We start from the raw sequence: 288,358 nt of genomic DNA on the forward strand, positions 1-288,358 counted from the left end.
ACAACATCCGCCTTGCTTTACAAACCCCGTGATTAGCCCTCAAGCTCTGTGATTGGATATTGGAGTGGCAGTGCGACAAGGTTACGCTGTCAAACAGCTCTTTGAAATGGAATGGAACCACGCCAGACTATCCAAAACTGGACTTGGACGGGTCCAGCCCGGCCCTCCCCCCCAGAATTACACTTGCTGGCTATTGTGTGTTTCGTAAACATGTTCTATGTCACGTCTCTACTGGGAAATGTAGTTTTAAAAGACGTTTTAGTATTTCCCACAATTAGAAGTTGCCAGTATTAAACTGTATACATCCCTGGAGGTTTAGGGGATACGAAACACATTGGTGTTATCAAATTTAAAACATATAATTAATACATGGGTGAAAATTGCTTGTGTCCATAATGGGCAGCATTAATACCACATGACAGCTGGTCTTATGTCTGTGACCCCTCCTGTTGTTAATTGATAAGCCTGAAACATGCACTTGTCAAGGTTCAGATGCACATTTAGCAAATATGGCAGTAGCCATCGATCATCTTAAGATAAGATACTTTATTGATCCTAAGTTGGGAAATGTTTTTGTTACAGCAGCATGTACTACTTTGTTCTACTCCACTACAATTCAGAGGTTAACCTGGTATTTTTACTCTACTACATTTATTTTTGTTACTTTGCAGATTCTGATTAATGATGTGAAATATAAACAACCCTTAAATCAGACTTTAGTTACACCTGAGTAAAATTCAGCCTTATCAGTTTGTCTGTTTTGCACATCCTCCTGTTAATATCTTTGGACGTCCTGCACTAAACTGTTTTATTGTAGAGATCACTACAGTATCTTCTAGATATTTTCCATTCTATATTTCTATCATTGACCCCTATTTTGTATGTAGGCTACTCTTAATATTTAAATGTTTTCATCAAATATAACTTATTCTACAACTAAATTCAATAACGTGCTTTAACCACTAGGAGGTGCGGTTTAGACCAGTGGTCTAGTTAATAAAACATAATAATATCGCACATAATATGACTATTCACTTTATTGTGAGTTTAAAACAGAACGGTAAAGGAAAATACAGTTTCAGTCTCTCGATGTGAAGCTTATGCATTGTACCATGAACCTGTATAGACCTGTAACAGTCAACTGCATGAGGAGTTGGAAAGGTAGTTCAGAAAATCAGTAATATCTTTAAAAACTACAAAAAAGTCCCTTTCTATCAGCTGTGCACCGTTATGGTGTAAATACAGACTATCTACTAATTGGATCAAATATAAAAGTCAGCCGAATTAGTGTTGATACTGCAAGGAGACGTATTGTGTGAAAAGAAATGGAAGATGTTGTTTAATTGTTGATATATTGATGGTCCACGTCACGTATTCAGTTTTGGCGGCATCTCTTCCAGTTTGTCAAAAGGTCTTCTGATCAGGGCTCTATAAATACATATCTAGGGCAGATATGTAATATTTAATGCAGCCGAACCGTGTATTACAATGCCGTTATGTGATGACTTTCAAAGAGAAAAGCAAGAACACTCGGAATAAAGTATTATTATTTTTTTTTTTTAATGTTTTCCGATTTCATATCACATAAACACCATATCCCGACGTGCATTGCGGCGTGATTTTAGCCTATCAAAACCTCTGAAAAAAGAAATGTGTCTCTCAGAATCGAAAGAGAAAAACCTATGGGACAAACACAAAAGCATTGTACACAATTTAAACCAATTAATGTCGTATAATTAACTAGGATAAACTGATGTTTTTTTAGTGGATGAGTAGTGCAGATATCACAGTTAAATCATTTGATCATTGGTTTTATTATGAAAACGGCGAGACCGGAAATACTGTTTTCAACCCGTAACTTTACATGGAAGCTTGCCGCATATACACGTTCTCCTGACGAAATCTCAAATCATCTTCGTAATATCTATCAAACTATAGATCCTACATATTGACTGGAGGTGGATTCTAAAAGTACAATATATACTTCTCGCTAGAAATCTAATCATAAAGCGTTTTAATGGCCAAACTATCCTACAATTTAAGATTTTACAGAGAGGGTTATTTGTGAATAAACAACCCTCTGTAACGTTTGCATTCAACGGGAGCAATCGAGGCCGACAATTTTCAAACGTAATTATAGGTCGTATTAAGCGCTTGAACAAACAACATATTTGGTCGTAATAAGGGCTTAAACAATCGACCCATTTGGTCGTATGAGTTGGAGGACTTGTTGAGACATTCACAACTGTGTCTCTCCTTGGTGTGTGTAGTCACCTAAAAGAACACATTTTTATTTCACTGCAATTATAATTATTTGTGGTATTATATTGTGTTGCATTCTTTTTAATCTAGTTGAACTAAGTGCACACTTGCCTGTTGGCAGTGTATGCTAATACCACAGCTGGATTCAAATCATAACACTTAAAAAGACACCATCCTTTTTACAATTTATGAGAAAAATGGGCAGCAACTTGCCGTTAGGTGTTGAATTATCAAGCATTAAAATCAACATTTATTGGGAGCTTGTTTTGAGCTCCTCCTAGAAGACAGCAAGCTGTATCCTCCCCAATTGTTGAATGATATACGTTTACAACACTGAGAGGTAGCCATGTGAATGTGTTGAACAAATAAACCAAAAAAACCATATGTGTCAACATGCGTGGGCTAATGTTACTGATAATGGCACACCAGGGAATAAGACAGCTTGTTGTTTAGCATCTCCCACTCTCAGCTGCCACTCAAGTGATGTCCACACCGAGGCTTAGAAACTGTCTCCTAAATATTTCCAAGGATTCAAGAATCGTATTTATTCTGCAACACAAAGACACAAAGCGAAGCAGTTGTAGTCTTTTTATGCTCCACAAAGAAAGAAAACACAACAATTTTCCTGCATTGCATGCTTTTTGAATTTCCAACAGCGAATAAATGGTAAATTCTCTAGGCTGAGGATATGGCCAACATCTTGACATTTAAAAACCAACATCATGGAAACATTGTCTATCAAGTTTGACGTTTGAACCAAACATCAATTATGTAAATCCAGAGTCCGCCTCCTCTCGTCCCAGCGGAGTCCTGCGCTCTGTTCTGATCAGCTCATTTTCAGACAGGTTTTTATAGAAATGGATCAGGACAAAAAGAGAGAGAACCTTTGTTCCTGAAACTTTCACAATCTCTTTACACAGAGGGGACACATGTTGATGTAGAATAGACATGAAGAAGAGGCGACACATGTTGATGTAGAATAGACATGAAGAAGAGGGGACACATGTTGATGTAGAATAGACATGAAGAAGTGGGTTTTGCATAATAGGTGACCTTTAAAGTGTGTTCCTGTTGCACTCTACTTTTGTGTTATTTTTAAAGCACTTTGAATTGCCTCGTGTTGAAAGATGCTATTTAGAAAAGATTGCCTTGCTTTGCCTTGTGATAGACCGTGCAAGTATTTAAAGGCAAAAGTACAAGAAATTAAAACAAAATTAAGCAGAGCAGCTGAATCTGCATGGGCAAATGTCACTTTTCAGCATGACCTCCAAATAAAGAACATTTTGAGCAATGGAAACATTTGCATAATAGCAATATATATTCTTACACAAAAAAAAAGAATTCCATTCTGTTTTGAAATATTGTATTCATCATGTGAGTGAAGGTGTTGTGTACAGAAGGTATTTTTGCACCTGTGTCGATGACGTGAAAACCAGACAACAAACAACAATTTATGAAAATGTAAAGTGCAGATCTAAAAATAGCGAGGGCTGCATGTAAGACTGCCAGCTCATGTGTTGGTGTGCATCACCCACAGTGGAATCTCATCAAAGCGAATATATTGTCCTGCCTGGAATTATTACAAATAGACATGCAACATATTAATCGCTTAGCCGTTGTTCGTGTAGCTCACATGCATTTCCAAACATTTGTACTACCTATGTTGCAAATGTATTATCTTTTCAATTTACACACGGCATCTATTGCACGTCTGTCCGTCCTGGGAGAGGGATCCCTCCTCTGTTGCTCTCCCTGATGTTTCTCCCATGTTCCCTTTAAACTGTTGGTTTTCTCTGGAAGTGTTTCCTTGTACGATGTGAGGGTCTAAGGACAGAGGGTCTAAGGACAGAGGGTCTAAGGACAGAGGGTGTCGTATTGTCATACTGATATTCTGTACAAACTGTGAAGACCACTGAGACAAATTTAACATTTGTGATATTGGGCTATATAAATAAACATTGATTGATTTGTTGTATGCAGTTTTAGTGGCTTGATTCATTTGGAGACTTGTTGCTATTACAAAGGGTATACTAGTAATGCATAATATAACAACAAGGGTCATACCAGTGAGTTCGTACTGTGAGGCGAGGAGAAGATGAGTTGAGATCTCTGCATGAGGAATTTTTTATTTCTACCCTTACCAGGACTCTAAAATAAACATTCAAAAACATCCAACACAAAACAGGCAAAGTTTAATGAGTGCCACAAAGTTGTCTGAGGCTAAAATGCTGCGGGAAGACAATCACGTACATTAATGTGCTTAACTAAAGCACATTATTCAACGTTTTGGTACTTTGCTAAAAAAGTTATTATCATGCAGCGAGGAAAACTGAGCTGCAGTGAACGTGATTCACAAAGTGTGAATGATTCTTAAGGTGCAACGAAATCAAACATCGTGAGCGCTATATAGTCAGTAAAGGTCAAGTTAATGATTATCTTGTGAAAGGCACAATCATCACTGCAACATTTCGCTACAGTTGAATTGTTTATCAAAAAAAAAACACAGAGCTATAACCCCCCCCTTATTTTTCATTTACATTGTAGTTTCACTCCACTGCTCAGCATTTTACGACTGCCATAAATGGATTGTTTGGCCCCGGCATCAAATCAATCTGCCATTCTCACTGACACACGGCATTTGTTTTGTGCTTGAGGTGTTTGAAAAAAGACTGCTGTGAAGACTTCGGGAATCCACTCATTCAGTCACTTGCATCTCGCTGCTTCTCATACGCCCATATCAAATGAAGCAGTGCAGTATTATACAGTAGCACTGTGTTGGATGGCTGCCATCACAAAAGCAGTGAAATTAATATATTCCAGGCGCTTTCGGAGGATGGAAATGTAATCAATTGGAAACAGGTCGAGGGTATATTATTGAATGCTTGCCACTGCTGCCCCATTAATAATGCCCTGATACAAAATGCAGACCCGGTGTGATTTTTTAGATACAAACTATAAAACAATGTCTCACAAATAAGATGCTGTGTATTCATAGACAGACATAATTTAATTTAGCTGTGCTGGGTGACTCTCGACATGCAAAGAACCTGCACTTAATGCAGTGACGGATGTAATTATCTAAGATCAAAATGTTAATCTACTGTTACATCTGCGTTTCATCATTATTGTCAAATAGGCATTGAGGTTAACCTGTGTAATTGAGATTTCTTATTCTTTATTCATAACCACATGCACTTCTGCACATGCACTGTAATGCTCCTGTTTTCATTTCTTATGATTTTATCGAGGCCCTGGTATGCTTTTGGGGATTTTACCTTGTATGTGTTACTGTATAGATTTGTGTGCATGTAAATGGTCTGTAAAGGCTAACATCCCAAAGTTTACTCTCGAGGGAGTTTCTCTCACACCCACTTGTCCCCTGCCTGAAACCACTTGATTGTAATCCTTTGTTTACTTCTGTAACATACTGATATATGTAAACCTCACGCTTCTATTGGCAACATACTATATGACAGTAAAACAATGTTGTTATTAATTAACAAGAATACAGTTTAAAAGGGGAGTGATTTGTAAAATATCCATAAAGAAAAAGAAAATCTGTTTACAGTTCTGTTTCATATGGATGTTGAGAGATGTATCCATAGATCTCTTCATGTTTCTCTCAAAGTGCACCAGAAAATCTTCCCGGGGAGCATGCCCCCCGGACCCCCCTAGAGGACGTTACCACTTAAATCATGTCCACATGGATAGGAAACTAAATATATTTGCACACATCTTGTGTCCATATCTTTCTGTTTTGGTGGTCATGCCACAACCGTGCACGTGAATGCATACGCGAGTGAAGATATCTGGATTAAAAGGTTGCTTTTTCTTTGCACAGCATGAAAGAAAGGCCAAATGAATGGGCTGTGATTTTAGTATTTTTAAGCAGAGGTCAATCATTTGTACGGCCCTCGGAGGATGTTGAACAAATTGAAATGGCCCTTGAGAGGAAAAAGGTTCCCCACCCCTGTAGTAGAAGCACAACATACTAATATGAACCTGAAAATGAAGTGTGTGTGTGTGTGTGTGTGTGTGTGTGTGTGTGTGTGTGTGTGTGTGTGTGTGTGTGTGTGTGTGTGTGGGTGTGGGTGTGGGTGTGGGTGCATGCGTGCGTGCGTGCGTGCCCTAACCCTAACCCTTACATTTGAATTTGAGGCGTGTAAAATTAAATGACATGTAATTCCCTTATTTTCATCTTCCTGCTCCAAATCTATCAAGGTGGGTTTAAGACATCCAACAACAGATATTGTTAATTTTGCTGTTGTTTATACAGCACATCTAGCTTTAGGCTGTGGCGCATTGAGCAAAGAGCTGATTCCACTTATTGGATACACAAGAACAACAAACCTATTAAAGATTGCCGTATGAAAAAGAGTATTACAGGCCCAGAGGAGACAATTTCATTAATATTATGACACATTTGGAAGACAACCAATGAGACAGCAAAAATGTCCCTTTGTTTCTTTAGTGCGAGGGACTGATCATTACGCTACTGTTTGGTTGGTAAACTGAACTTGGAAGTGCACATTGCAGGTAATATCTTGTGTTCTCACATAATTGTGATTTACTCACAGGGGAGGAGAGAGGCTATAAAATCCAACAGCCTGCAGCTGAAGCTTAAAAGACAAATATGAGTTCTCTCTATTTAAAACAAATGGTTCCTGGGCTAACAAAATGAACATTTCTAAAACAAATTATACTACTTCTTTAAGGATGGCGGGGGATGGAACCGCACTGTTTAGTGCCTTGGTGACAAAAATAAACAACTTCTTAACTGGATATTTTCCTAGCGTGATCACTGTTTACTAGTGGTGCACGATAATTATCGGGCCGATAATTATCGGTCCGATATTAGGAATTATGACGTCATCCCGATAAACCCGATAAAAGTATTAAAGGTGGGGTAGGTACGTTTTTCGAGATTGCTAGAATTTGAAAATACATAACCGGAGAAAATCTGCCACTTCCTTATAGAGCCCCTCCTCCAACACACACTAACGCGCACATGACCAATGAGGGCACGAGATAAGTTTGTGCCCCGATGGAAGGCTGACAGGCAGGTCGGCCATCCAATCTTGGTTGTACTTTTTACAGTATTACGGCTTCTACAGATGACATTTTTTATGGATTTTTTGTCAAAGCACTTAAGATATTCATTGCTATCGGGATGTTAAGAGCATTCCATGGAATATAACAAAAAGTGTATCTCGAGCCGGTTTCTGAAACTTACCTACCCCACCTTTAATAGCCCCGATTATACAATACAATATATTTTTTGGGTAAAAAAAAAGAAAAATATCCTGCGGTGTGGGTGGATTGGGATGAGGGGCGCTTGTTTTTCCCTCGGCTCCTCCCGTTTTGCCAGTACTGTGGTATTGTGGTTTAGGAAGAGGGGAGTTTTTCACCAATCCAGCGCTCCCTAACTCATGCCTGGCTGTGACGTGAATGGTGAGCGGCCGTGAAGCCAGGACAGTAAACAAACATGTCGTCGGTAGTATGGGACTATTTCAAAGTTTCAGAGTTAGATAGTTCGCTTGCTATTTGTATTAACACATGCAATGCAGAAGTTCCACGAGGAGGGAAAAAGGCAACGAGCTATAATACTTCCAACCTGATCAGTCACCTGAAACATCGCCATCGCTACGATGGTGTGTTAAAAGTGTACGAAGACGCCTGCGCTGCTAAACTAGCGGAGAATCCAAAGCCAGCTGCAAAGGCAAGAAGTTTTCCAGAGACGACCCCAGGGCTAAAACCATCTCTAACTTCATCATAGAAATTATGGCGCTAATAATTATATTATTATCGGTATCGGTCTTGAGAAGCAGGAAGTTATCGTTATCGGTTTCAAAAAACCAATATCGTGCATCCCTACTGTTTACAGTTCTTTGAAGCATGCCAAAAGATATTCATGATTCCAGATGTATCCCTTTTTAATATTTGGTTTATATGTAGGAGTTTTAAACGTTCAGGCTTTGGTTTGGTTTCTCAGAGTGAATTTGGTAGCAGAGGTGTTACGTTTTTCAGACTGAGTAAAGAGCCAATATAGGTTTCCTTTTTTCCATCCAACAGCAAAAGTGAACTGCAGTGAAGCCGCGTTCAAAATGAATACATTTGCACCTCCACACTTTTTGGTGTTGTCCAAAGATACAACTATTTTGGGGTGATATTTGGAGAAACATGCAGCATATTCTAGAGTTACAGATCCCTTTCTCTTTTGTAGTTCTCTACTTGGGTGGCCTTCCAGAAGAAATGACGGGGAGTAAATATGTACTGTAAAAAGCTATTACTCGTAAGTGGTTACAGGCCGAATCTCCTTCAATAGATCATTGGATTGAGATCATTAAAGACTTTCATGGCATGGAGAGATTGACACTTTTGTTAAGACTTAGATATGACCTGTACACAGTTTGATGGTCTAAATGGTTGAAATATATCTCGAAATAAGTGTGATTGTAGATATTCCTTGTTCACCTACTGTTGGAAATGCTGAATGTCCGAACCTTGTTTAATTGTAAACAATATTACACCATGCATTGATAAACCAATGTCCATGTCCATCATACAGAAATGTACTTCCTCCAAACTGTAGAATACTCGTTGTCTGGCAACTATCTGTTATAATGTGCTGTGCTTGTTTGTGTTGTCTGATATAAATAAAATCTAAGTGAGAAAAAATAAATGAATACATTTGTTCTAATTCCTCAACATTTGCAAATTCTTGGGTCTTTAGCAATACACCCATCAAGTGTGAAGTAGATCGTATCAAGGTTTCTCGATTATATGAAAAGGACATTCATAAAAGCACACCGACAGAGAACCCTTGCTTTATAGAACGATTAAAGTAAGATCCACTGAAGATGTGACATGCACAGGAAACATTGATCTGTCTTTTTGAATGCTTCATAACCCAGTATTCAAGAAGCAGGCTCAAGTGTTTCTCTTTTGTTGAGCTTCCCCTGAATACTGACGGTACTCCATGTCTTTGTAGCCAACAAAAGTTATATCACTACTTCAAAAACAAGTTTAATACGCATTATTCTTAGGTCAAGAGATTTGACTCAGCTTTCTTTGAAGACGCATTTCCTTTCGAGCATATTCTTAGAGTTTGATTTTCATCACACTAACTTCAACTTTAATGCATGACCACTCGAGTTGTGACACTCTGAGGAATGGCTTTTTCAAATAAGCAATTGAGGCTAGACAAAAAAAGTGCCTTTACCCTCATATTTGTCTCAAATTAAGTATCAGAAATATGTTGACATATAGCAACAATACAAATAACTGGAAGGTGGGGTTTTGAGTGGGATCTGAACATTTCAAAAAAGTGTGCGCAAAGTGAATAGTGTCACAGGTAAAACTTAAATTACGCAGAGGTGAATTAAAATAGTTTTTCTGAATCGTTTGCCACAGGCAGGCCATGCACGATACATCATTTGAATATACTATAAACTAAAGCCTCGGAGATAAGAAAATAATTCGATTTTTTATGAATAGTATGTATTGCTCACATTGTGTTGCCCTAATTTTGCTGTGTTGTTTCCTATGTTCAGTGTTCCCTCTTGGATTTCAGACAAACGCAGTGTTGATTCTCTCCATGAATATCGAATGCAGATGAATATTAATCAGTTCCCCTGGCAAGCCTCAGCCAGCGTGAGAAATGAATCAAACTGCAAGATGTCACAGTGAAGAGCACAAATCCCACTGCTCCTCCATCTAACATGCCCTTCCACATCTTAAAGAAAAGGCAACGTAAGGCCACACAAAGGGGATACTTACCTTTCACCTGAAGACAAAGCAAATCTTACATAACACGGACCTTCAATTCGCAATAAAGTTATTTCAAAAGTTATTAGAGCCTTATTTCCCACATTCGTTGGTTTGTTGAATATGCTGATGCAATCTTCTGCCAGAAATGTCAGATAGCACCAGGGAGCCGACCGGCAGGGGAAAATCTATTCAAACTCCCATCAAACTGCAGACGCAGAAAGTGGATTCGAACAGATCTTTTGCGGTGCTAAATTGTATTCATTACTGTAAACAACAGAACTCCTGTTAACATGCTGTTGATTTTGTTGCCAGATAATGCTAAAACCATAGTGGGAGAACTATAAAGCCTCACATTTGTTTTCCATAAGAGGTGATTTAGTATGCTGGATTTAATACATGAGTTCTTAGGGGAGTTTGCGCGGTGTGTGGAGAGGTGCTTAGTTGGGGGAGTGGAGGCTGAGACGTGTGGCTGCTTGGGAGACCATGCGTGCTGCTGCACTCTGTGGGAAGCTAATGACCAACGCACACTAGCTATGCAACGAGGATCACCAGCACAGCTCTCCATCTCTCTCTGGCAGAGGGGATTTTCTCCAGTAATTGGACCTCAGAGTGGAACTGAAAATCCCATTTTGGGGGGAAAATGGCAGCTGGAGATGCCCGAGTTGATGCACAAATACATACATTTCTAGCTGTAGCTTATCAGTCATGATTTTTCAAACACTGATATTTCACAAATAGTGAACAAAGTTTTGTGAAGCCGCCATTTTATTATCCTCGCATTAGCATTATTAGCATTCTTTCACACACAGTGACGTCACGAGCTACCCACAATGCAACACGCGCCATATATATATATATAAATACGTCATTTTCCTGGAGGTGCAAATATCCTGGAAGTGCAAATATAAACAGCTAGCTAACGTAGCCAGGCAGCAGAGGTTGCGTTAACCGAATTGTTTCCGTCAATGACGGATTTTTTCTAACAACGACGGAAAAATCTGAAAGCTGTCCGTCATTTTGACAGATTAGAACACAACTCGGAACAGCGCCAAAATGTCCACCAGCGGCCCACATTATATTACATCCTTAGTGGCCAGGTCGACTGAGGGCGATCTACTGTACTCTACTGTAGTCTGTAACTATTATTTAGTCATTCACACCTCTGTCCAGTTGGTGGCAAGTGTGTGCATATTAAGTAGCTATTGTCTAGTCTTGTTTTTGACCTCGTTGATTACCTCGTTGTTTAACCGGCTTTAGCAATCGCAAAATGTCACGGAAGCTGATCGTCCGAAGCTTTTTTAATAAGTCCAGTAATTGTGATGGTGTGGATAAACGAGGTGAAAATAGCTGTCAGTGCAGGACAAATAAATCATTCATGTTCGTGTTGACATGAAAAGTGACCACACGGTCGGTGTCTCTGTCCATCTTTCTTTTTCTCCATGCCCTTAAAGGTTCTGTATGAATCATTAAAACATGAATGAATGAACATTTGCTGCTCATACCCAAACATAAATATTAAATATGTCTCATCTCATCATTAAAACATGAAAAATGAAATTACGGATAATAATGGATTATGACGGAAATGTTACGATCCTGTACGTCAAAATGACGGACAGCGAAAAAGTCTAACGCAACCACTGCCAGGCAGAGCGCACTAGTTTTTTTTTCTGAATTAACGACAAAAGAAATCGCTGCATGTCTTCGGATTACATCTCTGGACTTGAGGGGTGTGCTTTAGGTCGTTACCAGCGTAAACTAGAGCTGTGTGGGTTGTCGGATTGCCCTTACAGACTGCCTGCAGATGTATGGAAAAACGAAAGGGGCCTTCGTTGATTTTGGCAGCATCTACGTCTAATTTCTGGAAACACCAGGTGAATACCCCACTTGTCACAATAATATTATCATGCCATTGCATATATGTGGTATTTTAGAGTTGACTAGATATTGATTAAGGCAATAGACTATGATATTCAGTACAGGAAACTTAGCAACACCTAGACGGTGTACGGCTGCTTGCACCTCGCGTAAAACGGCGGATACCGGAAGTACGGTGTCGCGCTCGGCCCAATACCCGTATGTGTGTGTGAAAGAATTAGCATTAGCCCAGCGCAGAAACGCAGAGAGACTAACTTATGGCAACACAAAAGAAAACATGGGAGCGGTGGAGATGAGGAGGTGTCGGCGTTCTGGCGATTTACTCGGAAGGCTTCAGTAGAAGCCAGTCCCCAACTCCGGGGACTTCCGGCCGGGGACTTCCGGCCGGGGACTTTGGGCGGCAGTATACGCCGTGAAGTGGTTTGCGGCCTGCCAGTAAACCCAAAGCAGAAGAAGTGACGTCAGCGGCTTCATTTGCCTAATCCTCCCCAGGGACTTTTTCCGGTGTGAACGCGATCTGTACTTAGTTCATGAGAACTAAAGAGTTCTCATGAACTAAGTTCTCATGAACCTTTGTGGGAAAAGTACTGCGGTGTGAATGCGCCTATTGACAATCTTTCAGTTTGTGTGTACAGACAGAGAGACATCAAAATAACGTATACAAGAAATACAAATATATATAAATATGTATAAAGATATGTATATACCTATATATATATATATATATATAACAATCAACAGACACATGTATGCATATGCACACATTAAGACCTAAATTAAAGCACAACAATCAATACATACAAAATAACAGTCACTTCAATATCTTTGGGAAATGTTCCCATTTGTTGTTGTGAGACATGTTTTCATGTGAATAGCCCTGGAAGATTTATGTCTCACCACTGTTGCATGAAAACAGAATTTAATAACTTTGGGGTTGTGAATTAATGGTTTAATTTGCTTTAGGCATAGTTCACTGCTCTATTGTTAGCTGTCCCAAGAGACATATGGCCCACATGTGTTATGTGTAGAGCCTGGTGCAAAAATAAGTTTGTGTGTATTACAATGCAGATACGATTGCAATATGAGAGTGAATGCACACTCAGTTGCCCAGCACAGTCACACACTGGAGAAATGCTCCCAACGTGTGCTTGATTTAAAAATAAAATGAAAAGATAAAGGTTGTAGAAGGTTGTTTGCAGGCATAATTAAAACCCACTCAGGCACTATCTCACATGAGGATTTCAATGATGTGGGGTGGAAGGCAGTATTGGGAAAGATTCACATGTTCAAATTAGGGCTGCAACAAACGACTAATTTGATAATCGATTAATCTATCGATTAATGAAACGACTAATCGATTATTCGGATCGTTAAGGTTTTAACTGTACTACTACTTATATCGATACTGCTTATCGATCCGGTCCTTTTAACAATAGTATTAATGGTTCTTTTGACAAGAAATAAGGTAAACTAACTAAACAAATTGTGAACAAAACTTACATTGCTTTTTATTTTTAATTAAATGCATAATATTTCACATCAAAAGAAACAACAATGTTTTAACAAAATCGTATTAAATAATCTGAAGACAGAACTGTAAACAGAATAGCAGAAACTTTAACAAAATAAATAACTCAGTTTCCTCTAATAATTATCCCATGCTTGTATCATAGAGTTAACTCCGTGTGTTGCTGCTAGCATACAGAACACCTGACGTGGAAACGTTACTCGTGGACGGGGCTACAGAGCTGCTAGAGCAGGGGTGGGGAACCTTTTTCCTCTCAAGGGCCATTTCAATGTTTACAATATCCTCAGAGGGCCGTACAAGTTATTGACCTCTGCTTAAAAAACTAAAATCACAGCCCATTCATTTCATTCTGTGCAAAGAAAAAGCAACCTCTTAATCCAGATATCTCACCATGACTCGCGTATGCATGCACGTGCACGGTGTGGCGTGACCACCAAAACAGAAAGATATGGACACAAGATGTGTGCAAATGTATTTAGTTTCCTATCCATGTGAACATGGTTTAAGTGGGGGGGACCTAACCTCCTCTAGGGGGGTCCGGGGGGCATGCTCCCCTGGGAAGATTTTGTTTTTAAATGTTGAAGTTAAAAGCATCAATCTGGTGCACTTTGAGAGCAACATCAGGAGATCTATGGACACATCTCTCAACACCCAAACACAACTGTAAGCAGATTTTCTTTTAATTTATGGATATTTGACAAATCACTCCCCTTTGAAACTGTATTCTTCTTTATTAATAACTGTCATATAGTATTTTATACCTGTTTACTTTATTCTCTTGTTTTTTTATAACTATAATGATCATATAAAGATGTGCCTTTACCTCACTGGTTGTAGAAAAAGCTTCTTATATTCGTTAGCATAGCTAGCTAACCAGATGCTAATGATAACAATGTAGCGCCAGGAAAAGGGAGTCGGAGGCGGTGTATTCAGAACGGAGTTCCACTCTTTATTATCCATTAAATATAGAGAGGTCAACACATCGTCTGCTCTGCTTAATGAGCTAGCAGGAATGGAGGCTAACTCTCCAGGTGTTCCCACTAAAGGGTCCGTGTGGCAACACAATAAGAGAGGTGAATTATGTCCCATAACGTGTCACCACACAAGCCCCCCCAGAATTCACGTGCAAACAAAATCCGTATGGCGGGGAGGAACAATCCGCCTGCCCCCACGAGACCTGCGCACCGGAGTCGGTACAGCGACCTCCGCCCGTGCGGCCCCTGACAGAGGAGGGACCGGAACAACAGGTCCACACTCCCTGACAGGAATCAAAGCCGGGGGTCGGCCCCGTCTCGGCGGCCGAGCCAGCACCACCGGCCGGTCCACGTCCAAGTGAGCAGCCTTCACCCGGTCAACCGAGACGTGCTCAGCCTTACCGCCCATGTCGAGCACCAGGTGTTTTTCACCGTGTTCCAAAACCCGGAAAGGTCCGTCGTAAGGTGGCTGCAGGGGGCCTCTGTGTGCGTCGTGACGGATGAAGACGTGCCCAGCTGAGCGTAGCTCCGCGGGAACTTGAGACCCTGGCGCACCGTGCTGAGTAGTCGGGACTGGAGCGAAAGCCTCCGCCGCGTCACGCAGAAAAACTCGCTGGGCCGTGGCAGACCAGGGAGCTGAAGCATTTGGGAGGAAATCCCCCGGAACTCTCAGCGGCTGACCGTAGACCATCTCCGCTGTAGAACACTGCAGATCTTCCTTAGGTGCGGTCCTCAGGCCCAGCATCACCCAGGGCAGCTTGTCGACCCAGTTACCGTCCGTAAGGCCGGCCTTGAGGGACGCCTTCATGGAGCGATAAAAGCGCTCGCAGAGGCCGTTAGCCTGAGGGTGGTAAGCGGTAGTCCTGTGCAGCTTGACCCCCAAACCGCTTGCCACAGCGTTCCAGAGCTCGGACGTGAACTGAGAGCCCCTGTCTGAGGAAATGTCTGACGGGGTGCCAAAACGACAAACCCACGTTGCAATGAAGGCCCGGGCAACGTCTGCGGCTGATGTCGAAACGAGCGGAACTGCCTCCGGCCAACGGGTCGTTCTGTCCACCATGGTGAGGAGGTAGGAAAACCCCTGAGAGGAAGGCAACGGACCAACCAGGTCAATGTTGACGTGATCAAACCTCCTCTCAGGCACCAGGAAACGCTCCAACGGGGCCTTCGTGTGGCGGTGCACCTTAGCGCGTTGACAAGCCACGCACTCCCTGGCCCAAGTCCTCACATCCTTTTTCAGCCCATGCCAGACGAACTTCGCGACCACCAAGCAGCGAAGGTTTAACGCCGGGGTGTGATAGGCCGTGCACCGCTTCGAACACAGAGCGCCTCCAGCTGGCAGGGACGACAGGCCGCGCCAGGCCCGTGGAAACGTCACACAGGAGGGTAATGCCCGCGTCGCCGAACACTACGTCACTACGTCCTCCAAGCGCAGCCCCGCGCCCTCCACCTTCAGAGCCTGGACGCCGGGATCTGTGACCTGGTCCGCCGCCATGCGAGTATGGCCCAACTGGACGGCACCGATGACGACTCTGGAGAGGCAATCAGCAACCAGGTTCGACTTGCCAGCCACGTGCTTAATGTCCGTAGTGAACTCTGATATGTAGGAAAGCTGCCGCTGCTGACGTGCCGACCAAGGCTCCGCCACTTTTGACATGGCGAAGGTGAGCGGCTTGTGGTCGACAAACGCCGTAAATTCACGGCCTTCCAGCATGAAACGGAAGTGCCGCACGGCCAAATAAAGTCCAAGGAGCTCTCGGTCAAAGGCGCTGTACCTGCGTTCTCTGGGCGTCAGCTGGCGGCTGAAAAAGGCGAGCGGCTGCCAAGCGCCCTCCACCCACTGCTCGTGCACTGCGCCGACCGCGTAGTCCGACGCGTCCGTGGTGATGGAAATGGGAGCCGTAGATGATGGGTGTGCCAGCAAAGCCGCCTGAGCCAACGCGGTCTTGACCTCAGCAAAAGCGACGTCCGCCTCTGCTGTCCAGTCGATCGCCTGGACGGGGGTCTTGCCTTTCAACGCTTCATACAGCGGCCGCATGATGTGTGCGGCCCGGGCGATGAAACGGTGGTAGAAGGTCACCATCCCCAGAAACTCACGGAGCGACCGGGCTGTGAGCGGGCGAGGAAAAGCCGCAACAGCCTCCACCTTCGCTGGCAGAGGTGTCGCACCGCCCTTGTTGACGCGGTGCCCCAGGAAATCAATGTCAGACACTCCGAACTGGCACTTTGCCGGATTGATGATTAATCCGTGTTCGTTGAGCCGTGTGAAAAGGGCTCGGAGGTGGGACAGGTGCTCCTGCACTGAAGCGCTGGCGACGAGTATGTCGTCGAGGTAGACAAACACAAACGGCAGGTCCCGCAGTACTGAATCCATCAGGCGCTGGAACGTCTGAGCGGCATTCTTGAGTCCAAAAGGCATCCGCAGGAACTCAAAAAGTCCAAAAGGCGTTATCACTGCCGTCTTGGGAATGTCCAGGGGGTGCATGGGCACCTGGTGGTATCCACGCACCAGGTCCACCTTGGAAAACACCCCCGTACCGGCCAGATGCGCCGAAAAGTCCTGAATGTGCGGCACTGGATAGCGGTCAGGCGTAGTGGCGTCGTTGAGTCGGCGGTAATCCCCGCACGGGCGGAACCCGCCGTTCGGTTTGGGGACGACGTGCAGGGGGGAAGCCCAAGGACTGTCAGAGCGGCGGACAATGCCCAGGCGCTCCATGGTTGCAAACTCCGCCCTCGCCACAGCCAGCTTAGAAGGGTTCAACCGCCGGGCCCTGGCGTAGACAGGAGGCCCCTCGGTAGTGACATGGTGCTCCACGCCATGCTTAGTGGTAAGAGCAGAGAAGGTGGGCAGCGACAGGTCTGGAAACTCGGCCAACAGTCTGAGAAACGTGTCTGCCCCTGACAGCGAGCCCGACAGCTCGCTGTGCTGCCAAGTGTGCACACGAGGGAAGAAAACGTCAAGGCATCAATCAAACGCCTATTCTTAACGTCCACTAAGAGTCCATGAGCACACAAAAAATCCGCTCCGAGGAGGGGAAAAGAAATGTCCGCTGTCACGAAATCCCAGCTGAAACGCTGTCCTCCGATGCACAAACACATAGGCCTCACGCCGTACGTGCGAATGGGACCGCCGTTAGCCGTCGTCAATCGCGGTCCGTGCTCTCCCCGGGTGACGTCTTCACTCGACGCGGGAACTACGCTCCGTTGAGCGCCCGTGTCACACAGAAACAGGCTCCCCGAAACGCTGTCGCTGACGAAGAGGAGCCTGCACGTGCCGCCGACGCTCAGGGCCACTACCGAGCGCCGCCCCCTCCGTTTCCCGGGGGTTTGTAGCTGCACGGAGCAATGCACTTCTTCGCCATTGTCCCGAAACGTGCGTGGTAAGAGCACTCTCCGGTGTCTCCACGCCGGCTTGCCACAGCCGTGTCCGGCCCCTGCCATGCTGTCTTGACTGCAGATGGGCTGCTGCGCGGCTAACGTCTCTGCACCGGGCTGTTGTGTAGCCAGGAAAAAACGATCCGCTTCCTCCGCCAAGGCGTGACAGGCGTGTTGGCCAGCGCCGTCTGGACCCGGGGAGGCAAGTGACGCAGGAAAATCTCCGTGAATAAAATCTCCGTGAATAAAATCCGGGGATCTTCCCCCCCTAGCAGATTTAGCATTTTCTCCATTAGCTGAGATGGCTTGCTGTCTCCCAGGCTTTGAATGTCAAGTAACTGGCGGGCCCTCTCCTTAGCAGATAAGCTAAATGTCTTAAGGAGAAGGGCCTTAATCGCCTCATATTTGCCATGATGTGGGGGGGCTGCGATGAATCCCACCAACCTGGACGACGTAGAGCAGCCCAGCACTGCTACCACATGGTAGTATTTCAGGTCCCCGTCACGGACCTGTCGGCAGGCGAAGTGCGCCTCCACATGTGCGAACCATGCCTCCGCGGCGTGCTCCCAGAATTCCGGCAGCTTTACGAACACATCGCGTTCAGCCATGCTCGTTAATTTTCCGGAAACTTTCTCGGAAACGTCAGGGTCACCAGTGTAGCGCCAGGAAAAGGGAGTCGGAGGCGGTGTATTCAGAACGGAGTTCCACTCTTTATTATCCATTAAATATAGAGAGGTCAACACATCGTCTGCTCTGCTTAATGAGCTAGCAGGAATGGAGGCTAACTCTCCAGGTGTTCCCACTAAAGGGTCCGTGTGGCAACACAATAAGAGAGGTGAATTATGTCCCATAACGTGTCACCACAACAACACAGTTATTGACTGTATGACAGATGAGCAGATCGCCACTGGGCTTTCAGCTGAAGACACAGACACGCAGAAACTGCGGCATGTGTATGGACTTATCGGTACTGCAATTTCTGAAGTGCTGGAGTGGCGTTCTGGTGCTCTCCGTCAGAACTGCACCCCTGTCAGTCGAGACATAATACCACGTGATGACACGTTAGGCTCGTGTTGTGTTCAAGGACCCTGACCTTGGCCAGGAAAAACAGGCACTCGCTTGTTTAATTTTTTTGCGGTCTAGATTTCTTTAATTTTTTAATTTTTTGCGTGTGTTTATAAATTACCTCGAGGGCCGTAGCAAATTGTCTCGCGGGCCGTATACGGCCCGGAGGCCGGAGGTTCCCCACCCCTGTGCTAGAGAGACAGTGGAACCCGGTGCATTCCTCCGTCTGGATCTGGAGCACTTTTGCTAAATGTTTAGACAAATTGCTCGTGTTGCCGCCCTCACATGCTGAACTCTTATTGCACTTTTGGTAACGAGTATTGTCCACATCGAGACGGCTATAGTTTAACCACACCACGGAGCGCGTTCTCTCCGCCATCTCCTCCGTGTGTGTGTGTTGCTGCATGTAGCAGCTGCGTGTGTGTGTGTAAACTGCCCCGCCCCTCGCAAGCAGGCGGGGGAGAGATCTCTCGTCTGAATTGGGAAGATCGAAAATACATTATAGACGCATTTTGTAGTCATATTGCATATTAGAAACGGAGTTGGCGACGCTAAGACTGTGATATAATGTTTATGTAGCAAGAATACATATGACATATGTTTTAAATGTCTCCTGTACGCTGTACCGATAAAAAAAGAGCGATAACGTTGGAGCTTAACGGGGTGTAGAACACATGTGATGACGTCACCAACGAATCGACGACTGAATTAGTTGCCAACTAATTTGGTCATCGATTTTAATCGATTAAGTCGATTAGTTGTTGCACCCCTAGTTCAAATAGCTGGAGATGGTCGCCAGTGTTTTTGTGCCTCTGTTTTACTCATTATCAGGAATTCCAGCTCTTTGACACCCTTACTGCCTTCTGTTCAGCGAGTTGTGTTGTTTTGCACCCGATATAGACCCATAATGGCACAAGCAAAATAAAGCAAAACATACACATTACAGTAGCTCCAATTCTTGGAAGTAGACCAAAAGGGATAACCTTCTTGGCTAATGATAACAAATGTGATTTGCATGTATGTGCATAGACATATTATAACTGTTAAATTAGCCTTGAATTGCCTGAATGAATAAATTGGCCATCCATGTTTGGTTTCTTTTTCAGGCCCTTCCATATTCAGTCTGAAGTCTGATGCATTGGAAGTTATTCAAATGATCAAATGATGATGTCACTGGTATCCTAAAGGTACAACGGGTAATAACAATGTTGGAAAGGGTTAGCTTTTTTCATGTTGACTCGCGCATCCAAGAAAAGCACAGGTGTCACCAATAACATTAACGCTGATTTTATTTTCTGTTAAATGTATAGGTCTGCCAGTAATCCATGCAGGGAGTCAGCTCACACAAGAGCTCTGGCACTGAAACACCCAAATGGAATATAGCTATATAATTAATATGATTAGTAACACCTGTGTTTGACGAGTCAAAATGTCCACTGTGAGAAAGGTCTGCTTCAAGCTCTTTTTAATTACCCAAATCTGCAGTGAAGGGGGCAGCTGATGAGTGATTAAACACAGGTGTGGTACCCATAGTATGGCATTTGACTGTCTGTGGTGCTGAACCACATATCTGAATATACAGCACTGCACCAATACGCTCCTCGGGTATAGAGGAAGTACAGGCTGCATTTTCTCCAACAATATCAAAGAAGCTTCGCAATTCATCAAAAGAAAATTCATAATAAATACTTTGTATGGGAAATTTAATCATGTCCAGATAATGCAGTGCAAACATGAAATGTGTTTACAATATGTATCTGTTTTCTTGAACTCTCCAGCTCCTGAATCTTTTCAAATTATGCACATAAATCAGTGGTGGCCACAGATCTTTAAGTGCCCTGAGCAGCAACTCAATGAATATGAACTTCACATACCTATAAGTGAATCAAGTTGATGCATGTAGGATTCAGTCAAATTACAGGATTCATTTACAACAATAAGCAGATCACAGTTAAGATGTGGATTCTTCACAAAAGCTTCATATTCCTGGACATAGATGTAGATGATTTTCTTAGTAAACTATTAATACAAGACAATATCTAGCCTTTATTAGGATGTACAATTTATTAATATATAAATGTGTGAACACAAGTTGTCATCTGATGGTTATATTCCGTGTTATTTAAATACCCTTTGTATAAAACCTCTCTGTTTATAACAAATATGGCTACATTTTACAGACTTTTCTGCATCAGGATTTCCTCAAAATACATAATCAGTAAAGCAGCGGTACCCAAGCTGTGGGCGGCGGCCCCCCAGTGGGTCGTGAACGCATTGCAAGTGGGCCGCCAAATAATTTGCAAAACATTATGATTTGTTTGGAAACATTTCATTATTAAAGGTGGGGTAGGTAATTCACTTCAGAAACGCTTGTTGTTATATTACATGGAATGCTCTTAACATCCCGATAGCAATGAATATATTAAATGCTTTGACAATAAATACATAAATATATTTCATCTGTGGAAGCCGTGGCGCTGTAAAAAGCACGACCAATCATCAGAGCCGGCCCGGCTAAAGTAACTGGATGGCCTACCTGTCTGTCAGCCTTCCATCTGTGCACAAACTTATCTCGTGCCCTCATTGGTCATGTGCGCGTTCGTGTGTGTTGGAGGAGGGGCTCTGTGAGGAAGTCTGAAGGAAGAGGCAGATTTTTTTCGGCTGCGTACTTTCAAATTCTAGCGCACTCGAGCTGGTTTCTCCATTCTTACCTACCCTACCTTTTAAGATTCTTTTTTACTTGAACCTCTTTTCCTTTCTCTTTCTTGATCCTCCTTAGCAACGGTCATGTCAGTCATTGATAGCGGTCTGTTCAACTGGATTAACAATGTGTCACATGTTCTGAATTGACCAATCAGAACTTTATTTAGCCTCCGTATTGTTTATGGTTGAATGTGTGCCGCGAATATTTTTTACATTCTTAAAGGTGGGGTAGGTAAGTTTCAGAAACCGGCTCGAGATACACTTTTTGTTATATTCTATGGAATGCTCTTAACATCCCTATAGCAATGAATATCTGAAGTGCTTTGACAACAAATCCATAAAAAAATGTCATCTGTGGAAGCCGTAGTACTGTAAAAAGCACGATTGGATTGCCGCCCTGTCTGTCAGCCTTCCATCTCGTGCACGCACAAATATATCTCGTGCCCTCATTGGGCGTGCATTGCAGCAGTACTTCAATGACTCGCCAGCAACAGGCGGCCACTTTCACCAGTCTGCTGACGTCATGTGCGTTCATGTGTGTTGGAGGAGGGGCTCTGTAAGGAAGTCTGAAGGAAGGGGCGGATTCTTTTCGGCTGTGTACTTTCAAATTTTAGTGCAGTCGCGCCGGTTTCTGAAACTTACCTACCCCACCTTTAAGTGGGCCCTGAGTTGAAAAAGGTTGGGAACCACTGCAGTAAAGAGAACCACATGCTACAAGCAATTGTTTTGCTAACTTGTTTCACTGGTTTACCATGCTCATGTTTAGTCTGAAGCATTCTTTTAATACATTTACATCATTGTGGCCTGAGGGATTTCACAAAATGTAGTTTGTTCACCAATAATGGAATATGTATCTGTCCTTTCATCTTCTGGAGAAGTGGAGAGTGGGTGGCTGCAGCAAGGAATATTTTTTGAGCAACAGCACCTATTGGCATATTAAACATTATGTGCTGCATACTGCGGGGTGCTTTGAGTAAAAAGCAAAGGTAACAGAATGTAGAGCCCTCTTTTCTGCAAAACATAAAGCCTGCAGAATTAAACCCATTGTGTGTGTGTGTGTGTGTGTGTGTGTGTGTGTGTGTGTGTGTGTGTGTGTGTGTGTGTGTGTGTGTGTGTGTGTGTGTGTGTGTGTGTGTGTGTGTGGTCTAGCATTTCTATACTTGTGGGGATCTACATCTGTTTACATAGTCACGTGTGGGGACTGGACCCTGGGACAAATTGGAGGTCCCCATGAGGGGAATCATTAATTTTAGGGTGAAGACTTGGTTAGGGTTAGGGTTAGGTTAAGGTTTAGGGTAAGGGTTAGGGTTAGGCATGTGTTGGTTATGGTTAAGGTTAGGATAAGTCTCCAGGAAATGCATGTAAGTCAATGTAATGTCCCCTGAAGTGATGTATACATGGTATGTGTGTGTGTGTGTGTGTGTGTGTGTGTGTGTGTGTGTGTGTGTGTATGTGTGTGTGTGTGTGTGTGTGTGTGTGTGTGTGTGTGTGTGTGTGTGTGTGTGTGTGTGTGTGTGTGTGTGTGTGTGTGTGTGTGTGTGTGTGTGTGTGTTGTGCCACGGTGGATGGAGCTGCAATGATGATTAATACAAGCATCGCACTTGAATTATTTTAAGCTAAATTATGCAGTCTAGAAAATAGGAGAATGGACAAATAAATTGGTGTAACTGCGTAATTGACAGTCTACCTGTGCTTGTGACAGAGATATATCAATATTCATTTCCATGCCCCTGCATCTAGCTGCTGGCAGCGCCGTGCTTAGAGCTCATTTGTGACTCTGAGGAGTAATGACACACAAGCTGCTGAGATACTGAGCAAATGCCTGCTGGCCACAAACAAAAAAGAGTGATAGCTGCAACCAAAGAAGCGTGCTTTTCCACATTTTTGTTCACATTATTTATTGCAAATGTTCCTTGCATGTTTTCTTCTTTTTCCATCTGACATGTTTCTTGGCTGGCTAGCTAAATATGTTGCCATATGAAATGCATTAAGGAGGAACTTTTCTCTTTGTTCCCCTCCTGCAGCTGAGTTCAAAGCACCTTCTGGGAATGAGGCACATACTGTTATCCACTCTTTCAAAATAACACCATGGAACGGCAGGAATGATGATGATGATGATGATGCAGGGTGAAGGTTATCATCTGTTATAGAGAAGCGCGTTAAATACATTGAAGTCTAAAGGGTTGCTTTTGTTAAGAATGTCTCAGAAAAGAAAAAGAAAGCAATCAAATAAATGAAAGGATATTCATTTTTACCAAACAGACTGCACCTTATTTCTGCTTGACTTCAGTGCCGTTCAGTGAAGAATTCAATGTTCTGATTATTTTGCGGGCTTTGCATGCCCTCCTCTTTACTTAACTTTCTGAACTTTGTATTAAATGTGTGCTTGCATAAAGGTAAGCACACAAAAGTCATGACTAGTTTTTGTCGGTTAACAAGAAGGTAATATCCTGATATTTTGAGATGTCCCGCCTTTAGCCCAACTCCTACAATACACATTATATTAGGAGTCCAATCGATGCTTTTCAGGGAGGGAGGGGAACCATTTATGTTTTCTATAGAAGTACCTGCCTATGGTTTTCACATTATATTTAATCAGAGTAGCTTTTGAACTGATTCAGACCCAAATATGTTGAGAACTGTCAAAAATAAATAAATAACTATTTCTTTACATTGTAGAGATTTAGCATTTTTTAAGACCAATCACATATTTATATGGGCTGTCAAACGATTAACATTTTTAATCAGATTAATCACAGCTTAAAAATGCATTAATCACGATTAATCACCATTCCAACTATGTCCAACATATGCCATTTCAATAGTTATTGTTGTGGGAATGGAAAGATAAATGAAAGAAGGCGGATATATCCATTTAACATACAGTATGTTTATTGTAACATTGTTCTGAGTGTCAACATGAAAGACAGCCCACACACCTATTAATCATCAAACCGTGGGGTCTTATTTCATTACGCGTTGATTATAGAACACACCTATAGGCTAATGTTGTATCGGTGTATAGGAGATGTACTACAGCAAAAGTATTCTCCGTCGGGACTTCCTGCAACAACACCACGCCGTTATCTTGATTCTGATTGGCCAGAAGACATTATCAAATATGTTCTATTGAGAAGACGATCACTACGTGACAAAAGTTTTCAAAACCGTTTCTAGTCTTCGGTATTTCCAGACAAGTAGCTACTGAAATCAATCTTACTAATTGCTGTCTGTGCAATATACTCCGCGAGTTGGCGGACTTTATTTTGTTTACTTTAACATCATTTTTCATGGTGGGGCTAAGGTGGGGCTAAGCCATTTCTTGGTATGGCTGTAGCCTACCCCAGCGCTGCCACTGGTGGGATGTATGGGGCAGGGCCATTCTGCACATGCGTTAAATGCGTTAAATATTTTAACGCAATTAATTAAAAAAAGTAATTACCGCCGTTAACGCGATAATTTTGACAGCATTAATATTTATATAAACACTCTTTTCAGAACTATGTTCTATGCCCCGACTGAAGTGAATACATTGGGTTGTTTTTCGGCAAAAGGCCCATGGACACATCCAAGTCAGACCCCGTGTGTCCTGACCTTGAAAGGGACATGTTAGGTGAGCTCTTGGAAATAGCTTTTGGAGAGTGACATTAAACTCACCTCCCTCTGCGCCCTGGAAGCGGTGGTCTGATCCCCTCTTGTTATCAAGCGGAAGGCAGATAGTGACTCCCTGACAACATTGGGACTCAATTGCCTCTGCTTATTATCCTGTGGCATAGAAACATCTCACGTCCTGCTTGCTGCTCAGGCTGACCTCTATTCCATCACTTAACCGCTGATGATAAGATGGGGGAGACTCGAGCTGACTTATTCATGTTGAGCCAACCGACGGTGAATACACAGCATGTCAGGGTTCCCAGGTCCATCATGTTGACACGTGTCAGTTGTTCAATGAATCCAAACAGTTATGGTAAAGGTTGGTTTTACATATTGAAATGACTTGATCTTTCTCTGTGATGTTTTGATAGAAAGATTGCATTTTCTCAGAAAAAACGTTTTGCAGGTTTTGTTTGGCTGACAAATGCGGCTTTCACACCAGCGCTTTTCAGTTTCTAGCTCCGAGCGGGAGCTTTTCTGGTTCAGCTCCAGTTTCCCTTTTCAGCTCCCGCTCTGTGCACACCGCCCACTGGCGCCCCAGAGCTGCCCTTGCTGCGTCATGACGTCACCGTTTACATCGCTGATTTGCCCCCCAACGGCAGCTCACAACAACAACAACTGCGTCGGGTCGATGATCGTGTTGCTTTTAATCACACGAAGCCAGAATAAATTGAATAACGACTTCTCCAACCTTATACTTTTCTCCAGAGTGCCGTGGTTCATTGTTTATTAATGTGTTTCTGCAGCATTTACCGACCGCTGCAGTGCTGCTCTTCCACGGAGTGTATTCTCCCGTTAGCTCCCGGTTAGCTCACACTGCAGCGGCCGCTCTAAAGTATTCACTGTCCGACTCACACAAGCAGCTGATGCATATCCCCAGTTCCCCTTAGCCTAAGTGAATGTGTGTCAGTCTGAATTGACACTGTTTGGTATCACAACGCTTTATGAAAGTTTCTCTGGTATACAACGGGTGATGTTGGCATAGCAACCGAAGCTAAACTGACTCCTTGCATCCGATAGCTGCAATAATACAAAACAACACGTCTGCCTCTCTCCACAATGATCGATAACAGCGAACGGATGGTCAAAGTAAGGCACAAATAAACAGAATCACAAGAAGCCTGGTTAGTGTTGCCTGACTTTATAAAGTGTGTTTATAGGCACTACTGCTTGTAGGCAGGCATAACAGTCGACCCATGTTCAGGGGAGGTGGGTTTAGTTTCCTGCACGCCTCGACGTAAGAGAGACGTAAGCGACGTCACCTCTTAGCTCCAAAGCTCTTGCCTCTGGACCGACAATTTTTGGGAGCTGGAAATGAAGCGGATTCCGGAGCTAAGAGCCGGCGCAGCTCCGGTGTGAACTGGAAAACCCAGCCCTTTTCAGGCTCTAGCTCCGAGCCGGAGCTGAAAAGGCGCTGGTGTGAAAGGGGCAAAAGACCAACCTGCATGGAGTAATGTGTGATATCTCTGCATAACCCTTTGAATAATTACTTCATGTATTACACATTCAATATCACTTTCTATAGAAGCTGAAGGTTCATTCTGGACTAAAGGTCAACAGTGTATAGGGTTTGGTGAGGGTATATGGGCATGGCTTAACCAATCAATGCTCAACATTACGAAAGAGGCTCCAATCTCACATGGAAGGACCATGGCAAATACAGTTTATAATGCATTACATGATGCTTGACATATAAGACTGGCAGTAGGTATCAACACTATTTCCGAGCAATCCTTACATACCTCATTTATTGCAGTCTCTTTGTCTTGACAACAATTATTTAGCCAGTGAAAGATTGTGGCACTAAGTTGGTCAGCCTTACAAGATTATCTATTGGCGATGTTAACCTTTTGTTTGTTGGTCTAACGGAAAGAGTGAGTAGTGCTAATCTACTGTTTACCTATATGTAATTTGGGACTTAACAGAATCTTTACAAGGGTCTAAAATAAAGCCACTGGATTCGTAAGCTGTTTCTCCCATCATTTGTTCAGTTCATTTATTTAGAGTTTAAGTCGCCTCCTCATCAAAAATGTATTCTGTTATCTTTTTAAGTTACCATTTAGTTCATTAGAAGCACATTTAAACAGTTGTGCCTTGTATTAAATGAAATAAACGACAAACAATCTATCTTTATTTACATTAGAAGTTGCATTAATCATGCTTTGGCATAATATGGCGTGTTAAAGGGACTTCAACGCTAACATACAAATCACTGAGTGTAAGATTGGTCTTTAAATATAATCAGTGCAATTAAATAGATGTAATACATTTGAACTTCTTCATCTATTAAGGTTAAGATTAATATTTAATAAACACTCTACTTGTATCGTTTCGGTGTTCTAGAAAAAAATGGCTTGTCAAGATGGACATTTTATATTCCAGCGTGCTTTTGGACACTTTCAATCTGTGATGTGCTAACGGCGAGCTTGTCAAAACATCTTCACATGCCATCTGACCACATTTTCAAAGGTGCAATGAAAGGGATGCTGTAAAGCCTCTAACAGAACTCCACTGCCAGGCTTTTCACTGGGCTTTGTAGATGAATAACCTATAACATTCACATGCACATAATTAAGTCCAGCTAAACCGTTGATGAGAGGACGAAACGCATTCAATTACGGTCAGTGACCTGCAATGTTATAATGCATGCATTGCATATACGAAAGGTCTACATGGGTGAACTGTCTGGTTTGATGAGACAGAGACAGATGCTTGTTGCTAACCAAAGTAGTTGCCATGTAATGAATTACTGTCAAGATTGCATGATTTAAAATTAATTTGTATACAGTGAGCTGCAATAGTACATTCAACAAGTTGTATTTTATGCACGGAAAATGTATCTTTTTTTTTGTACACTCAGAGTTGTGCTATCATTCCCATTAGTTGTGATAAGTTCACAAGATCAGAATATACACAGTCTAAAAAGGGTATGTTCAAATTCAAGATTCAAGTTAACAATTACCCGACTTCTTTTTTTTAGCCTCAATTGATTAGTTTCAGAACATGGGTTACTAACTATACTATAGATGCAATATACTGTATGTTTTAGGAGTTTAAAGAGGACATCATTTACTCCTTTACAGGTTCATATTTGCATTTTGAGTCTCTACTGTGACATGTTTCCGTGCTTTAATGTTCAAACAGTGCTTTATCTTTCTCATACTGCCTGTGCTGCAGCGCCTCTTTCTGATTTGTCAACACCTTAGAGATGTCCCGTCACCTAGCCTAGCATGCACAAGGTGTTGGAGTGCTAGCCAATATGAATACGAGTGTTACACAGTCATTATGTAACCCAAGTAAACAAAGAAGTCCAATTAAGGCATTTCAGGCAGGTGTATATTTGGATGCTGTGTAGACCATTACATGCACACAAACCTAAATAACACACTACAGGAAAGGGAAGACCCCAACAAGCATAATAAGGCCCCTTTTAAGAAGAAAGAAGAAACATGTTTACGACAGAAAACTAATCAGACCTGTGTAGTAACCTACAGTGTAAGCCACATACACTTTTAGTTAGTTATTAATGATTCAGAATACAAATAGTTGTGACACACATACAGCAGTTGTGTTTTAAACCTATACTTCTAACTGTGTGCTCAGTCTATAAATGCTTCACCTTGAGTAAAGAACTCACAGCTATCTAGAGTTTTATGACTCTACTTCTCTGATGTAAAAGAGTGAAACGGAGATGGCAAACACCACTCTCACACTGGATGTGTTATTACATCAAACGTCTGTGCTGCCAGCGAACACGGCTATTGGCTATTTGTGTCCAAAAGATGGGCTGCAAAAACAGTCCAGCTGTCAAAGATGGCCAAATAAAACGAGACAAGTTGCATCTGTGCACAGCTTGCTTGTGGGATGTGGCAGTCTCTTTGAGTGAGGAGGAACACTTTTAAAACAACTGCTCTGCACTCCAGGCATAATCTCGCTCCTCCATTCCCACATCGCACTGCAGCTGCATGAGACAGAAGCAGCTATGTTCCTCTAGAGCAGGGGTGTCAAACTCAAGGCCCGGGGGCCAAATTCGGCCCGCGACTTCACTTTATGCGGCCCCACAAGAGCTGGCAAAGAATATAATAATATAATAATAATATATTGTTTATTATACGGTTACATGGCGATTTACAGAAGCAGGTTGCCCATAAACTACATGTCCCACAATGCATCGTAGTTAATTATGAAGTTATTACCCTATCCGATAATAATCCAATGCAGAGGCAATAATGTAAAATAATACATTATTTTAAATATTTATATATGTATATTTATATAGTCTTAAAGTTACAACCGGCGCTTTGAGTGCACCCATAATGCTCATGTGGCCCGCGATGAAATTGAGTTTGACCCCCCTGCTCTAGAGGAACCTTTTGAAAGTACAATGAGAGGAAACCAATCTACTGGTTGTGAGTCTGATTCAGTAATCCTTTGTTATAATAAACACTTACTGTACCCCGAGAGGCTGGAGCTCACAGTTCCATCCAGGAGCACCTTAATCTCATTCCCCGAGTTTGTTATCCAGTTTCTTTGTTTTAGAGATTTTCGTTACTCCTAAACTTACATTAGGTTTAAAACTCAGATATTGCATCCAAATGCACCCGTCTAAAAACACTGTGCACGTACAAAATGAAAAAAATAAATAATTCACATATTGCCTCAAACTTTTTTTGTTGCACTTTTATTGTCATTACACAGTACAGGAACTACGTAACCAAATGGTTTCTCTGCATTTGACCCATCCTAGTGTTAGGAGCAGTGGGCTGCCAGTATGAACGGCGCCCGGGGAGCAGTGTAGGGAACGGTGCCTTGCTCAGGGACACCTCGGTAGCACTTGGTCTTGCCGGGACTTGAACTGGTGACCTTCCAGTTGCCAAGCTAAGTCCCTATGGACTTAACTTATTCCCAATGATATGTTTTGAATCAGTCGTCTCATTGTTTGATATTGTATGCACTGATAAAAAGGTGCACGACTGGGGTTATGATTTTAAAGGGTTAAAAAGCTATTTTTTATTTCATCTATATTCAGGTTTGTTTGCTTTTCAGAGTGTAGTCAAATGTATTAAACACACATTTTTTAGATAATTGCTTCGGTGAGCTAATTTCTTGAGTTTATTTTTAGCTAAAACAGATTAGGACATTTATAAGCAATGGATGGACTTATATAATGAGCAGAAATTACAGCAGCTGAATGTAAATGCATACTGTATCATTATTTAACCCAGAACTCTCACTATCCAGGGCGTGCAATGATTTTGCCTCCTTTTTCACTGACAAAATTCAGAAAATCAGACAAGCAGTCAGTGCCTCTGCATCAGCTACAGCAAATGTGTTGTCTCTGTGTCCACTTAACATCAAGTCAAACACCATGACACAATTCCATCAGATTAATGATAAAAACCTGGAGGACATTATACAACTTCTGAAGTCCTCCTCCTGCTGCCTTGATATTATTCCAACAGGATTTTTCAAAGATGTTTTGCCTTGCATGGCCTCAGATCTGCTTCATATAGTAAACAAATCTCTTCACTCAGGTATTTTTCCACAGGCCCTGAAAACTGCAGTCATTAAACCGCTCTTAAAAAAGAATAATCTAGATGCTTCAATAATGAACAATTACAGGCCCATATCAAACCTGCCATTTCTAGGTAAAATCATTGAAAAAGTTGTTTTTAATTTAATTTCTTCATTTAAATGACTGTTTTGATGTGTTCCAGTCAGGCTTTCGTCCAAACCACAGCACTGAGACTGCTCTTGAAAAAGTCTTTAATGACATCCACTTAAACACAGACAGTGGCAGAACTTCAGTGTTAGTATTATTAGATCTCAGTGCTGCGTTTGACACTGTTGACCACAACATATTACTAGACCGACTGGAAAACTGGGTGGGACTTTCGGAAACAGCTCTAAATTGGTTGAATCCTACTTAAAGGATAGAAACAAATTTGTTTCTATAGGTAAATACACATCTGAGTTGACAAATATGACATGTGGGGTACCTCAAGGCTCCATCTTGGGGCCTCTTCTCTTTAACGTCTACATGCTACCACTGGCTCAGATAATGAAAAACAACAAAATAAGTTACCATAGCTATGCGGATGACACACAAATGTACGTAACAATTTCACCAGGAGACTATGCTCCAATTCAAACATTGAGTAAGTGCATTGAACAAATCAATGACTGGATGTGTCAGAACTTTCTCCAATTAAACAAAGATAAAACTGAGGTAATGGTTTTTGGAGCCAAGGCAGAACATATAAAAGTTAGCGCTGAGCTTCAGCCTGCAATGTTCAAAACAACAGATAAAGCCAGAAATCTAGGTGTAGTCATGGACTCTGACCTGAGTTTCAACAGTCACATTAAAACAGTTACTAAATCAGCCTGCTATCACCTAAAGAACATATCTAGGATTAAAAGACTAATGTCACAGCAGGATTTGGAAAAACTTGTCCATGCTTTTATCTTCAGTAGACTGGACTACTGCAATGGTGTCTTCACAGGTCTCACTAAAAAATCTATTAGAAAGCTGCAGCTGATTCAGAACGCCGCTGCTCGAGTCCTCACTAACACTAAGAAAGTGGATCACATCACTCCTGTTCTGAAGTCTGTACACTGGCTTCCTGTGTGTCAAAGAATAGATTTCAAAATACTGCTGCTGATTTATAAAGCACTGAATGGTTTAGGCCCAAATTACATTTCTGACCTCCTGCTAAATTATGAACCATCCAGATCTCTCAGGTCTTCAGGGACTGGTCAGCTTTCTGTCCCCAGAGTCAGAACTAAACATGGAGAAGCAGCGTTCAGTTATTATGCTCCAAATATCTGGAACAAACTCCCAGAAACCTGCAGGTCCGCTGCAACTCTGACTACTTTTAAATCCAGGCTGAAGACTTTTCTTTTTGTCGCTGCTTTTAATTGAACTATTCATATCTTAGACTGCACTGTAACTTTTATCCATGTATTTTTTCTTTTTATGTTTATTTTATTAGCTTTTATTTTTAATGACTGATTTTAAATGCCATTTTCTTAATGTCTTTCGTTTTTTGTAAAGCACTTTGAATTGCCTTGTGTTAAAAAGTGCTATATAAATAAACTTGCCTTGTCTTGCCTATCAGGTGGGTAAAATAAGAGCCAACATGCACCTTACTGTGAATGCAAGTCTTTCTTCATGGTTTCTGTGATGTGACGGTACGATGCATGAATCCCTACTGTAGCTTCTTGATGATGAAACTACTTTTGTTCCTTTTTTATAAAACCACTTGAAATGTATGCGTACTGTAGCACTCAATATAAAAAAAAGCACAAGACTGTCCTCGAGCATTTTATGTTTCCAGAACTAACAGAAACACCGGGGAGATGACACGACAGCACCTGGCATCACATCACATTACATTAGACTCTAATTATGCATAATATGGATGATTAATACTAATTAAGTGTTCCTTTTACAATATTACAATTCAAATGGCTCACTATCATAGCCTCAAATTACACAAGTGTGATTGGTGTGTGTGTGGATTATTCTAGCAAAAATAATCCATGTCCCAGATGGTGAAATGTGTCACCCTCCATAATGTCACAGTCATGAAATAATAATTATAAGCAGTGCTACTTAAGCCTCTGAAATGTGGCTGCTTTGCTGCAATAAACTTGTAACCTGCTTCTGCTTATTGCCGACTAACTACCCTGCAAACAGAGAAACGCTTCAAGGCATTATATTACCAGCTTTACAGTGTAACCACACTTGCTAGGGCTTTGTTCTCAGTCTTCAGCAGAAAGTTGAACATTTGCACCACAAAGCTGTGTTCACAGAGCGAGCCAACACAGATTTCAGTTCAGTCTAAATCCTGGGGGGAGATCCAATGGCTGAGCTCAAAATCCAATCAGACGAGGACAAAACAAAGAGGATGGATCGCACTCTACCTGTTCATTTCATGTAAAGTATTGACAGTGCATTACACTGCAGGGTAATCCAGTAAAGGAGAAAGGAAAATGTAATTTTGGTCCACCGAGTCTCGGTAAACAGTACAACAGTCCTAGCGAAATAATCCATTTCCCAGATGGTGAAATGGAACTGATATGATCACTTGTTTGTCTGCCCTTTCGCTGACTTTAAAAGTTGCACATTTAATATCATGCTGTTGTTTCTTTGTTTGGATACGTTCACCTGGATTCACTAACTCAATATCGCTGACTGTAATGCTTTTTCCTGGGTACAAGTTTCCTCTAGACGCAATACTTCAAAGCTTGGCTAAAATAACATTTTGATAGCCTGTATTTAATCTGTATTCAAGCAATTGTTATATATGTAGTTATTTTTCTTTTTCTTTGTAATACCATATGCAACACTTTGATGCAACTGATACTATTTATATATGTAAAGTGGAGAGTACACAACCAAGGATTAAAGCGAGAGATAATCTCATCTAATGACACTCATTCCAGGGAAACTATACCGATAATCCTCGACTCCAGAGTCCTATTTAGGTCCTTTGCTGCAGTCTCTGTGGGTCTGCACATGTGCATGAGGCCAAAACAAGATACTTATCAGGCTACACAAATGCATGAGATTTATTCCAGCACCCCAGCAACAACATTTTCCTGTAAATGTCTGTCGGCTCCGCTATCTGGTTACGCTTCACAAGATCCTAATGTTGACAAATGCCGCTGTCTTGTCAAGGTGGTTTATTTATGGTCGGAGTACAGCACCTATTGTGGGCACAGCTCAGTGACTTGACGGTCCGACCCTCCTCCTCCATCTCTGCTCTCCTCCTCATTCTGACACTATCTGCCAGAGGCAACTCCGCCTTTGTTCAATAACATACCAATAACCTGTCTGGACCTTTGCTGAACTTGTCAGTAAAATAATAATGGACTTTAAGTTACTGCAAGTCCTTCTCCTGACAATAAAAGCCTCTCCTCCTATTGACATTTGCTCTGTCAGAGGAATCAGAGGTATTTATTTATTCATTCCAGGGGAAATCAGGGTTTGTGACAGTTGCGCCTGTTTGGAATAAAATGCAAAAATATTTATACAAACATGAGCTGAAGTAAAACTATTCAATGCAAGTCCTAGTAGCCAATGGGACACGACATCTAAGGCCCAGCAACGAGGCAGGACCCTCTGAATAATTGGCTCGTGTTGAAGACATGGTGAAACTCTTGATGGTGCAATCCCTGTCAGCCTGATCAGTCAGGAAGCTATCATTGAGTGTGTTGTTGTCTAAGTAAATGCTGGTGTAGCCATGTTTGCGTTAACTACATTAGACTACACTCCAGATATTCCACGTGACTCATGGCTAACAGAATTGCCGAATCCATGGAGTTGCCGCACCAACAGAAGCTTAGATGCATAACAGCAGAATCTTAACGGTGAAATAACAAATTAAATGTCTCTATAAAAGCTTGTTCAGAGAGGGATAGATAGATGGAATTGGGAGGGATGAAACCCGGTCACACATGCAGAGCACACAGCACACACAGTAACATTTGGACTCTGCTTTTAACCCATCCTAGTACCAGGAGTCTAGTACTAGGAGCAGTGGGCAGCTAGTGGGCAGCTAGTGTACAGCGCCCGGAGAGCAATGGGAGTGAGGGGGGAAGGGGGGTGTCCGGTGCCTTGCTCAAGGGCACCACAGCAGGGCAGGAGGTGACCTGGGACCTCTCCAAGTAGCAGTCCACACTCCATATTGTAGGTCTGGTCGGGGACTTGAACCGGCGACCCTACAGCTCCCAGTCCAAGCCCCTTCTGACTGAGCCACTGCCGCGGGAGTAGCTCCTGTCGTGTTCATTTATTACCCCTTACTTTGGGGTTCCTGTTCAAATCTGATCTGCCTTTTTTAACTTGCTCTTACATTAACACAACATACATTAATCATCACCACATTTTATTGTACGCCCTTTTAAGCTAAAGTTCAAAATAGTAAAAATATAGCTGGAGCAACTGCAACAGGTAGCTTGGAGAAATATAGTGGTGTTTTGGTATTCAAATAATGTACTAATTTTAGCATAAGTCAAGAGCAGGCGCCGTGAATCCAAAGATTGAATATTCCCTGCTTTACAAAAGTGTCAGGAAGGACGACTCACCCCTCTCCCTACCTTGAGCCCCCCCCCCCCCCCCCCCCGCGCTGTGCATTGTTTATTAAATCACAGAGCCCATGAACGCTTTATGAAATGAGGAAACATATTGAAAGTCAGACATTCCTCTCCAGTTGAGTTTGTTCTCACACTCCTCTGCTCTAAAATTGATTTCACGCTCTGTGGCTATCTGCATGGGAAATAATGTGCAGCATTATTAACCGGGAGAAGGGGAGGAGAAAATCACCGGGGAGGACCGGGGGCTCAGAGTCACCAGATAAACACTGCCAGTCTGCCAGCTCACGACACAGCCAAACATACAGTGGGTATTGAATCCAAATTAGCATTGTTCTGTTGATGCCGTGTTCCTCCTAAGGACCAGGCCATTTGAGATGTAAGACTGTGTTGATGAGCGTCTCGTCTTTCTTTAGTCTGCCGGGTTAAAGATGCCAACCTCTCCTGCCCTCATCAGCGAGAATTGATTTTGAGCATCTCTCTCAAGACTTCTTTACAGGGTAAAGTCACTATAATGATGGCAAAACTTAACTTTAGAGTGAAGTATAAACAAATTATTTACGTCTGTTTTTTTATAACGTTTCCGTTAAATTAAACCCTTTTTTGTCGCAAGGCACATCACTTAAAGAACACATGGAATACAAGAGCAGTGAAAACAGGCCACTTAATAACATTTCATCAGGGGAGATCAGTTGTCTTTTGTTGATTGGATGTGGGTGTATGCTGGTGTGATTGTGTGTGTGTGTGTGTGTGTGTGTGTGTGTGTGTGTGTGTGTGTGTGTGTGTGTGTGTGTGTGTGTGTGTGTGTGTGTGTGTGTGTGTGTGTTTAAACAGTCAGGGAAAAGTCTATAGAGTAAATAAAGTAAAGTGGAGACAAACTAAAAGAAAGCTCAGAAAATTAAATAGAAAAAAACAAATCAAGTAATAAAATAATGTATCTTTCGAAAAGTGTCAAGTCAAATATTCAAACCAAAGAGCAGATAGTTACATTATGTACCTTCCACAATTAAATCCTGTTATCATTTTAATCAATTAATTCTGCAGTTATCTCTTGGTATCTGCTACCTATTTAAAAACAGGAAAAAAGGTAAAAAGAAAGAAGATTGATCCCAATATCAAAATAGTTGTTCCACATTGTGCTGTAAAACGCAAACACAAATAAATCTTCCCTTAGATCAAAACATTTAGGTGACATAGGTTTGCGTGGAAGCAAACTGTTCTCAGTGTGTATAGTTAATATCCCAGTGTGTTTCTGATGGCAGAAGTACTGTACTTTTCGGACTATAACGCGCACCTGCATATAAGACGCAGCAGCTAAATTGTCCGTCTGTCTTGCTCTCGTTCTGTCTCTCGGTTCCACTTTTACTTTGGCGCGCTACCTGTCTCACTCTTTTCCGGCCTCCAGCTTTTCCTGCTGGAGCCCGCCGCTTAAAGGTGGCGGGCGCGGACCGGTCATAGAGCCCATAGCGTTAAAGGTGGTTAATGTTACCTGTAAAATCCATAGGTTTAGGAGGTTCCCTAGTGGCCGTTAGCTGTACACAAAAAATGGGGGAAAAAGTCGCGGCTTATAGTCCGAAAAGTACGGTACACAGAAAACAATACAACACTGACATACCCTGCACCCGGCCATCAATAGTGCTGCCAATTCAGATCCATTTTACAGCTTCCATAACTGTTGTTGATGTTAGCATCAGAAGTAAAGTAGATCATGGTGTGGTCGTTGTGCTCCGTTTACCCTGAAGGTCCATGTTTTGGTAAATCATGCACCATTTTGAGATTCAAAATCAAACCCACAATAGCAGCTTTAATCTCAGTTAAACCCCACCACATGTTCCATTTCAGATATTTGCAACACAATGATGGCTCAAAACATTTTCTACAGAAATCCAAGTTTGTCCGGCACCTTTTCATATAAAGTCAGTCAAACTAAATTGGTAGACTAATTGAAAATAATCAATTATATTATAGATTTTAAATGCTGCATGTGACGGGGTTCTATGTGTCCGTTTGAAAACATAGGCTTAGTCGGATGATTTAAACTCCAAAACTTTATTTATAACAGCAACAAAAGAATATATACTGTTTGATAAAAGTGAAACAGTAGGCTATAACTTAAATAAACAAAATCAAAGTTACCAAATTTGGTTGTCTATTACTCATGGAGTAAAACACATTCTAGCTGTTGCCTTCACTGCAACAATCTCCCGAATGATTCTTCCAGGGCCAACACCGTCCCTTGTGTACCCATAGCCCCTCCCCACAGGCTTACCGTCAACCGGTTACACAATTATCTCCAAACCACATTGTCAACATAAATGTAATTTCCTCAAACATGAGGAAACTATCTGCACCAAACATACACAGGTTAACTACCTCGTAACAGTCATTCCCCATAATTAATAAACACAAAATAAATAATAAATTGCATCCTATTTAAATCACGGAAGTGATGCGCCTCCGTCTTTTCCACCTTCCCTTTGCTGGGGAGACGGCGGTGAAACTCTGCCCGCCGCTCCCCACGTAAGTATGGTGTAATATAGTTACTGTACATGTATGTTGAAATAATTGTAGACTCACAAGCGTGCACTTGTGGTCGCGCTACAGAAAGGAAGGGGAAAAGGTGGACGTTTTAGTGATGATCTAACCTTATTTATTGACGAACGGAAGAGAGCAGGAAATGTTTGGTGTGTGTGTGTGTGTGTGTGTGTGTGTGTGTGTGTGTGTGTGTGTGTGTGTGTGTGTGTGTGTGTGTCGCCGCTACGGCTGTCAGTGGCGGAGTCAGTCACTCTGTGATCCACTCCGCCACACTGCTTGACTGAGGGAGACGCAGTGGTGGGAATTCTCTCGTGGAAGTAAAGCTGTACACTGGATGTATCATAATTGATGTCTATACTGAACATTTGTTAATGATGGTGCACTCAGGGATGCAGGGTTTCAACAACAACATTAGAACAAAGGAAACATCAAGTCACCGTTGTGTGTCTGGCCTGGTGCGTCCTACATCAGGGAAAACAATACAATTAAAAGGTCCCAAAAAATGACAGCTTGAAAACCCATCAGAGTTGGCAGCAACGTCTCTGGGAGATAAATCCAGACTCATCATCAGCCGCCCCGTATCACAAGAGGAATCCCTTGATGATGGCAAGAAAGCAAATCACACAGTTTGAGTTTGACTTCAACGGGTTAAGAGTTAAAATCATGACGAAGAACAAACTGTGTCGATCAACCAGTTTGAGCATTTGCTGCCGTGCTGTTTCATAACCCACTAACAGATTGGATCGGCAAACAAACATCGGTGTCAATATCAACAACAAGGTGATTAGCGCCTCAAATTGTGTTTCACTTGCATAATAACTTGCTGTTAAGAGTTTATCTCCCAGGGTTCATTTAATCCAACTGCAATAATGTTGTTTACAGATGTGATGACAATCTAAAAGGCACGCTTTCTATTTGATTTGAAGCTAAACAGGTTAAAAAAGATTGTCCTATTATGAATGTAAGTTCGGTGTATTGTTTCTGAGGAACGCCTGATAACACGGGTACATTTTAACCGCATTCTAGTGTCTTCCAACCAGATAAAGAGGACATTATGCCCCGACATCCTAATGGCGAACACTGAGCTGAAGCTACTTTGGATCTTTTGTGAAATGTGATTAACATACATACAGATTTAGAACATGTGCCATGTGGGAGACAAACCGTGTCTTAACACATATAAGTGTTTTGGGGGATATGATATGAGCTGCCTCTGCGTCGGGAATTAAAAATAATTCGTGTGTGACTGAATGTGTGAATAGCGGTTACATTTTGTATGTAGACTTATACATATATCCATGGTGCAATATGGGCTATGTGATGTTTTCCAACTTTCTAGGAACATTTTAACAAATGAATATTTGTCATTGTTCCTTTTGTGTACTGAGCTAGGTTCAGGATGTGGTTATACTGGAGACAGGGAAACAGCTAACCTGGGTGTGTCCAAAGTTCAAAGATGCCTATGTATCCGTCTAATGAGCACAATGAATCTGCTTGTTTACACCCGTGTGAACAGACTTAGGAAATAGAGAACTTTTAGAGAATAGTTATTCAGCTATTTGCTAGAAACAGCAGTTTATTCACCCACCCAACACTTTCTTTGCCGTTCCTTTGGCTTGTTTCAACACATACATTTGTCATGAAAAGACAGCTTTAGAGTTGATGTTTCAGATAAAGCCCAGACTACCTGTTTTCCCTGCTCAACGCTAAGCGTGGCTAAACATGTCCAGACTCCAGCTCTGTATATCTTTCATAGACGATGAGTCCCATATTTTAATTTCATTTCCAGAATGAAAATAAACAAGTTCACAAACAACTAAATCCTTTAACACACAACATTGAAATCAGCATATAATCCTCATATCACATTTCCAAAATCCTGGATCAGGAACAGCAACAACTCTTCTGAAGACACACAATCAATCTGTCTGTGTTTACCTGTTTTTGATTCTGTTCACACGTCTTGGACCCTGCTGTCTCTCTTTGATGCACTGTTGGTTCAGAATCATTTCTCAAAAACACTGAACAGAACCAAACAGCAAAGCAGGGACAGCATGAGCCATAACATCGTATCTGAAGAGGATCGGCAGAAAGAAAAAAAAAAGAACACACGACAAACCTTGCAATCTGGCTCACGATGACACAGAAATTGCTTTTTAATCTAATAGAGCGCTCCTCCACTGTGAATTACTGTGTATGGAGTGGAGGTAGTAATCCTCTGCCTGGCATGAGCTGGTAGTCCTCCTACGCCTCTACAGGGTAACACACACACACACACACACACACACACACACACACACACACACACACACACACACACACACACACACACACACACACACACACACACACACACACACACACACACACACACACACACACACACACCCCTCTGTTAATTCTCTTTCAGTCTCTGGCTTGTTAGTCATGTCTGAGGAAACTGGTAAACAGGACTTCCTGAGAGGACATTGTGTTCTGGTCAAATACTGAACAATGCTAGCTGCACTAATTATTGGCCTCACCATCTTCTGGCCGTGTGTCCTCTTCTGTCTGATGCTAACGGTGCTACATTAGACTAGAATAGTACTTCATGCTCCATTTGCGCGTAAATACACTTCGCTTAGTGCAGTGACCTTGGAAAAGCTTAACATCTGGTGCCTTGCTCAAAGGCATTTAGACAATGATGGAGAGTTTGTGTAACTGCTCCACATCGACTGGTTAGCGTCCCACTTGCATCACTACCAACACTTGTAATGAATATTTTAGCTGGCATGTTTCAGTTTACGTACTTTCCAAATTGAAGAAGTGGAGTTCCATGTATCCTTTTCTTTAATTTCCCTGAACAAGTGAGTGACTCCTCCCAGAGTGCAGGAAGAAACACACCGAAAGGCTTGGGACAGATTCCCAGAGTTTCTATCTGGGGGATTGAAGCATTTCCCCGGAGGACACTGTGTGACTCTCCAGGGCCAGCACTGCTCTGATATACACGACGAGGCATTGTTTCCCTGCTAGCCTCCTGTGTCCTACTGTCCTTTCACTTTGTCAAACTGCAGCATCCCAGGAGACTAAGGTGAACATAAAATGGAGAAACTTTACCTTTGTAGGCTGTACCTCATCATATTAAAAATAGCGCACTATTGCCTACATAGAAGGATTTGCTCTGGATTTGCAGGTGATTTCTCTTCAAAGCTTTCTTGTTTACTCTGCCAAGGAGTCTTTGTTTTTGGTTTGTTATTCGGCAGGATTACAGACAAACTACTACATACATCATCGTGAAAGGGTGTAGCAATTGTATACTATTTTGTACTCATGTAAACGACCTTGCCTTGGAGTTCTGCCATTTATTTATTTCCTGTGACTAGTCTCTTTTAATACTTCTGCTAAAAACGTATGAAAAATATATCTGATTTGAAAAGCATGTATTTTCTTGAAAGGCCGTTTTTTGTTTACTTTTTTAAAACAGATGTGACCAGATCTGTCATTGGTGTGCTTTAGCTCTAGCCTGCTTTTCCAAAAAATATTTGCTCGAGAAGAGGGCTAACTTTTGTTTGTAACTGTTCAACTCATCATTATTTGAGCTTTCTTTCTCCTGAATGTGTTCCTCTACAGTTCTTTCGGTTTTGATTTGCCACAGCAACCTGTACCATATCTGGATTCACAGTTGTATCAATTCAACAATTGCCACTCTGGTAATACAACATTGTTTTCCATCACGCTGCCATTAGCAGTACCCTACCATCCTTCCTTATAGTTTGAAGTACCAGAACTCTTGGGCCGTTTGGAGTCATGAGAAAATAACGGGATGGGTTAAAAGCAGAGGACACATTTCACTGTGTGGGCTGTGTGCTCTGCATGTGTGACCATTAAAATTGTTCCATACTCGGTTAGTAGATTGATTATGCTTACGTGACTTTTGTGAAGTGTTCAGCTAATATAATTAATGCCGATGGTCCGTTCACTTGGGGCGATTGTATCCTAAAGAAAGCTGAGCAGGATGCACAATTCAAATCTTTGGAAGAACACACTTCAAAGTCCGTCAGAGACAGCGTTACATTCTTTTTCATGGTTTTAGGAGGCTGTTAATAATTAAACATATACATTTTTCTTGGATAGCATTATATTACGGTATATATTTGTAATGTAGATATCAGGCATGTTTCTTGATTTTGTATAGTTGAGCCCAAACTAGACATTTTCTTTTAATGCAGATATATTTGAACAATATTTTTTTTTCCTTTTTTTATTAGGCAGCTGTGACTCAGGAGGTGGAGCGGTGGTCCACTAATCAGAACGTTGGCGGTTCAATCCCTGGCCCCTGCGGTCTACATGTCGGAGTGACCTTGGGAAGATACTGAACCCTAAATTGCTCCCGAGGGATGTGTGAGGGTCCTGATGAGGTGTGTGTGTCTGAGTGTGTGAAATGAAGTGCTTTAAGAGTCCTTTCAAAACTAGAAAAAGCGCATCTTAAATGCATTAACAATTCACCCAAATCCCATTCTGAAAATCAAAAATAGAACATCATTAAGGTTATTTGTCAAGTTAAGCTAATTTGTGCTGTATGTCCCGATAAATTAAATATTCCACATTCAAATTCACATCTCAACCTCCTTTTCACAGAAATATGTAACAGCTTAGGTGTCTCAGTGAGAAGGGCGAGAAATACGCACCTTTCTAATCACATTTAAATGTCTCAGTGAGAAGGGCGAGAAATACGCACCTTTCTAATCACATTTAAATTGATGCATTGCCTCAGGCAAAAACGATGAGGAAATGTCAGTGTTTTCATCAGCCTCTCTGTGAAAGGAGCAGCTACAGTGACATAAATACCTTTGGCAATTATGGCAACATATGCTAAAAAGACACATTTGAGAACGGACTACGGACAATTATTGTGTGAAAAGGTCCTTGAAATTGACTAAATTGTGGTCGGCCCTTCTTGACGTTGGCTCTTGGTTTGTTGAATAGCATTATAAAATGTGGTTTAAGCTCTTTAACTGCAGATTTCACAATTGCACAACATTTAACTTAAAAAATGACCTTTCATGGTCTTTGGGTTTCCCTTTCCTGTAGTGTGTTATATGTGTGTGCATTGTCCATGCTCTGCAAAGGTTAAACAACCTCAAATCTCACCTGAAACACTTCCATTGGACTCCTTTGTTGACTTCCGTAACATAGTGACATCACTATGAGACACTCTGGCTAGCGCTCCAACTTGATACTTGATAGTCTGAGGGGCAAGACATCTTTGAGCGGTTAACCAATCACAACAGAGCCGGCCAGCTAACCAATCAGAGCATGGGCTCTGGTTTCAGAATGCAGATGAAAAGAGGTGCTGCACAGGCAAACAAAGCATTTTTTGAATATTAAACCATTTCCGCGTCGGGCTCCTGATCAGCTTGTCGGGTGTTCTTTTACCCATAATGACCGCCTCGCTGCACATTATGCCTTACAACATGTCACAGTAGAGACACAAAATACAAATATGAACCTGAAAAGGAGCTCTTTAAGCTTTATGCCATCGTCGGACAGGTGCTGTAAGAATCTGTCACCATGCTCGATGTATTCAAATTAGAATGTTTGCTCTCTGTTGGTTAGAAAACTACTGAAGCAGCGTAGACGTTTTATGACGTCTGGTATTTGCTGTCTGAAGATGAGCCTCATAGAGGAAAACATACCAGATGTTGCAGACGGAATGAATCTTTCCACCCGAGGCTTTTTGAACAGATGAATATGTGTCAGTCGCTCTTAACAAGGCTGTTGGGCAACACTTCCAATGGAAGTGGATACAAATTGTCTTCCAAAGGAGCAGATTTACCAACCACCGGAGGGGCCCTGAGCAAGAGGCATAAGAACCGAGTTCCCCAAGGCCTTTCATTTCCCCCATTAGGTGACTTTAAGGAGGTAATCACAGCTGGCTGGGCTTGTTCCTTCCGCTATATGCTTTCTAGACATTACAATATATTTATACTCCAGCAACTCTGAATTCATCTTTAAATGCAAATTGCGGGAAGTCCAGCGGCCCTAATGTTTTTCCCCTTTTCATTCAGAGGTGTTTGCTGAACCGAGGAGACAGTCTTGTATAACTATTATAAGTAATGATTGTTTGGAGAAGTCTAAACAAGGCAACTACTTATTTGAAGAAGTTAAACTGAATGAAAGTAATGAAAAACAGTCAATCAGAGCTTCAAATAATCTGTTGAACTTTCAACAAAATCAAATATGTGATGTTGACAATTTAAATCTTACATTTAAAACAAATTGAGTCAGGGTGGTAACCTTAGCCGCTTTCACACCAAGTACTTTGCTGTACTTAGTTCCCAGCTCGGCTGCGGCCCCACGAGGACGAATTCGGTCGTTTGCGTTACTGTTTAGTGTCATATAGACCGTTCGGCCACACGAGGACGACCGAATATGGCACTAAACGACTGAGGAAACGACAACGGGTCCCAAGGTGGATAGAAATGCATACGCCACTCTCTGGGGGGTCAAACAGCTCCGTGTGTGCGCCCTATACGGACATTTTCAGATCACTGATAGTGATTGCGCAATAGCCCCGCCTCTCCCCACCTCTTCTGCTCGCCTCCGCTTACCCCGCGCCAGTGCTGAAGTGTTTCGCCACCAACAACAACAACAATGGCGGATCGCAGAGTTGCTATCGTGCTCCGGACGCTATTGACCATGCTACAGTTGTTTGTGCAACATCTACAGCAATAATGATGAGGCAATAGCCCCGCCTCTCCCCACCTCTGCTGCTCACCCCCACGTCAAAGTAAACTGCACCCTGAATTCAGATTATTTATCTTTCTCTCGCGAGTGAAGTCTAATCTGACAGGACGGAGACACGCAGCTCTGCCCACCTGCAGCTCCTCCCGCTGCAGAAAAACACACACTTCAAGTCAGATCATCACCCTTAGCTATTTTAATTACCTCTCAAACTCCCTAAACTAGTTATAAATATGTTTATTTTTTACTGTCGGCCGGGTCACTCATTACTGGATCAGCTGCTGCATGAGACAGACACTGACGCTGTCCGAAGAGAAGGAGGAAAAAGAGAGGCTCCGTGTATTTTATCATTATATTATATAGAGTCGTTATTCATTTGTTTTAAAGCTCAATAAATAACAAAGAAGACCTTTGACCGGCACTTTTATAATTTTGTCCGGAAGATTTCAACTTTAATAAACGCTGACTGGCGAAAAACTCTGCCCGGTTCCCTCGGCCCCCACCGCGGAGAATAAACAGAAGGGCAACCATGACAACCATGCTTCTTCGCTGCTTTTGTGGAGGAAGTTACAGCGCCACGTAGAGGCTCCTGCATATGTACTGCAGCTTCTCCAGCGGTTGGAGCTAAACGGAGCGGTCTCGTGTGGGCAGACACTATCCGGATAATTATTGCATGTGGACGGAAGCCGTTTGCGATTGCGTTTGCGTTAATCCTATGCGTTTAGACGTTTTCGTCCTCGTGGATTAATTCGGCCGTTTGCGTTACTGTTTAGTGTCATATAGACCGTTCGGCCACACGAGGACGACCGAATACAGCACTAAACGACTGAGGAAACGACAACGGGTCCCAAGGTGGATAGAAATGCATACGCCACTCTCTGGGGGGTCAAACAGCTCCGTGTGTGCGCCCTATACGGACATTTTCAGATCACTGATAGTGATTGCGCAATAGCCCCGCCTCTCCCCACCTCTTCTGCTCACCTCCGCTTACCCCGCGCCAGTGCTGAAGTGTTTCGCCACCAACAACAACAACAATGGCGGATCGCAGAGTTGCTATCGTGCTCCGGACGCTATTGACCATGCTACAGTTGTTTGTGCAACATCTACAGCAATAATGATGAGGCAATAGCCCCGCCTCTCCCCACCTCTGCTGCTCACCCCCGCGTCAAAGTAAACTGCACCCTGAATTCAGATTATTTATCTTTCTCTCGCGAGTGAAGTCTAATCTGACAGGACGGGGACACGCAGCTCTGCTCACCTGAAGCTCCTCCCGCTGCAGCAAAACACACACTTCAAGTCAGATCATCACCTTAGCTATTTTAATTACCTCTCAAACTCCCTAAACTAGTTATAAATATGTTTATTTTTACAGTCGGCCGGGTCACTGATTACTGGATGAGCTGCTGCATGAGACAGACACTGGCGCTGTCCGAAGAGATGGAGGAAAAAGAGAGGCTCCGTGTATTTTATCATTATATTATATAGAGTCGTTATTAATTTTTTTAAAGCTTAATAAATAACAAAGAAGACCTTTGACCGGCACTTTTATAATTTTGTCCGGAAGATTTCAACTTTAATACACGCTGACTGGTGAAAAACTCTGCGCGGTTCCCTCGGCCCCCACCGCGGAGAATAAACAGAAGGGCAACCATGACAACCATGCTTCTTCGCTGCTTTTGTGGAGGAAGTTACAGCGCCACGTAGAGGCTCCTGCATATGTACTGCAGCTTCTCCAGCGGTTGGAGCTAAACGGAGCGGTCTCGTGTGGGCAGACACTATCCGGATAATTATTGCATGTGGACGGAAGCCGTTTGCGATTGCGTTTGCGTTAATCCTATGCGTTTAGCCGTTTTCGTCCTCGTGGGGCCGCAGCCTTAGTTCCCCCATGGAACTAAAGAGCCGATAGCGTTCACACCGGAAAAAGTCCCTGGGAGAGGATTAGGCAAATGAAGCCGCTGACGTCACTTCTTCTTCTTCTGCTTTGGGTTTACTGGCAGGCCGCAAACAACTTCACGGCGTATACTGCCGCCCAAAGTCCCCGGCCGGAAGTTCCCGGAGTTATATACTGAAATAGTATATGTAAGGGAAACTTCTGCAGCAATGAAGAGTCAGGACTCAGAGAGACACGGGGAGAGTTGGAGCTTTGATGTCAAACAATGATGTTTATTACAAGTCAACGGCCGGAGAATTCATATCACAAGTCACAGCAGCAAAAGGTTCTGACTGCACGGGTGGGTTGTCATGTCAATTCTGCCCAGCCTATCTCTCGATAGACTTTTAACTAGTTTACAGAGAGTTAATGAGCATATTGGGGGAGGCGTAAACACCTGGAGACACTGAATCACTTATCTGACTCTTAGGCTCTGTGACCGAGAGTTGACCGGTCATAAAACTGGTAATGTCAACAATAGCTGAGACCTCCCATTCCTTAAGACAGATAAAAGACTTAGGGTTGGTCGTAAATGTCAACACACAGAAAAGGTTAGACTCCTATGAGTAAGACAACATTAATCCCTAACAGTATATAATAATAATAATTATAATAAATAACAACTTTATTTGCATGCTGCCTTTCATGTAAGGAAGCAGCTCAATATATATATATGTATATACAAAGATAGTTGTATCATAATACTTAGTATATAGCATACATATTCTATATTAAATAAATAAAATAAGTAGTTCTCCAATAAATACGTTGTTTAAATGGTAGCCAATAATTGTGAAATCGTTCCTGAAATCATTACAACTTATCTTCAATATAATACATGTTTTCCCATGACACTATCTGTTTTCTTTTTATCTCATAACAAGATGTCTGTGTTCAACCAACGTTTTGATCCACAACATTAAATATGTCATTAAATACCTATATTTGCGAGACTTAACATGTATTTGAAAAGGTGTTTGCTAACTAATGCTTAATGTCTTGAATAGAAAGACAGTAGACTTCCTAAAGCTAAATGATGTAGGCAGTTTATAGCCGGACATTAGCATACGGCAATTACATTTACACTTAAAAAAACACAAACAAGTGCTGAACATTAAATAAATCAAATGTCATTATAACTAATGATCCAGATCAAAAACAAGAGATTACATGGAATAAATAAGATAGAAAAAGAACAGTAGACCAAGTTGTTGTACCTCTTTGTTTGCCACTGGACACATTCTCTGCAATATTCATAATCTAAATCACATTCTAAATCTTAGTTTACTCCAAATGTTTTGTGCATATCTATTTTTTAATGGTGTGTCGCTCTGTACGTTTTATTTATTTAATTTGGTTCTTTTCAAATCCGGAGGGGATTTATGTGTGAATAATACCTCAAATAGAAATGCCTGAATGTGATGGAGGACTCTATCTCCGGCTGAAAAAGTCAATACAATTCATCCTTTTTGTCCATTTCCTATTTCCTGCACTGAGCCCACCCATTCTAGCCCCCCACCGACCCACAATACATTCAGGGAGGCTCATCTATCTCCTCTTATGTAAACAACCACCTACACACTCCCCTCTTCTTCTATATTTTCTCCTGACACACAGTCTGGAGATTTTCTTGATATGGGTGTTAAATTTGAGCCATGAGGAAATACAAATCAAACAGATGCTTTCGCCATGACAAATATGTGCAATACAGTGATGCATTGTTCTAGGACAGATCAAGGTTAGTGTTGTGTGGTCTCTCCACAGGAATTATAAATAGGTGCTGTGTGTGTGTGTGTGTGTGTGTGTGTGTGTGTGTGTGTGTGTGTGTGTGTGTGTGTGTGTGTGTGTGTGTGTGTGTGTGGTGTGTGTGTGTGTGTGTGTGTGTGTGTGTGTGTGTGTGTGTGTGTGTGTGTGTGTGTGGGTGTGGGTGGGTGTGTGTGTGTGTGGCTTCATACACAAACTGCAAGGGAAAGTATACAGACCTAATTGCCCAGCAGAGATGAGCTGCCTGTTTGTGCAATGTTTTCTTTACAAGTGGTTGGTCGTAGCAAAAACACCAGACCATGATGGATTTATTTGGATTTATCATATTTACTTTTCAGTAGTTTCATTTTCATTCCAAGTACAACTTACAAAATCTTCTTCAAGCTTAAATGTGTTTTTCTAGAATATATTCTTTATGTATGTTACAAAAATAACACAAGTTTAAATGTTGTTAACAATAGAACGGAAAAACAACTAATTAAAAACAATACAATTACTGTATTGCAATAATTCAAATGTTTTGGTAATGCATAAGTGTTGTTACCTGGAGCTTTAAAACAATTTGCTTATTTCATGCTATGCTAAGATATTTGTGTTCTCCATCTAACTTCTTTTGAAGTACATTAATAAATCTAATTGTTTTTTAATTTATATTTGTGTACAATTTAAATGAATAATGTACAGGTAATTAATTGGTCAGCTTCTGAGGTGTTTTTTTTTAAGTTTGAAAAGAGCCAGGCTTGCTGTTTCAGCTCGTTAAATAATATACACATACTAGCATGCTATCAATATTCTCATGCAACCCTCAGTGAGATAACTATACTCAAATGTAGTTCCTAAAATTGTAGAACTATTCCTTTTAATTCATACATGGAGATTCACCATTCTTTCAATAATAAAATGCTATAAATAGTATTGTGTTTCTAGCAGTTTGATGTATGTTTAGCTCATGTAATATTATGTTAAAGACCATTTATACCGATTAAATCCCAGAAATATGTTGTTTTTGGACCCGAGCTTCCCGCATCATTAGTCATTCAAACATATTTTTCCATTTACCATCTTATTGTCGGTGCCTTGCTGGTGGACAATCATAATAGATGGTGGAATGTTAAATGTTTTATGTGGCCTCAAGTTCAGAGCAAAAGCATTTACCTTGCACAGATTAGTTTCAAATTAAACTTATATAACATGGGGTCTAAGCAATCAGACCTTTCCCGGTAGCTCTCTGCGTCTCATTTCTTTGAGCAAGTTCAATCATCTTTAATGGCAAAGTCAGGCTCTGCATATCTGGCGAGAAACAAGGTCCATTCCACATACATCATTCATTATACTGTTGTGCCTGGGTAAGAGGTGGTGGTTAAGGCAAGTAAATGTCTTGTGTCATTTATGGAAATGTGGAGAATGAAGTTTGCCGTGGTATTCTGTTTTTAAATTAGACTGCAAAGAATTACCCAATGACAATGAAGAAATAACTAATTATAATCAACCATGCCCACCCTGAAGGATGCAATTTTCAGATCGGTTAAGAAAACTCTATATCTGCTAAGGTTAATTTAAAATCTTAGTTTGAGGATTAACTAAAAATATAGTTTTGATACCCTTTATTTTAATTTGTAATTATATCAATATCTCTCTTTGCACAGTTGACCAGGCCTAAAAAAACAATTACAGTAAAAAAACAAAACAATATTTGTTAACTATTACTTTTGTCACAAATATGGAAATTTCCATTTTTAGAAAATCAACAACAGGCAGGAAGGAGATATATCTTACTTTTTGTGAGATTACTGTTGCTGTCACGTTGTTATCATTGTTACTAATGACTTCTGTTGAGGCATTACCTGTTATATTTAGTTGTTTTATCAAAAATATTTGCAATCAGTGAGCTTGGATACCAGCAGTTGCCCTCTCTTGTTGACTTGTCATTGGCCTGCGATACAGGATACACGGTATGTCCTGTGTGTGCTGTGTGTGTGTGAGGTCACTTGTGGGAAAGGATGACACCGGCAAGATTAACGTATTAAATGTCATGCAGATTGAAGTTTTAAATTATGCAAACACCACTCATAGAAAGAGCTGCTCTCTAGATAGACATGATATCATTGGCTGAGTTAATCCTAAGTGGGAGGAGTCAGAAATCCACCACCAATGTTTTTTTGGGGGGAAAGTAACATTACACTGAAGCTAAGGGAAAAGTAGGAGTGAGGAAACTAATACTGTAAAACTGTCTCGCGCAACAAACTGAAGGAGTGTAATCTAGCTAATTGTTTTCTGTAATTTAGCCAGTTTACCCTTAGCAGCCAAGTTCACGACTACTTTGAGCAAATGGTATTACCATGCCGACCTGCCAAGAGCGTCAGCAGGCTAATAACTATGTCTGAAAGAAAATATTCAACAGTTAGCATTCAAGTCTGGCATTTATTTATTTAATTGTTTCAATCAAACCTCAATTACAACTATCAATCAATCTCTATATGATGAAGATGTCCTCTGTAGTCCACATTTCTGAATTTGAATCATAAAGGGTTACTTATCTGACCTGCAAAGTCTTCACTCGAGTTTTCCATCTTTAGCATTTGGCCCTTTGGCGTGAAGAATCAAAGAACCATTCTAAAAGCTTAACTCAATGATAGAGACTTATAGGGTGACCTTCTGGCTTTGGTGCTAAATCTAGATAGCAACAATGATACAGTTTAACAAACACTAAACTGCAGAGGAGAAAAAACGGTTGTGAGTGACTTTCTGAAAGCTGAACATGTAACGGACCAACGTGTGTTAGCTGGTGTTCTCACACAACTGTAGTTACAAATACAAGTTAGAGCCTTTACTTTTTTCTTATTTTAACTTCACCAATTGTGCGGTAACATGGGAATATTCATTTTCAGAACCCGAAACCAAAACAAGAATGCTTTGTTTGCTTCTAATTGATGTATTAAAACTAAAATCCACTGCTCCTCTGTCCCAAGGCGTCCCCCAGGGTTCGGTGCTTGGCCCCCTCCTCTTCATCCTCTACATGCTCCCCCTTGGCAAAATAATTTGTCGCCACAACCTTCAATTTCACTGCTAAGCCAATGACATCCAACTTTATATCTCAACAAAAACCATCACCCCCACAACACACTCCACTCTCACCAACCGTCTCTCAGAAATAAAAGCATGGATGCAAACAAACTATCTCCAACTGAACAGTGCCAAATCAGATATCATCATCATCGGCCCCCCATCCCGTATCAAAGCCATCCAGAATTTCAACTTCAACATTGACAGCCACACTCTATCTCCCCCCCTCACATCCGCAACCTCGGAGTCATCTTCGACAGTCAGCTCAAATTCAACCACCACATCAATCACATCACCAGGACCGCCTTTTTCCACCTCAAAAACATTGCCCGTCTCCGCCCATCACTCTCCTCCTCTGCTGCTGAAACCCTGATTCATGCATTCATCACTTCAGAAGATACGTTTTTCATAATAAGAATCTTGATTTCTTCTTTTCTAAGGTTACATTCTTCCTCTGCTGGCATAATACACTTGAGTACAACACATCTTATTGATATGTTTCATCTTTATTTGCAGTGCATTTGATAATGAGATTATCCAAAAGACAAGTCAGGTTAAGTTAACTTTATTTTGTGATGAGTCAGATTAGGTTGTTGATTAGATTGTTTCACATGTAACTAGTCTGAATACATGTTTAAAGTGAGCCTCCAATCCCTGTATTAAAACGTCTCTGACTACAGCAATAGGTCCTCCCTTACAGAGCTCATTAACAAAAATAACAAAAACATAAGATAAAGACCTGTCTGGATCTCTCTGGTGGAGCCTGACCATTTCTGGCAATGGCTGTGTGCAGTATCCATGGAAACAAGAAAATAACCTGGCAGGGCTGAAGAAATTCCTGGCACAAAAGAAGTGTTTTGAAGTGTAACCAAACAGTGCGGACACTTTCTACTCAAAACAGCTACGAAATATTTCATTTTAAAGGGGCCATGCCATGGCCATTTCTACTGATCATAATTCCATTGTTGAGGTCTACTAGAATAGATTTATACTGAGCAATGTTCCAAACTCACATTGGTTTCTCATACAGCATCTCTGTAAAGTATCTGTATTCACTCTCTGTCCTAAACGGCTTGTTGGAGCCCCCCCCTCCTCCCTGTTATCGGGACGGGTGAGCAGTGGTCATCAGATCAAGGGGGGTGCTGGGGAATTCCAGTTTGAAACCCGCTCCTGCCGCCACTGCGTCAGGCCGTTGTGTCCTTGGGCAAGACACTTCACCCGGATTTGCTCCTGTGGGTATTGTCCACAGTACATGACCATTGCATGTATGATCTGTATGTGTAATGTGTATTTGTAAAGCGCTTTGAGCATCTGGAAAAGCGCTATAATAAATGTAAGGAATTATAATTATTATTATTATTACTGTGAGCCCAGTGTGCTCTGATTGGTCAGGACGTTGCGAGGCTCGTTGCTGCGATCTGCTGTGAGGAGCGGACAGGCTTCCGGGTCGGCGATACAGCGAGAACAAGCTAAACTCATCCTGAGCACAAACACTCACAGCCGAAGTAAAAACAATAAGTGTGGCTTGATATTGAGTAAGAAAAAGGTTTGGAACGCTGTGAGAATGGGTCTACGGAGAGCATTTCTCCGCAATCCCAATTTAGCAGCCCGAAAAACGTTTACCCATTTAAACAGTCGTAGTAGATTCCTTGTTTGTTTTAAACATCATAAATACACAAACAACAATGAATACTTACAGGTTGTGTACCCGAATCTCCCGCTGGCCCTAACAAAGTAGGAACAGCATCGTTCTTCAGTGCCCTACGCTGTACATATCCGGCATGAATCGCTGAAAGGTTTGTGAAGCTTTGTTTCGTGAAATGCCGGCAGAGGGTGTGGCCTCTGGGTATTCACACGTCACAGTACCCAGGAAGTAAACAATGGAAAATGAGAAATCTCCAACGAGGCGTTTTGGAGCAGCATAGACTGTGTTAGAGTTTTACTCGCTACAGGGTGTACTTTGAGGGTTATTTGACTAAAAACCTTCATAACACACAAGGGGACGGGTACAAAAGGTAAACACTTTTGGAAATAAATCAAACTGCTTAAAACGGAACAAATAATGTACTTGACAGAGCTCCAATGCATTGGCACTGACACTTTAGATCAAATAAAAAAATCTTGTTTCTGTAAAACTGTCTTTTAATGACTACTAAAAGACGTAACCTTGAGAAGATCAGTTTATCAGCTTGTTAAGGATTGTTGTAATCCCTTATTTGATACAGTGAGAAGCTTAAGTGGCCACCTAGTGATAACATGAAAATTGGGGAAAGCCTTTATTTGAAATGAAGCACAACCATAGCAGTTAACTCAGCAATTGGAGGCACCGCTTTAACACTGCCCACCTGAACACATTTGTATTTCTTTTGGAAGCTTGGCTTGGATGCATGCTGCTCCAGTTTTTATTTGCTCTATTTATAATCTGGATCCTCTATTCTGCACCTGCGTTTTCTATCCCAGCATCAGTTATTTTGCATCACTTACACACAAATAAATACCATCTACTAACTGCACCAGCACTTTCAAAAAAAAAAACGATATCTCAATTTTCTACTGTTTTTAAAAGTACCAAGGCAAAGTATAAAAACACATCTGTTGTGTTCTGTACTTTCAAGAGCAGCAGGCTTTCAGTTCCTACTGCTTTCTTGGTTTCAGAGATCTTAGAGCGCTGAGTCTCTTGAGAGCCTCTGTAACGTGTCAAAGTAGTCCTCAGGTAACTTCACCCCAGGAGCACTTGGTCTTTGAGGTTGGATGTGTCACAGATTATTTCAGAACAAGAAATATGGATTTAGTGAATGCATTCCTCTTCAATGGCTTGTAGCATTGTTTCAGATTGCTGAGCCGGAGATAACCAGAAGGTTTACATTCAGATCTGTTGTCTCCAGGGCAAAACCACGAAGCGCATACTTCTAGTTAAAGCTGCTCACATCCTTAATGAGGTCAAAGGTTACATCTCTGCTGCAGAGCTCAGCATTAATAAGCTGTTTTTCCCAAACTTGTATATTCCCACACAATGGTTTGTGTCATACTTCACACACAAACACTTACTCATCAACACTTCACCACTGAGCAGATTCACACAAACAAGTGAGCCTGAAGAAGGCCCAAAGGCTTCTCAACAGCAGTTTGCATGCCTCTGTAATGTCTTTGGGAAAAACAATGAAAAGGAGGAAAACTGTATCATATTTCATGCATTTTAAAATTCCTAAATGTAATTAAAAGTGGCTTTATTATGATTTTTGGCAAACATCACAAAGTTAACGCTCGAGGGAGTTTCTCTCCCACACCCTGTCCGAAGTGTCTCAATTGGACTCCTTTGTTTATTTCCGTAACATAATGACATCACTATGTAACACTTGCACTTCTATTGGCTATCTCTCCAACACATGGTACGTGATATGCTAAGACAGGACATCTCTAAACGGTTGACCAATCACAGCAGAGCCATGCAGCCAAACACTCAGAGCAGACTGGGCTCTGGTTTAGTTTTAGAGGTTATCAGGCAATATGGGAAGAATACAGATCTTTTGAACATTCAAAATCCACATAAAAAGTTGAAAGCTAGCATTATGTGTCACGATTCTCAGGTTATGTCACGTTTGTAGTTTTGTCTGTGTTGGTGTTTTTCTTGTCTTTGGGTTTCCTGTCTTATTGTGTAAAGTGTTCACCCCCGTTTCCTGCCTGTCTGCTTTCTGTCTGTTTCCCTCCCCGATTACCCGATTGTGTTCACCTTTTGTCCTTGTGTTTCTCCTCCCCTGTCCAGCTGTGTCTTGTTATTCCACGGTCTGTGTTCCTTGTGCTGCTTTGGATATTTTGGATTCTGCCTTGTTTTTGCCACAGCTTTATTATTTAATAAAGCTCACTTTTCGCTATTCTGCATTTGAGTCCTACCTGCTTCACCCATTCGTAACAGAATGAACCGACCACATTTGGACTCAGCAGATTTGAATGTTTTGGCCCCACAGGCGGAATGTCTTGGGTATTCTCTGGAGTACATTTTTTACACCTGGAAGAACGCCTCATCTAGACGGGGTAAAGAGGCTGCTTTGAAGGAGGCACGCCGGGAGGTTGCTCGCAAGCCCTGGCTCAGGAGCTTGTTGCCTGAGTGGCTACAAACCTTTACAAGTAGCCCTGAAGAATTGTCACAAGCTTCTAACCCTTTCCTGGGATCCGACTACTGTCCTGTTGAAGGTCCACAGAGTCTCCAAAAAGCCTCTAGGAGACGCAGGGCCAGGATTCCAGCCCGTGCTCCAACAGCCATGATCCCGGCTTCAGTTCCGGTTTCCACAGCCATGGATCCATGCACCAGTACCGGCCCGCAGAGCTATGTTTCCTTGCTCGATTACCTGGCCCACACAGCCATGGTCCAGGCCTCTGTTCCGGTTCCAGCGGCTCCAGTTCCAACCTCAGACCTTTTCTCAGGAACCCGTCTGGTGTTTGGAGGTCCACGGAGCCTCCAAAAGGTCTCTGGAAGATGCAAGGCCAGGATTCCAGCCCGTACTCCAGCGGCTCCGGCTCCAGTGCCGGTCCCAGCAGCCATGGTTCCGGTCCCAGTTCTGGCCCCAGCGGCCATGGTTCCGGCCCTGGTTCCGGCCTCAGCAACCATGGTTACAGCCCCAGTTCTGGCCCCAGCAGCCATGGTTCCGGCCCCAGTCCTGGTCCCAGCTGCCATAGTCCCTCCTCAGGTCACTTTCCTAGTCCCTTCTCTAGTCCCTTCTCCAGTCCCACCTCTAGTCCCACCTCTAGTCCCATCTCTAGTCCCTACTCGAGTCCCTTCCCGAGTCCCTTCCCAAGTCCCTTCTCTAGTCCCTTCTCTAGTCCCATCTCCAGTTCCCTCTCGAGTCCCCTCTCGAGTCACCTCTCGAGTTCCATCTCTAGTCCCTACTCAAGTCCCGCCTCTAGTCAATTCCCTAGTCCCATCTCTAGTCCCTCCTCTAGTCACTTCTCGAGGTCCCTCCTCTAGTCCCTCCTTTAGTCCCTCCTCTAGTCCCCTCTCTAGTCCCTCCTCGAGTCCCCTCTCTAGTTCCCCTCTCAAGTCCCCTCTCGAGTTCCCTCCTCTAGTTCCTCCTCTAGTCCCTCCTCTTGTTCCTCCTCTAGTCTCTCCTCTAGTCCCCTCTGGAGTTCCGTCTCTAGTTCCCCTCTCGAGTCACGTCTCAAGTCCCTACCCAATGTCCTGGTCTGTTGGAGGTTCCGCTGGGGGTCCTGCCAACTCCATGTCCTGTCCCGTTGGAGGCCCCGTCGACTACTTTCCTGCCGGGGGTCCTGCCAACCCTTTGTCCCGTCCCGTTGGAGGTCCCGCCGTCTGCTCTCCTGCCGGGGGTCCTGCCAGCTCCTTGTCCCATCTCGTTGGAGGTCCCACCGACTGCTCTCCTGCCGGGGGTCCTGCCAACCCTTTGTCCTGTGCCGTTGGAGGCCCTGCCGACTGCTCCTCTGCCGGGGGTCCTGCCAGCTCCTTGTCCTGTCCCGTTGGAGGTCCCGCCGACTACTCTCCTGCCGGGGGTCCTGCCAACTACTCTTCTGCCGGGGGTCCTGCCAACCCTATGTCCTGTGCCGTTGGAGGTCCCGCCGACTGCTCTCCTGCCGGGGGTCCTGCCAATCCTATGTCCTGTTCCTCTGGGGGTCCCGCCGACAACTCTTCTGCCGGGGGTCCTGCCAACCCCTTGTCCTGTTCCGTTGGAGGCCCCACCATCACCTGTCTCACCGGGGGTCCTGCCAACTACTGGTCCTCTTCCGTGGGGGATCCTGCGAAGCCTGTCCCACTGGCTCCGGTTCCTGTTCGGCCGACACCGGGTCCTGCCCGGCCTCCGGAGCTGTCTGGTCTTCGCCCTCGAGCCCGGCCCCCTGAGAGCCCGGCCCCCTGAGAGCCGCGGTCTTCTCCCTCGAGCCCGGCCCCCTGAGTGCCGCGGTCTTCGTCCTCGGGCCCGGCCCCCTGACTCTTCCTGCCGCTGCTTTTGCCCTCATGCACGGCCCGCTGAGTTTGCCCGCTGTGGCCTTCGCCCCTTTTTGAACTTTGCCTTGCTCCCGGGCCTTCTGCCCGAGACCCATTCCTTGGTCTCTGCCTTTCCCCCGGGCCGTCCGCCCAAGACCCGTCCTCCAGACCCCCTCCACCCACCCTTTCTTGGCCCTAGTTATGTGTCCTCCCTCCGGTCCCCCTCCACCCACCCTGCTGGACCTTTTTTTGGGACGTCTGGGATCCGTCCCTTGAGGGGGGGGTTCTGTCACGATTCTCAGGTTATGTCACGTTTGTAGTTTTGTCTGTGTTGGTGTTTTTCTTGTCTTTGGGTTTCCTGTCTTATTGTGTTAAGTGTTCACCCCCGTTTCCTGCCTGTCTGCTTTCTGTCTGTTTCCCTCCCCGATTACCCGATTGTGTTCACCTTTTGTCCTTGTGTTTCTCCTCCCCTGTCCAGCTGTGTCTTGTTCTGTGATTACCCTTCTGTGTATTTAGTCTTCCCCTGTGTTCCATGTCGGTTCATTGTTTCCCCTCCATGTTATTCCACGGTCTGTGTTCCTTGTGCTGCTTTGGATATTTTGGATTCTGCCTTGTTTTTGCCACAGCTTTATTATTTAATAAAGCTCACTTTTCGCTATTCTGCATTTGAGTCCTACCTGCTTCACCCATTCGTAACAATTATGTCCTCTTATAGTTTATTACTATGGAGTTTTGATTATGAAAGCTGCCTTCTCTCATAACGGGTAGTCCACCCCAGCGCCCCAAGTAAGAGGGGGTGTTCTGTATGCCCATCAGCAGCTGTTGCCATCAAATGATTGGGCTTTTTGCTGCGAACAATCTGTAATTCTTGGTGACAACACCAGGTGGGTCCTCCAACCTCACGTCAGATTTGAAACGATGGTGCATCAGTGAACTCATCTTTGCAAAAAATGTCTTGAGTCTGTGTTTCAGATTGAGATAGAGGCCAACGACAGATGACTGGGTGTAGGCATCTCACAGATTTGAATAAAACCAAATTAGTCAAGCTGTTGTTGAATAAAAACAAAATGTGCTCAAGCAACGCCTCTCTTGACGGAGCTACACACATAATATGTCTCTTTTTTTAAGTCAAGTCTGGACAGCTGCAAATATATTCCACAAGAACATGTCACATATGCAAAGACCAACCAAAGTAACAAGCAGTTGGTGTGAATGAACAAAGAAAAGCCCAAATTGGTGTTCTTTTTTAAGATGCAAGCTCTGGAAGAAATCCATTATGTGGAATAGAAAAGGGAGCTGTTCATTCTTTGAATTGAATTGAGTGGAATTGCAGAAGTCCACACGCTGGTCAGAGGGGGTAATGTGTTTGTGCAACATGCAGAACCAACTTGCCAACGCTGCTTTTGTGTCTCCTTGGAATCCTCCGCTCAGGTTGCTCCGTCCAGAATGAAAACGTGCTTCTTAGGTACAAACGCATTTGGCTTTTGGTGGCCCGTGCACTTTTATTGTAAAGTTAAAATAACATGTTCTCTTGCTTTTTTACCTTTCAATTGTTCTTTCAATAGTCTCCGCTTGACATAGTCGAGTTTAAATTATTTGTAAATTACCTTTACATATTTGAATAGGATTTCAGTTCATACATTTTGCAAAACACCATCAAAGCACCCCATCATAGCATTTGTTTGCTTGCCAATCATCAAAAATGATTATTATGAGAGTCATGCATGTTGTCATGTTACTCCTCCTTAATTGTTTTATGTTCTTCAGGGTGTTTGATTACATTACATTACATGTCACTGTGGACAATCCCCAAAGGAGCAATTTGGGGTGAAGCGTCTTGCCCAGGGACACGACATGCTGACTGCAGTGGGGTTTGAACCTGTGACCCCTTGATCCGAACACCAATCCACTGCACCACACACCTCCATAAATGATAAACCATAAAAACAAATATATATATAAAGACTATTAGTAGTACAAGCTCTCTACTTGTATTGGTCAGGTTTTGCTAAATATGATCATGTTATGTCAATTTGCCATACATTACAAGACAATAGTTATTTGGGTTTAATGGAAAGTATTGAATACGCATTTCATGTGAACATCATGGCAATGTTGGTATGAAGGCATGTGGTTTGTTGTTGATGTTTCTAACATAGGTCAGGTTTTGTGGAAAAAATAAGTTACTTAACTTAATTTGCCCTTATTAGTCCAGCCAACCGTTCTCCTGGCTGCCATAATATTGTAGTGAATTATGTTGAATTATTTTAAAATACCCCATGTTTTCAGCAGTCATTTCTATCCATGGGTTAAATACAAATGTGTTGGCTGAATGCTGCCCATCTCATAATAATGACTACTAAGTAATTATTCTCTTTAAAGCTCACGCTGAAGCAATAACTGCAAATCATTTAATGTGCTTTGGTTCATTTGTGAAACACTAAAGCTCAGCTGGCTTTTGTGAACGTATACTCTGTGAGCGGTGGCATTGATGTGTTTTTGATACAATAACAAAGTAATTCCGCAGTCAAGCAATGATTGATAGGAAAGTAAAAGTAATTCAGAGCGCTCTGTATTATTTTATAAGACAACTGATCTCACGGGCTCTCCTCTGCGGTGTAACGTGAGAGAAACCCTCATCTTTCTCCTTGTGACTCCTTTTAAATAATTGAAAGCCGAGCAAAGCCGGGCGATTCTTTCCAACTGAATGAGAGGACGTTCTTCAGTGGGCTCCTGCAGTGAGGCTGTCCAAAGAGCCAACACAGCTTAGATGTGTAATATATCTACAGCTGGGTGGTGTCTTGTCATTGTTGTATTGTTCATCTCCAGGGTTTTGCAAAGAGAAAGTCATTGCTGGGGTATTCAACTGGTTTTTGACATTTCCCTCTAAGGGCTTTAGGTCTCGGAGAACAACTGGATTCATCACAGTCCCTCTGTCTGTCTCCATTGGAACTTCAGGATATCAATTGATCTGTTGAAGTTCCCCTGCGATGCAGTAATTACCTCTATTGGAAATTAGTAACTGCCTCTGGAAATTGCTGCATGTGATAAAGCATACTCCATATAATAATGATGGAGTTGTCAAATGTAAGGGGATTTAAGTATACGTCTGTACATTTTTAAAGAACAGCCTATAATTAACATCCGTCAACACGAGTTCTTGCACTTCTATGTGAACAATAGTTATATGGAAATCTAATATATGGAGCCCAGTTGATCATAATGATGATGATGATGATGATGATGATGATGACGATGATGATGATGATGATGATGATGATGATGATGATGATGATGATGATGATGATGATGATGATGATGATGATGATGATGATGATGATGATGATGATGATGATGAGAGCTTTTTAATGAATGTGAATATGCTCAAACATCTCCTTGATTAGGCACAGCTGTGTTTTTGGAAGTCCTTTTTTTTTCTGGAATATGAGCCCTTGGGGATTGAAGCGCTTCCATTTACTGCTCAGTTTTGATTTCTTTGCATGACAAATCTTATGTTGATAGGCAGAGAAAAAAAACGTAGAAATGCAATGTTCTTGTACAAGCCTTCCACTTTACATTTCACATAATTACATACCTTGAGTTAGAGCTCTGAGCGAGATCCCCTTCGCCTCAGGACCGATGGATCTTAAATGAGCAGTGAGCACAGACCAAGGTTCTCCAACATCACTGAGACTTGATTATTGCTTTTTCTGCCTTCTCTGGGACTCAATACACCTGGGAACGCTAGTTACTAAACATCGGTCAATAACCTCAATTCATCAATTAGCTGTTAAATAGATTAAACTATTAGCGTTGAGGCCTGGGAATTACATATCTTTGGGGGATGGCTTTAAGATAGGATGGTTAGCCAAGAAATCTACATCCAAGTACATTTTCTTCATTTAGCCCAATTTACAAATCACAGTTTGCCTCAAGGCTCTTTGCTACCCGAATACCTTCAGGTTTTGCTTCTAGAAATCCTATCTTTTGTTGTGCTTTTGTTGTAAAATATGATGAACCTTTAAAGGTCGCCTATCATGCTATTTTTAGGCAATAGCATAGGTCTCAGATATATAAAAATTAGGGCTGTCAAACGATTACAATTTTTAATCAGATTAATCACAGCTTAACAATTAATTAATCATGATTAATCACCATTCGAACTATGTCCAAAATATGCCATTTATTTATGTATATTGTTGTGGGAATGGAAAGATAAATGAAAGAAGGCGGATATATCCATTTAACATACAGTATCTTTGTTTATTATAACATTTTTTCTGCGTGTCAAAATGAAAGACAACCCACACACCTATCAATCATCAAACCGTGGGGTCTTAATTCATTACGTGTTGATTTCTATCAACGGGGGAGTACTTCAGGAAAGTCGACAGGGGGGCGGCGGCGGCGGCTAGTGGAGTACTTCGTGACCACAGAGTGTGAACATTGTGATCAGCTGTTTTAGCGCAGTTCTCCAGTGATGGGGGGAGTCTCCCTCCGCAGCCGGTTGGCGTAGTTTTGGCACAATTCCATGGACAGACCGACGTTAACAGCAGCCCTGTCTGTGCACATGGAGACCGACTCTGTCGTCCGGTGATCTAACCGCCTTCTGGAAAAGCTTCACAAGTACGTGACGTCGGTACGCAAATGCGCTTTGTGACACAAGTGACGGTACGCATTTCAGATTACGCACATAAACTGCGTACCAGTTATGTGCACCCCTGTACCAGAGCCATATTATTACTATTATATGGCTCTGCCCTGAACTACAGCAAAAGTATTCTCCGTCGGGACTTCCTGCAACAACACCACGCCGTTATCAAAGATGTTCTATTGAGAAGACGATCACTTCGTGACAAAAGTTTTCAAAACCGTGGCTACTGAAATCAATCTTACTAACTGCGTCTGTGCAATTTACTCCGCGCGAGTTGGCAGACTTTATTTTGCTAACTTTAACATCATTTTTCATGGTGGGGCTAAGCCATTTCTTGGTATGGGTGTAGCCTACCCCAGCCATACCCTGGCGCTGCCACTGTATTGGGCGGGCCATTCTGCACATGCGTTAAATGCGTTAAATATTTTAATGCAATTAATTCAAAAAATGTATTACCGCCGTTAACGCGATAATTTTGACAGCACTAATAAAAATATATCAAAAACATGTCTATGAAGTGTTTTGGTCAAAAAGCCAAACAGATCACCCATTCTAGCCATGCCTCATATCCCTCTATTTCACTTCCTGTTTCAAAAGCGCTGATTCTGGGTATAAACAGGTCTCTCTTGAGAAAGAGACCCTGTGTCTCAATGACATTTTCACCTGTATAAATAAAGGCTAAATAAACCTTAGCGGCTCATGCGGGACCTGGCAGATACTGTCTAAAATGAAACGCAAGGATTATTAGATCAAAGATTATTTCTGAAACAGTATGGAGATCAAATGCTTTCTCTCTTGCCGGTTATACCACAAGGTGAGTTCCTTTTTACTTCCTGCTTCTTCACACACATGCTCTCCAGTACAGGTTAGCTCTGAGTGTTAGCGATGCTAATGTAAACACCGACCATATTACGTCCAAAACAGTCGGGCATTGTTTCTGATTGCAACGTGCTGTGGGTCCAACGCCGATTTGACGTCATATCAGCGGAAAATCTTGATCAGCTCCGTTGTAGCGCCGTTTTTAAAGATGTGGGTACGGAGGAAAAGAGAGAGGGTTTTATTTTCTGACGCTGCGTGAGTTCCCGGACACACCGGACACACATTTAGTATAAAAGTGCATCTTGCATGATAGGTCCCCTTTAGCATCACTGATATATGATGTTAGGGCCTCTGGTAAAACTCAGACAGAAAAAACACAATAGCACAAGGCCAATGGAGAAAATAATGAAAAATGAAACCCACTCACCTACAGATATCTTGGAACAATGCTGACGAATGGGAGCAGCAGCCCGGCTGTGCCTTTTCTCATCAGATCTCCTTGTCTATCTCTTAATGGCACCTGCCTCAGCAGCACCGTCGTTTTCAGCAGCCCGCTGTCCTTGAGGCAAGTAAGCCACATTATTTGCACACTGGTTAGCCACTTCAAGGTGAATCAACAACTGAGAGCTCTCAATTACTCCACAGTGGCATATTCAGGCCTCACAGAGCTGAATTATAGGTTGGATTGGCCCCATACCTCCTCACCTATTTACCTAGATAATAATTGCCCAAATAACCTTGATAATACCTCTGCTTGCAAACAATGTGCTGTCCCCAAACGTGAGCACACATTATGGGTTCAGTATTGACATTAGCCAGCAGTGAGTGTCGTTTAGCAGACTGCCAAAAAGATGGGTTTAATGACAGACAGATTTAGTCTTTTGGCTGTCACATGTTGCGAATTGGGAACTCATGACTATTTCATGGGATTGTTAAATAAATAAGGAGGGGTAGATTGAGTTGCCTACAGAGATGTGAGCTGTGGCATATGGCCCAGGCAAAAATGGGCCTCAACAGATCGCCTTCTTGGACGCCATCGTGGGTGCTCAATAGCCACGAGCCGGCCAAGGCACTAAAACAATAGCAAAGCAGTCACATGCAAGAAGCAGAGGGGAGCCGGGCGGCTTTTTTTAGCAGCAGAGCTCGGGGAAGTGTTTATTGACTATGCGGAACTGTCTGCTGAACATCAAAGCTTCTGGTAAGTCCTCTCATGGGAACCACACCAGACATAAACCCCTGAACCAAGGATGATCAAAGTCTCAGCCATTATTCAACTTAAAGGCCATTAAATAAATATGAATATTCTGAATTTATTTCCACAAATATAAACACACTACCCACCACCGGGAAACCGTCTCTTGTGCGGAACATATTGTAATTACTCAGGATATTTTGAGAAATCTTTTGGGGTTTGACATTCTTTTTTCTACTAATTACAGTAGTGGGATATTTTTACTTTTATGTATGTGCTAGATTATTCCCACATTTTATAATTAATTACTCAAGATCAGAATCTGAATCAGAAAATGTTTTATTAATCCCAGGGGAAAACGGTTTTTGTAACCTTATAGAATGAATGAAATAAAATATTAATAACATAAGATATAATATATTAGGCCCTGAGCCTGTTTTTTGGGACGGGGGCACCGGGCTTAACAGGTTAAATAATATAAGAATGTGCAATAAAATATAAAGATACATAAACATAATAATTATAGTAAAATGTCCAATACACATGTGCGTATTTCATCAACTTGGAATTAACATATTACACTTCATTAGCTTCATGTAAACTAATTTGCTTATTTATTTGATTACTGTTATGCTAATAGCAAATGTTTCAGTAAATCCAAGGTCATTTTTTACCTAAGAATCATTGTGTAAATACTTGAAGATGTGCAGGACAAGGTCATATGGGATTTGGCTCATATAGTAGTCTCCAAACGTTATCATTCAGTCCAGTGGAAGCCGGTAACAAAAGAATCTGTCATCTCAATTTCGCCCAAAAACCATGAAGAGAGGAATTGAGTCAACAGCCTCCGGAAACAGACACATTGACGCTCACTTCAGAGCATAGGATGTTGCTGCTTTGATTTTCACTGAAACAACAGGAGACACTCCTACTTTGAATTGTGTGTCCAGTTTACTTGGAAGAGCTTCAGATTGCTCAGCCTTGGGGATTCATCAAAAGTAGGAAGTATTCAACGGGCTCTTTAATTGTTTCACTTATCACTGAGATTTTTTGGGGACGAAAGTTATACAACTCTTCTCATAGTGTGATCAATAACAGCCCATAGACGTCACTCTGAGAGCATCCAGCATTTTTAAATATGTCTTTCTAATCCTCTCCCGCTTCTTCAGTACATGTTGAAGTGGACTTTGGATGACTGAACAGCAAATGATGTAACATCAAGTAAATGGCACCTTTACAATTGTTAATACCCCTGAATATAAAGAAACTTGATATTTTTAATATGCAACAGTCCAGTGATACATACTGCACCACTTTGGAAATATATATAAAGGCCGTCCACATAACACGTTGCTGCTCTCCAGCGCATATCAGACAACAGCGTGTGTTTTAAGACAATTGTTGTTCGGTGCAATTTCATATTGTTCCTTAATAATGCATGAACATGACTATTTACGGCAGATGGAGTTTTACAACGGTAGAGTAATATACACTAAAATATCACATTGTTCTGAGTTGAGCATGACGAGATGTATCCCTCTATACTAAATTAAACCCATCCAACTTAATTCAGGTTTTTACATTAGCATAACGTGTATTTTATTTCTCAAAATAACAATATATTCATATTTCACCTGTTATAAAAGACTTGACATGTGTAGGGGTTTCAAACGGAAAGTGTCTAACAATAAATACTAGTTGTGTTTTTAAATATCAGATGTGCTGGTTACTCTTTCCAGTGGATTGCCATATTGACCATGCAAGTCCTTTTGTACATGTTAGCCCGTTAACTCCCGATTGACTGGTCTTTACATTACTGCAACTTACTTATTTCTAAGTGTATGTTCCACATCGACCCACGAATGTTAAATGACTCTCTTTTGTATGTTAGGCCTCTGATGCTTCTGTTGAGGTGCTACAGACAGCACATGTATACTTTAACTGCATCACTTATTACCCAGATGTATTCAACAACATGGTTTTGGGAAAGTGCAAGCAACACCCAGAGGTGTGTCTGTATGTCCATGCTTACTGGGAGAGTTGACTTGTCGTACTGTGTCAGAATCTATTTGCCTGTTCCTGACCTAGATATTTAAACACAGCTCTAATATCTGAGGAATGATAACAATGGATGTGACCAGTACTCTCCAGGGATCTCAAGCCTCAAGAATATTTTCTCTCCGCCTCTATTCTGCCTGTCTGTTTTCAAGTCAGAAGACACATGAGCATGCTTTGATAGAGCCTGAGGAGAAGAGATGTCAAAAGTCCCCCTGGAGCCTACCAAGGAAGCAAGGAATAATAAGGAAATGGACAAAGATCCACACATAATGCAGAAGAGAACCATATTTTATAAAACACGGCTATCCCAGTCCTATCCCTTCATTTCCGATAACCTTCAAAACTTGATTTGCTAATGTTTCACTAAGAGACACCCTAATATGAAACACTTTTGAACGTCACCAACTAATTACCTTGCCAATATACAGAAGTATATTTTTAACATGACACATTAGCAGTGCTAATGAATAATATTCCCTATACTTAATGTTTGTGATCCTTTACTAATGGTGGTTAATTAATGTTTAGAGGCCAGACAAGTAAACATGTGACAAACCAATGCCCTGTAAACAAGTAATTAGCATTGGAATACATGATGGTAAATTACCTTGCGGTCTGCATAATCATTTAATGAGGTATCCAATCAAAGAAAATAAACATTAAATTGTTTATTTGTTCACTGATAGATACAAAAAAATACAGCCAAATGTGCAGCTAGACTTCAGATTTGACATGTGTAAAAACACATTAAAGGGGTATTACACTATATTTCACTTTCATAAATCTGTATAGAGGAAAAATAAAATGTATTAGGACTCGTATGTACACAATGTAATTTATGTGACATTGGTATGAACCAATGTTATTCAACCCTACACACAGACACACACGGCTGTAGTTTTTGGCAATAAGACAGTCTTTACCAACAACACCTTTTTTAAATCAAGATAGGACCATCATGTGTTTAAAAAAGTCCATAGATTGTTTAATACAACATACCATATTCTCAACAATTCAACATCAATGAAATTTTGTTAATTAAAAAAAAAAAATCTGCATATTACCTTTATTGCACAGAACAATTTGAATGTATTTTCCATAGATTTATTTTTGTAACTTTTGTTTTTAGTAAAAAGTTGGCTTGGACAACATGTTCAACATAGTCCTGGGTCAAAAAAAATAAAATGGTCGAACAGAAACAAACAACGGATTCCCGGGATCACTCGGGACCAAAAAAAGGCTGGGTACAGTAGCCACGCTTTGAACAAAGAGAGCATTCAGCAAGAGGGAGAACGATGAGCCATATCCAGTGGTATTTTTTTTTTCTTTATGCAAAATGGATTACACCAAAGCTGCTTCAGATTGCTCCGTGGGTAAAACCATCTGTGTCACTCAAACCATCTGCATATTCTGTCCATACTTCCAGCCCATTACTTTGTCGTTGTCTGTAATGTCATCCATCATAAATAACTTAGCCTTCATCCTCACACATGTTGCAAAGCCAAGCTGTCCACAATGTGTGCTCGGAAAGGAAAAGGCTGTAACGTCAGATGTGTATATGCAGGTCCAACTGGGAGCATTATATGCACAGTTCTTTTTCCACTGACAAACATTGCACATTTCTGGGGAATAGCAAACCTTTAAATGATCCTGGAGGGTAATATGTCCATGGCTTTGATGGGGGGGGGATCATCGACATAAACAATTGATTTTGTAAAACGATCAAGAAAAAAAAGAAAACTATGAAAGAAGTATTCTACAGCTTGAAGAGCACATCTATTAAAACATGTGAGCACCAAACTTTTTCTTTCTCACAATCATGTTGAGCACAAATAAAACCATTATTAAGCGCTTACAGTATCAACGTCCTAAAATTAACTATTCAGCTTCATCTATTGTTGGTACAGAGCTCCATCATATCAGCAACATCTCACATTTCATTATGTATCCTGCTCTCCATCCATGTTTGTGCACTGTGTGCATAATAGGGGTGACTGACATTGACACTGATATCAGATACATGGCTCACAAGGCTTTACGAGAGCAATTTCCCAATGATAAAAATCCTGTTAGTCACATTAAATTGATTCTTACATACCCTTTTGTTTGATTTGTACAGTACATAACTGAGCATTGCAATTAATATTTTAAGTGGCACTATACAGTATGTACCCTTATATATCTGCATTATGTCATTTCAGAGCACTTATGTGTATCATTCTGTTTGTCAGGTCACCTAATGACCAACTGGTTTAGAGTACCCTTCATTGTTCTTTCTCAGACAATAAGTTGGCTATGAATGAGCTGCAAATAAGATGTTCTATTGTGCCTCGTTCTGTATTTCCTATCATGTCATTGTGCTATACTTTGTTATATATCTCTGCTCACTGGTGGGACATACTCTTTTGTTTTCATCAGCGATTGTGACCAACATATACATTTGATGGTTTCCAGAACAATCATCACTGTAGGAAATAAAACGGACCATATGTAGAACATAGTATAATGGTGATTCATTTAAAGTGTACGTTGTATACATGTGCTCATCAACCTATACAAATCTCATTCATAACTTGACATCCAACCTTGGAAACAAATGTAAGAAAAAAATAACATAAAATAAAAAAATACAGACACAAAACAGCGATGTTTGATCTGCCCCTCCCATACTGGCTGTTTGAAGTGTTTTCTTTTCAGATATATTGTTCCCAGTATAAATCCACAGGAATATGAACTGATATGACAAAGTTGACTTTCAGTTGATGCCTTCACAAGTCAGGAAGTGCTCTCTTCTTTAGCACTTCCATCAGAATTTACTCTATGTTCACAGACCAGGATCCACAGGTTGGTAAGGGAGGAAAGAAAATGTCTTCTTTTCCATTTGTCTTTTTTTTTGTTCAAAATGAATAAATTCCTCGTCTGGGTTATATCATTTTCATGTTAAACTTGCGAGGAGCATCCGCTGTGCTGCTGCTCATGCCAGCGTCCGATTTCCGTGGCACATACTCGATCTCGATGTTGTGCTTCGTGGCGCCTTTACCTCTACTCCATAGGAAGAGCAGCACCAGGCAAAACAAGACGACACCGAGAAAAGAGATGAAGCCCATTGTAGTGGCAATGATCAACGTCTTAATATCAAAGGGGAAAGGGGCATTGGCTCGTGTACCATTACCAGTTTCAGCGGGCTGGTTGGAGATGAAGGCTAAAGTCTTGTTGGACCTTTGTGGCCAGTCAGGCGAGTAGCTATGGATGTGAAGGTGAGCAGGGGAGCTGTCATTTCCGCCGGCGTTGCTAGCTATACACGCATATGTACCATTGTCTTGGGTCTGGGCATATCGGACCTCCAGGGTACCATCTGGCAACACGGAAAGCCTTCCAATTGTCTTGGAGGTGATGAACTTCTTCTGCGGAGAGAGCCACATTATCACTGGAGAAGGATCTCCCTCTGCTTGGCAAGCGAAATGAACAATGGCTCCCTCGTCAACATATTTCTGCTGAGCTTTGCGATCCCTAATCCTAGACTTGCGACACGTGAAGTAGTTTGGCTGCAGGACATCTGGAAAGTCTTTGAATTCTTTGCCTTGGACAAACTCAGGGGAGGCACAGGTAGGCTGCTGCCTGTTGAAGTTCAGTCTCCAGCGTCGTCGGAAAACCCATAACAGTCTGCAGTCACAGGCCAGGGGGTTATCGTACAAGGCAAGGGTTTCGAGGTTGCCGACTGAATGGAAAGCAGACTCCTCTAAAGTAGTTAGGGTGTTTCCAGAAACATTTAGGATCTTCAGGTAGTTTAGACCACGGAAAGAGTAGGGCTCAATCATTGCCAGTCTGCCTCCAACCAGGTGGAATTCCTGCAGACGCAGAAGGTCATGAAGCTTATTCCCCTCAATGGTATGGATAGGGTTATAGGAGAGATTAAGAAAGCGCAAATAGACCAAGTGCCGCAGGGCAACATAAGGAATTGTTGTCAGGTTGGCATTTGCAATGGTCAGGGAGGTGAGATTTAATCCATACAAGCAGTTTGGAGTCATCGTATCCAGATAAGGCCAATTGGCTATTTCCAACACTTTCAGCCGGTAGAGCCGTTTGAAGGAATAATCCCGTATCACATTGATATTGAGGAGACGCAGCCTGAGCGTGATCAAATTGTGAAGGTGTGTAAAAGCATCTGTTGGTACGGAGGACAGGTTGCACTTCTCAAGACTCAGATGCTCAAGGCTACTAAGCCCGTGAAAAGCTCGGTGGGAGATGAAAACAAGGTCATTATCACCCACCTCTAAGGACCGCAGGTTGTACAAATCCTGGAACATGTAGTCCAACAGGATGACAATCTTGTTCTCACTTATGTCCAGCTGTGTGAGATTGCTCAGGCCTGTGAAGACCCCGAGCTGTATCAGCTTGAGCTTGTTGCTACGCAGCCCTAATGTCCGCAGACCGTAAAGGTTATTGAATGCTCCAGGTTCAATGGTGGAGATGGTGTTTTCACTGAGCTCCAGGTTTTCGAGGTTGGGAAACATGGCAAACTCGTCTGGGTTGATGGTTCTGATGCGGTTCTTGCTCAGGTCCAGCAGTTTTGTTTCTGCAGGAATGCCCTCGGGAACTGTCATGAGCTTTTTGCGGTGGCACATCACAGAGCGCTCTTGAACATTGCACTCACAGCGGGATGGGCAGCCTGTAGTTGAGCCAGACAGCACGGCGCCAAGCATCAGTATCAGAATGGGCTGCCAGAAAGCCACCAGGTAGCTGTGCCCAGTCGCTTCCCTGGCCGCCATCTTATCGGTTACCTGGGGAGACACAAAGAAGAGGAAAACCATTTAGTTTGAAAATGAAATGTACCAGCTTTGACACCAATAATAAACTACCGAGCATTTCAGTGCAGATCTGGAACATTAAGTACATCAGCTGAAAGAGGAATATAGGAACATGTGCAATGAGATTGTATGCCATGGTTTGAGCTATAGAGTGAAATTAAAATATGCAGTATACTAAAACACTTTCCTTCGCCATTGCTTGCATTTTCCGCTGGACGGTTAGTTCAACATACAAATGCTGAAAAATGCCATTCTGGTGTGACACAGTTCCTAACAGAACAGAGAGTATGAATCCCGCTGCAATATTCATGCCACAGACTCTAGATGAATAGTGGTGGGCGGTTACGAGGAATAAGGTATGTGCTTGCATAATTGAGAGTGCTGACGGTTCTGAATTTTGCATCGTTCACTTTTCTACACAGAGCTTCAAAAGGTATTTCAAATGCAAGCAGCTGCTGTGAATGCACTGCTATTTGTGACACAGGTTGTGATATCTTAGGAAGTACTGATTCTACCAAGACATTCAAATGCCCAACACATCCTAGTAATCTACATACATCTCATCCACGCTCTAATTTTGTCTCCTGTATTCTGAACACCATTTCCAGTCCACACCGTACAGATGATCAATCAGTCAATTGCATCACCCTGACATGAAGTGAAGGGGCAGAGCTTCATGTTGAGCACATCTGTGAGCACATCTGTGGTTTGATCTGGGTCCATAACGTCTTTTTATTTTTCAATCCCCTACGCTTTTCATCCTACGTCTAGCCTGCGTTCACTGTTTGAGTTTTAAAAAGAAGCAGTAGGGGGGTGGAGCAGCAGTAACAGGAGGATGCAATCAAAGACGGATGGTGGCAAGTGTGATGTATGTGCTGTGGCTGACACTTGGCTCATGCAATCCTTTACGATAAAATATAGACCTTACACCACCAGGGAATTGGATTCAGAGAGATAAATACGGGGTTTAAGAAAAAAAAAACTAAAACATTTAACTCCAATTCTATCTTTAAGCATGCTTTCACATATTCCACTTACAACGTTATTAACAATTGATGTTATCATTTCATAATTTCCAGTTATATGTAAAAAACTAAAATGGCATCCTCAACATTAAAGGGTGAATTAATGATAGTGTCACTAATGCTATGATTGTAGACGGATGTTTTAATTAAATGTTTAACCATCAATTAAAATATGTAGTTTTTCAACATTCAAGTACATGTTATGGAACTGTAATTAACTCTCAGTGAAGTGTGAGAAAATAAACCCCCTTCATATCTAGTTCACTCTCATCAAGACATGTCTCTGGGGGACTCCTGTCTGCGTGTGAAGGCTGCTGTCACCATACAAAGACCTTCGTCAGTATTATGCAGTTTCATCTCTCTCTGTAAATTGCCACATGATCACATGGTGCGTTGTTGCTGATCCACATAAGGTTTGTGACGGATAGTGCACGTGTTTTTGCTTGAACAGATTTCAAGGACCATGTTACATTTGACGAGTATGACTGTGTAGAGCAAAGGCGGCACAAAACCTGATATTACAGTTACATTACGGTCTACAGTTAATCATGGGGTGACATGTTACTACCATTGTGATCACATAATAACTTCTTCCAACTAAACCAACATGCAACTGGACATCAGACTCATAAAAAAGGGTTTACGGGTTAGATTTATTTCACACAATTGTACTTTATTACTTCAGAGGTCAAAGTCCAGATATGAAATTTGATGAAACCATCTTTAATCTAGTGAAACCGGGAGATTTCAAAACAGGCGGAGATGATTGTTACCCTCACCAGAGCCTGCTGTGCTCCTTCCCGCCTCGAGCCATCCTGAATCATTCTTATTCCTTAACCCCCATTGATCAAGTCAGCGCTGAGTGCCGTTAGATGGAGTGGAGCGGGGCCGCGTATGGCATGCTAAGACACCTAAGAAGAAGGAGTGTCCTTATCGCAAGCTCAATTCCATCAGTCTCCCTGTATCATGTGGCTATCACATATTGAATATCAGTCGATGAGATACTATTATGTCCAACTCTATTACCACTGATACTGAAACCCAATAAAGAAAATGGTCAAATCATAATCCCGTTGGTAAAGGTCCATGACTTCAACTTGAGCAGGTTATAGACCCAGGTGAGACCTTGTAATGAGTCTTCTTAATCCTCTACAGTTTTAAATTATCCACACAATAACACGACACAAAATAACACTGAACTTGATTACTCCATTATGATCCATCGTATTATTTTCCCAAGAGCCATTAGAGAGAGATGTTGAGTTTTTACAGTCATTCCTTTTTCTTTTTTTTTTACGGCAACTTTATTGCACATGGCAAATAAGTACAGCCAGGGACACATTAGGATGAAGAATGGCATCCACCGGTACACATTTGCCGCTCTGTGTTGTTAATGATCTGGTGTTATCATTCCCTTGCAGGCAGAGAATTACATTAATTGACGTGAAGTGAGAGGGGGAGTGCTTCTCAAAGAAAAACATGTGGCCGAGTAGAAGTAAGACATCATTGATGAATAAATAAGGACCCTATGGGGCAAGACCAGTAATAACAATATCAACGAATGCCTTTATGATAGAATCCACAGGGACCCTGAAGATGTTGAATCATATCAGGAAATGAACGGTTCCCTATGTTCCTATTATAACATAGTGGCGTACGAGCAGCCATCAGTGGATCTATCATAATAATACGGACAATCTTAATACGGTGCTTAAGATATTGTTTCGTTATATACCCAAGCCACTCAAACAACAATTTTTCTAATAAAGATAACGATATTTTTCACTTTGCACCTTGTTGATTGAACAGGTTGTGTGCACCCACTTGCAGTGAGTTGTTTTAATTGTTCTAGCATTTCAAGTAGGGAGGGTATTGTTACAAGTAAAGTGTTGCTAAAAGCTTTCGTTTACCTGTCGCAGCATCACTCCTGAGCCTAGGTAAATACCTGTAAGCTTTTGATATCCTTAAGAAGATGCTGACATTATCTGTTACACATAGTGTTAAAAGCCTTTAATTCCTATTCCTCTGCAAACTGCTAAGTCAGCTGGCAGTTGTATCCTGAGAGGACGGACCAAGCTGTAGAATTGCATCTACTGTACTATTTGAATGGCTGTGATAGTAAAGCAAACCCTAACTCGAAACCACATTTACTAGATTTTAAGATGTACATACTATGTTTTTTTCATTGGATAATTAATCAGTGAAACAATTAAAAATCAGCTTATAAATGTCACTGCTACATAAAATGGTTATTGGTTCAATTATTTGCCGTAAGCAGCAGTTTAGAGTTATAACACAGAACATGTATAGTGACGGCCACTCTGCGTTAAATCCATCTTAACCAGGAGAGTGACCTTTAGCTCCCCAAGAAAGATCACTTTAACATTGCTATAAATGTCGCCTAGCTGAATTTCTCTAGAAAGGTTACCCTTGTGTCATTGAGAAGCTTAGCTGCCTGGTAGGCGTGTTGGCTGCTGCTCGGCCTGTGAAATGGCAGGGCTTAAATGTAAGTCGACGCCCGACAGATGGACAGCAAAGCCCTAATCCGGGCGAAGAAGCTGGTCGGAGCAACAAGGTGCAGAACTCTTACGGCGGCCAGCTGTTGTCCCGATGAAACTCGGCCATGAAACCTGTGGACACCTGAACCTGAAGTTCACCTCCATGTTTCTGTGCATGTGCTCTGTCTAAATCCATCACATATATGTAAAGTAACTGGGTAAGCAGCCTATTTGCAAGTGCCCATAAGTGAGAGAGTTTCTCTTTCTTGACTCAAAGGGTAGATAAACTGTTTGCGACAATTCTACTTTTCCTTATCTCAGCTGTACTACATTCTATATATATTGTTTGACTAAAGATTGGAATACATAAAGCAAATGGTGATACTACGATTACATTTTGTTAGCCTTAACACATAGCATGCCTAAAGCCATATGTGTCCCTTTGCTTAGAACGTATTGAGTGGTATGGGTGTTAGGGTAAGTGATCAACTACATGTCTTATTGTTGTGGTCACATGTTCAAATGTTTTGATGTATTTTCATAATGATTAAAGCACTGGACATACATCTTCAATTCAGTGGGATTTCCTCTCCAGAGGATATCATTACTTCCAGAGATTCAAAAAATAAAACAATTTGCTACTGATTATGGCAATAACGGGTGACAATATGTGCAGAGTTCAGTATTATTGTGGTTGTTAAAACTCAGTCATTTTCATTGCACCCAAGTTGACGCATGCTCCTTATTGGGGCTATTTTTTAGAGATGTGGTTCGGTGTTATGTGAAAGAGACCGTATGTGCTGTTATATCATGATTAAACTCATAAGCCACGCCTCCCCAGCTCAGTTCAGAGGTCCATCGTACATCTTTGGTTCTTCAGGAGATGTGTTTTCAAAGAGGAACATCCCCCAGAATGTCAGGCTTTTATAAAGTAGATGCTGACTTTTGACAAGACTCCCTAATTAGGACGCACGCACGCACGCACGCACGCACACACACACACACACACACACACACACACACACACACACACACACACACACACACACACACACACACACACACACACACACACACACACACACACACACACACACACACCACAACATCGAAGTAAACAAAAAAGGGAAAAAACCTGCCAATAGATGTTTTTGGAGGAAGAAGGGTACAATCAAAGCCACATTTGATAGACATGCAAGTTCTGAAAATTATAATGTTTGTGTTTTGACAAATAACACATTTACATATTGTATCACATTCTCACTACATGACCTTTAAAAAGAAAAGAAAACGACATCTCTGAATAAATCAAAGAGGAGAATATTGTTCACTGTTTATAGCAACAATATATATTTTTATCTTACAATTATATTGTTAAAAGAATAATGTTATGCTGTTTTACATACACCCAAACTCAGCTGTCCCTAAGAAATACTGATTCACATTTTCGGTATAACAATATTTGTATCAGCGACAAAGGGATGAAAGCATGTAAACTATATCAAAATAATAATTTATATTGATTTATCTCTTACCATTTTAAAAGTGACCCATTCATAACATTAATTTAAAGTGCCTTTCAAAGTGCAACAATATTTGATTTGATTCATATTGAGCTGAACCTTTACTGTGCATTTGAGTTTTTTTTAGCCTGTCAAGCTGCATAAACATCTAAAGTGAAGTTGGATCTTCCTCAGCCAAGAAGTATTCATCAAATACTAATGCTTTATCTGTTGAAAAATATGATAAGATAGAGCATGTTTATGGTAAACAAGTTGCTGATTCTAAAGCATTCAACATCATTTTATTTCCCTCTTCTATCACTTTCGTCCAAGTCTTGAAGTGTTTTTGATTTAAAATGAACAAGGCAGATAATATGGAAGCTAGCAGATCTGTGAGCCTCACAGCAATGATTTGAGCTAAAACATGCTATCATCAGAATGCTAACAAACAGCCATGCTAAATGGTGATGTTTAGAAGCCTACCATATTCCCGTGTTAGTTTAGCCTGCTAAAAGATGCTAATAAGCCTAGTAGGTCGTAAACCAAAGTATTAGACATTATTGATAACATAGCCTGATGATAGCGCTATATGAAACGTTAGACTCTAACGTTTCATATAGCGCTATCATCAGCCGTATCACCCGTACTCAAGTCGGTCGCGAAAAGGTCCAGCTTGACTTGGGCAATGACTCGCGCATCTGCTCCACAAGATCAATGACCGGTGTGTCTCTTTTACGCTTCAGAGTAAACAGAGGCTGGGCCACTCGGGAGTTGGTTCTGGGCCGCATATGGCCCGCGGGCCGCCATTTGAATAGGCCTGAGAGGGTGTCTACCAGAATTCAAGAACAAACTATACACGGTCATGTAACACGCTACGAATAAACACTTATGGGTACAAATCGGTTGTATTTCTTCCATGGGCTGTAGTACAATTCAGAGAGAGCTGCTGGAATGGCGGTTCCCTTTGTTCCTCAAAGGCTGAGAGAAAATGCTTTCACAGGCGGGAGGGCTGCTTCTAACACGCCTACTGCTGTGTTCGGAGCAGCTGTTGTAAAAATCTCCATTTGTCTGCGTATTGCTTTTTCCCATAATGCTTTGTCCCCTGATCTTTTTGGAGAAGGACAACTTGCTGACAGAGCCTTCAAGGCTTGAGGCGATTATGACACGGGGCACACGGTTACACACGGATTCTTCTCCAAACACCGCAGGAGATGCCAACCTGCGGTGCTCCGGTGCACCACTTGCTGCTACGCTGGCAACCATCAAAGAAAGCACCGCCGCCCGCCATGGCAATACATGAAGGAGAAAATAATAACCAGGGAAGGACACAGGGCTTTGTATTTCAGACTGTGGATCATGGATGACTGATTTACTGTGTGGGCCGAACCTGGCTTGTTCTAGTTTGTTTAGTTTGGAAGATTGAGAAGCCAGCGCTAACAAGGTCCCACGGGGACGGGGTGCTTAAAGAAAGTCTGTACAAAAAGTGTATATATTTTTTCATTCAGCAGTTCGAGTCATGTAATTTAAAAAACGTTCAGATCACACACTTTGTTTCACTGACTGCTATAACATTTTAAATGTTGGTCAAACAAACTAAGCTGTTTTTAAACCATGTTCGGTTACTTACATCAACTTTGTAGCAGATAGCTTTGTAGATGTCATCTTTAAATAATTGTTCATTGTAGTTGAGCTCTGCTTTAGATCTTCACTACACAAAATAGTCCCTAAGGCTGTAGTAAAACTTGAATGAAAATAGCCCCAAATGCTTCTCCTTGAAAGAGTGTGTACTTTGAGACAAAAAAGCTGCGACTGTTTGCACAAAGGGCCCACATAACAATTAGGATGATTGTAGTTAAGTTACAGATTTGTCTTTTGAGAAAATGTTCGTCTCTTGCAAAATGTACCAACAAGTTTTTGATTCGGAAGAAACACAGACGCCTCAATATTATTATTGTAATGAATTCTCAGGCTATTGTGCCAAAAGCAAAGGAGCTTAGGAAATACTCGTTCCCCATCGCTGCTTTGAAGAGCTGCCATGAACACGTTTACATCTGTTTTTTCCTCAGCTATATAAGATATTTCTTGTTGTTTTTTTCTCAATTTTAAACTCAACAGCAATAACAATTGAATACAACCAAATAACTTAATTTAGGAATACCAGTACTTGAAATCAAAGCAGTCATTTTTGAAAGGTGCAGATGTTAAGAAATACCTTTCTAGGCTGAGGGACATTTTGTTTACATAGGGACTCGCAAACCCATGATATGCTTATATGAAGTGAGTGGATTTGACAGCTTCCCAGAGAGTGTTTGTCTTGGGGGTTACATAAAGGAAGGGGGTTTGTATTTTGGCTTATGCAACAACCACTACATCCATACGTCTGAAGGATGTAGCTTTAATACCTGTGACTACACCGCAGGCTACACTGGTTCCTCAATGAAGGAAGTCAACATAGAAACATGCCTTAATTGTATCATGAATAATTTGAGCTATATATCTTATCAGCTGCGATAGGAACTGTGAGCGGCTTAGAGTCATATTGACTTTAATAGTGACTGGCATCTACGGGCTGCCCTCCCAATGTGGTGAAGAACATGTCCCGTCTGCTTAGCTCGCCCTGCAGCTCAAAGTGAGGGAAATGAGCTGTAATTAGTTGATAGAGAGAGGTGCAGGAAATGCCACATGAATGCACTGGGATCAGACACTGGAGGATACTGCTACTGTAGTGGGTAGGGTTCAGGCAATACACTTGCAAAGGGGAGCTCAATGCAATGCTTCTTTTATAACAAGGCACGTGGTGCTGTGGATAGAGGGTTGTTGTTGGGATCAGGGGGTCACAGGTTCAAACCCCACTGCAGTCAGCATGTTGTTGTGTCCCTGAAGACACTTCACCCCAAATTGCTCCTGTGGGGATTGCCCACAGTATTGAGTATGTATGTCGCTTTGGATAAAAGCGTCTAATAATTGACATGTAATGGAATGTATAATATTCATTATCACATTATTATTATTATCGGTTTTCTATGTAAAAATAACTAAGAAATGCTTTGGGTTTCTATTGATGGAGAAAAACAATGAAAGATCTCATAACTTGCAAAAGTGCGAAGACCTACATTTTTAACAAAGCCTTCGGTTAGAGCTCACATTTTATTCATTTGATTTTGATGGTACTTAATTTGAATAATTTGAATGTTTTTTTGTTATTTTAATTTATTTTGTATTTCTATTTGTATTACATACACTATTTTGTATTTTCATTTAGCTGTAACTCCATCATTTACAATGTTGTTATATGTTTTAATTTGTAAAGCCCACTGATAAAAACGTGTTTTGTGATATTGGGCTATAGGCTACAAATAAAGATTGATTTGATTTGATAACTCGACATAGAGTTTTAAACTAACTACTATAGAGGCCAACATAAAAATATTACCAGCAATATATATTATGCCTTTTTAAAGTCGTTGTAATGGGATTTGTCCCTTGGACAGAATACTAAACTAAAATAGTCAATGTTAGAAAAGTATTCATCTTTAATGGGATCCTAAAAATGTTTAATGCATTTCAAAGAATTAACAGCAGCTGATACAAATTGTTATCAGTCTAATAACTTTCACATATTATCTATAACAACAATCCAGTTAGTGATCTTTGTAACTCCTTTTATGATTAAGAGAGTAAATGTTCAATATCTCTTCGCACGGACGTCTGATAATGCATTGCTGAATGGCAACAGCTATTTCTTTTTGAGTATTGAGTTATTTGACATTGAACGGATAAAAGCAGCAATCTGTCCATGCGTCTCCAAAGTCCTTCCTCCCACCACTTGATGTACCATCTCACATCTCACCATTGACACGTTTGCACCACTCTCAAAAGAAAAGAAAAGTAAGCATCGAAACAACTTCTAACCTCGACCTTGTCTAATCTTTTGAATTAGAAAGTTCTTTCAAATAGTTGCTTTTGCACGACATTCCCTAAATGCATCTCATTCAGAGACACAGTCTTTCATGGATTTAAAATGGATGGCAGTGTAAACACACCTTTTAGAAATGTGAGAATGTTCAACACACACAAAAAAAATACGACAAAGCCTCCTCAAAGTTCTTGATTTATGACAAAGTACTGCGTGAACAAAGTCACCTAAGCTTTCTCATTTAAGATTGATCTCTTCTTTGGAGTTGGCTCAGACAAAAACTCTGTCTCATAAGTGCTTTATCAAAAAATCAGTTATTACAAGAAGTGCTCAAGTGCCAACCAAAGCTCTGAGTCAGATGATGTTTCTGCTCGACAACAAAACAAGTGTCTTTTTTTTCTGCTCTCTTTTGCAACGTGACAAGTCAAAAAGGTAGATTTAACCTCCCAAATAATTAGTGACAGGTCTGCAGTGTATCACGAGGGTATAATGGCTCTTGTTTTAATGTGTTGACCCAGACATCTGTTGACTTTCAACACTAAACTATAATTACAGCTGACCCAAAACAACACGGCATTTGAAATTCAAAGAGTGCTGTTCTAGCTGCCAAACAGTGACTCAGGATCCCTACTTCAAGCAAAATGAATCACCTGATTGTATATGCAAACAAAATGGCGCCTGTTGAAATGCAAAGGGTGGTAAATTAATCGTCCATATGCTGCGGTCTGCTCAGTTATTGATTAAAATGGCTTTCTGCTGATAAAATAGGCTAGATAACTGACACATACTGGCAGTGACAATAATTCACAGTATTTAAGTTATAGAGGGATTAGTTACAGACTGTAGCCAATAAATATGCTTTTGCAAAAAAGGCATGAATCAGACAAAAACAATGCTGTAAAACTGAGTCTACTATACAATCGATTGTTTCCAAAAACCTATACCACAGCTCATCAATAGGTACTCTTATTCTCAATGTAAGCATCCAATATTTATATCTTTCCATTTCTGAGTATCAATTCACTGTCGATGCTTTCTTCCCCCTCAACACTCCACAGAGAGTGGAGCAGCCCTCGCCGACCCCACCGTGGCTCCGGTGCAGAGATAGGGGAGATGTCCTCTGAGAGATTGCCCAGAAAGATGAAGCCTTAATTAGCCAGATACAACCCCACATAATGGCGCTATTGATATAGACTGGGAAACGAGGACTAAGCAGAACAAAAAAACAAAGACTACTGTATATAAGATGGCTGAGACGGGCTTTGGAGGCGGTTACAAAGTAACTGCAGTGGAAGGAGAAAAGGGGCTCTCACTCTCAACTCCAGCAAGGGGGCATTGTCTCCTCTCTCTGAGCAATCCACCTGCTCCAAATTCTCTCATAAGAAGCTTAGAGGAAAAAATGCTGACCTTCATATGATCAAAGATTATGTGGAAGAAAACAACAACAGTTTTTTGAAGTACTTAAGCAATAGCACTCCTGGGAGGTTCGAGCAATTAAAGGCAAACTGACTTGTCTAAGCTGTCCTTGTATCCTCCCGTTCCCTATCTTCGGTTCCCTCTTGTGTGAGAGGAGGTCATAAAGATAGTGAAAAGAAAAGAATCACATCTCATTAGCTCTGCTAATCCTACTCCATACTAGAGGGAGCTGAATCTCACTTTTAGAAAGACAATCTAGGTATTTCACATGCTACACAAGGATCAATGACAAGGTGACCCTGTGGAGTAATACCAGATGGCTTTGGGGTTGGCAAAGAGGCTGCAAATCCCGTGTCAACACGAGTGCACCCCTTTTTAAAGATGTGACGGAAATGTGCAGGAGAAGTTTCTTTCAGCTTTTAAAGTGATTATGCTAAAGAAGCTTTAAAATGGCACATTTAGGGAAGCTTATATAAACCATGTGTGGATTAATATCTCTTAGAAAAACCTCATTAGATTTTGAGAGCAATTCATGTCAAAGCCCATCCAGCCTCAATCTGCAGAGCTGGGAAGTGAGATCCGTCTGCCACTCATGCTCTAATTAATGATATATTTTTTTTGTCTCCTTGAAAAGAGCAGTGCCTTTGTTGAAGCGTGCTGACAGGGATATGTTATGCTCGTGGACACACACTTTTTGAATTTCATCTTTGTAGTCTTGTCATGTTAGCCTTGTTGTGATGTAACTAGTATGACATTTACAGAGGAGACAGTGCTGAAAAAGTGCTGGCTGGGCTGAACAAAACATTTTATATTTATTTATATATTGTTATATTAACATATATTTTTGATGATTGAACATATTTGTATTTATAGCATTGGCATGGAAATGAAATAACAGGAACTTCGGAACAAGCATCTTCTTACCTGAGAGCTACGTCATGAAACAATGCATTTGTGCTTCAGGGCAGACAATCGTTGCAATGCTGAACAATTCAAAGACATTTAAATGTTGCTTTTAGAACAGAAATGTAATCAAATGATAAATTATTCTTTTTATAGTTGTTTTACAATGACTCAGATAAACTTTTGATAATTGAATAATGTTTTCAGTCTTAGGCAAAACGTGGTTTGGCTGCAGCTTTTTACAATTTCAGCATTTGCTGTTTTCCTCTGTTTACTGTTTCACCCATAATTGCCAACATTGTAGCAGCAAGCACAAAAACCTGAATTATGTATATGACATTTGCATATCTAGCACAGGTTCAGCATTAGGGTATACTGTACGACAGGTTACTCCGGAAGCTTCTGTTGTGATATCAGACGCAAAGAGCTATTTACTTCTCATCATGAGCAAGATTTTAAATTCACAGTTAGTCACGCTCTCCATGAAGCATGTAAGATTACTTTTTTTTCACACCTTGAAATGACTTTTCCAACATCATAATAACTTTTGCCCTCCGTTCCACCTGTCTTGATGAATCGGTTATGAGAGGGAAGGGTTAAATTGCCGGGACCCTCCTCTGGCCCCACATCGACGCTCTGCAGACCTCCCAATTCCCACAGGTTCCCAACTACTTTGCACTTCTGTGGCACGTCACTTGCCAGCGTCCAACAAGGTCAAATGCCATTTTCATTTTCTCGCCTTTGATCGCTGCCTGGTCGTTTCATCAGTCTCGCCCTCCCACTCGCCCTGCCACCACCACCATCCCACCGCTAAACCTGCACTCACTCATCCCCCCAGATTTAGAGCATGTACAGTAGCTGATATTAGTAACTGTCTGTCAAAAGTTAAAATGTAGGTAACAAATGGAGATGTACAAAAACAAATGAATCCTGAAAATAGATGCTTTTGATCAGATGTATCGACTCGTTTCATTCAGCAGTGCGTGCAAAATCATTACGTCCGAGCTAGGATTTCCTTTTAGAGGAGATCAGATGATAATCCATGCAGACAGCAATGTGCGTTGAGGTGTGGCAAACCTGAGTCCCAAACCTTCTGGCAGTAATTCTGCTTCTCGTGTCCTTGAACAAAACTTCCTGCATTCTGTTTTCTTCCGAATGAAAGCTGAAAAACATCGACTTAATGAGATTCTCCATCTTGCCTCTCTGCTTAACCAACCCACCAACACTGTGCAGCCCAGCGTAGAGAGGAGTTATTACTGTATGCAGTCCTGCAAAGACACACTAAACGCACATTACAAATCTACAATGTTACAGTACAGTGCTATTAGTTGTAACATTAGCATTATGTCATTGCTATAGTTCTCTGCTTTGTGTAACCTTATAATCTAACAGCTCAAATTATTCTGCTTTCTAAACGGCATTTTAAAGAAATATATATTTATAATGTAAGAGCTGTGGGATTATTAATAGCAATAATCCTAACAATACATTATACAAATACATGTAACACATTGCTCATGCACCTCAGCAAATAGCTCCTTAAAATATGCTCAACCATGTTAAATAATTCAATATGTTGCGCATGTGGTTAGTTTGTAGTTGGAAATGTATTCAAGTTGTTATGAACAGTTAGTCTTTTTCAGATTCAAAATTAGTCAGGAAATGGTGTATATTTTATTAGATATTGGAAACAAATTGCATATCCAAAAATAAAACTAACCCAAGAACATAAACAGGATATGACACTCCACTATAATAATAGATAATCTAAATATTGATGGAGATGAATACACTTTCAGTGACATAGCACAAGTTCAAGTTTTGATACAAGCAAAGGGACATTTCTTCTTCATGTCCATGTGTAGGTGTGAGCAGTGGCGGCGCCATGGTATGGCTGGGGTAGGCTACAGCCATACATGTACCAATAAATGGCTTAGCCCCACCTTAGCCCCACCATGACAAAATGTTAAAATAAGCAAAATAAAGTCCGCCAACTCGCGCGGAGTAAATTGCACAGACAGCAGTTAGTAAGATTGATTTCAGCAGCCACTTGTCTGGAAATACCGAAGACTAGAAACGTTTTTGAATACTTTTGTCACGTAGTGATCGTCTTCTCAATAGAACATCTTTGATAATGTCTTCTGGCCAATCAGAATCAAGATAACGGCGTGGTGTTGTTGCAGGAAGTCCCGACGGAGAATAATTTTGCGGTAGTACATCTCTATATACATCAATACAACATTACGTGTTGATAAAAATCAACACGTAATGAAATAAGACCCCACGGTTTGATGATTGATAGGTCTTTCATTTTGACACACAGAACAATGGGGGCTATCCACAATGTAAAGTCATTCACAGCCTCTTCCCTCTTCTCTCTGTGAGGAGCAGCAGGTTCAGCTTTCAGAACAAAGTAACAAAAAACTAAAATGGCATTCATTTTTTTAAATATGTCGTGTAGTAATAGATTTATTTATTTTTCTTCTCAAGAGAGTACCAGAATGTGTATTTTATGTTAGTATTTCAAAAAATCTCCCCCAGACCCCCCTGCAGGGGTTGGGTTTTCAGCAGGTCAACTCTTTCACTTGTGCAGGATTGGCTCCAGGTCGCCCTTTTTATTTACTACAAGACAAATGTGCCTTTTTATTTCATACGGTTCAATTTGGATTGAGACAGGGAAATAATCTAAACCTCACGCGTGGCGTTTCACTGTCAAGGGGAGCGTGTATGTAATTACATTGCAAATACCGACTTGAGCCCCACCACTGCATGGGTTAGCCCGACCATAGATTACTCAACACAAACACTCTGGCGCCGCCACTGGGTGAGAGCATCGCTGCTTCTTCATGTCTGTGAGAAACTAACATCTCCTCATGCCGCTCCGGTCCGATCGATAACCTGAAATCTGACCCCTTGTTTCCTCCCTGCACCTTTGCTCTCCTCCGACGCAGTATGAGCGGTTCTTTGTTGCACTGTTGTGTCATTCCCTTCTCCCTCTCCCCCTCTCTGTTGACAGTGATATAAGGTGAGGGAGGGAGATGGACAGCTTTTAGAGAAGTTAAACAGAGAGAGCACCATGGTAGAAGAAAGTGAGCTATTAGGGAACTAAGAGCCCCTGCCATTTTATACCTCAAAGCAAGGCCTCTGTTGTCTTGCATCACATGATGAATGGGAGGCCACTGTCGACGGATAAAAAGCACCAACACTTATCTGACAGAAGGAGGGCATAAGGGGCTTGGAGTACATTACAATATGTGAATGATTTGAGTGTAGCCTGTCTATAATACTTGAACAGCGGTGGCCATGTCATTAATGAACTTGCTTTGGCCATTTTACAGTGCCATGATAAATCAACACAACAAGTTCAGAGACATGTCAGACCTAACTCAAACGTGAATGACCTCAATGGCTAGGAACAGAGAATCAGCTCAGCATTACCCAGAAAGAAAAAGGACTTCATTATTATCACACTACTTCCTCTTTTGCTTTTAAAATCAGAGGAGATCTGTAGGGGATCCGGGGCGAATTACACCTTCACTTCAACTTGAAGTAGATCCTCGGTCAGCCTACTAGACAAAGATATTGAGAGTTGAGAGTGCTATCTCACTACCTAAACACTGAACTGTGGGAACTATGCATCTCAACAGGGTATTCTAACACCGGAGAGGTGGGGCAGAAACACAGACCTTCTTCCCACTTCTGGAAAATATCATACGCTCCATTCAAGTGAGGCTGTATGAGTGGACTTTCTATTGTCCCACTATTGGGTTTCCAGTCATGAGTGAATAGCACTGTGTGAATAGATGCTTTCAGTAGAACAGATGCGACATATTGTAATTTTGCCACACAATAGCAATAATTACGTCTGCAAAACAATTTACAACAGACTCCAGTTATAAATATGTTTGTGAATATCATGCGGGACAATAATATTCAGTGCAAAGATCGGGGGAAAAAGCATTGTATAACACAATGGATATGGATTCCACATAACATCTCATTTGCATTCAGTTTCAGGGAATAAGTGAAATCAAAGAGTGCATTTTGCCATTTACTTCGGCATCTTGGAACTAACATGCTTTAGCTGTCACCTCCTATTGACAGCTGTCAATTTGAGGCCACCGACAGCCTCTAACAGTGCAATTTACAGCCCACTAGCAGCTTAACAGAGTGACACACATGCCATTCACAGTTGTCTACAAGTCTGCATGGCAACAGGGGTGCCAGCATAGTTACTGATTAGTCAATGCAATTGTTCTCTCAAGAGGGTTGCAAACACTTCTTAGGACTTGGCATCTTTTGTAGATTGTTTGGAATATTAATTGTATTGAATGTTGGCAATGTTCAAGGACTTTTAGAATAAATCAAAATGAACGCCGTACACATGGATCCGGAATATGTGTTAGCCTTGTAGAGGTAAAGTGCTCTAAGCATACTGTGTAGTCCATCTATTCCTGTCGGCGGTTGCCATTTGAAAATAAATGGTAATCCAGCTTTTCGTTGTGGACTCCTTGATTTTTCTCAAACATAAAAGGTGAATTCGCTCTCTGAAGGCACCTTTTCAGAAACTCTCTAAAGACTTTTTTTTTTTTTTTTCAACACCGTGAGGCAGATCAGAATTAGGTGCAGCGTTCTTTACATGAATCCTTGCACGCTAAATGAACCCCACAGGCATATTTGAATGCATGACATTTAGAAGCCTCCTGATAATCGTGAAGGGTAGATTGTGGATGTGTTCTATAGAAATGCATTGCATCGTGTGGCTTAGACCGTGCGTGGGAAGTTGCTATTTTTCTATTTCATTTTAAAATGTAGTTTTTTTCAGATTTGTGGCCAATGTGTGATAAAACAAGGTGTGTGCAAAGTCTGGATTAGTGCATATACTAATTATGTTAATACTTGAATCATCACAAGATTAAGGGCAATGCAATTGGACACATTTGATTCCATACATGACACTGTTAAAGCCACTATCGCTCTGAAGGTAAAATGGAGGGCAAAGCATTGGCTGCATGCCCACATGTGTTTATACACCGCAGTATTTACAGTACCAGGATACATTAATAGATATTCAACAGAACATTTAGATTTGTTGTCACCCACAGGCCTAAAAACCATTACACCACTGTGAAAAAAATACTCTACCATGGACCCTGGCACAAAGACAAATGTTGTTGGTTATTGTTCAGCATGACAGAGTACATACTGTATTTGGAGAGACATGTCCCATGATGGACTGCATTACAATAAAATAATCACGAGGTGTTTCATTAGTTGATTAAAGGTCCCCTATGATACTGTTCTTCATCAATATATTATACGTCACAGATATATACAGAACATGTCTCTGAAGTGTTTGGCTCCAAACACCAAACAGATCATTGCAGCATTACCCATAATCCCCTCTGTTTCAGCCCTGTTTCCAAAGTGCTGATTCTCTGTCTGTTACTTTAGATGACAATAAGGAGCCCCTCCCCACGCCCCTCTGAGAGACATTTGGTTATAAAGAACATCGGAGGAGATTCAGGTGATAAGGGGGGGGGGTTACCTTGGTTGCTGATTGGCTAATGGTTAAACAAGCCAACAAATCGTTATGACATCATAAAGTGGCCCAAATCTGATCAGCTCATTTTCAGACAGGTTTTTATAGAAATGGATCAGGACAAAAAGTGAGAGAATCTTTTTTCCTGAAACTTTCAGAGTCTCTTTCCACAGAGGGGACACATGTTGATGTGTAAAAGACATGAAGAAGTGGATTTTGCATAATAGGTGACCTTTAAGTGCTTGTGTCACCCTGTCTGTGAAAGTTGCATCATAGGTGACACATTTCACACTTAAAGATATCACAATGATACATATTTAAAAGATAAAACACATAATTCTGAGGACTTTGAGACAACACTGGCAGCTGCTTTTCCTGCTCACCTATAGCTCCAGCAAGGACAAGAGCGACTTGTGAACGAGAACCCCCTCCCCCCTTCAATCAAACATCTGTGATCCCACCGCAGGCGTTTTATGAACATGTGATCCAGCCCAGGGCACATTAGATGTATGAAGGCGTTGGCATCAAGTGGAATGGCAGCCAGGTCTTATTAAGACAACATAATTGCCGTGCCGCGTTAAATCTCCCAGCAACGTGTGGATTATCTAGGCATCAAGGCCTCACAACTGGGAGCTAATAAACACCTTGCCAATGCAGAAGGTGTCGGCTTTACACTCGGGGTGAGTGTCTCCAGGAGACGCGCTTACACGTCATAAGCCAGCATTAGCCCTCTCACTAACACTATTGGTCATTTAGTGCGTTGTGAGAAGGCACGTCTGTGATCAGTCATCATACACTAACATCGTGGTCCACACTGTCACCGCCCACTCCGTCTCGACTGCTCCGGTCTGCCGACAAATCTACAGTGAAGCTGATTTCATTTACAACTTATTAAAATGCGGCACACACTCTTCTTCTGGTCTTAGGTTTGCTGTTCCATCCTTTCTGCACGAGATTCAATTACAAACATGCCAAGATGTAACCTTTCTTCGTAGAAATGTAATGCTGTTATGAGGAGCATGACTTCCCTGAGACATCCGATACTCTGTGTGGAGGTTTAGCTTATTGCAAACATTGATCATTGTGTTGTAATTCAATATAGTATGTCAACAGCAGCATCGGAGAGTGAGCTGGTGGGCTCTTGGGTTAATGTCCGATAGCCTATCGCAGGGCAGAAAGGTGAATCCTATTGACATCTCTTGGCCAAGGTCAGCGGCCGCACATTTGGTTAATGAAGGCAGCCGGGGCGTGTTGATAACGCGGATCGCACACCTCAGCATCCTCTTGGCTGTTGCAAGGCAGCCATGATTGAGTCAGCAGCGTCCCGAAGCCTCGCATAGATCAAAACCCGACAGCAATACGATTTAAAGCCCGCAAGTGAAGTTGAACAAACCTAAAGGAATGCAGTGAACGGTATAAAGGATTATAGGGAAACATCTGGTGTGATAAGGCGACTCTAAAGTCAATACTGAGTGTCACAAAGGGACCCAGCAGAGGGAAAATACTAAAGTTATTTCTTATTAAGAAGAGAATGTAACCAAGGAGGGCAACAAAGCACTCATAAGAGGCTATAATGCATCTGTGAAGCCCCATGTGCCACACAGTTGCCCCTGCCTCTGTGTGATATCTCAGGGTGTATCAGATATCATTCATTTAGGATGGTGAGCGCTGATAAAGCAGGGAGAGGCTGCTCGAGCTATGGCTGTCCGCTCCCTCCGGCTATTTATAACCAATAGAGCTACAGCACTTTATGAATGTCCGCAGGCACAGCATCACACAGCTTTCTGATACTCTGCCGCAACTGTGTTGGTGTGTCATCGTAAGGAGCAGTGCTAGACAATACAGAAGGAAACATGTCAGGGGCCACTGTCATATAGTCTCTGCAAATGCTGCCTTGAATAACAAACACACACACACACACACACACACACACACACACACACACACACACACACACACACACACACACACACACACACAAGTTTCATCCCGTGTCCTGCAGTGTAAGCCCCGTATGGACCCCATTGTTGTCATATTAAAAACCCAAAAATTCCAAAGTCGTTTCTGAGGATCAATGAAATGCCCGTCTGCTGCAGAAGCCTGCTTTGCTTTAATACGCTGCCCAGTTAACAGATAGCCATCTTTGCAGATGAATGAAATGGCATATGGGGATGATCACGACTGCCTCACACTGAAATGTTATCTCAGCAATTCAATTCAATTCAAAACCTTTATTTATCCAGGTAAAGTCCCATTGAGACCAATGATCTCTTTTTCAAGGGAGACCTGCAGATCAGCAAAGTCCATAGTGGCCACACAAAGGCTAGATTAAGATAACATTTTGCAATCCCACCAAACACCCCTTTCCCCTGCACACACACACACACGCCCCATTCTCACACACTCACATTCACGGGACAATTACATTTGAATGGCTTAAACCTTCGTCATCCCAGACATGCACACATACGCAGAGAAATGGCCAGATTACACTTTCACAATGTGAAAGGATAACATCTCTAAATTAATTTACAATGTGTCAGGATTAGATGATTTTTACCTGCAGAGGACGCGCCTAAGCACACTCAAGTCCCCGTTTGCTTTTCTGTCCTGTCAACCGATGCTACCTTTATCATCGCGTACTTTCTCTGACATTTTGGAATATACCGATTTGACATCGGAATGTTATCCCAGGAGTTTTAGGACAGCCTATCGTGATAATTAACGTCACCCAAGACACACATTATAAGTCACATTTTGTGAGGGATGTTCCCTTCCAAGTAGCCCAGACCGCTGCATTCTGGATCTCCACCCCTCTTACAACCTTGGCCTGAGCTAACATTATAAACTGCATCGACATGAGAATGAACACTGTGAACAATAGTCCGCGTTAAAAGAGAACCCCATTTGTGCTTTCCTAATCGAAAACTCACCTGCTGTATCCTTCACTGCTTCCAAGCATCCTCTCGCATTTCTCCCTGACGGCAACTCCCAGTCACCAACACTCAAATTTAGACGCACTTTCTCAAGTCCATCGCCTTAAAAGAAAGCTTTAAAAAAAAATGTTGAAGAGGGGGGGTAGAAGAAAAGATAGCAGCCACCCGTTTCTTGCAGTTTTCCAACGACTTTCTCCACAACAGCAGTGCCGCGGTTATAAGATGACAGCTGTAGTTTTTTTAACCCACACACGCAGCGCGATCCTCCCTCGGTAATGGGACTCCCTGTGCGCCCGCACTCGTCCGAGGATCAACGTGGAGAATAAAGAAGGAATGCAAATGGCAGGTAGAGAGAGAACAACTCCCACGCACCGTTCCCGATGCAAGCGAACATGCAGTCCTCGCTCCTTGATGCAGTCTCTCCACAGCCTCGCGCTCACAACATGTGTGACTGTCTGTCGTCAGAGGCACAGCAATCTGCTGCTGAGGGGAGGGAGGAGATGATCGGCGGGACGCGCTCTGCCCGGTGTCCTACTCAAGTGTGTGTGTGTGTGTGTGTGTGTGTGTGTGTGTGTGTGTGTGTGGTGTGTGTGTGTGTGTGTGTGTGTGTGTGTGTGTGTGGTGTGTGTGTGTGTGTGTGTGTGTGTGTGTGTGTGTGTGTGTGTGTGTGTGTGTGTGTGTGTGTGTGTGTGTGTGTGTGTGTGTGTGTGTGTGGTAAAACCGTGTGTGTGTATGGGTGGGTGGATGTGGTTGATCGCAGCGCACATGCAGTCCGTTCATTTTCTGTATTATTTATTTAGACTGCGAGTTTTGTTAACCTGTCTTATCTGTCCAGATTTGTATGTTGCGATTCCCCCCCTTGTTAGCGCGCACCAGAACACGTTTACGCGCATGCAGACGCACGGATACATACATTTCCTAACTAAGAATGTCTTCTGACGGTGAATTGAAACAAACTAACTTATATTGCCATTGCAACATCTATATGTTTTAGTGACAAGCTGCTGGGAAATAAAGAAATACAATCAGATGTAAGTACTGACTGGAGTGGAGACATAAGGAGGGGGGGGGGTGGCTATGAGAGGAAGCAGTTCCTCTTTTGAGAGCCTGATGGCACTGTGGGCTTCAGATACTGCTGACAAACACACACACACACACACACACACACACACACACACACACACACACACACACACACACACACACACACACACACACAGTCTTTTGCAGGCCCTGCATGTATAATACATCTCTGATCCTTTGTCTATGTCCTGTGCATTTTAAGGGTGCCAGACACAATCAGAGATTGCGGCGCTTTAAAAGCAGGAGGAGTAAATATTTCACAAGGGCCATCTCTCATCTTGTCCCATCCAATGTGCTCACGGCATTGTCTTTAACGTGATGCCACCGTGAGAGATGAGCGTATTGTTGTTATTCTGTGATCGATTCACGATCTTCATTCAAAGCATTTTAATGATGAATCTATTGTAGGCTGCCCACGGTACATTGATTAGCTAAGGTTTGTGGGAAGACAACACATCTGATGGATTCCTTAACACTATCCTCCTCTCACCCACGAGAGGCCCCGGTTACACATCAGTCTGCAGCACGATTGGAGGGGTTAAGGGTTATCTCGTTAAACAACAATTCATTGATTCCTTGTAGCAATTTAAAGGGTTTGTTAGCATTTCATTCATTCCTTTTGGAATCAAGAAAAATGAATGAAACGCATCAAGTTTTCCAGTGAGAACATACAAAATAAATGTTATGATTGAAAAATGAATGACATACACATGGTATCAACACACAACCACAGCCATCTCGCCACTGTAGCTTTCGTGATGTTCTACGACTGGCAGCAAGGTCAACAGTACTTAACAAAGAGCTAATGCTGTATCAACAGCTGTTAGGAACGTTTCTCTCAATCAGTCATGCCTAGATAATAAACCCATATTTAACACGATAATGAGCGGGACATCGCCTGACCCTTACTGTTCGTCATCATCACCGTTTTCCTGTCATCACTGACGTGTCATTTTGCATTACTGTTATCCACCAACGTATCATTTAGCATTACATTATTGTGGGATTGTTGACAAAGGTAGGTGATGGTTAGGATCTTTAAAATCCATTCATATAACACTAAAATGTATTTAAGTATTGCACTCTTAAAATGCATAGTTAGTAGTGAGTGGTTTTAGATTAACGCTTTACTTAACACCGATTGGTGCTCATTATTATCCCGGCCAGACCAATAACTTTAGGCCTCATTACCACGTTTATTTAATATAATTTATTTTGCTGGTAAAACAAAACTTTACAGTAGTCCTAGGTTTTAACCAGATCAGCATTTAATAGCTGATCCGTATTATTCACATATGGTTTGAACTGCTAATTTAAAGCTGTGTTTCTTAAGTGCCATATTATTGTATTCAATTGCATTGAAATGCTATGTATGTGCGGAGGTTTCTAAATGCAACTTTTCCACTGTTGTCAATATGCGGACATTCAAGGATTGCTATATAATAATATCTACTGACAATAGAAAGGGATTTGCTTTTCATTTATTGTAATTATTGACCTCAAGGTATTGTCTACGTTGTGATATATTCATAGCTAAATGTATCATTGGTATTGGAGTTACCCTTTAAATTAAATTTCATATACAATCGCATAACATCTCACATCCACATTTAATCAGAGCTCAAATGAATGTATGCTTTTAGAAGATAAACACATTGTGTCCATCATACACACATTACATGTTGTGTGTCTTACCTTTCTTACATCATCAGCCACACGCATTGCGTGTAGTCAAATGTGTGCTCATAGCCTTCAACAGATAACACACAACTAAAGTGTCTGTTTAAAATGTGTCTGTCCTCTTGCTTCTCTGCACGGACCCTCAGAGAAACTTAAGCCACTCAGGCATCACAGCTACATGTGAATGTCATCAGCATCAGTTCACGCATGGCCAAGGCACCCATGCTATGAATACAGAGCTGTATCCCACCGCCTGGCTGTGAACCCATTCCTTAAGGGTGGGTGGGGGGGCCTCTTCTTTTCCAGATCAGTACACTAGACCTGAACAGACATAAAAGCTACTTTAGTCTTAAAGTCATTTGACATTTCATTCCCCTATGAATATGACATTGAAGATAAACCTTTAAAAGTGGATACCTTTTGATCTAAACATATGTGAGACATTCATGTGCTGGTATTACGTTCTTTAACATACGAACTAGACACTATCTGCATACTATCAGCACTGGTCCAATACCTGTAGAGTGTTGCAATATAAGTAAAACCAAGAAGAAAACATTACAAATGTGTTAAAAACAAAGATGTTCTCGCTGACTGCACTTTATGTGAAGGAGCTTATTGGTCCCTGCCCACCTCGCCTCCATGCTCTGCAAAGCGCTGCAAACAACAACAGAGGTAACAATGGATACCCAGTGACGCCACAGCTTTGAAAGCATCCCATCAATAATTCACATGTTCTGTTGTGTTCCTCAACACTGGCACGCACGCTAGTCTTTAATATGTTTGCCATAATGTGTGTGAGAGATGTCTGTCACTTTCTGTGATGAAAGAAAATGTCTCTGTGATGAGATGACACAATTGCCATTAGCTTGTTATGACATAATCACTTCCATGCTGATTTGCATACTAACCTGCAAGGCTGTCATTCTTACGATTTAACATTATCGATAAGCTGCTTTGAATTAGCATTAATCCTATTTTGAAGTTAATACACTTCACAGCAATTGTATTATAAACTGCGCTGCTGCAATGCTCCTGTAGAAGAAGACTGACATAGTTCCAAACTCAACCTGGTTCTGTGGGAGAGAAACTCCCTCCTGCATGAACTTTGCATACCATTTACATGCACTAAAACGACCCCACTGCAGGGAAGGGAGAACCCCAAAAGCACATCGGGCCCCTTTAAGCCTGGAAGGCTAAAGGTATATTTAGATTGAAGTGAGTGCAGGATTCAGCAGTCCGCTCTTATATTCTATCCATTTGGTATCCTTTATAATAAAACACAACAGCTTCCTAAATGATATCCTATTGTCTCATAATGTAACGATATGTCCATATGTGTTAAGAAACAACAGACATAGAGGAAGCAATGCTGCATTCAAAGTGCAGCAGCCACTGGCTTATGGCTGCACTGGACCAAAGTATAGCACAATGGTTTATGATGTATCTGCATCATAAAGGCTGAGAATGAAAAAGACACTGAAGGTGAGCTGAAGTATTTCAACATAAAACAAGATGTAAAATGTTGATGGAGGAGGCTTTTCTATTTAAGCATTCAAACTGCTTTTTTGTGAATAAGATACTTTCTTTATTTTTATGGAGCAGTTCATGGTTTCCTTAGGTATAGCTATCTAAAGTTAATGACTTTAGAGCAGGCCCGGACACACCAAGCTGATTCTGGCCGGCGATGGGCGTCAGGCCGCCGATGAGCGTCGACACGCCCTACTCAGATTGGTGTGTCCCGCACTGTCGTGTCTTTTCAGCCGGGCCGACACCTTTTCGGCCGAAAACCCACCGATTCCACATGTCGAATCGGTGGGCAGTCGGCCAAAGGCTGTCGGAAAAACAAATCACTCTGATTGGCTGTTCAGCTAGCGAATCAGTGCATGAGAAGCGAAACGGAAGTGAGGGACCCAAACAAATGATTAAGAAGGCAAATCTGAGATTTCATTTAACTCCAGCTCTCGACAGGTTCGGGAAAGCCCCGTGAGCTTCTCGCTGGAAATGGAACGCACACGCTATTTGTTGTTTGTTTATATCACGCAGTCTGTTCTTCTTCTCTCAGTTATCACTCAGTCTGTTTTCCGGTTGTTGCCTCTTTTGAAGGACGAATACACACTACCGCCGCCTGCTGGTAAGGAGAGTTATTGCCACTCACGCATGGGCAGTTCGTACGTGCTACTTGGCCGTCGGATGAAGTCGTGGCGGTGTGTTCCAGTACGACACATGGCCAAGACGCAGGAGACAACAGTCGGGGGTCCGTCTGTGTCAGTTCTTTGGTGTGTCCGGACCTTTAGAGCTTGAGCACATACTGTGACGGCAGCCACAATGTGCAGTATGTTATTAGAAGCACAGGACAGCTCTTATAAAGGGAGGAAGTTAGCCAAACCCCTCTTCTGAAATGTCATACAGTGCATTAGAATTTGTAATTAAGAAAACACGACCTATTTCTGATTTACATGTCGTCTCTTTAGCAGCTTGTAAACATCCCTAAGTCACATTCTCTCTTCTTTTAATTTACTGTTACATTCAAGTCAAGTCAGTTTTATTTATTTCACACATTGGCCTCAAGTGTTGTGTAATGTGAGCGTGATCAGATCATATTCCTTGCAGCAGAAGAGTGAGTGTGTGTGTGTGTGTGTGTGTGTGTGTGTGTGTGTGTGTGTGTGTGTGTGTGTGTGTGTTCTGTACAGCACCACGGACAGTACCAGACTGAGGCAGAGGTCCACAGCCGCAGAAACGTCTCGTCCGCTTTTTACAGCAGCATAGAAAACTACCTCAGATTCAAAAGTCACATTATGTGTCCTCGTCTTATTTATGTATTCCCGTTGGAGAGCCTTACTTCCTGCAGCTGGAAGTAGAAACACATCTGACGTTCTGCTCTTAGGTGTGAGTAAAATTATATATTTTGTCAGTGGAGCAAAGATTTAAAATAGGGACATATTAATTAAAATGTCAATATATTTATACAAGTTGTGATTTCACTTTGACATCATAGATTTTGAGTGTAGACTGAATGCAAACATGTTTAGTATATTTATATATATTGTGATTTCAGAGACGGAGCTTTTTTATTTGTAGCATTGTACAGTACAGTTACACTTCTTTAACTCTCCTGTTGTCTTCGGGTCAAATCTGACCGAGCTACTGCTTTCATCAATCATAACATTGAGGTAACATTCGATTGCATTAAGGCTTTATGATATCCTTCACAGTAGACATTTGAACATGTACAATAGCTGATCACCACTTTCATTGAATGTTGGATGATTTAGTCAACTTTGTAACACCCATGGTGTTCCCGCTCAAACATGACCGCCATACAGAAAAGGAAAAGGAATTAGTAACCATCCGGATCAGATAAAACACACACACACACACACACACACACACACACACACACACACACACACACACACACACACACACACACACACACACACACACACACACACACACACACACACACACACACACACACACACACACACACACAAACACACACTAGATGTGTTCCCCCCCGTATGTGCCCATCCCCCCACATGGATCACACCTGGCACACGCAATACATGTTCAGTGTCTATTCTTTGTATATTTACTGCAGTGTTTCCTGTATGCCAGTAGTCTGATATAATATGTACAGTTTGAAAGGGTGTTACATTAAATGTTGTGATGATTAATGTTTTTTGTGTTAAGGTAATAGCAGTTAAAACAGGACCGGTCAAATTTGACCAAACACCAAAGTAAGGGGGGGGGGGGGGGGGGGCGAACACAATAGGAGGGTTAATTCTTATAGCAGCGGGTCCAATAGCTGCAGTGAAGAACATTTGCTTATAAATAACCTCACATTCATATTTCTCTCTCACAAACACATATATTGAGTCCCTCATTGTCACTCACCCTCACCCTCCGAGGCACTCATTTGCCCTGACTTGTATCATTATGCTGCTGTGTGAAACGCCTGGTGAAATGAAAATGGAAAGCAGTGTATTTGGCGAGGTTAGAGGTGAAGACTACCCTCAATGGGGTTTGAATTGCCAAGATCCTGAATAAGCATTGTAATATAAGCTTGCAGGCAGAAAGCAAATGTGCTCAGCAAAGGAATTGGATTTGCATAACATACACAAACACTGGTTCAAAATCCCAAAACTCTAACATGATGTCATACTGTAAAGGGTATTATTGAAGGACTGCATGGGGTTTAGGGTTGGTCCTTTTGGATTTGTAGAATATCATCCTCAGATGAGATCATTTTTAATGACAGGCATTTCAAAGACATTACGTTGAAATGGTGTTGAACCAATGTGATGATGGCAGTCATCATGATCATAAAAATATGTGTGAAACAGTGTCTGTTCACTGGAGGACAATCTTTGTGACGATTACAGAGATGAAGAAATATGCAGAATGAGCGGCTAACTACACAGCTTCTAAGTGCCCGTAATCATGGCAAAGAAATCCTCAAGGTAGTATATATGACACAATGGTATGACTCAAGAAAAGAGAGCCTACTAGCTCAATGGTTAGAAACTATAGGTTACTTACGTAACCCCAGTCCTCAGAGTAACATGACATGAGATGTCTCACTATGGGATGCGTCTCATCGCGGAGCAAACAGAAGCATCAATCTCATTACGACAATCCTGATTGGCTGGTGATCTTGACGTCAACGTCAGGGGAAATCACCCCCCTATAAGTAGCCTGCGCCACGACGCATGCGTCATTCAAAATAAGCACCTCTTCTCGCTTCACCATAGCAAGGAGGGCCGTCTGGTGAGACATCTCACTTCATGTTACTCTGAGACTGGGGTTACGTAAGTAACCTATAGTTCTCATTCATAACACTCCGTTCGATGTCTCACTATGGGAAAATTGTAGCTCCCGTATTGTCAGACGAGCTTATCTCGAAAATCACCAAACCAACCAGAACTTAACAGGTAGAGCTCTGACTCAACCAGGTGCCCAGCACTGCTTGAGTCACACTGGGAGCAGAACGTCCAGCCTGTTAAGAGGCGGACAAAAGTGAGCGGCGAGGACCAGCTCGCCGCCGCACCAATGTCTTGGATGGGAGACATCCTGGACAGAGCCCAGGATGCAGCCAGACCCTGAGTCGAAAGAGCTCGCGGACCCGAGGGTGCCTGCGAACTCTGACTCGTATGGGCCCCAAAGCAATTGCTTCTACAAACCAGTGGGAGAGCCGTTGCTTAGTAACAGGCTTGCCCTTATAAGGGTTAGCCCAGGACACAAGGGGTTGGTCATTATGACGATGCACCCTTGATCTGTCCCTGTACGTGCGTAAAGCACGGGCTAGACACGGCAAATCCGGCCGCTGTTCCCCGGAGGAATACAGTGGAGGGGAGGATGCTTCAATGTCAAATGTGGTACCTGAACCAACCGCCTTAAAATAAAGGCAGGGTTGGGCTTCAACCACACTCTGTTTGCCCTGGGGCGAACCGAGTGCATGAAGACTGTACAGATAGTGCATGAGTGCCACTGGCTCGCTTGGCAGCTGCCAGGGTCAGCTTCATGTCACACTGTATTCAGATTGTACCACTCACGGGCCAGGCCCATAGAGCCAAGCGCTCTGAGTGTGGGTGAAAGATCGCCCCCCCCGCTTGGGACAGTATGTCCCTGCGTAGTGGGAGCTGCCATAGCTGCCCGCACAGCAGCTGATATATTTCCGCTAGCCAGTACATAGCTGGCCAGTGCGGAGCTATCAGGATAAGTGTGTGGCGTTGCTCTCTCACTCTGGCCAGAGTTGGGGTTATCAGAGCCAGGGGTGGGAATGCGTACAGAAGGCCCGGGGGCCAATCGTGCGCGAGTGCATCCACGCCCAACGGTGCGTTTAGATCGCGCATCGAAAAGAACAGCTGACACTGAGCGTTGTCTTTCGATGCGAACAGATCCACCGCGGCTCTGCCGTAACGCACCCACAGCTGGCTCACAATCCTTGGATGTAGAGTCCAGTCTGCATAAAGTGGTGTACCTCTGGACAGTAGATCTGCCCCGAGGTTCATCACTCCCGGTACGTGCGTCGCTCTCAGAGAGAGGAGACGTCTACCGCTCCATAGGATCAGTTTGCGTGCCAGCATGTGTAACTGGAGAGAACGCAAACCCCCTTGGCGGTTAATATACGATATTGTGGTCGTGTTGTCTGTCCTCACGAGGACATGGTGTCCTCTGAGGAAAGGCAGAAAGCGTCTTAGGGTGAGAAACACCGCTAAAAGCTCCAGGTAATTTATGTGCGCCCGCTGGAGGTCTCTGCTCCAGAGACCCCTCACCGGGCGACCTTCATAAATACCTCCCCAACCTGTCAGACATGCGTCCGTGGTGACCACTTTCCGTGAAAGGACAGCACCCATAGGCACACCTCGTACTAGAAAAGTCGGGTGCAGCCAGTGGCGCAGTGCCATTACGCATTTCACAGTAACCATCACTCTAGTTTTAGGGCGGCCACCCAGCGCTGAAACTCCCTCATGTGTAAGCGTCCCAGTCGTACGACCAGGATGGCTGACGCCATGAGCCCCAGCAATCGCAGGCATGATCTGAAGAGAACATGTTTGCGAGCGAGGCAAGCTCTGAAAGCTTTCACTCTTTCCGCTGACAAGCGAGCTGAAAAGGGCACCGAGTTCAGGCGTAAACCCAGGAAGAGTATATATTTGTATGTATGTATGTATTTATTATGAAACCCAGGTTGAGCAGGTGCTTTACGAGGACATTTGTCTGCGTAACAGCCTCCTGCTCCGACTGTGCGAGAAGCAGCCAGTCGTCCACAGACCCGTCAATTGTCCGCCCTTTGAGAGAGGCCGTAGCTGCTCTCAGTCCTCCTTCTTTTTCGACTCGCATCTCCTCTGCATGGAGGCAAGAGCGGAGCCGAAAATCCCCTCGGGAATGATGGGCATCTCAAGCACATCCTCCATTTCCCGGTCTGGGAGGTTGGTGAGGTTGAGCCATCTAGCTCTTTCCTGCACCACCATGATCCCCATTGTTTTGCCTGGACGGCGCAGCGTTGGACACGGAGACACGCAGCGTTGGACACGGAGACAAATGTCTGTGACCGCAGCCAACTCGTCCAGAGTGGCCGGTCCAGGATTACTCGACATATCCTCACAGAGCTCCGCTTGGTATGCGGTTAGCAGTGAGGAAGCGTTCAGAGCCCTGGCGGACAACGTTGTGGCTCTGTAGGACCGTTCAGTCATGGTCGACTGGAAACGGTCCACCTTCGCTGGCAGCGTGGGGTTCCTGCTTGGTGACGGGCCCATCCTCGGTAGGAGGTGGGCTGCCACCAGCAGTTCCATCGGCGGGATGCGGAGCAGGCCGAGCCTCTCCATACCGTCACAGTCTAGGGAGGAGGCACCCTGGATTGGGGCCTTGTTGCTAAAGGGTCGGTCCCTCCACGAGACCGACACCTCATCCAACATCTCCGGGAAGACTGGGAGGAGTTGCCTCCTTGCTTGGGGAGAATGTTTCCCCTCGTAACGGGACCTGGCGGTCTCCTTGGCCATTTCGGGCCACGGGATGTCTAGCCTGGACGCAGTGCGCTGACACGCGGCCTGCAGGTCCATGCTCAGACAGGGCGAAGCTGGTGTGCTATCGCCAGGGAGAGCAGCCATCGCTCCCGGCTTTGCCGTTTGAGCCGATGACATGAAGATATCTTCTTCTTGCTCATCCGAATCAGACAGGAGGGACTCAGAGGCATCCTCTTCGTCCTCCATGTAGTCGAATTCCAGGACATCCTCCGCGGGCGAGATCATGGTGAGGTCTCGCCGGGAGCTCCCGCCTGGTGAGGCGTGGGGCTCTGTTCCCGCGTCTCTTGCCGCCACCGGGTCCCAGCCTGATACGGCGTGGGATCCCGGTTCCGCAGCTGCCGCTGTTAGTGAGCCCCAGACCGACACAGTGAGGGGCTCAGTCTCTGCGGCGGACGGCCCCGTGTCTTGATTGCCAAACGGCGAATCAGTGGACATGAGGGAGTCCTGTTCCAACAAGCTAGCTTGGTGTGCTAGCCGTCGGTGGAGTCTCTTTCGGGTGAAACGGGCACAATGCCCGCATGAGCCGGGGTTGTCGATAGCCTCCTGGGCGTGTTCCAGCCCGAGGCAGGACGAGCAGACCTGGTGTGAGTCTGTGCCTGTTATCTTCAACCCGCAGCCGCATGACCGGGCCTCCGAGTCCCTGACTCCTCTGGTGTGAGGGGGAGAGGCGTCCATCTTGTTCGCTTCGTGGCGTGGAGAGGACCCGCTCGTAACAGGTACGTCGTTGAGAGAAAAGTGTTACCAACCCGTCCTTAATCCGGAGAAAAAGGGACGGTGTGGGTCCTTTGTTCTCAAAGAATATTGACTGGTGTGTCAATATACTTCTAATCCTTTTCTCCTCTGTGAGAGAGAAAAATAAACCGCTACCGTGGTGTCGGTAGTAAGGGGAAGATAGCTAGCAAAAGGTGCGTAGCTAGCTTGAGAAAAATCAAAACCTTACCTTACTTTCCGGGGAAAGAAACGGCGATGTCGATTTTAATACTAACTGGCGTTAGTATTACCGTCTTCTTGCGAAGCAGAAGGAGTAGCCGGCGAGCGCCCGTCGACCACAATGTTTTGGATTTGGGTTCAGTCTGTGGACCGTTAAGTTTGTCCGGCTACTGTAGAGATTTGCTCTGAAGCGAGAAGAGGTGTTTGAATGACGCATGCGTCGTGGCGCAAGCTACTTCAATCAATCAATCAATGTTTATTTATATAGCCCAATATCACAAATGTTACATTTGTCTCAGTGGTCTTCACAGTGTGTACAGAATATCAGTATGACAATACGACACCCTCTGTCCTTAGACCCTCACATCGTACAAGGAAAAACTTCCGAAGAAAACCCAGTTTAAAGGGAACATGGGAGAAACCTCAGGGAGAGCAACAGAGGAGGGATCCCTCTCCCAGGACAGACAGACGTGCAATAGATGCCGTGTGTAAATTGAAAAGATAATACATTTGCAACATCCCTCTACTTATAGGGGGTGATTCCCTGACGTTGACGTCAAGATCACCAGCCAATCAGGATTGGCGTAATGAGATTGATGCTTCTGTTTGCTCCGCGATGAGGCGCATCCCATAGTGAGACATCGAACGGAGTGTTATGAATGAGAACTAAAATGCTTGTGATGCAGGAATCCACTTGTATCAGTGTTTAGTCTACACTGCCGATATTGCATAGCAAAGGAAAACATGGGCTTCACCTTTTTATCTTAGTGACATCAACAAAAGTAATTTCAGAGGGAGACAAAGGGCTTATTTACACCAATCTGTAGCAAAATTTACCCAGCTCTGTAAGGCCACCGGTCATATGAGCCACACTTTGTCTTCGGTGGTTTAAATGTCCCACAATACAATTGGCAGGCGGCTGCTCCTCAGCCTCAGTGCTGTGCAAGACAAACGATGCTCCCATGCCACTAACACACACTGCTTTGGGCAGACTATCATTCCCATTAAACTAATAACAGTTAGCTTCTTATCTCACAATGTCTTGGCAAAGTCACTTCCACCCTTGAACAAAACACAATGTCTTTGAATGCTGGGGCTTAATCTATCACTGAGGCCCGAATGAGACTGCATAATCCTCTGCAATTTGCCTTCTTGAATTCTACAATATCACTGATTTGTACTGCCTTTTGTCGTACACGCATTCCCCTTCCGAAGGACAGTGATGTTGTCCTTCAACTTCACCAGAAGGCAGAATGTAATTGTTTATGTTCATCTTTCCACTCAACAAAAACCTAATACACGATGAGAGCATTCTTACAACAACCCTCTGTTTACATCTCACAAACACATGTATGATACTATAAGTAGAGTTAAAGGTTGTGGTAAACGTTAGAGCTAATCATTTCCTGTCCGTTTTGGATTAATCATGTTTGAGCCACTAGAGGTCAGAGGATAGTATTTCAATATCAAGGTCAGAAAGATATGAATGGGAGACCAAAGAGTGACGAGGCAGATTAAGTTCTCGACAACAAAAGGTTGTTACAGGCCATGTTTTGATCATCAACAACTTCGCGGCAGAGAATTTGGGATTGTAGGCCTTGTAGACCATTGACGTGCAAACTACATAACACACTAAAGGAAAGGGAAAACCCCCAAAACCATCAAAAGGCCCCCTTAAAAGTAGTGCATTACGTCGTCTCGTTGTGCCTCTCGGCGTATACTTTGATTTTCTGTCTCTTTGGAGAGTGCTATTACGTTGAGTATGTTGTCCCTCTTCACTAGTATCCCATGTCCCCTCTTCATAATGTCCACTCTATTCTAAGGGGAAGCATGATGGTGCCTTTTCATTTCAATTTCTGGCTTTGTGTTTCTTCACCTCTTACTCGTTTAATATTTAGGAGAGTGCATTTACGTAGTCACGTTGTGCCTTCCTTCCTCTGTTTCTGGCTGTTCTTTTCATACCCTTGTTTCTCAGAGAAGAGACAAATATCTATTCTAAAACGGAGTTGACATATGTGTCTCTTCACGTGTACACTTGAGGGGTCAGAGTTCAAATGATGAGGGATTCCATGAGCGGTATGCGCCGGCCTGTGCCGTTAACCGTGGACTTCTGGTAGACCTGCTCGGGTCTTGATAGATTGCTCGGGTCTTGATAGATTGCTCGGGTCTTGATAGATTGAGTGGGGAAGTTCATGAGAAGTTCAGAGAAGAGAAAAATATCTATTCTAAAAAGGAGTTGACATATGTGTCTCTTCACGTGTACACTTGAGGGGTCAGAGTTCAAATGATGAGGGATTCCATGAGCGGTATGCGCCGGCCTGTGCCTTTAACCGTGGACTTCTGGTAGACCTGCTCGGGTCTTGATAGATTGAGTGGGGAAGTTCATGAGACCTTTCTTCTAACTTCCCTTGCTGTAAAGTGTCTCTACTGTAGGCTAATTTTATTATATGTACAGCACTTAAATGTGCTATATAAATAAAACTTGATTTGATTTGAATGATAAAACATGCAGATTGTATTTAAAAGTCATTGCTTACAGTCAGACACATTGTTGTACTGGCGTAGTATTATACAATGATTGTTATCCTTTCCCTAAATGCAAATGCAATTGTTTTAAATCATATTTAAACATGCAAGTAACTTTCGGAATAAAATGATGTTAGCCCCAGGTTCCACGACTCATACACTTTCATTAGCATAGAGAAGATAGTCGAAAAGAATAATCCCATTTAAAATGTAAATAAAAGCATTTTGAATGATTGATCTTTCCCTGGGAAGGACCCAGACCCAATGTATACAGTAAGTCGTGGTTTTATAAGTTGACATTGGTCATATGAAGCGATGACCATACATGTACAGTTCATTAAGTGTTTGGGCATTGTTATTTTCTTTCTTTAGATATCTAGCTATTTGGGTTTCCATGTTGCCAGCAAGACAAATGTGTTTCACTATAGACAAGCTATTACGAGCAGTGCTTCGGTGTAAGAAACCCCGCAGATATTTTTCTCATGGCCTCTGAAACAATGGCCCTATTTTTATTTATTTTGTTCATCTGCAGGGCACCATCCATTGCCGGGGCTTCTCGCCTGTCAGCAGACAACGCCTGCCTGACACGAGAGCTCCCTGTAAAAGACGTTGCCATCCCTCTATCTCTGTGTAATACAGGCGCACACATAACAGTGTGAGGACAGACACACACACGGATGCATGCACGCACAAATCCGCACACACACACACATGTAATCTGACCCCGAATCAAACCCCATCCTTTAGTTTTTTAGACAGTAATGGGAAAAGGAGTGATATTTGAGGCTGTGATGGTAACATAATCCCTATTTCAGGCAGTTTTAGAGTCCCCCCCCCCCACACTCACAAACTCCTCACCATTCTGATAGGTACGGAGATTTCAATCACTTTATAGCTGCCACCGTAGCTTTAGTAAATTGTTGACAGCCAAATCCATGTCGATCTGTTGAGTGATTGCATGCTGGGAAAGGTCTAATCTCATTTTCTCTGCAGCTCCCTGTAAATGAACACACATTTAAGTTTCAGCCTTCAGTGTTTTCCCCTCTCCACACTGCACTGTTGCATCATGCAGCATTTTATACATCATTAAGGCCTCCAAAGTGTTCACAGCTTTAATGACGTAAGTATATGACGTGATTATTAAATAGACAGTTTTGACAGTTCCTTTCTTTGAACTGATGCTTTTAAGATTGGCCTTAAAATATGAACTGATTATGATTAAATCATGTTCACGAAGGCTTAACAAAGATGTAGATTGTCAGCGTTCATGGATCTCTCTGAGGTCACACTCATAAAGAGGGTCATGGAAGAGCATGTGCCTCTGGCAAATGCCTGCACACTTAATCAATCAATGTTTATTTATATAGCCCAATATCACAAATGTTACATTTGTCTCAGTGGACTTCACAGTGTGTACAGAATATCAGTATGACAATACGACACCCTCTGTCCTTAGACCCTCACATCGTACAAGGAAAAACTTCCGGAGAAAACCCACAGTTTAAAGGGAAAAATGGGAGAAAGAGGGGTAGGTAATTTTGGAGAAACCAGCTTGAGTGCGCAATCATTTGAAAATACACAGCCGGAAGAAATCTGCCACTTCCTCACAGAACCCCTCCTCCAACACACGAACGCGCACATGACCAATGAGGGCACGAGATGGAAGGCTGACAGGCAGGGAGGCCATCCAGTTACTTTAGCCGGGCCAGCTCAGATGATTGGTCGTGCTTTTTACAGTACTACGGCTTCTACAGATGACCTTTTTTTATGTATTTTTTGTCAAAGCACTTCAGATATTCATTGCTATCGGGATGTTAAGAGCATTCCATGGAATATAACAAAAAGTGTATCTCGAGCCGGTTTCTCAAACTTACCGGTAGGTAATTTATTTCAGATTTTTGTTTTGTTATATTCCATGGAATGCTCTTAACATCCCGATAGCAATAAATACATGAAATGCTTTGACAATAAATACATAAAAAAATGCATCTGTGGAAGCCGTGGCGCTGTAAAAATCATGACCAATCATTTTAGCCGGCCCGGCTAAATTAACTGGATGGCCTACCTGCCTGTCAGCCTTCCATCTCGTGCCCTCATTGGTCATGTGCGCATTCGTGTGTGTTGGAGGAGGGGCTCTGTAAGGAAGTGGCAGATTTTTTCCGGTTGTGTATTTTCAAATTCTAGCGCACTCGAGCTGGTTTCTCCAAAATTACCTACCCCACCTTTAATGCTTTTCATGCATTTATAGTCCCTAAAAGGCATGACTCATGAATGGACATTTCTGCACAATTAAAACTTAAAAAGGGCTATTTCATTCAGAAATCAAAGACTCCAAAGGAGCTTGAATAAATAGCTGTACAACATGGTTAATTAGTGACATCTGCCTCAAACTGCCTCCTGTTTGTCGTACCTGTGAATTCAATTTGAACAAATGCAACTTAAGCAAAACAAACTGGAAACATTTAAAATCTGTATCAATATTTGAACATATTTTAATAAATAATTTGCAGGAATGAATATGACTGAGATCCTTGAGTAACTGTGCCCAAATAACTGCCGAGAACAGGTTTAATACGCCTGTCACCATATTGTCCTTCATCAGACTGTTGATGTGGTTATGGTTGTGAAGACCATTTTAAAACAAGCTTGACAAAGATTTGACTGTTATTTTATCCGTTTTAAATTATCATTTGAATTCCTTGCACTGCTCGTTTCAATATAAAAAGATTAAATAAAATGTGCAAGCTCAGCCCTGTCTATATTGGATTGATTTTTTCTTTCCATAATTATAATAATGTTCAAACATTGTATTCTTCAGCCCAAATAAAAGTGACTCTGAAAACTAAGATTGAATTCAAATAACTTTAGGCAATTTACCAGCTTTCATGCAGCTCCATCTTGAGCCAAATCGGATATTGTTTTGAGAATACTCAACCCCGTAAGGTGCTGTGTTGGGTATTTCACTTTATTGGTGATTAGTGCAATATGCCCATTTAATATGGTACAATTACATTATGGTTTACCGTATTAGGATTTCATCTTCATTTTTATTTTCTGGGAGTATTTACTCTGACCTCGCTCTACCAGCTATCTGAGTTTAGCAATAACCACATGGTGTTTGGCTTATTAATCAAAACTGAATCAAATGAAAACCAAAAACCACAGTTCCGTCTTGTTTGATTTACAACAATAGCGATTCCAGCACAGGCGACCCACTGTGAGCCAAAGTCTGTCAGGAAAGCAGTCAAACAGTGCTGCATCTGTCAACATTTGCCAGACATGTGTACAACACAAACCAGTAAAATGTGCTCAACTGAGATGGAGAGTTTGTTCTTTAATCACCCTTAAAGGTTTTTGTGTTTATAAGTCTGGGTTAACAGAAGTGTCACGATTGAATACATTAAAAAAGTAATGGCTTTAAAGGAGACCTATGCAAAATCCAAGTGTTCCTGTATTTTCTACATCACCATGTGTCCCCTCTGTGGAAAGAGATTGTGAAAGTTTCAGGAACAAAGATTCTCTCTTTTTGTCCTGATCCATTTCTATAAAAACCTGTCTGAAAATGAGCTGATCAGATTTTGGCCACTTTATGATGTCATAACGATTGTTTGGCTTGTGTAGCCATTAGCCAATCAGCAACCAAGGTAACCCCCCCCCCCACCTTATCACCTGAATCTCCTCCTAGAGCACCATTGTGTTATTTGTAACCAAATGTCTCTCAGAGGGGCGTGGGGAGGGGCTCCTTATTTTCATCTAAAGTAACAGACAGAGAATCAGCACTTTGGAAACAGGGCTGAAACAGAGGGGTTTATGGGTAATGCTGCAATGATCTGTTTGGTGTTTGGAGCCAAACACTTCAGAGACGTGTTTGTATATATCTCTGACCTATAATATATTGATGAAAAACAGTATCATAGGGGAACTTTAATGTAGATTTTTCTTTAATTTTGGTGCTTTTCTGATCTCCAAATAGCTTTTATTTTCTTAATCAATTGGTCAGGATGCTAAGTCATCTCTAGGCTTGAAACGTATCTTCTTGATGAGCTGATCTATGAAATGGTGTCCAAAAACTGTTGAGAAGTACTTCATTGTATACGCCAATACATTATATGTTAAAAATCATAACAGCATGTAGAGGATAATGTTTCGCATTTTCATCCAATTGAGCTATTAGCTGTCAATGTATTTAAAGGGGCCCTATTAGGCTAAATGTCAGGTTCATGATAGCTCTCTTCACGACACAGACACAGGTCAGTTCTTTAAAACGGGCGTTTTTTTCTTGGACTTTTCATCCTGTAGCCTTCCCTCTTCCGTTACGCCGTGAGAACTACAACACCGAAATGACACGTATACATAGCCAAACATATTAGCATATTGTGCTACACGTATGAATGAAAATAAGAAAATGAAACATAAAACAAATACCTCGTTGGCCGCTTGTCGTGAAAGGAGATTAATTTAGTTCCTTTTCTGTATAACTTTGTCACAGACTTCAGCAGAGCTTCAAACAAAGACGTCAACCCACGTTGAGTTGTACAGTGTAACAGCAAAACACGCAGTACCAGCACATGAACAAACATTAGTTCCTAGGCACAAGAAACACACACGCATATCGGTTTAACATGTAAATCAAACTGTATTAAATCATGCCATATTTAACGATTATAAAATAACATGAAATAAAATATTTATCTAATTGAACTATGACATTAATTGTGTTATTACTTTTAATTAAGGCAACTTCGTTACGTGATTTACAATGATTGTATTGTGTACCTCTACTGTGACATGCTAAGCCCATATTAAATAATCGTTTGAATATATTGACACAAGCTAACACGTTGACCAACTGAGAATAGTAAAGATACTAATACAATACATTGAAAACTTGGACAAGTAATACAAACAACTTTCAGAGGAATTGTGAAAAGTTCCCTTATCAGTAAGACTCAAACATATTGACTTGCTTGCATCATAACGCTCGGTTTAAAAGGACACGGATCAAATCTGTTATCATAGGTGTCGTTTTCTTTGCCAAGCTTTTTTCAGGTTGGAGGACAGAGCAATGATACTACGGCAATTTCACAGAAGCACGGTCGGAGATAGGAGTTTCCACAGCGCAAACAGGCAATAGCAAATACAACCATTTAACCTCTTCAACCAGTCTACCCTGGAGAGGCAAATGGCAAACATGTTCACACACGGCCAGGCAAGCAACCATTGGAGAGCTTACACACAACAGAATTCTTTCACTCTGGCCACGACATTAGGTCAACTGAATCTCATTATTTTCATGCCATTTCTGAGGCAATTATTTTGTGGTGAAATGCTAGATCTCGATTGGTCGGCTCTATTTGTTCCAGGGTTATGGCCATTTCGGAATGTGTGGATCCAAGCAGCATTATGTTCCCCTTGAGGTCTGTGTTTTTTTGTTTGTGTTTGTGAGTGTTTAGAGTTTAGGGAAGGATCCTTATTAGCCGAAAAGCCAGTGCTGAAATCGCTGATGGGAGTAAAGACTTAGGGGTCAAACGTCGAAGAGGACTCTGCTTTTCTTTCAAGTGGTAATTAGAGAGAGATGATCTAAACCAGGCTGAGCAGAGCCAGAAACAATATTGGGAGCTTCACGCTGACCCCTGCCTCTTCCCCAAGCTTCTTATGTAAGCATTTATCTTCAGGGAACCAATTTCAGAAGAGGAAATGTGGCCTTGTAGTGCTGTCAAGCAGGGATGAGACACGGAAAAACAACTTCATTCTGGACTTGAAATGATGGCTGTTAAATGATGCCTATCTCTCATCACTGTAGGTCTTACTGGGATGTGGTTTCAGCTTGATCAGAATGAATAGTTGTAATGTGTTACGTCCTCATGTGCATTATCAGAGTCTCCGTCTCACACATAAAGCAACAATAATGCTCTTTTGTGTCTCTTCAAGGGTCTCTGACTGATTTAAAATATGGCTGGGACTTCAAATATAAAGAAACAGCAAGGAAAATAAATCAAGCAAAAAAAGGATATGGTGGCCACAGATTAGCAGTTATAATGTGAGGGGGTAAAAAAACAAACTATAACCAACACAGAGAGAAGAGATGAGAAAGTATTACTGTGTGCGTAATTGGGACACATATTTTATTCACAGCAGTGAAACATAACGAGAACAAGATGTCGGAATCAAAAGTAGTAATGTGAGTATGGAGTCAGAGACCAGAGGAACAGCGAGTCGTTGTAGTAGTTGTGTTCTGGGTTTTATTGATGTCAAAGTAATATTAGGTGAGTCTTTCAGCAGCAACATTACACATTCATGCATATCATTTCACTTGGATGAAAACATGGGCCATAAAAGTTTCTCAACCCCCAGAGAAACGTACTGCGAAATGCATTTGGTTTACTTTTGAGAACATGAAATACATTTTGTACATTCTGCCTGACTGTTCCGGTCCTAGTGATTACTCCTACTTTGACATGATTATTGATGCATGGCTTAGTGACTCTGACATTAAGTGCATGCATTCCCTGTGAGTATATAGGGGATACAGTGAGAGGTTCACTGCTCTGTTCTGCGAGTTCAAATATTCCAAAGTAATTGCTCAAGTAGCACATGCTGTCAACTATAAAAGCCTTTCATTGTGAGCCCGTATTAACTGTTTCCTGCCTCAGAAGAGTTATTAATAAAAAAAGCTGGTGACCTGGTTGGTACAAGGAGACCCCTGCGGTGCTTTATTTCATTTACAGTATCAGAGTTGACACTGATGAGTGGAGAAATGATTGAAGGTTAAAAGCACGAGGGGAGAAGGTTAAAAACCCTTGTCGTCCTCCTGCTCCAATAATAATCATTTTCCAATTATTTTTTACAAAACACAAAGCTGCCTCTGGATTTAAAAGAATGACTTCAAATCGATAAAGGGCATGTTTATTATAGCAGTAGCTGACACAATCAATAGGCTACCTCTTATCTAAGCAAGACCTTGTATGTACACTGAACAAAAATATAAACGCAACACTTTTGTTTTTGCTCCCATTTTTCATGAGATGAACTCAAAGATCTAAAACATTTTCACAAAATAACCATTTATCTCAAATATTGTTCACAAATCTGAAAAGATCTGTGATAGTGAGCACTTCTCCTTTGCCGAGATAATCCATCCCACCTCACAGGTGTGGCATATCAAGATGCTGATTAGACAGCATGATTATTGCACAGGTGTGCCTTAGGCTGGCCACAATAAAAGGCCACTCTGAAACGTGCAGTTTTGCTTTATTGGGTGGGGTCTGGGGGGGGTCTGGGGGGGTCCGAAAACCAGTCAGTATCTGGTGTGCGGGGTAGGATTAGGATTAGGGGTAGGGTTAGGGTTATGTTGTGAATCTAGTGGCCTGTGTTCGTCGTCCATAACATACGCCTGCCCATACCATAACCCCACCACCACCAGGGGCCACTCAATTCACAACATTACCCTAACCCTAACCATAACCCTACCCCTAACCCTAATCCTACCCCTCACACCTGATACTGACTGGTTTTCGGACCCCCCCAGACCCCCCCCATAAAGCAAAAACGGCACGTTTCAGAGTGGCCTTTATTGTGGCCAGCCTAAGGCACACCTGTGCAATAATCATGCTGTCTAATCAGCATATTGATATGCCACACCTGTGAGGTGGGATGGATTATCTCGGCAAAGGAGAAGTGCTCACTATCACAGATTTGTTCAGATTTGTGAACAATATTTGAGAGAAATGGTTATTTTGTGTATATAGAAAATGTTTTAGATCTTTGAGTTCATCTCATGAAAAATGGGAGCAAAAACAAAAGTGTTGCATTTATATTTGTGTTCAGTGTAAATACTAAAATGTGGATGTTCTGTGCAAATGTTGGTGTCATTTGAGTTACTGTAATTAAGAGAATAGTATAGCATGCTCTAGTATTGGTTTCATTGTTTGTGATATCATTGCATTGAGTTTATAAGCTGTCCAAAGTACAGAAGTCAGTTTAAAAGGATACCAACATCCATTGAGGTTTTGTTGCAATTAAAGTCTTTCCTACATTTGGCAGTTTGGACTGTTTCATTCAGCCTGGAATATGACTCCATTGCTTTAAACTCCCCTCGCAGAGCTCTGATTGGTCAGCAGGCAGTGATTTCACAGAGTTCATCTCTTATCTCTAACATAACCTTCTCCAAGGGAAAAGCGCAATAGGGCCTCTTTGAATAAAACATACCATATTCCACAAATTATAACGTTTTTGGGTGCGTCTACATTTGACCACTGCTGGAAAGTTGCAATAACATGCATTACTACCCCAAGGTTAAATAAAAGACTGATATGTGATATCCAAGATATTCTACATGGCATCAAGGAAAGCTTCATCGCTTTGAGGGACATGCTGCAATACCTCCTCCCTAACCAACACCCACGCATCTAAAAGACAGTCAATCATGTTTAGCTCTGCTATCGTTTGATTTATTTTTAAATCTTCCAAGTCCTGTACTTAGGATGTAAAACCAGGTCCTCCAACACTCAGAATACCATGATCACTTATCCTTAATGGTTTTTCTCACTTGCTTCAGACTTTCACCCGAGTCTTGTCTCAGCACTAATCTGCAGGCAACAGATTAATATCGTTCTCTCACAGTGAAGATATAAGTATTTACCATCATCCTCTAAAATGTTGGAGACATGCCATAACTCAAGCCTGATTTGGCCAATCTGGGAAATATGATTGACTAATAGGGTTAGGGCCTTTCCATTTGAGAAGTTTGGACCTTTAATTACACTGTCTCATCAGGCCAATTAGTCTAAATACCTCAACAGTGTGCCAATGTTTATCATCGTTGCAGGATCTGTCAAATAAGGCAGTTTTTTCACACCATGTATTGTTGGGAAACCTTACACATGTAACACTTCAGTTGGGTCAGTCTATATTTGAAACCCTAAAGCACAATGTGAAGCTGTATCCTCCTTTTATGTTTGTCAAAATATGACGAAACAAACGACACAAAGCAATCAATAGTCTCGACTTCTATTTCATGGGTGACAGAAATGCTGGCTCTCTGCGACAATTGTGTGGAACTGACTGTGCTCAATTTGAGACTGGACCAGAGATGATGGCTGAAGTCAGAGAGAGGCTTGACGCAGCCTTGGCAGGAATATCAAAATCAAAGGTGAGGCAGGCCACCGCAAGTACCACTGATACTGAAGCCAATACAACTCAGTGCTCGCAGCTGGAGACCAGCCAATGCCACAGGGGCCAGCAGGATTAAAAGGTCTCCTGAATGATTGAGAGGGCAAGGTGGGCTCAGCAAAGTGTGTACAATGACACCTGCTGTGTCGCCCTGTATTAACAGTGCTGTGTAATGTTTGTCAGCTCAAACCAATATTATTATAGCTGTGTCGATGCATTACTTTAACAAAATGTTAAGTCTTTTTTCATCTTTCACACCTTTCTGCATTTAATGATGATCTAAGAGATTAAGGGTATGTTTCTGCATTAAGTGAGATTAGAAAACAAGCCTTTTTCCAACTGCTTAATTAAATGACTTTACTATAATCCTTTCACTTTGTCTGAAACGAAAGCCCAGTCTGCTCCGATTGGTTAGCTGGCCGGCTCTTCTGTTATTGGTCAACCGCTCATACATGTCCCGCCCCTTATCCTATCACGTACAAAGTGTTTGGAGCACTAGCCAATAGAAGCGCAAGTGTTACATTATGATGTCGTTATGTTACAGAAGGAAACAAAGGAGTCCAATTGAGGCGTTTCAGGCAGGGGGGGGGGGGGGTGGGAGAGAAACTATGCAGACCATTTATATGTACAACAACCTAGATCACATGCTACAAGAGAATGAAAACCCAAAACGGCATACATTGCCTCTTTAACTGAATGTGAAATAGGCCTACAGTATATTTGAGTCGCAAACTGGCTTCAGACACATCCAGTTAGGGGGGCGCTCAGCCTTTCAGTCCTCCAGTGTTCAATCGTCAGTGTGCATATTCTGCAGAATTAATATAGTGTGTGAATGAAAGTCCTTCTAAAAATGGTCCAATGTTCCGAGTGTTGAATACAGCAGCCCAGTAACTGTATTTCTTTCTTTCCTGTTTCCCGTTCTGTCACCATGCTTTCTCTGTTCTCTTTTATTTTCACTAAATATGTGAAAAGGGTTTTGCATGAATTAGTTTGAAAGGTCTGCTTGACCACATTCAAAACAAGACCTTGTGTCTTTATTTGTATTAATGACTGATCCTCAATGCCGTGCTTCAGTCGTGCAATGCCTGAATGGCATTGGAACCGGGCATGTGAGGGAGAGGCAGTGCGCTTTGTAATTTGAAGTAGACTGTTGTTACAGGGTGAACATTGAACAAAGCAGGGCTGTGTCAAAGTGCGTTATTAATAGAAGAGAATGGAGGTGGAATTATTAATATGACTGAATGTTCACTCTGATCAATGGACATCCAAAACAGTTCTGCTAAACTGTCTCTTGTCACCAGCGATATTTGAGTTTGAGATTGGTGCATTTAAAAGGCACTACATTTCATTCATCCTGACACTGTATTACGCACACTGTGACTCAACGATATGCCTCTGCGGAAGCTTTTAACGTTGGTGCCAATCTTAAATGTGACCGTGTAATTATCTCCGATTCCCCGATAGAGCGAAACCTATACAATTATTGTTCCGCCTTTTGCAAACTAGCCTTTGCACTACATGAAGGTCTACATGTGACCTTACCATGGCATTTTGTACATCCTCTTGGGTCCTACTTAGCAGTGAACCTTTTAAGGCTCTTGACACAATGTTGTGGAATGAAAGGGCTTCGAGACAAACTGGCTGCATAATTAGTTTTGAGGAACACTTTTTGAAGTCTCAAGGGTTTTAATATAATTCCCATGAAAGTGCTATTATCTAACATCGCTTTCACCTTTCTTCTGTGATATGTTCAGAGGAAACAGTAATCATGGGCAAAGGAAAAGATTAGAAGCCACGCTCTGAGGCGCCTGGTCCGCCATCACCTTGATGCATCTCTTTTGCAAACGATTCATCGCCCTTCACCCTTGTTTCAACGATCCTCTTTCCGGATCATTAAAGCACCTTTGGCTTGAACTTTGGTGTGGCACACATCGTCTACAGCACCACCGCCGCCCACTGACCCGCACCTCCGGTATCGAGAAGCCATCCTTCACGTTCTGAAAAAACAACAGCGAACAAATCGCTTCTCCATAGGGAGTAAATTACTCTTTCACAATCAATGCTATTTCCCTCAGATGCGACACATTAGTTACTGCCACTTGGAACCACGGCAGGTTATTTGTCACACAGCTGGTCCGTGTACGCTTTCAGCAAGACTGTACCTCCAGATTGGATTCCCAGTCAAAAGCAAAAAAGAGACCGAATGCGCATTTAAACATTTGAAGGGGGCATGAAGAAGAAACTTACATTACATATTTAGCTAACCACTTCTTAATCTCACAGACAACAGATACATCTCCTTCATGCAGGTGCCTCAGATGTTGAAGACCTCACAAGCATCCCACCTGCAGGTGCAGACTGTGGGTCCAATGCATTCTTCCTGTGATTTGTGTCCTGGATCATCGCAAGTAAAGGCAGTGTTCTTCCCGTTCCTCCACATCAAACTCACTGAAACCAATACAGGAACACTTGGTCTCATTACACCGAGGTGCTGCTCGCTGTTACTTGCCACGCTTAGTTGCCAGCAGACAGAATAATTGGCTGTATCAATTAAGGTCTGCTTGCTGTCTCACCCTCACACTGTGGCACAGTTCAGCGCTCTCAAGGGTGAAGAGAACAAAAGATGTCCGTCCACCTGGATAAAGATACTTTAAGTTTTTTGCAAATTTTGTTTAACTATTGAAAAAAATGTATGTTGAGAAGTTTCTTTTTTTCCCCCTTTAAAAAAAAAAGCACAGTTTAGTTTTTTAATCGAAGCATTAGTTTAAGCCCCTGTCACACTGTCCCGAAATGTACACCAGATGGACACACGAATATGGAATTGTGAATTTCGCACGAAGATGGCCCCGAACCACACACGAAGGCAACATTTACATTACATTTAAGACATACAACTGCAACGAAAGTAACACAAACAATTATGTTAGTACTATGATACTGTACTGATATTTTTAGACTTTAGACTTGAGCACCTGTAAAAGCGCTCTAATAAAAAATGTAATGCATTATTATTATTATTGTTCTTTACTTTATCCGTTTTTATATGTAGAAGATATTAAGTTTTCTCCGTAATGTTGTTTCCATAGCAACAACAACTTCCTGTCAACTCGCCTTCAAAATAATATATTATATCCTTTTCAGTTTCACAGAACACTAATTGGGTTATTTACATAATATGTTTACATGATTTTGTTGTGCAATAAAACAACCCGATGGACACACGATAAAGGAAATGTTCAAATTCGGCCGTGATCGTAGCAACATCGGGACATTCGTGAGGGCATCTTAAGCCTTCGTATGACCGCCGGTGGAGTTTCTCAGGCTCCGGCAGCAACTTCGTGAGCGGTGGCAAAATCTTTGGCATGCCAAAAAATTGCCGAAGGACCTTGAGAAGGTTCATTTTTGTGTTGAATTCGTGTGTCAATGTTGCCCTTCGTAAGGCCATCGTGAGAGCATCTTGTTATCATCGGTGCCATCGGGCATTCGCCCCGATCAGAGTGAGGGCAAATGCCCGATGGCACCGATGATAACACGATTTGACAAGATGCCCTCACGAGTGCCTTACGAAGTTGCCGCTCACAAAGTTGCTGCCGGAGCCTGAGAAACTCCACCGGCGGTCATACGATGGCTTAGATGGCCCGATGTTGTTACGATCAGAGCCGGATTTGAACATTTCCTTTATCGTGTGTCCATCGGGTGTCAATTTCGGGACAGTGTGACACAGGCTTTAAAGAAAATAAAACAGGGTCGTGATAAAATATATGAGAAATAAAGACATGAACCTTTTTTTACTTTCCTTAGGAGATGTTTGCTACTGGGGATAAAAAAGCAATTGCTTTACTTTTCTCTCTTACACTTCTACTTTTGACCTTGAATAGGAATACCTTGGTGATCATCGTGTCTCTTATTCTGAACAATCTACCGTGGCCTGATACAGCTAAAAAAAATAAAGGGCCATAAGCAATTCTTGCTCGGGGAAATATTTGCTGTTATCGGTTTTCTTTCCCGTGTTAGTTAGTAAAACAGAAAGAGGGGGAAGGTTTAGTTTTCGATCAGTGCATCATTTTATCTTAAGTCATCATATTTGAAGATCAGGCAGGAAAATATGTTTTTAACCCACACAACATATGTCGTGGGACCAGCACTTCGAAAGTAGTTTCAGTGGAGGACCTTTTTGATGATATTTATTTTTTATTTTAATTTTTAAATGTATTTATAGAAGGACCATGCATACAAAAACATTAATGTCAGCAAAGAGAAGAGATGCAATATGCCAGATTATAGCTAATAGCTAATTTCCATCTGTGGTCCTCAGACAGGTTCATAACAATCAATCAGTTAAATCAGAATCAATCAATCAATCAGAACAATCAGTTCATAACAAACAATTTCGTATAGTAATTTATTAAAAAAAATCTATTTTGTTCTTTGATCATAAATTATAATTGTAAACAAGCTTTCAAAATAACACAACTGTACATTCAAATAATGGGCTCAAGAACTATGAAAATAGAAGGAATTAAAAACATGTTTTCCTTTAAACTGAGGATGGGCTGGGAAAATATGAATTCCCATGTTCCATATTTCCAACCATTTAATGCACATATTGATAATCTTAGACCTAAGTAGGTTTTAATGAATCATTCATCTTAGAGTGAACAAACAAAGGAACCAGTAAACACAAATGCCCAGCTGATTGCATTTCCTGCATCGTTTAATCACTTCAAAGCAATTATTTTCACGTTCATAGTGTCAGGGTAAGCTGGCAAATCAGTCCAATCATCACACACCGTGGTCGTGTTTGGTAAGAGATGGCGAGAAAACACTGTAAGAGGAAATGTGCGAAACAGTTGACCGTTAGCTAGATCATTTCCAGGATGTCGTCTTAATGTAAATGACCAGCTGAGTGGTGCTATTTTCAACAGTAACACGTCTTTAGTGGGTATAGTCTAGTACTGTGTCATATCCATGAAGCTGCTTCTATTGATTTAACATTATATCTGGATCTGAATCACGCACTGATTGAATAACAGACGGCTAATATTGATTTAATGATGGCTGGAACTCCAAACTCTCTATCCAATCAAAAACAAGGGAGATAAATATGTACCATAACTTACAACATTGACACATGCATGATGTAACAAACAATACTGTATACAACATGTGGTAAGGTTAACTGATATGTTTAAAGAGACCCTTTTATGGTCGTTTTCAGGTTCCTATTTGATTGATTGATCATATCTGATTGGTGAGCTGGCCGGCTCTGTTGTGGTTGGTCCACCACTTATGCTTAGGGGCGGGACATCTCTATCTCAAACAATGTGCTGGAGCGCTAGCCAATTTAAATGCAAGTATTACATAGCGATGTCATCATGTTCCAGAAGTCAATAAAGGAGTCCAATGGCGGCGTCTAAGAGATCGAGTGGGAGAGAAACTCCTTCTGGCGTTGATTTGGGATTTTAGCCTTTGCAGACCATTTACATGCACACAAACCTATATAACACACTACAGGAAAAGGGAAAACCACAGGAATCCTAATAGGTCCTCTGTAAGGGGAAGGCTATAGACGTGCTTGATGAATTTGCAACGTGGCAGTGGCTGGCAAATAATAGTTTTATAGATTTATGGACCTGGGCATTTTTATGGACCTTTGTTTTATGTGAATGGTTTTGTAGAGAGAGCTGATGATGGGCTATGGGCTATGGGTTATCTATGAGCTCAATTTCTGCAAGTTTCCCTTTTCACTTCAGGCGGTCAAAAGGGTAAAATTAGTCTCAGCATAATAAATGGGAAGGCATGGCTAAGTTACCAACCAAAGTAACTACAATGCTCAGAGTGAGGTCAGCAAGGTCTTCGAATAGCACATTTCTTACGATGGATGAAAAAGCAAATGTATGACAAATAAAGGCCACAGAGAGAATATAAAACATGATCCTAATATGTAACATGGAAGGAAATGCAGGTACAATGTAGTGAGTACATCACACCAAACAACAAAGAAATGGTTGATGAAGTCAATGGGTGTTTTTGCGATGGAGACACAAGAGACAACACACACTTTTTGAAGAATGCAGTGAGGTCATAGCAGAGACAGAAATCCTAAGAACGGCTACAGGATTGGATTTGTAGATTTGATTTGTTTTTGATCTGTATTTTTCAAAATTATGTAAATATTTTTATCTTTTTTTAGCATATTGTTTATTATATTATAACTTAGTACTTTTTTTAACGCATGTAAGATATGCAACACTAAGCTGTCTGTGGCTCTTTCCTGCTGTAACGCTGCACATGTCCCCTCCGTGGGACTAATAAAGGTATTCTGATTCTGAAATGATTGCGGTTGTGTGTGTGCAGAGGCTGGGAAATGTGGGGGTGCATAAATCAAGTTACGGAAATAGAATAGTTTGGTCCTGTGTGTAATCGGAAATCATGCAGTTAGTGGAGGCAAAGATGGGGACCGATAGAAATAAGTTTCTCCTTCCTTCTTCCTCCGCTAAAAGCAAACCGGAAAACAAATCATGAGTACATGCCGCGGCTTCCTGTGTCAATTGGGCCACATCCCTCACTGATATGAGATGTTCTCTCACGCATTACTGAGTGGAAGCACCAACAACACCAGTAGGAACAGTGTGCACTAAGTCAAGCAGAGTGTATTGTGTTGTCTTGGCTTACCTGCAAAGGTTAAGAGCCTATGGCATTTGTATGAGAGTAGTCTATTGAAACACACATAATACTATATATTATGTTTGCGGTATATCATCAAAAGGGTACAATTATGATCATGACACGCATGGTGACCTAGGCAACAATCGTAACCTCCTATAATCAAAAGATAATAACAGCCCAAAAAAAAAAGTGTCTTTGACCTTGAACAAGATACTACAATCCAACAGACTCAATTATTGTAAATCAAACCTGATAAGAACATCAGCCAAATGTCAAATGACCATAATCAAAAAACTTGGGACAGGAAGAGCTTATCAACACATCTCATTGGGAAAGAAAAGCTCTTCTGGAGCTCACTGAACTGAGCCATGAAGTGTTTGGCATCTACAACACGCTATAAGACATGCTATAAGATCAGTTTTCAAGTTGTTGCTATATGTGGGTTTCTGTATAATATTCTTGCCATTCTCTTTGTATTTTAGCTAGTAGGGTTATTCATCACTGTGCATCAGATTCTCCCCCATGACTCTCTAACTCTGCGTTTCTTAGTGAACTGGATCTACACTCACTCCATCCACCGTAAGCCATTTCTCGTCACTTACAAGCTTCAATATGTGATGCACAATCAGCTCTAAACCATTACCGGCAACCTTGAGTGAAGCTCAATATTGTAATCTTTCGATAGCGTAGTGCGCCCACATTCCTGCACTTATTCTCGCAATCATTTCAAAAAGAAGAATCTTGCAGCAAGACTAAACCTTGACAAGAGGAAGTTGCTGCACACATTTTGGAAGCAAATCTCAAAGCTGCAAACTCAGCTAAATCTAAACATTTGACATCTTTATTTTTGACCTTGTGACACAAAAACAAAAAGGCATTTCATATTGTTCATTCATTTAGAACACCATGATGTCCTACTTTGTTCAAAGGTCTTGAAGAAGTAATTAGATAGCAATATAAAAGCCATTTCATATTTAGGATTAATGACTTTTGAATGTCCATTAGGGGGACCATTACAACGATGAGCAAAGGGAGTTAATTCCCAGCAACATCTTAATATCACTTCCAGTAATCTATTTGCATTTCTCGTGCCGCTGCGTGACAATGAGTGTGCTTACATCCAACCAAATAACACTTGCAGTTATGCTTCGGTTAGTCTAAGCTATTCAAATAGACCACTATATCTATTTAAACAATGGCATCACAATCATCCCACAGCAAACATAATGTTTAAAGATGGACATCGCAGGACACTCATTCGTTTTGATCTAATTACATGTTATTCAGCTTTTTCCATAATAATATTCAGCATGACTTAATTGCTTGTTTTTATGCTAAATGTAAGCCCTAAACACTTTGACTTTCTGCGATACAATTATAACCCTTCTTTTGTCTTTTATACACAGCAAAGTGTAGATTGCTGCTTGAATCTAAGCATGATCTTCAAGTGTTATACTGCCACCACTGTGCAGCCATACGAAACACAAGTGTTTACTAGAAGTCTGTATCCTTGTTTGTGTGATATTGTTACATTTTGTGTGTGTCTGTGTGTTCAATATAGTTGTAGTGAATTATTCGAGACAATTCTAAAAATGCACTTGTTCCACAAAGCGGCACCCTGTAAATCCTTTTACATGATATAAATATGGCCCTTGCATCCTTTGGAAAGCTGACCTTGGATTCTTGTTTTGCTCTTGGCAGCAAGGATTAGAGGAAATCTTCCACAAACACACATTTAGCTCAGAGATATATGGGCCTATTTTGCCTCGGCTTTATTTAAAAAATGCAAAACGAGGCTACTTTTGAACTGCAATCGTTGGTATTGACAGTAAGGGAAAACACTGTGCAGGGGGCTGATTTGTTTCTTCTTATCAATGTATTTTCATGTTAAAAAGTAGATATAGCTGAAAGGCAAACACATTGACATTCAGTTCTGTGAGAAGAAAGACTTTCCAAAAGTCAAGAGGTGCTTTCACACCGCAGTACTTTTCCCACAAAGGTTCATGAGAACTTAGTTCACACCGGTCCCTGGGGGAGGATTAGGCAAATGAAGCCGCTGACGTCACTTCTTCTTCTGCTTTGGGTTTACTGGCAGGCCGCAAACAACTTCACGGCGAGTACAGTAGGTGGCGGTATGCACCTTAAAGTTGCAATCCGCCAAAATCCAAGGGAAGAAGAAGAAGAAGAAAGACTTCCCTCGTATTAGAGTTAGAGTTGTACTCGCTACAGGGTGTACTTTGAGGGTTTGTGACTCTGCAGACCGTTCACATGCAGAAAAACCTTCATAACACACAAGGGGACGGGTAAGAACCTTTAAGGAAATTCATCAACATCTTGTTTTTTAAAACACTATAAGTAGGGAATGATGTTTTAGTTGTATGTAAACTTTTTAAATACTGTGATCTTCATCACAGTAGAAAACACCTTGAGGTGGGATGTGAAATGGATTAATTGGAATTCAAGACACATGTTCACACCGTACTTTTACTGAAGCCCAAACAGAGCATTTCAGTAGAAGGAATATCACACTTCCTTGGTAGACCATTAGTGGACCCCATGATTAAGCTTTGGGATGTATAATAATCACTGAATCGCTCTTTACTCTGAGCATGAATATGGGAATGCTTTGATTAGCTTTTCACACATTGGTGAGCGGGTTGGACAGCATATCTTAATGTGCTAGAAGTTATCTAAATATATCTAATTGGTAAGGTGTACAGGGACACACCTGGAATGCATTGTATAGAAGTGTTGGGGACCAGCTTTCAACAGTTGGCATATTGCTGAGTTTTAACACCACTGATAAAGGTCCCACGTCATGGCCATTTCTACTGATCATATTTCCATTGTTGAGGTCTGCTAGAATAGATTTGAATTGTGCAATTTTCCAAACTCACATTGGTTTCTCAAACAGCATCTCTGTATAGTATGTGTATTTACTCTCTGTCCTAAACGGCTTGTTGGAGCTCCTGCCCCCCCCCCCCTCCCTGTGAGCCAAGTGTGCTCTGATTGGTCGGGATGTTGCGAGGCTCGCTGCTGCGAGGAGCGGACAGGTTTCCGGGTCGGCGAAACAGCGAGAACAAGCGAAACTCATCCTGAGCACACAAACACTCACAGCCGAAGTAAAAACAATAAGTGTGGCTTGATATTGAGTAATTAAAAGGTTTGTAACGCTGTGAGAATGGGTCTGCGGAGAGCATTTCTCCGCGATCCAACTCGTCTATTACCAGCGTTCAGGGAGCTCTAGTCAAGTCAATGGGACTCCCTGTTAGTTAGCCAAGGGATCCTGGTGTGTGAGGTGCTCCGCGGATTGGTCCATTTGGGCCAATCCGGTCATTTGTTGTTGATTTAGGTGTTGTCACAGAACCCAGGAAGCAAACAATGGAAAAAGAGAAATGTCCAACGAGGCGTTCTGGGGCAGCACAGACAGGTATTTTCTGTGTTAGAGTTGTACTCGCTACAGGGTGTACTTTGAGGGTTTTTGACTCTGGAGACCGTTTACATGCATAAAAACTTTCATAACACACAAGGGGACGGGTAAGAACCGGAGAAGCATGACATGGGCCCTCTAAGACCACTGATCATGTAAGTCTGTTTCCTGCTGTAACTTTCAAGATGTTACTTTACCTTCAATAATGTCAATAGCAGAAATGACAGTAACCCCTTGATAACAGACGGTATGCATCCAAGGAAATCCTGCATTGTGTTGAAGCTCCTCAGCGAGGATACTGCAGTAAATAATGGCAGTCTCGCACATGTAATGCTAAGGCGAGATCATGAATGAAAGGTTTTCATTTGTTACAGAGGTTAGAGTTGAACTTGTCTTTCCTGTGTAGAAGGGCAGACGCGGTGCCTTTGGTAACATGGTCATGTTTTGACAATCCCTTGATATAACCCCAACACTGGAGAGCAGTACTTTATTAAAATCCTCCATATGTCAAGGCAACTGAATAACCATTGGACACAGAGTGATGATGAGTGGGAGGAAAGACTGACACGTCTGAAAAGAAAATGAAACATGAGGGATGTTTTCTCTTGAAATTGATAATATATAAACAGTCAAAAACTCTGACATGTAAGCCTAACTGACATCCACTGGGAAGTGTGTACTTCAAAACGGTGACACTTACTTGCAAAACAACTAGTCTGCGAAGCTGCTTCTAGTGTGTTTCAATGGCAAAAGCCAGAACACCATAATAATGTAGTGTTAGTGAACAAAAACTACACGCTTCGTCTTAACACTCTAACAATGTACTGTATGTTAAAAATGTTACCCTTCTTATTCCTTTTAAGTGCATTGGAGACACTACATGTTCTCCCAGTATTCTGCGAGCATACAGATGCTGAATTGTGTTTGTCCTCAGTCAATTATTTTGTTGCTCTGATTCTGAGATGCCTTCAAAGAGGTCTTGACTTTCTACATCTGAAAAATAAACCATTCAAACTCCACAGGAAATAATAAGAATAATAGTCTAAAATACAACACAACCTAAAAAAAAGTACACTGGCATGCCAAGTAGATAACCCTTTAGTTCAATAGTGATGAATGCTTGGTGGTGGCATTTTCCTTTAATTTACATTTGAACTAATGTACTGTATTAGTTATCAGATCGACAGTTCTGCTTCCTCTTTATTATTCCTTCAAAGTGTGAAAAGTGTACTTTGCAAAAGGTTAGTTCTAATACAATGTGTCATAACAGCTTTGAATGTCAGTCCGGGCAGGTGGCGTGTGGCGCAGTGGGTTGTGCGTTGGTGTTCGGATCAGGTTCAAACCCCACTGCAGTCAGCATGTCGTTGTGTCCCTGAGACACTTCACCCCAAATTGCTCATGTGGGGATTGCCCACGGTATTGAGTATGGAAGTCGCTTTGGATAAAAGCGTATAACAAATAACATGTAATGTAAAAATGTAATAAATATCTTGTTAGGCATTTTGTTCTGAAAGCCCAGACGGAGCTTACATACACTCTTCGACAATACCAATGAATATTCCTGTAGCTTTATCTGATTTTAAATTGTTAGTGCGAAGATATCCTTTGGTGGAATCGGAATATAATTATCTAGAGTTTGACAATTTGTATTGAAATCGAAAGCGGTCCAACCGGAGAGAAACCTTCTCTAATTGGACAAAGAACGATGCACTGCCCTAAAGCACGAGAAACCAATTACGGTGCTGGAAATAAACAGGCGGCTTCAGTCAACCGCTCTTTGAGAAGAAATTCATGAATTCCAGATCATTCAAAAACAGTCAGGGCGTCTAACGAAGTGTACAGATGCATCGTGGTGCATTTGAACATTGACAGGACATCATGTTTGAAATGCAGCTACTGTGATGAAAACAAGAGGCTGGTGGTAACTTTACCAGCTCAGCCTGAAGATGGTGCGATACGTTCGCTTTTCTTCAATAATCTGAAACACATGTCTCGTAAAGTAAAGGGAAGTCAGCCTTAAACAGGGATACACATAACAGCATGGTGACTCACAGCCATTAACCAAATGGCTGGTGGATGTTGTGAATGGAGGTTTTACTTTACATTCCTGCCCCGTCTTGTCGACATGGACGCAGTTTCACGCTGCGGAGAGTGTTCATGATTCAAAGGTCAAGTCGTGGGGGTTTTGTATGCAAGGCTGAGTGCAAGCCATCGAACAAGAAGGTTTCTCATTAGAGCTCTCCGAGAGGTGTCTCTTCATTGTTCTTATGCAAACGAGGAATAATTTTCTGGTGCTGTATATGGCAGTTATTCTGTGAAGTAGAATATATATACACCAGCTTTAGAGATGCGTCATCCTGATGTAGACAAAGAGAGCTGATTGAGCTTCGGCTTCTTTACACTGTTATTGAATATTGTGGGATTACAACTGGTCTTTTATTGATAATTCATTAATTATATGTACAGATTAACATGAACTTGCTTGTTTGAGTGTTTCTGTGCAGAAATTAAGAGGATTACAGCAATTTGAGTGGAGAAGAGTGAGTTTCTGGTGCTCCGAGATGTTTGTAGTGATTTCACCACCAAATTGAAATTGGCCCTAATAATTCAAATCCAATTACAACTTCCAAATTATTATGGGAATTGTAGTACAGAATAGTTGTTGAGATATGCCCAGGACCTCTTACGCAGCGTCCACATGCGTTGAAGCTTGCCGGTGGGCGTGTCTGAAACTCGAACAACAACCAATCACACGAATCTCCGCTCCCCGGACACACAAGCACGCGGCTTGATTGGCTAGAGCTTGTACTGGCATATGATTTGATTGGTGGACGCTTCCGTCGAAGCTTCAAAAGTTGAACATTGCTCATCTTTTGAAGCGAGCAACATGAGCAAAGCGAGCAACGTGAGCAAAGCGAGCAACGTGAGCAAAGCGAAGCGACGGAACCACAATGCAGTGTGGGCCGTTAGCCTCAAACAGTGATAAGTGAGTGAGTTGATGAAGTGGTTTTATGTGATTATTTTCCCAAGTAATTTCATTATTTAATGGTTTGTATTGGAGGCAAGTGACATTGAACAGTTATTTCCCTTTGAGGAACGTCTAAGTCTGTTGGGGAATCATTCTTATTTCTTAGGAACTAACTGTAATAATGACAATTGGCTGAAAACAGATGAGTGAAACACAGACAGAAGGATAACAAAGGTTCTAATGTTCGGACTATTTTTACCTGGAAAAATACTGAAATGTTCCTGTTGACCGTCCATGTTAATCCTGAGGGTGCATCTTGTGTTCATCAATACACAAGATGCACCAATGAAACGCTGCTTATATAATGATGAACTGCACTTTTACAAGGTATACATAAGTCATATAATGAAAGGAAAACACAGTATATATCCCTGTTGATGTGATAAGAGAATCAACATATGCAGCTTTACCTAGAACACATTCATTCTGGCGATATCAGAACCAGGTTTGGCCAAAAAACACAACTTTTCTACCTTATTTGTAATGCAAATAATCATTGTTGTTAAAACACCTGCATAATATTTGGTTACTTAAAGTTAATCTAATTTTGACAAACACAAAACGGTCAGGAGACGTTTACTGTAAATTCACACTCAATCGTCCACAGATTGAGACACCTTATTCAAAATGCTCTATTCAGTCAGAGACATGTTAAGCATAGCCGTTTTCCCTGATGGCACCTTATGGAGGCACTGAAAATACAATAAAAAAAAGCCACTCCACCTCGCCTCGATGTCTCATACATCTTCAGTCATGCGGAAGGCCGTCCGTCAGTTTTACTGCACATCGGCTTCCTCTCAACACAGCATCGATGAGTGATGGCCCTAAGTGCAACTAGATAACTACGGCAGGGGATGATAAAAATGTGAAAACACACATCGTAGACAGGAAATTGGCCATTTTGGAGCAATTGACACAGAGGAGCTGGAGTGATGGCACTTCCTGTAATGTTCATCCCTTCAAAAGTGGAGATGTCTGGACGTCCGCTGGGAGACAGCTACAGTCCACTGGACATATTACTGCAGTACACTAACATAATAGATCTCATAAAACGTGTTTTTTAGCTTTTTCTTCTATTTTAGCTGTCATAGAGTGCAACTAAAGTCATGAAAAAAGTTCAATATCCTGTTGAAGGGATGAACATTCAACACACATGGGCGAGTCAGTGGAAACAAGTTAGGTTTGCTTAAAGGTCCCCTATCATACTGTTTTTCATCACTATATTATAGGTCTCAGATATATACAAACACGTCTCTGAAGTGTTTGCAGATCATTGCAGCATTACCCATAATCCCCTCTGTTTCAGCCCTGCTTCCAAAGTGCTGATTCTCTGTCTGTTACTTTAGATGAAAATAAGGAGCCCCTCCCCACGCCCCTCTGAGAGAGATTTGGGGGGGGGGGGGGGGTTACCTTGGTTCAGTGGTGTAGTGGAGATTTTTTTACTGGGGGGACGCTATTTTAAATTAGGTCATCCCAAACAAGTGCGCACGCGCGCAGTGCACTCACAAAACGGGCAGACAGGTCCACAGAAACTACCGGTATGCTTAGTCTTACTTTACTTACTGTACTGCAAAAAGCAGACGGCGCTGTGCTCAACACACACACAGACTCAAAACCATGGATACACTGGCACATACGTTACATAAACAATGTATAGGCCTAAATTGCATAAACTATAGTATTGCAACTAAGCAGACAGCGCTGCTTTTCTCTCTCTCTCTATCTCCACTTTCAAAATCTATTTAAAACTCATAACAAACAAACAAAATTCCCAAAGTTGTCCTGAAATTAACTTATTAAACAAACAAAACGAAAAATATATATAGCCTACTAATGCAAACATTGAATCTGGACTGGAAATTATTCTGATTAGGCCTAGCCTACATTGCAAATAAGCAGACAGCGCTGCTTTTTTCACACACACACACACACACACACACACACACACACACACACACACACACACACACACACACACACACACACACACACACACACACACACACACACACACACACACACACACACACACACACCTTGCGTTTTGAAGACTGATACATCAGATATGGATGAACAAACTTTGCAGCCCAGTGTCCCAGCTTTGCAGTCTATCCACGGGTATGCCTCTTGTTTCCTCCGCCACATCTCCTCCGTCCATACCTCTGGGAAAGGTGAGCTTGAGCTAGCCAGGGGAGCGTTGCTAGCGCAGCTAACGTGCACGTTAGCTAGCATTATCCACGTCTTTAAGCGGCTCTTCTGATGATGTACTGTAGTAGCTACTAGTAGCAGCTTCACTTGTAGCTTCGGTGCTGCTAGACTCTTTCTTCTTGTGAATTATATTCTTTTTAGAAAAGAAGTCAAGTAAAAAATGTTTAGCGTTCTTGAGGGAAAGAGCTGCCGCAAAATCGGCGGGCGGTAAGCTGGCTCGCCGCGGGGTCACGAGCCTGATGACTAATCATAATTCTTTAAGGAAATCGTTTTTATTTTTTATTATAATTACTGTGAAATGTATTATGTTTTTGTCATTATTACAACAAATACACACTTTCAACTGATAAGACTGGCAATGATTTTATATTTATTAGACTATTACAAAAAAGATCATGCTCCAAATAAGTGGGGGTACGGCGTACCCCCGCGTCCAACGCCCACTACACCACTGCCTTGGTTGCTGATTGGCTAATGGTTACACAAGACAACACATCGTTATGACATCATAAAGTGGCCAAAATCTGATCAGCTCATTTTCAGACAGGTTTTTCTTTTTATATAAATGGATCAGGACAAAAAGAGAGAAAATCTTTTTTCCTGAAACTTTCAGAGTCTCTTTCCACAGAGGGGACACATGTTGATGTAGAAGAGACATGAAGAAGAGGGGACACATGTTGATGTAGAAGAGACATGAAGAAGAGGCGACACATGTTGATGTAGAAGAGACATGAAGAAGAGGGGACACATGTTGATGTAGAAGAGACATGAAGAAGAGGGGACACATGTTGATGTAGAAGAGACATGGAGAAGAGGAGACACATGTTGATGTAGAGGAGACATGAAGAAGAGGGGACACATGTTGATGTAGAAGAGACATGAAGAAGAGGGGACACATGTTGATGTAGAAGAGACATGGAGAAGAGGAGACACATGTTGATGTAGAGGAGACATGAAGAAGAGGGGACACATGTTGATGTAGAGGAGACATGAAGAGGGGACACATGTTGATGTAGAAGAGACATGAAGAAGAGGGGACACATGTTGATGTAGAAGAGACATGAAGAAGAGGGGACACATGTTGATGTAGAGGAGACATGGAGAAGAGGGGACACATGTTGATGTAGAAGAGACATGGAGAAGAGGGGACACATGTTGATGTAGAAGAGACATGGAGAAGAGGGGACACATGTTGATGTAGAAGAGACATGGAGAAGAGGGGACACATGTTGATGTAGAAGAGACATGGAGAAGAGGGGACACATATTGATGTAGAAGAGACATGAAGAAGAGGGGACACATGTTGATGTAGAAGAGACATGGAGAAGAGGGGACACATGTTGATGTAGAAGAGACATGGAGAAGAGGGGACACATGTTGATGGAGAAGAGGGGACACATGTTTATGTAGAGGAGACATGAAGAAGAGAGGACACATGTTGATGTAGAGGAGACATGGAGAAGAGGGGACACATGTTGATGTAGAAGAGACATGGAGAAGAGCGGACACATGTTGATGTAGAAGAGACATGGAGAAGAGGGGACACATGTTGATGTAGAAGAGACATGAAGAAGAGGGGACACATGTTGATGTAGAAGAGACATGGAGAAGAGGGGACACATGTTGATGTAGAAGAGACATGGAGAAGAGGGGACACATGTTGATGGAGAAAAGGGGACACATGTTGATGGAGAAGAGGGGACACATGTTGATGGAGAAGAGGGGACACATGTTGATGTAGAAGAGACATGGAGAAGTGGATTTTGCACAATAGGTGACCTTTAAATGCGACGTGAGGTTATCAGGAGTGGTTAAATTAAAGAGGGCATATGCCTATTCTTTCAGACGGCCCGATACAACACACTACAGGGAAGGGAAAACCATTAAAAACATAAAATGGCCTCTTTGAAAATGGCCTGGTAAATGTGGCAATGAGGAAATGTAAATACCTGCTTTATAAAAAATGGATCGTTGGGACTTAGTGGTTGGTGGAATATGGAACAGACAGGCATTATGCAATATGAGATGATGCAAGTCACCAGTGATCGAGGTTATAATACCTACATCTATAAATATACTTAACCTCTGATCTTCTTCTCATCTGTTCACTTTGGATGTCACATTTGGAATTGAACTGAATGCAAATGATTGATGCTAATGGTGATAAAGCCACAGCACATCACAATCACACCAATTGAATTAAGACTTTTTATTCATCAGTGCACAGTTGTGCTCGAATGCATCATTTAGTATGTTTATCACTACCAGCTTATTCACATGGTAACATTGTATTCTCCCTTCGTCATAGCCAGCAGCCTGTACTGTACACAAGTGGGTGTGAAAATGCTTTCAGTGCTGATTAATAATTCATCTGCGAGTTGTCAGAAAGTGTTACTGGTCTAATTACAGTACCTCTGAAACCAGAGGGTTGCATTGCAGGGGATGCTCTTCTTATTGACCAGCCATGAATACAATGTTCTGCTCTTCATTAGGCAAAGCAACTTAAAAGGCAAATGGAGAAGAAGGTCAGGCACTGCAGCAATCAAAGTCAAAACAACTTAATTCATGTCTTGTTTAGCACATAATGGAATAAATCAAATTGAGCCAGGTAAATGGTGCAGTTTAAATGCAGGGGATAAATTAAAACACTCACTCAATACGAACGAGTGTGAAAAACTAGCTGACAACAGCAAATATGTCAGAGAATTTAGAGAGTCCGACTGCACTTTCACTATCCGACGTGTTTATGATGCGCCAGCGGATGTCATGAATGTGCGTCTGCTGCTGTGGGGAAACTATGGAAATCACAGTTTTCTATACAGCGGACTACAACATGGATGTTTAATAAGAACGAGGGACTGCTGTGAACTCATCTACAGACTCTGCTCCGTGCTCTGAAGCTGCTGCTTTGCTTTATGAACGTGGACAACAGAGAAACATATTCTTCATGACCAAAGTTGGAATTGAAATAAAAAAGGAAAGTGAAACTTATGCTCGTCACCCTCTCCCTCCGGTCCACATTAATACCAATGATCTCAATACGTATGATTGTATGAACTAAAGATCTTAAATCAATACAGATGTATGTATTATAAACGTTAGTCCTTAACATCTACCACTGTGTATATCACCATTCAACAAACTCCACACAGCTCAGTAAAGACTGAAATGTTGACTTTATTTGATCATTTCAGTAAAAACTAACGTTCATATTTCTCTTTTTGATTATAATACTGATGAACGTTCAAAACAAAGCACTTTGGCAACTTACCGTTTTAAAAAGCTTAATAAGCACCGTAACTTTCATGATATCATTTCTCGGTCATAATCGGTTTGTTTCCGTGAACGGCCGACTGTTGAGTGACGGCAAATGCTGCGGCTGCAAGGCATTGTGGGGCAGCATTTTCTCCTCTCCTTTCGTAAAGGGAGGTCCAGTGGTTCCTAAGCTAAAGGAGGTTATAAAGGAAGTTTGAAACCTCCTTTCCTATCATCTAGAGAATTCGAACGGCACTTGTCATGGCTGCCACTGAGGGACTTCCGGGTCATTTCACTCCGTTAGGAAGGTGCCTAAGCTAAATGGACTATTCAACTGCAGCCCCTGTGTCTCAATGAGATTTTACCTGTATAAATAAGGGCTAAAGAAAAAAAAGAAAAAAGCATTAACAACAGATTTCATTCGTTTTTCACTTAATAAAAAATAACGGCAACTAAAGCATTGTTACATATTTATGGTTATGTTTAGTTAAAGCAGTTAAATATTTTAAGGTAAGGATAATGTGTTTTGCTAATGAGTTGCTTTAAACATGACAGTGTGTACATCTATTAACATTTAAATAAAGTTGTACTTGTTCCCTGTTTGAAACTAGATGTCCCTTACCCCTAGATTCCACCGGGTCCGTCTGCGTCCGTCGACGCAACGCAAGGCGATGCAGAGGCACCGGGCAGGAAGTGGACCGGTCAGAGCATCCGGCCCATCCGCAAAATAAACTAATGTTGCAGACCCATCCTTCCGTAGTCTTTCAAGTAGGAGGAGAAATGCCAGCGTTCTCCTCCGGTTTACAGGCACTGTGTAAATTATATATATATAGAATAATTATGATGAATGCATTTTTTACCACTAAAATACGGAAACACATCTTTGATTCATGTCGTTTATAGCTGGGATATTACAATTATTATTAGCTTTGTCTGTACAACGTAGCCTGTCCAGGAAATATGCCCAAATCAACAAAAATTGCGACCCGGCAGGCACGACGCTCCGCTTTTGAAACGCGCCCGGTAGGGTATGACACCGGAGGAGGCCGGACCAAAACCGCGGCGCAGACGGACCCGGTGGAATCGAGGGGTTAACCTATCACATGCAATATGTTGGAGCGATAGCCAATAAAAGTGCATGTGTTACATATGCAGGGCGGTCCCTGGCCAACTTGAGCCCCCACGCACAGTTATATGATGAGGCCCTCTGTTTTGCGAGCGTCGACGGGAGGTGGGGGGGGGGGGGATCGGGGGCGCTAGTGGAGCCTCGCAGCGGCGAAACCGTGCCGCGCCACATTAATTGCGCCACATAAGCGCATAGGTGCGTCTCAGTGGAGGCTCCCTCCACAAGATGAGGCCCCCTCTGCAAGGTGAGGCCCCACGCAGTCTGCATGATCGGCCTGTAGGGAGGGACGGCCCTGTACATATGGGATGTCACGATGTTACAGAAGAAAATAAAGGCTTCAAATGGAGAAACGCCCCCTGGCATGAACTTTGTGATGTTAGCCTTTGCAGACCATTGACATGCACTCCAACCTATAAAAACACACTAACCACAGGCATGATGGAGACCATGTTAAACATGTACTAGCTGCAGTTTTTGAAATGCCTTAAAGAGCACCAAAAGTCATTCTACTGGCGATGCATTCTGGGAGATTCTTTGGTTGGGATGTAGTGATGTTGATACACTAATTAACTCATTTGATATGAGCAGATCAGATGTTATGACTCCCAGTGAGATGAGTAAGTGTTGTTGAGTCTCCAGTGATAAAACCCTCACACTGTTGTATGTGAGAGGGTGTCGTGTTGTTTGTATCATTCCCTCTTTTACTGTGCTCATAGTTGGATTTAAAATGTGTCACAGCCAGCAAAACCAGCTCATTTCAGTGCAGTGAAGTTAGAGACGATGTTAGAATAAAGTAAAATGCCGTGCGCTGCTTGCCGATCAGCGGGACCGTCTCATAATTCGGGTAGAGCAATAATACTCACAGGCAGTAATTGCTGTCCTGCTGATTCCAAAGAGCTGCTCACTGTGCAGATGGTGGGAGGCTGGAGGTGTGAGGTGGGCTACGTCTCCCCGTAATCCACATTCCCCCGCAGCGTTCCCCTTTCACTCGATCAGACACCTGCAAAAACCAAGCAACAGTGGAAACTTAACTCCCAAAAAATAAGATCAGATCAACAGTCAGGCACTTTCTTTGTGCGCATCGTCAAATGTATTGCCGAGTCATTTCTGAAAGTGAAACATGTGCTAAAAAGGTCTCCTATTATACTGTTTGTAATCAATATATGACAGGTCCCAGATATATTCAAACATGTCTCTGAAGTGTTTGGCTCCAAACACCAAACAGATCATTGCAGCATTACCCATAATCCCCTCTGTTTCAGCCCTGCTTCCAAAGTGCTGATTCTCTGTCTGTTACTTTAGATGAAAATAAGGAGCCCCTCCCCACACCCCTCTGAGAGACATTTGGTTACAAAGAACACACTGGTGCTCTAGGAGGAGATTCAGGTGATAAGGTGGGGGGGGGGGGTACCTTGGTTGGTGATTGGCTAATGGTCACACAAGACAACACATCGTTATGACATCACAAAGTGGCCAAAATCTATATAGACAGGTTTCTATAGAAATGGATCAGGACAAAAAGAGAGAGAATCTTTGTTCCTGAAACTTTCAGAGTCTCTTTACACAGAGGGGACACATGTTGATGTAGAAGAGACACGGAGAAGAGGGGACACATGTTGATGTAGAAGAGACATGAAGAAGAGGGGACACATGTTGATGTAGAAGAGACATGAAGAAGAGGGGACACATGTTGATGTAGAAGAGACATGAAGAAGAGGGGACACATGTTGATGTAGAAGAGACATGAAGAAGAGGGGACACATGTTGATGTAGAAGAGACATGAAGAAGAGGGGACACATGTTGATGTAGAAGAGACATGAACAACTGGATTTTAGACAATAGGTCCCCTTTAAGTTAAACTGCAGCATGTAGCGAACTCCTTGTTCAAACAACCACAATCTTATTTCCTATTCTCTATATACAGTAAATACAAATGTTTTAATAATGTATCATCAGATTGTATGTGCATTTAGTTTCTTGTATTTTTGCATTTAAAGCACATCCCTTTTGTTGGAGTAAATTGCTATTTAATTAGTTTCATTAAGTTAAAAGAAATTTAGAGGAAGACCCGTTTCAACGGTTGTTCACTGATCTCAAGAAAGCTTCTACTGAAATAACTTAAATTAACAGTTTTATTGCCTGATTTTTTGAGAAGCTTTTACTAGAGGGGACGCCCTGAACAGCCGTCCGGTCACATTGCCAAGATAATAAAGTCTGAAGATGGATGTCTCTATTAAGGTTTATTGGCCACATGATGTCCAATATTCACTTTTAATGTATTTCTGTTTTGGGCTCTTTGGTCATTAGCTGCTTAATGCTTCAATATGTCAGTCACCGGTTAGTCACTTAATGTGTCTGCTGTCTAATGTGTGGCAGAGTACAGTGGTTATAGGAGATCTATTTACTGGAAGCAAAGGCCTTCTGTGGACAAACACAATGTCAAAGAAAATCGTGAACCAGACATTAAAAAGACTGCTTAGTTAAAGGATATGCAGGGTCAAATAACACTTATCTGTTGCCTCTTCTCTACAAGCGATGACTTTCACATACATGTTATTCAGTTTGAGATATTCATTATAAGATATTTAAAGAATACCTGAATGATATTCCAGAGAGGAGGCAAATGTTGTAAAAAGTCTGGCTATCCAGTGATTTAAACTGATAACTTAAGTAATTCATGGTTTAAATCAAAATTAATGCAACACACAGCCTTCCAACTTACTGCAAGGACATTGTTATTTCAGAGAAGGAATTCACGGAAATAAACTAGGCATACTTAACAAAGTGGAGTCTGCATAAATGTACCTTAGGCTAAAATAAATAATAAAACTTTGAGCATAAAAAAACCAAACATCAGGCATTTACATTTAAAATATGGCCGACCATTTATTTATGAATATATTTACACATGCAGCAACTTCGTGTTAAAGAGAATATTTTTGAAAGGAGCACAACAGTGTGTCTGGGTTTCACATACTGGCTGCCACTAATAACCACATGCTCCATTTCCCTCTCTGCGGGGGACTTACGATTTGAAAAGCACAAAGACACCTTCGGAGGATGCAGATGCCACACTTAATTTGTTCTTTCATTCCAGAAAATAAACAACTTCATGGTGAAATTATTGATATTCACATTAACAATAATTGATTTTGTAAAACAGTATTTTACTCCAGATGCTACGAATACGCTTTGATGACAAGTTGTGTCTGCGATAATGAAAGACGCCGAATAGTAATTATGTGTCATGACTTTTACAACCACAAATATCCGTAATATCATTACACCAGCTGAGCAACATTTATCAGCAAGCGGGGTAAAAGGCTGCGACCATCAAATGGATTTTCAAACATTTGATCTTCCACATTTTGATATGTACACACAGAACTAGCTGATGCATTTAAATCAGAAGGGATGAACTTCCCTTTGATTTCCTGGCTGGGGGAAGTAAGACCTTGGATCCAAAGCAAAGTGCTGGAGCATCTGTGCCTCTGTAACTCGTCTGCACAGTATTTGGCAGTAATGGTCTGGAGACACCTTGTTCATCCTCGGCAAGATGTTCTACATCTCATCTGCCTCATTACTGGCAAAACAATTAATTTCAATTCATGGTATTTGGTTCCAGATTATTTCCAGCATCTTTTCCAGTGTGCGTGTCACGTTGCTGTGTTCGTGACATGATTTGCTTTAAAGATACAGCTGCAAATTCTGAACTAACATTGTACTTGTATACGGTACAGTTATTTTTGAGGCATGTTACACATAATTAATCTAAATAGTTATGGTGGGTACAAAATACCTTTAAAATACATTCAGTTATAGTAGTCATTAATTAAATATCCACTTACTGATACCTGTGGTGGGATTACAAAGCTTGGGAGTCTAATGTTTGTACGTAACCAATGTATTTACAGAGGACAGATTATGCTTATTCTCAGGTTCATATTTCCTGTCTCTAATGTGACATATTTCACCCTCTGTTTGACACCAGAGTCCATTCTGCTCTGATTGGTTAGCTGGCAGACTGATTGGTCCACCACTTAGAGGTGCCCCCCTTTAGCATATCACGTACAATGGGCAGACCAGTTGTATACACAATGACCTATATAACCCACTACAGTAAAGGGAAAAGCCTCAACATAATCCCTACCTGTGAACAAACTACATTGTTGGTAAGCACAGTAAATATTTCTGCAGAATTGTATTGAATCAATAGTGGCAGATAATGAATTGGCTCAAATCCTGGAGTCAAGGGAAAATCAAGTCATGTACTATCTACAGCTGATTTTTTTAACCTAGAATTATGTATTCACCCATGTTTGATTGGAAACGATGTAATCTGATGTGAGGTATTGTGCTATTCCCCCTTTGGAGCCCTCACAGCTGTATTTAAGCATTTAAGACCTTCCTTGCTGAAATAGCAGACATGTTTTGTTTCCCTTTGTTAATACATACTGTAAGGAGTTGCTTGAGGGAAACCAGGAAGTCAACTCCTTTATCAAAACTGCTGCCGGGTATTTTAAGAGTGAAGCAGAGCCTGATAAGGGAATTGTCCCATTGTTTTCTTACTTGAAAACCGTCAACTTGGGTATGCAAAAAGTATTCCTGCCACTCTGTCACATTGACGGGACCTCCGAGAATATCACTCTTACTACGCCCGCTGTGCTACCACAACCACGGCATGCAGAGTAGCAAGCGTTTCACTCTGACGTATGATATTCAAAGGCAGCAAGGACGACTAACTGACATTTTATAAAATTAAGATGAACTTTTATTAATCCCTCATGGGGAAATTATTTCTCTTATTACACCTCGGTAGCACTTGGTCTTTCGGGGACTTGAACTGGTGACCTTCCAGTTCCCAAGCCAAGTCCCTATCGACTTCGCCACCACCGCCCCATGAGTCAGAGTGGATAAGAGGTTTTAGTGAATAGCCGGAAAAAACAACTGTACAACATCAACTACTTCCTTCACAACCTTGGTAGAGTTGCAGGTAAAAGAAGAAACCTATACACACAACTGAGTACTAGGAAAAGAGGAGATTAATCATTCACAAACATCAGCACAACAATTAACACTTAAAATGGACAACAGGGAATCAAACAAAATGGAAACAAGAACTGACGACTTGGATATTTTGTGAAAATTCCACCAGTAATCATGACAGCAAAGTAATTTCAAGGGTACTGTAAGAGAATGAAATAATAAATAGCATAGATGTATGCATAAGTGAATTATGAATCTACAAGAACATTAACCTCAGGGACAAATAAATTAACACTTTCTCAGTGTCTATGTGCTCGTATGATTTTACAATCATCTCCATAAGCAGAAGTATTTGCAACTGATAGCATGGACCTTTTTCTTCCCCCCTGTGTCTGTGACAAAATTAGACTATCTCTCCTTGTGCACATGGATGACTGACTCCTTGGGGCCGGTACCATCTCTGTTGCATCCCCTCCCTCCATCCCAAGGCACAGGCAGAAACATTTCTATTTTCAACAGGATTAGCTCTCACCACAAGGCACCTGAAAAAGCATCACCCGCATGGCACATGCCCCCAGGCTCCCAGCAGTACGTATCATGGCCTCAGTGACTAACAGGGATCCCGGGGAGTTTACCTAACAGTGGCATGCACAGTAGGGAGCACACTTCCAACCTCCATGAGACATCTTTCAACCGCCCCTGTCTCAACCATTAACCACGCAGGATTTTTGAACTATTTTCCAAGCAGTAAATAAATCTGTGGCTGCAAGAGAAAAGTGCACACAGTCCCTTGGCAGTTAACAAACGCCATATGGGCGTTTGTTAACGGGCGAAGTCGATAGGGACTTGACAACTGGAAGGTCACCAGTTCAAGTCCCGGCAAGACCAAGTGCTACCGATTTGTCCCTGAGCAAGGCACCAGGGGCCGTTCAAAATGGCAGCACTAGGATGGGTCAAATGCAGAGAAACATTTTCCCCACAGGGATTAATAAAGTATATATAAATAAAAAAATAAAAATCTAAAATATTTCTCATTTACTTAAAAGTCAAAGTCAACTTTAATGTCAAGCTTACTCAGTTTATGTTTACAGACAGAGGGATCGAAATTACTGTTACGGTGTGTGCAGAAGCAGGACCCAAATGCAGATTAAAGTGTCAAAAATATCTCCTTTATTTCAAGGCTATACTAGAAACGATACGATACGATATTACTTTATTGTCAGATCAAGTCTGAAATTTGACTTACGTCACAGCAGCTCCATGTCCAACATCAACAGACAAATATGCATACACAAATACATGAAACACAAACATTTAACATAACGGCACAATCAGTGAGAGAAAAACATGCTCAAAGAGCCTTCAGCGTGCATTTGGTCTGGGATTTAGCTCTGTATTCACTGTGCGGGACTGACTGATGCACAAGGGAGTGCTTCAGTCTGACTTTATTGAAACAAAGACAGAACAGAACACTCACCGAAGACCAACACGAACCGATAAAGACAGACAGAAAAACCAGAACTTAAATACACACAAGACTAATCACACAAACAAGACACAGGTGAGGAGGGAGGAGAAAACACAGGGACACCAGGTGAACACAATCGGGTCATAAGACACACCAGGGAAACTAACGACAGGGAACCACAGACAGATCGAAAGACAAAACACAACACAGACAGATCTTGACAATTACACTTCCAGCAATCCCGAATATGAAAATACAAGTATACAAAAGGATTGGTTCAGTATCCCATTTTAATAAAAAAATGCTAGACTTATTTCAGAGCAGCAAAATAAATAAATAAACAAACAAAAAGTTGTTAAGATGACAGCTATGAGTGTGTGTCTAATTCCTATGTCATTTTACAAGAAACACATATATGTGTTGTTCATGATAGTGATAGTAATCCCTGTTCCAGTTCCTCTTATCTTCATTTGGGGATAAACTTTCTGTCAGTTTGTTTGCATTAAACACATAATCGGGCCTCTGTAATCCTCGACTAAAACTTCCTCAAACAAGGGATGAAAATCACTTTGAAAGACATTTTGTATATTTAAAAAAGTCAGCAAGTATCAGATATTACAAGCATAGATATTCTGCAGAAGGAATTCAAATGATTTACCTCCCTCACAACAATTAACAGCGTTAACAATGGCTTGGAGGTGCCTCAGAGCGAGACACTTAACCCTAACTGCACCACAGGGACTGCTCACTGACCTGGAGTATACACGGCTATTACACACTCACGCTCCAAGGCAGGAAGTGTTTTAACTGATTGAGTAGGTTGGTGTATTTTGAAAATAAAAAGTGAGTGATAAACCTTCACTAACATAATAAAAAAAAAATACAAGTGGATAATCAGCAGCTGGATGATCTGATAAACCCTGGAAGTACTATTTCATAGGTAAATAAACACATCTGGAGACATTTCACTGAATTCTTTCATACACATTTTCAGGTCTTCATTTAGTGAATAAAACATATCCCAATAACTGTATCGGTCTTTATAATCACTGTATCAATAATAACTTAAAGGTGGGGTAGGTAGGTTTGAGAAACCGGCTCGAGATACACTTTTTGTTATATTCCATGGAATGCTCTTAGCATCCTGATAGCAATGAATATCTGAAGTCTTTGACAAAAAATCCATAAAAAATGGAATCTGTGGAAGCCGTGGAAGCCGTGGCGCTGTAAAAAGCACGACCAATCATCTGAGCCGGCCCCGGCTAAAGTAACTGGATGGCCTACCTGCCTGCAGCCTTCTATCTGTGCACAAACTTATCTCGTGCCCTCATTGGTCATGTGCGCGTTCGTGTGTGTTGGAGGAGGGGCTCTGTGAGGAAGTGGCAGATTTTCTCCGGTTGTGTATTTTCTAATTCTAGCGCACTCGAGCTGGTTTTCTCCGAAATTACCTACCCCACCTTTAAGACAGGGGTGGAGTTTCCATAAATTAAAGAAAACAATACAATGAATATTATTTTAAAATTGAATTCCACTAAAAGAGATAGCCAGGCAGTCTGGCCCTTGTTTTCATTCTTCAGGGAGTTAGATGAGAAAATAAAAGCATTCTCAAATTAAATATCCCATATAACTGAAGCCAAGGGAGCTAGCTTGGCTTAGCTTAGCTTAGTATACTGGACAAAGAGTAAAACAACTAAGCTGTATCTAAAGGTAAACAATCAGCCTACCATCAATTCTAAGCTCACCAATCAATATGTGTTATCTTTGTTTTCATGCCTCGGGTATGTGAGCCATTTCCAGTCTTTATGCTATGCTAACTTCCCCTGGCTAGTGGCCGTACATCTACGTACAGATATGAGAATTGATTTTCCTCATCTTCTACAATTGTCGTTAGTTATTTGTCTGTGTGCAACAACACAGCATTTTATATAACACATGTATGGCCATAGCATGAGAGAAAATAAGAACTACAAATCAATTTAAGTCTACTATCATTTCAAAGCATATATTGCCTCTACTGTATATCTCAAATACTACACTGAACAAAAAATATAAATGCAACACTTTTGTTTTTGCTCCCATTTTTCATGAGATGAATTCACAGATCTAAAACATTTTCCATATACACAAAATAACCATTTTCTCTCAAATATTGTTCACAAATCTGAAGAAATCTGTGATAGTGAGCACTTCTCCTTTGCCGAGATAATCCATCCCACCTCACAGGTGGGGCATATCAAGATGGACAGCATGATTATTGCACAGGTGCGCCTTAGGCTGGCCACAATAAAAGGCCACTCTGAAACGTGCATTTTTTCTTTATTGGGGGGGTCTGGGGGGGTCCGAAAACCAGTCAGTATCTGGTGTGAGGGGTAGGGTGAGGGTGAGGGTTAGGGTAATGTTGTGAATCGAGTGGCCCATGGTGGTGGTGGGGTTATGGTATGGGCAGGCGTATGTTATGGACGACGAATCCAGGCCACTCGATTCACAACATTACCCTAACCCTTTTCTCATGTACTTTGGATTTTAAATTACCATCATGCTGACCTTTGAGGGTGAACAGTGTAAAACTCCTATGCATAATCCTCCACCGCTACATAGGTGTACATCAGCTGTTAAGAGGGCTTTATCGTAGATATGTGTCAGGCCACTACTTCATTTTATCCAATGCACTTTCCTATCCTCAAACAATTATTCTGCTTCTATCTCATCAGCGCTAGTTCACTTCCCAGACTTTCAGTATAAATTGTATTACTGAGTCTATTCTCCATAATTCCCCACAGGATTATAATTATTCCCATTATCTATTTAAAATCCCATTGTAGCCTTTCAAAGGTTAAAGTACAGCATATTGAAGCATATCCAGAGTTAACCTATTCCACTATAGACTTAAAAAAGCAGAACATTATTGTAAAACCATATGAATATTTTTAGATGTATTTTATGCATTTTATTTGTCGTTATCAGACAAGGGAAAGAGTAACTACGTTTACATTCTAATGGATGTGACAAATACCACAATTCTGATATATGACATACTGTATGTAGAGGTTTAAGATCCGTAATATGTATTATATGGTGCAGTTTAAAATAACTGCATTGGTTTTCAAGAGTCTATCAAAGATGACCAATGCATGATTTATTGGAGCAATTTAGTAATTTGAGCATACATTTGAAAGCAACATTTCAGCACAATTATCAAAGTAATATTCTGCATAAATGTTCTGTTATCTCGACTAAAATTTAAATGTATTTACAAAGTTGTGTTTTTCTTGTGTCCAGCTTGATTTATGATGCTCATAATAAACCATTTCTATGCAGGAGCTCTTTGTGACAACGGAGAAGATAAATAACACACAACAAGCAGTACAATGCTAATTTGATTTCCCCATGAGGGTCCATGTGCTGATGATGCAGCGTGACAGTCACCTAAACTGGCCAATCAATGAGTTACTAATCGGTACATATCACTTCCTCTCTCACAGCTCAGTGTGAACACAACTGACTAAAAATAGGTATGAACTAAAACAGTTGCAGTTGTGTCTGTAAGGGCAACAGTCTTATGGTCTGACAGGTATTAAAAACAGAGCCATTTTATTTGACTTCCCCATTTTATAACCTATCCTTCTTCCATGTATTCCCAGCCAACAACTTGAGGAGATTGGCTATGTATGTAGTGCTAGTCAAGCTCAAAAACACAATCAAAATAACCACAGTCAGCGTCCCACGAGGTGACCAAAAACCTTTTGACATGCAAAAGCAATCAAGTGCTCCCCGAGCCATTGTTTTCACGGTTCAGAAACCCCGTCCCCCGTCTCATTCCTCCGTAAGGAATCTGAATGAATTGTAATGACTTAATTTAAAAGAGAAACACAATCAAGGTAGTTAGAGGAACCTAGACAAAGTGTTGATGTCAGGGTGTAAGTCATTAGAGTAGGGGTAAGATGGCGGCGGTCACGTTATTTTCCAGCTGTAATTGGAGGGCAGCAGTTTAACTGGGGCAGATGAAAGAGTTGTCCAGGGAGCTCCGCAGGTCCACTTTAATTAACGAATAAGCAATTAATCAATTGCTAATTTGTGAGGGGCAATTAACACAAAATGCGTAAATCTGATCTTAATTGTGCTGTTGTTTGTTTTTGGGTGTGCGCTGTGCCTTTCCAGGTTTCACCCAGCAGCCACTGAAAGGTCCAGAGGTGATTAGATCCATTACCATATGTTCTGGTGATTTCAGCACACAATGAGACATTTGAGCTCTGTCATGACTCACCATTTGCACCGCTCCATGCCAATTTCGAAGTAATCCATCAAATAATTTGCTTCACACGAGCAAATTAATCTTAAATGTATAATTATAATATCGTTAATAGGCTGTGTGTCCCTGAAAATGATGCCTAAATGATTTCACAAATCATTCCGTCCAAAGGTGTTTAGAAAAAGAAAAAGCTGCAATGCAGAATCCACTGCGTCTCTCATCAAAGAACAGTTAATTGTGTTAATGTTGTCCCTTTACACATAAACAGACACACTTATGGGTCATCATATTGAATAACCCCAAGATATTGTTTTCTATATGATTTAACAGATAGAATCAAATGGGACACAACATGTCGGTGTCTCCTAACCCTCAGCAATAATGCAATAATTAAGAAAAAAACAACCCACCTTTTTAATTTAATAAGATAATGTTTTATAGTCATTTTGAAGCAGTGAAGTATATATGCAGGTTCATTTAAATTGCCAGACATAGTTTTTTATTATATGATTTCTTCGTTTTATTAAATTGAGTGAAGAATCGAGTAACCCTTGACCATGGATTTCTTTGTTCCAATGCTCACAATACAGTATCACTCAAAGTTTCCAAGGCAAAGGAAACAGCCACCTGTACCTTTTGTCTTGATACATAAATACTTGAGTGGCAAATTCGAAGATAATTTATTTGTCTAAAATGATATTGAACGTACAGTACAATGGCTGAGTATTGACTCATAACTGCAGGACCTCAGCCAGACATTTCAGTAGAGTCTGCCCTGTAAGCAGATGCAACTTATTTCCTGTTTTAATTTTCCTAATGGGTGTCTGGCTCACAATACAATTGTGAAATAGTTCTCTCGCTTACTGTAATTGCAGTCCTGGGTGGCTTATTTATGTATAAATGCAATTACAGTATGAAGAAAAGTGTATTGACAGGAACAAGCTGCTGAACTTTTTAACTTCCTAAGCATATTTCTAAGGGAATACCATTCTTAAAGTGGCCATAAAAGCACCAGCATCTCTTTGTAGGCGAATGCCCGATGGCACCGATGATAACAAGATGCCCTCACGATGGCCTTACGAAGGGCAACATTGACACACGAATTCAACACAAAAATGAACCTTCGCAAGGTCCATTCGGCTATTTGTTGGCATGCCAAAGATTTTGCCACCGCTCCCGAAGTTGCTGCCGGAGCCTGAGGAACTCCGCCAGCGGTCATACGATGGCTTAAGATGCCCTCACGAATGTCCCGATGTTGCTACGATCACAGCCGAATTTGAACATTTCCTTTATCGTGTGTCCATCGGGTTGTTTTATTGCACAACAAAATCATGTAAACATATTATGTAACCCAATTTGTGTTCTGTGAAACTAAAAAGGATATAATATATTATTTTGAAGGACAGTTGACAGGAAGTTGTTGTTGTTATGGAAACAACATTACGGAGAAAACGTAATTTTCTACATATAAAGACGGATAAAGTAAAGAACAAAGTCTGAAGATATCAGTACAGTATCATAGTACTGTAACATAATTGTTTTTGGTACTTTCGTTGCAGTTGTATGTCTTAAATGTAATGTAAATGTTGCCTTCGTGTGTGGTTCGGGGCCATCTTCGTGCGAAATTCACAATTCCATATTCGTGTGTCCATCCGGTGTCAATTTCGGGACAGTGTGACAGGGGCTTAAGGGAGTGAGCTAAGAGGAATAACCCGTTTTTGGGAACATGTTCAACCTAAACATTACTGCACATTTAAATTGCACGGTATATCTACTAATTCATGCATATCCACTGCACACTCATGCTCAGAACGGTTTGGTGACTGTCTTGAAAGAAGAACCATGTGTAGTTCATGTCGACCTGCATGAATATTAATGACGATCATTACTCATTATAATGCTGGGCCATTATAGCGAACCTACAGTAACCCCTGCTGCCCTCGAGTTGCAAAGCTGCAGGATTTGCAACCTTGGGATCAGATAAATCTCCTCATGATATTGAATGTGGACACTTTATATTATATGAAGACCAAGATACCACAGCCAAAGTAGAATAACCTGATAAAATAGAGCATACATTTACAACCTTGATCTAAAGACTGATAGGCTATATGGCAGGTATGAAATTTAGATAGCAAACACAACAGCAATGGCTATCAACAAAATCACTTCACCTTGAGCATGTGTCTTTGTAGACAAGACGTGATTCATTCCCAGCATCATAACAGCTGCTTTTATCTACATCACAAGCCCTGACTGCAGCAGAATCATATCACCGTGAAGCATGCTGTGCTGTATCTGATGGCCAGATGTTGCTGTGTTTCAGAAAACACAGAGAACCTCACCTTGAACCATCATCATCAAAAAGGTCAGGAACATACATTCTGCTTTGTGCTGACTCAGTATCACTCCATCACTAATACCAGTGGTGGCTTCTGCTGTCCTCCCTCCAGACTGCTCACCAGGCCATTATGTGGGAAGAATACCCACATCACGCTCTTCCTCTTCTGTGTAAACAATCGCTAATTATGCAGTGGCACATGTAGCCCTTAATAATGACTTCCTTGTGACACCATGTCCCAAGACACGCTTACTGTAGTATTATCTCACTGATGCTTAGGAAAGTATTGATATTACTACTGGAGCCTGATACCATATTCACCACATGGCACATAGTCAAATGTATACCCCTAAACATTTAATTCCCACATGGATCGAGGAGTGGTCCATTGAAGAGAAAGAACGGAAGAAAGAGGTGAATTCTGGAGCAGCAGATGGTCTGAAATTACTTGAGATTTTGCTGTGAAACGACTTTAAATGAGTCAAGCTCATCCCATCAGCAAATGAGACAAAGTGCAATGGAGTTTTGTTTTTTGTTAGGGTTTTTAAGGTTAATGGTGAATGTACATTTGCGATTCCGTAAGACTTCCAACTCCTCGCTGTCTGGGGCTCAGAAGTAGAAAGGGTCTGTATTTATTATGGATGTAAGATCATAAAATGCTGACACACTTTGTTGCCGTCAGCCTTTCACAGTGGTTGAAGTCTTTTCAAATTGAGACGAGTAAGGAAAACCTTATTTCGGCGGAAAAATAATGGCACTCTTCTGGGTAAATGATAAGGAATGCAATTCAGCCATGGAGTGTATAGTTGTACTTTATATCTCAAAATGCATTGCTATTGTATCTGTGCGAATAAGCAGACATTACATGATGTAGCAGATGGTCGAAAGTGATTTATAGACACTTAGTATTCCACCATTTTCCATCTTGGGGTCCAGTCCCATCCAAAGGGTCACACGATATATCTTAAAGGAATGGTATGCTCATGACACTCATTTTTTAAAAATTATCATCCGATCAAACAGACCAGTCTCTGCCAGTCTCTCTTTTTTTTTTTCCGTAATCCACATTCCCCCGCAGCGTTCCCCTTTCACTCGATCAGACACCTGCAAAAACCAAGCAACAGTGGAAACTTAACTCCCAAAAAATAAGATCAGATCAACAGTCAGGCATTTCTTTGTGCGCATCGTCAAATGTATTGCCGAGTCATTTCTGAAAGTGAAACATGTGCTAAAAAGGTCTCCTATTATACTGTTGTAATCAATATATGACAGGTCCCAGATATATTCAAACATGTCTCTGAAGTGTTTGGCTAAACACCAAACAGATCATTGCAGCATTACCCATAATCCCCTCTGTTTCAGCCCTGCTTCCAAAGTGCTGATTCTCTGTCTGTTACTTTAGATGAAAATAAGGAGCCCCTCCCCACACCCCTCTGAGAGACATTTGGTTAAAGAACACACTGGTGCTCTAGGAGGAGATTCAGGTGATAAGGTGGGGGGGGGGGTACCTTGGTTGGTGATTGGCTAATGGTCACACAAGACAACACATCGTTATGACATCACAAAGTGGCCAAAATCTATATAGACAGGTTTCTATAGAAATGGATCAGGACAAAAAGAGAGAGAATCTTTGTTCCTGAAACTTTCAGAGTCTCTTTACACAGAGGGGACACATGTTGATGTAGAAGAGACACGGAGAAGAGGGGACACATGTTGATGTAGAAGAGACATGAAGAAGAGGGGACACATGTTGATGTAGAAGAGACATGAAGAAGAGGGGACACATGTTGATGTAGAAGAGACATGAAGAAGAGGGGACACATGTTGATGTAGAAGAGACATGAAGAAGAGGGGACACATGTTGATGTAGAAGAGACATGAAGAAGAGGGGACACATGTTGATGTAGAAGAGACATGAACAACTGGATTTTAGACAATAGGTCCCCTTTAAGTTAAACTGCAGCATGTAGCGAACTCCTTGTTCAAACAACCACAATCTTATTTCCTATTCTCTATATACAGTAAATACAAATGTTTTAATAATGTATCATCAGATTGTATGTGCATTTAGTTTCTTGTATTTTTGCATTTAAAGCACATCCCTTTTGTTGGAGTAAATTGCTATTTAATTAGTTTCATTAAGTTAAAAGAAATTTAGAGGAAGACCCGTTTCAACGGTTGTTCACTGATCTCAAGAAAGCTTCTACTGAAATAACTTAAATTAACAGTTTTATTGCCTGATTTTTGAGAAGCTTTTACTAGAGGGGACGCCCTGAACAGCCGTCCGGTCACATTGCCAAGATAATAAAGTCTGAAGATGGATGTCTCTATTAAGGTTTATTGGCCACATGATGTCCAATATTCACTTTTAATGTATTTCTGTTTTGGGCTCTTTGGTCATTAGCTGCTTAATGCTTCAATATGTCAGTCACCGGTTAGTCACTTAATGTGTCTGCTGTCTAATGTGTGGCAGAGTACAGTGGTTATAGGAGATCTATTTACTGGAAGCAAAGGCCTTCTGTGGACAAACACAATGTCAAAGAAAATCGTGAACCAGACATTAAAAAGACTGCTTAGTTAAAGGATATGCAGGGTCAAATAACACTTATCTGTTGCCTCTTCTCTACAAGCGATGACTTTCACATACATGTTATTCAGTTTGAGATATTCATTATAAGATATTTAAAGAATACCTGAATGATATTCCAGAGAGGAGGCAAATGTTGTAAAAAGTCTGGCTATCCAGTGATTTAAACTGATAACTTAAGTAATTCATGGTTTAAATCAAAATTAATGCAACACACAGCCTTCCAACTTACTGCAAGGACATTGTTATTTCAGAGAAGGAATTCACGGAAATAAACTAGGCATACTTAACAAAGTGGAGTCTGCATAAATGTATAGGCTAAATAAAAAATAAAACTTTGAGCATAAAAAACCAAACATCAGGCATTTAAAATATGGCCGACCATTTATTTATGAATATATTTACACATGCAGCAACTTCGTGTTAAAGAGAATATTTTTGAAAGGAGCACAACAGTGTGTCTGGGTTTCACATACTGGCTGCCACTAATAACCACATGCTCCATTTCCCTCTCTGCGGGGGACTTACGATTTGAAAAGCACAAAGACACCTTCGGAGGATGCAGATGCCACACTTAATTTGTTCTTTCATTCCAGAAAATAAACAACTTCATGGTGAAATTATTGATATTCACATTAACAATAATTGATTTTGTAAAACAGTATTTTACTCCAGATGCTACGAATACGCTTTGATGACAAGTTGTGTCTGCGATAATGAAAGACGCCGAATAGTAATTATGTGTCATGACTTTTACAACCACAAATATCCGTAATATCATTACACCAGCTGAGCAACATTTATCAAGCAAGGGGGTAAAAGGCTGCGACCATCAAATGGATTTTCAAACATTTGATCTTCCACATTTTGATATGTACACACAGAACTAGCTGATGCATTTAAATCAGAAGGGATGAACTTCCCTTTGATTCCTGGCTGGGGGAAGTAAGACCTTGGATCCAAAGCAAAGTGCTGGAGCATCTGTGCCTCTGTAACTCGTCTGCACAGTATTTGGCAGTAATGGTCTGGAGACACCTTGTTCATCCTCGGCAAGATGTTCTACATCTCATCTGCCTCATTACTGGCAAAACAATTAATTTCAATTCATGGTATTTGGTTCCAGATTATTTCCAGCATCTTTTCCAGTGTGCGTGTCACGTTGCTGTGTTCGTGACATGATTTGCTTTAAAGATACAGCTGCAAATTCTGAACTAACATTGTACTTGTATACGGTACAGTTATTTTTGAGGCATGTTACACATAATTAATCTAAATAGTTATGGTGGGTACAAAATACCTTTAAAATACATTCAGTTATAGTAGTCATTAATTAAATATCCACTTACTGATACCTGTGGTGGGATTACAAAGCTTGGGAGTCTAATGTTTGTACGTAACCAATGTATTTACAGAGGACAGATTATGGCTTATTCTCAGGTTCATATTTCCTGTCTCTAATGTGACATATTTCACCCTCTGTTTGACACCAGAGTCCATTCTGCTCTGATTGGTTAGCTGGCAGACTGATTGGTCCACCACTTAGAGGTGCCCCCCTTTAGCATATCACGTACAATGGGCAGACCAGTTGTATACACAATGACCTATATAACCCACTACAGTAAAGGGAAAAGCCTCAACATAATCCCTACCTGTGAACAAACTACATTGTTGGTAAGCACAGTAATATTCTGCAGAATTGTATTGAATCAATAGTGGCAGATAATGAATTGGCTCAAATCCTGGAGTCAAGGGAAAATCAAGTCATGTACTATCTACAGCTGATTTTTTTACCTAGAATTATGTATTCACCCATGTTTGATTGGAAACGATGTAATCTGATGTGAGGTATTGTGCTATTCCCCCTTTGGAGCCCTCACAGCTGTATTTAAGCATTTAAGACCTTCCTTGCTGAAATAGCAGACATGTTTTGTTTCCCTTTGTTAATACATACTGTAAGGAGTTGCTTGAGGGAAACCAGGAAGTCAACTCCCTTTATCAAACTGCTGCCGGGTATTTTAAGAGTGAAGCAGAGCCTGATAAGGGAATTGTCCCATTGTTTTCTTACTTGAAAACCGTCAACTTGGGTATGCAAAAAGTATTCCTGCCACTCTGTCACATTGACGGGACCTCCGAGAATATCACTCTTACTACGCCCGCTGTGCTACCACAACCACGGCATGCAGAGTAGCAAGCGTTTCACTCTGACGTATGATATTCAAGGCAGCAAGGACGACTAACTGACATTTTATAAATTAAGATGAACTTTTATTAATCCCTCATGGGGAAATTATTTCTCTTATTACACCTCGGTAGCACTTGGTCTTCGGGGACTTGAACTGGTGACCTTCCAGTTCCCAAGCCAAGTCCCTATCGACTTCGCCACCACCGCCCCATGAGTCAGAGTGGATAAGAGGTTTTAGTGAATAGCCGGAAAAAACAACTGTACAACATCAACTACTTCCTTCACAACCTTGGTAGAGTTGCAGGTAAAAGAAGAAACCTATACACACAACTGAGTACTAGGAAAAGAGGAGATTAATCATTCACAAACATCAGCACAACAATTAACACTTAAAATGGACAACAGGGAATCAAACAAAATGGAAAACAAGAACTGACGACTTGGATATTTTGTGAAAATTCCACCAGTAATCATGACAGAAAAGTAATTTCAAGGGTACTGTAAGAGAATGAAATAATAAATAGCATAGATGTATGCATAAGTGAATTATGAATCTACAAGAACATTAACCTCAGGGACAAATAAATTAACACTTTCTCAGTGTCTATGTGCTCGTATGATTTTACAATCATCTCCATAAGCAGAAGTATTTGCAACTGATAGCATGGGACCTTTTTCTTCCCCCCTGTGTCTGTGACAAAATTAGACTATCTCTCCTTGTGCACATGGATGACTGACTCCTTGGGGCCGGTACCATCTCTGTTGCATCCCCTCCCTCCATCCCAAGGCACAGGCAGAAAACATTTCTATTTTCAACAGGATTAGCTCTCACCACAAGGCACCTGAAAAAGCATCACCCGCATGGCACATGCCCCCAGGCTCCCAGCAGTACGTATCATGGCCTCAGTGACTAACAGGGATCCCGGGGAGTTTACCTAACAGTGGCATGCACAGTAGGGAGCACACTTCCAACCTCCATGAGACATCTTTCAACCGCCCCTGTCTCAACCATTAACCACGCAGGATTTTTGAACTATTTTCCAAGCAGTAAATAAATCTGTGGCTGCAAGAGAAAAGTGCACACAGTCCCTTGGCAGTTAACAAACGCCATATGGGCGTTTGTTAACGGGCGAAGTCGATAGGGACTTGACAACTGGAAGGTCACCAGTTCAAGTCCCGGCAAGACCAAGTGCTACCGATTTGTCCCTGAGCAAGGCACCAGGCGCCGTTCAAAATGGCAGCACTAGGATGGGTCAAATGCAGAGAAACATTTTCCCCACAGGGATTAATAAAGTATATATAAATAAAAAAATAAAAATCTAAAATATTTCTCATTTACTTAAAAGTCAAAGTCAACTTAATGTCAAGCTTACTCAGTTTATGTTTACAGACAGAGGGATCGAAATTACTGTTACGGTGTGTGCAGAAGCAGGACCCAAATGCAGATTAAAGTGTCAAAAATATCTCCTTTATTTCAAGGCTATACTAGAAACGATACGATACGATATTACTTTATTGTCAGATCAAGTCTGAAATTTGACTTACGTCACAGCAGCTCCATGTCCAACATCAACAGACAAATATGCATACACAAATACATGAAACACAAACATTTAACATAACGGCACAATCAGTGAGAGAAAAACATGCTCAAAGAGCCTTCAGCGTGCATTTGGTCTGGGATTTAGCTCTGTATTCACTGTGCGGACTGACTGATGCACAAGGGAGTGCTTCAGTCTGACTTTATTGAAACAAAGACAGAACAGAACACTCACCGAAGACCAACACGAACCGATAAAGACAGACAGAAAAACCAGAACTTAAATACACACAAGACTAATCACACAAACAAGACACAGGTGAGGAGGGAGGAGAAAACACAGGGACACCAGGTGAACACAATCGGGTCATAAGACACACCAGGGAAACTAACGACAGGGAACCACAGACAGATCGAAAGACAAAACACAACACAGACAGATCTTGACAATTACACTTCCAGCAATCCCGAATATGAAAATACAAGTATACAAAAGGATTGGTTCAGTATCCCATTTTAATAAAAAAATGCTAGACTTATTTCAGAGCAGCAAAATAAATAAATAAACAAACAAAAAAGTTGTTAAGATGACAGCTATGAGTGTGTGTCTAATTCCTATGTCATTTTACAAGAAACACATATATTGTGTTGTTCATGATAGTGATAGTAATCCCTGTTCCAGTTCCTCTTATCTTCATTTGGGGATAAACTTTCTGTCAGTTTGTTTGCATTAAACACATAATCGGGCCTCTGTAATCCTCGACTAAAACTTCCTCAAACAAGGGATGAAAATCACTTTGAAAGACATTTGTATATTTAAAAAAGTCAGCAAGTATCAGATATTACAAGCATAGATATTCTGCAGAAGGAATTCAAATGATTTACCTCCCTCACAACAATTAACAGCGTTAACAATGGCTTGGAGGTGCCTCAGAGCGAGACACTTAACCCTAACTGCACCACAGGGACTGCTCACTGACCTGGAGTATACACGGCTATTACACACTCACGCTCCAAGGCAGGAAGTGTTTTAACTGATTGAGTAGGTTGGTGTATTTGAAAATAAAAAGTGAGTGATAAACCTTCACTAACATAATAAAAAAAAAATACAAGTGGATAATCAGCAGCTGGATGATCTGATAAACCCTGGAAGTACTATTTCATAGGTAAATAAACACATCTGGAGACATTTCACTGAATTCTTTCATACACATTTTCAGGTAGAAAATCTGTCTTCATTTAGTGAATAAAACATATCCCAATAACTGTATCGGTCTTTATAATCACTGTATCAATAATAACTTAAAGGTGGGGTAGGTAGGTTTGAGAAACCGGCTCGAGATACACTTTTTGTTATATTCCATGGAATGCTCTTAGCATCCTGATAGCAATGAATATCTGAAGTGCTTTGACAAAAAATCCATAAAAAATGGAATCTGTGGAAGCCGTGGAAGCCGTGGCGCTGTAAAAAGCACGACCAATCATCTGAGCCGGCCCGGCTAAAGTAACTGGATGGCCTACCTGCCTGCCAGCCTTCCATCTGTGCACAAACTTATCTCGTGCCCTCATTGGTCATGTGCGCGTTCGTGTGTGTTGGAGGAGGGGCTCTGTGAGGAAGTGGCAGATTTTCTCCGGTTGTGTATTTTCTAATTCTAGCGCACTCGAGCTGGTTTCTCCGAAATTACCTACCCCACCTTTAAGACAGGGGTGGAGTTTCCATAAATTAAAGAAAACAATACAATGAATATTATTTTAAAATTGAATTCCACTAAAAGAGATAGCCAGGCAGTCTGGCCCTTGTTTTCATTCTTTCAGGGAGTTAGATGAGAAAATAAAAGCATTCTCAAATTAAATATCCCATATAACTGAAGCCAAGGGAGCTAGCTTGGCTTAGCTTAGCTTAGTATACTGGACAAAGAGTAAAACAACTAAGCTGTATCTAAAGGTAAACAATCAGCCTACCATCAATTCTAAGCTCACCAATCAATATGTGTTATCTTTGTTTTCATGCCTCGGGTATTGTGAGCCATTTCCAGTCTTTATGCTATGCTAACTTCCCCTGGCTAGTGCCGTACATCTTACGTACAGATATGAGAATTGATTTTCCTCATCTTCTACAATTGTCGTTAGTTATTTGTCTGTGTGCAACAACACAGCATTTTATATAACACATGTATGGCCATAGCATGAGAGAAAATAAGAACTACAAATCAATTTAAGTCTACTATCATTTCAAAGCATATATTGCCTCTACTGTATATCTCAAATACTACACTGAACAAAAATATAAATGCAACACTTTTGTTTTTGCTCCCATTTTTCATGAGATGAATTCACAGATCTAAAACATTTTCCATATACACAAAATAACCATTTCTCTCAAATATTGTTCACAAATCTGAAGAAATCTGTGATAGTGAGCACTTCTCCTTTGCCGAGATAATCCATCCCACCTCACAGGTGTGGCATATCAAGATGGACAGCATGATTATTGCACAGGTGTGCCTTAGGCTGGCCACAATAAAAGGCCACTCTGAAACGTGCATTTTTTCTTTATTGGGGGGGTCTGGGGGGGTCCGAAAACCAGTCAGTATCTGGTGTGAGGGGTAGGGTGAGGGTGAGGGTTAGGGTAATGTTGTGAATCGAGTGGCCCATGGTGGTGGTGGGGTTATGGTATGGGCAGGCGTATGTTATGGACGACGAATCCAGGCCACTCGATTCACAACATTACCCTAACCCTTTTCTCATGTACTTTGGATTTTAAATTACCATCATGCTGACCTTTGAGGGTGAACAGTGTAAAACTCCTATGCATAATCCTCCACCGCTACATAGGTGTACATCAGCTGTTAAGAGGGCTTTATCGTAGATATGTGTCAGGCCACTACTTCATTTTATCCAATGCACTTTCCTATCCTCAAACAATTATTCTGCTTCTATCTCATCAGCGCTAGTTCACTTCCCAGACTTTCAGTATAAATTGTATTACTGAGTCTATTCTCCATAATTCCCCACAGGATTATAATTATTCCCATTATCTATTTAACAATCCCATTGTAGCCTTTCAAAGGTTAAAGTACAGCATATTGAAGCATATCCAGAGTTAACCTATTCCACTATAGACTTAAAAAAGCAGAACATTATTGTAAAACCATATGAATATTTTTAGATGTATTTTATGCATTTTATTTGTCGTTATCAGACAAGGGAAAGAGTAACTACGTTTACATTCTAATGGATGTGACAAATACCACAATTCTGATATATGACATACTGTATGTAGAGGTTTAAGATCCGTAATATGTATTATATGGTGCAGTTTAAAATAACTGCATTGGTTTTCAAGAGTCTATCAAAGATGACCAATGCATGATTTATTGGAGCAATTTAGTAATTTGAGCATACATTGAAAGCAACATTCAGCACAATTATCAAAGTAATATTCTGCATAAATGTTCTGTTATCTCGACTAAAATTTAAATGTATTTACAAAGTTGTGTTTTTCTTGTGTCCAGCTTGATTTATGATGCTCATAATAAACCATTTCTATGCAGGAGCTCTTTGTGACAACGGAGAAGATAAATAACACACAACAAGCAGTACAATGCTAATTTGATTTCCCCATGAGGGTCCATGTGCTGATGATGCAGCGTGACAGTCACCTAAACTGGCCAATCAATGAGTTACTAATCGGTACATATCACTTCCTCTCTCACAGCTCAGTGTGAACACAACTGACTAAAAATAGGTATGAACTAAAACAGTTGCAGTTGTGTCTGTAAGGGCAACAGTCTTATGGTCTGACAGGTATTAAAAACAGAGCCATTTTATTTGACTTCCCCATTTTATAACCTATCCTTCTTCCATGTATTCCCAGCCAACAACTTGAGGAGATTGGCTATGTATGTAGTGCTAGTCAAGCTCAAAAACACAATCAAAATAACCACAGTCAGCGTCCCACGAGGTGACCCAAAAACCTTTTGACATGCAAAAGCAATCAAGTGCTCCCCGAGCCATTGTTTTCACGGTTCAGAAACCCCGTCCCCCGTCTCATTCCTCCGTAAGGAATCTGAATGAATTGTAATGACTTAATTTAAAAGAGAAACACAATCAAGGTAGTTAGAGGAACCTAGACAAAGTGTTGATGTCAGGGTGTAAGTTCATTAGAGTAGGGGTAAGATGGCGGCGGTCACGTTATTTTCCAGCTGTAATTGGAGGGCAGCAGTTTAACTGGGGCAGATGAAAGAGTTGTCCAGGGAGCTCCGCAGGTCCACTTTAATTAACGAATAAGCAATTAATCAATTGCTAATTTGTGAGGGGCAATTAACACAAAATGCGTAAATCTGATCTTAATTGTGCTGTTGTTTGTTTTTGGGTGTGCGCTGTGCCTTTCAGGTTTCACCCAGCAGCCACTGAAAGGTCCAGAGGTGATTAGATCCATTACCATATGTTCTGGTGATTTCAGCACACAATGAGACATTTGAGCTCTGTCATGACTCACCATTTGCACCGCTCCATGCCAATTTCGAAGTAATCCATCAAATAATTTGCTTCACACGAGCAAATTAATCTTAAATGTATAATTATAATATCGTTAATAGGCTGTGTGTCCCTGAAAATGATGCCTAAATGATTTCACAAATCATTCCGTCCAAAGGTGTTTAGAAAAAGAAAAAGCTGCAATGCAGAATCCACTGCGTCTCTCATCAAAGAACAGTTAATTGTGTTAATGTTGTCCCTTTACACATAAACAGACACACTTATGGGTCATCATATTGAATAACCCCAAGATATTGTTTTCTATATGATTTAACAGATAGAATCAAATGGGACACAACATGTCGGTGTCTCCTAACCCTCAGCAATAATGCAATAATTAAGAAAAAAACAACCCACCTTTTTAATTTAATAAGATAATGTTTTATAGTCATTTTGAAGCAGTGAAGTATATATGCAGGTTCATTTAAATTGCCAGACATAGTTTTTTATTATATGATTTCTTCGTTTTATTAAATTGAGTGAAGAATCGAGTAACCCTTGACCATGGATTTCTTTGTTCCAATGCTCACAATACAGTATCACTCAAAGTTTCCAAGGCAAAGGAAACAGCCACCTGTACCTTTTGTCTTGATACATAAATACTTGAGTGGCAAATTCGAAGATAATTTATTTGTCTAAAATGATATTGAACGTACAGTACAATGGCTGAGTATTGACTCATAACTGCAGGACCTCAGCCAGACATTTCAGTAGAGTCTGCCCTGTAAGCAGATGCAACTTATTTCCTGTTTTAATTTTCCTAATGGGTGTCTGGCTCACAATACAATTGTGAAATAGTTCTCTCGCTTACTGTAATTGCAGTCCTGGGTGGCTTATTTATGTATAAATGCAATTACAGTATGAAGAAAAGTGTATTGACAGGAACAAGCTGCTGAACTTTTTAACTTCCTAAGCATATTTCTAAGGGAATACCATTCTTAAAGTGGCCATAAAAGCACCAGCATCTCTTTGTAGGCGAATGCCCGATGGTACCGATGATAACAAGATGCCCTCACGATGGCCTTACGAAGGGCAACATTGACACACGAATTCAACACAAAAATGAACCTTCGCAAGGTCCATTCGGCTATTTGTTGGCATGCCAAGATTTTGCCACCGCTCCCGAAGTTGCTGCCGGAGCCTGAGGAACTCCGCCAGCGGTCATACGATGGCTTAAGATGCCCTCACGAATGTCCCGATGTTGCTACGATCACAGCCGAATTTGAACATTTCCTTTATCGTGTGTCCATCGGGTTGTTTTATTGCACAACAAAATCATGTAAACATATTATGTAACCCAATTTGTGTTCTGTGAAACTAAAAAGGATATAATATATTATTTTGAAGGACAGTTGACAGGAAGTTGTTGTTGTTATGGAAACAACATTACGGAGAAAACGTAATTTTCTACATATAAAGACGGATAAAGTAAAGAACAAAGTCTGAAGATATCAGTACAGTATCATAGTACTGTAACATAATTGTTTTTGGTACTTTCGTTGCAGTTGTATGTCTTAAATGTAATGTAAATGTTGCCTTCGTGTGTGGTTCGGGGCCATCTTCGTGCGAAATTCACAATTCCATATTCGTGTGTCCATCCGGTGTCAATTTCGGGACAGTGTGACAGGGGCTTAAGGGAGTGAGCTAAGAGGAATAACCCGTTTTTGGGAACATGTTCAACCTAAACATTACTGCACATTTAAATTGCACGGTATATCTACTAATTCATGCATATCCACTGCACACTCATGCTCAGAACGGTTTGGTGACTGTCTTGAAAGAAGAACCATGTGTAGTTCATGTCGACCTGCATGAATATTAATGACGATCATTACTCATTATAATGCTGGGCCATTATAGCGAACCTACAGTAACCCCTGCTGCCCTCGAGTTGCAAAGCTGCAGGATTTGCAACCTTGGGATCAGATAAATCTCCTCATGATATTGAATGTGGACACTTTATATTATATGAAGACCAAGATACCACAGCCAAAGTAGAATAACCTGATAAAATAGAGCATACATTTACAACCTTGATCTAAAGACTGATAGGCTATATGGCAGGTATGAAATTTAGATAGCAAACACAACAGCAATGGCTATCAACAAAATCACTTCACCTTGAGCATGTGTCTTTGTAGACAAGACGTGATTCATTCCCAGCATCATAACAGCTGCTTTTATCTACATCACAAGCCCTGACTGCAGCAGAATCATATCACCGTGAAGCATGCTGTGCTGTATCTGATGGCCAGATGTTGCTGTGTTTCAGAAAACACAGAGAACCTCACCTTGAACCATCATCATCAAAAAGGTCAGGAACATACATTCTGCTTTGTGCTGACTCAGTATCACTCCATCACTAATACCAGTGGTGGCTTCTGCTGTCCTCCCTCCAGACTGCTCACCAGGCCATTATGTGGGAAGAATACCCACATCACGCTCTTCCTCTTCTGTGTAAACAATCGCTAATTATGCAGTGGCACATGTAGCCCTTAATAATGACTTCCTTGTGACACCATGTCCCAAGACACGCTTACTGTAGTATTATCTCACTGATGCTTAGGAAAGTATTGATATTACTACTGGAGCCTGATACCATATTCACCACATGGCACATAGTCAAATGTATACCCCTAAACATTTAATTCCCACATGGATCGAGGAGTGGTCCATTGAAGAGAAAGAACGGAAGAAAGAGGTGAATTCTGGAGCAGCAGATGGTCTGAAATTACTTGAGATTTTGCTGTGAAACGACTTTAAATGAGTCAAGCTCATCCCATCAGCATAAATGAGACAAAGTGCAATGGAGTGTTTTGTTTTTGTTAGGGTTTTTAAGGTTAATGGTGAATGTACATTTGCGATTCCGTAAGACTTCCAACTCCTCGCTGTCTGGGGCTCAGAAGTAGAAAGGGTCTGTATTTATTATGGATGTAAGATCATAAAATGCTGACACACTTTGTTGCCGTCAGCCTTTCACAGTGGTTGAAGTCTTTTCAAATTGAGACGAGTAAGGAAAACCTTATTTCGGCGGAAAAATAATGGCACTCTTCTGGGTAAATGATAAGGAATGCAATTCAGCCATGGAGTGTATAGTTGTACTTTATATCTCAAAATGCATTGCTATTGTATCTGTGCCGAATAAGCAGACATTACATGATGTAGCAGATGGTCGAAAGTGATTTATAGACACTTAGTATTCCACCATTTTCCATCTTGGGGTCCAGTCCCATCCAAAGGGTCACACGATATATCTTAAAGGAATGGTATGCTCATGACACTCATTTTTTAAAAATTATCATCCGATCAAACAGACCAGTCTCTGCCAGTCTCTCTTTTTTTTTTTTTAATCCGATGACATTATCAGTGATTTTAAACTGATTATATACCGAAATAACATCAACACTGTGGGCGCCGCCATTTCCCGGACGTGACGTAATCCATGCGTTTGGTTTTCGAAGACACGTTGATCTCCATGTTATTTACTGTAGTTTCTCTCTTCAAATATGCCTCACTGTATCGCGAAATATTGCCATAATTCGGATAGGAACAATCCACGGAATGCTCGGTTCCATCTGTTGCCAAAAGGTAAGCATAAGAAGTACATTCGGAGGCAGTGGCTAGCGAAATGTGGCCGGCCCGAACCGAGAGATTTACAGGCTCATGTATGCAGCGAACATTTCACATTTCCGGACAACTACTCTGAGAGTATGATCAAACATAACATGGGATTTAAAGAACAACCATTACTCAATGGAGATGCAGTACCATCGGTCTTTCTGGTGTCATCACCGACCAGGACACCAGTTCGGCCAGTTGAGAAATCGCCCTCTGCAAGTGTGAAGCGACGGAGGAGCAGAAGTGGTGCTCGGAGTAAGAATAAGGTATGTTATAGCGCATTTCCATTGCAGCGGCTAGTCCCGTTTTAACGTCCAGGCCAGGACAGTTTTTGGTGGCCTTTCCATATAGCGTAGTACCGGCTAGTGTGTATTTCCCCCCAGTTTTTCCGGCCCCATAAAATCGTGATTCTATGGCCAGGGACAACGAAGCTGAGTATGCTAAACTAGAGAGGGAATCGCTAGCAAGGGTGGTACTACATGCATACATATAGTATCTTATATCATCTTCCCATTATACACACATGCATTTCCAAACATTTGGACTACCTATGTTGCAAATGTATTATCTTTTCAATTTACACACGGCATCTATTGCACGTCTGTCCGTCCTGGGAGAGGGATCCCTCCTCTGTTGCTCTCCCTGAGGTTTCTCCCATGTTCCCTTTAAACTGGGGGTTTCTCTCTGGAAGTGTTTCCTTGTACGATGTGAGGGTCTACGGACAGAGGGTGTCGTATTGTCATACTGATATGTATGGCTGAATTCCCCCATCCAATCTCTTCACATTGGTCAAAACTTGTTCCTCTGCTGACGAGTCCGAACTGAAATACTCCACCATATTTCCGTGTGTTGACAAAGTGAACGCATGGATGACGTCACGACCATCACGTGACTACTGAAAATGGCAAACATGGCGGCGGCCAGACGGAATATACAGGTCTTGATAAAAAAGAGCTATAAAATCATTATTTACCGGGGAATATCGCTGATTTCTTCAGGGTATGGTTTAAACATAACATTTCACTAAATACTGAAGTTTTGATTAATTATCTAATGAGTGGACTATTCCTTTAAGAGTCTTGAGATGATTAATGGTGAAATAAAGAAGAACATAACAAGTTACTCTAAATACTCTCACTATTAATTATTGTTACTTTTACAAGCATCAGTCTGACTTTGGTAGAACTGCTTACAACTTACAGAACATAACTACTCACTACTCTAAGTTGATTTGAGTAAATCACACATAATACTCTATAGTTTAGACAATTGTAACCTATTTATACTTTAAACCAGGGGTTCCCAAACTTTTCAGCCCGGGACCCACAAAAGGGGGGGGTGCTAGTGAATTGCCAACGGGGGCCGCCTCGCTGCGGGGACATTCCACAGATGGCCAGTCCGCCCCTGAACAATGTCTATGCACACATTATTAATACTAATAATACAAATAATAATAATATTACTCATCTCCCGACCCCCACTTTGGGAACCCCTGCTTTAAACTACTGTAGTAAGATAAAGTCAAATACCTCAGTAAATGTCATGTGTCACTATTAACGATTGATGTGGAGACTATTTGCAATTGTATTTTATCTTGGTATTTTTACATTTTCCCTCAGTAACAGTACTGTTTATCTGTTTTAAAAAAAGTTTAAAGTTCAACAATATCACAGGTTGCATTAAAACATAATTTTACAATGAATAAAACATGGCCACATCTCTGAAGAGATATACACAGAGGTCTTAAGATCTGATCACTGCAGATTGCATGGGAAGCCCCCTTGAGATCCCCCCCCTCTCGATAGCCTTATCTGTGATGTGCAACTGATGAACTCCTGATGGACTCTCCTGGTTTCGCCCGTATGGATCAACTGACAGAGAGACGGGGGTCCATTTTTCTCTCTCTGGGAGATAAGCTCTGTCTGTCAGCTTGATTGACGTATCAAAGAAGGGCAGCTGCTGTCATTGTGGGGCGACGTGACTTCTAGAAAGCCTTTCTCAGCCGTTCGCCTGGACTAGTTTCTAAACAAGCCGGCCAGACAGACATGGCCTCTTTGTTTGCAGCCATAAAGAGGCATTATGATGCTGCTGGATTTCTGGTACAATAAGACCTGAGAAATGAATAGCAGACTTCAGCAAAAGCAGGAAGAAAACAGTGACGCTTGAGAATGGAAAATGGCAAATCCAGGATACAAGTCTGGAAATAATGATAGGAGACCAGGCATTCAGTGGAAAGGAATTTAAGAAAAAGACAAGAATCAAGATATTAGTTTGAATCAAAATGTCCGTTATGGTCTTTGTTTGGCCTTTTATTATAAAACCCATTTGTCTAAAAACTCATTTGTTTCATGCTCAAAAGTGGCATGGAGTGATAAGAAGCCACTGGCTGCCCAACAAGCTGAACAAATAAGTAGAATAAGACGCTCTTGAGTTATCAGTATTAATCCAAGGCATCATTTGCAAGTTCTTTTTGCAGAGGCATGTCGACTTCAAGGCTTCAGGAGTAAATAAAAGGCTGTAAATACTGACCGAGAGGCCGACTGCCACTCTGCAGTGAAGTAGAGCGAGAGACTTTCACAGTTAAGGACCAACAGCCGCTTTTTCTTTCATTTAACAGGCGGCAGTTTGCCAACACATCATTATCCTCAATTCCCCACTGCTAAAATGAGGTTTCAATTATTCAGCTAGAGACCAGTGAGGAATCATAAGACGGCCCTGTGCATTTCTCTGAGTTTCTCAATTTTTCCAACTTCTAAACTCCCGATGGATTTCCCCAAAAATGAGCGGTAGCAGTAGCAGCCACATTCTCGTCACTCGGCTGCCAAGGAGGTCTGCCTGACTTAAGTTGACAATACGGTTTTAAAACATGCCTTGCCTTCATGGTCTTTTCCTGTTTGACAATGCATACCAGTACAACAAGGACAACAAAAAGGAAAACAACCCATACATATTGCAGCCGCGGGCTCACACGGGGCTTCATACATCAAAGCCTGGTGGGAACGGGCTGCTGAGATTCACACAGGCTGTTTTGCATTCACCTCTCCGTCCTTCAAAAGCTTTACAGCTACCAGCCTGACTGAAGAAGCCACAGAAATGTAATTGGAAATTCAGACCCACACAAGGAGCTACCATTCATCAGACAGTGATAGGTACAGTAGCATTCTACCCAACCACTGATAGTCTTTCTAAAGTGGTTTGTTACAGATGAGTCTTGTGATGCAGCCCGGCAAGCAAAGCGTTTTCAGGTTTGGACAGCCATTGCTTTTATTGAACAGATGCTACTGCTAGTCTTATCTGATTAACTTGAAGGAAACACATGTCATTACCACATGTGAACACCACTTTATTATGTTTATGTCTTAAGTCAATGTGTATACATTTGATTAATTGAGGCATTACCTTTGATACATGGAAATAAAGCAATTATAAATAAGAAACAAGTAGAAGTTAGAACTGTCACTGCAGAGAAAGGATGACAGCTCTTTCTGTGTGCACATCTCTTGAGACTTAACCGTTGCCAAAAGCTATGGATGTAAGGATCTGTATTTCCCATGTTACAAAAGAACAATGGAGTGACAACCTGCCCATGTTTTCAACCTGCTTTCCTCCCAACGTAGTACACCTTTAGATAATGTATCATATATTATGCATGGTTAGAAAATTGTTGGGCCTATTTCATCCCAACCAGATATTTTGTATTTAATGTATTGTGTGCCACTTGTTGAGTTTGCCCCTCTCCTTGTCATTATCGATATTTTGCACATGGACACTGCAAATAGTAAGGCTATTTTTTGATGGGTTAATGTTGACGCTTCAATAACAGTAGAGCATATGAACTATTAATCTGGTTTGTGGAATTGTTTTGCTTTTATTTGTGCCTTTTAATGTGTTAGGCTTTGCTTATTTAAAATCACTCAAAATATTGTGTGTCACCTTCCTAACTGCATTGTTGGATCCATGTCTTATTATTAGTCTTTGAATCTTTGTTAGCTGGGGCAGCCTTTTCTTTTTTTTTCTTTTTAAATGACAATATGTTAAAAATAAACTGAAAGATCTAATCAAAAAAATCTAATTACATATGCTCTTCATGGCAATAATTGCTTGCTAAATGAAGAGCTAGGCAGTTGCTCTGAATTAAAACACTGTTACCCTTTAAAGGTTGCCTAATGATCGCGTTAATGTAATCACAATCTTTGTTCTATTTCTTGGTTGGTTTCAAGCAGTGATCAACGCTAAAGAAGCCTTTGGGCTCAGTAAATGGGAAAAGCTCTTAAAAATGGTGTGATTAATTCTGGTTATGTGTGTCTATGCCTAATTAGTTTATTTTTTAAGCAGGAAAAACACAAGTGTTTTGCTGAATCAAGTCACTTTAGCTCACCTCAAAAGATCTCAAAAAATTTTTTTTTGCCGAGACCTGAAACAGAAAGTTTTATCTGGCTTGTTTACCAGTTGGAAGCACTGACCTACATTTTCAGTCTCTCTTACTTCCTGTCTTAAAGGTGGGGTGGGTAAGTTTCAGAAACCGGCTCGAGATACACTTTTTGTTATATTCCATGGAATGCTCTTAACATCCCGATAGCAATGAATATCTAAAGTGCTTTGGACAAAAAATCCTGCCTACCTGCCTGTCAGCCTTCCATCGGGGCACAAACTTATCTCGTGCCCTCATTGGTCATGTGCGCGTTCGTGTGTGTTAGAGGAGGGGCTCTGTAAGGAAGTGGCATATTTTCTCCGGTTGTGTATTTTCAAATTCTAGCGATTTCGAGCCGGTTTCTCAAACTTACCTACCCCACCTTTAAGTCTTATTTCCTGTTTACTAATACAGCACAAGCCACCTGTGAGCCATTACCATTCAACTCCAAAGACTGACACCCTGCTGGCATGCAGAGAGCCATGATTGAGTGAAAAAGAGCAGACACTTTTTTTTCGTATTGTCAAGACAGATTTCAAGGTGTCGAAGATGTGATTGATTGTGCTCAAATCCAATCGAGTCCAATAACACACACAGCTGAGTCAAACCACCCGGATCAATACGGTTCCAAGTGACTAAGGTGGGTATGCATTTGTCTTTTCTGTGAGAGCGTTATGTAATAAATCAAGTGCAGTTGGTAATGACTTCACATGCTAACTGTCAGACAATATGATTAGCTTGAGAGTCCTGTGTATTGTTTAATATTGCCAAAGTAACTGAACATTAACAAGAGGGCAGTTTCCACATGATGTGCAACTTGCAGGACGGATGGAGAGCAGAAGCACTACAAACCTTAAAGGAATGGTCCACTCATTAGATAATTAATCAAAACTTCAGTATTTAGTGAAACGTTATGTTTAAACCATACCCTGAAGAAATCAGCGATATTCCCCGGTAAATAATGATTTTATAGCTCTTTTTTATCAAGACCTGTATATTCCGTCTGGCCGCCGCCATGTTTGCCATTTTCAGTAGTCACGTGATGGCCGTGACGTCATCCATGCGTTCACTTTGTCAACACACGGAGTATTTCAGTTCGGACTCGTCAGCAGAGGAACAAGTTTTAACCAATGTGAAGAGATTGGATGGGGGAATTCAGCCATACATATCAGTATGACAATACGACACCCTCTGTCCTTAGTCCCTCACATCGTACAAGGAAAAACTTCCGAAGAAAACCCACAGTTTAAAGGGAACATGGGAGAAACCTCAGGGAGAGCAACAGAGGAGGGATCCCTCTCCCAGGACGGACAGACGTGCAATAGATGCCGTGTGTAAATTGAAAAGATAATACATTTGCAACATAGGTTGTCCAAATGTTTGGAAATGCATGTGTGTATAATGGGAAGATGATATAAGATACTATATGTATGCATGTAGTACCACCCTTGCTAGCGATTCCCTCTCTAGTTTAGCATACTCAGCTTCGTTGTCCCTGGCCATAGAATCACGATTTTATGGGGCCGGAAAAAACTGGGGGGAAATACACACTAGCCGGTACTACGCTATATGGAAAGGCCACCAAAAACTGTCCTGGCCTGGACGCTAAAGGACGTTAAAACGGGGCTAGCCGCTGCAATGGAAATGCGCTATAACATACCTTATTCTTACTCCGAGCACTACTTCTGCTCCTCCGTCGCTTCACACTTGCAGAGGGCGATTTCTCTACTGGCCGAACTGCTGTCCTGGTCGGTGATGACACCAGAAAGACCGATGGTACTGCATCTCCATTGAGTAATGGTTGTTCTTTAAATCCCATGTTATGTTTTATCATACTCTCAGAGTAGTCGTCCGGAAATTTGAAATGTTCGCTGCATACATGAGCCTGTAAATCTTTCGGTTCGGGCCGGCCACATTTCGCTAGCCACTGCCTCCGAATGTACTTCTTACGCTTACCTTTTGGCAACAGATGGAACCGAGCATTCCGTGGATTGTTCCTATCCGAATTATGGCAATATTTCGCGATACAGTGAGGCATATTTGAAGAGAGAAACTACAGTAAATAACATGGAGATCAACGTGTCTTCGAAAACCAAACGCATGGTTTACGTCACGTCCGGAAAATGGCGGCGCCCACAGTGTTGATGTTATTTCGGTATATAATCAGTTTAAAATCACTGATAATGTCATCGGATTAAAAAAAAAAAGAGAGACTGGCAGAGACTGGTCTGTTTGATCGGATGATAATTATTTAAAAATGAGTGTCATGAGCATACCATTCCTTTAAAGAGTACAACACTGCAGTCATAACGTATATTATTATAATACCTGTGCACTGAATCAAAGGTTATTTCAATTTATTGTACAGTATTATCAGATTACTGACTATATGCCTACATAAGATATGTCAAGACATTACTATACTTTCTATAATGGCACCATATGTGACTTTACACAATACTTAAAGAGTACTACTTTCCACCAAAGTGACACTAATTGTTTTCACTGAAACCACAGGGCTTTTGACATACTCAGTATAAATATAATTTGTCGTTTTTTTCATAGTCATTACAATTCAGTAATCCCTCTATTGGTTATATTCATTTAATCAGAGTCAGTCACAGCAGTCCCTGATAACACGTAACTTCAGACAAATGATTTCACGGCTTTGGTAGCATGTATGAGTGTCGTGATTACTTTTTAAACATTGACAACACATATACATGTAATAATAAGCCTCAGACAAGATGTCTTTGAGTGTATATACATTTCTATAGTGGTGTTAGTATAGTCACAAAGTAGATGAATGTTCCTGTTCCATCCACAAAACAAAAGAATGCATTAACAATTACATAGAATAAGATAAACGTGCAATTAAAGTGTGTTGTTAGTGGTATATATATATATTTGAGAAACCTTTCCACGGCACTTGAGGTCACTGAGTGTTTAGGCCCACACAAAATTAAGTGAGGGTTGAGAAAATACCTTATCATTTAACTCTTCTACAAACCTCTCAATCAACCTAATATTAACTTTGCATTCAGTTCCATTTTCAGAAACATAAAATGCATAAAATAATATCTGACACAAGTCGACTAGCCCAAAGACTGCACCAGATGCTTCTGTTGGATTATTATGTATACTAATAGCAGCAGACGTTTCACAACACTGCATTCAAATGTTAATTTCCCCCCAAATGAAATAATCTAACATTCTTCAGTTTTAATTAGCAGTTAGTTTCCCCACAATTTGGCAAATATGTTTGATCTGTAAAAGCTATTATGTCATGGGGAAATATCCCATGGGTCACTATTTCTTGAGCTACCGAAAAATTTGTCCCAGTAACATAACATGAAGTCAGTCAAAGCAGCAAAGAAGATGTACAGAACATGATCTCCCAAATCCTCAAACGATTTTGGATTATCTTCAGAGTCCTTAAAAAGTCAAAATGAAAGGAGCTGTGCTAATCTGAATGTCCCTAAAATAAAATGATGTGATAGAGTCAAGGGCCACTTCATTATTTCGGTGGTGAGAAATCTACTCTCTCACTCAAGTTAAGAGACCCACCGTTTAGATGTCATTATTGTGTATCCTTGTATGTACTAATGATGATGAGTAACAGATGGGACAGCAACTCGACACTGTTATTCAACAATCTGCAGGGAAACAAAATGTCCACCAGACCAGAACCAAGATAACATTAATATGAACCTGTGCAGATACATGTTTATACTATAACAGACACAGTGCAATTAGAGTCCAAGCACTTCAGAGCTCTTCAGTTTTTTCTGAATGGCCTTCTGCTACGCTGTTAATGTCCCTGCAAAACAACTACCATTGCAAGAGTCTGTTGAATTTATGAAGGATATGACGGTGCACTCATCAACCTATTCACACTTACCTTTCACATCCAAGGTAATGATGCAGTCTAAAACTTATATAGCAGTATATATATAGTACAGCAATATTCAAAGTATGGTGTTTTATCACAGTGGAGCAAACTGGTTAGCATAGGCTACATTATTGTATCAGTTATCTGCAGGATTATATGATTAAAAAAAAGCTGAAAAATAGTGTTGATTCTTCGCAGTTATTCAGGTAGTAAAATGGGGTTTGCCGTGGCTCTGATATGGACTAGGTGTAGAAATAGGCATCTACCAACCATAGGGTGAGTGGTTCAATCTACTAGTGTCCTTAGGCAAAATGCTTGCTCCTCCAGGCATGAATACATGTTGGAGAGTAAGTAAGTGGTTGAATAACAGTGTCTGCCATATGACATGAGATGTAATGTCCAGAGTGTATAACATCATTATTAGTTTCATATCTATTGAGACCGTAGCACTTTCATTGAGACATATTACCTAATGTCACATAAATAAAACTTTAAGTTCTTAAACTACATGACACACTTCATTACTCAGATTTGGCTGTATGGCATACTAAAGAGTAAAACATTCTTCAATCTACGCTTTAGTTTCTTTGAACAAAACACTGTACTATCAGCATCATGATTTTCTTGTGCTGCAGACCTGATACTCTGCCCCTCTTCTGATGGAGGGCAAATAAAGACAAAGCCTATCTAAAATGAGCAAGAGAGTACCTTTTTTACATAATGCAGTTTAGCGATCATTTAAGAATTACAGTTGATAAGCGTTATCTTGTTTCTGAATACACCGTACAAATTTAAATGCAGTCTCATGTCGGCTTAATCTTTGATAATGCTGGACGTCAGACGGAGAAGAACAGGATGTCAAAGAATGGAATGAGTTAAACCTCTTCACAGCCTCACTTCCCTATGCTCTCCTCCTGTCTTGTTCTCAAAGCTCCAGGGAGCTCTTATAGGCAGGGAAAAGGGATATTTTTAGCAGGTTCTACAATCCCTCCTGTAAATAATTACCCTTGTTGCCGTTGAAGCTGCCAGCTCATCAGATTGGATGAGCGTAAACGTCAAAGTAAGGCACACAGTGTTAGGGACAGCATGTCAACACCTTGTAACGATAGACCAAGGACACTACTTCATACCCAGAGATGGGGTCGTTACTAAAAAAAAGTAATATATTACATATTACATATTACTTTAAAAAAAAAAAAAAGTAATATATTACACTACTTCGTTACTCTCTACATAAAGTAATTCGTTACTTTACTCGTTACTTTACTCGTTACTTTACTCGTTACTTTACTCGCAGGGCCGGCCCGCCCCTCCCTACAGGCAGATCACGCAGACTGCTAAAGTTTCAAATGTTCTCTTTAGTTCAGTTTCCATTGTCGCATAAGACTGATCCAGATAGCTCCTGAATGTTTTCCTATCTGACCGTGGCTGTCCTCTGTCTCCTGCTATCTGTATATTTTGCGCAGTCTATCTCTGCTCACGCTGTTGCGTCGGCGTGTTCGCCTGCGTGTTGGCCATGTGTTGCACTGGAGCCAGACTGGAGCACACCGCAAAGACTTCAGCCGAGCACGTACGAACTGCGCATGCGTAAGTGGCAATAACTCTCCTTACCAGCAGGAGGCGGAAGTGTGTATTCGTCATTCAAAACAGGCAACAACCGGAAAACAGAGAAGAAGAACAGACTACGTGTGTGATATAAATAAACAACAGCTATGTGCGTTAGCTTCACCTTAGCATGTGTTCTTTGCAGGTGTTTGTTGAGGTTTGATTATGACTGATTCTAGAAAGTAACGAAGTAACGCGTGTCGGGGCAATGTTAGTAACTGTAGTGTGATTACTGAATTATAAAAGTAGCGCGCGTAGCTACTCCGTTACCGACAAAGTAATATTATTACAGTAACGCGTTACTTTGTAACGCGTTACACCCAACTCTGTTCATACCATAGTGTTAAGTGAACACTGGAGCCATTAGATGTTGGTTAAGGCCCCGTCCACACGGAGACGAAAACGAACCGAGGTCGATATCAAAAAAGTATTCCGTCCACACGGAATCGGCACAAGAAACGTGTCCGTCCACACAAGACCGCTTGACCCGCTGGAGACGCTGTAGTACATATGCCGGGCCTGTAAGTGGCGCTGTACTTCCACCACAAAATACACCAAAAGCACAGAATAAGACCCCTGAGCATGGTTGCCTGGTTGCCCTTCTGGTTATTCTCCGCGGTGGATTTAGCTGCATTTTAGCAACATGTAGTTAATGTAGTTCTCCATCTCCACTTGTTGCTGATGGTTGTGGTAGAGGAGCTGTAGATTTTGCACTAACATCTGTAGCATGGTCAGTAGCATCTGGAGCACGAACGCAACCCTGTGAACCTCCATTGTTGTTGGCGAAACGCATCAGCAATGACGTGGATGACACGGGGGTGAGTAGGAGAGGTGGGAAGAGGTGGGGCTACGATCGTTTAGGGCGTACACACGGTGCCGCAAGCGTTACGTTACCAGACCTTCCCACTTTGGGATGCGTTATCGTTTGAGGGCTCCGTTTCCGGGGTTCCGTTTCCGGGGTTCCGTTACGGCCTCGTCCATACGATAAAGAACTATAGCGGATAACACCTGTTTCGTCTCTGTGTGGACGGGGCCTTGTATAAGCCAGCACAGTGGGTACAAAGACAGTTTAAAATACACTTAATGGTAAGTGCAACTATTGCACCAATTTGCCTAGAGAGCTGTTGAATGGTTTAAATATAAATATAAATAACATTAAATGAGCATTATTACACGCACAATTGCTGTAATGGAATTGCTAGGTGGCCAGCAGTATACCACAGTCGTACCAGGCAGTTCCCAAATGGGAATGTTTATTTGTGAAGCCCTCCCTATTCTTGCAACTACTCCCCTAGGCCTTTGCTGTAAACAAGAATATGCTCTTAGCCAAGTTTGCCTGGTTAAATAAGGATGAAAGAGAAAAAACTCCAACAAGAAGGTCAGCTTATCTCTTTTTGTCTGCTGCACTGGGACACATACAATGCTGAACATAAATAATGATAACGCTCGGTTTACGCAGGGACAGTAACTACTGGATTGATCCCACAGAGTTATAGGTTCATACACAGCCAGTATGCAAACTGCTCAACTTTCACCCATATGGAATGATTTGACTTTTTGGAGAATATAATTATTTGTATTCTGGTGGAGATTTGCACAAGGGTCAACACCACTCATATCTATATATTTAAAGAGGCCTTATTATACTTTTTAGGATTCTCCCTTTCCTGTTGTGTGTTATATAGGTTGTTGTGCATATAAATGGTCTGCAATGGCTAAAATCTCAAAGTTCCTTCCAGAGGGACTTTCTCTCCCACACACTCCCCCCTTCCCGGAAACTCCTTTGTTCATTTTCTCAACATAGTGACATCACTTTGTTACACTCTCACTTAATAGGCTAAGGGACACGGTATCTCATAGCGGTTGACCAATCACAACAGAGCCAGCCAGCTAACCAATCAGAGCAGACTGGGCTCATTTTTTAACATTAAAGCATGTTAGGCTCAAAATAAAATACAAATATGAACCTGACAATGAGCATAATACGTATGTCCTCCTTAAGACCCCAGGCAGCTGCTGGTTGTCTTACCACAACTTAACCACTTGAAACATGTAAAAACAGCTAACATGTCACATGTGGCAGATTAAACAAACATTTATATTCAATATTTATCAGAGACCTTAAGAGGTGCTGGTAGGCAGATGTGTTACTATACCAACAGAGAGAGGGTATAGCTATTTAGTTTGCAGTCTTTCTGCTAAAGTATAAGGTAAGCTAAACAAAGCAAGGAACATGTTGGTCAATTTGATGGACAGTAAAGTTTCAGAATCTGACTGCTGAAACGGAAAACAAATATTTGAGGAAGCATTTCATCTCCCTGATAAGCCTTAGTTCCACAAGTGGAGGACTGTGATTACAAACGCACTGTCAACAGATTCTCATGGGCCCACTCTTTTCTGAGGAGAATAGGCAGTCTGCACTCCTTTTGTAAATTATCAGGACTGTTTGAAGGGGCTGACGCAATTCCTCCTCCACTGTGATGTCACTGATGTTAACTATTTCCTTTCATCTTTTTTTCGGCTTTACTGCCTTAGCTGTAACTGCTGCATAGCTGCTTCAATTCCTTCAATCCAAAGCCTGCCTTATTTCTTTGTAAGGCATGCAGTTTTTTTTTTTAAATATCCTCTGGGTCTGCATAAAAGAAACCTAATTTGGCCAAACAATGTCAAGCCCCCCAGTGACATGTACCAACCGTGAACCTGCTAGATCAGATCAATTAACATCAGTCATTGACTTTCAATACCCGCTGCCAAATACGTGTCCAAAATAATTTTCCCAGCTGTCTGTCTAAACCTTTCCATATCAAAGCTTTACTCTATAAGCTTTGACAGAATCCATCTTTCCTACGCACAAAGAAACATGTTTATGGTATTTCTGTGAGGGACAACATTTCTGTGAGGGACAACATTCCTTGGAAGAAAACATTGTTTCTAAGAATGTGTTTGCACATCACATGGACATGATGCGTGACATAGCAACAACCTGATTGTAATTGTTCTGTTTATAACTTAATGTCTGTAAAGAATAATGAAACATCGACTATGTGATATTATTGCAAGGCCTGTCTTAACCCCTCAAACAACATAAAAAAAGCGTTATATGTTTTAAATGTGGACTAAAGACTAAAGTGTTCTGACATGAATAACCCCAAATAAGTCATGATGCTGGAGCAGTTGTTGAGTGTAAAGACTGGATTGACATCACAAAACAAAGTTGTGATACCTATAGATAAAACATTAATGCATGTATTTAAACATGTTTAAATTGCCTTGAGTTATATGTCTTGAGTTAATTTGTCCCTTGATTAGAGATCAACATCTAATTAACAAGGTGTGATTCTGACAGAGACTTACATGTAACATTTTTTTAATTACCTGAGTTTTATTCCTTATTAACATCCCCTAATTAGGCGTGGAAAATAGCATGGCATGGTAGTGTCATCACACCAGGGACTTTCCTGGGGAGAAAATGTTTCCAATTTCTGATTGGCTGGGCGAATTGCAAACCACGCCCCGTACAACTCTGAAAAGTTGTGAAGCCGCCATTTTATTTCCTCGCATTAGCATTATGAGCATTAGCATTAGCCCAGCGCACCAACGGAGAGAGGCTAACTTATGGCAACACAAAATAAAACGTGGGATTGTGGAGTGATGAGGAGGTGTCGGCGTTCTGGCGATTTACCCGGAAGGCTTCGGGTGGCGATTTACTGCCACCCAATGTCCCGGACTCCGGGGGGAGCCGGGACTTCGGGTGGCAGTATACGCCGTGAAGTTGTTTGCGGCCTGCCAGTAAACCCAATCAGAAGAAGAAGAAGTGACGTCAGCGGCTTCATTTGCGTAATCCTCCCTCAGGGACTAGTCCGGTGTGAACGCGATTTACTAGATAGTTCCGGGGAAATAAAAGTTCCTGGGAAAAGTACTTGGTGTGAAAGCGTCTTATGTGTTTAAATAAAATGTGTCTGTTAACATTCATCTAACTTTAAGTTGAGTTTTTATAAAAAATGGTTTCTCCACTTAAATCTTGCAAATATGCTATAAAACATAAAACATTTTTGGCTTATTTTACATTTTAAGATGCTTCTTCTTGTGCTACGAAACAGAGCATAACATAGAAAGTAGCACTACTCAGTCAGAACACATAACCCTACAGCTGTTTCTCAAAGACACTATGAATATTAACATTGATTATTCACTTTGCCCTCTTTTACTCTCAATTTCCTCAGCAAATTTCCCTTTGATGAAGTTTGGCTTGTAGGTTTAAGGTCAATGTTGACATTTAATTAAGCTAAAGCACTTGAAATTCGACAGTTAAGGAGAACAGTCAAGCATGACATAAAGCAAGTTGGTAATAAGAGGACTAACAAAAACACAACTGTGGTCACTTACTTTCAGAATTCAAACGTAACCATACATTTACATCTACACTTTATCCAGTGGGATTTTATATCACAGTGGACTTTTTCCATATAACATTGAGACGTTGAACAATAGAGTTGTAACAGCTGTTTTTCTATCACAGTAGAGGCCTACATGTAATCTTTTTAAATGATACATTTATTTCTGTTACTCTCCTCACTGAGAGAATATTACTTTAATGTTACAATTATTTAAAGTCTTAGTGCAATGAGAATTATCTTAAATGAGGCCAGGGGATGTGTTGCGTTCTGTATCCTTGTTTTTTAATAATCCATAGATCCTCAAAGTAAACTGCTAGACAATACAGTATATGATTATATGGAATAGTTGTAACTGTATTTCACTCTATGTACCTAAGGGAATACTTTACAGTATATGCCTCGAGTGAAGCTTCATCTGAATAATAAATGAGCATATGGTATGCTTATAGTCATCAATGCATTACTTTAGAACAAACTGTATTCAGTATGTTTACTTTTTACAGTAGGGAAATAATTTCTATCCACCAGGGCGTGCAATGATTTTGCCTCCTTCTTCACTGACAAAATTCAGAAAATCAGACAAGCAGTCAGTGCCTCTGCATCAGGAACAGCAAATGTGTTGTCTCTGTGTCCACTTAACATCAATTCAAACACCATGACACAATTCCATCAGATTAATGATAAAAACCTAGAGGACATTATACAACTTCTGAAGTCCTCCTCCTGCTGCCTTGATATTTTTCCAACAGGATTTGTTTCAAAGATCTTTTGCCTTGCATGGCCTCAGATCTACTTCATATAGTAAACAAATCTCTTCACTCAGGTATTTTTCCACAGGCCCTGAAAACTGCAGTCATTAAACCGCTCTTAAAAAATAATAATCTAGATGCTTCAGTAATGAACAATTACAGGCCCATATCAAACCTCCCATTTCTAGGTAAAATCATTGAAAAAGTTGTTTTTCAACAGTTGAGTAATTTCTTGCATTTAAATAGCTGTTTGGATGTGTTCCAGTCAGGCTTTCGTCCAAACCACAGCACTGAGACTGCTCTTGTAAAGGTCTTTAATGACATCCACTTAAACACAGACAGTGGCAGAACTTCAGTGTTAGTATTATTAGATCTCAGTGCTGCGTTTGACACTGTTGACCACAGCATATTACTAGACCGACTGGAAAACTGGATGGGACTTTCGGAAACAGTTCTAAATTGGTTTGAATCCTACTTAAAGGACAGAAACAACTTTGTTTCTATAGGTAAATACACATCTGAGTTGACAAATATGACATGTGGGGTTCCTCAAGGCTCCATCTTGGGGCCTCTTCTCTTTAACGTCTACATGCTACCACTGGCTCAGATAATGAAAAACAACAAAATAAGTTACCATAGCTATGCAGATGACACACACATTCACGTAACAATTTCACCAGGAGACTATGCTCCAATTCAAACACTGAGTAAGTGCATTGAACAAATCAATGACTGGATGTGTCAGAACTTTCTCCAATTAAACAAAGATAAAACTGAGGTAATGGTTTTTGGAGCCAAGGCAGAACGTATAAAAGTTAGCGCTGACCTTCAGTCTGTAATATTCAAAACAACAGATAAAGCCAGAAATCTAGGTGTAGTCATGGACTCTGACCTGAGTTTCAACAGTCACATTAAAACAGTTACTAAATCAGCCTACTATCACCTAAAGAACATATCTAGGATTAAAAGACTAATGTCACAGCAGGATTTGTAAAAACGTGTCCATGCTTTTATCTTCAGTAGACTCGACTACTGCAATGGTGTCTTCACAGGTCTCACTAAAAAATCTATTAGGAAGCTGCAGCTGATTCAGAACGCCGCTGCTTGAGTCCTCACTAACACTAAGAAAGTGGATCACATCACTCCTGTTCTGAAGTCTTTACACTGGCTTCCTGTGTGTCAACGAATAGATTTCAAAATACTGCTGCTGGTTTATAAAGCACTGAATGGTTTAGGCCCAAAATACATTTCTGACCTCCTGCTAAATTATGAACCATCCAGATCTCTCAGGTCTTCAGGGACTGGTCAGCTTTCTGTCCCCAGAGTCAGAACTAAACACGGAGAAGCAGCGTTCAGTTATTATGCTCCAAATATCTGGAACAAACTCCCAGAAACCTGCAGGTCCGCTGCAACTCTGACTACTTTTAAATCCAGGCTAAAGACTTTTCTTTTTGTCGCTGCTTTTAATTGAACTATTCATATCTTAGACTGCACTGTAACTTTTATCCATGTATTTTTTCTTTTAATGTTTATTTTATTAGCTTTTCTTTTTAATGACAGATTTTAAATGCCATTTTCTTAATCTCTTTCATTTTTTGTAAAGCACTTTGAATTGCCTTGTGTTGAAAAGTGCTATATAAATAAACTTGCCTTGCCTTGCCTAGGGAGTCGTTGACCTTATGCAATAAATAATCCCTCCTGGTCTATGAAATACTGTTTTTTCCAACCATATAATGTTCAGGTGGGCACGATTCTTAGTACATTTTAAGTAGTTTTTCCCACACATTAACACAACTCCTACACACCACATGTACAACACTTCTAGACAGGTACTTGGATACCGATACAGTGTTCCCTATATTGATATCCAATCATGACTCTGCTAAGCTGTTGATGCATTTGTCTCACACTTTGAGACATGAACTTACTTTATACTATAGAGTCAACATTTAATTTCAGTCGAACTTCAAATATCAATGCCAAGAATGCCGAAAGTTGAAATGTCAAGTATGTTCTTTTAATTGACTTAAATTCATTCCATTAATATTCTCCGTTTCTCATTGGCTGTCTTTATATTCACATGGCCTTTCTGAAGCATTCAAACAACCACATCTTCAGTGACAAAACAGAGGGTGCATGCTTTTTGCCAATGGGTCACACTACTCTGTCTTAAAGCCACATTATTATTGTTACGGCTGCTGCCTTCCGGGTCGTCTTTATTGTGTTAATCTATGTTGTATGAAAATGAGCAGTGCGATTGCCCTGACGTCATTGGCTGCCATCTCCTGGTCCGCCCCCGGAGGATTGTGATTGGAGCACGCTGGGCCCGACGCACTCCAATCGCAGCGCACAACCGGCGCGCACCTGCTGGAGATGACTTCAAAGCCTGGGGATAATCATCACTCTGGAGGCTCTGTGATGTGGGACAGACGCCTCTCGCTACTTGGTCCTTAGAACTGTGGTTAAACTTGTGTGCCCATCTCCGTGTGATATTGTGTGCGAGTAGTGTCTAGAGTAGTTTAGTTAGTGTTTAGAGTAGCTTAGGATGTTGTGACTGTTGCCTTTAGATTAGCTGTGTTTTTGTATAGATTCTTTGTGTTAGTTGTACCACTTTTAAGGTGAGGTTTTGTTTAGTTTCTTATTTAGTGTGATAGTGTTATTTCCTTGTATGCAAATAGACTCCTTTTGTTAGAGTCCTCCTTTAGTTTGGTTCCTGTGCTGCTTTGGTCTTTTTGTTGTTCCAGGCTGCATGCCTGCCATTTTGTTTACCACTGCTATTCAAAATAAACCATTTATAATTATACCAATTCCAACTGGTGTGTGATGCATGTCCTGATCCCTAGTGGGGACCTAATAATTATCTTTCAAAATAATATAAAGACTGAATCCACTTAGATTTAGCTGATTTGTGTAAATTATACCTAGAAGAACTCTAGTCAATTGACATGATGAAGGTTCATCAAAGGGATATGGGCTCACTCGTTTCAATTGATCACCCAAAACAACAAGGACAAGGCTAACATTACATGTCATGTGTTAGACGCTTTTATCCAAAGCGACTTACATACATTCAGTACTGTGGACAATCCCCACAGGAGCAATTTGGGGTGAAGTGTCCCAGGGACACAACGACATGCTGACTGCAGTGGGACTCGGACTTGCTATCCCCTGATTCGAAGTCCAGCACACTATCCACTGAGCCACAGCCTCCTAACAAAGTGGAGGCCGATATCTTTAAATAGCACATATACTTTACTTCAGTTAATTACTTTTTTTATTAATAACTTGTTTTGATTATCCCATTTCTTACATATATTTTAAGCACTGCTTGTACTTTAAACTGTTATTTTATATTTGGTCTATGTTATAGTATATTGCTTTTATCCTCACAAATTCGGTATGCTACACAATTACATAAAAATGTAAGTAGTCTACACATATGTACAAAGTTAGTATGCACACTTGTATCTGTGGAAGTACAACCAGATATCAGAACATTTAAGATTGTCCCTATAAGAGGCCCTATTATGCTAATCTTTCAGACATTTTTACGTGCTTTAATGTTCAAAAAGCGCTTTTTTTTCTTATGCTGCCTGTGCTGCAGCACCTCTTTTCACCCTCTGTCTGAAACCAGAGCCCTGTCTGCTCTGATTGGTTAATCAGCTGGCTCTGTTGTGATTGGACAACTGGAGCCTCGCCTCGCAGTTTTTCATGTTGATATGTGAAGCTCATTAGCTAGCCAGCAACATGTATCTAGCAAATGTTTAGCAAAATATTAGAAGTGAGGCTACTAGACTAACGTTAGGTCTACTGTAATAGCCTCACTTTTAATAGTTTGCAAAACATTAGCTAGCACTAGTGTTTTGCAGTTGCTAGCAGCTTATTGGGATGTTATGCTAGATAGACAGATATAATAAATCAAGCATTATTGTTAGTTAAGCATGTCAGCCTGCAGCTCCACTTCTTGTCTCTCTCTAACTCATTGCAGATGGCTGCACTAAAGAAAAGGGCACAGAGAGGAAACCAGTTGTAAGATGTTTAAAAGTTAATTAAACATAATATATGCTTAAATGCATTTCAAAGAAGTTGTGTTGGAGTTTGTGTTATTCTACATTTTCACACCAAGATTTTCTGATTTTACTGCAAATGTATATCGGTTCCAAATATCGGTTATCGGTCTCCTTGATTACTAATAATCGGTATCGGTATCGGTATCGGTATCGGCCTTGAGAAAGCCATATCGGTCGATAAGCAGTTTTTGTAATTGTTTCAATTAGGCCTCATTATTTCACAGTGGCACAGGATCATCTGCCAATACAAGCACTTTTGTTCAATCCATAATAAAATATAAAATTATAGTTGGATCTTTTTGTCTTGTTATTATTAGCAGAGAAAATGTAATGTTTCTACAACTATATACAATTAATTCTACCAATCTCGGTGGGAACCAGGTTAGGGGGGGCTCGAAAATATTTCCAATTACCCAAGAGGGGCCTGACTGAAAAAGGTTGGGAACCACTGCACTAGCCAATGAAAGCGTGAATGTAACTATGTGCGGCAGTAAACAAAGGAGTCCAATGGAGGGAACTTTGTGATTTTATCCTTTGCAGACCATTTACATGCACAGAAACATATACTGTATCACACTAAAGGAAAACCCCTGAAGAAAGAAAGGAAATGAAAGTAAAGATGTAAGGAATAAAGAGTATTGGCCTAACTGGAAACTCCATGGAAGACGTGAATATGAGAAAATGTAAGTGAAATTAGAAAGAAGGCATACTCTGTTTAGAGAAAAGAAAGAGAGGGAGACAGGAGCAATGTGTCAGTGCATGAGGAAAGGGAGAACAAATAGTGGAAGGATGAAAAAGAGATGGCACCACATCTAAGACTAGAAGCTGTTCTCCCTGTCCCTCCTCCCCTCCCCTCCCACTCCCTCTCATTACCATGGTGTCCTCGCCAGATTCTCTCAAAGTGCAAGCGCAAGACAGGATGTTGTTTGTGTCAATATTTTTTCCGCATGTAAGGCGCACTTACTGTAGAGGATTGTGGGTAACTCCATTCCTGTCGCATACAGGCAGAAAAACAAACATCTGTCAATCAGTTTCGCTGGGAAAGGTAGTGTTTTAATGGAAATGAGCACAAAGCTAGTGAGATCTTGGTGGATATCCAATGTTTACTTAATTAATCCTGGTGGCATGATAAGTAAACGAGGTAAATGAGACGCAGGGAACCCCCCACAGATTCTAATGAGCATATCGTATACCTAACCAACACCTAACATCTAGTTAAAGCTGCAATAATCAATATACTTTTAATTAAACATTGATTACATTAATGTGGGATTGACTATAGTGAAATATTACCTTTCATCTGTTATTTTGAGCCATTCTTTGTCGTTGTTTTTGTTTTCTTGCCCACAAACTTCACTCTCTTCTTGCTATAAAAAAAGCCTGTTACCTGTTAAAAAAACTCTGAATACCGCCTGTCCAGCACAAACCAACAGACAATTTGAGCAACTAAATAGTAAATGATGATGAATAAACCACGTAAGAGGCACAACTTTTATTTCTTATGATTAGGCAGAGACCAAAACCAAGTTAAAACTGACCTGACTTAGAATACATTCTAAAGTCACTCCATGCCTGCTGAATATGTAAATAAACAATTACAAATTCAGCCATATCAACTTTATGAGACGTTCACCATCCCAAATAGGATCATCAACAAAGAAACCGCATGGTTAACCTTAAATAACAACATTGTTGCCGTAATTCTGCATATGTTTCTGAAATAGACCATTACCTTCAACATATCTAGCAGCAAGGTGTCAACAATTGGTTAAATGTTATGTCTCTATAAAACAAAACAGAATACCTTTTATTGTATCCTGTTCGTTATTTCCAACCACTGCATTTCCAAACAAATATAAATTAATCCAAAAATAATTGCACAACGTAATAATACAAAATAATCATCTGACTCTTAAGAACACTGCAGGACTTTACGAACTTAATCTATTGTCTCTTTATACTGCTTTTTAATTCAATTGATAAAGAAGAAAATGAAAGAACACATTCAAACTCAATTGAAAGTCAGACCTTGAATCACGGATTATATCTACTGTAACCTTTCACTGTGCTTGAGAAAACAATGGATTTTGCAACCAGAAAATGTTGTTCACCAAATAGAAACAAAGTGGAGGTGAAGATGGTGACGGGACTTCTTTAAAACACTGATGGGAATAATTAATTTCCCAATCAGAATGTCTGTATGGCACTATGACTCGGGTCCAAAACCTCTAGTTAAACCTATAATGATCATCTTTTAAATCTCTCAACCCTTTGGTTTAAGTTAAAGGGGACCTATCATGCAAAATGCACTTTTTGATGTCTTGTATACATAAAATGTGTCTCCGGTGCGTCGGGGAACTCACAAAGTGTCAGAAAATAAAACATTCTCTCTTTTCCTCCGTGCGCAGATATCTAAAAACGAGGCTACAACAGAGCTGATCCAGATTTGGCATCCGTAAATGACGTCATATCGGATCAGCACTTCAGTAACAGGGCTGAACAGAGGGATATGAGGCATGGCTAGAATGGGTGATCTGTTTTTGGTATTTTCTTTTGAGCCAAACACTTCATAGACATGTTTTTTATATATTTGTATATCAGGGTTTCCGTTAGCCGGTAATTACCGGTTTTTAGCTGGTAAAATGTAATAAAAACCGGTAAATTCAAAACCTGCCGGTCAAAATGTCCGATGCTCCGATCGATTGGCCGCCGATCATTATCGGCCGATATTCACTCTTAATAGTTTGATCGGTGCTCTCTATAAAGGCCGATCAGGAGAGCTGGATCTGATCGATATGGACATAAACGCGAGTGAAGTGTAACCGGACGCGAGAGAGATCAGATCAGCTGCTGAGTCTGATGGAGACACGCAGCTGCTGCATAATCACCTGAAGCCCCGCCCACTGTTTAGCGAGCTGCTTGAGAAACTGACGGGCTGTCAGGAGAGAGAGGGAGGGAGAGGGGAAAAGAGAGCATCCGTTTCTCCCGTGTTATTAATCAAAGTTAATTTTTGAATAATGTACTTCATTTACTACAAGTAGTTTCTTTGAATGTAATAATTATGTTGTTTGTGGAATAATTTATTGAAAAATTAATCTAAATGTTTCGATCTGTTACGATTATAAACTGAAGCAATATAAAAATGACTCCCATTAACTGAGTTTTAAACATCAGCATATCCGGTCATAGTCCGGTGATTACCTGCTAACGGAAACTCTGCCACACAATTCTTATTATTATTATTGAAACATGACCGGTAAGTTTCAAATTTGTCCGGTAAAATAAATTCTGTCAGGACATTTGACCGGTGAGAAAAAATCCTAGCGGAAACCCTGTTGTATATCTGAGACCTATGCTATTGCCTACAAATAGCATTCAGGTGACCTTTAAAGCATTAAATACCATGTAATTAGTTTGAAATGTCACCCATCCCAATTAAATAGTTTACCTTACTTATAAAGCAAACAGTATGCCCTTTTCTCCAATATCTCATAAATGACAAAAAGCATTGTTTGCCTGTTCACCGTCTGATATGAATGTATGCATATCGGCATGTGTTGGGTTTTAAGTCATGCTGCTCCACACCGCTCTGCTTCCTGCTGGAAACTTTACACTGCGGCGGAATAATCTCCTCTGCCAAACTGCCTTCCTCACAGCATAAAATTGCTGTGCTAAATCTAGCATGGCCTTTATCAGTGGGTGTTGCTGTGCGTCAACAGAATGATGTATAAGCATGGCACCCAACCTGCTATTCATAAGGCTGCTGATTGATGGCTCTTATTACTCGGCTTCATATTGATTTCATGGCATGTCAGCGTGTGATCGTGATTCACAGGAGTTACAAGTGCTGTCTCAACATTTTCTCTCCTCTCTGACCCGATTCCACTTGATGTTGTCCTTGGGTCAGATTTGTAACATTAACCGAAGTTAACAGCTGTCGTTATCCCAGATTAATGACAGAGAATGTCAAGCGGAGACATATGGGAGTGATAGCTTACCCCACACTAGCATTATTTACATGTTGTTATTGATTTGACATAGGCCTGATCTTTAACCTGCAACAAGGTCAGCACTCTATATGCTATCTAAATATGAATGCACACATTAACACCTTAACACAGATTCCATGTAACAGCTCTCACAAGACATTTAACTACATATTTAACACTGGAAATACTGAATCTTAAAGCTGCGCTGATCAATATTTTATATTAACACTGGATCAATATACTATCTCAAATGTGAAAGGGGTAGCTCATTCCAAGGAGCAATACAAGTGTAGAGCAAAGCATAACGATTTGAAAAAATGCCTGACAGGCCTTTTTCAATTACAAGACAGTAACATTTGTATCTGAGTCTGTATCAAGACTTCAAGTTGAATCTCATTCCCCTGAGGATACCGTGCATTACATCTCTGAAGCTGACATCTAAATCAGGCTTTCTATTTCCTCTGATACCACAAGTAAATGTTTGCTTTTATAAGTAAGGCGGTCCAGCTGGTATTTGTCTTTTAAACTAGCTGCATCTGATCAGCAAAAACACGTGGGTTTGCTATCCTGGCTCCAAAATGGTGGAATGAGCTCCCCATTGACATCAGGACAGCAGAAAGCTTACACACCTTCCGGCGCAGACTGAAAACTCGTTAGGGATGCTCCGATCGATCGGTCAACGATCGAGATCGGCCGATACTCACTCTCTACCGATCGATCGATCTAAACATGCCGATCGATCGATCTAAACATGCCGATCGCATGACACTTTTCTCTGTGCGCGGCAAAACAAGCTCGCCAAAATGGCTTCACCGGTCTGGCATTATTTTAAGGTGTCCGAAAAAGACAGTAAAATAGCGGTATGCAACGTGTGTGAAGCAGAAATACTGCAGCTCCGCCCGTCGGACCGGTGAGCGGAGAAAACACACAAGAGTTAGACCTAACACACTTAGCTATTTTATCTACCTCTGGAACAAGCTAAACTAGTTATTATAAATATATGTATTCTTCACTGTCGGATCAGTCATTACTGGATCAGTGAGCTGCATGAGATACTGACCGGCTGTCAGGAGAGAGAGAGAGAGAGAGAGAGAGAGAGAGAGAGAGAGAGAGAGAGAGAGAGAGAGAGAGAGAGAGAGAGAGAGAGAGAGAGAGAGAGAGAGAGAGAGAGAGAGAGAGAGAGAGAGAGAGAGAGAGCGCTTCCGCTAATTTCTCCCGTGTTATTATCCAACGTGAATGTAAACTTGAATAATGAACATCATTTAAATGTAATAATTAAGTTGATTGTTGTTTGTGGAAGCTCCAGTGAATGAGCCCCATTAACTGAGTTTTAAACATCACTTTAAATGGAAGATTTAAAGTGATGTTTAAATCTTCCATTTAGGCCCCGCCCACTCGATCGGATCGGCGATCGTTATCGGCCGATACTGATTCCGGCGATCGGCGATCGGCCCTGAAATTGGCGATCGGAGCATCCCTAGAACTCATCTCTTTCGACTCCACTTCGAGAAATACAATTACTAACAAAGCATTTATATACTAACAAAGGACTGGCTTATCTAAAGCCAGTTGAGAAGCACTTGAAATGTTTTGGCTCTATGAAACCTGATGTACTTACATGATTCTGTTTTCTTCAACTTTGTATCTTCTTGGTCGAATGCACTTATTGCAAGTCGCTTTGGATAAAAGCGTCAGCTAAATGCAATGTAATGTAATCTGACGGACTGTGCATTTGAAAAATAGGAGGATCCAGAGACATTTCAGTCAGCTTTACACAACAGAACTGCAGGGCCCTTCTTCAGTTTTTGTCAGGAAATTCAGTTTATAAAGCAATAAGCCTAATTACCAATGTCGTTGATTATTCATTAAAACCTCCTCAGTTCACTTCCTTTGCTCACTGTGGCAAAGCAGGGCAATTCCACTGATTGGTTTTCACGTAGATAAAGGACCCAAATATCTGCACCGAGGCCGGTGGAGGAAACGAAGGCATGTTTGCGTTGCAGCAGCATCTCTACGTAAGTATTGGTTTCATCTTACTGAGGAGTGACAGTGACAATTATCATTATCACGAGACACTTGATAAGACAGGGGTCACTCCCATAATGATGTCTGCATCAGGATCCATTATGATGTGCATACGTGCAAGTATAGAGTGAGAGTCATGTGTATAATTATGTCTTTATCGAAATATTCCTAATGATAGCTTGTTCATAAGGATGTTGTTGCTGCAACTCATCTGTAATGAGTCTCAGAGGATGGAGTAGCTTATATAAATATCAAAATAGCATCATAAAGATTGTGATGGGTGGCTCATGCATTGTGGAGGCCATTACATATCTTTTTAGAGCAAAGGAGAATAGGAAATACAGATGTAAAAAGATAATTCTCTAGACTCTAAGAGCAATCGTTCCCTGAATGAACGGTAAAGATAGAAACATGAATAGCATCCAGCTCACCTTTGGGTGACTTATGTCTTTGGCATAGTCCTTATGTTAATCTACTTATCATTTACAACACGGAGCGATGTGTACTTCCTGGAACATTTTCATTAGTGCGGTTAGAAACTTAAGAGCCAATGGCCTGTTCCTCATCCCCTGTCATGTTGCCATGGAAACAAGAGGAGAAAGAAGGGAACACAGGAAACGTACTCGTCAAGTCCTCAACTTCACTAACTGTGTGCTGATTTCTTTCATACATAAAAATGTATAATTAGCCTCTAAAAGACATGAAATGATTTAATCAGGACAATAAATATGAACTGCTCGTGCAGGAAATTGTAAAACTATGTTTGACATCCTCCATATTCTATTTTGATATGGAACAAGAATAATATGTAGGTGTCTCTCACCCAAAGTACATCACTTTATTAAAGGGCAAACAGCGCAGAGACATGGAAAGCACACATCCTCTGCTATCTGTGAGTGGGTGCTGATGCGGCACATGGCTTATCACACATAGTTTCAGTATTTGATTACAATCTGCACAGAGATCAAGATAAGGACAATTTCAAAGAGACTGCCAGTACTCTTAAACTGCTCCATCTTAATATATTATTTTTGCTGAAAGATACTTTAACAGAGTTGACCAATGCAGAAAGACATCCGACCATACTTCCTGTAATCACAATGTCATATGCCACACCTGGACCGTTTAGGTTCAAGATGGCCAGTCAAGTAATACAACAACAAACACATGTATACGTTTAATCTTCAGCGGTTTCAAACTTAAGAATAGGAATAAAACCGATTCAAGGCTCATTCAAATAATATGTTGCCTCATCATACTGAACAAAAGATTAGATTCAATTATTTATAAATGAACGGCCCAAGTGCCATTGTCCGATGTAGACGTGTTGTGTCCTCACCACTTAGGATTTCATATAACGGGTCGGTGTGATTACCTCAGTTACCACTAATAACAGATAATTATACAAATGTCTTGAACCCAGATAAACTGTGAGCAACATTAGATAAAGCATTATTTGTCCAAACATTATAATAGGACGACTGCCAAAACTGAATGATCAATCATCCACATTTGTATAAGCAAAATGTTTAGTTAATGCTAACGGTATGTCCACACAGCAGCTTTAAACAAATCTTCCACCGCTTCTCTGCCCATTGACTTTGAATGGGGATGACGTCACTTTGCCTCGCTTTTCGCCGAACTGCATTGTGGGGGAGCGAAGCGAAGATTTCCAAGATTTTCAGGTTTCAAAAGCTGAGCAATGTTCAACTTTTGAAGCTGAGCTGGAAGCGCCAGCCAATCAAATCTCATGTATGCAAATATGACAGTACAAGCGCTAGCCAATCAAACCGCGTGTAAGCAGGGAGAACCAGACCGCAGTTCATTTCCTCATATTCCAAACGAGAAATTACGGTAGCAAATCACCCGGTTCTTTACGACCAGAACTATTAACGGGATACAAACCGGAGGAACCAGGCATGGAGGGAGGCGGCAGAGACAGTGGGTGAAACGGGTAGGTTTTCGCCTGTTTGGGGAGTTTATATATATATATATTGCTCGCATAAAATCCCCGGGGTTTTTTGCTTTGTATGTCGGGGGCGGGAGATTCATGTGATTGGTTGTTGGCCGCGTTGCTCGCAAAAAATCCCCAAGCTTTCAGACACGCCCAGCTCCAAGATTTTCAAGATTTTTTCAAAACTGCTATGTGGACGTAGCGTAAGACAGCAATACATGACCATAACTAATGATGTACAGAGCAAGAGCGATCATATTATATGTCTAACTCAGTGATTGCCTTGATTTTCTTTAAGTACTTATTTATTTAAGATGGGACGATGCACATAATTAACATGAGCACTTGCGTCAAATCCTGCACTTGAGCACTAGAGTCCATCGTGTGAATATGCCAAATGCATTGCTGTAACAGTTGCTGGAAAACTTCTACAAAAAGTATGGAGAAAAAAGAGGAAGTATGGGTGCAAACAAATAATTAGACGGTGGCAGAAGGGTCGCAGTGGAATCAGTCTCCCTTGGAGGGAGGTCATGTGATCACATTACATAAGGCTGTCTCTTGAGTGATGGCTTACAACTCCACAGGGCAACTCTGCACTGCTCGACACACAGGGAGAAGTCTCCAAAGAACATATTCACACAAACCAGACGTTTGTCATGGTTACTAATAACTAGTGTCTTTTGCTTTTAATCTGTAAAGCACTTTGAATCGCCACGTGCTGAAAAGTGCTATATAAATACAATTGCCTTGCCTTAGTGATAACTATTTCTGAGTTTCAAAACATCAGAATACCTTTTTTACAAATCTGCCTGAATTGTGACATAATTATCTCCTATCAACAACATCACTAAGCAATAGTGTTCCCAGGAGAAATCTAGTGTGTGTGTTTGTGTGTGTGAGTGTTGGGAGGGTGAAGTGGACTTATTCAGAGTCACAAGTCAATAAATAATTGAAAAGCTGCTCTTGTTCCACAGTTTTCCCTCCGTCTGCTTGTGTCTGTAATTAAGAGGTTAGGGACCCGCTAATCCAGAGGCTCTGTGTCGGGCAGAGGACGACGCAAGTCTTTCAAGATGCAATCAAACTTTAACAATCAAGAAGCACAACAGTTGCAACTTCAGAAGGAACGGAGTGATTAGAAGAGACGGAAGAGGCGTTGATGGGACACATCAGTTGTTACATAATAAATGCCTTTAAATGATACTTAAATGTGACTTTAACAACCTTATGTTGTTTACAAATTACATCAGGGCTGTGAGGAAAACGTCTGTGCAGCAATGCAGAACCAATGTTCAGGAAATGATGGAAGCTGGAAAGTCTTTAGTCAAACACTGTTATTTATTGAGAGAGAATAACGGCCGGAGAGTTCACAAGGTGAAGTCACAACTTTCCTTATGAGACACCAAGCCAACTCTGGACAAAGGAAGACAGGAACACAGATCTATACATGAAAAAAGGAGGGACCTAAGAGCCCGCCCTTTCTCTAATCAGTACCAGACATTTGGAACAAAGACTGGTTTGGTATTATCAACTCGCATGGTCCAAACTTCCCCCACAGGAAGACAGAGGACCTCTTGACCTTTGTCCTCCTCAAGTTACAGACAGGGCACATGCAAGAAAGACTGAGACTCTCTAAATACACAGATCGGATTAAAATATTCTCTTACAAGGGCCAATATTTAATTTACTCTATGTTGTTACCAAAATGGTATGCCTTCAAATGAGTTTAATATTGAAATTAACTTTCTACACTGAATCCATGCGGGGAAATATTCCTAAAAGTTACTTGGTAGAAAAACTTAGAGTGACGTGAAAACAGTTCACTGCTTCTTCTGCACTTCTGGTATGACATTTCGCCTCAGTACTTGTACTCTAATCTAATCTGCCGAAACCTTCGTGTGCAATATTAAACTTGCGTGAAATATTAAATATAAAAGAATCTGCTTTAGATACTTTAATTTAATTGAAAATGAAAAAGTGTGGTTCCACACAAAGCTCTTCTTTCCTGCATCTGTTAGAGCAGGGATTCTCAAACCTTTTTCAATAATGTACCCCCTTTGAAATTTTTTTTTAGCCAAGTACCCCCTGATCAGCGCAACAACTATTTGTTAGGGGAAAAAAGCCTATATAAAGAGGTACAGTACAGCGCTAACATCATAACATAAATCTCACGTACCCCCTGCAGTACTCCAAAGTACCCCTAGGGGTCCGCGTACCCCCATTTGAGAACCACTGTTAGAGAATGACTCCCATATGAGGTAAGTGCAAACTAAAAAAAGGAAATAACAGTAATGTAAATGTCTTTGCTGCAGTGCTAATATCACTGATCTTGACTCAAGTCGTACAGTCTCACCGGCAACTGATGAAGAAAGACAGGATCTTACGTTATACCGATGCCAGCACCAACACATATATGTTTCCATAACACTGAGTGCGTTCCAAGATTATTTTCTATGGATTTTTTCCTTAGTAATGTCAAGCAAGCTGCCGTCCTTGCTAAGGCAAACTGCACGACAAACAAGAGGTGTTTTATTTACCTCTAACACAATATTTCACTTGTCTATTTCATTCTGGGTCACTTTGCCCTTAAATGCCTTGAGCCTCCACCATGTCATGTCGGCAAAGTGAGGTATAGATTAAGTCATGAATTGAAATTGCTATTGATGTGTGTTCTGGTTATTTTAGGGCCACTCATCCATCACTTTCCTGACTGTATGTTACGATGACAGCTGGATGCAAACCACTGTTGAAATGATTCTATTTTAACAGTGACTCATTATGCTTATGCAATAGTTATGCTTTAACTCATTATTTATACACTCACAGAAATGAATCATGGTAGAGTTTATTTTTAAGCATTTAAATCTATTTGATTTTATTTAAATACTCATATTTTTTAAATGTATGTATTGAAATTAATTATAATCTGTATAATTCCTGTCAATTCTAAAATATATTGAATGTAATTACTTAGAGCAGGGGTGTCAAACTCAATTTCATCGCGGGCCACATTAGAATTATGGTTGCACTCAAAGGGCCGGTGGTAACTTTAAGACTATATAAATATACATAGATAAATATAGATAATAAATATAAAATGTATAATTTTACAGTATTTCCTCTGCATTGGATTATTATCGGATAGGGTAAAATCATTTACGTCTGAAATCATTGCAAGTCTCTTCATTGCGCATGTCACAAAATGAGATGCATTGTGGGACATGTAGTTTATGGGCAACGTTCTCCTGTAAAGCGGCACGTAACATTATAATAAACTTATTATATTCTTTGCAAGTTCTTATGGGCCACATACAATGAAGTGGCGGGCCGGATTTGGCCCCCGGGCCTTGAGTTTGACACCCCTGACTTAGAGGTTAAACAATAGTAGGAACCGAATGCCAACTCATCATTACCTCATATTCACTGCAAAGGAGGGATAAAGTCATTTCAGAGTGTACTATACATTACATAACATGCTGAACTTTTTTACGGAAAACAAACTCAATAACTATACATTTTTGCTATGAAGTACAATTTGTTATCTCTTAATACTTGCAGTTTGCCAATATCCAATACTGGAATGATCTGGGACAATGAGGTGGGAATTTAAAAGCATTACTCTTTGCATTTATCGTACAAAATAAACAAAATAAGAGTTAAAATTAATAAATGATATCCTGTTAAAAGAAGCCACTTGTATATAAGCAAGGTCATTTTCCTAAGGCTTTAATTATTCCACACAAACTGACACTGACCTTAATATTTGAAACAAGGTGTGAGAACTGTCAAATACGTGACTGTGTCTCGCCACGGCACAATAATTGAACCGCCCTTCACCTTGCGCCGTCTTCTGCTGGCGAGTCGTAAGGCAAGGACACCGAGCAGCAACATTTGTGTAGCTCCAGTCACACGGATGTATTTGCATAACCATCCCTACCTGCACATCATTACTCAAATAACCTTGAGCCGGCCAGTTGAATGAGGTGTGACTAATGACCGGAGCAGTTTGTGCTCAAACCTTCAGACCAGGCGAGGGGAATGCTTGGGTCACGGAAATACATCAACAGATTTTAGACTCTTAAAACCCCTTATTAGGTGCTTTAAGCATGTTATGATGACGCTATGGTTACATGTGCAGAGCATTATGTTGACTAAAACCATCATTGTTTGTGTAGGGAAATGTTATATACAAATGCAAACAATATTGTCATCTGTTTTGACAAAAAGCACAGGATAAACAAGAAGAAATAAACAGCATTACATCTGATTTAATTACATGACATGTTACTTGCTCTTACTCTAATTGTGTGTCATGTGGCAGGGGAAGAATACTAAACCAATCTGAACGGACTGTTTTGTGATGTAAGAAGGGACAATGCACCCTTGAGTCCATCATGTAAATGTGTCAGATTAAGCCATGCAGGCTAATATTCATCTGCAGTTGGCAGGTTGATGACATTGAAAGGAAACATAAAAGAGAACTTAAGAACAGGCCAAGACCCGTGAGCACATTCAAAACATATATGCACATTTGAAGCACGATTGCAGATCACATTAAAGCACATTTACATATGCATGCTTCTTGCTTGTCAGTGAGGTCGACAATGTAAGATATGATAATGATGGCTTGTAACAATGTGCCTATGGAAATAAATAAGAAACTGTAAGCTATTAGCCAGCTAAAAGTTTGATTTAATAGGATGCTATACAAACACACTGTCTGTAAATAGACATGTGAATCAGAGTGACACACCGTGCACAGCTGACGTGGTGCAAGTCCAGGGGTTGTTGCTACACTGAGCTTTTAATTATAATTGATAGTGCACAAGTCAAATGACTCTCCAAGGGTTTCCCCTCAGGAGAGTATTCAATGTTATATATTCATGATTACAATATTTAAATTAACTTTGCCCCACGAACATATAACATGAATATATATATATTTTATATACATCCAGTCCAACAAGCAGTAACAATACAATGCTATTAAGAACAGAATTAGCTTTCTTAGCTATAGACGTATTTGCAGTACTAAATTAACGGTATACAGTGTTATTGGTTACTGCAAAGTTCTACATTTCTATATAACTTTTAACATACATGTACCAAAGTATTCATCAGCATGTGTAAGAGACTGGGGTTTGATGGCAACATATGCATAGTCATTTGCTTTATCTGCCAGAATACATCTATAAGGTGTCTACAGTGTCTTTTAAATCAAAATGCTTTCACGGTGCATGATAGAAACCGGTTCCCGTGTGTGTTTAAGGCTCCCATTCAAGTTTGGATGCATTTCCGGCTGCATCAATTCAAATATTATTCAACAATAACCCCAATTAGAAAGAGATCTTGAACTCGAGGCTTCCATTGATTGAACACAATCCATTCAGCGTATCCTCCTTTCTTTTCAAGGTCAAGAGCCTTCAGTCAATGTATAGATCAGAAAGTGTCTCGTACCTGCACACTGTGTAATCACTGGTGCTTCGCCGTCAGCAAACTAGCTTCAGCCTGAGGGCTGGACTTCACTATCAACAAACCAACAGAACAGCTGTGCATTCAGATGAGATCTCCTCAAAGACACCATCTCTTACACACCCTGTAATAATTCAGCATGTGCTCTCTCACAATATTGGAGGGGAAACACAGCAGAGCAATGGTCAAACTGGCAATAAATCAATAATCAAATAGGGGTCACCGATAAGCTTACAAAAGTCAATTCAGCCTATCGCTCTACTTCTGCTTGTAAGTGGTTGCATGTACAGTAGGAGATGCGCACAGTCGGAATACATAAATAAGTAAGCAGTAAGCACTATGAAACCTGCCGCGGTTGCAGAGTGAAACCAAAGCGAGCACATGCTGACGGACGGTCGTAGTGGTGGTGAAACGCAGCATCACTCCACACACTCTACACACTCTAGTCTACACACTGTGGAGTGAGCAGCAGAGTGCTAAGTGCCGGTCTCTTCCAGTCAGTGTATCTGCATGCACCCCATTACTCCATCATTACTCTCTTCACTAACTGGATTAATACCAGAAACAAGTCGGACACAACTGTTATTTATGAGTTACACATATGTAGGAATGTCAACAGAATACATATTTGTATTGACAATCAATAGATAGATGCTATCGTGGCGTTTTTTAATCAAAATTCTTTAAAAATAAATAATATTGAAATATGTCTATATCATCCTTGGTATACCTCAACTATGAGAGACATATACATGTTCTGTATAATAACTACATACAGTGGTGCAAACAAGTATTTAGTCAGCCACCAATTATGCAAGTTCTCCCATTTAAAAAGATGAGAGAGGCCTGTAATTTTCATCCTAGGTACACTTCAACTATGAGAGACAGAATGAGGGGAAAGAACACCTACTGTGAAACATGGGAATGGGCCAAAATACCAGCAACAGTGTGTGAACACCTTGTGAAGACTTACAGAACACGTTTGACCTCTGTCATTACCAACAAAGGGTATATAACAAAGTATTGAGATGAACTTTTGTTTTTGACCAAACACTTATTTTCCACCATAATGTGCAAATACATTCTTTAAAAAACAGACAATGTGATTTTCTGGATTTTTTTTTTTCTCATTCTGTCTCTCATAGTTGAGGTAAACCTAGGATGAACATTACAGGCCTCTCTCATGTTTTTAAGTGTGAGAACTTGCACAATTGGTGGCTGACTAAATACTTTTTTGCCCCACTGTGATAGATTGATAGAGAGATTGATTGATAGATAGATAGATAGATAGATAGATAGATAGATAGATAGATAGATAGATAGATAGATAGATAGATAGATAGATACTGTATAGATAGATATAATGCAAACGTAATAGTATTACAAACAAGTCCCTTCACTTGTATTCATCAATTTAACAACATGCAATACATACAATGTGTTTTTCAACTGTATCCTTAGAAATTAAATGTATCCATGCACAATATTTTCACATTCAACATGTCTAACTGGTATTTTGAGTCACAGCTTAAATTTCCCAGCATAAAACACATCTAACGGGATGTGGCTGTGTTGATGAGACAAATATTGCTTTTGTCAGGCTGTCAGAGCTTCCCATTGTTTCGAGTCTTTTATTGCTCATAAAACGACTCCCTGCTACCCAATGACTGACATGCACCTGTGCCACCCTCCATAAAAACAGCTTTGGTGAACGTTTTAAGCAGCTGTTAACAACTCCTCCAAAACCGAGACAGCAGGTAAATTGATATTGTAAACCATTCCCGGATCAAAGACAAAAGTAGATGCTGAGAAACTGACAGCACAACCAACGCGGATGCATTGAGGAAGCATTAATGAACTCTCTGCTGTGCGAAAGGACTTTATCTGGAATTGGATGTGAAGTCTGCTTTTTGACATGCTGTATCTATATTGTTTTGCTATTTTAGTTATTTCTAGTTAGCTATGTGGAGCAGACAAATAGTGATTTTCACTTTTTGGATACAAATGTGTGATCTGATTGGAGAGGCGCAGCTGCAAAAGACTCGCTGTGTGTGCTGCAAGAGTGGGCTTCACTCACTTCAATTTTAAATCATGAGACTCTATCGGAGAGAGTGCTCTCCGCCACACCAGTGGAGCTTCATACCCAATTACACATGTGAAGAGCACTATCGATGCCCAAACACATCCCAAACTCATCTCAAGTTTAGACAGATATTTTAGTCCCATCATGTGTCCAGGTATCAGATTGTGTTATGCTATTATATGTTGTGAGTAATGCAAGATCAGCAATGGTCGTATCAGTCTTATGTGCCATCAACAAGGGCAAATAAATACGACAGCTTTTAGAGAATATGTTAAAGGTCACCGATTATGCAAAATCCACTTGTTCATGTCTTGTATACATCAACATGTGTCCCCTCTGTGTAAAGACATTCTGAAAGTTTATACCTTATCACCTGAATTAGGGATCGCCAATTTTGGGGCCGATCGCCGATTTGATCGAGTGGGCGGGGCCTATGGGGATCTTCCATTTAAAGTGATGTTTAAAACCCAGTTAATGGGGCTCAGTTAATGAGGCTCATTCACCGGTGCTCAGGGCCGTCCCTGGCCAACTTGGGGCCCCTGTTACGCTTGGATGAAGCAGGTAGGACTCAAATGCAGAATTTAACGAACGAGCTTTATTAAATAATATAAAGCTGTGGCAAAAAAGACAGTATCCAAAATATCCAAAACCAACGAGCAGCACAAGGAACACAGACCGTGGAATAACATGGAGGGAAACAGACAGAAAGCAGACAGGCAGGAAACGGGGGTGAACACTTTACACAATAAAACAGGAAACCCAAAGACAAGAAAAACACCAACACAGACAAAACTACAAACGTGACATAACATGAGAATCGTGACAGCCCCAAGCGACATTGTGAGATGAAACACCGACAGAAGTGAAAAAAAAAATGTGGGAAACAAAGTACTTTGCAAATATAATTCCTGTTTATTATTATTATTATTATTATCAAAACAGTTACTTTTGTATACAGTGAGGTAAATGGTCAGTGTGCATGTATGTCGTTCAGTATGCGTTTACAGGTGGATTTACGTCTGCATTTCCTGCCAAATACTAGCCTCAAAAAGATTAAAATAGATGAATGCATACAAATTGCTTCTACTAATAACAATAATCAATTCAATAATATAAATACTATATTATTTTATTATAATATGTAACAAAACATGCTTATAATGCTCAAAAACTGATATTTCTTAAATCTGTATTAAAATGTAGTTCCCTCTGTCAGCAATGTATCAACTCTACATTTCTCTCAGTATTTCTCTGTGTTGTGGTTGACATGACGATGACTGTTAGGAGTTAAGGGGAGAGGCTGAGCTTCACCATGAAATGTGCAAATTGACATAAAAATGAATAAAAGGGGGAAAAAAGCTCCATGTTTTTTAGGCTGTACACTTTAACTGTTATGTAAGCCAACTAGACAGACAGTTTATCACTCTTCCTCCTGTACATTAGCAGATAAAAGGCATAACATACTTGAATGCATGGTAAATAAAGAATGCTGGAAATAACTGCATCTCCATTAGCCTGATGCTCTGCAGAGACTGCCTTCTTCATGTCGTGAATTGCAGCTGATGTTTTAATATGGCAATTGGCAAAAGTTTGACATTTGACTTATACAACATTCGCAAGGTGTACATTTGTGCGCGGAGAACTGCGCACAAGCCGAGCTCATAAGCCGAGGCCCCCTGCGCATTGTGAGGCCCCATGCAGCCTGCATGATCGGCCTGTAGGGAGGGACGGCCCTGCTGGCGCTTCCACAAACAACAACCAACATAATTATAACATTCAAATGATGTACATTATTAAGTTTACATTCACTTTGGATAATAACTCGGGAGAAATTAGCGGAAGCTCTCTCTCTCTCCCCCTCTCTCTCTCTCTCTCTCCTGACAGCCTGTCAGTATCTCATGCAGCTCACTGTTCCATGAATGACTGACCCGACAGTGAAGAATAAATATATGTATGACTAGTTTAGCTTGTTCCAGAGGTAGATGAAATAGCTAAGTGTGTTAGGTCTAACTCTTACGGAGCGTCCACACTACAGCTTCAAAAATAGCTTGGAGCTGGGCGTGTCTGGAGCTTGGGGATTGTATTCAAGCAACACGACCAACAACCAATCACATGAATCTCCCGCCCCCGATCTACAAAGCAAAACCCCCCGGGGATTTTATGCGAGCAATATATATATAAACTCCCCAAACAGGCGAAAACCTACCAGTTTCCCCCACTGTCTCTGCCACCTCCCTCCATGCCTGGTTCCTCCGGGTTTGTATCCCGGTAGGTGAAGAGGGTCTGGTCATACAAAACCGGGTGATTCGCTACGGCGATAGTTAGTTTCTCCTCCGACTTTTTTTGAAATATAGAAATGAACGGCGGGATATCTCTCCCAGCTTAGACGCGGTTTGATTGGCTACAGCTTCAGCTGTCAGATTTTGGGAAACGGGATTTGATTGGCTGGCGCTGGCTACTCCGGCGTCTCAGGCGACAGAAGTTGAACATTGTTCAACTTCTGTCGCCTGGGACGCCTCGCTCTGCTACCCACAATTCAGTTCGGCGAAAAAGCGCGGCTACGTGACGTCACCCCATTGAAAGTGAATGGGCAGATTGGAGCAGATTGGAGCTTTCGACGCTGTAGTGTAGACGGGCCGTCAGTGTGTGTGTCGCTCCGCTCACCGGTCCGTCACAGCGGGCGGAGCTGCAGGATGTCTGCTTCACACACGATGCATACCGCTATGTTGTTGTAATTTTCGGACACCTTAAAATACTGCCAGACCGGCGAAGCCATTTTGGCGAGCTTGTTTTGCCGCGCACAGAGAAAAGAGTCATGTATTTTACGTCATCATTTTAAGGCATGCGATCGGCTCTCGCGATTGGCATTTTTAGAGAGCACTGATCGATTGGCAGAGAGTGAGTATCGGCCGATATCGATCGGAGCATCCCTAACCTGAATCTCCTAGAGCACCATTGTGTGAGGGGATTATGGGATGCTGCAATGGGTGAATTGTTTGGTATGTTGAGGCCAAACAATTCAGAGACATGTTTTGTATATATCCGAGACCTATAATAAAGTAATGAAAAATAGTATAATAGAGGACCTTTAAGTCAAACACTTTCGATAACACTGGTTGTATCAACAGTGTTATCGAAACACTCAATAACCTCAGTTAATGTGAATAAAATAAGTGAATTCAAGCAAATCCAAATGATCACCACATGCAACTGTTATCTGTGTTGATTATTCACGTGTCCAGGAGAGAACCTTAAAAAGGAGACTAAATGGAGTCTCTGAGATTGTTTCAAATTGGTACTTTAATTAATAAAAAGCGTGGTAATGTCACAAACAGGATATTGTCCGACAGAAATACAGCTGTGTATCTGGCTCTGGTCAGCGGCGAAAGAGACCGAACCTCTCAGGTCGCGCTGTTTATAAATCCTCTGCTGGCTCCTCCCAGCGGGCCGGCTCTCCACGTTTCAATGTCCATTGTTACGCATATCAGAGGATACAGACATTGTACATTCAATATATATCTAAACACGCCTTTTCTCCTCCTTAACTCTTTCATGACTTTTCATTTAACACATTCTAAACGCTGTAATCAATACTCCTAAAAATACAGGAAATACTTCACAGCAGTTTGGTTTCCGGTCAGTCCGAATGTTGTCACATGCTACCCACATCTGTAAACAATAACGTACTCAAATAAACTGTACCTTATCCAACAATAATAATATCTCGACGTCTATAGTTGTAGTGTTGAAATCAGTAGGTTTCGCTGTGCAACATCATATCGCTGCTAAATTCACCTCTATAGTAAATGGTATATTAGCCTCATGCTAACCGGAGATGAAGGATTTTCAGAATAAAAGCTTAACAACTGGTTGTGCACAAGAACTTCTGGTTTTTCAGTATAAAACAGCATTTAAACTGACGGTATGTTTAAGGTGCACTATGCTATCAAAACTTTGATTTTAATTTCTAACACAACACAGCCACATAGCAATCTAAAATCTTTTAAAAAATGTAATGAAAAAGTATAATAATAACTATTAATAGTAATAATAATATAAAATAATTGTATTGGAAATAGAAAACAAATAAAACAAACCTGCACTTTCCAATGACTGACGTGCTTTTTTTCCTATCTGCTGCCATCAAAGTGTGGCATACTGTGCTTATTCCCCACAAACAACACGTCTAAATGTAATAACTACTGAAAATAAATAACCTCCCAGTTCTTTGTCTACAGTGACAGACTAAACAACTCCCTGTGGCACACAGGCTTACTGAACATAAAAATAAGAGCAGGAAAAACATCAGATAGGATCTGGGAAAAAAGTCCACTGGGAGACAGAAGTGCCTCCAACACACGGTGTTCCACACATAGCCAAACTTTAAATGTAAATTCAAGCTTGTTTCAAAGGTATTCGTTAGAGTTTTAATCGATACGTTCCAGACGCTAAAGTATTCTGCTTCTAAAATGTTTTCTCTTGTTGTCTCAGTTTAGGAGGGGGGATCGGTGCCCAAAGGAATTTCAAAACCAGTCCCCCCATAACGGACTCCATGACAAAGAACTACTGTTATTGCAGCAGTTTACATCATGCTATTGACTTTGTTTCAGATGCTACTTAACCAGCCGCCACAGGCTATGTACAATCTGGTTTGCAGATAAAGCTGCATGCACACATTCTATGTTGGCATCGGGGATAAGAGAAACAAGAGATGCCATATGCTGCTGTTACTAATTAGCTTGTCTTGACCCAATGTCAATCCAAATGTTACCTTTCCATTATATCGCACACAGAGAACAACTGCATGACCAGAATAATAAATATGTGCTTGGAAGTTGGTAATCAAGGGAAATACAAGAAGCAGAACACTTAGAATTGAGGGTAATTCACACAAAGACCTCACATCTGATCAGGCACCAAGAGAAGAACGTGTATAATAATACAACCATTTATAAATACCACATATTATCTTATATTAATCCTTTAGTTAGGGACAAGAGAAAACAAAAAAAGATGGAAGAAATGACATGTTAGGGTAATTAAAAGCTCATCATGTATGAATTAAGCCAATCTCATAATATTATCGCAAGGACAACTAAAATGAAGACACTGACACTGATTTAGTACATTATATTACAAACAATTCATGTTACTAGATCATAATCTAACATGTCCATTTTGATGGCATCAATATTCATAATATGATTTAATAGTATAAATATTACCTAGAATGGGTAGGTTATTGTTTTTCCTTCAATTAACACTTGTTATGGTAGGTATGTAAATTAGATGAAGGTAACACAATGTGCTTTGCTGACAGAGTACTCCTTACTGTGAATCATAAGGAGAGAAACATTAAAAATCACATGTTTTATGAGGTCCTGCATCTGGCCTTTTAAAATGTGTGTGTGTGAGGACTTATGGTCCAGGCTCTCGTCACCTCACGCCTAGACTACTGCAACTCCCTCCTGGCTGGTCTACCTGCATGTGCCATCCGACCTCTGCAGCTCATCCAGAATGCAGCGGCTCGTCTGGTCTTCAACCTTCCTAAATTCTCCCACACCACGCCGCTCCTCCGCTCTCTCCACTGGCTTCCGGTAACTGCTAGAATCCACTTCAAGACACTGGTACTTGCGTACCATGCTGCAAATGGATCTGGCCCTTCCTACATCCAGGACATGGTTAAACTGTACACCCCAGCACGTGTACTCCGCTCTGCATCAACCAAACGGCTCGCTGCACCCGCGCTGCGAGGGGGACCCAAGTTCCCATCAGCACAAACACGTGGGTTTGCTATCCTGGCTCCATAATGGTGGAATGAGCTCCCCATTGACATCAGGACAGCAGATAGCTTACACACCTTCCGGCGCAGACTGAAAACTCATCTCTTTCGACTCCACTTCGAGCGATAGAATTATTAACAAAGAACTTATATACTAATAAAGGACTGGCTTACCTAAAGCCAGTTGAGTAGCACTTGAAATGTTTGGCTCTATGAAACCTGATGTACTTATATGATTCTGTTTTCTTCAAGTTTGTATCTTGTTGGTCGAACGCACTTATTGTAAGTCGCTTTGGATAAAAGCGTCAGCTAAATGCAATGTAATGTAATGAGGAGGTTTGTGTTAGTTGTCAATCTTATCAGAAACTCCAGATGGAGGAACAATGTATACATGTTTGTTATTGTCTTAATGCCTTACTGCAGTTATAATGAGGCTCTATTTATAGACAGAAGTAGGAACAGGAGTAAAGATGACAAGTTTCATATATGTATCCATTTCAAACAAAATGATATATTATGTATGTTTCTACAGGAAAGATTGTATATATATTCTTGGTTATTTGTATCCTATAATAAAACCATGAAACAGAAGCCAGTGTGCTCAGTGGAAATAGTGCGACAGAGATTCATTTATTAGCCTGCCTACAACACGTCAGGAGTTGGCAGCAACTGGCAGCAAAGAAAAACAAATAATACCCGCGAGGAATCTCTTGAAATCAATTTCCAACCAATTTCTGGCTGCGCACTGAAGGGACACTATTGGAGCACATATGGCTTTGACGATGATATCATAACCCATGTGAAGAAACTGAGATTACCACTACGATAGACCCTGTAGATAACGGCAGAAGTCATTTTACATCATGTCAAGAAGCAGATAAGTCAATGTCTAAGGCCATGAAATATCCATTAATCCACAAGAAAGCCTTTTTCACACTTCATGTATTTTTACGCCAATCAGGTGACACTCACAATCCTATAAAAGCTGCAGCATGACCGCTTATAAAGGGACAGAAACGGCTTCATCCAGGGACACATGTCGCCTAATTCCTTACGTCCTCTTCTTCTGTCTTCAGGGTTTCTTCCACTGTCGTCTCATATTTTTTCCACCCATTAAGTCCCGCAACAACACTTACTTTGAACTGGAAGTATAGTACGAATCACTGAAGCGACACACTCTCCAAATGTGGTCTCAAGTGTTCTTTAAAGGCTGGGATTCCCATTGATACCTTATTTGAATTAAGTGACACCAAAAATTGAATATTTCACATGTTTTTTATGATATAGTTGAAACTATAAAAGGTTACACTTTCTCTCACACTCTCCCCCACACACACACACACACACACACACACACACACACACACACACACACACACACACACACACACACACACACACACACACACACACACACACACACACACACACACACACACACACACACACACGTCTTCCCAGTCAGATTAAGAGCAAACAGGGGGCACTTCGATTACAGCAGTAAAATGACCCGCTTCACACAAAGTTCACCTCATTTTGGTTGCAAATTAAATGTCAGCTTTGCTTTGAGTAGCTGAGCATGTAGCCTCACAGAATACAAATATGCTGTGGCCATTCCTCCACATCAACTTACCCTGTAGGGCCGTTTGTTGAAATAAATCCAACAGAGGATTTTTGCTTTCAATAATATATTTCCATTTCAATCAAATACACAATGTCCTCATAAAGATATGAAATGTTTGACAGTTCCAACTCTCACAGCAGGGATACAAAAATAAATCGCATCAGCTTCAATTAGACTGTAGCCTCAATCATATTAACAGCATCATCTTCATTAGTGGCCTGACCTCAAGTGTAATCACAGCATACCGTCGACACTTCTTAGCAAAGCACATTACAGTGTGCGGACATACAGGTTTAATCTAAGGCAGGTAGCCAGCATACTTGCCAACCCTCCCGATTTTCACGGGAGACTCCCGATTTCATTTCCCTCTCCCGGTTTCCTCCCGGGGTCATATTTCTCCCACATACAATCAGATTTACTCAGGACTGTTTCCACTCGGACTTTAATACAGCTACACCATTGCTTGGTTTCCATGGTAGCGCGTCTCTTTAGCAGCGTCTGAGAGGGTGAGGAAGATAGTCACAAGAATCGACAACTCTACCCTCTGCTCACTCCTTTCCTGTCAAATGGGTCCAGCCTTCACACATCAAGGATCTACCCCCCCCCCCTCGGCGGTGGTTTTGAAATGCTCCCGATTTCTGAGGTCTCAAGGTTGGCAAGTAGGGTTAGTAACCAGAAACACATGGGGCCTTGTACTCATTTTCAGGCTCATATTTGTATGTTGTGCCTCTACCGTTACTGTTTACATGCTTTAATGTTTAAAAAGTGCTTTCATTTTCTCATACTGCCTGTGCCGCAGCGCCTCTTTTCACCCTCTGTCGGGAACTTGAGCGCAGTCTGCTCTGATTGGTTAGCAGGTCAGCTATGTTGTGATTGGTCACCCACTCAGAGATGTCCCACCCCTTAGCCTTGCACGCGCAATGTGTTGGAGTGCTAGCCAATAGAGGTACAAGTGTAACATTGTTATGTCCTTATGTTCCGGAAGTAAACGAAGGAGTCCAATGGAGGTGCATGCTTCAGCAAAATGCCTTTCCTCAGTGTTCACCACACTCCACACCACTCAAGTGAACAAGTGCCCTGTCATACAATTCATAATATGTGCTTGAAACTCTAGAGGAAGTTGGCTTTGAAGTTAGTAATGTGATTCATTTACCGTATTTGCTTTTTTTGGTTTCCAAATTCATTGCAGGCATTGACAGCCCGACTCTAATACAGTCCATCATGCTGTCTCTGAACTATTTGGATCCCAGCTTGCCATAATACTTTCTCAAACCCTTCACAGAGTGATCACTAGCTCACCAGTGCCTCTCAGCCCTCTGCTCCAAGGGTCTTTCAAATGTGGCTTAAGTGAGAAAAGCTCACCTGAGCCTGGCGCACTTAAGGTTGTTATATCTGAAGACTGCAGGGAGCCTCTCCTCTCCTCCTCCTCCTCCTCCATCATAATCTTCCCTCTGAACTCCAGACAGCGTTAACTCCCCACTGGAGCAGGTGATGAGTGGCAGTGTTAATGTTATGCTACGTAGATAGCATGTTCCCAGGTTGTGTCACAAACACATGCTTGCAACATGTGCACAACAACATAACACATGCGTTCGGCGTATGCATAACCAGGCACAGCTTACCGTATAGTCAATGAAAACAAAGCTGTGTGTTGCTTTAAGGCTTCCAATAATAATACAAAAGTAAATCATACTGAATGATAGAACTAGTCAAGTGCAAGCACACATTCATAAACGTACACATATTGGATGTAAACAAGAAAGTCCTACCTTTAGCAGTTGCTCCCCAAACTACAAACTGCATACATATAGCCTCATTTTAGGTTAGTGAGTACCAACTACAGACTGCATACACTATCAGGCAAATCTCTCCAGAGCTTCCTCCAAAGGAAGTAGATAGATTAAAGAAGCCATCTCAGCCAGAGAGGAAGATATGACAGGCTAGTCTAGACTGAAAGGTCTCTTGCTTAGGATGTCTGGTATGAGAAGATATTATCAAGTGAGTACGGTAAATCTGATGTTAACTACTGACATATCTCAAGCACAATGATATGCCTACATTGCTGAAAAAAGCGAATACAGGTGGTGGGCATGGCTGCAACTACTAGGTTGTGAGTGACACAAATAAATCAGGGTTAGGGTTTAAAGCTTGCACACTGGACGCAAGTGTTTTTATTTCAACACCTTAATAAGCCTCATGGTTCCAGCTGAGCCGCTCAGATAACATCAACAGGGTTCATGTACTAATAACATTGATGAAGGTGGAAGCTGCCCTGACAAAAGTAATATGACAGGGAGGGAGATGTCAATATGCACGGCTTTCCACACTACCTGAAAATAAATCCAATCAGAAACAGAGATTGAAAACACCTGTATGTGAGGACCGTTGGCTTTCAACTGAAACCTTTCCAAAAGCATTGTGGCACATACTGTAGTTATGGAAACCACTTTGAAACATGACTCATGAGGTGTTTAAAAGCATTAACAGCAACACGACTTCCATTTAAAAGATCTGGACAGAGTGCCATATAAGCTAATCATAAGGCGGTAAAACCTGTTCCTTTAGTCAGCCAAACGACGACAGTAAGCCTAAATGTTTCACCGTAAAACATACTAGGTGGTGGGATCACACAGGAAGTGATATTAGTAGACCACTCATATCATAATAAGGCTTCCCAAACGTGTGTGGCCAGTCCAATCTCCCAGCATTAAGACAGCAACATTCCCACAACCTCAGAGATGAACTTTGTATGTCATTATATTAATTTGAGAATGGTATGTTACTGTATACGTTAAGAAACCTGAGGGAGACCTCAAATGGCATTATACAAAAGCTGATATATAACTTGTCCCCAAATAAAAGTCCCACTGCAGTCAGCATGTCGTTGTGTCACCCCAAATTGTTCCTGTGGGGATTTTCCACAGTATTGAATGTATGTAAGTCGCTTTGGATAAAAGAGTCTAACAACTGACATGTGAAAAAAAAAAGTCTATGAAATAATAATAATTATAATAATAATAACTGCAGCTGAATAATCAGCAGGATTTCAGACAAACTTAAATGCAAAAACCCAAACCCCCTTCTTTATTTCGTTCTCTTTTCCTGGTCTTAAAAAGTGCCCTTTTAGAATGTGCAAATTAGCATGTATTAGCATTTAGGTTTGTTGTTTATTTATTTAAACCTGTTCAGTATTTTACTGAATCCCACTGCCATTTACAAGAAGAGCAAACATCATTTGGATGGCCAACGAAGATGCGAGTGCTAGACTCTGACCAGAATACTAATGCCAGAGACATGGTGAGGAAAAGATTTAGAAGCACTTTCTATCACATAAAAAACCATGGACTGCTTGAACCCCGTTCAAATTAACATACACAGTGACAGTTCTTCAGCCTGATAGCATCTTTTATATGTGGCATTTCCATTTTTTGCTGAATATCAACTTGCATTAAAGAATGTCTTTCTGTAAGGATGGTTAGGTCATTTTATATTTCTTACAGCACCACTTTGTAATGTACGAACCATCAGGATTAACCAGTTCAGAACTTTTTAAATCCTATTAACAACAAATTAAAGGCTTGCGTTGATGATTTTATAGCGTCAGGAAATATATGTTAGTGATATTTAAACAAAATATGAAAATGCTTGTTGATATTCTTTATGCCATCTTGTTTTCTGCATGTGCATTGTTGTTGTTTTTTAAATACTATACTACAAGCTCAGCTGCTTACTAACAAGCTAATACACATGCTTATTTGACCGTGAAAGTGAAAACACACATTCAGTCAGTAACATACAACCCTCACTCTCTTTTGTGCAATGTTAAAAGCTATCCAATTAACAATATAATTGACTTGGTGCCTCATTGTTGCACTGACTGTGCTAAATGTGTTTTTCTCGTGTTCTACATCTGATTGTTTACCAGCAAAGGACAATTGTGACGTAGCATTGACATGCTGTATCAGTTTAAACATATATTGACTTTTATATTTAATAGATGCAAGTAACCCCCCCCTTCTTTCTCCTGCTGCGTTGCTCCAAAAATAGAGCTCTGGGTGCATCATCATCCATGATAATTAAAACTATTGGCAGCTTGCTTTAGCGTGTGTTTTCACTCCCTACTGACGCTGATCAGAGTGGAGAGACTTTAGTACAGTCAGGACTGGGAACTGATCCAGCAGCGATGTTTGTGGAAGAGGCACCTCTCACCCAGCTGTGCTTGTGTAATATACTTGCTCTTTTGAGGCCTGAAATTAATCTAAAATAAATACTATTATCATGGTTTAATTATAGCTTATTCAGCGTGTTTCCAAGCAAGCTGTGACAGTGAGTGTTACAGCTTTCAAATATCACAAAGCAGGTTTTGACAGAAGCTTGTGTTCCAGGACATCAGAGTAACAAACAAGCCGGGGGCCGATGGAGAGGTCTCAATTAGATATTATTTTTAATTCACCCCCTAATGTGAGACTGTGTGTGTGAGAGTGCATGTGTGCCAATTTCCAAATTGAAAAGTGTTGTTGACCAGCCAAAAATGAAATATTGTAATAAAGGCTGTCTATAAGTCATCACCATGCTGACTCACTGACAACATTTTCAAAAGGCTGTATGGACATAAATCCTACATACAGATGGTCCCAGTTTTCTTCAAACATAGAGGCCCACGTATTGTCTAAAATAGATGACCTGTTGGGATTGTGAAACATGTTCTGAACCACATATTGATACATGATCAATTGGCTCATTGTATTGCCTACAAGGGTGTGAATTTCACCAGCATGCACATTCACTAATCCAAGAATTTGTCTCTGATGTCTTGTCCCACGCTTCTTGAGTAATTCATGGCAGGCTAGGTGGAAAATATTAATAAAAAACATAAATTAAATGAATAGTATGTTCACTGTCAACTACTCGGCCAAACCTTTCATTGTTGTGAGCAGGAAGTTAACCAAGAATAGTAGCATGTTTTTTGTTGGCAGTTTGCTATTTTGAGACAGACAGAGGAAAACTGAGATGTATCATAAACATCAAGAAGTTATTTTGAAGTGGACATATTATGCTTATTTCAGTGTTCATATTTGTATTGTGTGAGTCTTCTACGACATATGTACATGCTTAAATGTTCAAAAAGGTCTTCTCACCCTCTGTCTGAAACCAGAGCCCAGTCTGCTCTCATTGGTTAGCTGGCCGGCTCTGTTGTGATTGGTCAAACGCTTAGAGATGTCCCACCTTTTAGCATCACTTACAATGTTATTATATAGTAATGTCCTTAAGTTACGAAAATAATCAAAAGAGTCTAATGGAGGCGTTTCAGGCAGGGGGGGGTGTGTGGGAGAGAAACTCCCTCTTGAGGGAACTTTGGGATTTTAGTCTTTGCAGACCATTTACATGCACACAAACCTACAGTATACAACACACAACAAGAAAGGGAACATCCCAAAAAGCATAATAAGGCCCCTTTCATATTTAGTATTAATAACCTTGCAGTTTAAACATAACATAGCAGCTAAAACCCCAACACAATCTTTTCACTCTGGAAACACATTTGGGATTTGACCTACTCCTGGAATGTAGGAGGTGTATCTTGCTACGTGTGCCAGAAAGCTTCAAAGTATAGTTTTATTTGGGAGTTTGATAAGCACAAACAGTTTCAACAGAACTCATAGGTGGGACAATAAGGGCTTTGTAAATTAAGATTAAATGGTGATTTAACATAGTAAAGCTGCCACCCTGTGATTAGGAAGAATATAATTCTGAGTACAGCTGTACAAAATGTAGGGTTCTCAGTCCTCATATCACTCTCTCCCCATAACAATTCATGTTGGAAGCAATTTCACTCGGCTCTGGTTAAGTGCCAACAACTGAGGCAGAAGGAAGAAAGCTGATACTTCCTTTTCCCAGCATAACTATAATGAACAGGAGCAGTGTTGTTAGAGTAGTGCCTCCATTTTGAAAGGTGTAACATTACAGGAAGTAAAGCTATATTTTATGCATGTCAGTCAAAGAGCATTTTATAGAAATGCTATCCAGATGATCAATAAAACCATCACTGTGTTGTGTCACAGTAATTACAGTTAGCAAGGCATTTCTTTTTAATCATGGGCCAGACTTGATTGACGAGTGATTGAATTAGACTTTCCTGAATTAGATTACCGTACTTTTCGGACTATGAAGCGCACCTGCATATAAGCCGCAGCAGCTAAATTGTCCGTCTGTCTTGCTCTCGTTCTGTCTCTCGGTTCCACTTTTACTTTGGCGCGCTACCTGTCTCACTCTTTTCCGGCCTCCAGCTTTTCCTGCTGGAGCCCGCCGCTTAAAGGTGGCGGGCGCGGACCGGTCATAGAGCCCATAGCGTTAAAGGTGGTTAATTTTACCTGTAAAATCCATAGATTTAGGAGGTTCCCTAGTGGCCGTTAGCTGTACAAAAAAAATGCGGAAAAAAAGTTGCGGCTTTTAGTCCGAAAAGCACGGTAGATCTAATCATCAGGCCACGTTGTACAGTAGTTCTTCAATGTAAAAACTATTATTTGCTGGGATGTGCATTTGCGTTTGCCATGGTACACTTTCAAAGCAAACTAAAAAGTACATTGCAAAAGATTGCGTTGATCTGCAATATCGGGCAAGTGACCTAAACTAAATGATCATTACAACATGAAAACATAATGCTGCAGTGCAGTGGCACAAGCCATCATTTCCCTCAATTGGCTCTAATATGATCAGAGATTGTGCACTTGTCACAAACCATCTAACAGGAGTCTAACCAGTGGTTTATTTTTTAAATGAACATTATAATTCCAATTCATAAGCCCTATTTTATTTAATGAAGAACAAGAACAACAGTCTTGCTCTTTAAAATAATTGTCATGGAGACAATGTATCCTAAATGAAACTGGGGGCAACCGAGGAAGCATGTGATATGATTTTTTTTAGAGCAACAGGATGCACAAAAGGTCAGAGTTGAATCCTTTGCTAGGACAGTCACATACAATTATCCCTATTGTGTTGGTCTAGCAAGAGATGGAAATACGGATTATAAAAGCTGTTCCTGAATTATGTATTCATTTTCCAATTTATAACATTTAGCTAAGTCTGCCGGAAAAATTAGACAGGGGAAATGAACACATATTGCTCTCTTATCCTACATGAGCAACTACTGAGTAAGGTCCTCACCCTACAACTGCTGCAGACTTCAGCTTGGACAAATCCCAAATGTGAATATACGGGAGGAACAGGGCGATCATTCCAGAAAAGGTCTCATTTGTTGAAATTCAGATATGTTTTAGTGTTAGTTAGGATGATGTGTACATGATGTGAAAGACTGCTTATATGTTCTGTCTCGTAAAAGGAGCACATACTATGCCACAGAATGATAGGAGATTGATATCATCATATGTCCTGGGTTGCTAAAGGGATATAGAATAAAGTAATCTCATCGATGAAATTGTAAACCCCTCCCCCCCAAAAAAACTCACTTAAAGTAAATTCAGTTTTTTCTGTATACTGTAATCCTGATATTTAGAATAAACATCTTTCAAAATATAGCATTTACATTTACATCCTGCTTGATTTATAAACAACCAAACAGAAAATACTTGGCTATTTAGGCTTAAAGTATTTTGTCTGAGAACAGTCTGTTATGGAGTTCCTCAGGGTTATATACTTGGTCCTCCATTGTTTTTTAAGCCGCATTGGTCAAAATGCGCCTTATTGTCTTCCTGCCTGCCCTTGATAATAGGGATCCATTAAAGTATATGAAAGGACCATTGTTTACCTTAGGAATACTGTATCCAGTTAAAACCTACTCCTGAATCACCAATAGCTCAGCTACCTAAGAATTCCAGTAAACCAATCACTTCCAGTACTTTTTTCACATAGTACACATGACCAAAAGCCCACAACAGTAAGGTATGCATTTTCATATCCACCTTTGAGTAAAATATAGTATATCAAACTGCACTGCCTTAGTTTAGATGAGAAATGTGTAGTACTTCTGTGGCCTCACCTAGAAACCACCCCAACATCTAATCTGCTCATGAATTTTAAAGACCGTCTTTGTGACAAGCGTTTTACATTAAGTTTTGTATTAACATCGTGTTAGAAGGAGAGGAGCTGATTCAACTGTTAAGCAGAATAAGCTTTGATATAATTCAGTCACAAAATAATTATCCTCCTTCTTCTTGTAGCTTTTTAGCTGAGAGTTATAGGGAAAAGGGTAGATTCATCTGGATTTTGGATTCATTGAAGTGATTAGCAAATCCTTCATCCCTTTTAGGTGGTGGATGGCCAGAAGTGTATTAAACTTGAATTGAATTTACTTTAAACACTCATGGTGAGAGTTAAAAACATTTTTGTTCAGACACAATTGTTTTGACTTAGTATAAAGAATAGGATAATGTGCTATACATGTTAAATTGGGTCTAGCAAGAAACAACTGTGTGATAATAAGCTCATATCCACAACACTTTACAATGCTTGCCCACCACTATGAACACCATTAACTGTGAATTGCTGTGACACATTTGCCAACTTCATTTCATGCATCATGGTAAATCATGAAACCACATCAGTAATACCCATCATTCTCTCTAACGGCCTTGAGAATAATTGCCTTGGAGGTTAAGCACACGTGAGTAGTTCACTTCTCATTTGGCGATGGGCAGTATCAGTGGTTTCTCGCTGTGGATGCAGGAGCATTAATGGGCACTGTGTATAACTGTGAGTCAACCTCCGATGCAAGTCACCCACTGCATGGTAAGCTTTTACTGCAGCAGAGTATGGTATAAATGACTCAAGCTAGCCACACACTAAGGCACATCCTTTGTCTGTGTGTGTGCCTGAGGCAGACTGAGAGAAAGAGGAAGACATCACTTAATAATTACAAAAAAAATCTACTCATTTAGTAGAATACTAGACATAAGCTCTACATTTATAAGTGATGTATTCAAGGATATATTCTTGATTCCACTTTTCATTGGAATTGAAACCCTCATGAAATCTTTATTTAGCTAAATCAGATACATTTTATTCAAACCCCTTAAACCAAAAGCTATATTGCATTAAGCATGTTCAGCCTGGCTGTCAAAGATTCAAATAGTGAGTGGCTAAAATCCCAAGTTCTCTCCAGAGGGAGTTTCTCTCCCTCCCCGCCCTAATTGAAACGCCTCCATTTACTCCTTTGTTTACTTCTGCAACATAGTGACATCACTATCTAAAACTAGTTATTCTCTTGTTCAGCGCTTTAACACATTGTACTGTAGGTGAACCCAAAGCGGCTCACCAATCAGAGTTAACCAATCAGAGCAGATGGTGACGGTGAAAAGAGGTGCTGCAGCACAAGCAGTTTGAGGAAAATGAATCCGTTTTTGAACAGCATGTAAACATATCACGGTCGAGGCACAAAAGTATTAATTACTATCATTATGCAACCTGAAAATATCCATAATAGGGCCTGTTTAGTCGATATAAGCAAAGACTAGATATGTGATACACTGATGAGACAAACACTTTCAATACACTGCATTAAATCCAATCAGCTTGAATATATGTTTCAAAATTAACTCTGCCAATGATCCAAAACTCTTTAATCCGAACTTGAACGTCTGTGGCTGCACCTGCAGTTTAATATGCCTCAGAGTATCAGCAGTCATTGCCTAAGTGCTGGAAAGGAATTATAAATGAAACAGAAGAAGAGGGTCTACCCAAGGCGGGGTAATTCGATTTATCTTTTATTATTCTTCCATCCTCCGGTGTTATCGTGGTTTCTTCTCCAAAATGGGAAATTAGATAAATATTGATGTCCTTTACAGGAAATGCAGGCAAGCATGTGTGAGAAAAAGTACGTCCATCCCTTTTTCCATCGGGACAGCGTGGAAGTTGGTGTAAACTGACCCCCTACGAAATGCCTCAGAATAAGTTTCCCTGCCTTAAGGCGTTCTATCGTTGTCTCTTTGTCCTCTTCTGCGTGGCATCCTGTCAACCTTGCATTATTTCATCCTCTCTCCTTTGCTTCCCTCCTACATCACCTTCACTAGCCCCTCTCTCCTATTCTCTCCATTGCTTTCAGTAACAGCATTAGCGTCCCTCCTCTCTTTCTCTCTCCCTCTTGTGTTCCAACATCTCTCACTCTCTCCTCTCCAACAATCTCTCTTTACTCCCGTCCCTGTAGAGTTCACAGAGACAAGAGAGGGAGATGAACACAGCATGAATAACAAGACAGCGGCAGTAGATCTAAAAGGAAGGAAGCTCATCCAGAATGCAGAGGGGACCAAAATAGCAACATCGATTTTACCTCATTCTAGAAAGTGAAAAAAAGGGAAACATTCCACGTATTTTATTAACATGATATATTCCTAAGGATAAGATTGATAAACATAGAAGAAATTATTACATTAATTCAACATCTTTCTCTTCGTGCATCCACGTGATGTAAAAGTCAGCCATCTCACTGTCTAATGATCGCTTTAGAAGTCAGAGCTGTTCTCAAAAGGCCCCATTAGGTAATCAGACACATCAACATGAAGGGAAGTTGCAATCCCCCCCCCCCCAGCTGTGGAGCTATCTGCGAGAATATGTGTGCAGACAGGCATACAAAGACATATTGTTTCATCACACCTACATCGAGCACACACACGTTCTGTTCAAGTCACACATTATGTTGCTCTCCTCCACAGAAAGTTAAGCATGATCAATCCAGCCGTTCCTATTCTGCTTGCACCTACGGAATTATGATTAACCTCGGTGTTATAACCTCCCTGTCAGTGTTTCCAAATGGCCAACACAAACAGCATCACTGGCATGTAGGAGACCATGCAAAGTTTTCTCTAAGGGATTGGAGCTGAACATAACAGCAGATCAATAGCAAATACCAAGTGGAGCAGTTTCCCCTCCAGCCTCTGAAAGCACGAGCAACACTGCTGGAGTCGACACACATTTCTGTTCCCTGTGTCCCTGCCTCTCACACAACCCTTCCTCATTTCCCCCCCCTCTCCATGTCCTGAATAGCTTGCTCCGCTTCATTTAACTGCTCCACTATCCCATAATGTGTACTGCTTGCACCTGTCAATATGTTATGAGCCGCACATCAGGTAGGAAGTGGAAGAAAAGGAGACAGCTATATAAAGAGGAGAGAGAAGGAACACATCCTTACCAGCGCTGGAACGAAGGAAATCCAGAAATGGCTTGCTTCATTCCACGGAGGCTGCTCATTAAATCCAAGATACGGGGGAAATGATTGAAGATTCCATCGAGATGCTGCCCCGAGAGGAAGGAAATGAGATTCTTTAATAGCAGGATTTTAAAGTGTTGTTAAAAAAGTCTGGTAAATATGCACAAGGAGAAGGATCTGATATCCAAGTCCAGAGCACTTTAGGAGTCCGAACAGTCAGCTGCGAAGCCACACGTGTACGCTCACTGACACATGCGGTTCACACTGCAAGTCACACACATACGCACACACACACATAGGGAGGATATGTCCTCTGTGAGAACGGAGGGATGGAGAGAGAGAGAAAGAGACACACCGCGCTACGGAGGGGATCTGGAGAAGGGTACGGTGGAGGGAGGAGCCGCAGTATGAGAGATTGAGAGAGGGGAGGGAGGAGGAAGAGAGGGAGGAGAGTCTCTCCATCCCTCCTTATTACTCCCTACATTTGAACTGCAGTGTGATATGCTAAACATGTGACAGTGGGAAGTAATACATTACTTTGTACACTGATGATACATTTATTTGTTACCGTTTTCCATGTTAAACAGTTAAATACAAGGGTGGGGGGGCGGGGGGCATAGTGGGTTGCCCGTAGGTGTTCGGATCAGGGGGTCACAGGTTCAAACCCACTGCAGTCAGCATGTCGTTGTGTCCCTGAGACACTTCTCCCCAAAGTGCTCCTGTGGGGATTGCCCACAGTATTGAGTATGTACGTCGCTTTGGATAAAAGCGTCTACCAAGTGACATCTATGTAATGTGAAAGACATGCTGTAACAACCAGATTTCTTTGTGTATCAAAATGCTGAGTAATGCCGCTTCCTCATGCACAAGCCACACAGATACATATGATGGTAAGATGGCTGAGGAAGATGAGAAGGAAGCAGCAGGTTGATGCATGGAGCAGAAAGCCCAGATCCATATCGACTAACTTTGCAAACCACCATCACAGGACCTCTTCTAACTGTGCCAGCTGCATCAGATATGAACCTACTTGGTAGTTATAACCTTAATGTAATGTATGCCACTTTACTCTATGCATCAGCCTACATGAAATACATATTTTAAAAAGTTATTTACTGTTTGGCTTGCTCAGAAAGTGTTTAAATGTGGAAATGATATAAAAAAACAAGCATTTTGTAAAACGGTTGAAGGACAAAGTCAAAGTCAGTTCAGCTTTTTGTTTCAAAGTACTTTCGGAAACGACTCTTGCAAAAGTGGAATAAGAGTGGATATCATTATCCTTGGGTCATTGCTCTAACAAGGATGTATCCTCCAGCATTGTCCAACCAACCACGCACATTACCAAATATTCTCGCCAGCACTTCCTCTGAAAAGCACCGCGGCATCCGTTGGCTGACATGACTCACTCTATATAATCCTACACTGATGAGTCATGCTCTAAATCGGCATACACTTCTGGGCAGGGGTTGAGAGTATGGGGGGCATGAGCGGTCAGGACACCCCACTGCGCTCAGTTTACAGGCGGGATTAAGAATCAGTGGTGGATGGCTGGGAGGCTCCGAGGATATCTCTCTCCTCAGTTGAGCCATGGACGCCCTTCAGTGTAAGTACATCTTGGTTGGCCTCAGAGGATGAAGACGACAGTTCAATACACAGCTGACTTCACTGTTATCGCGTCACGTGTGCACGCTGACACAAATTGATTAATTTACTTTTTTTATTCCATACGATTCAACACAAATAGACTTGTGTGATCTCACTGAAGTTAGTCTCACTGTTGACTCAATCAAATATATAATCCTTGCTGGCGGTTGAACAAATGACCGTCGGATTGCAATGCCAGCGGCTCTGTAAGGCTGTAGTGCTTTTAGCTGAATGCTAACTTTCTCACAATGACAAAGCTTACCTGCTATCGTAACATATACAAATAGAGCTGAAGCAGATAGACATCACGTTTTTGAATTGCAGATACCATTATAAGTATTGCCATTGTGGTTATTAAAATCACAACCTGTAATGATACAAGTTTATATTAAAGGTTATGGGATACTTAAAGTTTATAGCATAGACATCCACTTTCATTTTACTGCTTTGTTATATCTACTGTATAAGATTATTGTATTTTTAGTTGTATACATATTTGGAGAGTCGGATAATTTGCAAAAGGACATAATGTTATGATATATCTATAAAGAAGTATATTTTCTGTATCAAAAGGAAAATGTTACCACACAAAAGAAGACGAGCATATACACTATATGTGCAATACAATCTATAATGCAAAGCTTTGTTTTCGGTCTTAACATGACATGCATGTACATTGTAGTGATGTGTGACATTATGTGTCAGTGGTGTTGAGGAAGTGTTGATGACTCAGAAGTGTCTGACATGTTTTCAGAATAGTGAACGAGGGCATAAGGGAGAGATTTCAGACACAGTGACAAGTAAAAGAGCGTATTTCCATAAATGACAATATATCCCTTCAAACAAAGGTGCTGGAGGAATATGAAAACATTTCATTTAAATGTGTGCACCACCTTATTATCTTGAAATATAATAAGCTACTAATTTGTGACTCGACAGCAACATGGAAAAGGTTAATGTTGTAATCACTCCTTTTTATCACTTTTGTCAGGAGACAATTGATCCCTGTAATAAGTAATAACTTTATATATTTAGAGCTCTGTATAGTATTTACATTTGTATAGGGAAATATATAGTTTGCTCGCATCTGTGTTTGGAAAGTATGAGGTTTGATGATCATCATTATTATTACAATAATTGCATATTTGTGTGTGAAGCCAATACTGAATGTCCTAAGCTCGGATATGGGATTGATGGTTAGCTGTTTTTCCAGGGCATTGCCTGCATGCATACTGTCCCTAACGGCCCGTCCACACACAGGCGTGAAAAAAATCTTGATGCTGGGCGTGTCTGAAGCTTGGCGATTTCACGCGCCCAAGGCGACCAACAACCAATCACATGAATCTCCCGCCCCCGACATGCAAAGCAATAGCAATGTTAAAACGAAGTAAACTGGATATAAACTCCCCAAACAGGCGAAAACCTACCAGTTTCACCCACTGTCTCTGCCACCTCCCTCCATGCTGGTTCCTCCGGTTTGTATCCCGGTAAATAGTTATGGTCGTAAAGAACCGGGTGATTTGCTACCGTAATTTCTCGTTTGGAATATGAGGAAATTAACTGCGGTCTGGACAGTGGCGGCCGGCCCATAGGGGCGCTAGGGGCGCCGCCCCACCTCTTGCCAGATACAAAATAAAAAATAAAAATTAAATTAAAAAAAATATATTTACAAAAAATATATTTAAAAAATATATATATTTTATATTTAAATGTTTAATGAACAAGGTACATATCATACAATTAGTATCACAAAAATGTATAATCTCCAATACAATCTCGTTTAAAATTGTGTTACGATGTCTAAAGTTACTGATAAGTCACCTGTTTCCTGCCTGGCCTTGCCCATGGCATTAGTTTATCATTACGGGGCAGAGCCCCCGAGAGAAACAGCAGCAACCAGCAGGTTGCAAAAGTCTCAATAGTAAACTGTGTCGCCGAAACATAATTTCAGCCAATCAGCGCCGTCAAATATTTTGGTCACGTGGGCGCTCACGTTGGCGCCCATGTTGCTTACGTGCGTTGACGTGATTTGTTTTTTAGACTCGCGAGTAACCAAGGTGACGCAGTATTTGGATGAGAATGGTGTGCAGGTGGAGTCGCCGCACCTCGGTCCGCACCCAATTCCGTGCAAGAGCCACTCTCCAATCCTTTTGAAAGGAGAAGTTTGGGAGATAAATTAATACTTAAAGACCTTGGACCGGACCAACCCGATTTGTATATATCACAGCAGGCTCGTGAAAAAGACAAAACGTATCAACAAGGCTTCTCACATGGCTAGCTGGATGCAAACAGGTAAATGCTATCTTTTGTTTCACATGCTTGCTCTTCAAACAGCCGGGGACAGATACGATCTGTTCAGAAACTAGACAAAAGTTAAACAAGTACAAACCACAGACTGTCTGTGTCATGGAGAATACAGTCGCTGGTTTATTTATGTCTGTAGGCCGTTGTTGTGTGTACGGTCGGAGCATATATAGCGTTAGCTTAGCCAAGCTCCATTCAGGGAACAAGCATTCTAAAAGGTTTTTCGCCTGCCGTCTGTCTGCAGACTTGTCAAAGCATTAATTCATGGTTTTTACTAACCGGTATCAGTATGTTGTAACGTCGGCATCATTTAGAAACGTGTATTACAATTTAATCACGGTAAAATATGTTCATGTTGTTGTAGCTCCCGAGCCAGCGCGTCTTGTTTGAATGATGCGAGTAAACACAGCTGACAGCTGCGGTGAAACTCGAGCGACTAGAGCGATGCATAGGAGCGTTTAGAGCGAAGCGAATATTCGCATCGCGTCCGGTCTGAACGCAGCATTAAAGCGAGCTCCACGCTGCACTGGAAACGCGCCATTACATCACCAGAAGTCCTAATTTAAGGGGTCATTTGTCCCAAAAAAATTTGTTTTACTCACTCTATCAATAGCCCCACCAAAAATATGTTCCACCAGCCGCCACTGGGTCTGGCTCTCCCAGCTTGCACGCGGTTTGATTGGCTAGCGCTTGTACTGGCGGGATTTGCATAAACGGGATTTGATTGGCTGATGCCAGCTTCGAAAGCATCGGGAGCATCAAAAGTTGAACATTGCTCAACTTTTGATGCTCACGATGCTTGCAAAGCCATGCTCCGCTCCGCACAATGTAGTTCGGCGAAGATTAAAAATCTTCGATGTCACCCCATTCAAGTGAACGGGCGAAGCTTTGAAATATTTTTTTCATGCCTGTGTGTGGACGGGCCGTTAGGGACCTACACCTATGGCAGTGAAGAATGGAAATATTTCCCTCTTTTTGCAATGTTTTAAACAAAAGTTACAGTGAATACCCACAGCGAAGGAATGTTGCACCTGTGCGAGGGAAACACGCTTTTGCAGGATTGTGGAAAAGGGTTGGTGCTTGCAACCAACCATAAGAAAAAACCATCAATTATGAAGTAGTTCCTCCAGAGAAGCATGGGCTTTCTGTCCATCCACACAGAAGACGGTCACAGCTTCCCCTGCCATCCTGGCGTTGGCTCCTGTCTTTGTTTAGTATAGGCACTGTGTTCCCTGGGGAATGCAGGCACACCATTGTAGCTTTGTGAATGACAGCATTTCAACACCACAGTGGTGTTCAGCCACCACATGTCCCAATGGATCACACAGACGGTGTAGCATATGCATGCATCATGGAAATGGTCGGATTGATGCTTCCATGCAGGAGTTTCGATGCTGTTATAAATTGCTTACATTCGGGCAATTTATTGTGAATCCTCTGCAGACATTAAAAGGGAGGCCCTCTCCTTTCAATTACCAGCAACATGGCACATGTGTGACAGTTGACATTGTACATGAAGTGTATACATGTACATATAGAACTGCACAGAACCTAGGATGCTAAAATGTTACGTAGATTTACTACACTCTTTGTCTTTGCAGATGGTGTTAAATAACTTTTTTGGAGTCAAAATTAATTGAAAACGATATTGTTAAAGAGGACGTATTTAGTTTGTTGAGGGTTTTCCCTTTCCGCAGTTGTGTTTATATAGGTTTGTTGTGCATGTAAATGGTTAAAGTTAAAAATCCCCAAATTCAAGTCAGAGGGAGTTTCTCTCCCACACACTCCCATATGCACTATTTTAAATTACTGGATACAATTGCATTAGTTATATTACTTTGTGCTTATACAGCAGTTTGCCCAGAAAATATATGTATCCAGTACGTATTGTCATATTCCCTTTGCAAACTATATTTGTATTACTTTGGTCAGCAATGATATTGTTGAAAATAAGCACAAACAATTTTGCCTGCTAAAGCTCTAATAACAAAAGGACTTTGTTAGATGTATACTATTTTGCAAATTAATTGCAAATGTTGAGCTACTCGTCCCTCTCATAGCCACCTGACTCATGAAATGGATGTGCATACTGTAGTGTGTTTCTTAGATTTAAATACAGCCCTTCCTATCCTATAATGAGCATGAGATCCATGGACAATGGGAACACTGTGTCGCTAATCCAGCAAAAGAGCTAAAATCCCAACATGCAATGGAGTTGGTAATTAAATGCACACATTGGCAGTTGTTGTTAGTCATTTGCTATTCAATCAAACTGTCCGACTAGCTTTTATCTATAAATATAAGTTATTGGGGTTAACTTTATATATGTGTTACGGGTCCCAAAAGCTTGGGTACCACAGCAACAATAAATGATATCTGTAAACAGAAAAGTGCAGCAGCAAGAATTAGACACAGGATCCGACTGATCATCTGGATTGCTTCTTATTCAAAGTACACATAGTTACATTCAAATAGCTGTACTTTACAAACATATAACATTTCTCCATTTAAGTTACCCGTCTATGTCAGTCAATTACTCTATCTCAAGGAGAAATTCCATATAATCAATATAAACACATAACGCTATCAAATAATACTTTCTATCAATATATCTATCTTTACCAAATATAACATATTATGGAGCTCACATAAAATACACTGTCAGTGTTAATAAACCAAAAAACACCAGGCGATGTGCCTGCAAGACTGAACTCAGGTGAACAAAACATATTACCCGTGCAGCAGCTAACCTGCCTGCGAGCCTTCGCTCAGGTCACCTTTACACACGGCGCGGCTGAAGCCCGCGAAAATGGCATCTATAGCAATGCCGACAGTTTAGTATTTTTAAAATACCGTTACTATATCAAACATGCTCAAAACTTTCTGACACTCTCTCTTAAACACCTCTAACATTATATATCATTTACACAAGTTAACATCGATCATTTTCATCATGTACTGATCTGTAGAAAACAGAAAAGTGCAGCAGCAAGAATTAGACACAGGATGCAAATGATCGTCTGGATTGTTTCTGAGTGAGGAGTGGGCGGAAGTGTCCCCCCTAAAATAACCCAGGCGTCACCGCTCACCTGCCAAAGGTTCCACCTTATTTATATTCTATTTATTTTATTTATTTATTCTATCTATTTCTATTCTATTTCTATTTTATTACTTTCTATTTCACCTTACTTACTATTACTGTTTCTCAAACAGTACAGATAAACCATAAAATGATATGAATGTCACCAAAATCAATACAGATAATGTTGAGCTTTTCAAAACAATAAATTCACTGTTTAGCAAAAATAAATAAAAGTAAATACACAAATAATTGTACCATTTTTGGGGTGTACCACATATGTATCATGCATTAGCACTGTTTTCTCTTGCTAACTGAGTCAACCTTGTGGCAACCAAAGAAACAATGCTGTTAGAAATTATTCTAATGTACTTGATACCTGTAAATGATGCACTTCGTCACCAGCAGAAAACAGACTAATCAATTTAAACCAGTGTCATGTAAGATAAGATAAGATAAGATGTACTTTATTGATCCCAATGGGTTTTTTTCTCCGGGATCAATACATAGTGACACGTTTGGTTATCTCCACTAGGCCAATTAACAACGTTTATTTCTAAACTTCCAGTAACAATCATATGTCCACCCATTTTTATATTTTAATGTACAGAGCTGGATATAAACAACATGTAGCATATGGTAGAGGTTCATTGATAGAATCTGTCTATCAGGTAGCCAATGAAGGCAGATCATAAATAGAGAAGAGCAGCTTTTCAGGGCAAAAATAAACAGTCCATGCAGCTTGATGTCTGAAATCCCTTCAAGACATGCGGAACAAGCATTTCCAAATTTGGCTTAAGTGGAAGAAAATGGTTCTGTCCTTCACCGTCTAAATGCATTTGTATTGAGTTAAAATTCAGTTAAAAATGTAAAAATCACACAGAAGTGACAGTCCTATTCACGTTAAGAAATGTAAGCCTGATTCTGTCATATTTTTAAGGAAGTCCTGCTCGCCTTTATCAGCTGTGTTAAGATGTGTCAGCTTGTTGTATCCCAAACTCAGTATTGCAACCATTTTCCACTGTGATTTCCTGAGCAAATGTGTCTTATGAAGCATTTGGATGCAATAATCATAGCCTTAACTCTGTCTCTTTTAGGCATGCATAGGCTACTGTTGCATTGTGTGAAAACAACCTGTGTTGCAGACATCTGGCCTGGCTAATTCCTGTGTCAGTGGCTATGTCCCCCGCTCAGCCCCCACTCATTAGCTTGACCTCTTACCCTGCAGTTTTAATAATCCACAATATTACAACCTCTAGTGACCCATGCATTTAAAGCCCTCATTATGCCATCACTCAAAGTAATCATTGTCCTGGGGCCCATTATAGCAGATTTTTGGCACAATCCACTGCGGTTTTCCAATAGACATCGCAGAAGCTCATGTGCTTTGCAGACTTTTACACCATGGGGAATCCCTGGGATCACAGGTGGCTCTGAAGAGTGACAGAGGATAAACTTTGAATATATTGCTCTGCATAAACAAGCAACATATTCTATTAAAATCCTCCGGCCAAAAGGGAAAAGCACACAATCCTTTAGCCCGCTGCTATGACTCAAAACAGAAACCTTTTGTAGTTTATACATCTCCCCTTCCTCCAAGTACTCATCAGCGAGTCTTTCGCATACTTTCAGCTCAATATCTACACTAACAACCCTCGCTCCCTGAGCTGCTTGTATGTTAGTTTATTTGCTTTAGCTGCGTATTGATTGCTCCTGCCTCCTGCTGTCTGTAAGTCTACGATATGAGGTCTGTTGTTATTCTCCAGATGCATCCCAGCGCTCATATTGTTTTGTATTGGTATCAGTGTGCATTGTCTGAATTACCCTCATTTGAGTGAGCTCTGCTGTGCTGTTTGCAGCTGTGCGACTGTTGGCCTGCTGTTACTGATTCTGCCTCTCTTGTCCTTTCCTGTGTTGTTGTACTTTGCTTTCTTTTGTTTGTTCCCTGGCACTGGCTTTCAATGTTGAAAGACGCTTTTTATTTTGTGACCCCCCCCCCCGCTGCCCCTTTGTCTCACAATATGAGGTGTGTTTCTGAATGTTGCTGACATGAACCAACCTGATTCATTAGTGAAGTCAAATGTGTAGCTATGGTTGCAATGGTTGTTGGTATACATTTTATAATGTTTGGATGCACCCTATACCTAAACACTTAACATTATAGTGAATAAATTACCTGTTCGATCCTATTTCACTTTTGTAACTGTTGCTGCACCTCAATTTATCTTATCTTACCTTATCACCTTCTAGATAATGTGTAATAAATGCAATATGTTTCTATTGTCATTTGCTATAATAGCACTTTATTGACTTAAAACTCTTTTACCTTATCAGTTCTACACATTTGTTTTCTGACCTGACACAACTGTTTCTAACCGTGTGTGTCTTATTTTGCAGCCATTAATGGATATTATGACATAAGTATTACATTTACTTAACCATTTTATGGATAGAGGCTTTAACCAATTAATTGATAAGAAATTAATCGCAGTAAGAGGGCTAGCAAATGCCTGAATTGAGCCAATACAGCCTTTTTAATATGCCCATGGATTGATATACAACATGATTACATCTAACTACAGCTGGGTACAATTTGTGCACAAATAGGATAGAACAACATCATATATGTTGTTGGGTTGTAAGGTGTTGTTGGTTCTACTTTGCAAAGCCCCCCAATAACGTATTGCCTTAGTCTTACAGGAAAACACAAACACATGGAAAAAAAGAGTACAGTTGCCTGCTATTGATATCCAAAAACAAGTGCCTTCCTTCCTTCATAGGGATTCCATTTTTCATTAATTTAGTCAGAAATATGACGGTTTTGTCAGAAAACTCTTGAGGGTATTACCTGCTTCACAATAGAGTGGCTGATTAAATGAAAAGTGGCAGTGCCCCTCACAATGGTACATTGTGAATGCAGTGACACAGCGGAGGTATAATGGTTAATGTAACCTTCAGTATGTAGACCCAAGGTTGTTCTGCTCACATACAAGAGAGAAGTGGGACAAAGCTATGCCAGTAGTGATGATGTTTAATTCAATAACTTGAATAATAGTCAAGTTTTGCATCTATGTGGGTGTGATTACAGTTTGGTTTTTGTCTTTACTTTTATTTAGGGTCTCATTATCAAACTGAATAAGACTATTATACGATTATAACTTGCATCCTTGCTGCTAGATTTTAGTAACTGCAGTATACAGAAACATCACATATTTATACATGTCCTTTTTTCTGGATTTGTTTAGGTTATTTGAATCAATGCATGTATATCTTTAAACCTGTGTAAAGCTTTAGTTGTTCATGCATAACCACAATGGCATAAATCATATTGAACTTTACATTTCCATGCAAAAATATAAAAGGAATTATTTGTATTTGTCACAAAGCAGACTATTCTTTCGAGGAAAATTATGATATTAAGGTGTCATATTGCCAGCAAAGTAATTTTCACCCTGTCAGCCAGTTATCATTGTTGAGCATGTTGTGTGACTGTGTGAACTGTGGACCTGCAGTGGGAACTTCCTCCAACTCAATTCAATTTGGCTCTTAAGGATGTTGCAATATTCGACCTGCCATGCCCTCCTATGAATATTTGAAAGGAAAAACCATAAATGTTGAAAAGATTATAAAAAAGTTAATACCCCATCCCACTGGTGGTTCAAAATGTTTACTGTGTGCATGAAGAATATCCTCTGCATTATTTAAAATGTGCGGTTTGCCGTCTTATTATTCTGTTCATTGGGACAAAATAAGCGGTCTGTTCTCCAAATTAAATTTGCCTCTATAGCAGGGGTGGGCACACTTTTTGGCTCGGGGGCCACTATGAGTTTTAAAATTTGAAAGACGTGCCGGGCCAGTAGCAGATCGGTAAACAAAATGTACAGTAGCTGTCCACTACTCATTAAACACTCGGCACTCATTGTCGACTTTTCGTTTATTTTCTTCCACTCATTGTTACGGATGCAGGTTCAAAGGTGAATTAGCTTCAACGGTGAATTATTGCGTCATTGCGTCATCGTTTGCGTCATGACGTAACCGTTTACGTGCCTTCTTATTACCCACACAGCATTTTACGTCGCTGATTTTCTCCGCAACACCGCTCACTAGTGATGGAAAAATGAAGCTTTGAATGAAGCATCGAACCACTTGGACAATTGTGTCGGAAATAGGTTAATTTCTCGAAGCTTCAGTTACAGCGACCTCTCCTGGCGAAGTGCAAGGCTGCAGTAGGTTTAACGTATCTTTGCCTTGAAAAATATTCGATGCACACACACACTAAGACTATCATGGGCCGCCGGCTGTACCCACTGCAGCTATCTATTCCTTGAAATATTGAACTGTTTTTATATTACTGATAATTGTCTTTTGTTCACAGCTTCTCCACATTTCGAAGTGTTTCCCGAGCCAGAACGACCTATCTTTCTTCCTGGCTTGCTCTATAATGATACTACAATTCAAATGCAATACCAACAACAACTCAACAGAAACAACGCAAACTACGACAACCCACACATTGCGCATTGTTTAGAGAGGTCATAAAGTGTTGAAGCGCTCAAATTGGAAACTGTTTCAACCTGGTGAGACCTGTCAGAATCGAGACGAGGCAGTGCATTGAATCGTGTGAATGGACCGCGAACCAGTCAAGTGATTCATTCAGGAAGTTGTTGCTCGGACGTCACATGTCACGTGATTTGAAGCAGTTGCTGCTTCGGACGTCATATGTCACGTGATTTTGAAGCAGTTGCTGCTTCGGACGTCATATCACGTGATTTGAAGCAAGCTTCGAAGCACTGCTTCTATGGAATAGGAAGTCCAGGGTTGAAGCTCCGTTCGAAGCTTCAGTGTCAAACTGCCATCACTGCATCGGGTAGTTTGTAATCATACAAAGCAAGATTAAATTAAATAACTACTTCTCCAACCTAATACCTTTCTCCAGAGTGCCGTGGTGCATTGTTTATTAATGTGGTTCAGCGGCATTACCGACCGCTGGAGCACTGCTCGTCCACCGGAGTTTAGTCTACTGTTAACTCACGGCAGCGGCTGCTGTAAAGTCTTCACTGTCCGACTATCACACAAGCAGTTGATAAATATTCCCAATTCCCAGTGAATGTGTTTCAGTCTGAAAGCTGTTTGGCATCACAACGCTGTTATGAAAGTTTTCTCTGGCATTCTACAGGTGATGTTAGCATAGCAACCGAAGCTAATCAGACTATCTTGACTACTTGTTGCTATCATTTGTGGCATAAGCCGTTTTCTACACGCATATTTTACCGGCATAGTTTTGGTTATGATTTTACTTGTGATGGCCACATGTAGCCCATGTATTGATTCCATCCGATAGCTGCAATAATACAAAAACAGGAAAACGGCTGCCTCTTCACAATGGTCAATAACAGTGAACGGATGGTCATTAAAGTAAGGTAAACTAAACAGAATCCCACTAAGCCTGGTTAGTGTTTCCTGACTTTATATAAGTGTTTTTTTATAAGTGTGTGGTCGCGTTCTAGTCACTTTGCTCAGCGCTATTGCTTGTTACAACTTGTATTAGCTGTACTCGCCATGAACTGTTATTGCTCAGGTTAATCTCGACCTCCTCCAATGTAAACGGGACTGCCGAGTGGGGCCAGCTAAGAGACCAGACTCCAGCAAAGGTGAATTGTGTCTAGAGTGCGCCATCTAGTGGGATCAACTGAAAGGCCGGGTATTGTAGGAAAAAGGCAAAATGAATGCGGTTTTATATAATTTGGACAATTTTGTACCAATATTCGGGGGGCCGGATTAAAAAACCCAACAGGCCGTATATGGCCCGCGGGCCTTAGTTTGCCCATGCCTGCTCTATGGCCTTGAGCAATCACATGTAATGCTTATTTTTGTATTAAATGCGCACACAGAGAGGTGAAACAGGGACTATGGGTATGAGAGGGGACAACAGGTGACCACAATGTGAACTCATCATTTAATTATTATGTTAATATTTTATTTTATTTATTTCATGTATTTATCTTGTATTTGATTTGATTCTAAAACAAAACAACTGTCAAACCCCCTCAATAAATACAGTAGTTATAATGTGAAATTAAGTTACCATACTGGATTTCAGGGCATTGCAGGTAATAGTTTTTGATCAAATATCAGTCCAAATCCCCACAAAATCATTTGTTTTCTCAGGAATGTATAATATTTTATACTAAAAACATTGTATACGGAGACATAGTGCTCCCCTGGCTTTCTACTTCCTGTTTTAAATAGCCTCATGTCTCAAAAAAAGGATCTTTCCTTACCCCAGCTCTAATTTAATTCACATTTTTAACTATTACATTTCTTTGCCTAGATAATGAAGTGACCGTCAATATGGCAGCTCCTTGATCCTGTTTAATTTGCTCTCAGCTTGTGATAGCGGAGTTGTGGTATATCCATAGGAAGATTGGAGGCACTATGGCAACACTTTTCTTTAATTTCCCTGCTATCGGTCCTCAAGAGAGAGGTAGTCACAGTTCAATAATGAGACTTCTAGATGCTATCACACAACTCATCATGATTTCACTTCCTTTACATCAGGGTAGCTTTATTATATATACCGGACATATGATATGATAAAATGTATGTAGGACATTATCCATATTGTGGTTACTAGATACAGTATTATTTGCTAACTTTGTTCCTGAACTATTTCATATTTTTCAACCTCCACACTTATATTATTACCTTTTCCCATTACATTACATTCTCCTAAATATATATTTTTTTGTTTAATTGTTCTTCTATTAATTCTCATATTTTCTGATTTACCCTACCCTTTATCATCTTCAAAAAACACTTCTGGTGTTTGTTTCAAATATTGTACTCTTTCACTGCATGATAACATGATCGTAAAAAGTATTGTGCTTACTCCTGTTTTTGTTTGGTTTTAAGAGTAATGTGACCCACAGAGCAGGAAAACTTTCCTCCAGAGGAATAAGGTTGACAGTAGCAGGGTTATCCAGGTCAAAGCGAAATTGATTCCGGAAATTGACAGTCTATGCAGAAACCAAGAGGACTCCTCAGAAGAGGGTGAGCAAATATAAGATGTGTACTTTTGCTGGAGCAGCTCCCAGACTCTGAAGGGGAAACCTATGGGTGGGGGAATCTGTAATTCAATTCTTCACCACGGTTTAAAGTCCAATTTCTCCCACAGTTATTGAATCTTAACAAGGTGATGAAATCAGACTTCGTCGTTGGCTGCAGTAAAATATAAATATCAGACTGAACGCAGCAGAGAGTCTGAGAGACCTGGATTAGATATTTTTACTGGAGTAGCAGCATTATTCAGAGAGCTTTTTGAAGAGGGCTGGTTAATGTCGCACCAGTGTTAATTCTGCTGCACCAGAGCCAGAGGATGTCTGCCTCTGGGCAGTCTAAGAGGGTGTGTGTGTGGTGTGTGTGTGTGTGTGCATGTGTGTGTGCGTGTATGTGTGTGGTGTGTGTGTGTGTGTGCGCGTGCATGCGTGTGTACGTGCGTGCGTAAAGACAGGTACTGAGCCGCAACCTGGATCCATTCCAGATTATCCCTCTCTGAGCTTCAATACCCGTGTGTGGGTGGGTGTGTGTGTGTGTGTGTGTGTGTGTGTGTGTGTTGTGTGTGTGTGTGTGTGGGTGTGTGTGTGTGTGTGTGTGTGTGTGTGTGTGTCACACACCACATGGGTATTGAAGGCAGATATGCACACTCACAGCAGCACCTAACATGAATGGATCCAAATTAATGGTTGATTGGTTTTGACTGATCCTTTTCCGGGTTCACAAGTTCTCTTCTTAGCTACGACATGTGTGAAATGAAAAATAAAGGTTGTGCATCCTTACTATTCACACACACACACACACACACACACACACACACACACACACACACACACACACACACACACACACACACACACACACACACACACACACACACACACACACACACACCACACACATCTATCTTTGGTGACCCTTACCTGTCACACTAGGGGAGGGAAATGGATCTGGGGTGAATGTTTACCATGCATTATTTTTCAATTGAGAACACATGCATTGATGTAATTGTGGCCCTACGTTGACCATACTAAAATGTAAATTGATTGACCATACATAAAATCAATTTATACTAGAGAATGCAAATCCTGAAGAAATTGCTAGTGGGAATGCTTTATGCTGAAAATCTGACGCCAAACTGCTATGCTGAAATGTAATGTGTAAGAACAAAGTGAAGACTTTAGATTGAAATTATACATGAACACTAGGGGCTTGAATGTGTGATGAGAGAAGAAAAGAAAGTAAAAAGGGTTGGAAAAGCAGCAGAATATTTGAATTGCAAACTTTTGAACTAACTTGATGCCATCCCATAATACGCTTAGATGCGTTGATGGCTGCATCGTTACCAAACCTGTGAAGTTTTGGGACATTTGGAGCATTTTCACTGAAGTTATGAGAAAACCGGTTTATTGCCAGGTAGGTTCGCACATACTAGGAATTTGACTTGATGTCATGGTGCATACATAAAATATAAAAAACAAGAAATCTAATATAAAACACAAAATATTTCACACCGTAATAAACTACAGTTAAAACGCAATAAAATAAAAATAAAATAAAGCAGTAATTTACATGGAAATAGAATGCTATGAATGAATTTTTGCATATAAACTATGAAATGTGAAATCAGAATGTACAGAAAGGAGTATGACATTGTGTGCAAATGTAATGCATATAGTCTGGCGAGCATTGTGTTGCCATGGCAACAGCATTTGAAGAAATCTCAAAACTGTCCCGTAGATGTCTTCACGGCTGGACTGTTAGCACACGTGAAGTTTGAGCACTTTTTGAACATTTTCATAGGAGTTAATGTATAGCGACATCGTTTTTATGGAAACGGCATATGGTGACACAATTGACAGAGCTGTTGAGGGCAGGACCATTAACCATTATCTGAAGTCTGCTGCTCTGAGCATGTCAGTTGGAGTTATGACATCGTGTTCCATGACACAGGTGTTTATATTTGAGCTAACAACGTGTCCAGAGATCAAAGGTTTCCATGGTGATGTGCACTAATCAGTGAGAGGAGAGCATTTGCATTGTTCTGAATGAGAGATAAACCTCATACATGTGAACATTTTGTTGAAGAACCGTAGTGTTATGACCGCAATATCCTCCATATTTATATGACAACCGCTATTTTTAGAGAGGAAATGCAATTTTTAGCCCACCTGTGCACACAGTAGGAATGAGCAGCCCCACTTGCTGACTTCCTAACCACAAACTTACTAGGTAACGAACTCCCCGGCCCCTATCTTCATGAGGCGTAGCGGTGGGTATTTATGCACTTCCAGCCCGCTGGACCGAGAGGGCTACCAGGTAACCGGCAACCCCCCTGACCCTCACTGTCTAATGATCGCTTTAGAAGTCAGAGCTGTTCTCAAAAGGCCCCATTAGGTAATCAGACACATCAACATGAAGGGAAGTTGCAATCCCCCCCCCCCAGCTGTGGAGCTATCTGCGAGAAATGTGTGCAGACAGGCATACAAAGACATATTGTTTCATCACACCTACATCGAGCACACACACGTTCTGTTCAAGTCACACATTATGTTGCTCTCCTCCACAGAAAGTTAAGCATGATCAATCCAGCCGTTCCTATTCTGCTTGCACCTACGGAATTATGATTAACCTCGGTGTTATAACCTCCCTGTCAGTGTTTCCAAATGGCCAACACAAACAGCATCACTGGCATGTAGGAGACCATGCAAAGTTTTCTCTAAGGGATTGGAGCTGAACATAACAGCAGATCAATAGCAAATACCAAGTGGAGCAGTTTCCCCTCCAGCCTCTGAAAGCACGAGCAACACTGCTGGAGTCGACACACATTTCTGTTCCCTGTGTCCCTGCCTCTCACACAACCCTTCCTCATTTCCCCCCCCCTCTCCATGTCCTGAATAGCTTGCTCCGCTTCATTTAACTGCTCCACTATCCCATAATGTGTACTGCTTGCACCTGTCAATATGTTATGAGCCGCACATCAGGTAGGAAGTGGAAGAAAAGGAGACAGCTATATAAGAGGAGAGAGAAGGAACACATCCTTACCAGCGCTGGAACGAAGGAAATCCAGAAATGGCTTGCTTCATTCCACGGAGGGCTGCTCATTAAATCCAAGATACGGGGGAAATGATTGAAGATTCCATCGAGATGCTGCCCCGAGAGGAAGGAAATGAGATTCTTTAATAGCAGGATTTTAAAGTGTTGTTAAAAAAGTCTGGTAAATATGCACAAGGAGAAGGATCTGATATCCAAGTCCAGAGCACTTTAGGAGTCCGAACAGTCAGCTGCGAAGCCACACGTGTACGCTCACTGACACAATGCGGTTCACACTGCAAGTCACACACATACGCACACACACACATAGGGAGGATATGTCCTCTGTGAGAACGGAGGGATGGAGAGAGAGAGAAAGAGACACACCGCGCTACGGAGGGGATCTGGAGAAGGGTACGGTGGAGGGAGGAGCCGCAGTATGAGAGATTGAGAGAGGGGAGGGAGGAGGAAGAGAGGAGGAGAGTCTCTCCATCCCTCCTTATTACTCCCTACATTTGAACTGCAGTGTGATATGCTAAACATGTGACAGTGGGAAGTAATACATTACTTTGTACACTGATGATACATTTATTTGTTACCGTTTTCCATGTTAAACAGTTAAATACAAGGGTGGGGGGGCGGGGGGCATAGTGGGGTTGCCCGTAGGTGTTCGGATCAGGGGGTCACAGGTTCAAACCCACTGCAGTCAGCATGTCGTTGTGTCCCTGAGACACTTCTCCCCAAAGTGCTCCTGTGGGGATTGCCCACAGTATTGAGTATGTACGTCGCTTTGGATAAAAGCGTCTACCAAGTGACATCTATGTAATGTGAAAGACATGCTGTAACAACCAGATTTCTTTGTGTATCAAAATGCTGAGTAATGCCGCTTCCTCATGCACAAGCCACACAGATACATATGATGGTAAGATGGCTGAGGAAGATGAGAAGGAAGCAGCAGGTTGATGCATGGAGCAGAAAGCCCAGATCCATATCGACTAACTTTGCAAACCACCATCACAGGACCTCTTCTAACTGTGCCAGCTGCATCAGATATGAACCTACTTGGTAGTTATAACCTTAATGTAATGTATGCCACTTTACTCTATGCATCAGCCTACATGAAATACATATTTTAAAAAGTTATTTACTGTTTGGCTTGCTCAGAAAGTGTTTAAATGTGGAAATGATATAAAAAAACAAGCATTTTGTAAAACGGTTGAAGGACAAAGTCAAAGTCAGTTCAGCTTTTTGTTTCAAAGTACTTTCGGAAACGACTCTTGCAAAAGTGGAATAAGAGTGGATATCATTATCCTTGGGTCATTGCTCTAACAAGGATGTATCCTCCAGCATTGTCCAACCAACCACGCACATTACCAAATATTCTCGCCAGCACTTCCTCTGAAAAGCACCGCGGCATCCGTTGGCTGACATGACTCACTCTATATAATCCTACACTGATGAGTCATGCTCTAAATCGGCGTACACTTCTGGGCAGGGGTTGAGAGTATGGGGGGCATGAGCGGTCAGGACACCCCACTGCGCTCAGTTTACAGGCGGGATTAAGAATCAGTGGTGGATGGCTGGGAGGCTCCGAGGATATCTCTCTCCTCAGTTGAGCCATGGACGCCCTTCAGTGTAAGTACATCTTGGTTGGCCTCAGAGGATGAAGACGACAGTTCAATACACAGCTGACTTCACTGTTATCGCGTCACGTGTGCACGCTGACACAAATTGATTAATTTACTTTTTTTATTCCATACGATTCAACACAAATAGACTTGTGTGATCTCACTGAAGTTAGTCTCACTGTTGACTCAATCAAATATATAATCCTTGCTGGCGGTTGAACAAATGACCGTCGGATTGCAATGCCAGCGGCTCTGTAAGGCTGTAGTGCTTTTAGCTGAATGCTAACTTTCTCACAATGACAAAGCTTACCTGCTATCGTAACATATACAAATAGAGCTGAAGCAGATAGACATCACGTTTTTGAATTGCAGATACCATTATAAGTATTGCCATTGTGGTTATTAAAATCACAACCTGTAATGATACAAGTTTATATTAAAGGTTATGGGATACTTAAAGTTTATAGCATAGACATCCACTTTCATTTTACTGCTTTGTTATATCTACTGTATAAGATTATTGTATTTTAGTTGTATACATATTTGGAGAGTCGGATAATTTGCAAAAGGACATAATGTTATGATATATCTATAAAGAAGTATATTTTCTGTATCAAAAGGAAAATGTTACCACACAAAAGAAGACGAGCATATACACTATATGTGCAATACAATCTATAATGCAAAGCTTTGTTTTCGGTCTTAACATGACATGCATGTACATTGTAGTGATATGTGACATTATGTGTCAGTGGTGTTGAGGAAGTGTTGATGACTCAGAAGTGTCTGACATGTTTTCAGAATAGTGAACGAGGGCATAAGGGAGAGATTTCAGACACAGTGACAAGTAAAAGAGCGTATTTCCATAAATGACAATATATCCCTTCAAACAAAGGTGCTGGAGGAATATGAAAACATTTAATTTAAATGTGTGCACCACCTTATTATCTTGAAATATAATAAGCTACTAATTTGTGACTCGACAGCAACATGGAAAAGGTTAATGTTGTAATCACTCCTTTTTATCACTTTTGTCAGGAGACAATTGATCCCTGTAATAAGTAATAACTTTATATATTTAGAGCTCTGTATAGTATTTACATTTGTATAGGGAAATATATAGTTTGCTCGCATCTGTGTTTGGAAAGTATGAGGTTTGATGATCATCATTATTATTACAATAATTGCATATTTGTGTGTGAAGCCAATACTGAATGTCCTAAGCTCGGATATGGGATTGATGGTTAGCTGTTTTTCCAGGGCATTGCCTGCATGCATACTGTCCCTAACGGCCCGTCCACACACAGGCGTGAAAAAAATCTTGATGCTGGGCGTGTCTGAAGCTTGGCGATTTCACGCGCCCAAGGCGACCAACAACCAATCACATGAATCTCCCGCCCCCGACATGCAAAGCAATAGCAATGTTAAAACGAAGTAAACTGGATATAAACTCCCCAAACAGGCGAAACCTACCAGTTTCACCCACTGTCTCTGCCACCTCCCTCCATGCTGGTTCCTCCGGTTTGTATCCCGGTAAATAGTTATGGTCGTAAAGAACCGGGTGATTTGCTACCGTAATTTCTCGTTTGGAATATGAGGAAATTAACTGCGGTCTGGACAGTGGCGGCCGGCCCATAGGGGCGCTAGGGGCGCCGCCCCACCTCTTGCCAGATACAAAATAAAAAATAAAAATAAAAATTAAATTAAAAAAAATATATTTACAAAAAATATATTTAAAAAATATATATATTTTATATTTAAATGTTTAATGAACAAGGTACATATCATACAATTAGTATCACAAAAATGTATAATCTCCAATACAATCTCGTTTAAAATTGTGTTACGATGTCTAAAGTTACTGATAAGTCACCTGTTTCCTGCCTGGCCTTGCCCATGGCATTAGTTTATCATTACGGGGCAGAGCCCCCGAGAGAAACAGCAGCAACCAGCAGGTTGCAAAAGTCTCAATAGTAAACTGTGTCGCCGAAACATAATTTCAGCCAATCAGCGCCGTCAAATATTTTGGTCACGTGGGCGCTCACGTTGGCGCCCATGTTGCTTACGTGCGTTGACGTGATTTGTTTTTTAGACTCGCGAGTAACCAAGGTGACGCAGTATTTGGATGAGAATGGTGTGCAGGTGGAGTCGCCGCACCTCCGTCCGCACCCAATTCCGTGCAAGAGCCACTCTCCAATCCTTTTGAAAGGAGAAGTTTGGGAGATAAATTGATACTTAAAGACCTTGGACCGGACCAACCCGATTTGTATATATCACAGCAGGCTCGTGAAAAAGACAAAACGTATCAACAAGGCTTCTCACATGGCTAGCTGGATGCAAACAGGTAAATGCTATCTTTTGTTTCACATGCTTGCTCTTCAAACAGCCGGGGACAGATACGATCTGTTCAGAAACTAGACAAAAGTTAAACAAGTACAAACCACAGACTGTCTGTGTCATGGAGAATACAGTCGCTGGTTTATTTATGTCTGTAGGCCGTTGTTGTGTGTACGGTCGGAGCATATATAGCGTTAGCTTAGCCAAGCTCCATTCAGGGAACAAGCATTCTAAAAGGTTTTTCGCCTGCCGTCTGTCTGCAGACTTGTCAAAGCATTAATTCATGGTTTTTACTAACCGGTATCAGTATGTTGTAACGTCGGCATCATTTAGAAACGTGTATTACAATTTAATCACGGTAAAATATGTTCATGTTGTTGTAGCTCCCGAGCCAGCGCGTCTTGTTTGAATGATGCGAGTAAACACAGCTGACAGCTGCGGTGAAACTCGAGCGACTAGAGCGATGCATAGGAGCGTTTAGAGCGAAGCGAATATTCGCATCGCGTCCGGTCTGAACGCAGCATTAAAGCGAGCTCCACGCTGCACTGGAAACGCGCCATTACATCACCAGAAGTCCTAATTTAAGGGGTCATTTGTCCCAAAAAAATTGTTTTACTCACTCTATCAATAGCCCCACCAAAAATATGTTCCACCAGCCGCCACTGGGTCTGGCTCTCCCAGCTTGCACGCGGTTTGATTGGCTAGCGCTTGTACTGGCGGGATTTGCATAAACGGGATTTGATTGGCTGATGCCAGCTTCGAAAGCATCGGGAGCATCAAAAGTTGAACATTGCTCAACTTTTGATGCTCACGATGCTTGCAAAGCCATGCTCCGCTCCGCACAATGTAGTTCGGCGAAGATTAAAAATCTTCGATGTCACCCCATTCAAGTGAACGGGCGAAGCTTTGAAATATTTTTTTCATGCCTGTGTGTGGACGGGCCGTTAGGGACCTACACCTATGGCAGTGAAGAATGGAAATATTTCCCTCTTTTTGCAATGTTTTAAACAAAAGTTACAGTGAATACCCACAGCGAAGGAATGTTGCACCTGTGCGAGGGAAACACGCTTTTGCAGGATTGTGGAAAAGGGTTGGTGCTTGCAACCAACCATAAGAAAAAACCATCAATTATGAAGTAGTTCCTCCAGAGAAGCATGGGCTTTCTGTCCATCCACACAGAAGACGGTCACAGCTTCCCCTGCCATCCTGGCGTTGGCTCCTGTCTTTGTTTAGTATAGGCACTGTGTTCCCTGGGGAATGCAGGCACACCATTGTAGCTTTGTGAATGACAGCATTTCAACACCACAGTGGTGTTCAGCCACCACATGTCCCAATGGATCACACAGACGGTGTAGCATATGCATGCATCATGGAAATGGTCGGATTGATGCTTCCATGCAGGAGTTTCGATGCTGTTATAAATTGCTTACATTCGGGCAATTTATTGTGAATCCTCTGCAGACATTAAAAGGGAGGCCCTCTCCTTTCAATTACCAGCAACATGGCACATGTGTGACAGTTGACATTGTACATGAAGTGTATACATGTACATATAGAACTGCACAGAACCTAGGATGCTAAAATGTTACGTAGATTTACTACACTCTTTGTCTTTGCAGATGGTGTTAAATAACTTTTTTGGAGTCAAAATTAATTGAAAACGATATTGTTAAAGAGGACGTATTTAGTTTGTTGAGGGTTTTCCCTTTCCGCAGTTGTGTTTATATAGGTTTGTTGTGCATGTAAATGGTTAAAGTTAAAAATCCCCAAATTCAAGTCAGAGGGAGTTTCTCTCCCACACACTCCCATATGCACTATTTTAAATTACTGGATACAATTGCATTAGTTATATTACTTTGTGCTTATACAGCAGTTTGCCCAGAAAATATATGTATCCAGTACGTATTGTCATATTCCCTTTGCAAACTATATTTGTATTACTTTGGTCAGCAATGATATTGTTGAAAATAAGCACAAACAATTTTGCCTGCTAAAGCTCTAATAACAAAAGGACTTTGTTAGATGTATACTATTTTGCAAATTAATTGCAAATGTTGAGCTACTCGTCCCTCTCATAGCCACCTGACTCATGAAATGGATGTGCATACTGTAGTGTGTTTCTTAGATTTAAATACAGCCCTTCCTATCCTATAATGAGCATGAGATCCATGGACAATGGGAACACTGTGTCGCTAATCCAGCAAAAGAGCTAAAATCCCAACATGCAATGGAGTTGGTAATTAAATGCACACATTGGCAGTTGTTGTTAGTCATTTGCTATTCAATCAAACTGTCCGACTAGCTTTTATCTATAAATATAAGTTATTGGGGTTAACTTTATATATGTGTTACGGGTCCCAAAAGCTTGGGTACCACAGCAACAATAAATGATATCTGTAAACAGAAAAGTGCAGCAGCAAGAATTAGACACAGGATCCGACTGATCATCTGGATTGCTTCTTATTCAAAGTACACATAGTTACATTCAAATAGCTGTACTTTACAAACATATAACATTTCTCCATTTAAGTTACCCGTCTATGTCAGTCAATTACTCTATCTCAAGGAGAAATTCCATATAATCAATATAAAACACATAACGCTATCAAATAATACTTTCTATCAATATATCTATCTTTACCAAATATAACATATTATGGAGCTCACATAAAATACACTGTCAGTGTTAATAAACCAAAAAACACCAGGCGATGTGCCTGCAAGACTGAACTCAGGTGAACAAAACATATTACCCGTGCAGCAGCTAACCTGCCTGCGAGCCTTCGCTCAGGTCACCTTTACACACGGCGCGGCTGAAGCCCGCGAAAATGGCATCTATAGCAATGCCGACAGTTTAGTATTTTTAAAATACCGTTACTATATCAAACATGCTCAAAACTTTCTGACACTCTCTCTTAAACACCTCTAACATTATATATCATTTACACAAGTTAACATCGATCATTTTCATCATGTACTGATCTGTAGAAAACAGAAAAGTGCAGCAGCAAGAATTAGACACAGGATGCAAATGATCGTCTGGATTGTTTCTGAGTGAGGAGTGGGCGGAAGTGTCCCCCCTAAAATAACCCAGGCGTCACCGCTCACCTGCCAAAGGTTCCACCTTATTTATATTCTATTTATTTTATTTATTTATTCTATCTATTTCTATTCTATTTCTATTTTTATTACTTTCTATTTCACCTTACTTACTATTACTGTTTCTCAAACAGTACAGATAAACCATAAAATGATATGAATGTCACCAAAATCAATACAGATAATGTTGAGCTTTTCAAAACAATAAATTCACTGTTTAGCAAAAATAAATAAAAGTAAATACACAAATAATTGTACCATTTTTGGGGTGTACCACATATGTATCATGCATTAGCACTGTTTTCTCTTGCTAACTGAGTCAACCTTGTGGCAACCAAAGAAACAATGCTGTTAGAAATTATTCTAATGTACTTGATACCTGTAAATGATGCACTTCGTCACCAGCAGAAAACAGACTAATCAATTTAAACCAGTGTCATGTAAGATAAGATAAGATAAGATGTACTTTATTGATCCCAAATGGGTTTTTTTCTCCGGGATCAATACATAGTGACACGTTTGGTTATCTCCACTAGGCCAATTAACAACGTTTATTTCTAAACTTCCAGTAACAATCATATGTCCACCCATTTTTATATTTTAATGTACAGAGCTGGATATAAACAACATGTAGCATATGGTAGAGGTTCATTGATAGAATCTGTCTATCAGGTAGCCAATGAAGGCAGATCATAAATAGAGAAGAGCAGCTTTTCAGGGCAAAAATAAACAGTCCATGCAGCTTGATGTCTGAAATCCCTTCAAGACATGCGGAACAAGCATTTCCAAATTTGGCTTAAGTGGAAGAAAATGTTCTGTCCTTCACCGTCTAAATGCATTTGTATTGAGTTAAAATTCAGTTAAAAATGTAAAAATCACACAGAAGTGACAGTCCTATTCACGTTAAGAAATGTAAGCCTTGATTCTGTCATATTTTTAAGGAAGTCCTGCTCGCCTTTATCAGCTGTGTTAAGATGTGTCAGCTTGTTGTATCCCAAACTCAGTATTGCAACCATTTTCCACTGTGATTTCCTGAGCAAATGTGTCTTATGAATGCATTTGGATGCAATAATCATAGCCTTAACTCTGTCTCTTTTAGGCATGCATAGGCTACTGTTGCATTGTGTGAAAACAACCTGTGTTGCAGACATCTGGCCTGGCTAATTCCTGTGTCAGTGGCTATGTCCCCCGCTCAGCCCCCACTCATTAGCTTGACCTCTTACCCTGCAGTTTTAATAATCCACAATATTACAACCTCTAGTGACCCATGCATATTTATAAAGCCCTCATTATGCCATCACTCAAAGTAATCATTGTCCTGGGGCCCATTATAGCAGATTTTTTGGCACAATCCACTGCGGTTTTCCAATAGACATCGCAGAAGCTCATGTGCTTTGCAGACTTTTACACCATGGGGAATCCCTGGGATCACAGGTGGCTCTGAAGAGTGACAGAGGATAAACTTTGAATATATTGCTCTGCATAAACAAGCAACATATTCTATTAAAATCCTCCGGCCAAAAGGGAAAAGCACACAATCCTTTAGCCCGCTGCTATGACTCAAAACAGAAACCTTTTGTAGTTTATACATCTCCCCTTCCTCCAAGTACTCTATCAGCGAGTCTTTCGCATACTTTCAGCTCAATATCTACACTAACAACCCTCGCTCCCTGAGCTGCTTGTATGTTAGTTTTATTTGCTTTTAGCTGCGTATTGATTGCTCCTGTTCCTCCTGCTGTCTGTAAGTCTACGATATGAGGTCTGTTGTTATTCTCCAGATGCATCCCAGCGCTCATATTGTTTGTATTGGTATCAGTGTGCATTGTCTGATTATTACCCTCATTTGAGTGAGCTCTGCTGTGCTGTTTGCAGCTGTGCGACTGTTGGCCTGCTGTTACTGATTCTGCCTCTCTTGTCCTTTCCTGTGTTGTTGTACTTTGCTTTCTTTGTTTGTTCCCTGGCACTGGCTTTCAATGTTGAAAGCTGCTTTTATTTTGTGACCCCCCCCCCCGCTGCCCCTTTGTCTCACAATATGAGGTGTGTTTCTGAATGTTGCTGACATGAACCAACCTGATTCATTAGTGAAGTCAAATGTGTAGCTATGGTTGCAATGGTTGTTGGTATACATTTTATAATGTTTGGATGCACCCTATACCTAAACACTTAACATTATAGTGAATAAATTACCTGTTCGATCCTATTTCACTTTTGTAACTGTTGCTGCACCTCAATTTATCTTATCTTACCTTATCACCTTCTAGATAATGTGTAATAAATGCAATATGTTTCTATTGTCATTTGCTATAATAGCACTTTATTGACTTAAAACTCTTTTACCTTATCAGTTCTACACATTTGTTTTCTGACCTGACACAACTGTTTCTAACCGTGTGTGTCTTATTTTGCAGCCATTAATGGATATTATGACATAAGTATTACATTTACTTAACCATTTTATGGATAGAGGCTTTAACCAATTAATTGATAAGAAATTAATCGCAGTAAGAGGGCTAGCAAATGCCTGAATTGAGCCAATACAGCCTTTTTAATATGCCCATGGATTGATATACAACATGATTACATCTAACTACAGCTGGGTACAATTTGTGCACAAATAGGATAGAACAACATCATATATGTTGTTGGGTTGTAAGGTGTTGTTGGTTCTACTTTGCAAAGCCCCCCAATAACGTATTGCCTTAGTCTTACAGGAAAACACAAACACATGGAAAAAAAGAGTACAGTTGCCTGCTATTGATATCCAAAAACAAGTGCCTTCCTTCCTTCATAGGGATTCCATTTTTCATTAATTTAGTCAGAAATATGACGGTTTTGTCAGAAAACTCTTGAGGGTATTACCTGCTTCACAATAGAGTGGCTGATTAAATGAAAAGTGGCAGTGCCCCTCACAATGGTACATTGTGAATGCAGTGACACAGCGGAGGTATAATGGTTAATGTAACCTTCAGTATGTAGACCCAAGGTTGTTCTGCTCACATACAAGAGAGAAGTGGGACAAAGCTATGCCAGTAGTGATGATGTTTAATTCAATAACTTGAATAATAGTCAAGTTTTGCATCTATGTGGGTGTGATTACAGTTTGGTTTTTGTCTTTACTTTTATTTAGGGTCTCATTATCAAACTGAATAAGACTATTATACGATTATAACTTGCATCCTTGCTGCTAGATTTTAGTAACTGCAGTATACAGAAACATCACATATTTATACATGTCCTTTTTTCTGGATTTGTTTAGGTTATTTGAATCAATGCATGTATATCTTTAAACCTGTGTAAAGCTTTAGTTGTTCATGCATAACCACAATGGCATAAATCATATTGAACTTTACATTTCCATGCAAAATATAAAAGGAATTATTTGTATTTGTCACAAAGCAGACTATTCTTTCGAGGAAAATTATGATATTAAGGTGTCATATTGCCAGCAAAGTAATTTTCACCCTGTCAGCCAGTTATCATTGTTGAGCATGTTGTGTGACTGTGTGAACTGTGGACTTCCTGCAGTGGGAACTTCCTCCAACTCAATTCAATTTGGCTCTTAAGGATGTTGCAATATTCGACCTGCCATGCCCTCCTATGAATATTTGAAAGGAAAAACCATAAATGTTGAAAAGATTATAAAAAAGTTAATACCCCATCCCACTGGTGGTTCAAAATGTTTACTGTGTGCATGAAGAATATCCTCTGCATTATTTAAAATGTGCGGTTTGCCGTCTTATTATTCTGTTCATTGGGACAAAATAAGCGGTCTGTTCTCCAAATTAAATTTGCCTCTATAGCAGGGGTGGGCACACTTTTTGGCTCGGGGGCCACTATGAGTTTTAAAATTTGAAAGACGTGCCGGGCCAGTAGCAGATCGGTAAACAAATATGTACAGTAGCTGTCCACTACTCATTAAACACTCGGCACTCATTGTCGACTTTTCGTTTATTTTCTTCCACTCATTGTTACGGATGCAGGTTCAAAGGTGAATTAGCTTCAACGGTGAATTATTGCGTCATTGCGTCATCGTTTGCGTCATGACGTAACCGTTTACGTGCCTTCTTATTACCCACACAGCATTTTACGTCGCTGATTTTCTCCGCAACACCGCTCACTAGTGATGGAAAAATGAAGCTTTGAATGAAGCATCGAACCACTTGGACAATTGTGTCGGAAATAGGTTAATTTCTCGAAGCTTCAGTTACAGCGACCTCTCCTGGCGAAGTGCAAGGCTGCAGTAGGTTTAACGTATCTTTGCCTTGAAAAATATTCGATGCACACACACACTAAGACTATCATGGGCCGCCGGCTGTACCCACTGCAGCTATCTATTCCTTGAAATATTGAACTGTTTTTATATTACTGATAATTGTCTTTTTGTTCACAGCTTCTCCACATTTCGAAGTGTTTCCCGAGCCAGAACGACCTATCTTTCTTCCTGGCTTGCTCTATAATGATACTACAATTCAAATGCAATACCAACAACAACTCAACAGAAACAACGCAAACTACGACAACCCACACATTGCGCATTGTTTAGAGAGGTCATAAAGTGTTGAAGCGCTCAAATTGGAAACTGTTTCAACCTGGTGAGACCTGTCAGAATCGAGACGAGGCAGTGCATTGAATCGTGTGAATGGACCGCGAACCAGTCAAGTGATTCATTCAGGAAGTTGTTGCTTCGGACGTCACATGTCACGTGATTTGAAGCAGTTGCTGCTTCGGACGTCATATGTCACGTGATTTGAAGCAGTTGCTGCTTCGGACGTCATATGTCACGTGATTTGAAGCAAGCTTCGAAGCACTGCTTCTATGGAATAGGAAGTCCAGGGTTGAAGCTCCGTTCGAAGCTTCAGTGTCAAACTGCCATCACTGCATCGGGTAGTTTGTAATCATACAAAGCAAGATTAAATTAAATAACTACTTCTCCAACCTAATACCTTTCTCCAGAGTGCCGTGGTGCATTGTTTATTAATGTGGTTCAGCGGCATTACCGACCGCTGGAGCACTGCTCGTCCACCGGAGTTTAGTCTACTGTTAACTCACGGCAGCGGCTGCTGTAAAGTCTTCACTGTCCGACTATCACACAAGCAGTTGATAAATATTCCCAATTCCCAGTGAATGTGTTTCAGTCTGAAAGCTGTTTGGCATCACAACGCTGTTATGAAAGTTTCTCTGGCATTCTACAGGTGATGTTAGCATAGCAACCGAAGCTAATCAGACTATCTTGACTACTTGTTGCTATCATATTGTGGCATAAGCCGTTTTCTACACGCATATTTTACCGGCATAGTTTTGGTTATGATTTTACTTGTGATGGCCACATGTAGCCCATGTATTGATTCCATCCGATAGCTGCAATAATACAAAACAACAGGAAAACGGCTGCCTCTTCACAATGGTCAATAACAGTGAACGGATGGTCATTAAAGTAAGGTAAACTAAACAGAATCCCACTAAGCCTGGTTAGTGTTTCCTGACTTTATATAAGTGTTTTTTTATAAGTGTGTGGTCGCGTTCTAGTCACTTTGCTCAGCGCTATTGCTTGTTACAACTTGTATTAGCTGTACTCGCCATGAACTGTTATTGCTCAGGTTAATCTCGACCTCCTCCAATGTAAACGGGACTGCCGAGTGGGGCCAGCTAAGAGACCAGACTCCAGCAAAGGTGAATTGTGTCTAGAGTGCGCCATCTAGTGGGATCAACTGAAAGGCCGGGTATTGTAGGAAAAAGGCAAAATGAATGCGGTTTTATATAATTTGGACAATTTTGTACCAATATTCGGGGGGCCGGATTAAAAAACCCAACAGGCCGTATATGGCCCGCGGGCCTTAGTTTGCCCATGCCTGCTCTATGGCCTTGAGCAATCACATGTAATGCTTATTTTTGTATTAAATGCGCACACAGAGAGGTGAAACAGGGACTATGGGTATGAGAGGGGACAACAGGTGACCACAATGTGAACTCATCATTTAATTATTATGTTAATATTTTATTTTATTTATTTCATGTATTTATCTTGTATTTGATTTGATTCTAAAACAAAACAACTGTCAAACTCCCCCTCAATAAATACAGTAGTTATAATGTGAAATTAAGTTACCATACTGGATTTCAGGGCATTGCAGGTAATAGTTTTTGATCAAATATCAGTCCAAATCCCCACAAAATCATTTGTTTTCTCAGGAATGTATAATATTTTATACTAAAAACATTGTATACGGAGACATAGTGCTCCCCTGGCTTTCTACTTCCTGTTTTTAAATAGCCTCATGTCTCAAAAAAAGGATCTTTCCTTACCCCAGCTCTAATTTAATTCACATTTTTAACTATTACATTTTCTTTGCCTAGATAATGAAGTGACCGTCAATATGGCAGCTCCTTGATCCTGTTTAATTTGCTCTCAGCTTGTGATAGCGGAGTTGTGGTATATCCATAGGAAGATTGGAGGCACTATGGCAACACTTTTCTTTAATTTCCCTGCTATCGGTCCTCAAGAGAGAGGTAGTCACAGTTCAATAATGAGACTTCTAGATGCTATCACACAACTCATCATGATTTCACTTCCTTTACATCAGGGTAGCTTTATATATATATACCGGACATATGATATGATAAAATGTATGTAGGACATTATCCATATTGTGGTTACTAGATACAGTATTATTTGCTAACTTTGTTCCTGAACTATTTCATATTTTTCAACCTCCACACTTATTATTATTACCTTTTCCCATTACATTACATTCTCCTAAATATATATTTTTTTGTTTAATTGTTCTTCTATTAATTCTCATATTTTCTGATTTACCCTACCCTTTATCATCTTCAAAAAACACTTCTGGTGTTTGTTTCAAATATTGTACTCTTTCACTGCATGATAACATGATCGTAAAAAGTATTGTGCTTACTCCTGTTTTTGTTTGGTTTTAAGAGTAATGTGACCCACAGAGCAGGAAAACTTTCCTCCAGAGGAATAAGGTTGACAGTAGCAGGGTTATCCAGGTCAAAGCGAAATTGATTCCGGAAATTGACAGTCTATGCAGATAAAACCAAGAGGACTCCTCAGAAGAGGGTGAGCAAATATAAGATGTGTACTTTTGCTGGAGCAGCTCCCAGACTCTGAAGGGGAAACCTATGGGTGGGGGAATCTGTAATTCAATTCTTCACCACGGTTTAAAGTCCAATTTCTCCCACAGTTATTGAATCTTAACAAGGTGATGAAATCAGACTTCGTCGTTGGCTGCAGTAAAATATAAATATCAGACTGAACGCAGCAGAGAGTCTGAGAGACCTGGATTAGATATTTTTACTGGAGTAGCAGCATTATTCAGAGAGCTTTTTGAAGAGGGCTGGTTAATGTCGCACCAGTGTTAATTCTGCTGCACCAGAGCCAGAGGATGTCTGCCTCTGGGCAGTCTAAGAGGGTGTGTGTGTGTGTGTGTGCATGTGTGTGCGCGTGTATGTGTGTGTGTGTGTGTGTGTGTGTGTGCGCGTGCATGCGTGTGTACGTGCGTGCGTAAAGACAGGTACTGAGCCGCAACCTGGATCCATTCCAGATTATCCCTCTCTGAGCTTCAATACCCGTGTGTGGGTGGGTGTGTGTGTGTGTGTGTGTGTGTGTGTGTGTGTGTGTGTGTGTGTGTGTGTGTGTGTGTGTGTGTGTGTGTGTGTGTGTGTGTGTGTGTGTGTGTGTGTCACACACACACATGGGTATTGAAGGCAGATATGCACACTCACACAGCAGCACCTAACATGAATGGATCCAAATTAATGGTTGATTGGTTTTGACTGATCCTTTTCCGGGTTCACAAGTTCTCTTCTTAGCTACGACATGTGTGAAATGAAAAATAAAGGTTGTGCATCACCTTACTATTCACACACACACACACACACACACACACACACACACACACACACACACACACACACACACACACACACACACACACACACACACACACACACACACACACACACACACACACACACACACACACACACACACACATCTATCTTTGGTGACCCTTACCTGTCACACTAGGGGAGGGAAATGGATCTGGGGTGAAATGTTTACCATGCATTATTTTTCAATTGAGAACACATGCATTGATGTAATTGTGGCCCTACGTTGACCATACTAAAATGTAAATTGATTGACCATACATAAAATCAATTTATACTAGAGAATGCAAATCCTGAAGAAATTGCTAGTGGGAATGCTTTATGCTGAAAATCTGACGCCAAACTGCTATGCTGAAATGTAATGTGTAAGAACAAAGTGAAGACTTTAGATTGAAATTATACATGAACACTAGGGGCTTGAATGTGTGATGAGAGAAGAAAAGAAAGTAAAAAGGGTTGGAAAAGCAGCAGAATATTTGAATTGCAAACTTTTGAACTAACTTGATGCCATCCCATAATACGCTTAGATGCGTTGATGGCTGCATCGTTACCAAACCTGTGAAGTTTTGGGACATTTGGAGCATTTTCACTGAAGTTATGAGAAAACCGGTTTATTGCCAGGTAGGTTCGCACATACTAGGAATTTGACTTGATGTCATGGTGCATACATAAAATATAAAAAACAAGAAATCTAATATAAAACACAAAATATTTCACACCGTAATAACTACAGTTAAAACGCAATAAAATAAAAATAAAATAAAGCAGTAATTTACATGGAAATAGAATGCTATGAATGAATTTTTGCATATAAACTATGAAATGTGAAATCAGAATGTACAGAAAGGAGTATGACATTGTGTGCAAATGTAATGCATATAGTCTGGCGAGCATTGTGTTGCCATGGCAACAGCATTTGAAGAAATCTCAAAACTGTCCCGTAGATGTCTTCACGGCTGGACTGTTAGCACACGTGAAGTTTGAGCACTTTTTGAACATTTTCATAGGAGTTAATGTATAGCGACATCGTCTTTTTATGGAAACGGCATATGGTGACACAATTGACAGAGCTGTTGAGGGCAGGACCATTAACCATTATCTGAAGTCTGCTGCTCTGAGCATGTCAGTTGGAGTTATGACATCGTGTTCCATGACACAGGTGTTTATATTTGAGCTAACAACGTGTCCAGAGATCAAAGGTTTCCATGGTGATGTGCACTAATCAGTGAGAGGAGAGCATTTGCATTGTTCTGAATGAGAGATAAACCTCATACATGTGAACATTTTGTTGAAGAACCGTAGTGTTATGACCGCAATATCCTCCATATTTATATGACAACCGCTATTTTTAGAGAGGAAATGCAATTTCTTAGCCCACCTGTGCACACAGTAGGAATGAGCAGCCCCACTTGCTGACTTCCTAACCACAAACTTACTAGGTAACGTAACTCCCCGGCCCCTATTCTTCATGAGGCGTAGCGGTGGGTATTTATGCACTTCCAGCCCGCTGGACCGAGAGAGGCTACCAGGTAACCGGCAACCCCCCTAACCCACGGAAGTGCTCCCGAGCAAGTTTAGAGAAAAGGGAAAGTGAAGCTCTAACCGCCGTACCCCAACACTATCAAGGCCCCCCCAGACGAAACCCAAAGTGGAAACGCCTCTTGAACCTACCAGGGGAAACACTCCTACAGGTATTGTACAGACAGGCGGGACCACTACCTCCTATGTTTCAGCGAATATCTAAGAGAACAGATCACAGCTACCGGACAAAAACAAACCTCAATACACCCAAACCCGGGACCATACGCGTTAAAAATAGTGGATATACAACACCATATAAGGCCACATACGTCACTGTCATCCGAGGGAATCCCCAACACGTGACGTAACAGTCATATGGGCGATAATGCTCCCAGCTTCTCCCCCAAAATAAACTCAGGCTACCAATTAGCCACGAACACAGGCTAACTCAAGTACAGCTAACGCCACACCAACCCAACTACCTCCCGGTTCCTACTCACGATAGACGAGCCCCCAGTTGTTATGACCGGCCCGTTGCCCACAACAGAAAAACCAGGAGAGACGCTCAAAGTTTCCAATAATCACGGCACTTTATTCGACAACACCAAAAACAGCAGAGGGTGGACGAGGGGAAAGGATCACGGTGAGTCCCTCCGCAGCAGGCTTGGAGAGAGTCATGACGGACCTGTGACTCCGGGCAGCTGGGCTTAAATAGCACCTCCGGCCAGGTGTCCCCGATCACACTGATTGGCCTCTTCAGCTCCACCCCATCGCAGGACCTGCAACATTCACACACTCACAGGCCCCAGGCTCTGGGGCCGTCACAGAAGCATGTCAAGGAACTTGAGCATCTGAAGTGTACTTTTTGTGTACTTTTGGGTTAATAATGTGGCCTTTTTGGCAGAATAAAGGTGGGATAGGTAAGTTTGAGAAACCGGCTCGAGATACACTTTTTATTATATTCCATGGAATGCTCTTAACATCCCGATAACAATGAATATCTTCTGTGGAAGCAGTAGTACTGTAAAAAGCACGACCAATCATTTTAGCCGGCCCGGCTAAAGTAACTGGATGGCCTACCTGCCTGTCAGCCTTCCATCTGTGCACACATTTATCTCGTGCCCTCATTGGTCATGTGCGCGTTCGTGTGTGTTGGAGGAGGGGCTCTGTAAGGAAGTGGCAGATTTTTTCCGGCTGTGTATTTTCAAATTCTAGCGCACTCGAGCTGGTTCCTCCAAAATTACCTACCCCACCTTTAACTAAAGGTGGCTGCTGTGGTGGGGAAAGATGAGGCTGAACTTACAATGGGGTTTAATGGAGACATGTTGAAAGTTTTTGTCACGTCATGCCCTCAAGAGGCATTTTGTTTAATTTTGTTGCTTAATTTTTTTTTTTTTTCAAGCTACGAGATGTTTTCCTACGTTTGTCATGAAGAATTATGTCTCAGGAATGTAGGGTTTGGGAATTATGGCAGGTTTAAAAGAAAATATGAAGGCAAAATTAAATCTGTCCTCCACTCTAGCTGTGACATCACGCACTATTAAATCTAAAGAAGGCCTCTTTACCAAGGTCTGAACAATGTTTAGTACCAAGTACCAATCAGATTTAAAAGTTGTGTTACAAGAATAATGTCAGAAAGATGTGTAACATTTTAAAGTTGGAATGAGGTTTCTGAGGGAAAGTATGAAAGAGCAGTTAGCAGTTGAAGTTGCATGAAGATTGTTGAAGTCTGAAGAGTTTCTCCATTGACTTCCATGTTGAAAATGTGATGAATTATGGGATGTATCTCTGGAATTATGTAGGTTATGAGTGATAAAAGTAATAGCCATCGATTCCCGACCAAGCTGAACGTTTTGATGTTTGAACGGAGTTTCTGCGATGTGGAATGTGGGAGAAGAAGAGGTGCAAAATAACCCGGCGGAATAATAAAGAATTTTGTGAGTAGCATAAATTACATCTGAGAGCCACAAATACATTTGGAACTTATGTCAATGGGTTTTATAGCAATGAGTATCTTGTTTGCATAATTGAGCTACAGTTCTTTCAGAAGCATGAAGAGAGCCTTTCACAGAAGGTGAAATAGGTGAATCCCCTTGGATATCTGAATGTTACGTTATTCCATATCACTGACTACAGTCAAAGAGACCTGTCAGAATGAGGATAAAGTCAGCTTATTCTTAAAGGCACCATTCCCTTTAATGCTTACAGTGATAACTGAAGGTTACTCGCTCAATGGAGCTGCCATGATAATTGGCATTTAGTGATGAAATGCCTCGCACAATGAATGCTAAAAGGGGAACTAATTACTGCCTATCCAAGTGTCAATAGCGTCTTCTGCTCTCTTCTAAATGTCAGTTTTACATTGAAATGCTGGAGGCATGGCTGCCAAGCACTAATGGCTGGTCAATGTCAGCACTAGCTTCGGAACACACTCTAAGATAGGATATGACGAACATTGTGACAGCTCTCCTTTTCATGCTGCTGCTTGTCCTTAAACCTGCAATAAGGAAATGTTCACATTTTGAAACCTTTCGAATGATCACCTATCATTTTTACGTGAAAAGGCTGAAGCTGATTACCCGTGCCTCCAGATGAAAGCTTGCCATAATTGTTATAATCCTGCATGTCTGACTGTCGCCGTTGCTGCTCTGTTAGGTTTGTCTGCAGTTTGACCCCAACACAGGGCTGTAACAGTTAAGGTCCTGATACTCATTACCAGTTGCAACACGGGTTCACAACCACTGTGGTCCTGGTGATGGAAGGTCAGGGCTAATCACAGTAACGTAGCAATCATGTCAGCTGAGGGAGAAGTGTTGAATGTCAGGGCTCATTATGCTACCAATGACATTGAAGGCAAGTTTGCATGATTACTCAGAGGGAGCGTGGGTAACTTGAGCTGCTTTGAGTTCAATATCATTAGGTAACCCAAAAGAGTGCAACAGAGACATGGAGGGTCTAAATAAAGACGTTTCAGACATATACTTCAGGTTGTGTTTACTCTATACAATATCCCAGACATTGTTACAGGGCCAAGGTTGTGGTAAATGTACTGTTGTGTTCATTCTTTCTGCAAAACATTAGCAGTTTACTGAGGGGGTAACATTGTACCATTCAGGGGTTGTTCGTCAATGCAATGTGAGAAACTTTTATGTTTGCAAAAGCTAAAGCATCTCATATTAAGATCTAATGGGTCTAAGGTCTACTACAGATTTAAGTAGTAAGTAGTTATAACCTCCAACAATCTCCATGTTGTGTTGACTCACATGCAGGCGACATGGCTTGCGGGTAAATAAAGAACAAGGCTGAGAAACATGGCATTTGTGCAAACAGACTGCTAATGTTTTCAATCAGGATGGAAGAAGACTCCCACGAGGTGTTTGTCTGTTGCTACGAGCAGAAGCAAATGACAGGGCCACCTGATGCAGTCCAATGCTTCATGTCCCAATCAATTAGTAATGGCTCTGCAATTCTGAGCCGCATAGAAAGTGACTGATGGAGGTTAAGTGTTACGTTACATTTCAATTGATAATGGAGTGGGTTTTTAAATAGTGTTTTAATTTATTCTGATGTAATGATTAGCTACTGTAGGGCCTGTCCGCTAACAAAGTATTAAAGAATAGCTTTATTCTAATCACAGCAAAAAAACATTTAAACTCATAATGACCTAAGAATGCAAATAGTTAAAGGCGCATATATGTAATCATAATGCCCCTACTTTACGGTGCTTAATTACATGTGTTCTATCGCCCAGGAACATACACACATAATACATCAAACTCAAGTGAGTCCAGACACTACATCCTCCACCTAGCCACTCTGCCTGGTTACATAAAAGATTAAAGTACCATGCCATGCACGGTTCAGCATAAAGCCGGCATTGAAAATCGAAGGTAAGACCTCGAGGCAGTGTGTCTGTATGGATACCGACACGACTAATACAACTCGGAAAATTGAAGCAACATCATAAAATATAAAGTTCTATCTTGCCGTTTCATCAAATGTTATTTTAGTGAACATATTTTTTGATTTTGATATACTTTATAATCCCCGTGGGGAAATGTTTTCTCTGCATTTGACCCATCCTAGTGTTAGGAGCAGTGTGCTGCCATTTTGAACGGCGCCCGGGGAGCAGTTTAGGGAACGGTGCCTTGCTCAGGGACACCTCGGTAGTCCATATTTTTTGTACACATCAAGTGTGATTCCTTGCTGTAGGGATGTTTTGATTTTGTTCAGGGAGAAGGCACATGCTATTACTCTGAGCATGCATTGTGTTTATAGATATCCAGCAACAGACGTGTCCTGTTTATGGTGGGTAGTGGTAAAGGCATCATGCTGTTTACTGGCTTATCAAAGCCCTCTACCTTAATATAAAATGGCCCCCAACAGACGCAGTACAGTAGGTGTGAGACTTGTGAAGGGCAAGTGGGGAAGTAATCCTTTGAGAAGTGGCATGGAAGTCAAAACAAAGACAGAATGTGACACGACTTTAAAAGAACATCAGAGTCAAGAGTCAGCTGTAATACGTTTCCCTAATGCACAGTTGTGACATCTGCTTTTCTTTTCCCAGCCTGTTAATAGGATAGCATACCTATTTAGCAAAGCTATTTACCTCCACTATGAACACATTACAGTGAGTACTTGCTCAAATCTGTTGGGCCTAGGTCATGATGACAATAATATTGTTCCCGTTACAAACAAGAACCCAGTGTGCCTGTTACTATGTGTTTTGATAGGAAATCGAAAAGAGCAAAATGTAGTAATTTGTTATTTATTGTGAGGTCAGACTGTTCTGGGGACCTTGATTAATCCAACAAATAAAGATTCATCAGGATACATACATGGGTAGATAATAACATCCTCAACTTTCCTAATTTCCAGCGTGTATTGGTTGAATTCTCGATAAACCTTCAGTTAAACTGTTCATATGTTGATATTCAGCCCTACAGTATGTTGTACTCATTCTTCACAAATGCAAGGCCCCATGTGGATCAAGCAGCACTGGTAAATGTGAGTATTGAAACTGAATACATTTCCAATCAATCATGTAATACCATCAAAGTAATCAACCTTGTGTGCACTTGTAATATAGCTGCAACACTTGAATAGTTCTACAGATCCATATTACAGTTATATTTAAGCATGATATTCCCAAAACGTGGACAAATGAATAGCTTTGAAGTGGCATGTTATCCCACTGAGACCTTATTGAATTGCAGCACAAATACTGTTTATACATATACAATACAATGTACAACACTATCAACTCAAGAGAGATGTCCTTTGTAGAGTCTGTTTTTACATTCATGGCAACAAGTGTGAGTCACATTTGCGATGTGAGATCTTAAAGTAAGCATGCATCAATGATTTGTTCACAACACAAATTGCATAACGTATGCGAAAAATTGGATTTTAACAATTTTTTTGATAGCCCTGCCTTTCATTATGTGGGTAGTTATAGGTTCAGATGTAATTACACTTAGAAATGTTAGGTTTTAGTTTCAATCTATATTAAACACCTTCTAATGTAGTAAAGCATTTCCATTTAGCTGGTATCTTTGAGGAATGTCAGATGAGAAATGATGAAGGCGTGCCCCACAGGAGGTGTGTGGCGCAGTGGGTTGTGCATTGGTGTTCGGATCAGGGGGTCATAGGTTGTCATGTAATGTAATGTTAATGTCATGCCTTGTCTTTTATGCTGCTGCAACAAAAACTATTTCTAAAATTGGGATCAATAAAGTACCATCTTATCTTATCTTATGTAATGTAATGAAGGACGCTGAAAAAATAAAACAACAGTTGACATGTAATCAATAATCGTCATGCATTGTTACTACTGATTCTGAGTATGAATCACAACACTTACACTATTGAGCAGGATGCTATTCCCAAAACACTACACTTCATTTTCATTCCTACTGTATTTGGAGCACAAAATCACATAAACAACTATTAAAATATATTCCCTTACATTTTGAATAGGTAGAATAAGGTGGAATAATCCTTTAAACACATTGGAATATTGTAAAACTTTGATACAATGAATACGAAAAACATACCATGATACGAGGAGGCAAGTTGTCTCTCCGATGTGTTTACTGATGATAAAATGTCATTAGTGCATGGAAGTCCCGTAAAGACGCACCTCATTGCATATTAGACACATTAAGCTTTATGAGTAGATCTATGTGATGTGTTGTTACGATGTTGTGATTAAGCTCTTCTCTGGTCTAAATGATCCATGAGCTTAGCAGAAGCTGACATCTGGTTGCGAATGACTTTGATAATGTTTTATATTTGGGCATTGCGTACACATTTCAGCATCTGTGCTGTTTGCAAATTGCTGTCATCATCACACATCAAACAGTAATTTAAAGTTAAGACAGCTGTACAATGAGTGTGATATGGCGTCATTGTTAAAGAATAAAAATGATATGCAGAATGTTTGGCGTGTTGGATAAATTATCCAACAAGTATGGGATGTCAGATCGGCGACTGTTTTCAACGCACAAACTACTCGATTTCTTCAACCTTTTTTGCAAAAATGGTGCCAGACTCATTTTAATATTGTTTAAGTATTTCACCTTTTGTTGTGTCTATAGAGCAGGGGTGTCAAACTCAATTTCATCGCGGGCCACATTCGCATAAAGGTTGCACTCAAAGGGCCGGTTGTAACTATATAAAATAAATATATAATATAAAATATTATATAAAATAAAATATATATAAAATAATGTATTATATTTAGGGCTGTCAGTCGATTAAAATATTTAATCGTGATTAATCGCATGATTGTCCATAGTTAATCGCGATTAATCGCAAATTAATCGCACATTTTTGATCTGTTCTAAATGTACCTTAGAGGAATATTTTTCAAGTTTTTAATACTCTTAACATATGAGTGGACAAATATGCTTTATGCTAATGTTTATTATCATTTGAACAATGACAAAAATTCTCATGAATATTAAACACAACAACCTCTGAACATTACAAATATTCGCCTCAATTCAACCTGGAAACTCTCTCATTCAATAATACAATACAAATTGTGTGTGTGTGTGTGTGTGTGTGTGTGTGTGTGTGTGTGTGTGTGTGTGTGTGTGTGTGTGTGTGTGTGTGTGTGTGTGTGTGTGTGTGTGTGTGTGTGATGGATCGATCGTTGCAGCTATGTGCAACTCAAGGCATATGCTCGAACGGGAGCTGCCTGGACGCTGCAATCATGTTGCACTATCCTGAGTGTGCTGACTTTTCGTACAATGTCCCGCTGTCTGGCTTCCTGCATAAAGTCAAGTGCTCGGCGCAGTTGTATGGATAGAGCGCTCCTCTGTTTTCATTTAAACAGCTCCTTATATCCGTTAGCGCAGCTAGCTAGCACCAGATGCTAACAACAACAATGCAAGTAAGGTCTCTCTCTCGCTCGCTCGGGCCACACACACACACACCCTCCCGGTCCTCCCGATGGCCAGTCGGTGCCTGCCGGTGAGCGTGGAAGTGTGGTCTGCTGCAAGCGGGCGGCAGGAGCGGGGCTGTCAGCAGCATCAGCTTGTAGATGGTATTTTAAACTCGATGCGCTCTGAAACTACGGGGCGGCCGAGGAAAAAAATACACATGCGTTAATCGCGTTAAAATAATTAGTGGCGTTAATTTTTTTTTGCGTTAACGCGTTATTAACGCGTTAACTTGACAGCCCTAATTATATTACATTATTGCCTCTGAATTGGATTATTATCAGATAGGATAATAAGTTAGTAATTAACTACGTCTGAAAGCAGAAGTCCAGGGCAAATAATTGCAAGTCTCTTCCGTGCGCATGTCACAAAACGAGATGCATTGTGGGACATGTAGTTTATGGGCATATTATAAACGTATCATAAACGTATTATATTATTTGCAAGCTCTTGCGGGCCACATAAAATGAAGTCGCGGGCCGGATTTGGCCCCCGGGCCTTGAGTTTGAGACCCCTGCTATAGAGGTAACATTGATAGAATAAACTTCTAAGGAAAGAGCATTATTAAATTCCACATGACCAAAAAATATGCATAGGGGTTTGCAAAATACTTTACATTACTGTTTATATTAGTGTTCAAAATGGCTGATACCTGCTTTGCACCAGTCCAGAGCAGCTGATGTTGGGGTCACTTTTAATATGCCAGATGCTAGTTGCATGCTTACCGTTTAAAACGCATTTACAGCCATGGTCAAAGCTAAATCAAGCTTTGATGAAATCATAAAATGTGTTTGTGAGGTTTATTTTGCCGTGTGTCTCCACCTCAGCCGTTTTATGAGCCAGTTGGTCCTCTAACAGCAAACATAAGACCTTTGGAGTTGCTATACTGAATGGAAATCCACCGAAGCGCTCATTGTTCATCAGGGCTCTTACGCTTGCATAATGATGCAGAGAAAGCACCGAGGAAACATACCGAAAGAGTATTATCATTCTTCACCGCTTCCCCTAAGAAGCCGCACAATGCTTGTAAACCTCTGTGACTTCTCTCCGCCTCCTTAAGGGTAATGAGGAGGCGTGTGGCGCAGTGGATAGAGCCTTGGTGTTCGGATCAGGGGGTCACAGGTTCAAACCCCACTGCAGTCAGCATGTCGTTGTGTCCCTGGGCAAGACACTTTACCCCAAATTGCTCCTGTGGGGATTGCCCACAGTATTGAGTATGTAAGTCGCTTTGGATAAAAGCGTCTAACAAGTAACATGTAATGTAATGAGCAGGCCATTGGAAATGAAAGGCCAATGAATTAGCCCTTGCTTTTAATCAAAAGTCAGATCAGCAGGAGATGCTCATCACTACCAGTTTCTACGGGCTTAATTATATAGAACTTTGTTCATCCAATGATCTCTGCCCCCCCGCAAATTAAACTGTAAAGAGATATTGAATTTACAGAGAGGGTGCACCTTTGTGATATTATCGCATACTACCTGCTTCAATGGCAATCCACCTTACTAACTCATTTGTTAAAGTGTCTGAAGTCAGTGGCATACATTAAAACTGACCTAAGCTGTGCCACAATAGTTGTCCTTTGAAATTAAACACATGGTGAATCATGTTGAGTTAAACATGATTTTATCGATACAACGATCTGACACAACCGAGAACTCTGGCAAGAAAAGAGAGGAAGCTTGCAAAGGTGTGAATATAAACTTAATATGCTGTTCCTGCTTACCTTATCTGGTGTTATATCAAACAAATGAGTCATTTACATTGGACGTTACCACAGTGGTCGACATTAACACAGTACGGCACCTTGAGTCTGCATGACTCACTCTGGCGCTCTTCCGACACCACCATTAGCGTCACTGATTACATATATAGATTCACTGTGTTGGATTTAATTTGTAAAACAGAAGAAGCAACTGCACAAAGCCTACAATTAAATCATTCCGCAACCAACAACTCATGTATCAACAGCAGCATCCGGGAAGCCATAAACACAAGCACTGCAACATATCATTTAGGGCTGCAATCTCAGAGCATGGATGATTATAGAGCAGCAGCCTACAATCTAATAAGAGCTTGAACACTAGAAACGCCAACGGGTCGGTTTTACCCGCAGCTGTTTTTTGATTGTATGGAACTTTTTTCAATAAAATATTAAAGTCTCCCAGTCCGTGGCTTTTCCTGAAAGTGTGTTATGTAGCACCCTCTGTTGTTAAAAATGGTCAATATGAAGTCAGATTGAAAACATTTATACCCATTAGCGCCACCGGGTAATATTTACCTTATAGAAAATGCAGTGATCTTCGCGCTATTGATCTTGCGCGAAAACATAAACATGACGTGTTGCTATAGCAACGCCTGTTGTTTACTGCGGTTCCTTTATAGATAGAGAGATAGATAGATAGATATAGAGAGAGATAGAGAGATAGAGAGACACTTTCCACATAACTCACGGTAGCGATCTTTTATATTTCATGCAATCTACATGAAGTAAAACTGAGAGTCCACAGATTATATTGGTATACGTTTCATCACTGTGCAATCAAAACTCACTCTTAACCCTGTGTTCTAGTATGATAAATAAAAGAACGTTGTACCTTGAAAATCAATGCATTCTAATAGCGGGTACATTTTACCCGTTGGCGGTTGTAGGTAAACAGCGACCCCTGGCGGTTCTAGTGTTAAAGGAGGCAAAAAGAGAATACAGTAAGAAACTATTCAAGATTGGCAGCCTGTGGCAATGTCTAAGAAATATGACGAATCACAAGTCCACAGAAACCCCTCTTTGTAAAGTGCACCTTTCACTCTGTCCAATATACCCACATATTTTGCGACGGTCTTGTGCGCAAGAAAACAAAACCAGCCTGACTGAATGACTGCTAGTTGCACTCATCTCTGTATTGATAAAGTGCTTTGAAAGCTCTTTGAGCATCACATCTACCCAGCAAAATGGACCCACTACAGTTTGCATCTCGTCCCACCAGATTAGCAGAAGATGCCCAAGGAAACATCCTCCACACCACCCTCACCTGGACAAGAAAGCAGCAATGTGAGATTACTGATCATTGACTTCAGTTAAGTCATAGTCCCCCCCGGCCTCTTCACAAAGATCAATGACCTCAGGATTAAACCCCCTCAATAGGTATGTGGATACTTGACCTCCTGACAAGAAGATCCCAGGTGGTGAGGGTATGCTGGTTCTCTGAATCAGGAAGACTAAGAAGCTGATAGTTGACTTTGGGGAAAAGCTGGGAATTACGCCTCCTTTAATATCAACGGGTCCTTGATGGATAGGGTGGACAGCTTCGAATATGTTGGTTTCCACAACACCAGTGACTGATCTGGCCTGAATACTGACTCAGTGTTTAGAAGACCGTGGCAAATACTGAAATTACTACTCCTGTCCGGTGCATTGAAAGCGTCCTGCTAGGGAACATCAACACCTGGTACGGAAATAGGACTGAAAATGACCTCAACGGCCTCCAAAGAGTTGTTTGCTGACTGAACATGCAATATGCTTTTGTGTCCTACCTTAAGGAAACGTACACCCGTCAATTCATTAATAAGGCTAATCATAATCATAGAGCATTCAAACAACTGTTCAAAACAGCCTTTTCTCCCTGTTTGTAAAACGATACCGTGTATACAATCGGCCAGGAAGAGCTTCTACCCTCACACCACTTGGATCTCCCCCCGAAATCATACAAATAGACATATATGTAATAGTATTCCTATCTTTTTTAATATCTGTTTAATGTAATGGATGAAGGAACAAGTTGGTAACATGAATTGTGGATTCACCGGACGGAAGGAAAAACACAGTGGAGAGCTGACATAGTTAAGCCGTCATAAGTAGTTATTTGATTGTAAAGAGAAACCTCGCAATGACTGTACGTTAGGGCTGTTATTTAAAGGTCTTTTAAATGTGTATTTTATGTGCAATATTTGGCATAAGAAAGACAATAATTCTTGCTTCGGGTCTCATTTAGCACCAATGCAACAGTGTTTAAATGTTAGCAGTAAGGGTTGGCAGCGGGAGGCCGATTGTACAGTATAGCGAACACATTTTATGACTTGATTTATCTCATCTATTTAGTTCTTACAGCTGAGTATTTGAAGATCATTATGCTGAACAATGACAAACTGTCATGTTGAGGTTGGTCTTTGCGTTTGCAACACACTGTTAAATTGTTACTGGCATTTGCTTTCTTTTTTTTTCCCGGAGCTACTGAATGAAAAAAATGCAACTAAATCTGAATGAAAGAACACATTCTATGCTTAACATTTGCATAACAATCCCTGGCCTTTCGCTGACATTTAATATAGCCGATGAATTATAATCAGCCCTAATAATGAGATGAGAAATGCCAAGGGTGTCAGTAAAAGGTTTGCCTTATATGAATCGCTAGCTCCCCCCCCATTCTTCAAATGTGAACTTGGTCCTAACGGCATTCAGACATTAATACATCAGCAAACAACTATTTGCTTTGTAAGTATATAGTGGGGTAATCGTATCTTGGGCTGACATGAAGTCAAACCTTCATGAGTGTGTTAATCCGAGCTTCTCTGTTTTGGTAGCCAGGAGAGTCACACATGCACGTGTGCGTCCCTTTAGTTAGCTTGTGGCCACTACTCTGCACTGTAGTCCTACTGCCGTTTCTACGTTAAATGTCTTAATAGAAGTGAAGCTGTAGACGCGTGTCTACTCAATGCCTCATTATGCTTTTTAGGGTTTTCCCTTTCCTGCTGTGTGTTATATAGGTGTGTGTGTGTGTGTTATATATGCAAAGGCTAAAATCCCCAGCCTAAATGGGTAAAAGATGCACGGTATGCAGACATATGCATACCGGCACCATCAGGTAGCGTATATTTTTTAAAACACTGCTGAGAAATGTAATATTATTTTTGTATAGGCACTCTTTGGAAAGTATTCACTGCTGCTATCAGGGGAACCTAACATTGTTTTAACCTAAAAGCATGTTAACATATTTTAGGACTTCAGAACTTTGAAAAAGTGCCTTATGTGTTCCCTTTAAGGCTTTTACTTATACTCTATATTCAAATATTTTATATAGGAGTCTTTCATTAAAAATGCCTTGAAATGATGTGTTATACAAGAGAAGCTGTACTTTGCACACACAGTACTGTGTGTGAACCCTTATATTAGACTGCAAAACAAAGACCAGCTCTCCTGGGACCAGCAAACCCTGACACCACAGAAAAACCTACAGAATGATCATTTCTGGTCTTCCTCATATTTTCTGTTTGTGTTCTCACTGCAGGCTCAGCAATCCATCTCTGCCGGCTTGTTCCACATGCAAACTTAATCAGATCACGAAACAAAAGAGGCAAAGCTCTCCAAGAGCTTGTGTGTAATTGCATTACATTTCATCGAAAAGGATGATTTTTTCATTTGCCTTTGTGTAGAAATTGTGTAGGGTCTGCATTTAGTGATTTTTACAGAAATAGTCCAGTACAGTAGTTTTAAAGTATTCAAGTCGACATAATAATAATAATAATCCTTATATTTATTATAGCGCTTTATCAAAGACTCTCAAAGCGCTTTCATTTCACATTTCACTTGTATTCATCATGTCTACGATAGATAATTAACACATAAAAGGTCTGTCTTCCTGGTGAGACGGTGTGACTTTCTTCAAAAGTTGGATTGGATTCACAGCAGGATGAAAAATGCTGGGAGCTTTTTCTCCCCCATGATCATAGAAAAAGAATACCTGCATTACAGAAATTACAAAGGCGGTTTGCATATGTTTTACCTGCAAAAACCGGCTTTATAAATGTCGATACTTTGGGAAACAGTTTAGGATACACCTGGCAGCTGAACAGCCAAATGGAAATAAGTTAAATTAGTATCTTATCTTACTCTGGTAAAACATTATTTGTATAATCTTTGTTGGGGACAACCTAAGCTAAACAAACCGTTTTTTAGTTGAGTCAGTTCAAAATGTGTTTGAGTTGGTTTTCCCCCTTCACTTTTCACATTACATTGCATTTAGCCAACGCTTTTATCCAAAGTGCATTCAACTAAGAAGATACAAACTAGAAGAAAGCAGAATCATACAAGTACATCAGGTTTCATAGAGCCAAAACATTTCAAGTGCTCGCAGTGCGGGTGCAGCGAGCCGTTTGGCTGATGCAGAGCGGAGTGTCGTGCTGGGGTGTACGGTTTAACCATGTCCTGGATCCATTCGCAGCATGGTACGCAAGCACCATTGTCTTTAAGTGGATTCTAGCAGTTACTGGAAGCCAGTGGAGGGAGCGGAGGAGCGGCGTGGTGTGGGAACATTTAGGAAGGTTGAAGACCAGGCGAGCCGCTGCATTCTGGATGAGCTGCAGAGGTCGGATGGCACATGCAGGTAGACCAGCCAGGAGGGAGTTGCAGTAGTCTAGGCGTGAGATGACGAGAGCCTGGACCAGAACCTGCGTGGCTTTCTGGGTCAGCTGGGGACGCATCCTCCTGATGCTGTAAAGCGTGTATCTGCAGCAGCGGGTTGTAGCAGCGATGTTTGCAGTGAAGGACTGTTTGTTATCTAGGATCACTCCCAGATTCCTTGCCGTCTGAGTCGGGGAAACAAGGGGGCCGATGTTGATTGTTAGGTCAAGAGTGGGACAATCTTCTCCAGGAAGAAAAAGCAGTTCAGTCTTGTCAAGGTCTCATATCAGTCTCTGAGATTGAACCGTTTAGTCATGTGGAGGAAATTACTGAACTGTTACCATTTTTTAAGAAAATCCAACACATCAATCATCGTGTGGTGAATCATCCAAGAGCCAAATGAGACACTGATCTTTTGATGTCCAAACACCAGAAATGCACCATTTGTTTCCACTCGCTGACATTCGTTTCTTGTTCAAGGTCGGCTGTGAGGTAAAACCGACCTGCGACCTTCCAGCCAGAGAACAGTTCCTGTCATCCTCAGAAATATGAGGCCATACTTTATCAGGGCCTGACAACAATTTGGCTCTTTGTCAGACTGTTGGGAAAGCAGTGCACTACTTACATAATCTGGAGTGCTGAACTTTTGCTTCTGCCCTCTGGCAGTACAAAATGATTTCCATTAGGTTGAAACCATGGCAGACATTTTTGGAATAAATGCTAAAGAACAGAATCAGTGTTCGGAGGAAGGATTAAAGTATAACAAATATATTATAAAAAAAACAGTACTTGCGGCAGAGTAGATGTGGCAAGCTCACCTGTAAGCATGTATTTGCCAGCACGGGAAATTTGCCATGGACGCCAGACGCAACAACTCCAGTATACTGCGAATTACAGAGAGCTTTACCTGGCAACAACATACATTCATGTATGTGTAAAAATGTACTCCAGCTTAAATAATGTATTATTGGTGCACTTAGTTATTTACTTTGGCCATGACAACATTGATTTGATGACACGTCCCAACAACTGGTGTTTAGTCCCAATTACAACTGGCTATCCAGCTGTGCTGTTGTTCAGGTGTTAAGTACCGTATGCGTCACTGCCACTGCGTCAGGCCGTTGTGTCCTTGGGCAAGACACTTGTATGTGTGATCTGTACTGTATGTGTAATGTGTATTTGTAAAGCGCTTTGAGAGGCATTGATAAAGCGCTATAATAAATATAAGGATTATTATTATTTATTATTAGTATGTTAACATGTATGTGTGATTGTCTTAAAACTAGGACTGAAATACACTGAAACACTATATATTGAAAGGCTGTGTCAATACTCACCATTTATCCTCCAGGCACTTTTCCTCTCTCTTCTCTTCTAACAGAGAACTAATCCCTTTCATCATTTCATTGTATTGTTATTAATGTATTTATGATATATAAATGCAGAGTGAATATTACCATGCACATTTCAGGACATGAGATGGACTGTGGCGCTGAGTCGCTCTCAGTAGGAACTTCGTAATCAGCCGGAGGAACAGATTGCTCACTTACATTTCTGTCTTGTCATCATTTCCGGCTGCTGAAAGAATTGGCCGATCCTCGCACTGTTGGCAACCGAAGTCCAGCCAATTTGTCAAACGTTCCAACAGTGTGTGCAGGCATATTAAATACCCTTACTAATATGGAATTTAAACCTTGTGTCGCAATAGTTTGAAGGCGTAACATCTGCGTGTAACCTGCCACGTTCCACAATCTGTATTGTTACCTGAGAAATAGTGAAGCAAATGTTTGTGCACATGGAGTTGATCTGGATTGACTGGTGACTAACTTATAGAAAAACAGCTGTAGCTGTATGACTCCTTTGAAGGTTATTACCCTTTTCATTTTCTCCAATCATGATGTATTGTTCGTTGGTGAGAAAAGCTCAGATTCTTTTTTCTACAGTGTTAAGAGATATAATTACATGTACCCACTTGCCAAATAGCACTATGTCACTTCATTTCTACAACTGGTAATAGGCCTCTGTGCAACTGAAATGACACATTCATTCCTCATAAGAATCACCTTAGGTGCATTTCGGGTACATCAATTGGAGTTTAATATGTTTTCATATCAGGAGCTCTTACTGTATGTTAGACGCTCTCACTGTTCAGCAGGCTAGGGAAATTGGCTTCATGCCTAAACAGCAGTTCCCCACTTATCTGCAGCACAAATAGTGGTATAATATGTAATGATACATTTAAATCAGCAACATTGTGTTGTGTTCAGGGACATGTGTAAACCTGTCACCGAGTAAACACTAAAACAGAGCCGAGCAGGCATGTACTGTCAGCTCATGACCCTGATAGATGAGTCCTTGTTATAAGGTGGACTCTCCTGCATATTTCTCCTTAAACATGGCTAGCCCATCATAGATCAGACTTTGGTTATTTACACTTACGTATGAAGGCTTTTTATCAGCCTTTTGTAGTTCTTCAGGTTGTATTCATGGCTTCGTATATATGTGGATTTGCAGTACATGAATATAGACATTCAGTGTGTAACTTATCAGTGTTAAATACAAGTGTTAAATAATCACTTTTTCCCTTGAATATTCTCATGTTCTATTCATGTCAGATCATTATTTACAATTGGTTTAACAGTTGTACAGAAGCTCTTAAAATCAAACAGGTACGTATATCTTTCTTAAGGCGCATATTAGTTTAATCCTAATATATAATAGATAACGATGAACCACTCACAGATACTTATGTTTCACTTATTTAACTCCATTTATTAGATTTTATTTGAGGTTGTTCTCCATAATGTAATCGGAGCTTTTGACCTTTGACTATAGAAGAAGACAGCGACACAACAGGGGACACCAAAAAGAAGGTGTTAATAGAATAAATAAACGAAAGATCCCTCACTTAAATCGGGCTGTCATTTACTTTCTATGAGTCCTAACCTTGTGTGGGGTTGTTTGATTCCAATGACATCACAATGCCCTAGAGATAAATTAGCCCACATATGTATATTCAACCACGATTATATATAATAACAGTTCAACTAGTATATCATTAGTCTGTAGAGAGCCCATTGTGTGCCTCTTATGATACTGTTTGATGGTAATGTGGTTAGAGTGTGCAGAATATCCAGTCGAACAGGAAGGACTTTGACAGCCAAGACGGCAGCTCATCAGATCCTGACATTGATTCACGCCTTCAAGCACTGATAGTCAGATCTGATGTGATTTTAGAATAATCTAGAAATTACAATTGTATCAGCCTTTGGTCAGCATTTCATAAAAAGCATGCAGCAAATGTCCTGTTGCCATAGCAACTGAAACACTGAATGTGAAGGAAATCTATTGCTTGAGCACATACATATGCATTAAGTGTACAGCACATAGGAGAGGGATATCCTCCACGGACTGCTTTACAATGAAGCACGGAGAGATTGTGATGCAGGTGTAACCGTTGGGCTCCAGCCATGTGTTCACTGAAGAAGCCAATTAAGGAACGGACATTGAAACGGGGAATACAAGGACAGCTCAGTACTGCAGCTCATAGTTACACTCCATTTCTTTAATACAATCAACTAAAGGAGAAAAAAGGCAAAACATCTCCACGTACCTCATTACATTGCACAGTATGTCCTTTTTCCATCCAACTGCAGTGTTGGAGAGCATCATTAGGTATGGTATTACTGCCTGGTATGGTAACACATGTCCTAACGGGGACAATAAAGTAGATTGTATCGTATCGTAACTGCTGCTGCTCTAATAAATGAGTATGAAGTTGTGTCATCTGTATTGTGAGGGATGACGTTAAATATCTGAACTAAACATGAAGACGCAGCGTTAGCTTACACTGCTCCATATATCTGCAACAAACCATGTTTTCTGCATGTTAATGGTCTGAAAAGGCAATCATCTCTGTGTTCCATCCAGAGGGAGCTTCTCTCCCACACTCCACCCCCCCCCCCCCCCCCCCCCCCGCTGCCTGAAACATCTCCACTGGACTCCTTTGTTCACGTCTGTAACATAGTGACATCGTTACACTCACTCTTCTTTTGGCTAATGCTCCAACTATTGTAAATGATAGGCTTAGGGGGCGGGACATCTCTAAGCAGATAACCAATCAGAGCAGACTGGGCTCTGGTTTCAGACAGAGGGGGAAAAGAGGTGCTGCAGCAGAGGCAGTATGAGAAAAATACCTTTTCAAACATTAAAGCATGGAAACGTGTCACAGTAGAAGCACACAATATAAATATGAACCTGAAAATGAGCAAAATATGTTATCTTTAAATCCAGGCTAAATACTTATATTGTTGCTGCTGCTTTGGATTAAAATAAATATGTATATCTTATATAGGCGTGTGGCGCAGTGGATAGAGCCTTGGTGTTCGGATCAGGGGGTCCCACAGTATTGAGTATGTAAGTCGCTTTGGATAAAAGCGTCTGACAAGTAACATGTCATGTAATTTATATGGAAATAATCTTATTTTTGTATTTTATAGCTATTTAATTGTTATCTTGTTATCTTGTTTTTTTTAACGACTATTGTTAATGTTTTTAAAAGTTGTTTTATAATAAAGGTTGGACTATATTATTATGCTTTTAAAGTTTTTTTTTTTTAAATTGCCTTATGTTGAAATGTGCTATATAAATAAATATGCTTTGCCTTGAAGTCAATGCAGTACATTTGACATCGAAAAAAGCAGTTTCACAGCACTTTTTAAATTATCATTCTTCAGAAATAAAATATGCTGTGTCCCTTAAATGCTGTCCATCAGATTACCTGTAACCTGCTTCTGTGTCCCCTTTGTTTATCCCAGGCCAGGACATGTAGACTTGAATTTGAATGTTAACTGACTAGACTGTCACATTTGCAGGCAGCTCTATTGTCAACCCTGAGATGAACAAAGATACCTGTCGTATCGCCATGTTCTCGTTCCCCTGCTAACTGCAATAGGAGGTGAAGCCTTGTCCTATTGTGGTTTTGTTACTGTTGATGCATGCAAGTTGGAACAGTTGGTTGCAATGTACCTGCCCTGACATCTAAACTGCCATTCTGCTTGGTAAGCTTTCACATTTTGGAGGAAAACAATAAAGCTTTAACAGCAGGCTCTTAAAATAGCAGAGAGCACAATGGTGGAGAGACTGGGTTCTCGTGCAACGCTCAAACAAATACGTTTTTAAAGGGCTGCTATTATACTCACTTTCAGGTTCTTGTTTGTATTTTCTATCGTCTCTACTGTGACATGTTGAAATGCTCTTACATTTAAAAAAAGTTCTTTATTTTTCTCATAGTGCCTGTGCACCTCTTTTCACCCTCTGTCTGAAACCAGCACCCAGTCTGCTCTGATTGGTTGGCTGGCCGTCGTGACATAATGATTTCATGAAGTTACACTAAGGCTGCGGCCCCACGAGGACGAAAACGGCTAAACGCATAGGATTAACGCAATCGCAAACGGCTTCCGTCCACATGCAATAATTATCCGGATAGTGTCTGCCCACACGAGACCGCTCCGTTTAGCTCCAACCGCTGGAGAAGCTGCAGTACATATGTAGGAGCCTGTAGGTGGCGCTGTAACTTCCTCCACAAAAGCAGCGAAGAAGCATGGTTGTCATGGTTGCCCTTCTGTTTATTCTCCGCGGTGGGGGCCGAGGGAACCGGGTAGAGTTTTTCGCCAGTCAGCGTGTATTAAAGTTGAAATCTTCCGGACAAAATTATAAAAGTGCCGGTCAAAGGTCTTCTTTGTTATTTATTGAGCTTCAAAACAAATGAATAACGACTCTATATAATATAATGATAAAATACACGGAGCCTCTCTTTTTCCTCCTTCTCTTCGGACAGCGTCAGTGTCTGTCTCATGCAGCAGCTCATCCAGTAATCAGTGACCCGGCCGACTGTAAAAATAAACATATTTATAACTAGTTTAGGGAGTTTGAGAGGTAATTAAAATAGCTAAGGGTGATGATCTGACTTGAAGTGTGTGTTTTGCTGCAGCGGGAGGAGCTGCAGGTGGGCAGAGCTGCGTGTCTCCGTCCTGTCAGATTAGACTTCACTCGCGAGAGAAAGATAAATAATCTGAATTCAGGGTGCAGTTTACTTTGACGTGGGGGTGAGCAGCAGAGGTGGGGAGAGGCGGGGCTATTGCCTCATCATTATTGTTGTAGATGTTGCACAAACAACTGTAGCATGGTCAATAGCGTCCGGAGCACGATAGCAACTCTGCGATCCGCCATTGTTGTTGTTGTTGGTGGCGAAACACTTCAGCACTGGCGCGGGGTAAGCGGAGGTGAGCAGAAGAGGTGGGGAGAGGCGGGGCTATTGCGCAATCACTATCAGTGATCTGAAAATGTCCGTATAGGGCGCACACACGGAGCCGTTTGACCCCCCAGAGAGTGGCGTATGCATTTCTATCCACCTTGGGACCCGTTGTCGTTTCCTCAGTCGTTTAGTGCCGTATTCGGTCGTCCTCGTGTGGCCGAACGGTCTATATGACACTAAACAGTAACGCAAACGACCGAATTCGTCCTCTTGGGGCCGCAGCCTAAGAGTTTCAAAATGGGATTATGAAAAACATTTCATATGAGAATATAGAGAAAAGCAATGTCAATTGTTTCAGCCTTTGCCCATGCTTGACACAATTGAACAACGGAATTAAAATAGATGCTGCATGTGCCAGATATCTGCTATTAAATGTTTAGAGCACACAATCGAACAACTTTAAACAATCTCTGTTTCTGGGAGATATTTAATGACAACATATTCCCTTTGGTGGATGCTTTCACCCAAATCACCGACACAATGCTAGGAGTGAATACATATCAGGGTTTGCTGGCCGAGTGGGAATCAACCAACCATAGCAGCCAAATCAAGATGAACAACAATCCGCTGTGCAAAAGAATGTTAACATCAAACTCCTCTGCAGCAACTCAGCCACAATGATTGCACCCGTTCTTACTTTGTGTGAGACCTTCACATTTTCCATCTGGTCACATACACTCACACACCCAGCCGAACACAAGAGAACAAACAGACTCCCGCGGGAAATAGCATGTGACCCTCAACCTTATCGCTTGCAATCGATGACTAACACTGTTGCCTTAGCACTTAGCCTCTCTGACAGCTTTTTCTCCCACACAGGCAGAGCTCATTTCTACAGAGCGGGGGGGTGCTCCATCAGACATGCCTGGGGGTCTGGGTAAAAACACTGTTGTCATAGTGTGTTAGCTTTAAGATTAACAGTTTGAAGTTGTCTTGTTCATTTCCTCAGTAGTTATTGTCTCCATATCAAATGTTGGTTGGCAAACTGAAATCAAATGGACGCTCACCATTGTGAGTGTTACAACATTTGTAAAACAATTTGACCTTGTCTTGTCTAGCTCTGAAAGGAGTTTCAATACACATATGATTGACAATGTCCTCTCACATTCAGCTTGAGAATGCAATACAAACAAGAGACGCATAGTTTGAAAGGAAAAAGCATTTACCAGGCAGGAAGAGTCGATGGAAGAAACACTTGCAGCCATTGTTTGTTATTTAGCCTCTCAAACTGGAAATGTAAGGCGACACCACTGTTGTATTTGCCAGTGTTGACACATATCAACACAATTCAAAAGAAGCATGTACTTGCCATATTGGCCCATTTAATATAGTATTGACTACTTTCTCTGTCTCTTGGACTGAAATGCTGCTGAAACCCTGATTCATGCATTCATCACTTCACGACTCGACTACTGCAATAGCATCCTCTACGCCCTCTACGGCATACCATCCAACCTCCTCAATAAACTCCAACATATCCAGAACTCTGCTGCCCGCCTCCTCACCCACACCCGCTCCCGAGACCACATCACTCCCGTCCTCCAGAACCTCCACTGGCTCCCCGTCCGTCAAAGAATCTGCTGCCTCCGCTCGGGACAGAGCCTTCTCCGTCGCTGCCCCCTCCCTCTGGAACTCACTCCCCCAACCCATCAGAGACTGCACTGACCTCACCACCTTCAAAACACTCACCTCTTCAATCTGGCTTTTAATGTGTGTTTTTGTATTATTTGACTATAACTTTAACTATATATTTATTTTATCTTCACTATATCTGTAAAGCGTATTTGAGCACCTGTAAAAGCGCTAACAAATTAAATCTATTATTATTATGTATTATTATAGCCAATGTGTTATGATTGTTATTTGGAAGGGATGTCGCTAAAGAGAGCTTGTGTGTGTGGAATAGAACCAAAATACATTTGGATTGAATTCTCTGCATACAGGCGAGGCGATGCTCCACTACAAACCATTTTACTTCACCGTTGCCCAGCAGTACCCATATTTGTTCAAATGGGTTGTCATCGGATATTAAGAAGGCTAGGGCATATGAGTCACATCATTATGTCATGCTCTTCAAACACTCTGCTTTAGCCCTTTATCGTGACATCTACCTTTGCTATTTGCCCATTTATTCAGGGTTCTTTCATCCTTTACATTTTTCACAGTTGACACAAGAAGTGCATACTTTTTTGTAATCTTTCCACTATTATTTTGAAGTTGAGAATGCGCATGGATTACAAATGTCTCTATGACTTACATCAAATGACCCGATATCACCATTAGTTACGAATAAATAGGATCATCTTCGCTGTGTGAAAAGGCTTTCTTGTAAGTCTGACTGATTGTGTTTCAGTGATACATTATTTCTAAATGATCCGTCCTACTTTGCATTCCCCTGGCCACATCCCACCACTCAAATGTGCAGATGAGTGTGGGAGGAAGTGAAGTGCTCTCGGCCTGTCTGCCTATAGGGCCATCCAGAGGAGGCTGGTGCCAGAGAGCTTTGGTTGAGAAGATTCAAGTGTGCATATCCAAAGGCCAATGGAGACAGATGGACGACAGGGACGTTTAGACAAGCCCCTCTCGTATCGCCGTTGAACACGTGTGAGGTATTTCTCTGCCTGTTGTTGCCTGTGGTATAAATTACTGTTCACCCCAAAGAGATGCCACGCACAGCGTAAGAGAGATAAATGGGTTGCATGCTGCTGGCGTGGAACACTGCTCCCCATGCACGTCACTGATATTAGCTCAATATGACTAGCAATGCCTCCCCCATAGACCTAGGTCAAAAAGGCACCAACAAGAAAAATGTCTGCATTGCATTCGTTTAACTCTTACATTCGTCATAGATTTTCAAATGATCTCAAACCCAGAAGAACTGAGAAATCCAAAGTCAAGACATAATTCATGGAATTGAGCCTGAATGGCTTTCTGGCACAAATGAGGCTTTTCAAGTGATGTGGCTTGGCGCTGCCTCCCGTCATGGGGACAAGCCTGATTCGCATTATGGTGATGGATCAGAGGAGGGGGACAGTCATCATTTTGAAGACCTTTGATACTGCTACACTAAATCCCGAACGCTCTATATCACTGCATGTCATAATGTTTTGATAGCACTTGACCTTGCAGTTGTTTCTCAGAGAAAATAACTCCATAAATCAACAAGCTCTGCTCTTCTCTACGGGACAGTCAATGTGGACATTTCACCACAAAAACCGAGCTGTGCCGGTTTTCTAATGTCCTTTACGGCAGGGATTTGTTACGAACTTGGACACACACGGGAAAAAAGGACTCGAATGCACGACCCGGGATCCAGAGATAAAGTACCTGTTATTTAGGCTTGTTATAAAGTACAAGTAATATACTTTATTTACCAAAAAGGATATTCAAAAAAGATATCGGCACTCTTAACGAGGCGAACAAAAATAGGTTTCACAAAGGCACAAGAAAAAATCCCTCACAACGTGAAGAACAAACTTATAATACGTTTCAGGAGCATGAATAATGTAACAAAAAGAGCAACCATTGATGAGCAGAGTTCTGGCATGAGGACAAGACGAACTGACACTGAACACTGGGAGACTGGGGGATTTAAACACTCGACAACAAGACACAGGTGAAAACAATCAGGGGCGGGGCTGACGCTGATGAGGGCGGGAGAACACACTAGGAAAGGGAGTCAAGGAACCTGAAATGAGACGTGACAAAACAAAACGAGACGTGAAAAACAATACAAAAATAACAACATGAAACATGACTGACTGACACATTTGGCGGAGCACAACAGGATTAGTTATGATGGGATGTTGCTGGTAGTAGTGGCATTTGCATTTCTTTGCATTCAGACAAGGAATCACTTTGATCAAAGCCTTTCAGAACCCGTTTAGTCAAGGTGCAATGATTCATTGTCAGCATCAGGATATTGGTCTTTGGCACAGCCTATGGTCTTTACACAACTCTAATGCGTTGGCAATGTATCAGTTGCATGGTCTTTATGATGCAAAGAGGACATAACTGTAATTAATCTCTCGAAGAAGCATCTCCTCGTGCTACAGGTTAATGTGCTTCACACTTAATTGCTGTGAGCCTGATTCAAAACGATGTGGGGATGCAACAGCAGCAGACTTAAAGGACCGCTATACAGGAAAGTGTTGTTTCAGTAAAGGTGTAAGAGAGTACAACACTGACATTTCCAGAAATCTTATAGAAAGACTATATCCTAGGGGAAAGGTAGAACAATCAGAAAAAAAACATTTTTAAGAATATAATTCAAACTCTCAAAGTTTCTTCTTGTAAAGAGAATTGTGAGGTCAACAAGGGCCTACATTTGACATCATTCCTTCTGTTACTAAACTCAAATTGCCAGAGGACTGTAGATGTTAAAGAGAACAATGCTTATGTTTCAGAACACTTACTAAATAAACCATGGTTGCGGTGAAATTGTCAAATTTGACCCAGATGTACCCAAGTGTCAACCATGATAAAAACAGTTTGGATTCTCTAGATCAGGGGTGTCAAACTCAAGGCCCGGGGGCCAAATCCGGCCCGCCACTTCATTTTATGTGGCCTACAAGAACTTGCAAAGAATATAATAAGTTTATTATAATGTTACGTGCCGCTTTACAGGAGAACGGTGCCCACAAACTACATGTCCCACAATGCATCTCATTTTGTGACATGCGCAATGAAGAGACTTGCAATGATTTCAGACATAGTTAATTATGAAGTTATTACCCTATCCGATAATAATCCAATGCAGAGGAAATACTGTAAAATTATACATTTTATATTTATTATCTATATTTATCTATGTATATTATTTATATAGTCTTAAAGTTACCACCGGCCCTTTGAGTGCAACCATAATTCTAATGTGGCCCGCGATGAAATTGAGTTTGACACCGCTGCTCTAGATGATAGGAAAGCTTCAATACTTCCTTTATAATGTAATGTACGGAACATTTTAGTTTCCCCATGGCAGACACTCATCAATAACATCCGCTGGCACATCGTGACACGTCGCCTAGTGTAAGTGCAGTCGGATTCTCTTAGCTGCGCAGTTACCTTTTCCCTCAGGCCTCTCACCCAGTGTGCACTAGGACAGGCTTGGGACTCCCTGTGACCCTGGGCATGATAAGCAGTTTAGCAAATGGATGGATGCTTCTGACACGAGCAGCTTCCTGTTCTTACAGAATGTAAAATCAATAAAGTTGCCCTTTGTCTTCAGTCACAATAAACATACATAAACAGTAACATATTACAATTTAAATGTGTGTGACATTCCTCTTGTAGTTGTAAATCTGTAATTTAATTTCTTCACATTGGATCATAACTGTCTGATGTTTCTCTTTGCACACATCACATAACCGATCATGTCTCTTTTACACCATTATGTACAACGTTTCCCACAGGGAGAAGGAGGGAATTAATCATTTATTCCTCAGGAGCCTTTCAACCCTCTTCTTTGGTATCGGGAGTACCACAACCACTGCCACAATGAGAAAGGTCATTAGTGGAAAGGAAGAGAGAAAGCCTGTGGTCCACAGGGGCGTATATGTTCATGTTGGACATCATGCTGAAATGAAACATATAGGTGATGACAGAGAGACAGAGAGGAAGTGAAAGAGACACAAATAGGCAGAGGCAGAAGTGGGAGGAGGAGATGAAGCGTAAGAGAGGTGGTTAAAAGAGAGAGACAGTGGGAGGGAGAGTGGGATTCGATGGTCTGGGAGAGAGCGATAGAGACGGAGAGAATGAGAGCAAGGGAAGAAAGAGATGGCCTGTTATCAAGGGGGAGTCGCAGTTAGGGGTTTTCCTTTTCTGCAACGTTGCCATCTGGTTCTAACGCCCCAGAAGGAGAGCATCAACCCAGAGAATTACTGACAGGTGGAGTCATCAGAGCAGGGTGACCACAGGTGCTGAGACAGAAAGTATAAAGTAGGCTTCCTGATACATGCTTTAGTCTAAAGAAAATGCAAATAATAAAACGTACATAATTGGTTTTCATAACAACAAAAATAAAGATGCTCTGTAATAATGTAATAATGATATTTGCATTATTGAGTGAAAATCTAAATGTGTTCATTCGTTTAATTTGAACGTTTACCACTATACACCATATAAGTGTCACACAGCAACAAGCTCCATATAAATGACAGGATTATGTCATTTCTGTTGGAATTCTGCCCTTAAAATGCAGTATTATAAATCTGATGGAAGAAAAAACCTTTGCAGTCCTTAATCTACAACGATGTCTATGCATCTGGCCCCAGATGTTCAGAAGGTATACATGGCCCTGACGTGGCACTAAGCATACATTTTTAAAAGCTCTCTCATTAGCACCTCTCATCTGTCCGTTGACGTTAGCCGTTAGCTTCATGTAGCACTGTTCTCAAGCGTCCCTAGTCCATTGGGGGTGAAGTTGGCAAATCTATTTGACCAGTATCTGTCCTGACAACTGGTACTGGTAAAAATGTGGCCTCATGGGATATTTAAAAACAAATGATGGAGGCAATAAAGAAGTTATTTTAAAGAAGAACAGACAGCAATCAATACTGTTTAGTTTGTGTTGTAGTATTTTACTTGCATAGTCAATGCCCTGGCAGGTTTGGTTTTGCCTTTAATGGTGGCTAGAAGGACGTTTTATTGAAGAAACAAGAGACCGGTAGACATCATGTCCTTACCAACACTAGTCTGCAACTGCACATTGAAATCAACACCATATGGACTCTGAGAGTTGGGGCACAAAGGGGCTCTCTACACCAATCGTGAATTAGAGCTTTAAATCTCCAGCACTAACAGGCCGTGCTGGAGCTCCTTTGCGCAGTGTGTCAGCATTTTAGGAGAAAGACAGAGGGCAGCATATCTCTTTACCCTGGTCATTAAAGGCTTTGACTTCTTCCATCACCTGGCCCTTTGAGGCTCGGGGTTTGAAGAGTGGGTGCGACCATTACACCTTCGCTTTGCTCTTTGAGGAGTTGAGTTCAAACCCTCTTTGATATCAGGGTGGCCACATACTATTGGTATATCCATTTAAAACACATATTTGAAGCTGATTTCAATGCAAAGATGCTGATGCAGTGGCATTTACAAGTGCAAAGTGGTGTGGTGAGAATATAACATAGAAGGGAAATACAGCCACAACATTAAGGGCAAATCAAATGCAGGGAATACATAAAGTATACACCGGCTAGAAATGTGATGCCCAAAGTGCTGAGAATGTTTACAAAATGATAGGTTAACAATGCTGTACTGTATGTCCTTTGGCAATATATTGAATATTGATTTATGTCTTTGTTGTACTCTGCTGAATGTCATGTTTGGCTTTTTAAGAGTTCTCTAACAACCCTGAATGATTGACTGAGGTTTTAATGAATTATTAATGTGGTATTGCAAACAATAACAGGGCAAAGCAGAGGAAGAGTACACAACATATATTGCCCAAATAACTTTTGAAAAAACGGTCAAAGCACTTAAAACTAAACCTCCAAAGCCTTAGATAAAGAAAATATCGTCCAAAGTGCAGAAGCAAACAATAAGAAGGTGGGCTAAGTTTGGAGGACTTTTACTTTCGAAAGTAAAATATTGACTTTCACTGACTTTTTATCACTCAAATATTCAGTTTTAAACTAACAGTTAGTGCAAACACAACCAGGGCAATGCGCAGCAATGCATTAGCTCACCTCGTAAACCAAAGGGAGCCATTGCAGAATATAGAGTGGGTTTTAATTATGCTGCTGTGCTAGTTGGACTTGAACGGGGCGATTAATTCAAAAGAGACAATCATTCCCTGGCCCTGTAAGCCTACCAAGAGATAAAGGCGCATTGCTTTGACGATGTCAGCCCTGCAATTAAAGACCGCAAGCAACATATTCGACGAGTGGCGACACATTGGTGCCATTCTGTCTGACAATGGGCACATAACATTATCCCTATGATAAATCCAGTAACTATTTTCTGAGTAAATGAGCAAGGTTACTTTAATTGATATAGTTCCTAAGAAAGGTGGCATAACACGGTACCCCCGACTCTCATTGTCAAACTCGATTACTTGACAGTTTAAAGGGAATTATATTATCTTTAATTGTGATGGTTTCTATTTTTCTAATTCCATTTTATCTCAATGAAAGTAACATAATCAATACTATTTTCTCTTTCTCTGCACTGAACTATTTGCCAAATACCAAGCAGTACGCAACAAAGGATGCAGATATATTTCGATTGAATTCATAGTGAATGTTAGCCTTGCTTTGAAGTAGGTTGCAATTGTTACTGCATAAAAAGACTAACACCGAGAAGATAGAGAGACTTGTTGTTAGGAACCTTGACTCAATAGTTTCGAGGACTCAAATGCACAACCCAGAGACCAAAAAGGTTGACATATGACATATGTCGTCCGAAGCAGCAACTGCTTCATTTCCTGAATGAATCACTTGACTGATTCGCGGTCCAATCACACGATTCAATGCATCATCTCGATTCTGACAGGTGACAGGTTGAAACAGTTTCAAATTTGAGCGCTTCAACACTTTATGACCACTCTAAACAATGCGCAATGTGTGGGTTGTCGTAGTTTGCGTTGTTGCTGTTGAGTTGTTGTTGGTATTGCATTTGAATTGTGGTATCATTATAGAGCAAGCCAGGAAGAAAGATACGTCGTTCTGGCTCGGGAAACACTTCGAAATGTGGAGAAGCTGTGAACAAAAAGACAATTATCAGTAATATTTTAAATATTTTAAAACAGTTCAATATTTTAAGGAATAGATAGCCCAGTGGGTAGAGCCGGTGGGCCGAATGAGGCGATGTCCTCCGCGCAGCTGGTTCAAAGCCCGGAATGGATGTATTTTAATCCTTGCTTTTCAACTTTAATACTTTAATAACTGATAAAAGGCCCTCTCCTCCCAAAAAAATGTCCAGCACTCTCTAGTCTCTTCTCAATAACCCAATACACACAATTATCAATCGTTAATTGCAAATAGAACATGGTATTCAGTCTTAGTGTGTGTGTGCATCGAATATTTTTCAAGGCAAAGATACGTTAAACCTACTGCAGCCTTGCACTTCGCCAGGAGAGGTCGCTGTAACTGAAGCTTCGAGAAATTAACCTATTTCCGACACAATTGTCCAAGTGGTTCGATGCCATCTTCATTTTGCCATCACTACAAAACACTGACGGAGCGTCCACACTACAGCTTCAAAAAAAGCTTGGAGCTGGGCGTGTCTGGAGCTTGGGGATTTTATTCAAGCAACACGACCAACAACCAATCACATGAATCTCCCGCCCCCGACATACAAAGCAAAAAACCCCGGGGATTTTATGGGAGCAATATATATATAAACTCCCCAAACAGGCGAAAACCTACCAGTTTCCCCCACTGTCTCTGCCACCTCCCTCCATGCCTGGTTCCTCCGGTTTGTATCCCGGTAGGTGAAGAGGGTCTGGTCATACAAAACCGGGTGATTGCTACGGCGATAGTTAGTTTCTCCTCCAACTTTTTTTGAAATATAGAAATGAACGGCGGGATATCTCTCCCAGCTTAGACGCGGTTTGATTGGCTACGGCTTCAGCTGTCAGATTTTCAGAAACGGGATTTGATTGGCTGGCGCTGGCTACTCCGGCGTCTCCGGCGTCAGAAGTTGAACATTGTTCAACTTCTGACGCCGGAGACGGCGGAGACCGACCGCTCTGCTACCCACAATTCAGTTCGGCGAAAAAGCGAGGCAACATGACGTCACCCCATTGAAAGTGAATGGGCAGATTGGAGTTTTCGACGCTGTCGACGCTGTAGTGTGGACGGGCCGAAAGTCTCTTAAGCGATGGCTTGGATCTGGCTTCATGGAACAACGAACAAGACTAACCGACAACTAACGGGGAGACAGGACAATATATACATGAGGTAAGTGGGCACAGGTGGAACAATCAGGGGCGGGGCAGACACTGACGATGGCGGGAAAAAGAACCAAAGCAGGAAGTAAAGGCACCTGGAATGAGACAAGGTAAGTACAAAATAAAACAGGAAGTGGAACATAAACTAAACTAACATCAACATGAGAATCACAAACAACACAACTTAACATAATTGACGGGACACTACACTAGTGACAGCATATGGCATGAACAAAGTGTTGCTGCTGTGACCTTTTAGTAGCCTAGTACTCGTGCAAGTAATGGGACATCATCTGACAAAACCATTTTCATTTTCCTTCCACCCGGATTAAGACGTTAAGACCATGAGAGAATTGCCTCTAAAAGGAATCGAAGGTGGCATTTGATAAAATAAGTGCTGAGAAAAAAAAACACTGTAGATGTGATCTTTGGCCTTTAGTAGTTAAATACAAGATGTTTTTTTATTACATATTATATTGAACTCTTCTATGAGAAATCTCTTAAGAGCAATAGTTTCACTTCAAGATATATGATGCTATTTAACTTGATCAAATTAGACTTCTTGAACACAGCACCTTTTTAATTTAACATTGTGTGTTTTCTGTCTTAACGCCCAGCATGTTGAACATAATTGTGTTTATAACCACAAGTACATCCACCTTACTTTAAAATCAAACAGTATTAAACCTCAGGAACCCATTTCATATTTGATGAATGCATCTTATGATGCTTGAGTCATGCATAACCCGACATTAACAAAAAGCTGTGCGGACATAGCTTCTACTATATGTCTGATCTTGTATCCTTCAGTACATTCACACTACCCCCATGGTCTAGAGCAGTGGAACTCAACCTTGTCCTAATCAGGAGCCACATTGACGAAAAAATATTTTTGCAAGAGCCACAATCCAAAAACGCTCCTTTCCTCCCTGAAACCATTATGCATTTGAGAATATGGATAATAGTAATATGTTACTAAGGAATGAAAAGCATAATGTACAGTGCAATAACTGTGATTTATTATTTTCACTGCAACCACAAAACACACATTGCTGACTGCCCATAACAACAGATAACAGACAGCATGTTTACTGATCATCCCAGGATGCCTCTGTCGCTCTTTCACTCGTATTTGTGTGGAATAACTTTTTTTGAGCAGTTCGGTTCTGTTTGAGTCTCGCCAGCTTTTCCGCCCTCAACTCTCCACCTTTCGGAAAGTCGGTACTGAACTTCTGGTGTTTTGTGTCGTGATGGCGCTGCAAATTGGACCTTTTAAATTGTGAAATGACGTTGTCACAAAGCAGGCAGATGCATTTTCCCGAACCGGTGGAGACGAAGAAAAACTCGAGTTCCCAGTCCTCTTTAAATGTTCGATATTCCTCTTCATATTTTCGTTTCCTATATTCCTTTACCATTTTTGCATAGTGCTGTAAGCTAGTTTTCCCAGTGTGACGGAGCAATTATCTCGCGCACCTGCAATCAGAGCGCGAAACCTGAAATAATTTAGAGCGCGAAACCTGAAATAATTTAGAGCGCGAAACCTGAAATAATTTAGAGCGCGAAACCTGAAATAATTTAGAGCGCGAAACCTGAAATAATTTGTGATTGGTTGTTCAGAGGGATGGGGGGGGCGGCTTAATAGACTGATGTGTGTGATGACTGGTGTGTGACTTGTGAGTGATAATGAAATGTTGATGAATTCTGCTGACAATGTTTTTTTTTTTGTATTAATTTATTATTTTTATTTTTTTAAGTGGGACTTAAAAGAGCCACAACTAGTCTTAAAGGAGCCGCATGCGGCTCGCGAGCCGCGGGTTGAGTATCGCTGGTCTAGAGGAAACACAAACTAAAGATGCCCAAAAAGCAATAATCATAATGCCCGGCAGACAATCTTTGCCCCAATCTTAATGCTTTTGATGAGATTGCAGTACTGGTCTTAATACCTATTTGCATCGCTCAAAGACATACACTTAAACGTTTATAGTTGTTCGAATTAACTTTCCGTACTTTTTGCTTGGCACAGATGCCAAAATTATAATTATAATGTCATCCCTTAGTTTCAAACAGATGAAATGAACATTAGCTCAAGAGGGAAAACTTTACTATCTGCAAGACATGTATGTCTTTGAAGACATCACACGATACCAAATGAGGTCACATAAATGAGGTCAACAGAACAAATGAGGCATAACATTTTGACAAAAGATGAAAACATCTCATAGAAGACTTTATGTAATGATACTGAAAAGCAGTAAAAAGTCTCATTTAGGAACATTACAGATATAAGTATGTAAGGGTCCTTTGTTACCAGCTTGCTGTGGGGACAGAGTGCTCTGAATCAATTATCCTCCTTCCTGCAGCCATCCCTACGACGTCCTGCTGTGGGCTCTGGAATGCAGTAACCCCACAGCCATATGCTAATCAGACTCGCATATGTCACCTGTGAGACTATCAAAGAGCCTAGAGGACCCAAGAGACAGAGCAGGGTGCTGAGACTGGGCTGGGGGGTGCTGGATAAGAGACAAGTCGTTGTCCTGTACATGTCTTTGGGCTACAGCGTGGAGAGAGAGAGGGACGGGGCAGTGACGGGACAGTCTGGCTTGCAGCATGCTGCCAGATGGAGAGATTGCCCGTGGACATTCACACTGAGTAGGAGACGAGTGCATCTACTGGTGCCAAAGAGCATCCAAAACTATTTTCTCTTTGCTCAGCATTCTTTTAACGGTAAAAATAGATTCAAACACGGTTGGAGCCTTTTTAGGGATGTGTGCACTTAAACTTACAGCATGAGATGTAATTGGTTGTACCAGTTCAAATAGTAAATAATAAACCCTCCAATCTAATCATGACAAAGTTCCCTCTGCACATTTTCATTTACCAAGTGATGGGAGACAAAGCAGTGACCCAGTTAATATTGTCACAAGAGATTTCAATTATAGGGGCTGAGGAGCCATTTTGTCTAGTCAAGGTGATAACAGTATTCCACTGTTTAGCATCACAATGAACAGTGTTACCTCTTATACAATTCTGATGGATAATTAACTGCTTTTTTTCTGTTGTTAAAATGTTACTTTTTATTTTGAATTTCCTTGCAGATTTTGTTGTCCTTGCTTGTAGATGTAGTCAATTGTGTTCCTTATGACTTTACACACACATAAAAACCTATAGTGTCCATTACTAAAATAAATGATTTATGAATGCTTGTCAATATAAATCCAGCCCCGGGTGCAGAAGAGGATGCAGGGCCAAGACAAAAAGGCAGAGAGCAGGAATTAGCGACCTGTGCATCATGTATTTGCAGTCTTGTACAGTTAAGCTTCAGAGTACATTAAGACTCTCCAGACAGCCTGGAGGCAGAGCTGCAGACCTGACAGCCGATGAAGACTCAGGGTCATAGAATATTATTTCGCCTTAGTCATAAGCCGTGCCCAACATGATGTGAACATCTCAAGACTGAAAGGTCCTTGGTTCGAGAAACACAAGTACACCTCCTCCATCGGGCAAGTACAAATATCCTGTCTCCTTTTGTCTTCATTACCTTCGGCTTTATAAGAGACCATCATGTGTACAAAGTCTGTCGCCCATGTATATATATGACACCCTCACATGTTCACATGCACTATCTTACTGGAAATGTGTAACAGCAGGAAATGAGAATTGGAATACCAGTTTTTATACAAAATATGGTATTGTGATAAGACATGTTTATGTTACTGTCCTGAGGGAAAAAACGATTCAATGAAAACACTGGGTCTAGATAACAGAGGGTCAAAATCATAGTCATGTTATTTACATACAGTGTTTTCTACAGGGCAAACATGGTATGGGGTTAAAGCAAGTGGGCGCTTGCTGGCAGACATGTTTAAGACAGTGCCTATGTTTTGAAGTTGTTGCTTATTAGCCACAATCAGTGTATTACCCATGGTAGATGGTGGTCGGCACGCTCCCAGTTTGTTGAAACAGGAAGTTGTGAGGGCATTGAAGCTCAGCAATGCATTGCTGCGTACGGGGCCTCAGTTGGCGGCAGTAGATCAGTGTGTAGGGATTTGGCTTGGGAACTGAAGGATTGGCTGATCGGACCAGAACATTCAAAGTATGGCCTGGTAGCTGGAAAGGTGCCAGTTCACATCCTGGGCGCTGCCAAGGTGCTGTTGTGCAATGCACCGAACCCTCAACTGCTCACTGGCGCCATAATAACTGGAAGCCTGTTTTCTTTGATAGCCTTCCGTCGGGACTGGTGGCGCAGTGGTCTGTGCATCTGATCATCAGATCAAGGGGTGAAACCTGCCGCTGCTGCGTCTGTAAAGCCGTTGTGTCCTTGGGCAAGACACTTCACCTGAACTTGCTCCTGTGGGTATTGTCCACAGTACATGACCATTGCATGTATGTGTAATGTGTATTTGTGAAGCGCTTTGAGCATCTGGAAAAGCGCTATAATAAATATAAGGAATTATAATTATTAACAGAAAAATGCATGTGTTTCTAAATGCATATGAATTCAGACGTGTTTGTGTACAGGTCCTGTTGTGTATAATGTACTGTGTTCAATAACAACTGAATTTTCCCTTGGGGATAAATAAAGGGTCTTCTCCTACTTATACCTCAATTAAAGGCCCACATATTAATATTTCTATCAATGTGTAATGTATATTACAAGGTACCGCTTCACCTTGCCTTGAGATGTTACTTTCGCACGAAGAACTGTGGCTAAAATATGTTTATCTGATGCAGAGATCAACAGTGCACTGGTACGTTTCCGTATGGGCGTGCAAACGGCCAAGAACTGTGAGGAAAACGGACCAATTTCCTCGTACAACCCATTTTCAAACGTTTCAAACTATCCTGTTAACAGAGGCGGGCGATAATGCATGCAATTCCTTTGTGCTTGGATAGGTCTGATCATTTGAAGCAAAGTAAGAAAACGGTCTCTTTAACCTCCTTCTAGCAAAACTTAGGTCATATATAAATGTATGTGTTTTCATTTGGCAGTACAGTCTATATTTGGCAATATAAAATTGACATCCATTATATTATAAAGACGTTTTACTTTACCTGGTTCCTCTATGATTAGTTCCTCCGGTTATAGCAAACCAACCTGGGCAACGCCTGGAGACTAAAAAGAAAAAAAGAATTCAGATTGTAGCCCATTAAAAAATATCTCAGGAGCAACTGAGGTGCTCAGGGCGGATCTAACATCTAGAGACATCAAGTCCTGCTTCACTGGCCTGTTAAGGCTGTCATGTTAGCGCATATAGTCCATGTCCAAGTTCATAACCCATGTACGGAGTCCTAGTAAGAAACAATATATGCTGGTGTCTGCAATAAAATGAGTACCTGAGATTCTGCCATGAAGCGAAGAAAAGGCCAAACATTAGTTGTGACTCTAATTGGATGAAATAGTGTCTTCCGCCTCGTGCTTTGACTCTCAGAAGGATTGAGTGTCTGGAGGCCATTAATCAGAAGCACATGATCCTTACTGAAGCATGCAGCAGGCCAAATGAATGAGTAGCAACATATTTTGTAATCGACACTAAAAACAACACAATTTGTTTCAGTGACATTTAGGAAACATACACTCCTTTGAATAGTCTTAAGGTCAGCATGTTACCTAAGGCTTCTGTACCTGTCGGGTGTCGAATGTAATACAAACTACTTGCGTGCCATCGGGTCTGTTTGCTTTTCTTAACGAACCCCATACAGTGATGTGGATTTTCACATCTCTTGAATACCACAATGTGTACCGACATCACTGCAGGTAGTAACATGCACATACAGTAAGCACTTACATGTAGAGGTCTAGAAAAATAAAGAAAGACTAAATGAAAACCATTTGCCGTACATACATATGCTATATATATATAATAAATGTAGATATGTGTTAATATCAAACAGGTCTCACAACCATTTTGTATTTCATTACCATTTCAAATGACATGCTTTGTTAATGCATAGAAACGGTAGTTGAGCAGGAAATTTGACATTTACTAATATGGGTTTTCCATGGACCTAATTAAATCCAAGGTAATTAAAGTCTATCTTATTACTTAGAGAAAACCTGAAGTCACAGATAGAATGATCTGGAAGTACCCCATTACTGGCGTCAGAAATATTTCCATTTGAAGTCTGTATTCACAGGGAGTTTCATGGTTTTGTGAGACACATACAAAAGAGTTCAAAGCCCCGGCCAGGGAGAGAGTCTGTCAGTAAGTAAACCATGAGTTTAACACAGTTTAATTCCTGGTGTACACTAGACCCTGTGCTCAGGCTGCAGACACACAATGCATAATGCATTTCCCACAGATGACAATGGGAGTGAAGGTGCATTTTCGAAAGATACTGAATGTACAATTCGGAGTTATGCGGTACTTTTGTGAGGTATATTGCATATTTTCCATGCGTGGGTTAGGGCCCCATTGTAGGTAAGGGGAGACATGTCACCCTTATCTCTTGTTAAAGCTTCTTCAATGCTATCTAGCGTATAATGCACAGTTCACAGGGGTTATAACATGTTTTGACAGTATATCAAGTTGTTTTGAAATCATAGTGATTACACATTTATAGAATATGGTTTCTCATGAAAATAAGATACATTCGTTCTTGATCTTACCGGAATGGTTTATTTCTACAGACAGTAGCACTAAGTTAGCAGCTTGCCTCTATTTAATCAGCATCAGAACTGACAATACCCATCACTACTCAAGTTACAGCCCTTTACACTGTTTTAGCAATTGAAACACCTACTGTTACATATTGACATTTGTCATCTGTTGTTAACATATTTCTGTCTGCTCTTAATTAGCATCCCCTTCACAATCATTTTAGAGGATTAATTACATGTTATATTTGTCGCTACTGTGCAAAAATAGCTCTTTGGAATTGCATATTGCAATCGGTTGTATAATTTGCTGAGAGGGTAATTGTACATTTGGTTATAATGTGTACTTAGTACATCGATGCCGTACCAATAATTACAGTAATACCCTTCCAGTGATTACAGCAGTAGTAACTCATTAATTGTCTCCTACATGCTGCTGCAGGATGCCATTCCTCTACTGAGGGAGAATTGACAAGTTATGCATTTCATTATTTGAATGTGTAAACTGTGAGACAGGAGAGTGCATTTACAATTGTATTTGTAACGACATAATAGTAATATACTGAATTCATGAGTTGAACCTTGGTGGACATGTCCTTTTAGGGATGGCATGGCACCTAAATGACTTATTTCAGTAGAAAGGAGGGACCTAAGATATGCAGAATCAAAAAGATCAGCCATGACCGGAGCACAGATAGTAACGCAGTGTTCACAGGGGCTTATGTTGAACAAAGCACACAACATTGGGATTAAGAGGAATATTATTTTTACCAAAGAGCATCCTTTTTTTACATTTGGCCTGACACTACAAGAAGATCTTAATTATTTCCTTCAGCTCACACACTTTTCCTCAATTGAGACCGTTTAAGCAAATACAAGACCTGATCATTGTCGCTTTGGATAAAAGCGTCAGCTAAATGTAATGTATTGGACTATGATCATTTATTGTGCTTATTGGGTAAATGCATATTTTATTTGGTATCAGAGTGATACGTATATCTGGAAATACAAACCCTCTCTTTAACAAACCTGTATTTTAATAAATAATATGTCTCTTTCTTAAACTCATACAGACAAACCCTCACAATTCTTGTCAACATGTCGTTTCCATCCCCATGGGCTACACGATCAAACGATGCCTAAGCATATTTAATAAACCTCCAACCAAGAGAAAGTCTTGCAGCCCAAAGCTATCTGACTCAGCAGCAACCAAATAGTGCTGCCTCTGGATACTGCAGAGCGTCAGTCTCACACTGTCCTCTGCTGCCACGCAAAATGCCCCACCCCCCCCCCTCACATTTATTTGAGTAAAGTTGCAAAATGACATATACTGTAGATTATGGACGGATACACAGACGAGGCAGAATGAGACAACAAGAATGTAGGATCATCAAAACACGCCGGCCATATGCTACAATATGCAAACGTTAAAAAATCCCTAAGATAATACTTTAAATTATGTAAAAAGCGAAACTATGTAAAGTAAGCTAAATCATGTTCAATTAAGGAAACAGTTTTTTTCTTTGCCTTTTGCTGGCAGGAAAGCGCTGGCAGGGCGATTGGGAGCTCCGAGCGTTTCATCCAAAAAACGCTCCAGGGCTTCTGTATTGTCTCTATGACAACAATATGTCAACAACGTGGCACTGCTGTTGTAAGGCAGACTAGCATGGATTTGATCATATGTTTCTGCTATTATGTATTTCTTGAAATTGTTTTCGCTATGAGTACCGGCCAGAAGTCTCTTGCTCTCAGGCTTTTTATTACTGAGATTCACCACTCCCATATAGCCAGGGAGAAGACGATACAAGTCACACATTGCGTGTGTAAAACAACCAGTTTCCACCTGGTTGATATACTTTTAATAAAAAAGGCTTTTATGATTCAGACAGACATGACCAGAAACAAGCTTTCATGAAATCTTCACCGGCTGTTTTCTGCCAAACAAAAAAAGAAGCGCTTTGAGATTAGAATAAATCTGTCTGGTGCCCATCTCAGTTTTAACAAGCCAAACCAGCAAATCCTTATCATCTATTGTTTGGAATTAGTTTTTTTAATGTGAATTAATTATATTGCAAATATTAGGGATTTCAGTAGAACGGACATTCTCCACCATTTCTTCCAAGTTTCTCTGCAAACAACGAACTGCTTTATGACTCAACTGTTTATATTTTAGGTTGATTAATGTGTATGGGTGTAATTAGAACGCCTCCCATTCCTCTCATTTTATGAGGAAAGTATTTGATTATACTGCATAATGAATAGCACTGCATGTCGGGCCTCTAAAGTAGATAACTTCATTATATATGCACTATATGACAATTTCCCAGCTATACAGCTGCAGCCAATGACCCATGACTTGGTTGTTTAAAATCAATCTAATTAGCACTTCTGGCCCATACCAGTGTGGGAAATTAAACATACTTTCTGCTTTATATGTTGCATCTATAGGGACCCTTGCCGGGAAGAATGAGTGTATGAATTTATAGTAGTTTTGACACAGGTTCAGCAGTAGGTGTGAAACTCATTAGCATGTGTGGTCTGTGCTGCTCAATGTGAGGTTGTATTGATTTATTCCTCTCCTCCTGCTTTTCCGTCCTGTTTTGAAGCCCTTAGCCTCTGAGAGGTCTGATGGTGCTGATTACCTTAGGGGAGCCTCTGAATCAGCGGGTTGCCGTTCCATCCGAAACCCCAAGCTTAACGAGCCTTCACCTTGAGTGACTCCGTCTTCACCCCATCACTGTGAGGTTTTTGTTTTTAAAGGGGGCTTATCATTGGGACTGCATTACATGCTCCGGCGGGGCCGGCTGCATATCGTTGTTTCCGTTCCAGCCTCCATAATTAATTGGCCTTGATGAGCATAGCGATGGATACTAATTGGCCGGTTAGGGATCTCTTTGACTTCAGGTTTTAACATGGGAATGATTCATAACATAATGATTCAACCTAAATACTGTCAGTGAAATGCCTCTATGGCGACTTTTTGCCCTTGGTATTCCTTAATATTAATTAGTCTGGAAATATTTAATTTATGAGACTTTAGCAGTACTATATTTTCCACTGTCGTGGCTTGAAAAGGGGGAATGGGAGAAATGCTAATGTTTCACTTACACTATTTTCAAAGTATCTTGTTAAAATACTTATATTTATATGATTTATTTGATTACATGATTGTATTATTATTGCTCAATATACCAATATTACATACTAATAGTTTAACATTAAATATACTCACTATTTATATTTCAAATTGTGCTACGTTATTGGATCTAATATATAAGAATGTTTTAATCAATAGCTCATTTGTAATAGGAGCTAAAACATGCTGTATGCGTGGATGTGGCACACAGTTTTTTCTCGCTGACAGACCCACTGACTGTCTCTTTAATAAATCCTCAGATTCACCTCTGGTGCAAGGCTGGGCAATCTGAGCTTCTTTTTGTCTCCCTCTAATTAGTCACATATTAGAAATGCAGTGAGAAACAATCTAATTAAGAGGGCCTGACTCAATTTGCTTGTGGAAAGTTCAGTAATGGAGGTGGGGAGAGCAAGGGTGAAACACAAGGGAGAGGTGAAGTGGTGAGAGGGAGCCTAATCTAAGCCATCCATCTCCCAACCAATTAATGAATCTCGACACACACACACACACACACACACACACACACACACACACACACACACACACACACACACACACACACACACACACACACACACACACATGCAAAGGACAAGCAGATGCAAAGGACAAGCAGATGCAAGACGCTGCAACCTGCATGTATATTTTATTGTGTACGTCTTTGTGTGTGTTCATACCTGCTGCGAATGGAAACCTATCGAGACTCATGCTGTGATGAGCATAGCGATTAATCAGCACAAGTTGGTGTATAGGCGTAAGCAATTCCCCTCCCTGGGAGTGGTGCACAAACAATACATGCTGACAAAGCAAATAGATACAGATTAAGTCATTTATCTTCAGGTTAATTTGATTTAATACCTGTAATCGCCTTTAGACGCAGTTTGGGGTGGATTGTCTTTGTGTAAGGATGTGTAGTTTTCCCTCCTTCTGCTTCTCTTTTTGTTTCATGTTTGTTTGTTTGTATCTGTCTGTCTTCCTGGCTGGGCGTGGCTGACCTACTTTCAGTTCCCGTCAATTCACCTCTGCAGCTGCTACTCATCTACCTGATTCATCTACGCTCCCACACCTGCTTATATACACGGCTTCCTCATCCAGTATTCACCAG

The 288,358-nt window shown here is 41.1% G+C and overlaps 1 protein-coding gene across 2 annotated transcripts; it reads right to left on the minus strand.

Moving 5' to 3' along the window:
* Positions 1–66,609: 66,609 nt before the first annotated feature.
* On the minus strand, positions 66,610–213,895 carry lingo1a (leucine rich repeat and Ig domain containing 1a). Of its 2 annotated transcripts, XM_034086065.2 has the most exons (3): positions 213,857–213,895; positions 134,016–134,152; positions 66,610–70,752 (listed from the first exon to the last, which is right to left on the minus strand). In XM_034086065.2, the coding sequence occupies exon 3, from the start codon at positions 70,738–70,740 to the stop codon at positions 68,896–68,898; it is 1,845 nt and encodes a 614-aa protein (XP_033941956.1). In that variant the 5' UTR covers positions 70,741–70,752; positions 134,016–134,152; positions 213,857–213,895; the 3' UTR covers positions 66,610–68,895. The 2 variants fall into 2 exon arrangements, with proteins under 2 accessions (XP_033941956.1, XP_033941955.1); XM_034086064.2 differs by lacking the exons at positions 134,016–134,152; positions 213,857–213,895 and adding an exon at positions 90,515–91,037.
* Positions 213,896–288,358: the final 74,463 nt, after the last annotated feature.

Source organism: Pseudochaenichthys georgianus, chromosome 6, assembly GCF_902827115.2.
Source record: "Pseudochaenichthys georgianus chromosome 6, fPseGeo1.2, whole genome shotgun sequence".
Classification (NCBI taxonomy): Eukaryota; Metazoa; Chordata; class Actinopteri; order Perciformes; family Channichthyidae; genus Pseudochaenichthys; species Pseudochaenichthys georgianus.

What these genes read in the sequence shown, in the direction of transcription:
- lingo1a (XM_034086065.2), bottom strand. Translation starts at nt 70,740, where the DNA reads ATGGCGGCCAGGGAAGCGACTGGGCACAGCTACCTGGTGGCTTTCTGG.